We start from the raw sequence: 238,321 nt of genomic DNA on the forward strand, positions 1-238,321 counted from the left end.
CCAAGTTGAGGCTAGGGGTGTTAGTCAAGGTCAGAGTCCAGAGGTCAGGGTCACAGGATAGGGTCGCGGTAACCCTAGTCCAGGATAGGTGTCAGCATGTGGATCAAGGGTTGAGTGACAGCTGCGGTGAGGGAATCAGGGGGCGAGGCAGTGTCCCGCTCTCACGCTCTCACCGCGATTGCTCAGTTCTTTCAGGGCACTCTCTTGCTGGATCAGCTTCGCCTGCGCCTCCCCGAGCTCGGTGCGTGCCCTCTGCAGCAGCTTCTGGGTCCCCAAGCCTGGAGAGGAGGGGTCGGGGGAGGAGGAGGAGGAGGACCAATCCGTCCCGCCCCCACCTGCCACGAACCCGCCCCTGCTCGCCTCCTCCAATCCCGGCCCGGGCCCCGCCCCCCCACGCGAGTCTCACAGCAGGTGTTGCAGGCTCGGACCTCCCGGTTCAAAGCCCCCAGCGCCGCCGACTGCTCCGAGGCTGAAATGATCCCCGCCCGCCCCACGCACACGCCGGGTCACCTGCGGGGACTCACAGGACACCCTTCCCCACTCCGAGGCCGTCCCCGGGACTGAGGCAGCCTCACCCACCCACCCACCCACTACCTTGTCTCCAGGGTCCTAAACACTCCCGCCCCGCACATCCTGGGGTGGGGGTGGGGGTGGGGGGGAGGTGGCTACCAGTCACCGTTTTCACGCACCGTTCGTCCTCAGCAGATCCTGGTGGCCAAGCAGCGCCCGTCGCTCTGTGGAGGCTGTGGAGAGAGGCTCCTGCAGGTCCCCCGAACTCTCCCCTTGCCTATGGGGTGCAGGACCCCAGGCTTGGGACACACAGAAGGGCCGGGCAGGCATACGGCACACGTGATGTGCACACACATTTGCTTCTCCCTCTACTTGTGTCTCTGGCTCTCTCTCTCTCTCATGAATAAATAAATAAAATCTTTTTTAAAAATTTAAAGAAAAAAGAAAAAAAAGGACCGCTTGGGTGGCTCAGCAGTTGAGCATCTGCCTTTGGCTCAGGGCGTGATCCTGGAGTCTGAGGATTGAGTCCCACATCATGCTGCTTCCTGCAGGGAGCCTGCTTCTCCATCTGCCTGTGTCTGCCTCTCTCTCTCTCCCTCTTAATCTCTCTCATGAATAAATAAAATCTTTAAAAAAATGATGTGCACACACACCCGGGAGCAACAAACACACAGGCACATGCACACACACTCATGTGCACACATACATACACATGTGGGTTCACACAGCCCAAAGATGGGCACAAACTCTATTCGCATGTGTTCACACTCAGACCCACGCAGGGATCCGAGACCCAGCTGGTGAGACCTGAGACAGAGGGAAAGTCTGTCCCCAGGGCAGCTTGGCACAACCTCCCTTCATTATGCGGTCACTCACCCTTAGAAACGAGGATGTTCAGGATGAGAGCCCACAGGACTGTGGCCACTGCCAGAACCAGGCCCAGGAAGAGGAGTCTCTGTCCCCAGCGTCCCCAGCGTCCCCAGCTCCCTGGAAAACACAGATGGACTCCTGGGTCCCTCTTGCACCAGGACCACTCTGGATCTCTGCGCCCTGAGGATGGAGCCCTGGGCACTTGGATTCCTCCCAAGGAACTGAGATTCAGAGAGGTTAAGTAACTTGCTCAAGGTCACACGAGCTCTAAGTGGCAGAGTTAGAATTTGAATCCAGGTCCAGCTAGTCCTGGCACCTCTGGTGTCTCTCCTGCACCCATTACTTGGACCTGCTCTCAGCTGTTCCCCTCCTTTCCCTCATCAAACCCCAAACCACTGGCCAGAGAGACCCAAGCAGGCCGGTGAGGCGGTCCCATTGCTCATACCTCCAGGGACATCCTCAAGCCCGCCGCCCCACTTGCTGTACCCGGCAGTGTCCATGGTGAGCAGGCGCCCAGCCCGGGGCATAGATAGAAATGTAGCCTCCTCTCAGTCCCGCCTTCTCTTTTCCTTCCTTCCCATAGCCTTCCTCTCAGTTCCTGGTACTGGGACCCACAGGCCAATCGCAAGGCTGGGCCCTTTCTGGTCTGGGCTGGTTTAGGGGTAAGTGTGAAGTGGGATGGGGGAAGTGTAGTCAGAGCGGAGGGGTAGAAGGGGATTGAGCAGGGTAAAGGAGTGGAGAGGGGTGGGGAGTGTGTGTGTGTGTGTGTGTGTGTGTACGCACACACGCAGTTCTAGTCTCTCTGGCCTGGCAGCTGCAGCAACATCTCCAGACTGGTGCTGGGGGCTTCAGTTTGGACCTCACCTCCATCTCTTAGAGGTCTGGGGCTGGGCTTCCTCCTAGGAGGAAGAGGCTGAGTCCAGCTGAGTTCTGGTCCCTTCTAGAGGGTTCCTGAAAAAACTCCCTCAGGCCTGGCCTCCCAGGGCAGCTCTTGCTTCCCTCCTCAACCTCTCTGTAGGTGCATGGAGGTTGGATCTGACCTTGACCTTAATTCAATCCTTCCTGGCCAGAAGGGAGAACAGAAATGTTTGTTGGGTGGTGGCCAGCTAAGCTCTGGACTCTATTATTGGGTGGATGAGTGGGGGTGTATGTATGTAGCTTTCTTTCTTTCTTTTTTTTTTTTAATTTTTAAAATATTTTATTTATTTATGAGAGACACAGAGAGATGCAGAGAGAGAGAGGGGCAGAGACACAGGCAGAGGGAGAAGCAGGCTCCACGCAGGAAGCCCGACGTGGGACTTGATCCCGGGTCTCCAGGATCACGCCCTGAGCTGAAGGCAGGCACTTAACTGCTGAGCCACCCAGGTGTCCCATATGTAGCTTTTCTATGAAGCCTCAGCTTTTCTCCTCCATGCAAAGGAGGACGGCGACAGGTCCTCCCTCCAAGGGATGCTAGGATAAAGACATGAGTTATGCATGTCAAGCCCTAGCACCGTCCCCAGGCACTAACCCCACTAAACGTTCATTCATTCAATAAATATTGCACACCTACCTTGTGCCAGGCATTAATCTAGGAACTGGGGAGACATCAACGTCCCATAGAAGCAAATTCCTTCCTTCTCGGAGCAAACATTCTAGGTGGGAGTTGAGAGAGAGACAAATAAATAATGAACATAAATGAAAAAGTAAGTTGTATAGCCTAGTGGTTCTCAGCCAGGGGTGATTATGAGTCCCAGGAGACATTGGGCAGTGTCTGGAGACGTTAGTGGTTATCACAATTTGGGGGGGGGTACTACTGGCATCTACTCGGTGGAGACCAGGGATGCTACTAAACAGGCTATAACACACAGGACAGCCTCCCATGGCGAAGAATGACTGGCCCCCAATGTCAATAATACTGATGGCAAGAACCCTAATGTCATAGATTAACAAGTCATAAGTGCCATGAGAAGAAAGAAAGGAAGAAAAAGGCAGGCAGGATAAAAGGCTTGGGATACTGGGGCTGGGGCAGTGGCTAGTAAGGGGACCTCACTCAGAAAGACAAATATATATATATTTTTTAATATATTTTTTCAAGCACTTCCCACATTCCAGCCCCTTTTGTAGCGATGTGAACACACTCCACCTTCCCAAATCCTCTCAACAACGCTCAGAAATAACAAACAGGGATCCCTGGGTGGCGCAGCGGTTTAGCGACTGCCTTTGGCCCAGGGCGCAATCCTGGAGACCCAGGATCGAATCCCACGTCGGGCTCCCGGTGCATGGAGCCTGCTTCTCCCTCTGCCTGTGTCTCTGCCTCTCTCTCTCTCTCTGTGACTATCATAAATAAATAAAAATTAAAAAAAAAGAAATAACAAACATCCACATTTTATTTAAAAATTTTATTCAATGCCTATTTTCCTACCTTATTCCAAAAGAAATGAGAGAGACATACATGATAAAATAAGATGAAAAGACAGAGGCAAAAGAGAGATGAGGATCAGGAAGGGAACAGGAACCTAAGAGATGAGTCTGGTGCACAAAATTCAGCCGGAGGTACCGCACTCTTGATAAAGGCAGCAGGAAAGTGGGGTCAGACATCTGGGGATGTGCGGCAAATTCTTTTGGAGGAATCCCTCCGATAGACGTGTAGACCAAATCCCCATCGAACTTTCCATAAACACAGTAGCAATTTTCTACCACTTGGGCCTAGGTGAATCGCTTCATGGGCAGGCGTGGTTTTAGGGAAAGCAGGTTTGCCCGAACTCAAAGCGAGTGACCGACCCCACTGTTGGGGTGCTTTTAGCATGTTTCTGGAAGCAGTGAGTTTGAGACCACGGAGAGAAGCTGGCTGAGTGAGGGGCGAGCCACAGGCTGTGGTGGGTACCTGGTAGGGTCTGCCCCTGGCAAGCGCTCTCTCTAAATAAGAATCCGGAGCCGAGAGGAAATCATTTAAGTACAATGGGAGAAACTGTGCCTCATGTGGAATCGAGATGTAAAATATCCCCAATAAGCCAGATGATAACCTCAGGCAAATCATTTACTCTCTTGGTACCCCATTTTTTTCATCTTTAGCATCAATAGATGATAAAGTTTTTGTTACCCAATTCATTATGTTTCTGTGGCCATGTAGAAGACAGCTGTGAATGCACTGTGAAATGTTTACTATACAAATACAGGATTTTTTTTTTAAGATTTATTTATTCATGGGATCCCTGGGTGGCGCAGCGGTTTGGCGCCTGCCTTTGGCCCAGGGCGCGATCCTGGAGACCCGGGATCGAGTCCCACGTCGGGCTCCCGGTGCATGGAGCCTGCTTCTCCCTCTGCCTGTGTCGCTGCCTCTCTCTCTCTCTCTCTCTGTGACTCTCATGAATAAATAAATAAAATCTTTAAAAAAAAAAAAAAGATTTATTTATTCATGAGAGACACAGAGAGGCAGAGACACAGGCAGAGGGAGAAGCAGGCTCCCCGCGGGGAACTCAACATGGGACTCGATTCCGGGACCCCAGGACCACTATCTGAGTCAAAGGCAAACGCCCAACCACCAAGCCACCCAGATACCCCAAATACAGGATATTATTCAATATAATGGAATCCAAATTTACTAAAGACATTGCGATGGCCCTGTTTAACTGGACCAGTGGAGAACACCATTTAGGGCTAGCCTCAGGCTCCAGTGAATACTGGGAGGCATCTGTCACTGGTATTCAGGCACACACACACACACACACACACACCCCACAGGAATTTTCAATGGTAAGCCCAAATATTTCCTTTAGAAATGATCTTGGTCCTGTTCACAGATAACAGGTGACTAAGACCCCCACGGTTTTAAGTCAAAAGGTTGTGATTATTTTTAACTTGAAATATTTTAATTTTTTCAAGTACCTTAAAACAAAGTTTTGTTGAGGTATTATTGCCATTCAATAAACTGTACAGTTTTTTTAGATTTTTAAAAAGATTTATTTATTTATTATAGACACACACACACACACACACACACACACACAGAGGCAGAGACACAGGCAGAGGAGAGGCAGGCTCCACGCCGGGAGTCCGATGCAGGACTCAATCCCGGGACTCCAGGATTGCGCCCTGGGCCAAAGGTAGGCCCTCTCTCTCTCACCCAGGGATCCCCTTAGATTTTTAAAAATTCATTTGAGAGAGACAGAGCAAGCGAGAGCATGAGCAATAGGGAGGGTCAAAGGGAGAGGGCAAACCAGACTCCTTGCTGAGCAGAGTGCCCGACATGGGACTCAATCCCAGGACCCTGGGATCATGACCTGAGCCAAGGGCAGATGCCTAACCAACTGAGCCACCCATGTGTCCCTAAAGCAGGGCTTGAGCCCAGGACCCTGGGATCATGACCCGAGATGAAGGCAGACGTCTAACCGACTGAGCCACCCAGGTGCCCCTAAACTGTACATATTTAAAGTGTACAGTTTGATGAGTTTTGACTAATCCATGAAACCGTCACAATTGGGATGGTGAATGCAACCATCACCACCCAAAGATTCCCTGCGCCCCTTAGTAAGCTTCCCCTGTTAACCCCAGCTGCCACTGATCTGCTTTTTGTCTTTAGATTTGTTTGCATTTTCTAGAATTTTGTATGAAAGGCACCATACAATATGTAGCCTCTTGAGACTGGCTTCATTAGCTCAGCATAATTATTTTGAGATTCATCCACGTTGTTGCATTAATACTTCATTCCTTCTTCCTGCTGAGTAGAATTTCATTACGTGGACAGGCCAGTTTGATTCTACACTCACCTGCTGGTGGACATTTAGGCTGTTTCCAGTCCTGGCTATCATAAATAAAACTGCTGTGAACTTTTGTGAGCAAGTATTGTCATGCATGTATGCTCTCATTTCTCTTGGGTATATACCTAGGAGGGGATGATTGCATTAGATGTGTTTCATTTTTTTTAAAGATTTTATTTATTCATGAAAGACACACACACACAGAGGCAGACACATAGGCAGAGGGAGAAGCAGGCTCCCTGTGGGGGAACAGAAGTGGGACCTGACCCCAGGACCCCAGGATCAAGCCCTGAGCCCAAGGCAGATGCTCAACTGCTGGGCCACCAGGTAACCCGGTGTTTCATTTTTTAAAATGCTGCCAAAGTATTTTCCAAAGTGGCTGTGCCATTTTTCATTCTTACCAGCGATGAATGAGAGTTCTATTTCCTCTGCCTTCTTGACAGCCCATGGCATGATCAGTCTTTTTTTTTTTTTTTTATGATAGTCACAGAGAGAGAGAGAGAGAGAGAGGCAGAGACACAGGCAGAGGGAGAAGCAGGCTCCATGCACCGGGAGCCCGACGTGGGACTTGATCCCGAGTCTCCAGGATCGCGCCCTGGGCCAAAGGCAGGCGCCAAACCGCTGCACCACCCAGGGATCCCATGATCAGTCTTTTTAATTTTGGCCATTCTCTTATTTTCATAGTGCAATTTTTAATTGGCATTTCCTTGATCATAATGATGTGCAGTATCTTTTCTTTTCTTTTTTTTTTTAGCATCTTTTCATATAATTCTTTGCCACCTGAGTATTTTCTTTGATGACCTGTCTCTTCAGAGCTTTTGCCCATTTAAAGAAATGAGTGGCCTCATCCCATCTGAGAGAGCAAGATGGATCACCAGCGGCTCTACTAGAGCCATCCAAGGAAGTTTGGCTAGAGTTGTCGTCTTTGCTATGTCTGCTCAAACCAGCACCATCTGATCCAGAAATAAGGCCTCATTATGTGCCACCAGCGTCTCTGTCATTATGCAAAGGATACAGTCTTCACTAAGTTGGATTAAGTAAACTTCCTTAAGTGGATCATCCAAGAGACTTACCTTAATTGTGAATATCCAAGATACCTACCTTCATGCTAACACATTGTACATAAAATAGCACTTCAATTATGAATATAGTTTTTAAAATGAGTAAATTATTTTCTTATTGTTTTGAGAGTTATTTATATATTCTGGTGACAAATCTTTTATCAGATATGTGACTTTCTGGGCAGCCCGGTGGCTCAGCGGTTTAGCGCCGCCTTCAGCCCAGGGCATGATCCTGGAGACCCAGGATTGAGTCCCATGTCGGGCTCCCTGCATGGAGCCTGCTTTTCCCTCTGCCTGTGTCTCTGCCTCTCTCTCTCTCTCTCTCTCTCTCTGTGTGTCTCCCATGAATAAATAAATAAAATATTTTTTAAAAAGATATGTTTTCTGATCTTTTCTCCCAGTCTGTGATTTTCCTTTTTATTCTCTTAGCAGCAGTCCTTCAAAGAGCAAAGTTTTACATTTCAACAAAATCCAATTTTTCATTTTTCTTTCACAGATTTTGCTTTTGGTGTTCTATCTAGGAAATCTTTGCCCAATCCAAAAATTTCTCCTATGTTTTCCCTAGAGATTTTATAGTGTTAGGCTTTATATTTAGGTCTTTTATACAGCTTGCGTTTTACAAGGTACAAGATCTTATAACTGAAGTTCATGGGTGGGGGGGGGACATGTTAGTTTGAAATGTTGTTAAACTAGAGGCAACTTTAAGTCTAAAAGAGTAGGGCTCTGGAGGGAGAAGAGCCTGGGGTTTATTCTTAGCAGTGTCACAATAAGCCTTGAGTTCCTCCTGTACAAAATCGAAGTAGTAAAGGATTGTCAGTGCTGTGTCCACATACCCTTGGCATTCACCTCTCTTATTGTAAACTCTTGGAATTCTTCGTCCGAGGGGTTTTTGCCCTCACCCAAGTGGAGGGCAGGCTGGAAAGTGCAAGAGAGTTAATGCTCCGGGTTAGGATTAACTCTGAGTTGCGTGTCCTAAACTGTCATCTGGAGGTGCTCAGGGAGATCGAGCTCCAGTTGCTCACAGCAGTACCTGCCCATGAGCACACCTGTGTGGACTCTCTCCCCCCTGTCCCATTTCCTTACTTTCCTCCTGTGGCCTCTAGAATCACCTCCCAGGTAAACCACAAAATTTCAAATTCTTAAGCTCTGCTTTTGGGGTGGCCCAAAGACTCCTCGTCTGTGTCGAGAGATCAGCAGGGTAATACGTGCAGCCTGGGCAGGGATCCGCAAGAGGTAGCTATTCTTGTCGCTGACATTATCATCCTCCCTCCTCGTGTCCATCCAAGGCCAACTGGGACCCCTAGTGAATGGAATTATCCATGTCCAGGGAGAGAATCTGCCAGAAAAGATTGAAGAACTGGTGATTCGTAGCTCATTTTCCTGGAGGGCAACCTAAAAGGATGGCTATCAAGATTATGATAATGCTAGATTGCTTCTACTTGATGGGCAGGAATCCGAGGCTCAGAGAAGAAAGGAGGCTCACTGGAGGCCCCTCGGCCAAGAAGTGTTGGTGCTCTGATCCACCGTCGCGTAGCTCCTTCTACGGCCACTCTTCTCTCAGTTACTGTGAGATTGAAAAATCCTGGCTGCAAATACCTCCCACTTGGTTGCACCTGCGTCTCCGGAAGTGACTGGTCCTCCTCGCAACCAGAGGTGAAGTCTATTCTCCATCGCCATCTCCACGGAAGGTGCGTTGTCCCCGTGACTTGCATTAACCAATCCGTGTGTAGCAGCAACTCCACGTGACTTACCAGCCTTGGCCCCAGCATGCCTTGCGGCTTCCGCTTTCACGATCCTGGGATGCTGCGGGCTGCAGGGTTGCTGAGTTAGAGAGCCTGGCTTCGCTTCGTGAGGATGACAAGCCACGAGGACGGGAAAGCGGTCCAGCGGGCCTCCAGCAGCAAAGTTTCGCTTAGCCCTTCCAGCCATTCTGCTATCTGAGTCCGACAACCCGGCAAGGCCAGGAAAGGAACCACATCCGTCAACCCACAGAATTGGGGAAAATTACAGGTCGCTATGTTTTAAGCCGCCGATTTGTGGATGACTTGTTATATTGCCACAGACAACTGAAACAGCCATTAGCCTTAACAAGCGCACTACCCACGGACCCCAAATGGATGCAGCAGATTTGATGGGAGTCTGGGAGGAGACCGGAAGGGGTTCTGCTTTCCCCCAGGCATGCTGGGAGGGCAGCAGGTGTGTCAGAACATTTCCAGACCGAGGACAAGCAGCTCTTTTTGACTTTGAGCATCAGCATTCTTGGAAGTGTGACTCTCCAGAACCTCAGCCCCCACTCAGGCCTCAATGCAATAATCTGGTCTCTGACCCTACAGCCTCCCCAGGGCTGTGGCTTCCCTGCTCCAACCGCTTCCCCCGGAACACAGATTGTGGATTTCTTGTGGATTTCTCTGGGGTACATTTATTTATGTGGCCACATCCTCCTTCCTGTGACTTCTGGGACACCCGCCCACATGGCTCGTGAGCTACTCAATGTCAGGCACTTTTCTAAGCACTGGAGTTCCCGCAAGGTACAAAATTGGCAAAAATCGGGCTCCCAGTGCATGGAGCCTGCTTCTCCCTCTGCCTGTGTCTCTGCCTCTCTCTCTCTCTCTCTCTCTCTCTCTCTGTGACTATCATAAATAAATAAAAATTTTTTTTTTAAAATTGGCAAAAAAATTTGGTTTTGTGGAGATTACAATGTTGTGGAAGGGAAGACAAATGAACAAATATGCATCGGATATTTTCATGTCACTCTACCTATAGAGGCAGAGTGATAAATATATACATTGTACTGTGCTGTCTCCTCAGGGATAAAACAGAGTAAGGAGGTGTGATACAGGGCAACTATTTCAGGTAGGGTGGTCAGGAAAGGTCTTTCCGAAAAAGCAACATTTCTTTGGAAAATAGTTCGACAGTTCCTAACAGTTAAACATAGAATGATCAGGACACCTGGGTGGCTCAGCAGTTGAGCATCTGCCTTCAGCTCAGGGCGTGATCTCTGGGTCCTGGGATTGAGTCCCACATTGGGCTTCCTGCATGGAGCCTGCTTTTCCCTCTGCCTGTGTCTCTGTCTCTGTCTCTCTCTTTCTCTCTGTCTTTCATGAATGAATAAATAAAATCTTAAAAGAAAACAATAAATAAAATCTTAAAACAAAAGAAAACAAAAACTTGAACATGAGTGTTCACAACAGCATGATTCACAATAACCAAAAAGTGGAACTGAGTCAAATGTCCAGTAACTGGTGGTTGGATAAATAAAATGTGGTACATATCCATTTAATGGAGTATTATTCCAAGTACTGGGGCACCTGGATGACTCAGCCGATTAAGTGTCCAACTCTTGATTTTGGCTCAGGTCAGAATCTCAGGGGTGATCAGGCTCCATGCTCAGTGCAGAGTCTGCTTATCCCTCTCCCTCTGTTTCTCCTTGTGCTCTCACTCTCTCAGATAAATAAATAAAATCTTTAATAAAAGAAAGGAAAGAAAGAAAGAAAGAAGAAAGAGAAAGAAAGAGAGAGAGAGAGAGAAAAGGAATGAAGCACTGATATGTGCTGGAATGCAGATGAAGCTTGAAAACATGAGACTGAATGAAATAAGCCAGACACAAAAGGCCACAGATTGTACAATTCCATTTAGATGACATGTCCAGAATAGGCAAACCTATAGAGGCAGAGACTAGATTAGTGGTTGCCAGGGGCTGGGAGTGATGGGGGAAACTGGCGGCTGATGGTTAAGGAGCTTGGGGTTTCTCTTCAGGATTATGAAATGTTCCTACATCGTGTGGTGATGGATGCAGAGCATGTAACTACAATAAAAACCATTGAATGGTAAGAGTGTATTCTATGGTACGTGAACTATATTTCAGTAAAGCCAGAAAGAAAGGAAGGGGAAACATATAAGCAGAGATCCAAGTGAAGCAAGGGGATGGCCCTGAAGATACTGGAAGAAGCACCTGCCAACCAGAGAGAACCTCATGAAGATGGGAATGGGCTGGCCTGTAAGGGGAATATGGGTAATGTGCGGTGAGCAAGGATAAACTCACAAGTTACTCTCGCTGATTTCACAAACACTCTGTGAATGACTCCTAGGTGCCAGACACGGTCTTGGGAGCTGTGAATATAGTGAAGAAAGTGAAGCTGAAATCTTAGCTTTCTTAACATTTCTGTCAGAAGTCAGAAGTCAGACATTAAACCGAGAATTCCAGTTACCACATTACTAGAATGAAATGTTCCATAAATTCATTTCTTTTTCTAACTAGTGGCTTAAAAAAAAAAAAAAAGTAGGTGCCACAGCCAGTGTGGAGCCCAAGCGAGGCTTGAAGTCACACTCTTGAGATCAAGACCTGAGCCAAGGGATGCCTGGGTGACTTAGCGGTTGAGCATCTGCCTTCAGCTCTGGATGTGATCCCGAGATCTGGGATCAAGTCCCACATTGGGCTCCTTGTGGGGGGCCTGCTTCTCCCTCTGTGTCTCTGCCTCTCTCTCTCTCTCTCTCTCTCTCTCTGTGTGTGTCTCAAATAAATAAATAAATAAATAAATAAATAAATAAATAAACAAGTAAATAAATAAACAAATAAATAAAGTCTTAAAAAAAAAAAAAGACCTGAGCCGAGATCAAGAGTCAGATGCTTAACTGACTGAGTCACCCAAGTGCCCCTAATTAGTGGCTTTCTCCCTTTTCTTATGATAAGGCAACTCAGAATGTCTCTCTTTTCTCTTGAACTGCCCAAGAATCTTCAGGGATCCTAAAATCCAAATGTCCAAGAAGCGGGAACAGAAAGGCTTCCCCCCTCAAGTTGAAATTGGGTCTTATCTGTCCCATCCTGCAGTTCCTTCCCAAAACATACAGTGGCGCTATTGAAGACTGGCGCCCACGGTCTGACCAATGAATGATATAGACAACCTCCTGCATCCACCTACCCACAGGCCAATGCTGCGTTTCTTTGCAGGAATCAGGAAGAAGATTCTATTTCCTCCATAGCTTGCTATCCCCATCTTTGGTACTTATTCTCTTAGGTCTTGGGCACAGAAGCCGGTCATTAATTCATTTAACAGAGATTTGAGTGCCTACTGTGTGCGGTGCTCTGTTGAAGGTTCTGGCCAGGTAATGTTGAATAAGACAGCCAATCCCTTCCCAAGTGGGTCTAAACATAAATATTTGAAAGGCAAAACTTTGGGGGCAAAAAACCCAGATAGGAAGGGTTTCTTGATCAAAATATTAAGAAGGCAAACAATAGGGGCACCTGGTCAGCTCAGTTGGTAGAGTGTGCGACTCTTGATCTCAGGGTCATGAATTCAAGCCCCATGTTGGGCATGGAGCCTACTTAAAAAAAAAAAAAGACAACAAAAGAAGGATCAATCAATTAAACTACATTTTACGAAATTCTGTTTTTATTTGGGTCCTGCTTTGTTAAGAAATTGTTTTTCCACATCTTTAATTTTCTGGCCGTACAGACACACATTTTTTTCCTTACAGTTATTCTCATTGCTGCTCAATTTTTGCTGTATTTTCTTTCTCCTTCCAGGCTTATCTCAGGTATACCCTGTTTGTTAGTCTTTTTCTCAAATATGGTTTTATTTATTCTTTCCACTATTTTGGCTTAAAGATATGGTATTGTTTACCAGTTGGGGATTGAACCACCTGTGTTGAAACCCCAGTTATCCCATTTCCGAGTTGTCTAATCTTATGGGGAGCTTTCCTACGTCTGGGTTCCCAGTCTGTAATATTAGTTCCTACCTCACCAGACTGTTACAAGCGTATGTGCATTAATATGTTTAAAAGCACTTAAAATTTGCTTAACACAGCTGAATTCACTGTTGCTAATTTTTCCCTTCAATTATTTCACCCTTCATTTAAAAAAAAATCCCCACTCCTCTCTGCTTTTGTCTTATTTAAAAAATATTTTTTTCCTTTTGGCTCCCTGAGCAGTGCCAGGGCAGTAGGCAAGAACAGTGCTTTAGGAAAGGCAGGAAAAAGGGATCCAAGAAAAAAGTAGTTGATCCATTCTCTGCCCAAGTGGGTCTAAACATAAATACTTGAAAGGCAAAACTTGATTAGTATGATGTGAAAGCACCAGCGATGTTCAATATAAGATATATTGGAAAACACTAGTCACGAGAACTCAAGGAACTGAAATCACATCTGATGGCCTCAAGACTTGTGTTTTTGAAGCGAGCCTTGCTGATTTGCAGAATGATGAAGTTGCATTTAGAAAACTCAAGCTAATTGCTGAGGATGTTCAGGGCAAAAACTGCCTGACTAATTTCCATGGCATGGATCTTACCCGTGACAAAGTGTGCTACTCTGTAATCAAAAAATGGCAGACCATGATTGAAGCTCATGTTTATGCCAAGACTCCTGATGGTTCTTTGCTTTGTCTGTTTTGTGTTGGTCTTACCAAAAAAGGCAATACTCAGATTCGGAAGACCTCTATGCTCAGCACTAACAGGTCCACCAAATTTGGAAAAAGATGATAGAAATCATGACCTGAGAGGTGCAGACAAATGACTTGAAAGAAGTGGCAATAAATTGATTCCAGACAGCATCAGAAAAGATATAGAAAAGGCTTTTCAGTCTATTTATCCACTCTGTGATGTCTTCATTAGAAAAGTAAAAATGATGAAGAAGCCCAAGTTTGAATTGGGAAAGTTCGTGGAGCTTCATGGTGAAGGTGGTAGTTCTGGAAAAGCTACTAGGGATGAAACCAGTGTTAAAGTTGAACGAGCTGATGGATATGAGCCACCAGTCCAAGAATCTGTTTAAAATTCAGACACTTAGTGGTGACAAATAAAAAGTCTTATTTGTGAAAAAAGAATAAAATATTTTATTTTTTTAAGATCTTATTTTTAAGTAATCTCTACACCCCATGTGAGGCTCGAACCTACAACCCCAAGATCAAGAGTCGATGCTCCACTAAGTAAGTCAACCACTTATTTTTGTTTTTATTTTATTTTTTTATTAAAATTTTTAAAAAAAGAATTTATTTGTTTGAGAGAGAGCTCATGAGCGAGTATAAGTGGGGGAGGAGCAGAGGGAGAGGAAGAAGCAGGCTTCCCACTGAGCAGGGAGCCCAACATGGGACTCCATCCCAGGACCCTGAGATCATGACCTGAGCTGAAGGCAGACGCTTAACTGACTGAGCCACCCAGATGCCCCTAAAAAAATCTTTTTAATTAGAAACTTATTTATTTATTCAAGAGAAAGTGAGCAGAGGGGAGTGCCAGAGGGAGAGATAGTCCTAAGAAGACTCTGTGCTGAGTGCAGAGCCAACGCAGGGCTCAATCTCACAACCCTGAGATCATGACCTGAGCCAAAATCAAGACTTGGACACATAACTGACTACACCACCCAGGCGCCCTTGATTTTTGTTTTCGAAAACTAATTTATCAAGTGAAATCCTTAATTACTTCATGTTCAGTCTCCTGTTCTCTATCTCCCTCCTCCTCTCTTTCCCCCCTCCTTTGTTAAAAATGTCTTTAAACTACTTTCACTGCTTCTCATCGAATTTCCTTGTGGTTTCAGACTGGGTTTCCTGACTTCTGAGGTTTTGAGTATCTATTGTACATTGATTCACTCTTCTGGCTTGCTTTCCTGGAAATTGTTTGTATCCTTCACCCATCTTTTTCTAGGAAGCGGTGTGTTTTTTCTTATTAATTTATAAAAGTTCTATATGTATTACAGAGAACAGATGCAGATATTTCCCAGGTGATGGCTAGTATTTCCATTTTCTTTTTTTTAAAAGGTTTTATGTATTTATTCCTGAGAGACACAGAGGGAGAGGCAGAGACACAGGCAGAGGGAGAAGCAGGCTCCCCATGGGGAGCCCAATGTGAGACTCAATCCGGGGACTCTGGGATCACAACCTGAGCCAAAGGCAGATGCTCAACTGCTGAACCACCCAGGCGCCCCTCCATTTTCCTTATAGTGATTTTTATTGCTCATCACTAAGTAAAACTGGGTAGCTATACAACTCTGAAACAAACTAGTGGTAAGATCTAGTGTCTAGGGGTGTCTGGGTGGCTCAGTCAACTAAGTGTCTGCCTTCAGCTCTGGTCATGATCTCGGTGTCCTGGGATGGTGCCCTGCATTGGGCTCCCTGCTCAGCAGGGAGTCTGCTTCTCCCTCTGACTTCCTATGACCTCTCCCTCCCTCTCTCTCTCTCTCTCTCAAATAAATACAATCTTTAAAAAAAATATCTAGTGTCTACATCTCAGTAACTTAGGGTCTCGAAAAACAGCACTTGAAACTCATGGTGCCATGACATTTACGTGAATCGCACACAACTACACCAAGTATGTCTATTTAAGAACGTGTATCACACACATCAGAGTAGATGCCCATGATACAAAGAGGGGAAGAAGTCAGACATTAAAAGTCAGCAGTGCTTAGAGGACAATTTAGGGCTGAGGAATGTTATTTCCCAAATACTGGGAGGGTCCTGCTCCTCTTCCTAGAAGTTCCCTTGTCCCGAACACAAGTCCCATCTTGCCTTCATCATCAGAAATGGAGCCCACGTCCATAGACACTGACAGCTGACTTAGCAGCTGGATCTTACTGCAGGGCAGAATTTTCTGGGAGGGCACGCCCTCCTTCTGGGGCTCTCCAGGACAGCAGTACTCAGGAGGGGCGTGGGCTCAGTGGGAGGAAACAGGAAAAAAAAAAAGCCGCAAGGATTGCACAACCTCATCAGAATATGTTCTTGGGAAAGGATGTAGGTGGCATTGATTCGTCAGCCCTTATGGAGGGAGAAACAGTGAATGCATTTGGAGGAGCAGAGGTGGTTTTTCTGAAAGTGGTAGCATTGGAAGTAGGCATGGAGGACTTGTCCGTTGTTGACAGGAAAAGGAAGTGTCTGCCAGGCAGAGGGCACAGCCAAGGCAGAGGCGAAGAGGCAGGAAGGTGGGTCTCTTTTGTACACGCATGTAACTGAAGCTGTCTTGAGGAACCAAGAGCTGTCCAGCCTAGCAAGGCAACCAGAAGGCGACCCACCCCTGTCCCATGCCCAGAATTGACTGCAAGGGGAATTAAAAGGGAAGGGAGGTTCCTGGCATGAGGATGGCACTAGTCCTAGTCAAGGACAGAGAAGGTGGACCCATTTCCAGGGGGGTAGAACATACGACCAGAGCCTGGAAAGCAATGTGGGTAGGGAACATTTGACCAGGGATTTGGAAACCGTGTTCATGAGTCTAGGAAGCACAGGGGAGGTGAAGCCCAGGGGAGGTGAAGACCACTGGAGGCATCTAACTCAGCCTAGAGGATCTGCGAGGGCTTCCTAGAGGAATGATGCTTGGGGGAATCAGAATTATTCTGGAGGAGATGGGTGTACGAGAGAGTGTTCCCACTGTGATAGTAGCATATGCAAAATTTGGGGGTGAGGCTCTTGGAGAGGCTGAGACAAACAGCAGGAGTCCAGATAACACAAGGACTTGAATAGCAGGGACCAGCGGTTTGGACTAGTGTGGGAAAAAGGCAGAAGTCGCAGGATTCAGCTCCAAGGCTAAGACCACTCTGTGGTTTCCATTCTCTCCAGAGACTCGCTACTCCCCAGGGAACCTAACAGGGTTAGGGGAAAGGAGGAAAGGGGAAAGGAGATGTTATGTATTGGTTGTTGCTGTTAGTGTTGGCTTTGCCTTTGTATTTATGAAAAAAAAAATTAAGCACACACAAAGTATGCAGAAAAATAAAGACATGGAAACCCACATGATTTCCACTCAGCTTTACCAAGTTTTGGCTTCTTTACATTTTTCAGATCCTCTTCAGAAGAAATAAATTGTACTTTCTCTTCCTGTTCAGCACAGGGGATCAAGGTGAAAAGGAGAACCCCTCGCGGGAACTTCGCATTGTAAGCTCTGCCTCAACATCTGCGTGGAAAACAGCGGAGACAGACTGATCCGGCGGGACAGCCAAGGTGCTGGAGCCGCACACAGGTCAGTGGCCCCCCGCCTTGTTCCCCAGAGTTGGATGCGCCATCAGATCCTTTGGCACCAGGAGAAATGAAACGATGGTCATCCACTGTGGGGCCAAGGTAGAAGGAATCCCAGACAAAGATCTAAAGGTGCAGGAGAATGAGTTAAGAAAGAATAACTTAAGGCAGCCCAGGTGACTTAGCGGTTTGGCGCTGCCTTCGGCCCAGGATGTGATCCTGGAGATCCGGGATCGAGTCCCACGTCGGGCTCCCTGAATGGAGCCTGCTTCTCCCTCTGCCTGTGTCTCTGCCTCTCTCTCTCTCTGTGTCTCTCATGAATAAATAAATAAAATCTTAAAAAAAAAAAAAAAAGAAACAACTTCTCTGATACTGGAAACTTTGATTTCGGGATCCAGTAGCGCATTGATCTGGGGATCAGATATTATGCAAGCATTGGTATGTAAAGCCTGGACTTCTATGGGGCGCCGAGTAGGTCAGGCTTCAACGTCAGACAAGATCAGACAAGGAGTACAGGACGGGCTGCATAGGGCCAGACACAGAATCAGCAAAGAGGAGGCCAGGTGCTGGTTCTTGCGGAAGTACTATGGGATCATCCTCCCTGGCAAATAAATTCCTCTTTCTTTCTTTCTTTCTTTCTTTCTTTCTTTCTTTCTTTCTTTCTTTCTTTCTTTCTTTCTTTCTTTCTTCTTCTTCTTTCAAGATTTTATTTATTTATTCATGAGAGACACAGAGAGAGAGAAGCAGAGACACAGGCAGAGGGAGAAGCAGGCTCCATTCAGGGAGCCCGACGTGGGACTCTATCCCGGGTCTCCAGGATCACACCCTGGGCTGAAGGCAGACCCTAAACCACTGAGCCACCTGGGCTGCCCTAAATTCCTGTTTCTATCCAAAAAGCCAACACAAAATTTTCAGTGGGAAAAATATTGTAACTGACAATCCTATGTAACTTCTCAGGTCTTATTTCTCTCTTTCCTTCTCCCAGGCAACTGCCCTCTCAAATGTGGTGTTTACTATGTTAAAGCAACTTTGTGTATGTATTTAGACAAGGTATTGGGTGGTTTTGCACATCTGAAGTTTCATATGGATGGTACTATGGGCTCTGTATCCTTCCACAATGTATTTTTTGCCTCCTCCACACTAAAAGATATATCTCTTCAACACTCATTCTTCATTAAAGTAAAATAAAATAAAATAAAATAAAATAAAATAAAATAAAATAAAATAAAATAAAATAAAATAATACAAACACAAGAAAACAAGTCTTGGTAAACAAAGAACAGGATAAAACTTCCTTAATTTGATAAGCAGCGATTTCCGGAACCCACAGAACTGTCTTCCTGAAGAGTGAATCCTGAGAGCCACTTTTTATAAAATCAAGAACAAAATAAAGATGCCCATCCTGCTATTTTGCCAATGCAATGAGAAAATAAAAACAAATAAGACATAAATATTGGAAAGGAAGAGTCAAGGTTGACAGTGTTTTGCAGCCATGATTATTTATCTAGAAAGTCCTAGGGATTTAACTTCTGGACTCACTAAGGGTGAAGTAAGAGTGAAGGGAGCAGCTTTCTTATGTCCTAACAACGAGCATTTGAAAAGGAACAAGGAAGGGGCGCCTGGGTGGCTCAGTTAGTTAAATGTCTGCCTTTGGTTCAGGTCATGATCATGGGGTCCTGGGATTGAACCCCGTGTAGGGCTCCCTGCTCAGTAGGGAATCTTCTTCTCTCTCTGCCCTTCACCCCCCATTTATGTGCTCTCTCTCTATCTCTCGCTCTCTCATTCACTGTCTCTCTCTCAAATAAGTAAATAAAAATTTTTTAAAAAAATAAATGAAGAATAAGTTATGACCAAGACAAACTGCCAGTACAAGACCTCCACTGATACTAATTACATGAGAAAAAATAATAACATCCAATTTAGGACACAAGATATCTGAATCATTTGGACTGAAAGCCTACTGAGAGAACTCTGAAGGTTCTACTTTGTGGTCTATCCAACCCAGTGTTCAAAGGCTAAATTTTTAGTGTAAAATAAGTTGGGTATTCTTCAGTATCCCAAAAAGATAAGCAAACCCAAAAAGAAATATATACCATGTGTGATATATCTCAAAATGTGTTTTCAAGAGTATCTGAAATTTTGTTTGTACATGTACCTTGATCATTTATAAAGCTACTATGATCTATAATTAAAGAAAATTTGTCTTACCATTTTAAAAAAATAAAAAAATAAAAAAATAAATGAAAAGGGATAAGGAAGAGGAAACCTATCCTCTTCCCAAGATAAGAAAAACTCTTGAGCATTAATTCTTTCCAAATTAATTTATAAATTCAGTATCACCTCAATAAAAATCCTAAAAAGATTTTTGATGGAGTTGTTTTATTGTGGTAAAATGCACACACACATGACATGAAATTAACCATCCTAACCATTCCTAAGTGCACAGCTCAAGGCATGAAGCACACTCACAGTGTTGTGCAGCCACCCCCATCATCCACTTCCAGAACTTTCCATCTTCCCAGACTGAACCTTTGTCCCCAGCAAACACTGACTCCCCACCCTCTGCCCCACCTCTGGCTCACACCATCTCCTCTCTGTCTCTGTGGACAGGACTCCTCTAGAGACCTCATAGAAGTGGAATCCTAAATAGATTGTTTTAGGGTTTTTTTTTTTCAATTTTTTTATTTTGAAGGAATTTTTGAATCACAGATGAATTGCAATGATAGTACAGGGAGTTCTATCCACCTTTTTCTCAGCTTTCTCTCATGTTAACATCTTACATTGCCATCATACACTTGTCAAATAGAGGAAAGGAATATTGCAATACCATTAATAAAACAAATGGTTTCATTTATATTTCACGTTTTCCTACTCATGTCCTTTTTCCTGTTGCCGGATGGTATCCAGGATCCCACATTGCATTTAGTCATGTCAGCTTCCCAGGGCTGCTGTGATAAAGGACCACAGACAGGGCGGCTTGCACACCAGAACTGTACCGTCTCCACCCTCAGGAGGCTGGCAGTCTGAGATCAAGCTGTCGGCGGGTTTAGCTCCTTCTGAGGTGTGTCTCCCGTGTCCTCACAGGTCATCCCTCTGTGTCTGTGTCCTTACTTCCTCTTTTTTTTTTTTTTAAGATTTTATTTATTCAGGAGAGACACAGAGAGAGGCAGAGACATAGGCAGAGGGAGAAGCAGGCTCCATGCAGGGAGCCCAATGCGGCACTTGATCCCAGGATCCCAGGACCCCACGACCTGAGCCAAAGGCAGATGCTCAACCCCAGCCCCCCAGGTGCCCCCTTACCTCCTCTTCTCATGAGGACACCAGTCTATCCTAATGACCATCCTGATGACCTCATTTTAACTGAAATACCTCTAAGACTATCTCCAAATTCAATCTCTTTCTGAGGTCCTGGGGATTGAGACTCCAAAGTATGAATTAGGTGGGGGATACATACGATTCAGCTGCCAAGTCTCTGAAATGTCCTCCAAACTCTGGCAGCTTCCTGGTCTTTCCTTGCCTTTCACACTCTTGACAGTTGTGAAGAGTAGCTATCTGGCACTGTGCTGAATGGTCTTTTGGTTGGGGATTTTCTGCTGTTTTTTTTTCTTTCTTTCTTTTAAAGATTTATTCAGGGACTCCCCGGGTGGCTCAGTGGTTTAGCACCGCCTTCGGCCCAGGGCGTGATCCTGGAGTCCTGGGATCGAGTCCCACATCGGGCTCCCTGTGTGGAGCCTGCTTCTCCCTCTGCCTGTGTCTCTGCTTCTCTCTATGTGTGTCTCTCATGAATAAATAAATAAAATATTTTTAAAAATAAAGTTTTATTCATTTGAGAGAGAGAGAGACAGAATGAGCTGGCGGGGGGGTGCAGAGGGAGAGGGAGACAAGCAGACTCCTCACTGAGCTGGGAGCCCAGTATGGGCTGGATCCCAAGACCCTGAGATCACGACCTGAGCTGAAGGCAGACGCTTAACTAACTGAGCCAACCAGGGGCCCGTCTGCTGTTTTATTCATGAGTAGATTAAGGTGATAGATTTGAAGAGAAGAATACAACAAAGGAGAAATGTTCTCACCACCTCACACTGGAAGGGAGGGTCAGTTGTGTGTGCATGACCATCACTGGCAATGCGGTTAAGGTTAACCATGGTCACAGTGGTGACCAAGGAGTGGTGACCTGGTTAACCTTGGAACCAGCGTCTGCCAGGTTCCCCTGCCGTAGAGTCATCATCTTTCACCTCCCATACTCTATTCCTTGCATTATCAACAGGGTCGACGTCACCCCCAGGGGGGCAAAAACAAAAATGAAAAATCTTAGGTGTTACAATGCCTAGTGTGGGCCTGACCTAGATCAACCCTACCCAACAAAATCTTACCCCTTAATATTTAATAGGAGGAGATGATAAGAGAAAATATGTGAAAGGCTATTGTGGGGTGGGGGGGACAGTCTGAATAAAAGGTTGATAAACACTGCTCTATTCCTATGAGATAAGTCACAAAATTGGCCCCACTCCAGGGGGAAGACAATTCCCTCTTGCCACAGAAAGCACTATTCAAAATGTGTGAACAAGTGTTAAAACCACCACAGTAATTAATAACTATTCTTCAGGGGGAGATGATATAAGTCTGAGGCCATGCAAATATCCTGTTTCTCTGGTTTAAAGTCACACTTGTTAAAAAATAAAATAAAAAATTAATAAAGTCACACTTGTTAATTGTAAGCATCCGTCTCTGGGTCTCACTTGCAGTGATTATTACCACGGTGTTCTACAGAGATCTCCTAAATCCTTCATTCCTTCTACACTTATTTTTTTTTCCTTCTACACTTATTAATTGGAATCACTTTGTGTGGAAAACCACACCAGTTCTTTTAAATCGGCTTTATGTTTTAGAGTGGTTTCAGGTTCACGGCAGAGTTGAGTTGAAAGTACAGAGCTTTCCCCGAGAACCTATGTGCACAGCTGCCCCCATTACCAACATCCTGCACCACTGGGGCACCTCTGTGACAATCGATGACCCCACACCGACACATCATGATCTCCCAGGGTCCGTAGTTGACATTAGGGTTCTTTCCATGTTGTATATTCCGTGGGTGTGGACAGATGTCTCATGACGTGCATCCAGCATTATAATATCATACAGAGTAGTTTCACTGCCCTAAAAATCCTCTGTGTTTTGCCTATTCATCATATGCGGAATTTAAGAAACGAAACAGATGAACATAGGGGAAGGGGAAAAAAAAGAGAGAGAGACAGAGACCAGGGAGGGAAGCAAACCATAAGAGACTCTATTTTTTTAATGTAAGCTCCAGGAGCACTTGAATGGCTCAGTCAGTTAAGTGTCTGCCTTTGGTTCGGGTCATGATCCCAGGGTCCTGGAATGGAGCCCCGCATCGTGCTCCCTGTTAAATGGGGAGTCTGCTTCTCCTTCTCCCTCTGCCTGCAGCTCCCTCTGCTTGTGCTTTCTCTCTCTCTCTCTCTCTCTCTCTCTCAATCTGTGTCAAGTAAATAAATGCAATCTTAAAAAAAATAATGCATGTCAGCTCCATGCCCAGGGTGGAACCCAATAAGGGGCCTGAACTCATGACCCTGAGATCAAGACCTGAGGTGAGATCGAGTCAGACGCTTAACTGATTAAGCCACTCAGGTGCCCCCATTAGAGTTTCTTACTTATAGAGAACGAACGAACGGAAGGTCGCTGGAGAGAAGATGTGGGGGGATGGGCTGGAGGGTGACGGGCATTAAGGAGGGCACATGATGTAAAGAGCACTGGGTGTTGTATGTAGGTGACAAATCGCTAAATTCTACACCTGAAACCAATTTTACCACTTACATTTAAATAAAAACTTGAAATGAATTAATGCCACACACACACAAAAAAACAAAACAAAACAAATGGATTTTTTAAACATTTTATTGAAGGATCGCCAAACAGGCATCAAAACAAGCTTGACAAGTGAATTATCTGAGTTATAATAGAGAGGCTACAACTAGGGTGGGTAATATTTTGGGATCCAAGGATGGGGACGGAGGAAGCTTCAGTTTTCACTGTACGGATGAATATGTTTTGGTTCTATGTGCATGAATTATGCAAAACGTTTTTAACATTAAAAATTCAAAACCATGGTAATGTAAAAAAATCATCTTAAGAAGAATAATGAGCACTTTGGGTTTTTTGTTTTTTTTTTAAGATTTTATTTATTTATTCATGACAGATGAAGAGAGAGAGGCAGAGACATAGGCAGAGGGAGAAGCAGGCTCCATGCAGGGAGCCTGATGCGGCACTCGATCCCAGGACCTCAGGATCACACCCTGAGCCCAAGGCAGACATTTAACCGACTGAGCCACCCAGGTGTCCCTAGAATAACGAACACTTTGATGAGAAGGACAATCCCTGGAAGATGTCAGAACATATTATAAACTCGGCTTGGTTTCCCCAGAAGCAGAGACTGAGACAAGGATTTGGTTATAAGTGGTTTATCTGGGAGAAGCACCTGTTGAGGTGTGGGAAGGTGCGACAGGGAAAGGCCATTAGGGGGGATAAGAAGGGGCCTTACGTGAGCAACTGGGGCTGAAGCCCATCAGGAACTTCTGAGAGATGATCTAGAACACATGTCAGAGTGATCCCTTCGGTTGCACATCTGGTTTCCTGGGAAGCTGACTCAGGAATATAGCACAAAGTTTGTTCGCTGTCATATTGTGATTTATCACAAGAAATACACATGTGGCACAGAGCTCCTAAAACCCTTGGAATTTCCAAAGTGATGAGAGGGATAAAGGTGTCTTATGTCAGTGAAGCGACTTCTGGAAAGCCCTCAGGTCAGGTCACCTCAGGTGGGGGTGGTTCCCATTTCCAGTGGAGCCAAGCATGTGATTAGAGGATTGAAACTTTCATTCCCAGCCCCTGACATCGGAGGAGGGGGGAAGGATTGTGGGCCGAATCAATCGCCAATGGCCAATTGATTGATTTACTGGGTCTGTAATGAAGCCTCCATAAGAACCCAAGAGGACAGTGGTCTTAGAGCTTCTGGGTTGGTGAGCACTGGGAGGTGCTGGGAGGAGGTGTGCCTGGAGAGAGCATGGAAGCCCCTGCTCCTTCCCATACTCTGCCCTACGCACCCCTTCCAACTGTTGCTGAGCTGTACCCTTTTATAACAAACTGGCAATCTAAAAAATTTTCAATCTATGGTTTATAGTCGATCGGAAACCCAGCTGACATCCTGGACTTGAGGTTGGCGTTGGAAGTGGGGAGGTAGTCCTGTAGGACCACACCCTTAACCTGTGGGATCTGGCACTAACTCCAGTGACATAGTGTCTGATTTGAGTTGAACTGTAGCACACCCAGCTGGTGTCAGAGAATCACTCGAATGTGTGAGGGGCCATCACCCCCACACCCCACATTGGAATTGGGTGCAGACTCGTCTTATTTATGAAAAAGCATCCTTGGGGGAAGCTCCTGTGGAAAGGAGGGGAAGCGTGTATCAAATTTCTACAGCAGGCAGTTCTCCAATTCTGATGCCCTCTACCAGCTTAAAATGGGGTCCCCAGGCTACCCACATTTCTGCCTGGCTGACTCCAAATTTGGAGGTTCCCATAACCCCCTCTCAGGTTTGGTAATTTGTTATGACTCACGGAACTCAGAAGACCTTAGGAACTGGGGACAAAACCCAAATCTCTTTTTTTATTATGTCACAGGAAGGAAGCAGAAATGCACAGAGGGAGACGTTGGGCAGAGCAGGTTGCAGGTTTGATAACTGCCTCAGCTGACCCCACCCACAGGAGCTCTGAAACCAGAATGGACCCCCATGTTGAGGCAACAATGTCCCTCTGCAGGAATGTGAGCCATGCCATGAAGGGGCATGACTCTGAGTGAGGCAGCTCTCTGCAGCTGAGTCTATCCCCAAAGGGCTTGAGAGCTGACGCCTCTCTGCCAACAAACCTCCAAGCAGCTGGGGCAGCATGTCTTTTCCTTGAAAGGGCATCTGGGGGGCCCACCCCAAGGCCTACCATGTCGCCGAGGGAGGAGGGAGCTGGGGTATGTATATACCAACTCTTAATGGCCATTGGTCATTGGTATTCATTCCCTGGTACTTCCAGCCTCCATGGTGAACCCCAGGGACCAGAGAAGACCCTCCATCAAGCGTGCAGGTAATGGCAGGTGGATCCTAAGCAGGGATGTGATAAGGGCCCAGGGGATATGGCAGCTACAGAAATCGATCCAAACTGTGATCTTGGCAAGGAAACAAGAGTAGATCAATGGAACACACCAGTCCTGACGGTATCCCATACCCGGTCATTTTATTAAGGTCCAAGGAGCAGAGTCCCAGAGCTACAACCTCTGAACTAAGGGAAACCTCGCACCATCACAAGAAGGACAGGAGTGAACCCATATAGGATGAGGAATCTGACCAGGAAGAGTCCCAGAGCATTGTCAAGATCTCCACACCAGCAGACCCGGTGTATGGGGGGCTGGAGGGGGGGGGGTTGGGGGAGGAATCCTGGTGTAAACATGGGTGAGGTTCTACAGACCCAACAGAGGTGGGGTTGGGGCTACAGGGGTCAAGGACAGAGAGCACCCTTCAGCCACTGGAACAGGAGGCTGAAGGCTTTCTGCCAAAATCACATTTGGGGTTACCCTAAGTCCCCCAGTCTTCCCACCCACTGCTGGTGGGTTCTCCTTTGTTCCAAGACTTCAGAAAGCTGCAAAGCCCATCCCGGACATGAGTCCATGTCCCTGGCCCACTGGGTCAATCATGTTAATAGCTTCAGCTCACTTGATGCTTTCACACCTGCCCTGTATGCATGTATTCTGGACAACCCGATGAGTGCCTGAGTCTCCTTGCCGGGGTCTCCTGTCTCCCTGATTGTTGTGCCCCTCCAGTTCTTGGAGGAGCCCTCCTCCCTGGGGTATGCATTTCAAGTACACAACAACCAATCCAGAGCCCGCACCCCCAACTACCTCCCTTATCAGGCTCTCATACTTAGGGCCACCATCGCCTGAGTATGGATCTTTAAAAAAAGAATCCCAGACTCTCCAGCCTAGGGGCCAGGGAATGGAGGGGGGGGGGGTACCCAGGTAAACACCCATGTAAGGGTTTCAGAATCCCACTCCCACTTGATAGAGTGTTTCCTTCTCCTAAGACTCACCTGGGCAGCAGGGGTGAATCATCCACCCAGTGCCCTCTGCCTTCATGTTCCATGTCTGAGAGCCCCGTGCAGGTGAAGTGATTTTTTCCCTTCCTTTTTTAAGATTTTATTTATTTATTAGAGAGAGAGAGAGCACAAGTGGGGAGAGAGGCAGAGAGAGAAGTGGACTCCTCGCTGAGCAGGGAGCCTGACGTGGGACTCAATCCCAGGACCCCAGGACCATGACCTGAGCCGAAGGCAGCCGCTTAACCAACTGAGCCACCCAGTCTCCCAGGTGAAGCAGCTTCTCTTGGAAGTCTGCAGCTGTAGGAAGTTCTGGTGGACGTAGGGAAGTCAGGAGGGGGCTCTGACCCCACTTTCTGGGCTCAGCATCTCTCCAGTTGCCTGGCAGCAAGCTCGTCTTTCAGTGGGACCTTACGCTTCCTGCCAGGCCAGGTCCTGAGCGCCTCTCACATCTGTATCCTATGAGCACGTATGTTCCGACTTGCAGACACATGCACACAACTGGTCTCTCAGCACACACACCTGGTAATACTGCATGTTTGTGTGCTCTTACATGTGCCAAGCATATACCCATGAGTTGACTCATGCCTGGGTTTGACGTGCTGGAGTCAAATCAAGCCAGGTCCCCACCGTGTATCTTGTCAGCTCCGCAGTGACGGCATCACGTGAATGGCTTGAGATCAGCCACAGTGGCAGTACGTACGCCAGGGAAACTGGCCAACACTCCAAATCAGGACTTATCCCCCGCTCCCTCCAGAGAGCTAAGTGTTAGCCATTTGTCAGGACACCACCGGAGCTTATTTATGTTTTACGTGTCCCCCAGACCCAGGTGTCCAGATCTCATTTGTACCTCCTTGCAGGATGCCTGGTTCTTATCCTCCCCCGCCCCCCCAAGTGAAGCAGGCAGTCTCTCTTCCAGAAAATCTCATCTGGCTCTCTTGTGCCCAGTGGACCAGTGGCCAGGGGCATGCCCCAGGTCAGGCTGACTCCCTGGACAGATGCATCTGCTTCCCGGCACTTTCGGTAACGACGAGTCGGGCCCCCACTTCCTGGCAGGCAGTGACAGAGTCGTGTTAGTTCTGTTGGGAGCTGAAGGAGTAACAGTTGCCTCAGAAGAATGTCCGCTCCCAGGGATGGGGCAGGTGGCAGGGCTGGGACTCAGCTTGATGCCCCTAACCCCAGGTCTGCCCACTCTTCAATCCCCTGAGGGTCGGGGAGGGGGCCCTCCTTGGTTCTCCATGCCCAACGGCTCGCCCCCCTCCCCCACTTGCTACCCTCCCCCAGGCCCAGGAGAACTAGGAGTCCCGGTCCCATATCCTCCAGACTGGGAGAAGTAGGGAGCTCAGAATAAGAGACTGGTTTAATTTAGTGCCTACTGTGTGCCCCTGGGAATACCAAGGGGAACCATCCTTGTCACTCTGTGTTCCTAGCTGAGTGAGGGACGGTTACTCAAGCAGAGTCCCACCACACCCACAGCACACCAGAGACCCTTCCAGAACCCCCAGGACCCTGGTGCCTGGCCGGTCACCAAGTCCAGCCTTCAGCTGGGTCAGTTCTTCATGGATCTCCTGCTTCAAAGGCTCTAGCTCCTGGGACCTGGGACCCTGAAGATTGTGCCAAAAAAAAATCTGTGGTTATTAAACATCTGCTGTGTACGTGCCCTGCACAAGGCCCTTGGGGACATTGTTGCTCAGTCAAGATCTTGGTTAATCCTTTCTGAAGATGGGGAAGATGGTGGATGAAATCTGCACCAGAGATCAAGAGCCAGGAGTCCTCTTATTCCTCCCCCTCCCCCTCCTCCCCTGCAGCAGAGTGGGGAGGGACTGTGGGAGAGGCCACCAAGCAGGGCAGCTGACCAGGAAAACCTGGAGGACCCAAATCTTGGCTTTCAGCCTTATCTCTTTCTGGGAACTAGCCCCCCACCCAGGTAACATCTGCACCCTGGGAGTCCTTGACCTTGGGCATCTGTACCTGACCTTGGACGAGGATGGCCACCAGAAGCCCAGTGAAGAGCACGAGAGGGAAAAGAAGCAGCCCCAAGGAAGCCTGACTGTGGCCCAGACATCCTGAGAGAGAGAAGGAGGGCTGATTCCAGCACACTTGTGTTCCTGCCTAAGCCTGTCCCCAGGAACCTCCCAGGACTCAAGAGTCTGGCAGTGGTTGTACCTACTCCGTGCCCTAACCCCGTTGTACCTGTAAAGTTCTAGAAACTGAATTGTTGAATCCAAAGTCTGTGGTGGAAAGTGGTCCCACTGGTTATCAGCTCTTCCTCCTCTGAATGGGTAGAGAAGCAACTTAGAGTCTGTGCAAGCTGACACCAGAGTGGGCCACCTCCTTATGCCCTCCCCGAGACCCCAGAGTCCCAACCCAGCCTCACCTATAGTGTCCGGCCGCCATGCCATCTGTTCCCAGGAGTCACACATGTCTACCCACTGCTCCCAAATGCCTTGTTCAGGACTCCTGGGGACCACAGCTCTTCTTTCTCCCTGTGATGCTCACTTCTGAAACCTGCTTTCACTCAGGCACCAGGCAGTGACAAATCACCGGAAAAGGCTGGAGGGAGACATGAAATGAGATGGGCTGGGCCTTCCCGGAATTCTAGGAGGTAGCATGGGGTGGTCTGGTGTCGACAGGAAGGAGGGCTGGTCCACTTGCGGCATGACCGACTCTTGGGATGCTTTGGATGAGATCCAGCAATATGGAAAGCAGGGCTAATTTGTTATGCTTCCTTCACTCAGGGCAGAGGCGGGCATCGCCCCATCATCCAGGAACCACCATCCCCCTCTGACATCCACTCTGCCCTCGTGGCTTGCCGATGGCCTCATTGATGGTGATTTCTGAAACTGTGTTTGGGAGCTGGCGCTGGATCACAATTGCTTACATTTATTTAACGCCTACTACAGTGGGGCACTTTTCTGCTAAGTACTATATATATGGATTGATTTAGTCTTTCCGCACTGGCATGGATAATATGACCAGCATGTTAGAGAAAGGGCAAACTGACGTAGCCTGGTGGCGGGGGGTGGGCCATGAAGACAGTGTCCAGGTCCAGGAGAGGGGAAGGTAGCGCTGTAAGCCAGGACTCAGGTCCCTCTGGGGTTCCCTGTTCAGCTGTCTGGTGGCCTCTCCCATAGTCCCTCCCACCTCTGGTGCAAGGGAGGAGAGAGGAGCTGGAGGCCGCCCTGGAATCCTAGCTCCCTGGCTCTCCAGCAGCTGCTCTCTCTGCAGGATCAGTTTCCTCAAATGCAAATGATTAGACTGTCAGGAGCTGTACTGTGACCCCAGGGTTGGGGGTGGCATCCACCACCCAATTTGATGGGTGATTCTGTTGCGCAATACAAGAGACACCGCAGATAGCTATTTATTTTACTATTATTGTTTAAATTTTTTTTCCAGGGGCACCTGGGTGGCACAGTCAGTTAAGGATCTGGCTCTCAGTTTCAGCTCAGGTCATGATCTCAGGGTCATGAGATCAAGCCCCAAGTCCAGCTCTACATTCCACGGGGGAGGGGGGAAGGGGTGTCTGCTTGAGAATCTCCTTCTGCCCCTCTCCTGCCCCAACTCTCTTGCTCTCTCTCTCAAAAATAAATAAATCTTTAAAAAACTTTTCTCGGGTTTCATTGAGTTACAATAGATGCATCACATTATGTTAGTTTTAGGTACACAACGTAATGATTCCATGCATCGATATATTGCAAAACGATCACCACGATAAGTCTAGTTCCATAGTTAACCCAGTTACAAATTTTTTTCTCATGATGAGAATTTTGAAGATCTGCTCTCTTATGAATGTCTTCTAGGGTTCCAATTTCTCCACATCCTTTTTTTTTTTAATTTTTATTTATTTATGATAGTCACAGAGAGAGAGAGAGAGAGGCAGAGACACAGGCAGAGGGAGAAGCAGGCTCCATGCACCGGGAGCCCGACGTGGGATTCGATCCCGGGTCTCCAGGATCGCGCCCTGGGCCAAAGGCAGGCGCTAAACCACTGCGCCACCCAGGGATCCCCAATTTCTCCACATCCTTGACAACACTTACTACAATCTCTTTTATTCCAGCCATTCTAGTGGGTGTCAAGGGATAGCTCATTGTGGTTTTCATTTGCATTTTCCTGGCGGGGGACACTTATTAAAAATGCAGATTCTGAAAAAAAAAAAGTAGATTATTTTTTTTCTTTCAAGACTTATTTAAATTCAAGTTAGTTCATATATAATGTAGTTACTGGGGTGGAATTCAGTGATTCATCACTTACATATAACACCCAGTGCTCATTACATCCTTAATGCCCATCACCCACTCACCCCATCCCCCCACCTGCCTCCCCTCCAGCAGCCCTCAATTTGTTTCCTATGTTTGAGTCTCTTATGGTTTGCCTCCCTCTGTCTTTATCTTATTTTTATTTTTCTTTCCCTTCCACTATGTTCATCTGTTTTGTTTCTTAAATTCCACATATGAGGGAAATCATATGGTATTCTTAACCCACTCCCAAGAAAGTCCAATTCAGTAAGTTTGGAAAGAGGCCCAGGAAAAATAGGGGGTGGGGGAGCAGTCATTTATTTTCTGATAACTAGATTTAACTTCTCATGCAAGCCTTATTTCGTCCTGGTGAGTCAACCTGTCATCACAATTGAACACATATTCAGCCCATAACTTGGGATGGAGACCGTGGAAGGTACAGGTGACCAGGCATGGGGTGCTTAGCAGCATCTGCGGGCTCACTCTGAAACAGGACTTTCTTACCTGAGCCAATTAATAATTTTTTTCATTTGTTTGTACTTGTTTGTATTGTTTCCTCTTACTTGCAACTAGACACGTCCTGACTGATACACACCCTTACAGCTGAAAGGGACAAAGCCAGTCCTAAGCTTTGAACAAGGAGATAATTTAAAATCCTTGCCCTTCAGAAAGGGGTGAAAGGCAGGTGCCTTAGTCTTCTCAAGCTGCTATTTTTAAAACACCATAGGGGCGCCTGTGTGGCCCAGTCAGTTAAGCCTCCAACTCTTGGTTTCAGCTCAGGTTGTGATCTCAGGATCATGAGATCCAGTCCCGTGCTAGGCTCCCGACTCAGCGTAGAGTCCACTTGAGATTCCCTCTCCCTCTACCCCTCCCTCTGCACTCGTGAGCAATCTCTCTAAAATAAATAAATAAATAAATAAATAAATATTTTTAAAAAGATTTTATTTTATTATTTATTTATTTATTCATGAGACACACAGAGAGAGAGAGAGAGAGAGAGAGAGAGGCAGAGGCAGAGGGAGAAGCAAGCTCCATGCAGGGAGCCCGATGTGGGACTCGATCCTGGGACTCCAGGATCTTGCCTTGGACCAAAGGCTAAACCGCTGAGCCACCCCGTGTCCCTAAATAAATAAATCTTTTAAAAAATACCATAGACTGAGTGACTTATAAACAACATAGTTCTGGAGGCTGGAAAGTCTAATATCAAGATGTTGGCAGATTTGGTTCTTGGTGAGGTCTCTCCTCCTGGCTAGCAGATGGCTGCCTCTCCAGGAGGGGATAGGGAGCTCTGGTGTCTCTTCCTCTTCTTAGGAGGGCTCTAATCCCATCACAAGGGCCTCACCCTCATGACTTCATCTCGACCCAATTACCTCCCAAAGATCCCACCTCAAAATAATGCGCCACTGGACATTGGAACTTCAACATATGCACTGGGGTGGGGGGCAGAAATAGTCCATAATAGCATGTTAATGATGGCCATGTGTGCTTTCATTGGGAATAGATAGCAAAGTCCTTTAAGCTAGTCTCTCTGCCCAGAGGGGTGTAGAAATTTCCATCTGATTTTGACAGGAAAGGATAAGGTCAAGAGACAACTCCCAAGTAACAAGCTGGTAGATGATATCCATCGTTGATAACTCGAGAAGAATCTGATAGATCTATTACCAAGAAGCATAGTTCTGGCCACACGGTCAGTCATGTGACCATGAACTTCCCATGTGACTTCCCAGCTTTTCCACATTTGTCAGGAGTCTGTCATTTTAAGGATGCTGAGTGATGGATCCAACATTCTCATAGATCCCCAAATGGACAGACCAGAACAGAAGAGATTTAGTGATGTTGTTAATTTCCTTTGAATTGGGGTAAAATACACATAATATAAATTTGACCTTTTTTTTTTTTTACCACTTTACAGTGTACAATTCAGTGGCATTAAGCACATTCACAATGTTATGCAACCATCTGCACTCTCTTGTTCCAGAACTTTCTCATCACCAGAAAGAGGAAATCCTGGACCGATTAACAGTTACTCCCCACCCCCCTCCCCTATCCCCTGGCAACCAGGAATCTGCTTTCTGCCTTTATGAAGATTTGTCTACTTTGGATATTTCATATATGTGACATTTGTGCCTGGCTTCTCTCTCTGAGCGTAATGTTTTCCAAATCCATCTATATTGTAGCAGGTGTCGGTGCTTAGTTCCTTTTTATGACTGAATAATATCCCATTGTATGAGTAGACCACATTTTGTTTATCCATTTATCGGTTGATGGACATTTGGGCTGTTTCCTCCTTTTGCCTATTATGAATAGTGCTGAATTATTAGCTTTTATTTAACCTTTCCTTAGTACCCTATGTATCTAGTAAAAGCAGTTGTGCTTACTGATGCCATAATCTCCATTGTTCTCGTGCCATCCTCCACTGCAGAGCCCCTCTTGTTCAGCTGTGGTCAAACCTCAGGCTGGCAAATAAGTTTTATTCAACTGAGAGTTCTCCATAAGCTTAGAAAAATGCTACCAATGCTACTCTTGTCTTTTGGAGTTAGCAACATTTCATTTGTATTGGAACAGTTATGAAAAATCTCAAGAGTGTCCCACCATGGGGAGATCTACCTGTTTCCCAAATATCCCTTCCCAAAGCAATACAAAAAAGGGATAAAGCAAGCTATGGCATAGCTTGAACACAGAGAATGCCATAACGTAAAAGGATCACGAAAAAAAGTGAAGAATCATGGAATTGAAGCATGAGATGCCCCACCCTTGTGCTCCAACCCGGAACCAAGGGCAACAGAGAAAAACCACAGCGGGTACAAAAATCGGAAACTAGCAAAGCAATCTAAGGTTGATCTAGGACTAGTTCCGGAAAGATGAAGCTTACCCTAAGTCTGAAAATGCTGCAATGATGTCTGAGTGAGTCAGCGTGTGGATTCCAGAAAAAGGAATTGATTAAAGGAACAGTCTTCAAAGTGCATAGCTTCTGGGGAAAGGAAAAGAAAAAGGAAGAGAAAGCTCCTTGACAGTGTGGTGGTGAAGAGGAATGGAAGGGGCAAATGTAAGGCCCTTCAAGACAAAAGAAAACTAGGAAATTGGAGGCCTTTCCACCTGTTTCTGCCAGTAACCGAACACTAAATTAAGTTGACTTGCTGCATTGACAGACGAGGGCGCCATTGAGCTGCATAGCTCGGAGACAGAGCCCGGTGACCAAAAAAAAAAAAAAAAAAAAAAAAAAAAAAAAAAAAAAAAAAACTAAAGGAACATAGTGAGTCCACAGAGAGTAATTGTAAAAAATCCAGGAAATGAAAATCCACATAAATGGACGAAGGAAAAGTACCCTAGAAAGGAGTTGAGACGTAGAAGAAATTGTAGGTCAACACTCCAAACAGAATTCAATACTGTATAATCAAACAAGCATTTGCCTTAAAAAAAAAAAATCTACATATCAAAATTCAGGGGTGCCTGTGTGGCTTGGTTGGTTAAGCACTGGACTCTAGATTTCAGCTCATGTCATGATCTCAGGGTTGTAAGACCGAACCCCAAGTTGGGCTGTGTGCTGGGTGTGGAGCCTGCTTAAGATTCTCTCTCCTTCTTCCTCTGTCCCTCCCCCATTCACGAGCTCTCTCACTCACTTGTGCTCTGTAAAACAAAACAAAACAAAACAGAAAACAAACCCTAAAATGCTGACATGGGCAGAGATAAATGACGGAAGAGTCCAACCAACTCAGGAAAGAAATAGAATAAAAAAGGCAATTATCTCAGATATATAGAATAAATTGTAAGGTACGCAAGAGAGAATAGACTTCATAAAAAATTTGATAAAGGGCAGTGGAGGACAACCTGGGTGGCTCAGAGGTTGAGTGCCTGTCTTCGGCTCAGGGTGTGATCCTGGAGACAAAGGATGGAGCCTGCCCTGCATGGAGCCTGCTTCTCCCTCTGCCTGTACCTCTGCCTCTCTCTCTCTCTCTCTCTCTCTCTCTCTCTCTCTCTCTCGAATAAATAAGTAAAATATTTAAAAAAAAAAGAACAGTGGAGAGAGGCAGGAAAACAACAAAGAATAATAATGACACCAAGAAAGAAGTAAAATAGGGTCAAGTTTGGGCACCTGGGTGGCTCAATTAGTCAAGCACTTACCTTTGGCTCAGGTCATGATCTGGGGGTCCTGAGATTGAGCCCTGCATTGGGCTCCTACTCGGCAAGGTGTCTGCTTGTCTCTCTCCTCTCCTTCTGCTCTTCCCCTGCTTGTGCTCTCTCTCTCTTTCATGTAAGTAAATAAAACCTGGGATGCCTGGGTGGCTCAGCAGTTGAGTGTCTGCCTTTGGCTCAGGGTATGATCTCAGGGTCCTGGGATGGAGTCCCACATCAGGCTCCCTGCATGGGGTCTGCTTCTCCCTCTGCCTGTGTCTCTGCCTCTCTCTGTATGTCTCTCATGAATAAATAAATAAAATATTTAAAAAAAAAGAGTAAAAAAAATCTTTGGGCGGGGGGGGGGGGGGGGGACTGGAGCCAGTGAGAAATGACTTGAAATGGAATTCCAAGCACTGAAAGAATAAAAGAGGGTGTATTATTGGAGTCCCTGAAGAAGAAAGCCAAAACAAAGCCAAAATAGAGCAAATATTTATTTTTTTAAAAGATTTTTAAAAATTTATTCATGAGAGACACACAGAGACAAGCAGAGGCATAGGCAGAAGGAGAAGCAGACTCTCCATGGGGAGCTGGATGCAGGGCTCCATCCCAGGACCCCAGGATCACACCCTGAGCCAAAGGCAGCCGCTCAACCACTGAGCCACCCAGGTGTCCCCAGAGAAAATATTTAAACCTTAATTTTAAAAATTTCAGAAATGGAAAATCACTTGAATTTACACATTGAAAAGGCTCATCAGGGCAGCCCAGGTGGCTCAGCGGTTTAGCGCTGCCTTTGGCCCAGGGTTTGATCCTGGAGACCCAGGATCGAGTCCCACGTCAAGCTCCTTGCATGGAGCCTGCTTCTCCCTCTGCCTGTGTCTCTGCCTCTCTGTCTCTCTCTCTCTGTCTCTCATGAATAAATAAATTAAAAAATCTTTCTTAAAAAAAGAAAAAGAAAGAAAAGCTCATCAGGTACCTAAGAAAATTAACTCAGAATGGCCAACTCTGAGACATATTTTAAAACTATTCAATTTCGGGCAGCCCTGGTGGCTCGGAGGTTTAGTGCTGCCTTCAGCCCAGGGTGTGATCCTGGAGTCCCAGGATCAAGTCCCATGTCAGGCTCCCTGCATGGGGCCTGCTTTTCCCTCTGCCTGTGTCTCTGCCTCTCTCTCTCTCTCTGTTCTCTCATGAATAAATAAATAAAATCTTAAAAAAAAAACTATTCAATTTCAAAGATTAAGATAAAATCCTCAAATGCCCCAGATCAAATAATTTACCAAGTCAAAAGGCTTTGACTGCCATAAAACTTTTCAAGACAACATTAAAAAATGAGACAACAATGTATGTCATTAAAAAAACACAAAACAAAGGACACTTGGGTGGCTTAGTCAATTAAGCATTGGCTCAGGTCATGATCTCAGGGTCCCAGGATTGAGTCCCGCATTTGGCTCCCTGCTCAGTGGGGAGCTGCTTCGCCCTCTCCCATTGCCCCTCTCCCTGCTTATGCTCTCTCTCTCTCAAATGAGTAAATAAATTCCTTTTAAAAATAATAAAAAAATAAAAATGAAAAACAAAACAAAAAATCCAGTGAACAAAAGTGTGAGCTAAGGATTTGATACCCAGCCCAGCTGTCATTCAACTATACACAAGACGTCAAGAAACTCTGCATCCATTAGTCTTTCCTGAAGAAGCCATGAAAAGACATACTTCATCCAACAACAGGATAATTGTCTCTCACAAAGGTATGAATTAGAAATTCTGAAACTACTTGCTATGTATTCTAGGATTGAGCAGACTATTAGCAAATATATTGTAAATAATGAGAGCCAGGTTTCTCACTGTTGGAAAAAGAAGTCATAAATAAGGATGAGGAAAAGGCCAGAATGGACTCTGTGCTGTTGGACTGGAAGTAGAGTATTGGTATGACCTCATGGGGTTTTGTTTGTTTGTTTTTGTGGGGTTTTTTTTAAGTAATCACTGCACCCAACGTGGGGCTCAGACTCACAACCTTGAGATCAAGGGTCGCATGCTCTACTTGCTGAGCCAGCCAGTAGAACTCACGGTTTTTAATATACATACACAGATAAGTAGATACAGAAACAAACATACAAGTGTGTGTATGTGTATGTGTACCAGTTAGTATATATCTTGACTCTGCTCTCTGAGAGGTCCTAGAGCCAAATCAAAAGTATACCTAACCTGTAGTGAGATACCACTTCACATCCACTAGGATAGTTATTACCAAAAAATAAAAAATAAAAATAACCAGTGCTGGCAAGGAGAAATTAGAACCCTCATGCACTGCTGGTGGGAGTGTAAAATGACATGACCACTGTGGAGAACACTTTGGTAGTTCTTCAAAATGTTATGCATAGAGGGGACACCTGGGTGACTTAGTTGCTTGGGCATCTGACTCTTGGTTTCAGCTCAGACCATGATCAGGTTGGTGGGATCGAACCCTGCATTGGGCTCCATGTTCAGCATGGAGTCTCCTTGAGGTTGATTGCACTCCCTCTCTCTCCCCCTCTGCTCCTCTCTTTCTCTCTAAAAATAAATAAATGAATAATCTTTTACAAAAATATTATGCATAGAGTTATCAGATAATTAAGCAATCCCACTTCCTAAGTACATACCCACCAGATTTATTTTTTTTTAAATATGGTATTAATTTCTTTGTAGAGAGAGAGCACAAGCAGGGGAGTGGGAGAGGGAGAAGCAGGCACCCCGCTGAGCAAGGAGCCTGATGTAGGGCTTGATTCCATGACCCCAGGACCCCAGGACCTCAGGACCCCAGGATCATGACCTGAGCCGAAGGTAGATGCTTAACCGACTAAGCCACCCAGGGACCCCCCTATGAGATTTAAAAACAGGGACTCAAACAGATACTTGTACACCCAAGTTCATAGCAGCACTATGTACAATAACTGGTACGTGGAAGCAACCCAAGTATCCATCAACAGATGCGTGAGTAAACAAAATGTGGTGTATTCATATAATGGGATATTATTCAGCTATAAAAAGGAAGGATATTCTGACATACGCTAAAACACAGATTAATTTTGAAGATATGTCAAGTAAAAGAAGCCAGACACAAAATAACGAATATTATGTGATTCCACTTACATGAAATTCCTAGAATAGGCAGATTCGATACAGAAAGTAGAACAGAGGTTCCCCAGGGCTGGGCGGGGGAGATGGGTTGTTACTGTTTAGTGGGGACAGAGTTTCTGTTTGGGAAGATGGAAAAGTTTTGGAGGTGGGTGGTGGGGATGTTTGCACAACACTGTGCATGTACTTAATGCCACCGAATTGTACATTTTAAAATGGTAAAACAAAACAATAACTAGCCCACGGGTCTTGGTTCTTAGTATCATCTCTTAAAAAAAAGGAACCAGAGCTCACTATAGGACTGGTTGACCCCAGATCTGGGGCTAGGGAAAAACAAGATGTAAACCTGAAGGCATTCCAATTGGCCGAAGCTGGAACAATTAAGCAAGAAAAGAAATGATTGTGGGGCACCTGGCTGGCTCAGTCAGTGGACTGCATGACTCTTGATCTTGGGGTCATGAGTTCAAGCCCTACACTGGGTGTAGGGATTACTTTTAAAAAATTTTAAATGATTGTGTTGGACTATAACCCATGGAATAAAATAAATATCCTTGACCCATGCTGATCTAAAGAAATCAGTGAATGTATAAATAAATGGAAGTGTAAAATGATGTGACCACTGTGGAGAACACTTTGGCAGTTCCTCAAAATGTTATGCATTAGCTCAGTCGGTGGTGTGAGCAACACTCGGTCTCAGGTCATGAGTTGGAGTGCCACGTTGGGTGTAAAGATTATGTAAAGATAAAATCTTAAAATAAATAAATAAAGATAGAATAATTAAGAAAATCACTACTGGGCAGCCTGGATGGCTCAGTGCCTTAGTGCTGCCTTCAGCCCAGGGCATGATCCTGGAGACCCAGGATCGAGTCCCACATCAGGCTCCCTGCATGGAGCCTGCTGCTCCCTCTGCCTGTGTCTCTGCCTCTCTCTCTCTGTGTGTCTCTCATGAATAAATAAATAAAATCTTTAAAAAAATCACTACTAAAAAAACCCACAATAATAATTGCCACAGATGGCTGCCAAAATGAGTGGATGAAAATTTTTACAAAAAATGGAATATTTTCAAAGTCTCAAAATATGTCCTCACAAGATATGTATTCACTACCAAGGGGAAAATATTAACTTAACAATGAAGTAAACTGGCAGGCACCACCTTAACCAAGTAATTGTGGTTAACATCGTCAATAAAAAGACAAGACACACTGACACCATGTAACCCTCGAGATGAGGCGCTAGGATGGACACAACATCTCCTCTGCAGTATCTTTGCCAGAAAAGGATAACTAACTTCAGTCTGATTATGAGAAAGAGACAAACAAAACAAAACAAAAGGGAAAAAAAAACAACACAGATGAACTCAAATTGAGGGACAGTTAGTAGAATAATTGACCAGTACTTGTCAAAAAGGTTAAGGACCATAGACAATAAGGGGCTGAACCTGGGGAACTGTAAACGATACATTTGTGCTGTTTTAAGCCACTAAGCTTGTGGTAATTTACTACAATATCAATAGGAGATTAACGCACAGATTTAGAAATAATATTCTTTAAAATTTTGGGTTTTTTAAAAGATTTTATTTATTTATGCATGAGAGAGAAGCAGAGACACAGGCAGAGGGAGAAGCAGGCTTCCCGTGGGGAGCCCGATACGGGACTCGATCCTGGGACCCCGGGGATCATGCCCTGAGCCGAAGGCAGACAGTCAACCACGGAGCCACCCAGGTGTCTCTGTTCTTTAAAAATTTGTATGAGAAATTTTAAAAACAATTGTATGAAGAAAGTCACAAAGGACATTTTAAAGGCACCTTATAAAGAGATGATGTGTTCCGTAATGAATGAACACATAGAGAGACACACAGACATGTTCATACCTATAGGTATATAGGTATATTCCCAACCAAAATTACAGATTAATTCAAAACCGTAACTGAGAAATAAAATACGCAGTAGAGAGACACATACTGAAAGACAACAATGTCTTAGGGCAGCCCAGGTGGCTCAGGGGTTTAGCGCCGCCTTCAGCCAAGGGCGTGACCCTGGAGGCCTGGGATCGAGTCCGAGTCCCACGTCGGGCTCCCTGCTTGGAGCCTGATTCTCCCTCTGCCTGTGTCTCTGCCTCTCTCTCTCCTCTCTGTGTGTATCCTCATGAGTAAATAAATAAAATGTTAAAAAAAAAAAACCAATGTCTTAGTTTATGTGAAACATAATATATAAAACTATAGTATAAAACATAAAGTAGAAAGTATAGTATATAGTATAAAACTAGTAACTGAAAGGGTGGCAAAAAATAGACATAAGTTCAAAGGAGCACATGATGCAATGTGCGACTTTATTAAGGGGATGTCATGAGGGGCTGGGGGGCTGAGACCATCAACAGAAGAGGGGAGAGGTCTACAGCCCATGGAGAGACAGAACTTAGAAGAGAAGGGGGGGGGCCTCAGACTCTCTCTCTCTCTCTTTCTCTCTCTCTCTCTCTGGATCTCAAAGACCTCCATGCAGGAGGAGGATAGAATTCACCAGAGAGAGAAGCTGAAAGAATGGGACCAGAGAGAAACCAGCAGAACGCGTACCCAGGCTGCCCGATCTCTGGATACTGGTGGGGTCTGGAGAGCAATGGCTCTCAGGGGCCAGGGCAGGGGGACGAGGGCTTCTTGCAGATCCAGAAGTTTTCCGTACTACATCTGTTATCGTTCCAGCCATCACTGTACAATTCTACACAGTCCTCGTCTCCATGGTTGTTGGGTTCCCCTTCTTTCCAGAAGCTGTGAACACCATCAGAGCTAAAAGCCTCCTACTCGACTCAGAGCCCACCGGTCCCCCAACCCCCAACCCACCCTCGGAAGAGCTAGTTCCTGGCCTTGGGGAGCAAAAGTCCAAGTACCAGCCAGAGAGTGGTGAGGATTCAGAGGCAGTGCTTTCAAAATAAGGGTTCAAACACCACTTCCATCAGAATCACCTCTGGCAAAGTAAAAAAAAAAAAAATAAATGCAGGTTCCTGGGCCCATGCCTAGATTTATAGAATCAGACTCTCCCATCCTGGGATGGAGCCAGGACTCTGCATCTCCACCAAGCTCCTCGGGTAATGCTTTCCAATCCCAGAATCTAAGCACCCCGGTTTGGGTTTCCCTGCCCACCCCCTTCTGGGCCATTTCCTCTGGGAGGTCACCTGAGTTGGAGGGGAGTGTTGTCCACCCATTTCCAGGAACCCTCATTGTGGTGGTCACTGAGACCAATCCAGGTGCGCTGGTTATTTCTCGTATTCCAAGACTTCAGAAATTTCTGGTGGGGTGGGAGGGCGGGGGGAGCAGCAAGATGTCACCCTCCCCATGTCTGCCCACATTCCCACGGTTGTCCCCTGCCCTCCATGGAAGACCTTCTAAGGTCCAGCCTACAGCCCTTCCTTAAATTGTATGTATACTGTGTCTGTGTGTTAATGTGTGTATCCAGGTAGAAATGTGTTAGCTGGGGCGCCTGGGTGGCTCAGCGGCTGAGTGTCTGACTTTGGCTCAGGGCGTGGTCCCGGGGTCCTGGGATCAAGTCCCACATCGGGTTCCCTGCATGGAGCCTGCTTCTCCCTCTGCCTATGTCTCTGCTTCTCTCTCTGTGTGTCTCTAATGAATAAATAAATAAAATCTTAAAAAAAAATGTGTTAGCTTGTGTCTCAGTTTCGGGTCTGGGGAGAGATTGTGTGGTCTCAGGAGTGCTCTGAGTTCCCTTTCTATCCACAGACGGGATTCTCTCATGCAGGTTCTTCTCTCACATGACCTTCCCAAGCCCACGGTGGGTCCCCTGGAGGGGGCCTTCCCTGCCCATCTTGTCACCTCCATTCCCCCTGGTCCTCCATCTCTCAGAGAGCAGAAGAGGGACAGAAGACTTTTTGCTGACACATGGTCCTGCCCCAGATGGGAACTCCGCCCAGCCCACCTGCTCCTCTGTGCTATTGATGATCACCAGCTGGGCCCTCAAGTTCTGACATGCAGAGATGGACTCTTTCCAGGTGTTTTGGGTCTGGGAGAAGAAGTAGCAGCTTTCCTGGAAGAGTTCCCATTTCCAGGGACAGGGGCGGCACAGGCCAGCTGGGGAGGAGAGTGGGATTGGGACAGACAGGCCCCCAGCACTTGCATCAGATCTTGGGAACCCTATGTTCAGCTGTCAGATCAGTCCCCAAGAAATCCATGTGAAAGATCCCAGCTCTGCCTTGCCCTCCTCAGGCCAGGAGCCATGGAAAGTGAGTTCCAGTCCCACCTGTGATCCCAAAACTCCCTCTGACCCTTACCCAGGGTGGCATTCATCCAGGTTAGCTGCTGGAGGATCTCATCCAGGTCTGATCGTGTCCGCTTCTGAGAGACATCCACTGAAATAAGGGGACTTTAATTATTAGGCACCTAGTGTGTGCTTAGTGCAGAGAGGGCCCCATGAGAACATATCTATAGATTTTACTGTGACCCCAAGAATCCATTATGCAAATAAAAAGACTGAGACTCAGAGAATGACTTGCCCAACATTGCCCCCAAGGTCTCATTGAGGGATCCAGTCTCCTCCCCAAACTTCAACCATATGGGGTGGGGGGTGCAGGGGTGAGAGGACAGGTGGTGGCTCATTCAAGGTCACACAGCCTCTGAGCCCTCTCCTGCCCTGAATCCAGAGTCTAGCCCTTCACCTTGACTGGGGTTCTCTTGATGGTCCCATGTCTCTTTCTGTAGGGATTGGCGAATCCTGGAGACTACAACAAAGCAGATAATTCCCCTTTTTTAGCACCAACTGTAGGCCTGACCCTGTGTTGAATCTGGCTTTGAGGTCTCTGGGAGCCTAAGTTCCCTGTGGAGGAAGATGAGCTGCATCTCACAGCTGAAGAAACAGGCTCAGAGAGGGGTAGGAACCAGCCCACCGTCACACAGAAATCTATGTGCCGCTCAGATGCCCAAGCCCTAGTGGTTTTGAGGACTGTGGAATAGGGTAAAGACCTAAAAGGACCCAAGACTCCAGGCCCTCAGCCCCTGACTCACCTTGAACCAGGGTGGTCACCAGGAGCATGAAGAAACCCAAAGAGATGAGAAGAAGCAGCAGAGGCAGATGGGCCTGGGTCAGACACCCTGCAGGACCAGCAAATGGGTAGAACCAAGGTTCTCAGGGACAGACCTTGCCCCACCCACACACATTGGAGGGGGCCTCCCAGCTGCCCCTTCCCCAGATACTTGCTCTTGAACCAACCCTGTACCTGGCAAGCTCCTTGAGCTCCTGAGTAGTCCCGTGTACTTTTTAGTTGTTCTCTGGCCCCCAAACATCTCCTCTTCTGAACAGGACAGAACACATTCAGCTGAGCTTTGAAGCCTGCCAAGTCCTGTTGTTAGGACTGCAAGCTGGAGGCTAGACCCAACTCCCCTAGGATACTGGAACCCTGCCCTCCCTCCCACCATCCCAGAGTCGGGGCTCAGCCTCACCGGGGTCACCCGGCTCCTTGGGGTCACACATCTCTGCCATTCTCCTCTTCTCTCCTGCTCCTCTCCAGACTGTGGTTTTTATAACCCCACGTGCTGCCCCTGCAGCTCCTCCCCAGGAACATCCCTCCCCAATCAGGAAGAAGACAAGGAACAGGACATTGCCTTCTATCAGAAAATTGGGTGGAGGAATGGAGTGCTGACACAACTGGAAAAGAGGTCACTGAGGGTAGGGACAAGAGCTGCATGGTCAACTCTGGTGTCAGAAGGCACTTCTCCAACCCCCATTTAGTCCTGTGACCATTGGCCTTGCCTTGTCAAGAATCTCAGTTGTAAAATAGGACAATTGCCCTGCCTCATACTGTTCTTGTGAGGTTTAATATAGTGTCCTGGTCATGGGGATACATTGCCTATTCTAATAACAGATACTCAGTAGTAATAGCACTTAGCATGTGCCTCACGCTTCCCCATGGTGTGTGTTCTCCCTTGTGGAAATAAGTAATAAATTTGAATTTGTTCAACAGGTATGTTCCTGGTGGTCTTTGGCTGACAGTTCTCACAATAACGCTATGAAAAAGATACAGGCATTACCCTGCTTTACAGATGGGGAAACTGAGAAACAGAGAGGGAAAGCAACTGCCTGAGGTCACACAGCTTGTAAGTGATGGGGCTCAGAGTCGGACCCTGGCAGGTGGACCTCTGAGTCCCTCCTTAAGCACTACATTAAGCAGTTACTCTTTTCTCCTTTGTAATTCCTTAGTATTTTGTAGAGAGTCACTTTGAAACTGTGTGTATCAAAATCTCAATTTGTATATGTGGGGACTCCGGATTTCCAAACCTGATTCAATTGGTTATACATTACTCTCTCTCTTTTGTCTTGCAGACAGCATATAACTGGATCATCTTTTTATCCCCTCTGTCAATCTCTACTTTTTAATTGGAGATTGTTGGTTCATTTATATTTAATGTAATTCATGATAAGGTAGGGTTTACATCTCCCATTTTGATTTTTGTTTTTTATATATCTTATGTCTCTTTTTGGTCCTCAGTTCCTCCAGTCCTACCTTTTCTTGTATTAAGTTGATATTTTCTAGTGTATCATTTCAATTATCTTGATTCTTTTATTCTATTTTTTTTTTTTTTTAAAGATTTTATTTATTTATTCATGATAGTCACACAGAGGGAGACAGAGAGGCAGAGACACAGGCAGAGGGAGAAGCAGGCTCCATGCATCGGGAGCCCGATGTGGGATTCGATCCCGGGTCTCCAGGATCATGCCCCGGGCCAAAGGCAGGCGCCAAACCGCTGCGCCACCCAGGGATCCCTTATTCTATTTTTGAATTGTTTTCTTAGTAGTTGCCTTGGAGATTACTATTAACATCTTAATTTATAACAATCTAGGTCAGATTAATACCAACTTAGTTTTTTTTTTCTTAAGATTTATTTATTTATTCATGAGAGACACACAGAGGGAGGCAGAGACACAGGCAGAGGGAGAAGCAGGCTCCCTGGGGTGGGGAGGGGGGGCTGATGCCAGACTTGATCTCAGGACCCCAGGATCATGATTGAGCCCTGAGTCAGACACTCAAGCACTGAACCACCCAGGTGCCCAATACCAACTTAATTTTAATGGTATACAAAACTTTGCTCCTGTATAGTTCCACTTGACCTCCCTTTATGTTGCTATTATCACAAATTATATTTCCATATATGTGTGCCAATCAACTTAGATTTCTAATTATTGCATTATACAGTATTTCAAATCAGATGGGGGATAAAATTACATTTATACTGTCTTTATATTTACCTATGTAGTTACCTTTATGGGAGCTCTTTATTTCTTCATGTGTATTTGAGTTACCGTCTAGTGTTCTATTACTTCATCCTGAAAGACTCATTTCTTTTTTTGCAGTGAAATACTCATAACACAAAATTTACCATTTAAACTGTACAATTCAGTAACATTTAGTGCATTCGCAGTGTTGTGGATGTTGTGCAACCATCACCACTGTCTAATTCTGGAATATTTTCATCACACCAAAAGGAAACCCTATATTCATTAAGTAGTTACTCCTTTTCCCCACTTCCCTCTCCACCACACCCAAAAACCACTAATATTTGTCTCTATGGATTTTTTTAGATTTTATTTATTCATGAGAGATACACAGAGAGGCAGAGACACAGGAAGAGGGAGAAGCAGGTTCCCTGCAGGGAGCCTGATGTGGGACTTGACCCCAGGATCCTGGGATCATGACCTGAGCCAAAGGCAGCCGCTCAACTGCTGAGCCACCCAGGTACCCTGTTCTCATACTTTTCGAAAGGTTTTAAGTAATCTCTACACCCAATGTGGGGCTCAAGCTCACAAGTCTGAGATCAAGAGTCGTAAGTTCCACCAACAGAGCCAGCCAGGTGCCCCTGTTCTCTTATCTTTCTTTAGTTCACTACACATGTTATCCTTTAGCTCTTTGAACATATTAAAACAGCTAATTTAGAATATTTAGTAACTTCAACATGGGTGCTTTCTCACGAACAGTTTTATTCACTGCCCCCCGCCATGTACAGGTAATATTTCATTATTTCTTTGTATGTCTCATAATATTTTTGTTGAAAAATGGATACTGACAACTATGGAAACCAGATCTTCCCTCCTCCTAAAGGTTTGCTGTTGCTGCTGTTTCAGTTGTTTCTATTTGTTCAATTACTTTTCTGAACAAATTCTGCTAAGTCTATATCCTCTGCCATGTATACCCACTAAAATCTCTACTCAGCTTAGAAGTTAACTGATAGGGACGCCTGGGTGGCTCAGCGGTTGAGCGCCAGCCTTCAGCCTAGGGCGTGATCCTGGAGTCCCAGGATCGAGTACCACATTGAGTTCCCTGCATGGAGCCTGCTTCTCTCTCTGCCTCTGTCTCTCTCACATTGTGTCTCTCACGAATGAATAAATAAAATCTTTTTTTTTTAAAGATTTTATTTATTTTTTCGTGAAAGACACAGAGAGAGAAAGAGAGTGAGAGGCAGAGACACAGGCAGAGGGAGAAGCAGGCTCCATGCAGGAGCCCATCGTGGGACCCGATCCCAGGTCTCCAGGATCACGCCCTGAGCCAGAGGCAGGCGCCAAACTGCTGAGCCACCCGGGATGCCCTAAATAAAATCTTAAAAAAAAAAAAAAGAAGTTAGCTGATGGTTGGAGAGACATTTTCCAGAATGTCTCTGAAAGTCTCCCAGTCTCTGCTGAGGGTCTTTGTATGTTCAGACACAACTGCAACGTGTAGCCAGAAAGTTTGAGGCTCTGCCTTAGCCTTCATTTCCTGCTTTCACAGAACCTTAAAGTCAGCCAGAAGTGAGAGCTTAGGCCTTCCTCACTTTTCCTGACCAAGAACAAAGCCCTATGCTTACAGGTGACCTTTCAGATCCCAAGATATATCAGAAATTTTCAAAGCCCCTAAGGACATGTAACTCCTTAAATTTTCCTTTTGAGATTTCTGATTAGGCTATTATTTGCCTCCATCACCTCACACAGCTGTCATGTTAAGATATTTGACAAGTGTCTGCTGAGGAGAGGCTTTTGGCACTGGGCAAGTTCAAACAAGGTCAATTAAAGACTAGCCTTTCAAGTATGAGTCTTCCACGGAACCAGTAGACAGCTCAAATAATGATTTTTCTTTGGCAATGAGGATTTTCAAGAGCTACAGCTGTGTTCTTCTCCTTCTAGTACCAGCAATGTAGGCTGTTATTTTGCAAGGCAACTTCTGAGTTGGAGAGTGGTGAATGGAACTAGGGTAAGTTAAAATTCCACTGAGCTCACTGTTCTTTACTGAGATCCAGCTGTTTTTCTTGACTAAATGCTCCCTGAATTATTGTAAGATTTTGGTTGATTTCCAGAGTTCGAAAAATGCTGATTCTGACAAATTTTGCAGTTTATTCCATTGCTTTTATAGAAATTTACTCTGCCATTTTTGCTGATCTTATTTTCTCCTCCCACCCCCCCACCCCCCACCCCCATATTTTTGATGCTTAAATTGTCTTTGATTTGGCCAGTGGAAGCCTTTCGTACTGGCTTCTGTGTCCTTTTGGCATCTGTCTATCTGTTATTTTGCTAATCAGTTTTCCTTCCTGTTGGTTTGCAAACCTCAGGAATTTCCCTGGGTGAAATCTGAAACCCGTCCCCATACACATAGGGCAGGGAGAAAAAGAAGAAATAAGCAGGCCACTCCAGATTGGTAGGTAGTAGCTTTAACTCAAAGGAATTACATATGAGGTTTTCTTGGGTGTTTGTAAGATGAGCAGATCTCCATATTAGCCCACCAGAATCTTACAAGTTTATGCAGAGGCCTTAACAGGATTCATTCACAAATATCATCCAGATGGACTCAGCACCACATCACTATTTCCAGGCTATGTGCTTGGGGCAGCCTCTGGGAATGGGGAAGGCAAGTGGACCCCACATTCCAAGGATTGGAAAGGGGGTGAGGAGCCTCTGAGTGCCCAAGTCCAGCTCACAGGTCAATCGGTGACCATATCCTCCTGATGACCTCCTCCAACATTTCCTTTCTGGTGTAATTAGATGTTTCAGGCTTTCTCTGTCCAAATTCTAGAACCAGCCATTTTTTCCAAAGGACCCTGGTTGCTTTTAAGCAGAGAATGGCATTCAGAAACTAAGACCTGCGTGTGCTCATTGTTATTGAAGTATCATTGGTCCCAGGACCTCTCAGTAGATAAATGGGAACACACACACACACACACACACACACACACACACACATTTCTCCAAATATTTTCAAAACCATGATTTCACATCAATGCCTCCAATTAAATACAATAGGGTTCATTCTAGTTTTCTCTCCATTCAACTTTTTAAACATCCTCTGATGTTGGGAAACCTGGTTCCCATTATCCTGAATTTATTTATTTATTTGTTTGTTTAATTCCCCCATATGTAATCAATCTCCCTTTTCTACCACCATCCTCTGCTCTGTATGGATGTCTTCCTTACTGTGCTTGGACATTGACTTCTTGCACCAGGTAGACAGACTGGTTTGTTGTCCTTCTTACCTTACTCGGGCTCTGACACCCCACACAGTTCATCCCTCTGCGTGGATGCCCTCCTCACCACATTTGGACTCCAATACTCTAGTGCCCACCAGCTTAAACATTTTGCTCTTTTCATCCAAGAACTAGCTGATTTCTTCTGTGCCCTAAACACCTCTCTATCCTTGGAAGCCCTCTCATACCCAGAGCTGGTGTCCACCTGCCCCCTGGTATGGAAGCTGCCATGGCTCTTAACTCACCTACGAAGGGCTTGTTTTATCTCTGAAAACCAGCTCATCAAAATTTGCTTGCAATCACCACTCATAACTAGCTCTATTGAAAAGAATGGGTTTTTCTAGTTGAAAGTGAGGGTCTTCTGGGTCCTTCTACATTTTAGTGAGAAGTAAAAATCTGACCAGCATTCCTTGAGCACTGTTTTTATGCTAAATGCTTTTTGGACATGATCTCAGTCAATTTCCATAGCATAGCTACTATTGTTTGCATTTTACCTAAGAACAAAAAGAGGTTCAGAGATTATGTCACCTGCCCATGAATGCTGGAACTGGGGGACAGAGCAAGAAAGCACATCATCTTCATTTATGTCTGTGTCTCAAACTCCAACCAGCTCAAAAAAAAAAAAAAAAAAAAAAAAAAGAGAGAGAGAGAGAGAGAAAGGAGGGGTTTGATAATGCTGCCTCTCAGATTTAGATTTAGGGAGTCCAAGGGATGGAAGAGGGGGCCAGATTCAGGCTCAAAATTTGTTGATCTGTCCACTATTTGTCTCCCCCAGAATGTAACTTTCTAGATCAAGGGTTGCCAAACATTTTCTTTAAAAAGGGCCACATATGGGCAGCCTGGGTGGCTCGGCGGTTTAGCGCCTGCCTTCAGCCTGGGATGTGATCTTGGAGACCCAGGATCGAGTCCTGCACCGGGCTCCCTGCATGGAGTCGGCTTCTCTCTCTGCCTGTGTCTCTGCCTCTGTCTCTCTCTCTCTCTCTGTGTGTGTATGTGCCTCCCATGAATAAATAAATAAAATCTTAAAAAAAAAAGGTCCACATAGCAAATATTTTTGGCTTTGTAAGTCATACAGTCTCTGCCACTCAACTCTGCCATTGTAACGTGAAAGCACCACAGACAATATGTCAGTGAATGGAGGGAGGGGGGCCGTGTTTCACTAACTTATTGATGAAAACAGCAGGGGGTTGGCTGTTCAGCTGGAGGAGACTGAGTCTCTTTTTTTTTTCACTGCTATCTCTCCAGGGTCAAGAACAGGTGTTCTACTAGTGTTTGTTAAACGTATGATTAAATGAATGATCAGTGCTTGTATGTTCTTGGTGAAGTAGTGACACTCATTTCACAGATGGGGACAACTAGGACTCGCAGAGTTGAGAAGACCTGCCCATGGCTGCACAGCGTGAGGCAGAGCTGGGGTTCAAGGCCAAAGTCTGTCCCATTTGGCATCCTCTTCGTGCCTAGCTGGGATTTCCTGAGGAGGTGGTGGATGCAGAGCTGTAACATCAACCCCTTGGGATGCCGAACAACATACTCTCTCTGGGATGGGCTATTCCTACCACCTGCATGATTTCCTGTTTCACCTGGGGTTGAACAGCTTGTAATTGATACCAGACTAGCCATCCGGTTTTTCCCTCCGGGGGCTAAGAGTCCTGTTGAAAGACTTTCAGTTCCTCTGGGAAGTCACATTCTGTCTCACTTCCTGATCTTTGCACGTGCTAATCGCTCTAACTGGCAACACTCCTCTCACTACCCTATTCCATCCCTGCTCAAACAACTTGTCCTTCAGGATGTAACCTTTCCCCCAGAGTGTAACTCCTTCTGGAAGCTCTGGAGTGTTTTCCAGCATCACCAAACTGTTTTCCAATTCTCGGCCAACACCAGCTGGATGTCCTACAAATTTAACTCGATGCTGACATTATCAACCTGGAGATAGCATCAGATCTGTCAAAAAAACAAAGTTCAACTGAGTACGTTTTAAAGATCTTACTGCTTTTATTCAATTATTCATGAATCGAGCAGCATCCAAGCTAGCCAAGAGAAAGGAGTTTTGAGGAGCTGTACAAGGCAAGAGACTTTACAGGCAGAAGGGAGCAAGAATAAGGAAATTGTGCTCGGCAAAAAAGCGGGTTGGTTACTGCAAGGTTTCTTGCCCTGTAGGGGAGGGTAGGGGTCCACGAGGGCAGGTCACCTAACTAATGCTGATCAGGTAATTCCTGACTGGCTGGTTAGGATCCTACTTTTGAGAGAGCCAAACTGTGATCAAGTTAAACTTCAATTTCATGATGTGGGGCTTATTATGTTTGGGGCTTGTTGCCTTGTTTTTAACAGATCCACAAGTTAAAGGCTCAGGCCCATCAGACTGTCCCCAACTTCAGATACCAATCGCAAGTCCAAGCCACCCATACCTTTGACTGACTAGCTATAAATCAAGGTCTCTTCAGATAATTTGTTAGAATTACTCATAAAACTTAGGAGGAACATTTACATACATTTTCTGGTTTATTGTAAAGGATATAAAGGGTACAGATGAGCAGCCAAATGAGGCGGTACACAGAATGAATCCAGAGGTCCTGCATGCAGGAGACTCTGTCCCTGCAGAACGGTGCTACACAGGCCTCCCACATGTGGATGCCTCACCAAGCAGGAAACTAACCAAGTCTTATCATTCAAGAATTTTTGTAGACGGGACACCTGGGTGGCTCAGCAGTTTAGTGCCTGCCTTCAGCCCAGGGCGTGATCCTCGAGTCCCAGCATCGAGTCCCACATCAGGCATCCTGCATGGCGCCTGCTTCTCCCTCTGTCTGTGTCTCTGCCTCTCTCTCTCTCTCTCTGTGTGTATCTCTCATGAATAAATAAATAAAATATTTTTTTTTAATAATTTTTGTAGAGTTTAACCTCCAGTGCCCAGAAGTTCTAACCTTCTAATCACTTGGCCTTCTTGGTGATCAGACCCTCCTGAGGCTGTAGAAGGGCCCTATGCTAAGTCATCTCATTAACATAAACTCAGGTGCGATCCAAAGGGGCTCCTTATAAAAAACAAATAACAGGGGATCCCTGGGTGGCGCAGCGGTTTGGCGCCTGCCTTTGGCCCAGGGCGCGATCCTGGAGATCCGGGATCGAGTCCCACATCGGGCTCCCAGTGCATGGAGCCTGCTTCTCCCTCTGCCTGTGTCTCTGCGCCTCTCTCTCTCTCTGTGACTATCATAAATAAATAAAAAAATAAAAAAAAAAAGATTTAAAAAAAAAAAAAAATAACAACAACAACAACAAAAACCAAATAACACTCTTATCACTCAGAAAATTACAAGGGTCTTAGCCAGGAACCAGGCACAAAGATCAAATATATTTCCTATTATATCAGAGAAGCCATCCTAGATTCCACCCCCAGGCCGGGTCAACTGACTCCTCCAGGCTCCTCCTGGATTTGTCTTTCAGATCTGTCTCCCTACTTATAGACCAAATTCCACATACAGAAACCAGCTCAAAATAGGTATTCAGTAAATATCTAGTGAACAAATAGAATGAGCAAATGTTGGCTCACTCCGCTCCCCAGTTCAACTTCAACACCACACATAGACACACATGGCTACCAGTCCTATATTCTCACCTCTCTTCCACTGACAAATCTCGTCATCTTTTAATACCACCCCTTCCAAGAAGTCTTCCTTCCCTACCCACCTGTAGCCCATTCCCAAACTCACTGGCCTGCACAGACCTTGCCACACCCTATAACCTTTGACCTGATAGGAGGTTGTCCCCAAAGATCTACTCCCAGGTCAGAACTCACTTACCTCCTATGACTCACACAAGTGACACCTGTGGCTTTAGAGATGTCATTCTCTCCTTCTTTGAAATGTTGGCCAGGCTTGGCTGATCTCTCCGAAACTTGGCTACAGAATTCCAGAAGCTCAGCTAACATCCACAGACCAGGAGGAGACCAGAAAGGGCTGTGGTCAAGAATCAAGGAATGGGCAGTCTGATGGGTTTCTCACCCAGCTGGACAGCGCCACCTAGTGCTTAAGGTTGCCTTCAACACGGGTTTACAGAATAGGTGCTACAGGTTCCTGCCTCCTTGCCTTTGCAATGACTGGGAGCTCTGCCTAGCATGCCACACCCTTCCTCCATCTCTCCAACATTTTGCATGTTCTTGAGAGTGACCTCAAAATCCTCCAAGTTTGCTCATTTTCCTCACTTTGAGCATTGGCCCTTCCTGGGCATTGCTGCTCCAGGAAGAAGAGCCTGCCCCACCATAGAGTTCTGTCCTGCAGGAAAGTCAACTCCTGGGTCTGCTCTTGTTCAGCCCTGGAAGCTCTATTCCTGGGGATGTGGATGATCTGTGCCTCACATCTTGAAACAGGGAGACTTCCAAGAACAAGGCAGGCTTCTCCCATCTTTGGGGGGCCGGGAGGGGGGAACTTCTCAGTCCTCTAGGTGTCACCAAACTTATTGGAAAACAGTTTTCCTCACTGCTGCCTCCCCCTGTTCCATGAAAATGATCAATGACAGTAACTACCTTCCCCTTGAGAAAATCAACAGATTCATTTTTGTCTTGGTCCCACCCGTAAGAAGGGTGACTACTCCCTCCTTCCTGCTGGAAGCCCCACTCTCCCAGGACTTCCCTCCCCAGTGACCTCATCTCTGGGTTCTCCTCTATCTTTCCCAGCTGCTTCTCCATCCCCTTCACAGGTTCCTTTTCTGCCTAACCTTGAAATGAGCCTGTCACTCATGAATCTTTGTTATCCAAACCCCTTCCACTGTGGGAGGTTGAGGACGAAAGGCAGCTGGGGTAGACCGCTTATCCAGTTTCTCCAGGACTTAAGCCAGACTGGGGCTGCAGAGGCAGCAAGGCCAGAGCTGAAGGAAAAACCATCTAAGATCCAACAGGCCAAGAGTGAAAATCCAAACTGATCGTAGCAATCAGACTGATCATAGTAATCAGTCTAGTCAAGCTAGGGTATGGGGCAACCAGGGTGAGGCTATAGAACCATCTTGGTTTGGTGCTATTTTAGGTACTAGATCTTTAATTACTTTCCAGAGTTTCCTGTACTATTTAGTCTGTTCAGGTTTTCAACTTCTTGGGTCCTTTGGATAGCTTGTATCACTCTATGATTTATTTCTGAATTGTTCATTTATTTGTTTGTTCCAACTCCCCTCACATAGAAGCTATCCTTTAAAGAAAAAAAAGATTTTATTTATTTATTCATGAGAGACACACAGAGAGAGAGAGGTAGAGACAAAGGCAGAGGAAGAAGCAGGCTCCATGCAGGGACCCTGACGTGGGACTCAATCCCGGGTCTGCAGGATCACGCTCTGAGCCAAAGGCAGCGCTAAACTGCTGAGCCACCTGGGCTGCCCAGAAGCTATCCTTTACTGCATAACAGATTGCTACAAACTGAGTGGATTAAAGCAACACACATTTATTATCCCAGGTTTTTGTGGGTCAGAAATCTAGACATGACTTAGCAGATCCTTTGCCTAGAGTGTTTCATGAGGCTGCAGTCAAGGGAATGGTCAGGATTAGGATTTTATCTGAAAGCTCAACTGGGGAATGATTTATTTACAAGCTCACTCACATGGTTTTTTGTTGCATCCAGTTCCTGTTGGAGTAAGGGCCTCAGTTTCTAGCTGGCTGCTAGTCAAAGGATGTCTTTAGTTTTTTGCCACATGAATTGTTCCAACACAACAATTTGCTTCATCAAAGCCAGCAAGGGAGAAAGTGTGCCAGAGAAATGGAAGTCAGACTCTTTTGTAACCTAATTACACAAATGACATTTCTTCAACGATGAGGCATTATATTGGCTAGAAGCAAATTACTCCCTGGGAGAAGACTACACAAGGCCATGAATACCAGGAAGTGGGGACCATTGGGAACTATTTTAGAAATTCTTTACAGGGGCACCCGGGTGGCTCAGTGGTTGAGCATCTGCCTTTGGCTCAGGTCTCAGGTCATGATCCTGAGGTCCTGGGATTGAGTCTCACATAAGGCTCACCACAGGGAACCTGCTTCTCCCTCTGCCCATGTCTCTGCCTCTCTCTGTGTGTCTCTTATGAATAAATAAATAAAATCTTAAAAAAAAAAGAAATTCCTTACAACAATATCCCACCAGAATATAAATTCTATTACAGCAAGAACACTTTTGTTCATGTTAACTATCACTTCTATGGTGTTTTGAAGACTGAATGGCATATAGCACATGCTCAATTAATATTTGTAAAATGAAAGACTGAATGGAGTAAGCCATATGGTCTAAGAGTAGAACAGCTAGAGATTGTTCAAGTCAACATTTCTTTTATTTTTTTTTTAAGAGTTATTTTTCTTTCTTTTTTTTTTTTATTATTATTTATTTATGATAGTCACACACAGAGAGAGAGAGAGAGAGAGAGAGAGAGAGGCAGAGACACAGGCAGAGGGAGAAGCAGGCTCCATGCACCGGGAGCCCGATGTGGGATTCGATCCCGGGTCTCCAGGATCGCGCCCTGGGCCAAAGGCAGGTGCCAAACCGCTGCGCCACCCAGGGATCCCCAACATTTCTTTTATGTTCAGGGATTCTATTCACAGGATGTTGAAACTAATCAAGGAGCAGTGGGATGGGTGGAATTGCTATAGCAAGTAAAACGAGGGCTGGCAGACTGTAGGGTGAACACAGAGAGTGAGGAATCTCTGGACTACAGAACTCATGATCTGCTTACTTACATCATCTTGTAGAGCTCCAGGAAGTGATCAGGTGATATTAGGCTTGGTGAGTGCTATATACCTGCCAGGATATATCAATTAGCTATTGCTGCATAACAAACTGCCTCCCCCATTAATGGTTCAAAATAAAAACTATTTAGCTCACAATTGTGTGGTTCAGAAATTGGGTCAGGCTCAGATGGAAAGTTCTGCTGAGCACAGCTGGGCTTATTCATACATCTGTGATCAGCTGGTAGGTTAGCTAAGTTTGGTTACTTAGCCAATGCAGTTTTAAAACATAACTGAAAATGGTATTCTAAAAAAAAAAAAAAGATTTATTTCTTTATTTTAAAGAGAGAAAGAGAAAGCATGAGCAGAGGGGGCTGAGGGAGAGGGAGAGAGAATCTGAAGCAGACTCTGCACTGAGCACAGAGCCCAACTCATGACTTAATCTTAAGACTTTAAGATCACAACCAAGAGTCGGGTGTTTAACTGACTGAACCACCCAGGTGCCCCATAACTGAAAATACTTTGACATGAAAATACTTAGACAATCAAGAGATGAGGTCACCTTGAATCTGGGTGTGCTTGGACTGCTTCAACCAATAGAATATAACAGAAGCAATATTATATGACCTCCAATGCTCTATCATTAAACACCATGCAAACTTCCACCTTGTTTCCTGGAAGACTCACTTCCAGCATCTTGAGACATCATGTAAGAAGTTCAACTCCTCTGAAGCTGCCATGCTGTAGATGTCATGTGAGGGACCACATGGAGATTCCTGAGACTATATATAGAGAGAGATCCCCTCAATGAGACCCCAACCATTTGAGAAATCCCAGCCCAGGAATCAGAGATGTCAATAAAGATGCCCCTCAGGTAATTCCAGCCCCCAACCACAAGGCACCCCAGCCCTTTGAGTCTTCCCATCTGAAGCTCCCCACTGAGCAAAACAAACCATCCCCTCTGTGTCTTGTCCACAGAATCCATGAACATATTTTAAAATGGCTGCTGTTTTATACCAGTGAGTTCTAAGGTGGTTTATTACACAGCAATAAAAAAATCGGAATAGATGGCATCACTCATAGCTGAAGGTTGACTGGCTGGTGGTTGAGGCCACAGGGGTGTTAAAGTCATATATTTCTCCTCACCCAGGATAGCTTGGGCTAAATTATAGTAGGCAGCTTTCATCAACTCCCAACAGAAACATAAAAAAAAAAAAAAAGGCAAAGACTGTCATAACCAAATTTTCAGAACTCTGGAAAACAGCTAAAGATTTATGGCAACCAAGTAAACACTGGTTAATAAAAAAAAAAAAAAAAAAAAGGCAACTTCAGAATGGCAAAAGGCTTTGTGGCATTTTTATGAGCCCTGTCCCATCCTCTTCCTGGTGTAACAGTGTCTTAAAATGTGAAGCCCATGTTCTCAGTGTGAGACCCTGGTCCCTGGTTCTGAAGGGAGTGGAGCAGACTTTATTCAAAAGTTATAATGTATGTCTGCTCTAACCTGTCTGAAAACTACCTGAAAGAGTGACACAAAGCACACATCTCTGTTTTGCTTACTTGCCATTCAATTCAGAGAAGGCATCGGTGCTCCTCAAAGATCCTGCAAGCTAATTTAACAATCCAAAGACATTTGGGGCAGAAATTATACATACAATACACTGCCTGAGGATCAAAACATACAATACTGCCTGAGGATCAAAAACTGGAGAGAATGTTTTTGGAAAATTAGGACATTCAGAAACACCTGTGTATCAATGGGGATGTAGAATGTCTAGTGCAGGGGGCACCTGGGTAGCTCAGTGATTGAGCATCTGTCTTCAGCTCAGGCCAATGTCCTGGGGTCCTGGGATCGAGTTCTGCATCAGGTTCCCTGCATGGAGCCTGCTTCTCCTTCTACCTATGTCTCTGCCTCTCTCTCTCTGGCTCTCATGAATAAATAAATAAAATATTTTTTAAAAAAAGAAAGTCTGGTGCATGCCCAAGGCAAAATACAGTTCAAAAATGACCTGAGAAGACCCCAAGGTTTACTTCAAGCTGATTTTAGGCTCAATGCAAGCCTGGCTAAATGTTGAAGGAGTGCTCTGGCACAGAAGTGATTTGTGAAGAAAGAAGGGTGGGATTTTTGTTTTATTTTATTTGCTCACTTTCTAAGCTCTTGGTATTCAAGAAAAGCTCTGTAAACACATCAGTTGAACCACAAACTAAGGAATAGAGACTTCAGTGACCACACTCATGAAGGAATACACTGTTTGCAAGAATTGTTTGAGAAAGTCCCTAATCAAGTGCACTACTAGAGCTTTCAGCAATCAAAAAACAAAAACAGTAACATCAAACTCTGGAGCAAGGGTAGAGTCTGATAACCAAAGTTACCACATTACAAATATTCAAATGTCCAGTTTTCAACAAGAAAAAATTTTTTTAAGATTTTTATTTGTTTATTTGACAGAGAGAGACAAGTGCACAAGCAGGAAAAGCAGCAGGCGAAGGGAGAAGGAGAAGGAGGCTCTCTGCAGAGCAGGGAGCCCAATGTGAGGCTTGATCCCAGGATGCTGGGATCATGACCTGAACTGAAGACTCAGCTACCCAGGCACCCTCAACAAGAAAAATTAAAGACATGTGAAAAAAACATAAAAGTGTGGCCTGTTTAGGGACACCTGGGTGGCTCCTTGGTTGAGCATCTTTCTTTGGCTCAGGGCACAATCCTGGAGTCCCAGGATCGAGTCCCACATCAGGCTCCCTGCCTGAAGCCTGCTTCTCCCCCTGCCTGTGTCTCTGCCTCTCTCTGAAGAGAGAGAGAGAGGCATTCATTTATTCATGAATAAATAAATAAAATCTTTTTTTAAAAAGTGTGGCCTGTTTAAAGGAAAAAGCAAATCTACAGAAATCATCCCTAAAGTCCAAATATTAGGCTTACTAGAAAAATATGTCTAAATAACTGTCTTAAATCTGCTCAACAAGCTAAAGGAAATATGGACAAAGATTTAAAAGAAACTAGGAAAAAAATGTAGGAATAAAATGACAACATCAATAAAGAGATAGGGATTATAAAAAAAAGGAACCAAATAGAAATCATTAAATTGAAAAGTACAAAACTGAAATTCATAAATCTTTAGCACTGTTCAATAGCATATCTGAGCAGGTAGAAGAAAAAGTCAGAAGATAGGAAAATTTAGACTATTGAACCCAAGTAGCAGAAAGAAAAAAGAATGGAAAAAAAATAGAGTCTAAGGCAACTTTGGGATACAATCAAGTGGACCAATATACACATTATGGGATTCCCAGGAGTAGAAGAGAGAGAGTGGTAGAAAGACCATTTGAAAACAAAACAAAACAAGAATGCCCGGGTGGCTCAGTGGTTGAGCGTCTACCTTCAGCTCAGGGCATGAATCTCGAGTCCCAAGACTGAGTCCCACATGGGGCTCCCTGCATGGAGGCTGATTCTCCTCTGCCCATGTCTCTGCCACTCTCTCTCTGGCTCTCATGAATAAATAAATGAAATCTTTGAAAAATAAAACAAAACAATGGTTGAAAATACCCATTTGGTGAAATACATGAATCTACAAATCCAAGAAGCTCAATGAGCTCCAAAAAAGATAAACTCAAAGAAACTGAGACACACTATTATCAAACTATCAAAAGACAAAGTGAAAATCTTGACAGTAATGAGAGAAGTGATTCATCATTTCCAAAGGATCCTCAATAACGTTAAAAGCTGATTTCTCATAAAAAACTATGGAGGCTAGAAGAGACTGTGATGACATATTTAAAGTGCTGAAAGAGGGGCACCTGGGTGGCTCATCGTTTGAGTGTCTGCCTTTGGCTCAGGACACGATCCTGGAGTCCTGGGATCGAGTCCCACATTGCACTCCCTGCAGGGACCCTGCTTCTCCCTCTGCCTGTGTCTCTGTCTCTCTCTGTTTCTCTCATGAATAAGTAAATAAAATCTTTAAAATAAATAAATAGGGATCCCTGGGTGGCGCAGCGGTTTGGCGCCTGCCTTTGGCCTAGGGCGTGATCCTGGAGACCCAGGATCGAATCCCACATCGGGCTCCCGGTGCATGGAGCCTGCTTCTCCCTCTGCCTGTGTCTCTGCCTCTCTCTCTCTCTGTGACTATCATAAATAAAATCTTTAAAAAAAAAAAAAAAAAAAAAAAAAAAAAAAAAAAAAAAAAATAAAATAAAATAAATAAATAAGTAAAGTGCCGAAAGAAAAAAAAAACCTGTCCACCACAAATTCTATATCTGGCAAAATTGTCCTTCAAATATAAGGAAGAAATAAAAATATTCTCAAAGAAACGCTGAGAGAGTTCATGATCACTAGACTTGCCCTGTAGGAAATGCAAAAGGAAGTCCCCTAGGGACTGACTCTACCAACACCTTGATCTTGGACTTTCCAGCCTCTAGAACAAAAGAGAAATAAGTTCCTGTTGTTTATAAACCACCCATTATATGGCATTTTAAAAATAAGAGCCCAAATGGACTAAGACAATACTCAATGGTGAGATACTGAAAGATTTCCCCCTAAGATCAAGAAAAAGGAAAGTGCCCACTTTTACCACTGCCTCTAACATTGTACTGGAAGTTCTAGCCAGAGAAATTAGACAAGAAAAAGAAATAGATGGCAACCAAATTGGAACAAGTAAAATTACCTCTGTTCACCAGTGGGTGACATAATCCTATATCTAGAAAATCCTTAAAAATCCACAAGAAAGCTATTAAAGCTAATAAACTAATTCAGCAAAATTGCAAATTACAAAATCAATACAACAAATTCAGCTGCATTTCTATAAACCTGAAATAAGCAATCCAAAAAGATAAGTAAAGCAATTGTACTTACAGTAGCATCTAAAAGAGTAAAATAGGGGCACCTGGGTGGTTCAGTTGGTTGAGTGTCTGTCTTTGGCTCAGGTAGTGATCCTAGGGTCCTGGGGTCAGGCCCTAAGTCAGTATCCCTGCTCAGTAGGGTGCCTGCTTCTCCCTCTCCCTCTGCCTTTCTACCTGAGCTGAAGGCAGATGCTTAACCAACTGAGCCACCCAGGCCCTCCCGTAGGGTGAAATCTTCATGACACTGGATTCGAGAATAGATTCTAAAATATGACACAAAAGAAAGGCAACAAAAGAAAAATAGATTAATTGGAGTTTCATCAAAAGTTAAAATTTGGGGATCCCTGGGTGGCTCAGTGGTTTGGCGCCTGCCTTTGGCCCAGGGCGTGATCCTGGAGTCCCGGGATCAAGTCCCACGTCGGGCTCCCTGCATGGAGCCTGCTTCTCCCTCTGCCTGTGTCTCTGCCTCTCTCTGTCTCTCATAAATAAATAAATAAAATATTTTTTAAAAAAAAAGGTTAAAATTTTTGTGGGACATCTGGATGGCTCATTCAATTAAAAACCAACTCCTGATTCCGGCTCAGGTCATGATCTCAGGGTCCTGGGATCAAGCCCAGCATTAGGTTCCCTGTTCAGAGGGGAGTCTGCCTCTTTCTCTATTCTCTCCCACAGACACCCCACTCAAATTCTCTCTTTCTTACAAATAAATAAATAAAATCTTTTTTTTAAAAGAAAAATAACAAATACTGGCAAAGAAATGGAAAATAGAAAGCTTTATGCATTGCTGGTGGTAATGTAAACTGATGCAGCCACTGTGGAAAGCTCTTTTGGTTCCTCAAAGAGCCAAACACAGAATTACTTTATGACCCAGCCATTCTACTCCTAGGTAGATAGCAAAAGGATTGAAAGCAGGAACTCAACTAGATAAATATTCACACATGCATGTTCATAGCAGTGTTATTCACAGAAATTCAAAGATGGGAACAACCCAAATGTCCAACAACAGAGGAGTGAATAAACAACATGTGGTTCACACATACAATGGAATATTATTCATCTATAAAAGGAAATAAAGTCTGATACATTCTATAATATAGGTGAACCTTGAAAACATCATAGTAAGTGACAGAAGCCAGATACAGAAGGACCAATAGTATATGATGCCACTTCTAGGAGGTATCTAGAATATGCAAATTTATAGAAACAGAAAGTAGAATAGAAGTAACCAGGGACTGGGGACAGGGACAATGGAGAGTTGGTGTTTTTTTTTTTTTTTTTTAGACTTTATTTATTTATGATAGTCACAGAGAGAGAGAGAGAGGCAGAGACACAGGCAGAGGGAGAAGCAGGCTCCATGCACCGGGAGCCTGACGTGGGATTCGATCCTGCGTCTCCAGGATCGCGCCCTGGGCCAAAGGCAGGCGCCAAACCGCTGCGCCACCCAGGGATCCCAGAGTTGGTGTTTAATGGGAACCAGAAATAGAAATGGGAATTTCAGAAAAATAGAAATGGGAATTTCTATTTAGGAAGGATGAAAACTTTTTGGAAATGGATAGCAGTGCTGATTGAACAGCACTGTGAATGCACTTAATGCCATTGAATTGTAGTCTTAAAAACAGCAAGTGTTGAGGGGCCTGGGTGGCACAGTTGGTTAAGCATCCAATTCTTGGTTTTGGCTCAGGTCATGGTCATGGATTGTGAGATCGAGCCCCATGTCAAGCTCTGTGCTCAGTGTGGAATCTGTATAAGATTCTTTCTCCCTCTCCTTCTGTCCGTCCTGCTCATGCTCACTCTTCAAATAAATAAATAAGTCTTTTTTTTTTTTTTTTTTTTTTTTATGGCAAGTGTTGGGACTCCTGGGTGGCTCAGGGGTTGAGCATCTGCCTTTGGCTCAGGGCATGATCCCGGAGTCCCAGAATTGAGTCCCACATCAGGCTTCTGCATGGAGCCTGCTTCTCCCTCTGCCTATGTCTCTGCCTCTCTCTGTGTGTGTCTCTCAAGAATAAATAAGTTAAATCTTTAAAAAAAATTAAAAATTAAAAAAATGGGGATCCCTGGGTGGCGCAGCGGTTTGGCGCCTGCCTTTGGCCCAGGGCGCGATCCTGGAGACCCGGGATCGAATCCCACATCGGGCTCCCGGTGCATGGGGCCTGCTTCTCCCTCTGCCTTTGTCTCTGGCACTCTCTCTCTCTCTGTCTCTCAGTCTTTCATGAATAAATAAATAAATAAAATCTTAAAAAAAAAAAAAATTAAAAATTAAAAAAATGGCAAGTATTATGTTATGTATGTTTTATTATAATTAAAATTTTTCAAAAAAGAGGAATAGTCAGTAGAGCATGCAACCTTTGATCTCAGGGTCCTGAATTCGAGCCCCATGTTGAATATGGAGACTACTTTTTTAAAAATAGATTTTTTTTTTCAAAAAAGAAAAAGAAGTCACAATGCCTCCTAAGGTCTAGCCTTAGAAATAGTCCAGTATCATTTTTAAAAAGATTTTATTTATTTATTCATGAAAGACACAGAGAGTGAGAGAGAGAGGCAGAGACATAAGCAGAGAGAGAAGCAGGCTCCATGCAGGGAGCCCGATGTGGGACTCGATCCCAGGACTCTAGGATCATTCCCTGGGCTGAAGGCAGACATTTAATCACTGAGCCACCCAGGCATCCCCCAGCATCATTTTTTAAAGAAGATTTTATTCATTTATTTGAGAAAGGGAATAGGCAAAAGAGCACAAGCAGGGTGAGGGACAGAGGGAGAAGGAGACTCCTCACTGAGCAGGGAGTCCAATGTGTGTCTTGATTCTGGGAATCTGGGATCCAGGATCATGACCTGAGCCAAGGGCAGACGCTTAGCCAACTGAGCCACCTAGGCACCCCTCCAGCATCATTTCTGATGCAGTCTGTTGGTCAGAACAAGTGACAAGAAAACAGACTCTACTTCCTCATAAAAAGAGATATGGATATTGTGGCTTTTTTCCCCCTCTCTATGAGACAAATGAGGTCTAAGTTCACACTAGTCAATATTCGTAACAAATGAATTTTGTGTGTATCCAAAGTTTAACCCAGAAAAAATTTTGATTGTGCTAAATTTTGTTATCAGCAAAATACTGAGAGAAGAGTCTTTTAATAAATTCAAATGTGCAAAATGCGGCTCCAAAAAAATGACAACCACACACCAAAAATTCACAGTGGTAGAATTAACAGTTGGTAAAAATTGGACAAAATGAGCCTGATTAATGAATCAAATGTTTCAAAAAAATTACATGAAAAAAAAATATTCCTGATAAAGATGATCTCAATCAAGTAAAAATGAGCATAGAAAAAGAATTGGGAACGGTTTAGCTGCACTAAACAGAAAAGTGATCCAGGAATCTAATTGGCTAGATGCAGTTTGTGATTCAAAAGTATTTTCCAACAGAAATGTGTTGGAATTTTTTTCCCACTGTGCTTATAAAAATGGAATCAAAGTGTCCCCAGAATAAAACCATCCTTTGTGTGAAAATGGCAATGTGAGGACAAGAGGGTCAAATGTCCTGTGCATCTTTCTTGTGTTTGATTTTATTCACCAGACACCAGATGCTGCTAATCTCCTAGGCAAGCCCCCAGAAATGCCCTGGTCATGACCCCTTTCTGGGGTGCCCTCAACCCCACCCAGACATGTGCCTCTACAGAACCCTTTGTCTCTCACAACTATGCTATCAGTCCAGGGTTTTTTGTTCCTCGGAAAGTGTAGCTCACACCAAATTGTTTTTTCTTGAGGCAGAACACCAGTGGGGAAGACCTCTCAAAACCTGGGTAAACCCCAAGACTTTGGCTCTTAGGATGGCTCCTGAGTCTCCCACACTGAGGGACCATGAGCAGCCAACATAAAGACTGTCCCCTGCTGGTCACTTGATCCTTACCATGTCCTGTCATTATTCTTACCCTCCTGACTTAACGCCCACCCTGAGTCGCATTTCTAACCATGCCGATGTGGGTCTTACGGCCCCCTCTCAAACCCCCCAAGTAATCAGAGGACAATGTTGATGAGATGTATTTCAGCTTCGTACTCTGCAAATCCAAAGTCACCTTATAACTTTGTTGGGACTGTGAAATGCCCAATAGAGAGCTGACTTTCAAAGAAGGGAGGCAAAGATCTGTTCTTTAAAAAAAGAGAAAAGGAGGGGGGTATACGGGCATGTGGGGAGAAGGAATGCATTACATTTTATTTTTACCACTCGAGTTTTTAGAAATATGTTTTGGGGCTTCTTTTACAGTTCCAGAATTTTAATAGATGCAATGTAGATAGTAAGAGACAGGCAAAGAGGGTGTGGACAGATGCAGAGAGTTAGGCAGGGGCAGAGAGAAGACACAGTGGCGGAGAGGATGCAGACAGAAGCAGAATGTAGATGGCACAGAGTGTAGACAGAGGCACAGAGAGATGGCCAGGGGCGGGCAGTGAACAGATGTCAGTCATCACTTCCAAAACCAGATAGAAGCTCCTAGCATTTAGAAGGTTGAGATCTCAGACCTTAGAAGGTCCTCACACGCCCCACTCTCCGTCCCAGACCTCCCCCTACCCATTTCTGCCTCCCCCTCTTCAGCCCCCAATCTGAACATACAATGTTACTCTGTCTTCTGGAACAGGGCCCCTGGCCCACCCCCTCCAGGGCCCATCCCTTGGGGTGGAAACGCTCCTTTTTTGCGAAGTCTTGCCTGCTGTCAATGACTGTCCCTACAGGCTCCTCCCCAGCCTCAGTGACACTCCCCCCACCCTCTTCCTCCCTGTGGAGAGTCTTGGGCCTACCATTCATTTACTCATTCATTCATCAAGCATTTATACTCCGTTCCCACGACCCAGGCCCCTGCTCAGAGACGCTGGGGACCCCGAGGAGACCTGACCTAGGTCCTGCATCACCCACCCGCTCCCACTCCCCACCCCCCACCCCCAGGTGGGGGATGGGAGGGCCGTGTAAGCAGTGATGACACAGCCTGATCAGAGTTTTGATGGGTCACAGAAGGCACTGTGAGCTGCAGAGAAGATGCTGAACCCGGCCCAGATGAGGTTAGGGGACGGGCCTGAGCCTGGGACGTGACCCCACCCCCCACAGCCCCGCCCCCAGCACCGAGCCGGGCTCAGAAATGCGGTGCCATCACCGCCCCCTCAGCCTGCCAACGCCCCTTCTCCGACCAAACCCATTAAGCCTCTCCCTCGCTGGCCCCGCCCCATTGTTGCTCTAGGCCCCGCCCCCTCCCAGCCCCGCCCCTATTTCATTCAATCCGTCCTCAAGCCCCGCCGCCCGGGAGGCTTACCTCAAACCAATCTCGCGACCCCATTGGTCAGGGAGAGTTACTGCACCGCCTTCCTTCAGCGTTATTGGCTCCCTCGGTGTCAATCTTCTTGAGAGAGCCCCAACAGTTGCCAAGGCCGAGATTTGAGGGGCAGATAATAATGGACGGCTCAGGACGGCTCATTATTGGGCAGAAAGCCCGGCTCTGGGCGGGGCTTAGGGCCAAACGCTCGGCTGCCTCCGTCCCGGGTTCTTCAGAGCCGCAGCCTTCCCTCAGAGACACACCCCCCTCTCCTCGTCATTGGTGCCGCCAGGTGTTGCTCAACAGGATCCCACACGTCGATAGGCAAAGCCGCCCGTCCTTCACTGCTTTCCTAATTTCAATTTGCTTCTCTCCTTAGAGGCGGCAACCTTCTGGCCGTAGCCAGGGCCCCCCTCACGGAATGGCCGCGGATTGGTCCGCCTCCCCGTCACTCCTGGGCGGTGGGCGGAGCCAGGGTGCCTGGGGGCGGCGAATTGGTTGCCTGGGCCTCGGGGGCGGGGCAGCCGCTCCTGTCAGCGGGTGAAATGGCAGCGGCAGAACCGGCGGCGGCCGCGGTCCCGGGGGGCGGCTGAGGGGGCCGGGCCGGGGCTGCGGGGCGAGCGGCGCGGAGGGGATCCAGCGGCGCGGCCCGGGACGGTGAGGCGCGGCACGGCGATGGCGGCGCGCTCGGCGCAGGTAGGCAGGCGGCGCGGGCCGGGCCTCCCGGGCGCCTTCTCAGGCCGGCGGCTCCGCGCTGCGGCCCGCGGGGGCCCGGCAAGATCGCGACTCGGGCCGCCTCGCCGCGGAACCCGCGCTGGGAGCCCTCGGCTCTCCCGGCGGCGACCCTGGCCGACAGCCTTGGGCCGCGGCCCCCGCCCACCCTCGCTCCGGGTGCCCCCGGACCCCTCGGCCCCTCCCCCGGGCCTTCCGGCCGCCCCCTCCCCCCTCCCGTCCCCTCCCCGAGGGGTCGCCCCACCCCCGGCCGTGACCCCCGCCCACCCTTTCCACAGACCACGAGGACTCCTCCTGGACCCTGCACGGCTCCCCCAGCCCCCACCCCGCAGACCCGCCCCCCGAGGCGCCCCCCGCAGGCCCAGGACCCCCGCCTTCCCTCTGTCCGGACCCCTCAGGACCCCTCCCATCTGCGGACCCCTTGCCACCCCATCCCTCCTGCCACTTCCCATCTCTGGGCCCAGACCTGCCTCCAGCCCCAAGGCTAGGAGCTTCGGAGCCCTCCCCCTCCCTTCCCTCCCCACAGGACCCCTCCCCTGGCCTCTCTAAGCCAGGATTCCTACCCACAGGCCTCCCCTCAGCCTGCTGGCCGGTCTCCGACCCCCAGCAACCCCATGCCCAAGGGCACCAGGAAAAATCACTCTCAGACTCCTCCCAGCACACTCCAGCCGCTCACACACACCCCTGATCCTGACTGGTCCTCAGAATCCACCCTCACCTCCTGCTTAGGACCTCCCCACAGATGTCGTGAACCCTCCTCCCCTGGCAGAGACACACATCTTTCTGAGAGCCCAACACATGCGCTTCCGTGCCCACACACACACACACACACACTGGGAGCCAACAGTTCTCACACAGAGATGCCCATGAACCCTCAACAACTCACATGCACATCCTGGCCCCTAACACACAGACAACCAGGAGCCCCCTGATATGCGGGTGGGCGTACACACACACACACACACACACAGCTAGACACTTGGATCCCCAGCACACACGGGGAAACTCAGACCTCCAACACAGACCCAGACAACTGGGACCTCCCACACACACACTCACACACACACAGGACTCTGTAGCACTTTCACACACCTCCTTGGATCCCACCTGCCCAGGTCCTCCCGTAGCACCGAAAACTCCCAGCTCAGGCACACTCGGACACATGAGCTGCCTGCCCTGTCCCAGCCACACCAGCCTCCCTGACCTGGTATCCCCACCGGGGCCCCGAAGGGTGGCAGGGTGACCCAGAATCTCCCAGCACCCCTGTGGACACCTGGCCCAGGCCTCTTCCCCTTTATCCATCTCTCCCTGCTTTTGCCCTTCTTCAAAGGGAAGGACACTCACTCTCCCTCCTACTCTGAAGTCTCCCAAAGGGAATAACTGCCTGCCCCCTGATTTACGCCACCCCCTGGTGGGGAAGGGGGAGTTCAGGCTGCTCCGGGCCCAGTCCTGAAGTCTGACCAGACTGGTAGGACCAGCATCCTGACCCCATCACACCCGCTGGCCTCAAATGGCAGGACCAGCACTGCTGCCAGGGGCAGCCCCGATAGCTTGAGTGAGTTCCTTCACCCACGGCCCGTGTGTCATGCCAAAATGAAACGGCTTCCTCCTCTCTCCTGGCATTTGGGACCCGGTGGGGCTGGGTTTGGGCCTGCCAGAAGCAGACGGCTCTTTGTTAAGGAATATTTTCAGAAGGGAAGAATGTGCTGAAGAGGCTTGGGTAGAAAACCCGTGAGTTGTCAGCTTGGATTTTCCCTTGGCCAGCCTTTGATCAAGCTAGAGGACCCATGTCTACATGTCTTTCCCGAGTGTGTTGATTCCCCCCCACACCCCCCACAGCCCGCCCCCCTGTCCTGCCACCCCACAGCTCTCATTCTCAGGTCCAACCTGTGCGTTCCCCTGGGCTTTTGTGGTTGACTGCGGGTGGTTTGGAAGGAGCTGCAGGTGGCTTGGCTCTGGCACAGGGATGAGGAAGGATCACAGAACTGGCGACACGGTGTGGCCAGGACTGCAGGGAGTGAGGAGGAGCCTGGGTCCTGCCCGTGCAGAATCCAGATCAGTCCAGCCCTAGCACTGCCTGTCTGGGCTCCTTTGAGCCACAAAAGCATGCCTGGAAAGCCCCAGAGATGCAAGCCCAGGCTTGTTTGTGGATGTTCACCGGTGGACTCTGGACAGCCCTGGAAAGAAGCACCTATTGGCTCAGGGCCTCAACTTCTCCATCTGGAAAATGGGTGGGGGATAAATCTGTAGAACCTTGTTCTGTACTGCAGGGGAGCCAGTGAGGTGAGGGTGTGGTCCTTTGAATGTCCCCTGGGCACCGAGTGGGAGGGGTCATTGGGGTTCAGCAGGGCAGTCGCCCATCTATGAATGCTAGCAAGGATCCCTGGCCGCCCTGGTCCCCTAGTGGTAATTAGTTGACACCTCACTGGACAATGACCGTCTCTATGTAGCCAAGCTGCATCTCAGGAAGCCGGCTCAGTCGGGGTTGAGAGATGGTCTGAGAGTGGGATCTGTGGCCACACAGAAGCCTCCCGTGGGGAGGGTAGGAGGGGGCCTACTTGCTGGCAATGCCGTCACCTCATGGACACCTCTGATACATAGACCTGGGTAAGGAGAGGTTTGTTTTGTTCACTTGCTGAAAGGAGGCGTGGATGAAGACTCCTGAAGGTCACGAGGCACGTAGGAAACAGTCTCCACAGCCTCCCCAGGGTGGGACCTTCTGCAGATGCAGGGGCTCATAACGCTCACCAGAACAGACTATGAACTACTTAGGAAAACACGAGAAAGCTCCCGGGAAGGGGTTGTGAACAGTATCAGTGCACTTTTACCCTAAACTAGGTGTACAGGCCTGGTCTTTGTAGTGTTTTGGTAGGAGCAGGGGGGTGAGGTGAAACGTGATCTTAGTTTCCTCTGACAGAACATAGATGCTGGTCATTCCAAGTGAAGCCCCACCACGTGCTAGGAACTGAGTCAGGTGCTGGGGTAAGAAGGAAGGTCACATGTGGTCCTTGCCTTGCCTCTAAAGACCCTCTTGGCATCATGAGGCAAGAGCTGAAACCAGTAGCATACCCTGATGGGGCCCATGCCACATGCCAGGCCCTGTGCCAAACACCATTTACATATTATCTCACTTAATCCTCCAATCCACCCAGAGGAACCAAGACTCCAATGTGTGCCCTCACCATCACATCCTGCTGCTTGCCGTGTGGAAGCATGAGATGGAACTATGCGCAGCATGCTGCGGGAGCACAGAATAGGGTCCAGTGCATCCCTGGGGCATCAGGGAGGGCGGAATAGGGATGACATATAGGCCCAGAGAGGAGCTTACTGGGCAGGCATGGCAGGGAAGGGCGTTCCAGGCAGGCAGTGTCTGGACAGAGGCCCGTGAAGCAGGAACAAGCGTGGTGTGTTCAGGGAGTCGTGCCTTGTCTGGTGGGCCTCATCCCGTAGGCCTCACATCCCAAATGTGATCCATGGGCCACATATTGCACACCCCTCCCTGGGAAAGGGAACCATAGTTGGAAGAACTCAAGAAAGGCAGCAAGCCCTACCCTACCCAGGGGAGTCTGTAGCACACCTGCTCTGGAAGTCAAACAGTGCCAGGAAAAGAAGTGAGAAGGAAATCACAGGAGGCGAGAGAGACATGTATCTTCCAAGGCCCTGTCAGCACAACTCACCTGCACTTTTCTTGCATTGCTCAGCATGCTGTGATGTAACCCACTAGTCCCACAGGGGAGCCTGACGGTTTGTTCAAGGCTGAGTCTCAGGAGAGTGCAGGGCACATAGCAGATACTTAGTAAATACTTGCTTCATTTTAGGATCTTACCATCTTCCCTACTCACCCATTTATGAAAGACGGCCTGGATCTCTTCCACAGGAAGAGGTTGACCCATCTGCCTTGGAGAGCTCCCAAAGGCAGGGCATACCCACCTCGTCCTTGCCCCGTGGCCCAGCAAAACTCTGCAGCTGACTCAGGCAGCAGAAGAGATAACCATCTTGGCTTTGAAGAGCCTTTGCAAGATGCCACTTCTCTTACTCACCTGTCCCTGGAAGGCTTACAAGGGCTTTAAATGTTCTCCTTTGTCATTCTCAGGGAACAAAAACGTAGAGAAATGAGGGATTTACCAGGAATGAACCTACTTCAGTGGCAAATAGAAAGTTGGTGATGATACGGGATAGTAAACCTTTTTTTTTCTTTCTTTTTTTAGGTCAGAAGGGATTCCACAGGTCATAATAGTCCACATCTCAGATTTTAGTCTGAAAGTATTTGCTGCTGCTATTATTCCCAATTTCCCAATAACAATAATTATAGTTTCACTGCATTTAACCTTTAAAGAGGGCCAGCCCATTGGGGTTTGTTGATTCATTCCACAGCTATTGGATGCCTGATAGCGTACTAGACTCTGGGGGTCCAGTGGTGACTAGACAGCCCCTACCCTCATGAAACTTTCCATCCAACGGGGAACAAATAGCATGGACCAGCTAGTTCCTGTCCTAAGCACTTGACAAGTTTAGCTCAGGTATTCCCGTGAGGCAGGTACTATCACTAGCCCTGTTTTCAGATTAAGAAATTGAGGCAGGGATCCCTGGGTGGCGCAGCGGTTTAGCGCCTGCCTTTGGCCCAGGGCACAATCCTGGAGACCCGGGATCGAATCCCACATCGGGCTCCCGGTGCATGGAGCCTGCTTCTCCCTCTGCCTATGTCTCTGCCTCTCTCTCTCTCTCTCTCTCTCTCTCTGTGTGTGACTATCATAAATAAATTAAAAAAAAAAAAAAGAAATTGAGGCAAAGTGTATCACAAAGATATACAGTAGGGGAGGGATTCGAACCCAGACTTCTGGCTCTGGAGTTCTCACAGGAGGCCAGGAGATCTGGGAGCAGTTGTGGACACACACACACACACACACACACACACACACACACACATAGAGAGAGAGCCATAGAAGGAAGGTACATGGATATGGAAAGGTCCAGAGCATAGAGAAGCAGGTAGAACTGGGGAATAGAGGGGGCAGGCAGTAAGCCCCGAATTCCAGTGAGTGTCCTTGTTATCAAAGCTTGCCCACTGGTTGCCCACCCCTTGGCTAGGAAAAGGACCCAGACACCAGGCCATTTCCCCAGAAGCTGGAACCAGCTAGGGCCATGGTGGTCTGCTGGATCACGCTGACAATCCTGGCAGGCTGGGCACATGGGGTCACATGGCATCTCCTGAGGCATGCAGTTCAGAAATGAGTCTGTGTCCCCTGTCATTATTAGAGCAGAGGATCAGAAACTGGGGGGCAGAAAGCTAGGAAACCAAACTGAAAGGAAACTTGGGCTCTTTATTCCCACCTTCGAAAATGCCAGGCTCTCTAAGATGGCGCGCACACACTCACTCCCTCTCCGCGCTGAAAAGTAATGACTGTGCTTTACTGAGTACCCAGTAAATTGGGCATTCGTGCTTTATCTGTATTATTTCCAAAGTAAAAGAATGCAGAGAAAGTGGCAGCACAGGGATCAACTTAGGGCAGAAGCTCTGGAGTCAGAAATCTAAGTGGAAATCCTCCCTCTGTGGCCTAGTCAAGGGACCATGTGAGAGTCCTGCTTGCTCTGGCACCTTGCATGCATTACGGCTGACCTTTACTTTTCGGCCTACACTGATACAGAATCTTTGTTTTAAATTATTTTTAAAATAGAGTTTAGGGGTGCCTTGGTGTCTCAGTTGGTTAAGTGCCTGCCTTTGGCTCAGGTCATGATCCCGGGGTTCTGGGATTGAGCCCTGCATTGGGCTCCCTGTTCAACAGGGAGCCTGTTTCTCCCTCTGCCTCTCCCCACTGGCTTGTGCTCTCTCTCATTCACACATTCAATAAATCTTTAAAAAATAAAATACAGTTTATTTTTTAGAATGGTTTTAGATTTGCAGAAAAATTGAGAAGATAGTAGAGAGCTCCTGCAGACCCCCACCCAGTTTCCCTGATTAGTAACATCTTCAGTAAGTCTGGTACATTTGTTATAATTAACAGACTGACATTGATACATTAAATACAGTCCACACTTTCTTTACTCAGATTTCCTTAGTTTTGCCCTAATTTCCTTCTTCTCTTCCAGAATCCCATCCTGGATCCCACATGACATTTTGTCAAGTCTTCTTATGCTCTCATGGCTGGGACAGTTTCTTAGACTTTCCTTATTTCTGATGACCTTGACAGATTTGAGGAGAACTGGTCAGGAATTTTTCTAAAATGTCCCGTGATCTGGATTTGTCACATGGTTTTCTCATAGTTAAACTGGAGTGATGCATTCTGGGGAGAGAGATACAAAAGTGACATGCCCTTTTCAGCTCATCATAGGCTCATGCTCTTACTGTGGCTTATCACTGTTGATGTCAACCTTGATCACTTGGCTGAGCAGCACAGAAATTTTTGTCTTCATTCATTCAGTGAATGTTTATTAAGCACCTACTAAATTCCATATGTGTTAGGAGCTTGGTATAGAAAATTAAGAAGATAGGCCCTTGACCTCAGAATGTTCATAACCCAGTAGGGCAGGCAGGCCTGTATAGAAGCAATTGCCATGGAATGTGCCTTGGGCTGAGATGTAGGGGGTAAGTATTTTCAGAGGGAGATAGAGAAGTGAGCCAGCATGCGAGGTGGGGGTTGATAGGAACGATTTCACAGAAAAAAATATTCAAACCAGATGTTGGAGACTGCTTTCCCAACAAGAGGGAACAGCATGTGCAAAGACACAGGAAGAAGCAGGTGGTCCTGGAGGGCTGAGCATCATGGGGCTGGGATGAGGGAGGAGGCAAGCTGGCAGGACTGTGTGCACCAGGTAAAAACATTTGGGCTCCATCTCCAAGCAGGGAATAGCTGAAGGGCTTGGGCAAGCATGAGGAGGGTAGCACTGGGCAGGTGGGTGGAGGGCAGCACATGGACCCAGCTAGTCCCCCCCATGTAGCAGGAGGAGTTGCTGGCTTTAGTCAGGAGAGTATTGAGTTTGAGGAGCATCTCCACACCAGGGACCAGGAGGGTCTTCCTAAAATGCAAGCCCAGCCAGGCCCCTACCTGAGCCCACAGGGCCCTGTGGGGGTCTGGCCCCTGCAGAATTCTCCAGTCTTTTCTGGAATGGCATGCCTTCCTCCTGCTTCTGCACTGTGTTTCCTTTGCCAATCCATCCCATCCCATCCCTCATCATCTTTTTCTCTAAAATTCACCCTTTTAAAGTGAACAGTTCAGTGGGTTTCAGTATATTCACAAAGTAGTACAACTGTCTAATTCCAGAACATATCAGCATTCCAAAAAAATCCTGTGTGTAGGTTCCCCCATTCCCCTACCCGCTCCCCAGGCCCCAGCCCCTGGCAACCACTATCCCTATAGATGCCCCTATTCTGGACATTTCATGTCAATGCAAGCATGTCACCTATGATCATTTGTGTCTGGCTTCGTCCACTGAACATAAAGTCTTTGAGGTTCATCTACATGGCAGCGTGTGTCAGAGCCTCCTTCCTTTTTATGGCTGAATCATATTCCGGTGCATGGATGGACCACATTGTGTCAATTGGTTCATCCAATGGTGGACCTGGGGTTCTTTCTCTTTCTGTCTATTATAAATGACACTGCTGTGAAGAGTCACGTACAAGAGTTCATGTGGACATATGTTTCCCATTCTTTTGGGTAGCTATCTAGGAGCAGAATTGCTGGGTCATGTGGGAACTCCACATTTAACTCTTTAGGGGCTTGCCAGATGGTGTTCCACTCTCTCTATTCCTGGAAACATATCTCTCAATCTGCAGGAGAAAGCTTGGATGATGGTTTCTTACTCTCTATGCTCCATGCGCTCAGGAGGGCAGCAGCTCCGTTGGCCTTTGCTCGGTGCAATGTCCAGCACCTGGTGGGCATTCAGCAAGCATCAGTGGATGGGAAGGCGGTTCAGTTCCTCAGATGTTTTTCAACTCCTCTGTTGTAGGCTCAGTGCAGGGTCCTGCTGTAGCAGGGACCCAGACAGAGGCGGTTCTTCCCCTGGTGGGGGACTTGGCAGAGGTGTTCAAGAGCCAGTTGGCAATCTTAGATGGTGCTCAGGAGAAAGGAAAATCTGGGAAAAGGAGGATATCCCAGTTGTTGGCATACATGTGGTCATTTAAGCCTCAAGAGTGAGACCACCAAATGCATGAAGGGACGGGCCGAGACAGGGCCCGTGGAGGAGGAGAGGCCAACCAGGAGACTGAGAAGCCCTGGCAGGGAGGGAGGAGAGGACCCAGGAGCGCAGCCTCTCTGAAGCTAGCTGGAAGAGGCCTTTAAGAAGGAGGAAGCATGACTGGCAGTGTCCAAACACCCCTGAGAAGAGGAAAGGGAAGTGGGAAACCCCTGGCAGCTGGATCTTTCTGCCCCAGCTCACTGGCAGTCTCTTCCCACCCCTCTGGGTTGGCTCAGCCTCATTAACCATGGGCCACCCTATGGGGGTGTAGAAGGTGTAGTGCCAGCAGGCACAGGGGCAGGTGACCCACTGCCCACTCTGCAGGGTCCAGGACCCCCTTTAAGTGGCTGAGGTGGAGTAGAGGCAAAGGGAATTGAAGTTGACGCTGAGAGGCTGGGACCTGAGACCTAGTGGGCCTGTGCATGGATCTCAAAGGCACTGAGCGAGGCACCCTGCCTTGTCTCTGTATCCATCCACCACAGCGGGGGAAGGGCTGCAGAGGCCATGTCTCATCCACCTCTTTCCCCTCCATATACCTGTGCCTAGAACAACACCTGGCCCTCAGATGGCCCTCAGTGGGCATCAGGGAAGGAAAGGTGGAGCGAGTAAGAGTTGTGGTGCCCTGGAGGGGAGGCGAGGCCACCCACAGAACTAGGCAGCAAGCCATGCCCGTCCCAATTTACTCAGGTCTAAGAGAGGCAAGATCTGGTCAATGCAGGAAGTGTGCATGTGCATGCATGTGTGTGCGCACACACGAGCATGTGGGGGTGGGAGAGTGCATGAATGTGCATGTGCATGGTGTGGAACAGTGTGTGAGTGCGAGTGTAGGTATGTGTGAGTGTCAATTATATGAGTGTGTGAGTGTGTCCATGGTGTGAGTGTGTCTGTGTATACGTGTGCATCAGGAGGATGGCTTCCAGGGCCAGGCTGTGTTTAGACAGTCTGGCGATGAGTCAAGAGAAAGTTCCTGAGGGATCAGAAGGTTCTGCCTCTCAGACTGCAAATTTCAGCCTTATGTATTGAATCAATTTTATTTCCTGTATGAACTACACATTAATATGTGATAAATAGCTGAACAAACTCTGCTAGTGGCTGGCCCTGGTTATGGTTTTAAATCAGAAACCCAGAGTTGAACCATTCTCTTGGGCCCTTTGGGGACAGCAAGGGTGTGTGTGTGCTGGATTCAAGGCTTGAATCTCCTGGACTCAGTAAAGAGAGAGTGGGCCCAGACCACTATGCCACATGGGGTCTCTTTCTCTAGGGGTCCCATTGCTCCCCCAACCCAGCTGTGCTTAGCAGGCTCCAGTCCTCACCTCCACCACCTCTTCCCCACCTCCCCAATCTGATGTTGGGAAACCCACACTGCTTTCCCAGCCCCTCCCTACTCAGAGAGATCCTTCTAGGTCAACACTTCATGTCCACAGCCCATCTCTGCCCTGGCTGGTCACAGACTTTGACTGTGTAGTAGGCCCCAGAGTGGCCCCCACTGTCCCTCTCTCAGGAGAGATTAACTCCTGGCTAGATGGTGCATAGTAGCTTGGTCTTTGGGGCAGCCATCCCCGGCCAACAAAGCAATCAGAAGAAAAGGTCTTGCGGTTCTGCCGGGATCTACCACCTAGAGTTTGTACCCCTCACCAAAGCCAGAGCCCTCGGCACCCAACAGAACTGGAGAGCCTTTGGGAGCCAGAGGCAGCACCAGTGGTCCTGAGGAGTCACAGAGACCAGGGAAGGGAGGGTTCTGGGACCCCTACAAGGTGAAAGAAGAATGATGTCCATCTCCCTTGCCCTCCAAGACAGGGCAACAAAGAGAAGGAAGCTGGAAACAAGTGCATGGCCAAGGTCAGGCCCAGCCAATCCATGGACCCTCAGGTGTTGGTTGGGGTCTGAGTTTGGGCTGTGAGTAGGTACCCAGTGACCTGATGGCAGGCATGAAATGGTCTGCTGTTGTCCTGTCATTGTCCTTCTGCTGCCTAGGGGACCAATGACCCCTGGACTGAACAGGGGCCTCTCTGTGGGCTGAGCTGTCAAAGCCAGCTCAGGTGGGGTCCAAGGGCAATAGTGGATTCCTGGAACAGAGTATGCAGGAGAGTGGATGGGCATGAAGGAGCCATCCAGAGCAACAGTGAGGGGAGCAGCATTTTCTTCCTGCCTCCAGGGCCCTGGAGAGCCCCATCTTCTTAACCCTTGATGCTAGCCTGGGCTTACCAGAAGCATGACTGACTAGAAGGAACACCTCCCCCAGCCCCTGCCTCTACTCCCTCCCCAACCCCTAAAACCACCCACCAGGGTGACGCCAGCTCCTGCCAGCAGTTTCCACACCAAACCCTAGAGCCCAGCTCAACCTTGGCCCTGGCCCTGGAATGAATAATAATGGCCAGCAGCTAGGGAGCGAGCAGTCATTAAGTATCAGGCACCGTGCTGCCATATTGCGAGCGGTGGCACGCTCAATTCTCACGGCCACCCTCTGGAGTAGCTCCTGTATGCTCCTCAGTCTTTGGAGACAGAGAAGTCAAACGACTGGCCCAAGGCTACACAGCTGTTGAGGGGGAGCCATGGTTCAGACACAGGTTCGTTTGAGTCCAGAGCCTTTGCTTTCGGCACGGTGCTGAGCTGCATCTCCTGAAGCCAGCAGAAGGCAAGAGGCCAGTGTTCTTGAAGCTCCCAGGAGGGTGGGGCCGGACTGTCCCCAAGAATAGGACAAATGGGCCTGGCACCCACCCGGCACACAGCAGGCCGAGATCAGGATACTGATGAGAGCCTGTAGCTCTCACTCTGCGTCTGCTGGGGCACAGATTCCCAGCACTTTGATGCGTCCATCCCTGGCTTCCCAGCCCAAGGGGGAGTCGACTCTTCCGGCTGTTGGCAGCAATAGACAATTAACAGTAGAGAATAATTGCTTCTGGCTGTGCCAGCAGCCCACTTTGGTTGATGAGATGGGGAAGGTCAGATGCTGAGGCAGGGCTCCCAGGACAGGCCACAGCCAGAGACCGGGAGCAAGGCTGTCAGGAAGGGCCGCTGAAGCAGGGGCTTCTGCACCCCCAAGGTCTGAGTGACAGGGAACTTTGGCCCCTGGCCCTGCTGAAGACTCAGAAGTGTCAAGTTGAGATTTGGCCTCCATGCCCAGGGACAGCAGAACAGCTCGGGCCCTGGCTGCGATCCTTTTGTCTCCGTCCATGCATCTGGCCACAGGCAGGGGATCCTGGTAGCTAGTGTCTGGAGTAGAAGGAGCCAGCACGGCCATTAGCCAGGCTGGAGTGCATGGGGATGAGATACACTGACCGGACAGGCCAGAGATAGGAAGCCCGTGGTGAGGAAATGTACCCAGGTGAGCAGCAGGCTCACCTGGCCCAGAGCCTGCAGGACAGGCTAGACACCCATCTGGTGCTGACCACCTGCATCTCCGGTCCGCAGACAGAGCTGTGACCTGGCCCTGCTCGCAGCCAATGAGCCTGCCCACCATGGCGAGCCCCACTCTGAGCCCCGACTCTTCGTCCCAGGAGGCCCTGTCGGCCCCCACATGCTCCCCCACCTCGGACTCCGAGAACCTCAGCCCAGATGAGCTGGAGCTGCTGGCCAAGCTTGAAGAGCAGAACCGGTGAGTTGGGGCCTAGGGGTCACCTAGGGGACCGGGAGTGGCCTCAGGGCTGCATCCTGGGCCCCAAACACAAATTCCTCGTGGCCCCCTCACACTCAGAGCTGGGCCTGGCCCTGGGCAAAGTCACAGCTCCCACCAGAGGCTTGACAAGGAATGTGTCCTGTTGTTCTCCCACCCACCCCGGGATGAACAGACCGCTTCCCCAATCAGATGAGACCAAGGCTGCAAAAAGCCCTGTGACCCTGGCCTTGGCTGACTGAGCCTCTGTTGAAGGGAAGAGCAAGGCCTCTGACTCTGAGCCAGGCCTTCCCACCTTTCTCTCCCCGGCCCTCTCCCTGTTTTAAAATGTAGGCGTTATTATTATTCAGATATGGCAAGAACAACAGGTTAAGAGTTTGTTACCTGCACTCCCTAAGAGGAAGGGGCACTCCACACCATGTGGGGCTAAGCCAGAAAGCACCAGGGTCAGTCACGGGGCAGAGGGAATGAGGGAAAATGTGAGCAGGAGCCTTTGTTGTGGTTTCTGTAAGAAGTAACAGCAAGGCCGTGTAAACAGGTATAACACTGGCTAGTTTACATAATCTCAGTGGACTGGGGTGGTGGTGGCGGTGTAGGGGCTAGCCCTAGTTGTCTGGCCCCTGGCATTGGGGGTGATCAAAGCAGGAGAGGTAGCTGGTTTGTGAGTTCTAGATTGGGTGATTTGCGTAGGAAAGGTGCAGTGGCAGGCAAGTCCTTAACTATCTCTAGGAATCTGCTAGGCCTGCGTGGGCAGTCCGGCCACGGTCAGCGAGGCCCCAGATGTCAGAGCAGCAGAAACACGTGGTGATACAGCCGCCTGCCAGCTGGCTGTCCCCAGCCAGCGGCTCGCCCTCTCTCCACCTGGTCTGTAAAGCACAGACCTTAGCAAAACCTGCCCCGGTCAGCTAATACACATGCTTCTCTGCCCGATGCTAGACACGGAATGGGACCCGGAAGGCAGCCTCTCCAGGGGCCCAGGAATAAGGCCTCGGCTTCCAGACTGTAGGGCACCGGCCAAGGTCACCCGGCAAGAACAATTTAGACCCAATCCCTGGAGGCCTCTGGGGCTCCTAGAGGCGGGGCCGGGCTCCCCAGCGGGGCCGGGGCGTCACTCGGTCACTGAGCCCAGGGGCTGGGGCGGGCGGTGCCGGCAGCCCGGCCCGCCTCCACCAGCCCTCCCCTGCCCAGGCTCCTGGAGGCCGACTCCAAGTCCATGCGCTCCATGAACGGCTCCCGGCGGAACAGCGGTTCCTCGCTGGTGTCCAGCTCCTCGGCCTCCTCCAACCTGAGCCACCTGGAGGAGGACACGTGGATCCTGTGGGGCCGGATCGCCAACGAGTGGGAGGAGTGGCGGCGCAGGAAAGAGAAGCTGCTGAAGGTGGGCGGGGCCTGTGGGGTGGCCCCCCCCCACTTAGCGTCTCTGGGCGGAGGGCAGGAGTGCAGAAGAGATGAGCCTTGGCAGCACACGGGAGGGGCGGGGCGGGGGTCGGGGATGGCTAGGCAAGTGGCTGTCACACTGGCGTCTCAGGGCCCCGTTTGTCTCTTGCCCTGCTATGTCCTGTGACGGATTGGGGACAGCACATTAAGCAGCGTGGATTCTGTTTGCAGCACAGTGGCTCAGCCAGCTCTGGGCTGCGGGCGAGGCAGGGGCTCAGGGGCTGGCCTGGGTGGCAGTGGGGAGGCTGCGCTGGGACAGGGAACAGCCCAGCCTCCTGCCCCCTGCCCCACCCCACTGTCAGGAGCTGATCCGCAAGGGCATCCCACACCACTTCCGGGCCATCGTGTGGCAGCTCCTGTGCAGTGCCACAGACATGCCAGTCAAGAACCAATACTCGGAGCTACTCAAGATGTCCTCGCCATGTGAGAAGCTGATCCGCAGGGACATTGCCCGCACCTACCCAGAGCACGAGTTCTTCAAGGGCCAGGACAGCCTGGGCCAGGAGGTCCTCTTCAACGTCATGAAGGTGAGGCCTAGGGCCTTCGGGCCTCCACTCACCACCCAAGCCCCAGCCAGTGTTGGTGCTGGCCAGAGGGCCCCTGCTGTGATGCGCATGTGTTCCCTTGCAGGCATACTCCCTGGTGGACAGGGAGGTGGGCTACTGCCAGGGCAGCGCCTTCATCGTGGGCCTGCTCCTCATGCAGGTAGGTAGCTGGGGCCAGGCTTGTGGCAGGAGCCAGCCCGCCCTGGGCTCTGCCCCTAGGAGGTGGGCAAAAGCAGTGTTCCCTCCACCCAGCGTCCTCCTAGGGTCAGAGCTTCCCTCTCCATCCACCTATGACCTTGGCCAGTCCCCAGGCCAAGCCCCTGATGGGTGGGCACAGAGCAGCTGTCTACCTGCATCATCCAGGGGCTGGAGAGACAACTGTCCTGCCCAGTCACCTCCCAGGGTGTTAAGTGGTGTTAGTTGGGCAGAGGGTTTCCTCCAGAGAACCCAGCAGACTCAGGAGGGAGAAAGGAGACAGCTGGGGAGGTGGGGAAACCAGAGGGTATCTCACCTCAGCCTCTGGAGGTGGGCAGACCTGGGCTCCAAGTCCTGGCTCCACCAGCCTGTGGCAGGTGACCTCAGCCTCAGAAGGTTTCCCATCCATAAAAGCTGGGTAATGATAAAGACCAGAGGTTCGTTATGAGGGTCCAAGATACCCACACAGTTCCTGTTTTGTAAACCGAAATGGAGAAGAAGGTGAAGCACTGCCCACCAGGGCCATGAGAAGAGCAGCGAACACCCCCTCCCACCCTGCCTGTCCCCCCAGATGCCTGAGGAGGAAGCCTTCTGTGTATTCGTGCGGCTGATGCAGGAGTACCGCCTGAGGGAGCTCTTCAAGCCCAGCATGGCCGAGCTGGGGCTCTGCATCTACCAGTTTGAGTACATGCTACAGGTGAGTGGGGGCCAGGGGTGGGGTGCACCCACCCACCCCTCTCCATTGGCCCACACCCATGGGTGCTAACCTAGGGCATCCCCATTTCTGTCTCTTTGAGAATTCCAAGGCTGAGAAGTCACATGCAGATGTCCCAGCTCCGAAAGGGGTCCTGTGCCACGAGACTGTGGGGTACTGCCCCAGAGGGTGCTTCTGGAGACAGGGCGAGGGCCAGCCATTTGTGGTGGGGGCTCCTGAGAGTGTGGGGCTCCCAGAACTGCTAGTGCAAGAGGGTCAGGCTGGCTCTTGTTGGCTACACTCCCAGCCCCTCCTTGTCTGCTCCCCAGTGTGGCGGAAGGAGGGAAAGTGTCGTCTGCCTGCCTTTGCTGATACTGGAGAGCAACCGTCTCTGTTTATAAATAGCAGCCCCCGCAGGGCCCGCCCCTGGCTGGCAGACAGACTGGGTGTGCGTGCGTGCGTGCGTGTGTGCGTGCATACACACACACACACACACACACATACACGGCCTGCTTCAGAAGCTGGTCACAGGTGGGGCCATGTTACTCTACATAGCAATGGACAGGGAGAAACCATCGCTTGAGGGGACCTGGTAGTGTTGGCAAGCAGGTAGCCCAGGCCTGAGAGAAGAAGCCACCCACCCAGGGCCGGGTAGCAAGTCTGTCCACGGCAGAGTAGGAGGACAGGACCAGAGAACCTCTGGCTGTGGGAGGATGCCCCAAGGCAGGTGGGGAGAGCTCCAGAGTCTGTTCTCTCTTAGTAAAGGACATCCAGGGGGTCCTGACACCTGGTCCGGCCTCAGTTTCCCCAATTTCTGTCACTTTTCAGCAGTCTGAAGTTCAGGCTAATCAGACAGGCATCCCCTGAGCACTGCAGGGCACAAAGCATGATGCAGGGAGCTGTGGGTGGACACTGGAGGATCACTAGATATGGAGTGTGCTGCAGTGGGCCCACACCACACTCCACCCCTTGCTCTCTGGGTGAACTTGGGGAGTTACATAACCACCTCCCTCCTCCCCCCCAGCCTTAGAGGCTCCCTCTTGAGGCAGTGGTGAGGATCCCATCAGCAGTTGTGCTAGTGCCTGCCCCGGGTGTATACCCAACACCCACCAGCTGCTGCTACTCCTGCCACCCCTGCCTGCATCTCTACCTGGTGCTACTCAGAGCTCTCAGGCACTTCAGCCTCACCCAAACACAGTGCTGAGGGCACACAGAGGAAGAGAGCCAAGGGCTGGCCCAGGCCAGGCAAGGAAGTCACCCTGGAGGCCGGGGCACTGAAGCCCAGCACTCCCAGATGGAAGGGGCCTGTGGGCAGGGCCTGCTGTGCCTGCAGCCTCCTCACAGGGCCTGGCCTCCTCCCTACACACCTGTGCCCCAGGAACAGCTCCCGGATCTGAACACCCACTTCCGCTCCCAGAGCTTCCACACATCCATGTACGCCTCGTCCTGGTTTCTCACGCTCTTCTTGACTACCTTCCCACTACCTGTTGCCACCCGTGTCTTTGACATCTTCATGTACGAGGTGAGGACCCCAAACACCCCTTCCTCTCCCAGATACACAATACGGGATATAAATCCCAGCCAGGCCCAGGCTAAGGAAGGGCCAGGGGTTGGGGAAGGGGGGCCGAACACGGACAGACAGCGCCCCCCACCCCCCCCCAGCCCCCGGAGAGCAGGACCAGAGACTCACTGCCATCACTTTTACAGGGTCTGGAGATTGTGTTCCGGGTGGGCCTCGCCTTGCTGCAGGTGAACCAGACAGAGCTGATGCAGCTGGACATGGAGGGGATGTCCCAGGTGGGCCAGGAGGGCCAGGGTGGATGGGATTCCCAGAGGCATCTGGGCAGGGGAAGGCCTCCTGAGAGACAGAAGGGCTTGGCTATGAGGGCGGAGATGTCCCTGAGCATTTTGCTCCTTTCCCATGGCCTCTGCTCCCTGAGGCCTTCCTGCAGGACCAAGGCGGGCTCTGAGGAGCAGCCTGGCCCCTCAGGGGTGGAGGGGAAATGGTGGAAGGCCTAGGCTTAGGCCAAGCCCTGGGAGGTCCTGCCCCTCTCCTGCTCCCAACTCTGGGTCCCCTGAAGTCTACTGTGGCAGATAGTAATGGTAGCCAAACCACAAGGCCTTGGGTGTGGTTCCAGCCCCAGCAACCGGGCCAGGTGAGGGCACGGGAGGGAGTGAGGGTCTGGGGCAGCTTCACACCCACCCTGGCTGCCCTGCCTGCTGGAGAAGAGGCCAGCCTGCTTTTCTGCCATGTCCCCATCACACAGGCCCCTACCCCTCCCCTCCCAGCATCTTCCAGCTGGTGCTTTGGGAAAGAATGCACAAAGGCCATGGCTGTGTCCGTGAACACGGGCATCCATTGTGTGCAGCTGCCAGAGGGGGCCAGCTGGGCTGAGGAGCAGGAGCCAGCCTGGCCCTGAACCGCAGCAAGCTGTGTCCTCCGTCAGGGCTAGTGCTTAACCCTTTGCCGGGGCTTCTGGGGCCCCAGGGGTGCAGGCAGACCACCAAGGGGTCTTTCCTCCATGTCGCTCCCACTGTCATGATTCCTCACTTTCTTCAGCCTCTTCTCACTGCCCTGCGGCAGTGACATGCCACCCCCTTCCGCAAAAGTCCCTGTGCTCAGACTCCACCACCACCCAGCTTCTGCCTGCAGGAGCTTCCGAAGCCCTGCTTTTCCCCTGCAGACTAAAGTCCTGGCTGCGGGTGCTGCTTCCCACCACAGCCACAGCCCCAGCCCCACTTCTCGCACCGACTTGCTCCACACACACTGACAGAGCACCCACAGAGGGCTGGGCCCTGAGCTGGGACATGGTGATGCCCCTGGCAGACTGGCTCCTCCTGCAGGGAAGCAGGGTACAGAGGGGCTCTGGTGGACCCCCGAGTCAGGGCCTGTGGGTCAGGGACCACCTGTGCCCCCACAGTACTTCCAGAGGGTGATCCCCCACCAGTTCGACAGCTGCCCGGACAAGCTGATCCTCAAGGCTTACCAGGTCAAGTACAACCCCAAGAAGATGAAGAGGTCAGTACCAGGTGGGCAGGGTGCTGGCAGAAAGGGGTCCCCAAGAGTGGGACAGTGACCACATTGGCCCTCCCCTCTGCAGGCTGGAGAAGGAGTATGCAGCCATGAAGAGCAAGGAGATGGAGGAGCAGATTGAGATCAAAGTGAGTCCTCAGGGAGGTAGGGGACAGGGACCGGATGCCCTTGGGAGTACAGCCTTGCCCAAGCCACATACCAGCCTGTCCTTAGAATCTGAAGTGTCGTCCCTCCATCCACCTGCCCCTTTATTCACCAAGTAGGCAAGTGTGTGAACAAGGGCCCACCCCAGTGCTACAGTGACAAATAAGGTGGATAGGTCCCTGCCCTCATGCAGCCCCCCAGTTATAATGGGGAGACAGTTGGGGAACCCATAGATACAGCATATGACCTGCAGAAAATACTCTGGATAAAAATGTGCAGGAGAGAGGTGGAGCTGACCCAGGAAGATTGCTCCAGGCCCGGGGAGTCAGTGCAAAAGGCTAAGCAGCAGCAGGTGTGACCGGCAGGAGGGATCTCAGGAAGGCTGCCCTCAATGGGCAGAGCCCCTGAGGTCAGGGGCAGGTAGGAGCCAGGCACCTGGACAGAGTACAGCACCCACTGTAGCCCCTCCAACCTAGACTCTCCTCCCTCTTCTTCCTTCTGCTTTCATCCTTCCACATGTGATTTTAGTTATTCACACAAGCAGCATATATTGAGCACCTACTGTATACCAGAGTCCCAGCAGAGACTGATCCCCCACTTCCCAGTCCAGTGAGAGTGACAAACACAAACATGAGCCCTGACCCACCTGGCTCTGTCCTCTTCAGGGACAGAGTCCCCCAGTGGCTGGGACTAGAGTCCCACAGACCAGGATTCAAATGCCAGCTGTACCGTGGATCAGCCATGTGACCCAGGAAGGTGAATTCACCTCTCTGAGCCTTTTTTTTTCTTTATGACTTTATTCCAGCCCAGTACCAGACAAATGTTTACGCCATGTAAGATTTGAAATGCTAGACCTGAGATTCTTTAAAACTGCCCAGGGTTTAAGAACTCTCCACCACATTTTTCATTCCCTCCCCTTGGCCCAGTTTTTGTTGTTTTGTTTTGTTTTTTTTCAAAGCTCCTTCCTCAGTCATCATTGGCTGAGTCAGGCTGTAGATCTAGAAGCGGCCTGTCCAGGCCCCAAAGGCAGTGATAGCTCCACAAAGTACAGTTCTCCATCTTTTCAGATCTGACGGCAGAAACGTAGTGATTTCTGGTGTGCCTGCACCTCCCAGAGCGCACAGTAGCCTGTCAAGTGCTCCATGAGTTACGGTTCTCCTCTTCCCAACCAACGTGGGTCAGAGGGACAGTGCTCACTGAGGGAAGATGGCAGCGCGCCGTGTCACATCTTCCCAGGCCCGTGCTGTGAGTGGGAGGAGAACCCTACAAGCCAGGGGTGCCTCAAGCCTCTTCTGCAAAATCGGGAGAGCATTTGCTGTGCTGTTCAAATTATTTTTTTTAAGATTTTATTTTATTTATTCATGATAGACACACAGAGAGAGAGAGAGACAGAGAGAAGCAGGTTCCATGCTGGGAGCCGGATGTGGGACTTGATCCCAGGACTCCAGGATCATGCCCTGGGCCAAAGGCAGGTGCTAATCTGCTGAGCCACCCAGGGATCCCCCAAGTTATTTTTTTTTAAGATTTTTATTTATTTATTCATGAGAGACACAGAGAGAGAGGCAGAGACACAGACGGAGGGAGAAGCAGGCTCCATGCCCGGAGCCCAATGTGGGACTCAATCCTGGGTCTCCAGGATCACGTCCTGGGCCAAAGGCAGGCGCTAAACCGCTGAGCCACCCAGGTGTCCCAAATTATTATTATTTGTTTAATTTTGTTGCCATCACCACCATCAACGTCTCCACCTCCTTCAGAAAGGCAGAAGCAGAATCTAGATTATAATCCAGGTCACCTGCCACCCCTACCTGAAGGGGAAAGAGGGTATCAGTGTCCTGGTCCTGTTCAGAGGTTTTCCAGAAGTAGTTTTGTTTGCAAGTGTCCCCCTTTCTCAGAACAGTAGCTTGACTGATGCACCAGTCCAAATGTGTGCCTGTCTAGCTCATGCATAGTCATGGACCTGCACCCATCTGGTAACCATGAAGGCCCAGCAGACACTCTGACTACATGCCCTGCCTGGAAACTTCCCCAGAGAGGAGCCTAAGAGCCCACAGGCCTTAAAGGATCCAGGCATGGTCCTGCCCTTTGCTCTTTTGATTCTAGCCTGTTTCAAAATGTATCTGGAATTTGTTGGGGGGTTTTTGTTTTTGTTTTAAAGATTTATTTATCCATGAAAGACACAGAGAGAGAGGCAGAAGCAGGCTCCGTGCAGGGAGCCCAATGCAGGACTCGATCCCGGGACTCCGTGATCATGCCCTGGGCCAAAGGCAGGCGCTAAACCACCCAGGGAGCCACCCAGGGATCCCATGGAATTTGTTTTAATCAGGTGTGGTAAAGTGACAGACACGGAGACGACTCAGAGAGTGCCTCTGAAAGAAGAGTTTATTACAGTTCCCAAAAGAAGGTTGCATGCCCCACCATGCATGGCCACACGGGGAAGCACTAGGGTGGGTCAGGAGGCAGAGGGCAAGAGGGGGAAAGCGTGGGCCAGTGTAGGAAGGAATGGGCAAGGTAGGGTAGTCTGAGTTTGAGTTTAGGATTGGTTCCTCTGAATAATTTCAGGGAGCTGCAGGCGACAGGGTGGGTCCCTAGTTGTGCTTTAGGGCAGGGAGAACCTTGGGCTTGGCGTGTGCACGAGATAGGCAAGGTGGGTGGGTGTGGGCTCTGGATGGGCTGGTTTGCATGTGAAAGGCACCCTAGCCCGCAGGTTGTTTGCTGTCTCTAGGAATTAGCTAGTCCTGGGTGGGGCAGTCTCTCCATGTAGCTGGATGGCAAAGCCTCAAAAACACAGAAAAAAAAAAAAAAAAAAACACCCAACCTGATGTATACCCAGACCCCATAGCCCCATAGTTCTCTGCTCATTCCTGGTCTCAGTTTCCCTTTGGAGAAAGCAGGAGGGAGGGGCGTTATTAGTTGGGCACATCCAACTCCTCAAGGATCTCCATGCTTGATCGAGGCCAGAGATAGGGCTGAGCAATCCAGGGGGCAGGAGTGAGGATCTGGACTCCGATTCCAGATGTGGGGCAGAGACTTGGCCCTGAAAGAGCTCTAACCCAGGCCAACTGAGGGGGGCTCAGACAAGACACTGGCCCCCCTCTGACTCAGTTTCCCCACGCATGACATCAGTGAATGACTATCAATCACACCCGTGTCCTGCAAGTGTTCTGGGTGTTTCCATCACCTTCTCCCTGGAGGAAATCAGAAAAAATGCTCTTTGTGATCCCAAGGGAGGCAGGGTCCTCACTAGTAATGGATGAGGTCTTGGGGTTTCAGGAGAATGCAGGATCTGGTTGGTGTTCATTCAGCACACACTTAGGATCTAATTATTTATACCTACTTTTTTTTTTTTTAATTTACTTATTCATGAGAGACAGTGAGAGAAGCAGAGACACAGGCAGAGGGAGAAGCAGGCTCCACGGAGGGAGCCTGGTGTGGGACTCAATCCCAGGACTCCAGGATCACGCCCTGGGCTGAAGGCAGGCACTTAAGGGCTGAGCCACCCAGGCGTCCCCTGTACCTACTTCTTAACGGGTGCCTAGGTAGAGACTAAGATGCAAGCTGTATATAAACCTCACCTGCTTCCCAAAGGCCACGGGGAACTTAAAACCACAAATATCTCACCCAAATCCATCATCGGCGCAGGAGAGAAGGTAAAAAGCAAAGCAAGCTGCCTCCAGAACCCCAGCTGGAGGGAAGTGACAGCTTCTGAGTACAGGTGCCTTTCAGCGGTTCGCAGATATACAGCTGTCCAGCTGAAGAAAGCACGTGCGTTCAGCAAGACCCCCCTGCCCTGGACTGCAAGCAAAGCAGTGAGGGGTGGGAACAGGCTGAGAGGAAGGCCAGCCCTTGGGGTCGGTGTCCTATTGGCCTCTGACAGGCCCAAGCAGACTCCCCAGGAAGGCAAGGGTGCCGACTGCTGACCCCTGACGCACAGTGCATACCCGTGAAGGTGATCACATTATTTTAAGTGAACTAAGTTTTGTCAACAAAAAAACAAAAAACGAATGGGCCCTGCTGAGCAGGAATTGGCCCAGACTGTTTTCTGGGATCACTGACCTAGAACATTTGATGATGGCTCCGTCTTGCCTGGAGGCAGCCTGGCCCTTAAGGGGACAGATCTCTGTGTATATGGGGCTGGGACTGGGGTTCTGACACATTCCCCCACCCTCTCCCCACATAGAGGCTTCGGACGGAGAACCGGCTCCTGAAACAACGGATTGAGACCCTGGAGAAGGTGAGGAGCGTGGCCACCAGCCTGTGGCACCAACTCCTCCAGGCCCACGGCAGGACCCAGCAGCCAGAGGGCCAGCCAGCCCCCTGCCCGGGTCCAAGCCCCACCCTGAAACAGCGGGCCCTGAGGCGCATGGTGTAAATCCCATGGGGCCCCACCATGAGCCCCACTGAGATTTGGGATGCCATATTACCAGGGGTCAGAGGGCAGCATTGCTTCGGGTTGGGTGTGAAATTATAACCCAGTTAACAGCAAACACGGGTCCCTCCTGGGCTGCCTGCATCGGGGGCACGGAGGCAGAAATGCTGCTTTGACTGAGGTACCCCAAATTAAGCAACAGGCTCCCAACCCTGTAACTTGGAGGCCTCACCCTCAAACGAAGAGGAAAAGTAGAAGGGCGCCTTGCCACCAGCGCCGTGATGGGGTGCCACAACCTTGACCCTGGCCCCCAACCTGTTTTTAGAGATGAGTAAAAGCGGGGGGGGGGGGGGACACTTCCCACTCTTCTCCCACTCTCCCTTGGCCCCCCACTGCCCCCAGGGAATAGTCATGTGCACGACTGTGCTGCCCTTGTGCCAAAGCCTCGATGCTTACTCAGACTCCAAGTTAGGATACTTCCACCTGGCCCGGCGCTGCCACCCCATCCCTCAGCCCCGGGGATGGCACCTCCTCACGCCTGTGCTGAGTGTGCCGGGCCCTGGAGGGGGCACCGCGGGCACCCCACTCCCCACCCGCACACAGATCCCTCTCCAGGACGGAGCTAGCTCTGGCTTTGCTCTTCCTCCGGGTCCTTCTCCTGCTGGTTCTTTGGTTCTCTGGTCTCACTCCTCTCTCCCCTGCTTCTAGAGATAGTCCACTGCGTTAGTGACAAGTGGTTCTTGTCTGTCTCTCCCCCTCTCCTGTCCCTGCGCCTTCCGCTCTGCCTCCTCCCCCTGTCGCTCGGAACCCCTCCGCCGGGTAGGAGAGCGCTGCTCTGGCTGATAGGTTAATCCAGGTACTGTAGCTTTTCATCCCCTCTCCCGTGTCCCTCCTGGTCCCTGCACACGACAGCCAGGACCCGCCTCTTCCTTGGCCGCTGCCATCCTGGGGGCAGAAGGGGGCAGGCCTGGCACCATGCATGGGGGTGGCTGGGGACTGCTTCTCAGGGGAGACACAAGTTTCCCTGGGGGAGGGGGGGTGGAGAGGGTGTATGTGTGAAAGCATGGTGTGTGTGGGTAAGTGTGAGTGTTTGTCCACACATGTGGACAAAAGTTTCCTCCCTCTGGGGGACACAGTTGGGGACCCTGAGGCTATATCAGCCATAGGCCCTGGTGTGTGCACTGCGCTGAGCCTCCCTACCACACACACACACACACACACACACACACACACACACCACCCCTTCTGGCCCCTCACGCTCCTTTCTGCTCCTACCTGCAAGGCCTGCCATCTTCTCTCACCTGCTTCTGCTGCTGCCTCATCTGAATGGCTTTATCTGGAAGCTTCTGCTCGCCACCTGGTGGCTCCGAGCCTGGAATGGGGGGACCCGAATTGGGTGGGTTGAGGAGATGGGGCTGGAGGGTCTCAGCCCGGGTAGATGGAGACCCCAGGATTCAGGACTAGAGAAGGTTCTGGGAGAGCTGTGCTCCACCTCCCAAACCTGCCCTGATAGGCCAGTCCTGAGTCCCTGGGCCTTCGTGGCCTCCAGACCCCCCGCATCACCAGCGAAGCCCGGTGTCTGCTGTGCCTTGACCCTAAATAAGGGTTGTTTCTCCTCACCTGGGACAGGGGCTGAGAGCCAGGAGCTGGCAGGGGAAGGAGCTGTTACAGCCCCATTCTCTGTTTAAGCCCCACTGAAGCCTGGGCTTGGGGCAGGTCTGTTCCTTCAGGCTCCTCCCCGTGTCCAGTTCCTGCCTGCCCCCACCCACGTGCCCAGACCCGGTGGGGCGCCCCATCCCAGGCTCTGAGTGCGGGCAGCCTCACCCCTCTCCCATCCCACATCGGCCCTCTCGGGGCTTCCCCCCCTCGAGGTGGGCTGGAGGCAGGGCCCAGAGGGTCACAGCCTCCTGTCCTCACTATGCCCAGGGGCAGGTGACGCGGGCACAGGAGGCCGAGGAGAACTATGTCATCAAGCGGGAGCTGGCAGTGGTGCGGCAGCAGTGTAGCTCCGCAGCCGAGGACCTGCAGAAGGCCCAGAGCACCATCAGGCAGCTCCAGGAGCAGCAGGTACCAGGCCAGGTGGACGGGGCTGTGCCCCACACCACAGCTCACCACCTACCCCAGGTGACATGGGGAGGGGAGTAAGGGAAGAGAAACCCAGAGGGAGTACAGATTCTCCCCCAGCCCCACACCCAAGTTGGGGAATCCTGTGGTTTCCATATCTCACCAGGCGGTGAGGGGTCTGGCCTGCCACACTGAGAACAAGGCAGCCTGGGACCCTGACTTCACTTGCAGGGCCCTCTCCCTCAGCTGATGTGGCTCTGATTTCTTTTTTTTTAAGATTTTATTTTTTAAATTTTTATTTATTTATGATAGTCACAGAGAGAGAGAGAGAGAGAGGCAGAGACATAGGCAGAGGGAGAAGCAGGCTCCATGCACCAGGAGCCCGACGTGGGATTCGATCCTGGGTCTCCAGGATCGCGCCCTGGGCCAAAGGCAGGCGCCAAACCACTGCGCCACCCAGGGATCCCATGGCTCTGATTTCTTACGGGGGCCCTGCAGGGTCCCCAAGATCAGAAGGGCTGTCAGGCTTCCCCCAGGGCCCAGCCATACAGTTGGGGGCTAGGATGAGAGACGGAGGAGGGGGTTCCCTGCTCCAGAGCCCAGCACTTTGCCCTCGGGAGAGGGTCTGGTCTGTGCCCACCACTCTGAGCTGGCAGGGGGGGTGAGGGGGCAGCCCAAGTTCTGTTGTGGAGTCATGAACTCCGAATCTGTGGTGGGAAGGCCCTTGGGCCAGAGAGCACTGTGAAGAGTCTGCTTCTCCAGGAGGTAGCTTTTAGGATTTTCCTTCAGCTATACCCAGGCCACCTTCCTTATCTGATGACCTGCCAGCAGCACTGTAGCCCTGGCGGCAGCATGGCCAATGGGGAAACCAAGGCTGGGCTCATCCCAACCTTGGCATGATGCCATCTTTCAGGCCAGGGAGACATTCACCTGCTACCCCCAAGCTCCAGCCTTTAGGGGCTTCCCTCACCCACAGCCAGGTCTTCATTGTTGAGCTTGGGCCCCATCTATCCACCCCCCAGACCCTCAAGTGGGGTACCTGTGAAAAGCCTTGTGAGTACTGCACGAGAGTGATCCCAGCAAACTCTTTCTCCATCTCTTCCTGCTTTGAAATGGGGGAGTGGTGAGAGGAGGAAGGTGGAGAAAGAGGGGCGGGAGTCCCATAGCCCTGAGCCCCACCCTGCACCCACGCTCCCTTTATGGTTAGGCACTGACCACAGAGCAGGAAGGGTGACTGGAGAACCCCTCCTCCACCCCCACCCCAACAATCCTGAGAACTGGCCACTGGCATCCCTCAGGGCAGCCTGAGGCCATGGAAAGACCCCTTCAGAAGGTCCCCTCGTTGTGGCTTTCCCAGGAAAGAGGCTAAGCCAGGACAGCTACACCCCTAGGCACAGAGCATCAGAACCCCCATGATGGTGTTCAGCTTTCTCTCCACATGGGCAGAAGGCACAGGACAGGAATCCAGGGTTTCTGCTCACCCCTACCCCATCTCTACCCATAGCCTGAGCCCCTCTGCCAGCCCAGTGGCTTTGAGGAGGCAGGGGTGCCAAGGCCTGGGCCTACAGCCAGCTGGCAGGAAGGCTTTCTGCCCTCCAGCTGCAGCCTGGGGCCCAACACAGCCCTCTGCCTGCCCCCAGGACAACCCGCGCCTCACTGAGGACTTTGTGGCCCACCTGGAGACTGAGCTGGAGCAGTCGAGGCTGCGGGAGACCGAGACGCTGGGGGCCCTTCGGGAGATGCAGGACAAGGTTCTAGACATGGAGAAGGTGCGACTGGGCGGGCAAGCGGGCAGGTGTTCAGGGAACCACAGAGAAGGGGAAGTGAAGGTATTGGGTGCACTTTGGGAAGCATGCGACCAGGCCCTGTCAAGAAGAGGTGACCAGGCCAACCAGCAGGGCTTGTCAGACGCCAGCCCCCCACCTCCCACCCCCGCCTTGGCAGTCTCCGAGGAACCTGGGGAACTTCCCTAACCCACTGGCTCCCCACTTCCTCCCCCATGGTCACCACACAAGGTTCTGGGCCTGTGGGAAGTTGGCCCCTCACCCCAGACCCTCCCAAGCACCGGAGGTGTACACACATGTCAGGGCACACAAAGCAGATCAACTCCTCAAGGGGCATGCCTGCCTTTGGGCATCAGGCCCAGGGCCAGCAGTGCGGTGGCTTTCATGGGCTTCATGGACAGACGGTCCCACCTGTGTGTGTCTCCCACAGGCCCTGGGCACCAGGATGGAGGTGGGAGGGAGGCCAAGGCTCTCCTCTTCCCCACCCCCATGGCGATACCACCCAGGGGGTGGACTGACACCACCCTCTCCTGCCTGCTGCCCTGAAAGGGGCCCCAAACTGCCTGGGCCCTTCTCAACGGCTGTCACCGAACTCCATATGGACTCAGCTCCCACAAAGCCACGGGAAAGAGAGGTGCCCAGCCAGCAGAGGGCAGCAGGACCCACTCACACAAGGCAGGAGCCAGGCCCCGCCTCCCTCAAGGTGGCACTATTTGAGGTGTCCTTCCAGGTGGGGTGTCTCTGCCCCATCCATGGGCTTCTCAGTCCCCATCAGCCGGCCCAGAGCTGGGCTTCCCTCCCACCTCCCTCCACATCAGAGGGAAATGTGCACCAGGAGATCTTGCCAGCCCCACCCTCACCCTCAAACCTAGGGGTCAGTGGGGACTTCCAGCAGCAAGCTGAATTTTGATCCAAGAGACTGGAGCACAAATCCTTCATCACTGGGCCCCGGCCTAAGCTGCCCCTCCACCTGTTTCAGGGATAGGGGCTGCCTAGACTGGTCTGGGGGGGTGAGGAGCAGGGACAGGGAGCTGCAACCCTCTCAGCTGCTGCTAAGACAGGTCCCAGGTCTGATCATGGGTCCCAGGGGACAGACCTCAGATCCCCAGGTGGGGAAGAACCTGTCCTTGCCCGGCCTGCCTGGTGTAATTAGCAGTAACATTTCAGGAGGACACTCGCATTAGGGGGTCACCCTGAGACAGTCCAGTGAGAGCAGGTGCCCTTCTTTACACCCATTTTGCAGGCAGAATTTCTGAGGATCTGTCCCCAGGGCCACATGGGTGAGGTCTGCTCCGCATAGGCCACCTGCCCAGTGTATCCTGGGGTCCTGGGGCACCCTCTCTGGGCGGGGCTGCCCGCGGTGGAGCTCAGAGGAACCGGTGCGCCGTCGGGGGCGTGTCTTGATCCTGCAGCCAGGGCTGCCTCCGCGGGGCTCTGACCACCTCTCCTCCCCCAGAGGAACAGCTCGCTGCCGGATGAGAACAACGTGGCTCGGCTGCAGGAGGAGCTGAAGGCACTCAAGGTGCGGGAGGGCGAGGCCGTGGCCTCCGCGCGGGAGCTGAAGCTGCAGCTGCAGGAGCTCTCCGACACCTGGCAGGTGAGGGCCCTAGCCGGATGCACACTGAGGCGGCCCTGGCGACCCTCGGGGCTAAGACGGACCGCCCGCCTCTCCTCCCAGGCCCACCTGTCCCGCGGGGGCCGCTGGAAGGAGTCCCCCCGGAAGCTGGTCCTGGGCGAGCTGCAGGACGAGCTGATGAGTGTGCGTCTGCGCGAGGCCCAGGCTCTGGCCGAGGGTCGCGAGCTGCGGCAGCGCGTGGTGGAACTCGAGACGCAGGTGGGCCGGAGCGCCCGCGCCCTCTCCGGGGTGGGGTCGGGTGGGGGTGCCGGCGGCCGGGGCGGTGGCTAGCCCGTGACCCCTGCCCCCTCCCCCGCCACGCTCGCCCCCAGGACCACATCCACCGCAACCTGCTGAACCGCGTGGAGGCCGAGCGCGCGGCGCTGCAGGAGAAGCTGCAGTACCTGGCGGCGCAGAACAAGGGGTTGCAGACGCAGCTCAGCGAAAGCCGCCGCAAGCAGGCCGAGGCCGAGTGCAAGGTGCGCCCCCGCCCGCCGCCCCGGCCCGGCCCTCGCCCCGCCGCGCCCCTTGACCCGCCCTCGCCCCCTCTGCCCCCAGAGCAAGGAGGAGGTGATGGCCGTGCGCCTGCGGGAGGCGGACAGCATGGCTGCGGTGGCCGAGATGCGGCAGCGCATCGCCGAGCTGGAGATCCAGGTGAGCGGCGGGCCGGGGCGGGGGACGGGCCCCGGGGCGGGCCCTGCCCTGACCCCCCGTGACCTGGCCCGCCCCGCAGAGGGAGGAGGGCCGCATCCAGGGCCAACTGAACCACTCGGACTCGTCGCAGTACATCCGCGAGCTCAAGGACCAGATCGAGGAGCTGAAGGCCGAGGTGAGCGCAGGGCCGCCCCGGCCGGCGCGGGAGGGGCTCAGGGCCCGCCGTGTCCTCCCCGAGGGAGAGCGGGCGGGGAGGAGCGGCCGGCGGCGGGGTCCGCGTCCGAGGGGGCGGCGGCGCACGCCTTCAGCGCGCCGGTTCCCCGCCCCAGGTGCGGCTGTTGAAGGGCCCGCCGCCCTTCGAGGACCCGCTGGCCTTCGACGGGCTGGGCCTGGCGCGGCACCTGGATGAGGACTCGCTGCCGTCGTCGGACGAGGAGCTGCTCGGTGTGGGCGTGGGCGTGGGCGTGGGCGCGGCGCTGCAGGACGCGCTCTACCCGCTGTCCCCGCGCGACGCGCGCTTCTTTCGCCGTCTCGAGCGGCCGGCCAAGGACAGCGAGGGCAGCTCAGACAGCGACGCCGACGAGCTGGCCGCGCCCTATAGCCAGGGCCTGGACAACTGAGGCCGAGCCCGGCGTGCCGGAGCCAGGGGCCACGGGCCACCGCCCGCTCCTCCGCAGGTGGCCGCCCCTGATGAACTCCACGCCCTCCGCGGTCCCGCCCACCTGAGGGCTAGGCCCAGAGCAGCGGGGCGCAGAGGATAGGGCAGCGGTCTGAGGATCCTCAGGGTCCCCCCGGCAGGCCCACTCTCCCCAGCAGTGTTTACCCATCTTGGTCTGTACCCCTCCGGGCCAGGTTCCCTGGAGGGTCTGCCCCTCTTAACAGCCAGGGCAGGGGACGACCCAGAGGTCCCAGGACTGGATGAGCAGAAAGCTCCTCCTCCCAGCAGTCCCCCTTCTGGGACAAGGGTGGCCCTGCTGGGAAGGGCCCAGGAGCTAAAGGAGGCCTAAGGAAGAAGGGGCAGCTCTGGGCTAGACGTTACCACCCCCACGATGTCCCTGGGGACCCTTGGTGGCTGGGCACAGATGGCCAGGCTGGGCTTTCCTGCCTGGTGCAGGCTTCATGGCCCCTGCAGCAGAAACCAAAGTCCCCCCTACTGTATGCAGGGCCACCTGGGGTGTGAGTGGACAGCGGGAACCGGCCCAGGCCTGGGCAGTCTGTCCCTGCTTCTTGGGGGCCAGAGCAGCTGCAAGGAAGTGAAGAGACCCCCTCTCCCCAGCGCCCTACATCTTCCTTCGTGAGACACTCCCATCGCCTTGTCTTGGCCAATGATGGAGGGGCTCCCCCACCCAAGCTAGCCTGCTCTCTAAGGGGTCCCCAGCCTCCTTGTCCCTCCCTTCCCTGTGTCCCCAGCCCCACCCTCTGGCCAAGGCCAGGCCTCAGGGGAGGAGCCTTCCCAGTGGAGTTACCTCCCCTCAGCTGCTCATGGTGGTCCCGTGGTCTCTGCAGAGGCAGAGCTGAGAACGGTGCCAAAGTCCAACGATGCCCCCAGCCCCTTGCCCCCAGGGCCTTGTGACCCTTGGGCCTGACCCTGTCGGTGCTCCTGGAGCCTGGAGCAGCATCAAAAGCAATCTCCCTGGCGCTTCCTGGGGTGGGGATCCATGCTCAGTTACCCCTTTCCGGTCGCCCACCCCTCAGTGTTACAAAGCCTGGGGACCAGGGTGGGCATCTGAGGGGCTCTCCCATGGGCCCCCCACACTGCCCACCACCATTTTGCACACTGCCTGTTCACACTCCACATGTCGCCCAGGCGGGAAAGATGGAAAATAAAGTGTATTTACACAGTCACAGACAGGCCTTGGGGGAACTGCAAGCTGCTCTGAGTCCCAAGGTCCTTGTCCTGAAAAGCAGCCCAAAGGGGGAACAGATTGTCCTTGCCTGTGGGAGCTTCCACAGTCTAAGAAAATCAGAGGTAGGGGGCCCAGCAGACCCTCAGGGATACCAAAGAGACTGCCCAGTTTGGGGGAAAGGGGTAGCATGGGAGAAAAAAGGGCACTGGCTGGTTTGATGTGAACAAATGTTGGGGCTTGGGGGAGACAGTCTTGGGGGACAGGTCGCAGAGGACTTCGGATGTCTGACTGACAGCTGGACCCTTTGGTGTGCCAATTTTCAAAAGGGTGGCTCTGGAGAAGGTGAGAGTGGGGAGGTATTGGGTGGGGGGCATGATTTTCCACCTGGGCAATTTAGCTTGTGTCTCCCCTCAGAGACACGGAGAATGTGGGGTCCCAGGACTCCAGGAAGATATGAGATCTGGTTGCTGTTCATACAGCACACACTTCCCGAGGCCTTTGGGGTGCTCTGCCCTGTGCCTGGCCCTGAGGGGTCCCCAGGGTAGTGGAGACAAACAATGGGGTGGGGCTGCGGGCTGAGCCTGCCTACTAGTGGGGTAAGTGCCCAAAAGAATCAAGGAAGGGTTCCTGGAAGGTGAGGTGGAAGGTGGAGTCATCTCCAAAGGCAAAAGCAAAAAGCAAGGTCAGCAGGAGGCACATGATGTCATTGAAGAAGGAACAGGAGAGAGTGGACGTGGCCAGACTGAGAATCGGCTTCTCAGGAGCCAGAATCTGTGCTTTGAACTGAGGGCACTGGGGAGCCATGGAGGGCTCAGGTGGCAGAGGGGGCACCATCAGACAGATCACAGTGTTGGGGGGTCAGTCAGGCGGCCAGGGTGGAACCCAAACAGCTGGGCAGGAGGGACAGTGAGTTTGGGCTCCTCTGGGGGAAGGAGGCCCACAGAGGTGGAGCCCTTTGTGGGGTTCCTCATGGAGCTGAGGCAGAGTAGGGGGGGCAGTGACAGGGATAAAGGAGGGCTTCCCAGGGGGAGAATCTTAATTGGGTTCAGGCAGATGCTGGCCAGGCCCTGCCTTGTCTACCCAAAGTGCCCCCACTCACAATGGCCTGACACCTGCCAAGCAGCAAGGTGTGACACTGGTTACGCACCAGGATGGCCAAGCCTCATGCACTGACCCATCACCCCATACTGAGGTGTCCCCACACCATTCCCAACATACAGTTTTAACACTGAGACCCCCAACCCTTGCTATCTGTCCTGCTCCCACAGGGTAATTCTACACCAGCTGTTCCCCAGAATGGGGCAAGGCCCTGGGGGAAATGTCCAAGGTTCTGCTCTCCTCCATCTCAGGGGCTGGTCTGGATGCCCTGGCTGCCCAGCAGGTCAGGATTCAGCCCCTAGCATCTGAAAACAAGGACACCTGGCTCCTTGCAGGGCCCAGCTAGAAAGAGGATCTAGTCCCCCCCACCCCCACTCCATACACATTGGCCCCAGGGGTGTAGGTGCACCATCCCACTTGGAGAAGGTTGATTTTCTCCTAGGACTCTAGGCTAACATCAGGGGTGAGGACAGGCAGGACTTGGTCTGACAGGAACGAGGTTATAGGGTGGACTACAGGGTATGGGTCTAGGGGCAGAGACAGGGCTGAGGTCCGCCGCTCTGTGCTTTTACCTGCCCTGTTTGTAGTTCCAACCTGGCTCCTGTGGTCGTTCTTACTGTGAGGCAGGAGACCCTCAGGGAGGAAAGGCCCCGGGGTTGCATTTTTGGCAGCAGACACTGGGAAGGGCCAGGGTGGGGCTAGAAGGGTCCAGGGTCAGAGTGACCCAGGGGGGAGAGGAAGGACAAGGAATTCTAATAAGACAGACTGGCTTTGCTGAAGGCACCTGCTGTGGGCACAGGCCAGGATGCCTGGCTGGAGGGGCTTGAGGAGGGCAACCTGAGATGGAGGGAGGGGTGAGGCCCATGGCTTGGGAGGCACAAAGGGGCTTGGTGAGGCCACCTGGATGGAGAGGGAGGAGCAATGTGAGGACCTAACCTCGGGACACACACACGGAATCCTTGGTGGGGCCTCATCCGGGAGGACCCTGTACCCTTCACCAGGTCTTCCTGGGCCCAACTGTAGACCTACCTTCTGCACTGGAGTCCCCCCCAGTGAACGAAGCGCACTGCACCCAGGGTTGGGTTGGGAGGGCACAGGAGGGAGCCGAGATCGCCCTCAGGTCCTCAGCGGCCCGCCCCGTCCCTTGCGTACTCCGGGTGTGCAGGGAAAGGGGGGCGCGCACTGTGAGGAGGGGGCCGCAGGAAGGGTCGCCCTGCCCCGGCCCTGGACCTGAGCGAGCCCTTCCCACTCGTCTCCCCCCCTCCCCGCAAGAGGTGCCGGCTCCCTTCGGGGAGTGTAGAAGACTTCTCCGTCGTTCAACCACGCCGGGCACGCATCAACTCATCCACGGAGCCGCGCAATACCACTGGGCCGCTCCTGCGCCTGGCGTTTCCGCCGTAAGTCACAAAGGGAAAAGCCCACGTTCTCGCACGTGCGTGGGGCCGCCGCGCCGGCCCGCGGGGACTCGGCAGCACCAGGTCCCACCCCAGCCCCGCCTCACGCGCCCATTATCTTTAGTAGGGAAAAGGCACCGCTGCGTCGTGTGCGAGAGGCCTTCAGCCAGAGCCGCGAGCGCCGGCTGGCCCCAGCCCTCCCGCCACCCCGCGGTGGACCCCTCGGCGACCGCGATGCGAAGGCGCACAGGTGCAGTGTCCCGGCTTTATTGCAAACTCGGGCAGCGCACGGTAGACCACACACAGGACCTGGGGCGGGGCCCAGGCCGGGGAGGGGGCGGAGCTCGAGGGGGGAGGGAGCGCGTCTAGGCCAAAGGGAGGGGGGGCTCGAGGGGAAGACCTTGGCCAGAGGCTAGGGTGGGTCGCGAGCCTGGCCCCAAATCTAAGCCTCCAGGGGGCTCGGTCCAGCCAGACGCCTGGAGGAGAGCAGGCGGGCAGTCTAAGACTGAGAGGCGGAACCGGGGGGGGGGGGGGGGGGGGCGGGTCCTAAGGGGGGGAAGGGGTGTGGTGGGCGGGGCTAAGGGTCTGGCTCAGTGGAAAGTCTCCACCTCCACCACCGTCCAGTCACCCTGCGGGGAAGCCACGTCGTCCGGGGAGAAGCTGGTGACCGAGGTGATGCTGGCGCGGGACTCGTCCAGGGGAGACAACAGTTCAGCCCAGCGGCCCAGTTCGGCGTCGCTGAGCGCAGTACGGGCGCCCCCCGCGACGCCGCCAGCCCCCGCGCCCCCTGGGCCGCCGCCGCCGCCTGCAGCACCCTCGGCCGCAGCTAGCAGCAGCGTCCGGCTCAGCAGGTGCTGCACGACGCTCGCTTGCAGCGCCCCCAGCGGCAGCTCGCCCAGGCGCCCCGGCTTCGCTCCACGCGAGGTCGCCCCCGCCCCTACTCCAGCCGCCACCTTCCCACCACCCGCGCCGGGCCCGGGCTCCGGATCCAGCGCGCCCGGGGCGGGGGTCGCCGGCTCGGGACCCTCAGCCTCGTAGATGGTGCAGAGGCCGTCAGCGGAGCCCGACCCGGCGGCAGGAGGCCAAGGCAGCTGCGCTCCTGCGGGGAGAGACGCCAGGCTGGGCCTAAGGACTGGAAGCGCCGCTCCCGCCACAAGGCCCCGCCCCTTCCCTCAGCCCCGCCCCAGACCCGACTGGCCCGTCCCCCCCCAAGCTGGGAAGCCTCGCCTCCCACCCGCCCCTGCCATCTCCGGACCTCGCTCCTCCCACAGCTCGGCAGGGTCGAGGGGCTGCTTACCTGGGGTGCTGCGGGGGGCCAGCGGCGGAGCGGGACCTCGGCTCCAGGAGGCCGGGTGGCAGGCGGCGAGCTCCGCGTCGGGGGGCGGAGAGGCCGCGGCGCCGCCCTCGGGCCCACTGTCGTAGCCACGCAGCTCCTCCGGCGTGCTGGTGGCGCTGCTGCTGTGGCCCGCCAGATCCGGGCCGCTCAGCGTGCTGGACGGGCTGCGCGAGGGCGGCGGCGGCGGAGCTGGGGCCAGCGCCAGGGTCAGCCGTGGGCCCGGGATGGGGGCATCCGGACCCGGGGTCGGGGGTCGGCGTGGGGCTTGCAGAGGTGGGGAGTCCGGGGGAGAGGGAGGAGGTTGCAGAGGGGGCAGGGCCAGGGAAGGTGGAGCCTGGGGAGGGGGCGTGGCCAGGGGAGAGGGCAGGGCCTGCAGAGGAGGCAAGGCCAGGGAAGGTGGAGCCTGAGGGGGCGTGGCCAGGGGAGAGGGCGGAGCCTGCAGAGGGAGAGTCGAGAAGGGCAGAGGAGGCAAGGCCAGGGAAGGTGGAGCCTGCGGGGAAGGTGTGGCCAAGGGAGAGGGAGGGGTCCGTGGAGGGGGTGTGGCCAGGGGAGAGGAAGGGGCCCGCGGGGAGGGTGTGGCCACGGGGGAGGGAGGGGCCCGTGGAGAGGGTGTGGCCACGGGGGAGGGAGGGGCCCGCGGGGAGGGGGTGGCCAGGGGAGAGGGAGGGGCCCGAGGAGGGGATGTGGCCAGGGGAGAGGGAGGGGCTCGCGGAGGCGGTGAGGCAGGGGGAGAGGGAGGGGCCTGAAGAGGAGGCAAAGCCAGGGAAGGTGGAGCCTGGGGAGGGGGCATGGCCAAGGGAGAGCAAAGGTTCTGCAGAGGGAGTGAAACAGGAGAGAGAGGGGTTTGCAGAGGTGGTGGGAGCACGCTCTGAGAGGGAATGGCCGGCAGAGGGGCTGTGGCAGGAGAAACTGGAGTTTGCTTGGGAGACATGGTTAGTGGAGAGGTTGGGACTCGCAGAGGTGATGAGGCCAGAGAAGGTGGGGCCTGTGTAGGGAGCCGGGGCGGAGAGGGCGTGGCCGGCAGACAGTGTGCGGCCAGAGCAGGTGGGGTCTGCGGAGGGGGCACGGGCAGGAGAGAGGGTGCAGGCTGCAGAGATTGGGAGGCCAAGGGATATGGAGAGCACAGGGGAGGAGGCCCCTGCACAGAGAGGGTGGTCAGAGGACAGGGAGAGGCTTGAGGAGGGTATGCGGCCGGAGAAGTGTCCAGCGTGGGGGGCGTGGTCACCGTACAGGGCGTGGTCTGAAGAGAGGGCGGGGATAAGGAAGGACTGGCCAGTGGAGGGGTAGCAGGCAAAGTGGAAAGACCCGGCAGAGGGGCTGTGGCTTGGGGGGAGGGTGGGGTCAGCAGACATGTTGCTTGAGCAGAAGAGGCTGGTAGAGGGGCCGTGGCTGGTGGTCCAGGAGCCGACAAAGAAGGTGTGGCCAAGGGAGAGGAGCGAGCCAGAAGAGGGGGCAAAGTTGGAGAAGCCTGGGTTGGGGACATACTCTGCAGAGGGGGTGACAATGATGGAGAGAATGAAGCCTTAATAGTGGTCGTGGGAGAGGTGGACGCCTCCAGAAAGGAGCCACCCAGGGGTGGGGGTGGGGCTTGCGAAGGGGGCGTGGCCGGTGGAGAGGGGAGGGCCTGCGGAGGGAGGGGAGCAGAGGGAGGAGGGGCTAGTGGAAGGGGTGTGGCCAAAGGGCCGGTTAGGGACTGGGAAGGGGGCGTGGTCGGTGGAGAGGGAGGGAGCGTGCCAGGCAGGGGAGTCCCTGTGATTTGCGGAGGCGGTGCCAGTTGGGGGGTTTGGGTCAAACCCGGAGGAGAGGGTGTAGCTAAAGGAGGAGAAAAGCCCTGCACTGGGGTTGCGCCTTTCCTCGCGGGTGTGGACTGGGGAGGGCGCAGAGCCTGCAGCCCTTTCGACTTGGGCTGCGAGGGATGCCCCAGAGCCCGGGGTGTCCCACTTGGCGAGGTCCCGGGGCGGGGCGAGGCCCCGGGGCGGGCGGGGGAGGACTGGGGAGTGGCGCTGGAGCCCGAGGGGCGCGAGGTTGGCCTCTGGAGGCCTCCGCCGGCGCTGGGTCGCCTCCTGGTGGCGGGACTCGGTTCTGCGGGACCATGCTGCGGGGGGCTGCTCACGGATTTCTTGGGGGCCTCGGTGGGAGGCCGCGGCCGGGCACTCGGAGCTGCCCGAGCGACACCCACTTCAGCACCTGCAGCTCGGGACCGACGGGAAGTGGCTGGGGAAGGGGCGCCTGGGGAGGGCCCGGAAGAGTCTGGGGACAAAGCAGAAGGCCAGAGGGTCACAGATACTTCCGGCTGGTCCCCTTCAATGCCCAGGCCTCCTCCCCAGGCCACGTACCTCTCCGTGCCCCGGCGCTCAGCGCGCTTCTTCTGGGTGTTTCTGGAGCTCTTCCTCTGGCCACAGGTTCCTCAGCTGGGGGCCGAGGCCCCTTCTGTGCAAGAGAGCCTAGCCTAGGGACGGGAGAGGCCACCCTCAGGACAGAGCTCCTTGTTTTCTCGCAAGTCCACATTTTCCCATTTATGCCCTCTCTGCAGACCAATAATAGCTTTCACTCAAAGTGCGCCCAGTGACCTGCAAATGCCCCCACTCCCCAATTCATGCGTAAAATTAAGTTTGCAGATAGGGACACTAACCCTTGCCAAAGGGACTGGGGAGGCGTTTTACCTGCTGCTCCCGCTGGCACGTCCCGGGCTAGAGATAGAGCCCGGGGCTGGGGTCTTGGCAGGGGCCCGCTCCCCTCTCCCAGCAGCCGGGGGCCTGGAGGCTGCGGGGAGAAGACCAAGTTAAGGCGGTGCCCCCAGAAAGGAAGGGGAGGCTGGAGCCTCAGAAAGAAGGGGGGCAGGAAGATGAGGTCTGAATGTTGGAAAGAGGGTGCGGTACCTGGACTCCGGGGGCCTGTCCCAGCGCTCCGCGTTGGTCCTCCCCGGGGACCAGCCTCCGGGAGAGCGGGTGCCCGGATACCCCCTGCTCGCTCGGCCAGGGGCCCTCGCCCGGCAGCTCCCGCGGCTCCCAGAACTCGGAGGGCCGCGCTGGTTACTGGGGGAGGGGGACGAGGAGACCCTGGGGGCCTGGGGGTCGGAAGGCCGGGAGGGCGAGTAGCCGTGGTCCGCGAGGCGGCCGCTGCCCTGCCCTTGTCCCTCTTGTCCATCCCGCACCTGATGAGGAGGCAGACGGATCAGCATCCCAGCCCCTGCACTGCTGCGCTGCCCGCAGGGATCCGGGTCCTGGCACCTCGCTGCCCCTTCCCCAGCGTTGCCACCCGTAGGCGCCCAAACCTCGGCCTCGATCCACTTGCCTCCCACCCACTCACCCGCCCAGCTGCCCAGGGTTGTCCCCTAGCGCCACCCCCACCGCCTGCCTCCACAGCCGAGGCCCTGCCGGCTCCAGCCCGCCCGCCTCCGCTGCCTTTCGGGACCCGAGCCCCACGCCCCTACCCCTCACCCCTTCGGCGACCCCAGCCTCGGGAACAGGGGGGTGCCACAGGCTCCAGCTGAGGGGGACGGGAGCGCACGCCCGGGTTCCCTCGCCGCCCTCCCCGAGGATGCGGGCACCTGCCGGGAGGAGGAGCGGCCCCGCGGCCCGCGATGGAGCTTCGGGGAGACAAAGAGCCGCGTCCGGGGCCCGTCCCCCTCCCCCAGCCGGGCCCGGGTCGGCGCCGCCCGCTCCACCTGCTCGCGCCGCGCTCACCTCGGGCTCCCGCCGCCCGCGGGTCCACGCTGGGTCGCCTGGGGTGGGGCCGCGCGGGAGCGCCGGGGCTGCCGCCGGCCGCCGGCGGGCGAGGGGAGGGGGCTGCGGGCGGTGGCGCGGGGAGCCGGGCCCGCCCCTCGGCCGCGGACTGGGAGACGGGGGCGCGCGCGCTCGATCCAGACCCGGGAGGCGGCGGGCGGGAGCGCGCCGGGGGCGGCGGCGGGGAGAGCGCGGCGGAAGGAGGGGCGGCTGCTCCGCGGGGAGCCAGAGGGCCCCAGACTCCCAGGCGCAGGGGCTCCGGGGGTGGAAGCCCTGGGGGGCTCGACGCGGCCCAGCGCCTTCTCCCAGCACACACACCTGCCCAGGCCCCCACCCCAACCACCTGGCGCCCGAGGCCCGCCTGGGCGAGGATAGGCTGGGCCCTGGCAACCGGGGGGCGGGCCCATCGTGCCTCGTGCCCAATCAACCAATCCGGCCCTCGGGGTCCCCGGTCCCCGTCCTCGCCTTCGCGACAGCGGAGGCTGGGCCCCCGCTGGGCCCTCGGGGGGCCTCCGCGCCTCGCACATCCAACGCTTTTCCCAGACCGCAGAAAACCCGTACTTGGGGGGCTCAGGACAGAGAGAATGCAGCCTTGGGAATTTAGGAGTGGACTCGGATTTGGGGAACACAAGAAGAAAGGAAGGATGGGGAGGGGGAGACAGAACTGGGAGAGGTGACCCCGCCTTTTGCAGGGCAGAGCACCCCCACTCTCCGCACCCTCCTATGTCACATGAAAAAGCGAAGTCGGTCGCCTGGGTGGTTCAGTGGGTCGAGCGTCTGCCTTCCGCTCAGGTCACTATCTCAGGGTTCTGGGATCCAGCCGGGCATCCGGCTCCCTGCACAGCGTAGAACCTGCTTCTTCCTCTGCCCTCTGCCCTGGCTTTCTCTCTCTCTTGCTCTCTCTCTCTCTCTCTCTCGCAAAAAAATAAAATCTAAAAAAAAAAAAAAAGACGAAGAAGAAGAAAAGAAACGAAAAAGCAAAGTCAAGTCAGCAAAGGCTTCCTGACAGAGCCCAGCTTGGGGGCGTGGGTGCTGTTACAGGATTGGGCGTGGGGTGGGGTGGAAAGGTGTCAAACTGAAGCACTGAGGAGCAGAGACCAACCTATCAGAGGCTGCCCAGCACGGCGGGGGGGGGGGGGGGGAACCTGTCGTTTGGGTGATTTTACCAACTCCTGCAGGGGCCTCAGCTGTGGGCCCAGACAGGGGACTGTGGCATGGAGGAGGAGCAAGTGTGAAGGTGGAGACACCATCCTCAGCTGCCTTGCACTGCCCAACGGATGCCAGGTGCCGTCCTGCACCGCTGCTTATTGCTAGGCCACCTACCCACTACCCCCCCAGCCCCTGCCCACCCTACACACACACAGTGCTTTCTGCCCAGATTCCTCCTCTCTCTGGACCTAACCATCCCCTACCCCATCCCAAAGAACCAGCGCCTTCTGCCCCAACCCTTTACCCATCTGTAACTGGGGGGCTTCCATGCCCAGGACAAGAAGGGCTGGCACTTGGCAGCTGGTTGCACCTGTCCTGGAGGGATGATGGGTGGGGGGATAGACCTAACTAAGGTGTGGCTGGAAGCAGGGCTTTGGGTTTTCTCACCTCAGGAGTTGTGCCCACAACTGAGATTCAGGGAACCCTCCCTCCAGCCTGGGAGGGGTGTCCCTTCCTCGTTCCTCAGGACACTGCCCTTCAGCTTGGATCATTCTAGCCCTCACCTCCTCAAGTCTTCTGAGTGTCACCTGTGTAAAGCCCTTCTGGCGTGACAGCAGCCTGGTCCCCTCCAATGGCTCACCTGCCCACTCACCAGCAGTGCCCTTCAGAGTGAGTCATGTCCACCCACCCAGATGCCTGCCTCCTACCTTTTATAGTGCAAGGTCCCTTCAAGGCTACTCTGAACCCATCTTGCATTTCACTGGGATCTGGACTCTGCCCTCTTTTAAGAACGTTCCAAATGTCCATCAACAGGGATGGATTACACAAACCAAAGTAGACCCTACGATGGAATACTCCTCAGCAATAAAAAGCAACAAACTGCCAAGACACTCAAAACAGGGACTCATCTCAAACACATCCTCCTGAACAAGACACACACACACACACCATGCACTGCCTGATTCCATTTATACAACATTCCAGAAAATGCAATCTAATCTATAGCAACAGAAAGCATATCAGTGGTAGCTGGGGCCAGTGGCGGAAGGAGACTGTTGAACCACTCATTGCAGCCACTCTCAGATTCCTGACCCTCAGAAATTGTGTGAGACAATAAATGCTGGTGGTTTTCAGCTGCAAGGACTGGGGGTAACTAAACAGCAATAGATAACTGTCTCACGTTCACAAAACCTAAAAAGCTGGGTGTTAAGTAACAAGTGTTGGTGAGGATGTGAAGAAATTGGAACCCTTCTGCACTGTTGGTGGGAATACAAAATGGTGGATCCACTGTGGGAAACAGTATGGCAGTTCCTCCAAAAATTAAACAATTAATCATATGATCCAGCAATCCCACCCCAAAGAATTGAAAGCAGGAAGAAAGAGAGACAGAAAAAGAAAGCAAGAAGAAAGAAAGAAAGAAAGAAAGAGAGAGAGAGAGAGAGAGAGAGAGAAAGAAAGAAAGAAAGAAAGAAAGAAAGAAAGAAAGAAAGAAAGAAAGAAACTCAAAGAGATATGTGCACACCCATGATCATAGCAACAGCATCCACAGTGGCCAAAACGTGGAAGCACCCCAAGTACCCACTGACGGATGAATAGATGAACAGAATGTGGTCCAGACGTACAATGGAATATTTCTCTGTGTTAAAAAGGAAAGACATCCTGACACCTGCTACAACGTGGATGGACCTTGAGGATATTGTGCTCAGTGACATAAGCCAGACACAAAAGGACACATACTGTACGATTCCAATCCTATGAGATTTCTAGAAGAATCAAATTCATAGAGTAGATGGTGGGAGCCAGGGGCTGGGGGCGGAGAGGTGGAGTTAGTGTTTCGTGGGGACAGAGTCTCTGTTTTGCAAAATGAAAAGTGCTCCGGAGATGGAAGGTGGTGCTTTTTTTTTTAGATTTGTTTGTTTGTTTATTTATTTATTTATTTATTTATTTATAATGCCACTGACCTGTACACTTAACGGTGGTTACAGTGGTAGGTTCTATGTTAATGGTATTTTACCACGATCTTTTTATTTTTTATTTATTTATTTATTTTTACCACGATCTTTATAAAAGTGTGCTTATTATCAATGTGGAAAAACTCATGCGCTACCAATGGGACTGTAAAGCAGACAGTCTTTTCGGAGAACAACTGGAAAGCATAGTGAGTATGTGTGTTCCATGACGTAGCCATTCTACTCAGGCGTGTAAACCTGTGTCAGGTGCCCCCAGAGCCCCCTCTATATCATCTGAGCACCCACAGTTCCAGGTCATGATCCTGGGGTCCTGGGATGGAGCCTTGTGTCATGCTCATGGACTCTCTCTCTCAAATAAATAAATAAAATCTTAAAAAAAAAAAAAAAAAAGGGATGCTCACTCCAGCATAAAGCTGTAACCCCCCACCCTCACCCCCAGGGCATGGATCCCAAGGAGCTTCTCCAGAGGCAGGAAGGGGTGTGGGAGGAGAGGGAGAAACTCTTCCATCTCAGATGGCCCAAATTGACACCTGGCCCATGTTTCCAACTTGACCCTGCTTAGTTATAAGCACAGCACTTGTCACAGACACAGGTGTTGTTTCTTGGGGTATCTGTGTGATTCCCTCCCTGCTTGCTGCCCCCACTTGGGGAGAAGCTCTGAGAGAGAAGGGGGCCTTGTTTATCTCATCCTCGCAATCAAAGTCTGTCTTGGGGCTGCCTGGGGTGGAGAAGTTTCATCCCCGAGGGTGGTGCCCATCGCAGGGCTTCACAGAGGAACCTGGTGGGGGTGCGGGGGATCCCAATCCTCAAGGTTTGGATTCTCAGACCTCTGGCTGTGTCTAGTGAACTCACGAGCTTCTCTTTCCCTTGGGGGAGGGATCTCATTGTCCCACTCTGTCGAGGTCCCCTCTCCCCTGAGTTTCACGGAGAGATCAAGGTTCATCAGATGCCTCCAGGGTGAACTGGGTGCTTTGCTAGTCTAAGACCCAGCTCAGGCCTCCGTGGCTGGGGAGGAACGAGGGGGAGGGGTGGGGAGGCAGTCATCCTTTCTAGAAGCTGGCCTCCCAGACTGGACTCCAGCCCCGGATCCCCTCCCACCCGGTAGACCTGGGAGCAGCTTGCTCCCATCCCTCCCATCCCTCCCCCAGAAGGCCAGAGCAGGTCTCAAGGTCTGGGCAGGGTCAGACACATAAGCACCCCTGCTTCTGCTCAGCTTCCCTGGGCTGGTGGTCAGAGCAGAGAAAGGGAAGCTGCCTTCCTTCCCGGGACTCTGTTCACTGGTCCCTTGCTTGTGCCTGAAGGCCAGGGGGCCGCACCTTGGGGTGGGGGAGGGGGACAGGCCCTTCACCTGTTCCTGATGGGGTCTACACAGCCTGGGTCCTGGAGGGAAGCCCACAGGCTGGTTTGGGGAGCGCAGTGCCTCCCAGCCCCTCAGTTCCCCCGACTGCAGCCCGGCCCCAAGTTCTACGACCCCTGCCCCCGCGGCCCGCCCCTCACCCACCTGGGGGGGTGGGGCCGGCCTGGGATTGTCCTCCTCCAGCAACCCCGCGCGCCCGGAGTGGGGGGCGACCCGGGAGGGCCCAGGGAGGCGGGGCCGGGCCGGCCACGGGGCGGGCGGGGCGGGGCGGCTCCCGGGCTCCTGTCCCGCCCCCCGCCCTGACTCACCCAGGCGGGCCCGGGAACTCTGCGGGAGTCCCGGCCGCTCCGCTCCCAGGGACCCGGGAGTTGGGCCCAGCGTCCCGGCCGGAGCGGTGAGTAGGTGGTTGTGTCCCTGGGGACGGGGTGGCGGGGCGGGGGTCGGGCCCACGGGAGCGGCCCGCCGGGTGCACGGGGAGCTGGGGAGGGGGTGGGGGCGGCCAGAGCCTCGGCGGGTGGCCAGCCCCAGGGCGCCGTCGGGGAGCGGGCGGGCCTGGCCCAGGACGGAATGAAGGTCGGCAGGATGGGGGAGACCCCGGGGCGGGGGGTCTTGACCTGGATCCCTTCCCCTTGCCTGCTGGGACCACAGCCACAACCCCCCTCTGCGAACCCCTGTGTGCTCCAGAACCCTCCGCCTTGGGGTCCTCACCGGCTCGCCCCCCCGGGACTCTTCAACCTCAAGACTCCCTTGGCGCCCAAGTCCTGGGAGGGCAGCTTGGAAGAGTACGAGGTTGGGAGTCCCCAGGCCTGGGGCCTGGCCCAGATCTGCTGCTAAGCCCCTCCCAACCCCCCCCCCCCCCCATACACACACCTCTGACCTCAGTTTCTCCCGCTTTTTTCCCCTGCTGGTTTTTTCTCTTGTGTAAAAGTCAAAGATTGGACCTGTGCGCTCCAAAGCCTGTTACAGGGCTGACAACTGTCACTGCGTCTCCCTTGCCCATTATTAGCATGGGCTGTGGGGGAGGGGGGCGGACCAGAAGCACCGCCACTGCTGCGTTTGGGGAGGCCAGCTGGGGGTTTGGGGAGGGCCTGAGAGAGAAGCAGGGGTGAGGTATGGGTGGGTGGGGCTGAGGCCGGGCAGGGCAGTACCTGGTCCTGGGAGGATTAGGACCCCCCACCCCCCAGCCTGGCCGCCCATCTGATCTCTGCCAGAGTTCCCCTCTGAGGTTCTCTTGGCAGAGACGCTGCATCTCAGCAAGGGGTCCTCACCCACCAGAACAGAGGGGTGCTACCAGACGGACGAGACTTGGGGGTTATGCCTTAAATACCACTTGTAGCTGTGAAACCTTGAGCTAGTTATTTAGCTCCTGGTGAGTCTAGAAAATGAGAGTGGAAAATGGGCAGCGCCCTCCCTCCCCCATCACAGAGCTGGGATAAAAGGAGGCACTGAAAGCATCTGGTGGCCATAAGTTGCATGTGGCCCTGTCATTGTTTTCCTCTAGACGCCCCATCCCTCAAGCCCGCCACCCCGGAGCCCTCCCACCAGCCCTGCTCAGACAAAAGGGGGGCCAGTCTTGTGTCTGTGGAAGCTTAATGGCAGGTTCAGACCATCAAGTTTGAGTCATGGAGACAGATAATGATAACCCCAGTGTCTGCCTCTGATGGTGTTGTGTATATACCTTGTTCCGTGGGAGCCACAGGGCCTCCCACGGGGGACCCTGGGTGTCTCTGCCTTCTTGCCTTGGACACTGGAGTCCTGGCATGGTGGGTGCCAGAGTTCTAGCACCCACCATGGGGAGATGGACCGACGCAGGAAGTTGGTCTCTGCCGTGTATTTCTGTCACAGCCCCCAGAAGTACTCTCCTGGGGTTCAATAGCTGAGTGGGGTCCTTCACAGGGACAGGTCCCCAGGGCAGGGAGAACAGTGGCTGGCTGTAACTGCTCCTGGGTCTCCCCTCAGCTCAGTGTGTCCTGGCTTTGGGTACCCACCTGCATCAAAACACACACCCCAGAATGCCCCCACGTGTCCCCTTTGACGGCTACAGTGGACATCCGGCCTGTGGGGGCTGTTGAACTCCCCTGTGGATGTTTCTATGATTCCCCGGTGACAGCACTGATACACTGGGGCACTGCCTCTCAGCTTGTCTTTTAGGACAGGGTGTCACACTGAGTGAAGGATGGGGCATCGTGGCAGGGAGCGTGTGCTCCCTCTGTGCTCCCCCTGCCTGCACCTGGCTCTGGGTGAGTCAGGGCCTGAGTCAGGGGGCCCTGCCCCTGCCATCCCAAAATGAGGGCCTCTGATGGGATTAGAAGGTGTGGTGAACCGCCCCGCCCTCAGCCTGGTGGGAAGGCCCAGCATCCTGTATCCCTGTCCACCTCCACTTCATCCCCACCCAGGAGTCACCCACGGTCTCACCGGACCTGGGGCCCAAAAAAGGGAGGCAGGGAAGTGTGGAGTGATTGGCTGAGGTGTGGGCCAGGGCCAGGTTCTCCCTAGGAAGTGGGTGGGAGGCGGGGGGACCCGCCAATGGCCCAGATGTCTCCCTTCCTTGCCCAGCCTCCAGGAACCCCACGTGGGAAGCCTGGCATTGTAGAGGAGCACGGATGCTGGGAGGGGCAGGCCAGCCCAGGAGCCCCCTCGGGAGCAGTGGGGGCCTTGCTGCTTTCCTTTCCTTCTGTCCAGCCTGGGGAGGAGGAGGGAGGCTCCCCAGCTGCCCCCCTGGAAGGGTGATGTCCCAGCTTCTGGCTCACGCCCCCATGTGACTTGCTCCTGGCCGTCAGTATCTGAAATAATGATACCTTGGTCTAAAATGAAACCCAGGGACAGACAGAGTGGGCTGGCCGCCCAGGAGCCTGGCAACCCGGCCCCAGCCTGGTTGTAGGTGTCACCCTGGCTCTCCCTGCGTTGCCCATTTCCTGATCCTCTCCCGCTCGGCCATCCTGGCACCCCCTACCCCTCCAATCAGGAGGCCTGGTTTCTGTTTTCTGCCTCAGATTCTGGGCACTAACGCCTCCAGAAACCCAGGTGTCCTAGTCCTCCCTCCCTCTAACTGACCAGCCTTCAGCTTTGCCACTCCCTGCCCCTCGGGCCCTGTAACCAGAGCCAGGCTCCAGCCGGCTTTTCCGGTTGGAGGTTGGAGGTGGTGCCTGGAGTGCCCCTGAAGGGGGTGGGGGGCCCACACCCCGGAAGTCCTGAGCCTCAAACACTCTCTGGCCCAGCGGCAGGGAGAAGCTGGGGCTGGCCGTCCGGACACCAGGTGTCTGGAGTCGGAGCAGCAGAGCGAGTGCTGCGGGCTTGGCATCAAGGGTGGGCGGTGGCTGGGTTCTGGGAGAGGGCCACACGGGCCAGCTGGGGGACAGGGGCCCTGTGGATTGCCCTTCCTGACCTCTGAAAAGGCCAAGCAGCGCCAGTGGGGGCAGGGATCCCAGGGAGCAGCAGTGGGGAGAACGGTAGTCGCTTGGCTTCACGAAGGAGGTGTGAGGTCTGGGGGAGAGGGGCAGGGGGCACACAGCCCTGCGCTCCGCCGGATTTGGGCGGGGCAGGGCACACACTGGGAACAGAGGCGTGTGTCCCGTTCCTCTGGGGGCCCACCACCAGGCGCCCCCTCCTGAGAGTCTCTGCAACCCCTGCCCCCTCCTCTGCCATAGGAAAGATGATTCCGGTGGCCGAGTTCAAGCAGTTCACGGAGCAGCAGCCCGCCTTCAAGGTGCTCAAACCCTGGTGGGACGTGCTGGCGGAGTACCTCACCGTGGCTATGCTCATGATCGGGGTCTTCGGCTGCACCCTGCAGGTGAGGCGCTGAGGCTGGAGGCGGGCCCGGCCGCTGCGCGGTGTGGGGGCGGGGCGGGGCGGGGCGGGGGCGGGGCCTGGGGATTCCGAAGGCTTCCGGTTACCGTCCCTCAGTCCCCGGGGCTGGAAGCCTGAAACCAGACTGTGGGCAGGGTCGTTTCCATCCGCGGGCTGGAGGGAGCATGCGTCCCATGCCTTTCTCCCTCCCGGCTTCCCGGTTGGCTCAGGCATCCCTTGGTTTGGAGGTGACATCCCCTCATGTTCCCTCAGTGTGTGTGTCTACGTCCAAAGGACCCAGTCATACCGGATAAGGGGCCACCTTAACGTCCTCACCTTACCTTTTTTTTTTTTTTAATTTTATTTATTTATTCATGAGACACACACAGAGAAAGGCAGACACAGGCAAAGGGAGAAGCAGGCTCCCCAGACAGAGCCCGATGTGGGACTCGATCCCAGGACCCCGGAATCACGCCCTGAGCCAAAGGCAGACGCTCAACCGCTGAGCCACCCAGGTGCCCCAGCCTCACCTTACCTTGATCGCATCTGCTCTGCAAAGACTATCTATTCACACGTATTAAGGATCAGGACTTCAGTATCTTTCGCGGGAGCCGGCGGGTGGGGGGGGCACGAGTGGGAGAAAACAATTCAATTTAACTCCTTTTTTCAAAGAGTGACACTCAGAGGTTTAGCGACTCTTCCAAAACCATGGCCAGCCAGGGACCATCAGGGACGGGGGGCCTCCTGCCTTCAGCCTGCCTCTCTCGCCCCCACTATGCAAGCTGACTTAGCTCCTTGACCCTCTTTCCACTCCCCCCCCCCCAACTCCCAGGTGACACAGGACAAGATCATCTGTCTGCCCAGTCACGAACCCCGGGAGAATTTATCAGAGGCCCCATGCCAGCAACTGCTGCCACGGGGGGTCTCCGAGCAGATGGCGGGCCTTCGGGAGGTAAGCGGCCTCAAGAACAACCTGGACCTGCAGCAGTACAGCTTCATTAACCAGCTCTGCTACGAGACAGCCCTCCACTGGTACGCCAAGTACTTCCCCTACCTGGTCGTCATTCACACGCTCATCTTCATGGTCTGCACCAGCTTCTGGTTCAAGTTCCCTGGCACCAGCTCCAAGATCGAGCACTTCATCTCCATCCTGGGCAAATGTTTCGACTCGCCATGGACCACACGGGCCCTGTCTGAGGTCTCTGGGGAGAACCATAAGGGCCCCGCCGCTGGACGGGTGACGGCCACCGTGGAGGCCTCCGCGGGACCAGGAAAAGCTAATGAGGGTGAGAAGGAAAAGGTGCTGGTGGAGCCTGAGAAGGTGGTGACGGAGCCACCAGCCGTCACCCTGTTGGATAAGAAGGAGGGTGAACAGGCCAAAGCCCTGTTTGAGAAGGTCAAGAAGTTCCGTGTGCATGTGGAGGAGGGGGACATCTTGTATACCATGTACATCCGGCAAACGGTGCTCAAGGTCTGCAAGTTCTTTGCCATCCTGGTCTACAACCTTGTCTACGTGGAGAAGATCAGTTTCCTGGTGGCCTGCAGGGTAGAGACGTCGGAGGTCACGGGCTACGCCAGCTTCTGCTGCAACCACACCAAGGCCCACCTCTTCTCCAAGCTGGCTTTCTGCTACATCTCCTTCGTGTGCGTCTATGGGCTAACCTGTCTCTACACGCTCTACTGGCTCTTCCATCGGCCCCTCAAGGAGTACTCCTTCCGTTCTGTGCGGGAGGAGACCGGCATGGGTGACATACCCGACGTCAAGAATGACTTTGCTTTCATGCTACATCTCATCGACCAGTATGACTCCCTCTACTCCAAGCGCTTCGCCGTCTTCCTCTCCGAAGTCAGCGAGAGCCGCCTGAAGCAGCTCAACCTGAACCACGAGTGGACGCCTGAGAAGCTGCGGCAGAAGCTGCAGCGCAACGCCCGGGGCCGGCTCGAGCTGGCCCTCTGCATGCTCCCGGGGCTGCCGGACACCGTCTTCGAGCTCAGCGAGGTGGAAGCCCTCCGGCTGGAGGCCATCTGTGATATCACCTTCCCCCCCGGCCTCTCGCAGCTGGTGCACCTGCAGGAGCTCAGCCTGCTCCACTCGCCTGCCAGGCTGCCCTTCTCGCTGCAGATCTTCCTGCGGGACCGCCTGAAGGTCATCTGCGTCAAGTGCGAGGAGCTCCGCGACGTGCCCCTGTGGGTGTTTGGGCTGCGTGGCCTGGAGGAGCTGCACCTCGAGGGGCTCTTCCCCCCGGAGCTGGCTCGGGCAGCGGCCCTAGAGAGCCTCCGGGAGCTGAAGCAGCTCAAGGCGCTGTCTCTGCGGAGCAATGCCAGCAAGGTGCCGGCCAGCGTGACTGACGTGGCCGGGCACCTGCAGCGGCTTAGTCTGCACAACGACGGGGCCCGCCTGCTGGCCCTGAACAGCCTTAAGAAGCTGGCGGCACTGCGGGAGCTGGAGCTGGTGGCCTGCGGGCTGGAGCGCATCCCCCATGCCATCTTCAGCCTGGGCGCGCTGCAGGAACTTGACCTCAGGGACAACCACCTGCGGTCCATTGAAGAGATCCTCAGCTTCCAGCACTGTCGCAAGCTGGTCACGCTCAAGCTGTGGCACAACCAGATCGCTTACGTCCCTGAGCACGTGCGCAAGCTCCGGGGCCTGGAGCAGCTCTACCTCAGCCACAACAAGCTGGAGACCCTGCCCACCCAGCTCGGCATGTGCTCCGGCCTCCGCCTGCTGGACATCTCCCACAATGGGCTACGCTCCCTGCCGCCCGAGCTGGGCCTCCTCCAGAACCTGCAGCACCTGGCTCTGTCCTACAATGCCCTGGAGGCCCTGCCTGATGAGCTCTTCTTCTGCCGGAAGCTGCGGACGTTGCTTCTGGGCTACAACCACCTGAGCCAGCTCTCGTCCCAGGTGGGGGCCCTCAGAGCCCTCAGCCGCCTGGAGCTCAAGGGCAACCGCTTGGAGGCACTACCAGAAGAGCTTGGCAACTGTGTGGGGCTCAAGAAAGTGGGGATCCTCGTAGAAGACACCCTTTACGAGGGCCTGCCGGCAGAGGTGCGGGAGAAACTGGAGGAGGAATGAAGCAAAGGTGGGGAAGGCTGGGTAGAGGCCTTCTGGATGCTTCCACTGCAGAATCTCTACTACTGTCTTCAAGAGAGGTGGCCAAGAGGGCCCAGGCCAGGAGAGAAGGAGCAGACGCATCAGCCACCATGGGTTCCAGGCAAGATCCTGGGACTGGTTTGTCTGAGAAGAGATGAGAGGCTGTGGATTTGGGGTGGAACGTCGTAGAGGGATTAACTCAGTCATAGGATTCTCAGACCCAAACCACACCTGCGTCTTTGGCTGGCTGTCCTGCCCACACCCTGGACATTCTGGCCTAGTTAGTGCCATATATGGGGTTGGGGCACATCCCAATGGGATTTCAGCCCTTTCCCCCACCCCTCAAAACACCTTATAGCTGGTGTTCTCTCCCAAGGAGGGGACACAGACACAAGGGACTAATGAGTGACCCTTGCCCCCAACTTTGATGCCAAATCCTTATTTATAAGTTGTTTGCTATGGACACGCAAAATCAGAAAAATGGTTCTCGTGTTTGGCTATGCATCAAAATCAACATCCCCAAAACAAAACATCCTGGGCCCCACCCCTGAAAGACTGACTCAGGTCTGGCTGGAGGCCAGGAACCTGCCTGCAAATACACATCCCAGGTAATTCTGATGCAGGTGGTCCTAGACCTGTGTGTTGGGAATTGCGGACCTACAGAATCTGCAAGTCCAGAGCAGGGATTCTGAACCCTTTCTAAGTCCTACACCTTTTGAACATCTGAGAAAAGCTGGGTGTTTCCTTTCCCAGGAAAATGCTCAGGTACACATACATGCAAAGTTCCGCAAGCAACTTTAGGCAGTCAGCAAATTCCCCCAGATTTCCCAGAGGGCCATTCACGGACATCCTAAGGATGGCAGACTCCAGTGTTAAGAATGCCTGCCGAGGAGGTTAAATTTTTCTGAGCAGAGGCAGGGATTTTGTCTTTCCAGTGTTTCCTGTGTGAGAGAGCATCTACCAGTGGGTGCTTAATAAATAATCTGAATTATGAGAACTAAACTTCCGATCTCTGGTATCCACTCCTGTTTGTCTAAGCCTTCCATTTCGCCAGACCAATAACAGGCAAGCAATGACACTCACATGGCGGAATCAAGGGTATGAGTTTCTGTCCTGGAAGCAGAGGCAGGAGAGACCTCGGCTTATCAGGCATCATCTGCGTAGCTATTTTTTGGAGAACTCTCTTTCTTCTCCATTCCTTATTATTCTCCGGACTCCACACTCTCGCATCTGTTCCACCCGCAAATTGTCACCACGGGAGTCCCCACAAGCCTTCCGCGCCCGCCAGTGTTCCCGTGCTGGACCAGGAGCAGGAAGGGCATAGGGCACAGCCTGCCTGACCTGGACCTCCCGGGCCTGGACACCTCAAGGAGTCTGAAAAAATGCGAGCCTCTTCCTCGCAACTGAGAGCAGACGCAAGCTGCTTTCCGAAATCCAGGATCCCAGATGGGGGCATTTTCCCGGGCGCCCACAGACCAGTTGAGCCGCGAGGAGACCAGGCTGAGGCGCCCTAACATCCAGGCCCATCTTCCGCACTGTCCAGGAGCTGGGCTCACATTCCGGGGTTGGGAAGATGAAAGTCCTAAAATACCCCATTTGAGGGGGCTGACCTGGAACTCTTCTGGCCCTGCCCCTCACCCTGTCCGGAGATCAGGGGTCATGCCCCTGGTCCTGGGGCCCCTCCAGTGACCGAGCCCTACCCTGCCCCTCCCGCCAGCCCTTGGCCAACCCCGAGTTTGCTGAAATAGAAAGGGCTCCCCACGGGCGCCTAATTATGGTGAAGAGACAGCAATTAAGCCTAACAGGGATCCTAATGAAGCACTGTCCCAGACGAGAAAGGCAGTGCTGGGAGAGCGTGGGTGCCAGAAAACAGGCCGGGAGGGGAAGAGCGAGAACGAAGCTGGGGAGGACACGCTGCAAGAGCTACTCCCAGCAACAGGGGCAGAGAAGCGAGCCAAGGTTGCGCAGGCGCAGTAAAGGCCGCGCGCGGGATCGCGTCCGCGCCTCTGCACGCAGGCGCGCCGCTCTCCCCGCCCGCCGCTCTCGGCCCAACAGTGTGAATGGATTGCCACACGCAGTCCGCGCATGCGCACCACCAGGAGAGGCGTTGCTCGTTGCCAGACGCGAGCTCTAGGTGGCGTCATCCCTCCAGCTGGGAAGAGGCACGCATGCGCGGACGTTAGCACGAGGGATGGGCGAGTGCGCGCCGCGGGCATGCGCCGTGCGGGGAGAGACGGCGGCTCGGCGGGGTCATCCAGGCGCAAGCGCAGTGCGGTGTTTGTCTGCCGGACTGACGGGCGGCCGGGCGGTGCGCGGCGGCGGCGGGGAAGATGGCGGCGTCCTCCCTGGAGCAGAAGCTGTCCCGCCTGGAAGCAAAGCTGAAGCAGGAGAACCGCGAGGCCCGGCGGAGGATCGACCTCAACCTGGATATCAGCCCCCAGCGGCCCAGGCCCAGTAAGCACGGCAGCGTGGGGGAGGGGGCGGGCGGGGCGGGGCGCGCGCCGCGGGAGGCCCCGCCCCCGCCGTCAGGCCCCGCCCCCGCTTCCGGGGCGCTCTGGCTCCTCCTCCTCCCCACCCCATACCCCCTGCTGTCGGCTCGCGCGGAGAGGGTCACGGTGACCCGGGGGGCGTGGGGCCGCGGGCTCCCGGGCGGCTCTGCCCCCAACGTAGGGGTTCCCCCTCACGGGGCCTACGAGCCTAGTTACCCGGCAAGGCCCCCCACCTGACGGCCCGCCCCCTCCGCGGGATCCTCAGAGCCTATGTCACCGTCACCTACCCAGAGCCGGAGCCGCGCTCCCTCCAATGCATGCGACTGTGACCACATCCAGGTTCGTCGCAAACACGGACACGTCTCTTCCGACCGGACGACTTCACTCCTGCCATCTCAGTGACTGGCAGGAGGCCCCTTTCCCCTTCGGCACCTGGGTCCCTGTCATATGGTTTAGTGGGGGATGCGCTCACACTCACACACAAGCACACTTGGCCCAGGTGACACCTGAGGTCATTTGATCACTGTAACTCCCTATTCCTCTGACCCCCTTTCCTGTGACTGTGTCTGGTAATCCCTTTTTCCCCCGGGCGGGGACCTTGTAATTGGGCCTGGGGGGCCCCCCCTCCCACGCACACCCTACCCACATACACCAGGCCCCTTCATACTTCTCTGACCCGTTTCACTGCCACCATCTTGGTGACTGTCTAGCTTCTCAAAAAATACACACCGAACTCTCAGCTTGGCAACTTTCGCCCACTGGACTCGAGTGACTTCCTCTTTCCTGCACGCCCACACTCACCTGGCCTAGGGATACCTGAAGCCAAGGTGGTGATATCTAGACCTCCCAGCCCACACACACCTCGTATCTGATCCCACTATCTCTGTGTATCTCCCTGCATCTTGTTGCCTGGAATCAAAAGCTGCCTCCTCCTGCCCTCCCCCACCCAACAATCACACCTGACCTGGGATTGCCACGACCACTGGACCACTGTCTAGTTTCTTTGTTATGTCCCACTGAACCCCCCTCCCCAAATCTCTCAGCTGGAGGGCATCGGGTCTTCACCCTCCCCACAGACCTGATGGGTAGCACCTCATCACGCACTTTGTGTCTCTCTCTTGAGCTGGCAAATTGCCCTCCTTTGTACTTCTGATATGATCCCTGTAGCTTATGTAGCTCCCTGTGGGGTCATCCTGGTAGGAGGGGGAACACACCCCCATGTCAGAGTATTGCAGTCACTCCCCGCTCACCCAGCCTGATCTTCACGGCCTGACTGCCCCCCAGTCCCTGGGTGCGCTTCACTCCCCATCTCTCTCTCTTCTGATTTGGGGTGGTGTGGGTTCCTCCCTGGGGCAGAAAGGCCTCCCAGGACTGGAGGGTCCCTGCTGGGCTCTGCAGTGCTGCCTCCCCTGGCCCCAGCATGGAAGAGACAGGGCTGGGTCTGGGGCCAGGGGTGCCTTACAGGGTGGCTGTCCCAGAGTGAGGTATGGTGAGGCCCACGGCGGGCAGGCCCCTGAGGAGCCCCCTTCAGGTGTCTGTGTCTGTGTCAGCTCCATCTCATCCTCCCGGTCCTCCCATTTCTGTCGGTTTCTACCCGTCTCTGCAGTTTGGTGCCTCGCGCCTCCCCCTCTTCCTCGTTATGATTTGATTTCTTTTCTTTTGGACAAATCAGTTGTTTCTGTTGTGATTTATCGTGGTGTTGTTTTTTTTCTTCCTTTTCCCCATCCAGTTATTGTGATCACTCTAAGCCCTGCTCCTGCCCCGTCCCAACGAGCAGGTACCAGCCTTTTTATCATCGTCGCTTGGACATCTGCACCATTGACCTAACCGCTGCCCCGCCGCAGAATGCCCTCCCCCCCACCCCCCATGCTGTGTGTGCGTGTGTGCGCCTGTCACTCTTTTCTCCTTCCACACAATCAGTGATCAACAGTGTTTGGCCCACTTGGCCAATTCTGTGTCCGCTCACCTTCCACTCCTCCCTTCCTGGCGGGCTCAGGTTTGGACTCCCTGGAAGAGGAAGTGGGCTCCTTTACTGACCAGGAGTCTGCCGCCTGTGAGAGGTCGCACGTGTGAGTGAGCGTATGAGAGAGAGAGAGGGAAAGTTGGGCTAGGCCATCGGGCTGTGCCTGTTGATTTGTTTCAACCGTACAGCCAACATGTACTGCCCTGCTCTAGGGACACAGCAGCGAACAGAACGGACCAAGGGCCCCTCGTTGTGTGGCTGACGCTCACTGACAGCATTCTCCTGGTCTGGGAGAAGTGGACAAAGCAGTGATGCTTTGTAGAAAAGGCAAAGTAGAGCCAGCTTGGGGTTCTGCAAGGGGTGGTCAGTCGGGGAAGCCTCTAGAGCAGCTGGGATTACAGCACAGGCTCGGGGGAGGTGGGGAGATGTGAATGAAGGTAGAGGAAGCAGCCCGCCGAGGCCTGAGGCCGGAGCGCAGTTACTTGCGGGTCTGGAGCAGATGGGGAGGGTGTGCATGTGTATATGTGAGAGAGAGAGTGTGAGAGCAAGAGAGACAGACACCTGGGTGAGGTCTGGTCCAGTTGGCCCTTGTGTAGGGGGAGCTAAATTGGGCAGGTTGTGTGTGTGTGTGTCTGTGTGTGTGTGTGTGTGTGTGTGTGTAAGACAGCGTGAGGCTGGCCCTGTTCAGGGCTCTCGGCATGTTGTCTGTACACGTGTGGGGGTTTGTGCCATGCGCTGTGTGTGTGCGCGTACATACGTGTTGGACTGACAGCCTGGTACATCTGTGGCTCCTTTTGGCCATGTGTTTCCATGCGCTCTTGTTCTCTCTCTCTCTTTCTCTCTTGTTCAGCCTCTTGCTCTCACTGTGCCCTCCTGACCTGCCGTGTGGCCTGTCACCACCTCTGTAACCTCTGTTCTCAGGGCCTTTGTGTACTTCCCCTCCCCCCACCTTAGCCACCCTTCACTGGTCACCCTCAAGTACCCACCGTGTTTCAGTTTGTAGGACCACTGGGAGCATCTCCCTTCCCGCCCCAAGAAGTGTGGAGAGGGTAGGGGTGTGGTCCTCATCCCAGAGAGGACCTGACCATGCGGGGCAGAAAAGGGGCCCAGACACCCCCCAGGGAGTGAGAGCCTGGCAGTGTCCCCAGAGAGTCCAGGTACAGGGGAGCATGGGGGCCTTCAGATGCCCCTGAGGTTGTTGAGCCAGAAAGAGAGGGGTTAGGACTCTGACTCTGGCCCTCACAGAGTAGTGAAGCAAGGGCGTAACACAGAGAGGGACTAGAGCAGGAGAGAGGGAGCACAGGAGGTGAGGCCTGCAGGCCAGGGCAGGGTGCTGGGCCTGGCCATCTCCCTGGGGTCCCCAGAGCTCTTATTTTGCTCTGACCAGGCATGAGAAGACCTGTATCCCTCCTACGACTGCAGGCTAGGATCACGTAGCTGCTCCCTCGCTCTACATGTGGCCAGGGTCCAGGGTAACAAGGCAGAGAAAGTGCCCCGATACCAGCAATTCAAGCATATTTGTCTCTGTCCTTTGGGCCCATATCACCAGGTGCTTGCAGAACTGTGGGAGGAAGGGGTGGACCGTGGCAGGAGGCGTAGGCAGAGGAGAGGGTGTCAGTTGAGGGTTGTGGGAGAGTTGCAGGCCCCAGGCCTCCTGGCCATTCTCCACGGAAAGGTCCTCTTCTGGCCCCACTTAGCTTTTTCAGCCAGTGCCCTACCCAGCTAGGGATCCCATTCCAGAGCACCAGGGCCTGGGGTACGAGGGTTCAGTGGGGGATCATGTCTTCTCCAGGGGCACATGGGGCTCTGGTCCCCCACCTTGTTGCCAGCCCAGCCAGGGAGGATCCTAGCCCTTCAGGGAACCTGCTGTCCTGTCCCGGGCCCCTGTCTGGCCTGTCTCTGCAGTGCCTCCTCTGGGCAGCTGGGCCCCAAGTCCTGGCTCCCATCTGTCTGTCTGTCTCCTGCCCTCCCGATACCCGAATGCCGCCTGCCCATCCTGGGGTGTCCGCTGCCTGCCCGCTGCCTGCCTGCCTGCCTGTAGCATGCCCAAGCTGTCCGCATGCAGGCTGCTGAGAAGACCCCACTGCCTGTCCCGCTCCCCACCCCCCATCCCACCAGCCCTTGGAGGGGCTGTGCCACCTGGATCCCCTCACCCAAAGGACACAGGCCCAGCCTGGTGTCCTGTCCCCCCACCCATTGGCCCCAGCTTTGCAGGCCAAGCCGGGAGGCTCAGAGATGAGCCTGCTGGCTAGAATGTGGCCCTCCCTAACCCTGGAACAGAATGTGGGGCAAGGCAGCCGGAAGCGTGGGGCCCTCGCCCATTACCCCCTGGGTGGTCTACTTGATTCTTACTGGGCAGCCAAGTACAGTGCTGCCAACAGGACCAGAACCCAGGCTGATCCTGGCGGGCATTCCCTCCTCGCATGGTCCTGAGTGTGGGCGCTGTGGCCCTGGGCCTGCTTCCCGGGCAGAGGCGGGGAGGAAGGGGACACATCGGGAAGGCTGCCTGGTTGAAGGATGCCGTCAGTCTCTGGGCCGTGATCCTGTGTCAGCATAGACTTGGGGACATCCCTCAGCCTCTGGGGACCACCCCTCCCTGCCAGCCCACTCCATCTATTTCCAGGTCAGGGGGTGAGAGAAGGACCCTGAGAGCGGCCAGGGAGACCCTAGCTTCTCCAGCCCAGTGGGGTGGGGGTGGGGGTTCTGGGCTGGCCTATCTGATGCCAGGGAGGGGAAGACCAGAGTCCCAAGGCCCCGGAGTGTCAGCTGCTGGCTAACCCCCTCTCACCCGTGGTTCTCACCCCCCTCCCCAGCCCTGCAGCTCCCGCTGGCCAATGATGGCGGCAGCCGCTCACCGTCCTCCGAGAACTCGCCACAGCACCCCACACCCCCTGCCCGGCCCCGCCACATGCTGGGGCTTCCGTCAACCTTGTTCACCCCCCGCAGCATGGAGAGGTGAGCTGTTGAAACGAGGCCAGGAAGTCAGGGTGGGGAGGGCCACTTTGCCTGCCCTGGGGAGGAGGGTGGTTAAATGTGCAGAAACCCCTGTGTGTTGGGGACTGGAGTGGTCTCAGTTTGGTTGGGATCTTCCTCCACCGGGACCTCCTCCCTGTCCCCCAGCATCGAGATTGACCAGAAGCTGCAGGAGATCATGAAGCAGACGGGCTACCTGACCATCGGAGGCCAGGTACCACCCAGGTGGGGCTCGGTCTTGGGGTGGGGGCGCGGTGCAGAGGCTGGCACATCCTCCAGCTCTGGCTGTCCTTGCCAGCGCTACCAGGCAGAAATCAACGACCTGGAGAACCTGGGGGAGATGGGCAGCGGCACTTGTGGTCAGGTGTGGAAGATGCGCTTCAGGAAGACGGGCCACGTCATCGCTGTCAAGGTGAGGGCTGCCCCTGCCCCCAGGTGGGCCCCCTGCCCCAAGACCCTGGCACTAAGGCTTCCCTGGCTGTCCACGCAGCAAATGCGGCGCTCCGGGAATAAGGAGGAGAACAAGCGGATCCTCATGGACCTGGACGTGGTGCTCAAGAGCCACGACTGCCCCTACATTGTGCAGTGTTTCGGGACTTTCATCACTAACGTGAGTCCGCACCCATTGGAACAGCCTCCGATGGGGCCCTGCCGCTCTGTGGGCTCCCCGACTCTCTTCCTTGCCCATCTCTGGGTGTCTCCCCGGGGCTGGAGTCTGTGTGGGGTGGGCGCAAGGGTGCGGCTGCACCCAAGCCACCCAGTGCCGTCCCCACAGACGGACGTCTTCATTGCCATGGAGCTCATGGGCACGTGCGCTGAGAAGCTCAAGAAGCGGGTGCAGGGCCCTATCCCCGAGCGGATCCTGGGCAAGATGACGGTGGCGGTGAGCAGCCGGGCAGGCCTGCAGCTGGTTGGGTGCCACCCCCTCCCCCCACCGAGGCCCATCCCCCCGTCACGGATACCTTCCTGCTGTCCTCGTTACAGATCGTGAAGGCGCTGTACTACCTGAAGGAGAAGCATGGTGTGATCCACCGTGACGTCAAGCCCTCGAACATCCTGCTGGACGAGCGGGGCCAGATCAAGCTCTGTGACTTCGGCATCAGTGGCCGTCTTGTTGATTCTAAGGCTAAGACGCGCAGCGCCGGCTGTGCCGCCTACATGGCAGTGAGTGGGAGCCCCTCAGCGCCTCGGCGGGTGGGCATGAGGGCATCTGGTTGGCACACCTGCCCCGGCCCCTGGGGTACATCCTCCCCTTCTTGCCCCCATCAGCCTGAGCGCATAGATCCTCCGGACCCCACCAAGCCAGACTATGATATCCGGGCTGACGTGTGGAGCCTGGGCATCTCCTTGGTGAGTTGGGGCACCTGCCTTTTGGGCTGGGGGCCCTGTCTTGTTGGGATGCAGAGGGAGGCAGTAAGATGGGAGGGAGGAAGCCGTCCTCAGCCCGTCCAGCCCGCTCATCTCTCTCAGGTGGAGCTGGCGACGGGACAGTTTCCCTACAAGAACTGCAAGACAGACTTTGAGGTCCTCACCAAAGTCCTGCAGGAAGAGCCCCCGCTCTTGCCCGGACACATGGGCTTCTCAGGGGACTTCCAGTCCTTCGTCAAAGACTGGTGAGGAACCCCTGCCCCCGTCCTGTGCTCTGGGAGGCGGGGCAGGGTCAGGTGTGGCCAGGTGCTCAGAGCCGGGGGGTTTGGGGCTGGAGGGGAGTGGGGCAGCCCCCCAATACACACATAACTGTGGAAGTGGGAGCGGCTTTGGGTGGGAAGGCAAACTGGAAGGCGAGTGCTCAGGGCAGGGATGGAGACAGGAGCCGGAGCCCTGGGAATTAGGAGTTGGGTTTGGACCCAGCCTGAGCTGGCCCTGGGCAGTTGGCAGGGTGGCCCTTGGGCTTTGCCATCGAAGGTTGTGGACAAGCAGATGCGTCCGCAGGGCTACGGGGTCTGTGCGTCTGGCAGCCACGAGCAGGATTGTGCCTACGTGATGTCCACATTGGATTGTTCCACGGGAGAGCCCCACTTACCTCTCCCGTGAGCACCTCGCAGTCCAGTTTGGGTTTCTGTCACAGGTGGGATTCCCAAGGGCAGGCCCCGGGTCCTCTGGCTTTTCAGCAGGCAGCACAGGGCCATGAGCACACAGCAGCTCCTTCCCACAGATTCCAAAGACCCCTGTCTCAGAGCTGGGACACCTGAGTCTCTGGGGCAGCCGGGCCCCTCCTTCCCCGACTCTTACTTCTCTTTCCTCTCTCTTCCTTCAGCCTTACTAAGGATCACAGGAAGAGACCAAAGTATAATAAGCTACTTGTGAGTACCTGGGCTCCTCCCCGCCCTCTCCCCTCCACGGGGTGCCTCCCTCCTCCTCTAAGCGCCCCCCCTCGGCCCCGCAGGAACACAGCTTCATCAAACGCTACGAGATGCTGGAGGTAGACGTGGCTTCCTGGTTCAAGGATGTCATGGCGAAGACTGAGTCACCTAGGACGAGCGGAGTCCTGAGCCAGCACCACCTGCCCTTCTTCAGGTAGCCACGTGGTGGCGGCCAGCCCCACCGGGGCCAGGGGCATGGCCACAGGCCCCCCCTTCCCCACCTGGCCACCCAGCTGCCCGCCAGGGGAGACCTGGGACCTGGACAGCTGCCGAAGGCTGAGGACAGAAAGTAGGGGGCGCCGACCCACCCCCGACCCCCTGCCCAGCGGCCGTGGACAGACGGGCTCACCAGGCCCCAGCCCTTCCCGTCCCGGGGTCAGCCGGCCTCCCGGGGTCAGCCGGCCGTGCGCGTCCCCCTGACAGACACTGTGAACGGAAGACAGCAGGCCACGAGCAGACTCGCTATTTATTCAGTCGTAACCTCTGGGCTGGGGCGGCCCCCAGGGGCCCGGAGAGAGCCGCCCGTCCCTCCCCTGCCCCGCTCCGCAAACATGCTCCCTGCCTCCATTCCCCCTCTCACCCCGTCTACCTCTCTGGCTTTCCCCATCTCCCTCCCTGCCTCTGCCTCTCTCCTGGCCACACTCGGGCTCTGCTCCCCCCACGCCCGGGGGGACTCAGTCCACTTAGGTCTCCAGCGAAGGCGAGTCAGTCGGCTGGTGTCCTCGCCCCAGGAAGGCAGGCTGGGCATTAACGACTGCAGCTGGGCCTGGGCTGGTCTCTCTCTCGCTCTCTCTCTCGCTCTCTTTCTTTCTCTCTCTGTCTCTCTTTGATCTCAGGGGGTCCTTTTTGGAGTTTATTGTATTTTATTGTACTTGGTGGGGTGTCTGGGGTTGGGGGGGGAGAAGAGCTTCTTCTCACGGGGGTTTGTCGGTACCTTCAGAAACTTTTACCAAAGTCATGTTTAGCTGCTTGTGGTGGAGCCCCCGACCGCCTGTGGGTCCAGGCGTCTGGGGCTGGGGGCCGAGCCCCAAAGGTGGGCTCTGGGGAGCTCCTCCTCCCTTGGGGCTGGAGACTGGCCACAGCTGGGGCGGGGGCTGGTGAGTTGAGGACCTCAGGGGGCGTGGAGGGAGCCCAAGGGGCCGTGGCCACACAGGGTGGCCTTCAGGGACGGCGGGCGCAGGGCACGGTGAGGGCAGCGTACGCTGCCGCGGCAGGGAGGTGGTAGAGGGAGTCAATGGCAGGAGCGGGGGCCCTGGGGCCCCGGGGAAGGCAGGGATGGAGGGTGCAAGGGGTGGGTGTGGGGGGTTCGAGGACGTGTGACAGGACGGAGGTGGGGCTGGCTGAGGGCTGGGCGTGTGCAGACAGTCACGCCCTTGGAGTGCCCCTGAGCGCCCGTCGACTCCCCCAGAGCTGGCCAGTCCGCAGGAGCCCTCTGCAGCAGCCCCGAATGGGAGGGGGTGTGTTTCCTTTTTGTTGGTGATGCATGCAAATCAAGTGGACAACAAAACAAAACAAAAACCAGAAACCCACAGAACCACAAAACCAACACCAAAGGTGAGGAACTTGGCCGGACGTAGCGGACGCCGTCCAGGCCTAGGCATCACTGTATCCTGTCTGTCCTGTTGACTCTCGTTCCTGCTCCATACTCACAAAACGCCGCATGTTCAAAAGTACTCGAGTTCTCTGCTCTCTGTCCCCCCCCCATACCCCCCTCCCCCGCCTGGGAGGGGAGCGGCAGCCTTCTCTTGCCCCAGTCCCCTTTGTGAGGGGATGGGGGCAGGGCGGGGGGCCACCAGGCCTGGCCTCCCACCCTCCCTCACCTGGCCCAGCCATGGGGGGACCTTAGTAGGTAGCTGGAAGGTTCTGTGGCTGGGTGCAGGGCTAGTGGAGGCCCTGGGGCCAGCCACCTGGATTTATTTTTATTTAACTATTTCTGTTTTGTGAGTGTGTCTGCCCACCCCTGTCCTCCCTTCAGCACGAAGTGGGGGTCCTGGGGGGGAACCTCTTCTTCCCCTCTGCCTCTTTCCTGTCCTCTCCCTCTGTTGCCAGTCACCAGCCATCCTTCTCGACCAGGCAGAGGGTGGAGCGGGCAGGCAGGGGCCTGGGGTGGCCTGGCACAGGCCACTGGCCCACAACCCCTTCTCTGGTCGCCAGTATTCCCCCCCCCCCCCCAAGCCCTTTTTAAAACGAAATGCCCTCGTTTGTAAATCCTTAGACGCTTGAGAATAAAACCCCTCCCTTTTCTTCCATCGAGTCTGTGGTTTGTCTTGAGCTTGGCAGGACCTGGCAGCAGGAGGTGGGAAGGGGCTGTGAGCCCTGACCTTGGGTGGGGTGGGGTGGGTGCGGGGAGCCCGGCTGTTCTGGTGGATGAGGCCTCTGCGTGGAGTGGAAACCGAAGCGGGCCCGGGGGCTAGTGGGGTGGGTGGTATTTGTAGTGAGGTGCCCGCCCTCCCCACCACCCCGATCGCCACAGGTTGGCCAGAGAGGAGCCCTTAATCCCTGGCAGGCCTTGGGCGCTGGCTGTTAAACACCCCAGTCCACCGCCCCCGCTCCCTGCCTCCTGGGGTGGCCACTCAGCCAAGGACAGGGCCGCCTGCCCACCTGCCAGGCCTGGGTGCTGCCTGGCTGGCGCCGCTGCTGCCGGGGCGCACTCCACTGCCAGTCCAGCATGCTGGGTGCCACGCTCCTGCTGCTGGCCCTGCTCCCCAGGATCGCCTCCGTGCCCAGCGGGTCGCCTGGTACGTACGGGCCGGGGACGCGGCCCATCACCCTGCTGGCCCGTGTCGGCCTTCTTGGCTCCACTGCTCGTCTACCCTGCCCGCGGGGACGGGTGGGTGGGAGGTGGGCTCTGCCTCCAGCCCGTTTCCAGCTCCTGGGGGGAACCCCGACTTCTTGGGAGTCACCAGCAGTTACCCTGTGGCCAGGGACGTGGGAGAGCAGTGTACGAATGCTTTTAGGAAACGTGTGTGGGGACCATCCTACATGTTTGAGAACAGTGTTTGACAAGGATCCCAGCTGAGTGTGTGTGTGTGTGTGTGTCCGTGTCCTGCCCTCAGTCTGGGAGTGAGGAGCCTGGACAAACGGAGAAACCAAGACCCCGGTGGCTGGCTGGGCTGCCACTGTGCCAGAGGGGCAAAGGGGCAGCACCTGCCTTGTCCCCTTCCCTACTGGTTACAGTACCCTTGGAAGGGAAGGGGGCAGCAGCCCCCCCAAGCTGGCCCTACTGCCCCCACAGAGCAGCCCTCGCCCAGCCTGACCGCTGCCCCCCCATCAGGCACCCCTCATCTCTTCCCCGCCAGGGATGCCCAGGTCTGCTCTGGGTGGGGAGATCTAGGTCTGGGAAGGGGGAGTCCTCCCCGGAGGCAGCACGGTCGTGCTCCCAGCCTCGGCTGCTGGGCCGGATCCCCGACCACAGCAGCACCCCTTCTCCAAAGTTGGCGGGGAGGCTGGTTCGGGCCGGAGGGGCCAGGGGGCACGGGGCCTCCTTGGCGTCACCCTGTCCCCCCGCCAGCGCCTCCGTTCCCGGCGGCGCCCGGGCCCTGGCTGCGCCGACCCCTCTTCAGCCTGGAGCTGTCGGACGCGGAGGACGCCTTCCCGCGCCGCGCGGGGCCGCTCGAGGTCCCGGCCGACAGCCGCGTGTTCGTGCAGGTGTGGCCCGGGGCGCCCCGGGGGGCCGGCCGGTGGGGGCGCCGTCGCTGACCACGGCCCCGCCCCCCAGGCGGCCCTGGCCCGTCCCTCCCCGCGCTGGGGCCTGGTCCTGCACCGCTGCTCCGTGACGCCGTCCTCCCGCCCGGCCCCGGGGCCCGCCCTGCCGCTGCTGCGCGGGGGCTGCCCCGCCGACTCCTCGGTCGTCCTCCCGCCGCCGCCGCCGCCGCCGCCGCGCCCGGGCGCCGCCCGCCCCGTGCGCTTCAGCTTCCGCCTGCGCCCGGTCTTCAACGCCTCGGTGCAGTTCCTGCACTGCCAGCTGAGCCGCTGCCGCCGCCTCCGGGGAGCCCGCCGGACGCCCGCGCCTCTGACGCTGCCGCCGCCTTCGCTGGTGCGCGGGCCAGTCCGGGGCTGGGCTCCCCCGGCCTCTGCGGGAGCCGCCCCTTGCAGCCTGGGGACCGAGGGGCCCCTCGGAGCTGGGGAGAGTCCCTGGCTGGGCTGCTGGCTGGGCTCGGGGACGGGGTGGGGGCGCGGGGCTCTGCCCAGGGTTCCCCGGGGCACCTTCTGGGACGCCTTGGGCGGAGCTGCGGTCCCTCCAGGGCTGGGGGGCTGGGGCAGGGCGCCTGAGGGGCCAGAGCTCGGCCTACCGTTCTCAGACAGCCGGCGCGCGGCCTTGGGCCGAGTCCTCACGGCGGGGAGGGGGGCTGGGGCACAGGCGGGGGGGGGGAGCTCAGGGCCGCCCGGGGGGGCTCTCCAGGCGCTCGCCGGTGCGACTCCCGGTTGCAGCAGAGCTGGACACCTGGAGCCCTCGGGAGCCCCAGAACAGGTCCCCGAACCCTGGGGCCTGACAGCCCCGGCCCTTGCCTCCTCCCCCCCTCCCCGCAGTGTCAGCCTCGGGACGAGGCGTGCGCGGGCGGCGGCAGCGGCGGCGGCGGCGGCAGCGGCGAGAGCCTGGGAGCCGCCGGCCCCCACCTGCACACGCTGACGCAGCCGATCGTGGTCACCGTGCCGCGGCCGCCCCCCCGTGAGCGCGCAGTCCTCCCCCGCAGGGGGCGCGGGCGGGGGGGGGCAGGGCGCCTGGGGGCCCCGGGGCCGGGCCCAGCCTCCGCGTCGGACTTCCCACAGGGCCACCCAAGGGCGTCCCCGGCCGAGCCGTGCGCCCCGAGCCTCCCGCCCAGGCCCCGGCGGCCCTGGAGCCCGCGCCCGTGGTGGCGCTGGTGTTGGCCGCCTTCGTGCTGGGCGCTGCGCTGGCCGCCGGGCTCGGCCTCGTCTGCGCGCGTTCAGGTACCAACCTCGGGCCCGCCGGGACTTCCGCGCGGCCCCCGGCCCGTTCCCGCGCGTCCGGGACCCCGGGTCGCCGCGACCCAGCCGGCGGGGCCTGGCCACGCGTAGAGCTGCCGGCGCCAAGCCCGCGGCGGCCCCCAGGGGGCGCCCTTGGCCCGGCCCGAGCGCGGCACCCCTACCGCTCCGCAGCCCGCCCGCCTCTCCTTTCCAGCGCCCCCAGCCCCCGGCCCGGCCCCGAGGGACTCGCCCAGCGGCCCCCAGCCCAGGAGGCCCCAGTGAGCAGGTAAATGGTGGCGGGGGGGGGGGGGGTAGGACAGCTGGAAGAGGGACCTGATGACAATGACTTCATCGGCTTTCCCTGTGCCAGGGCGTTTCATGCCTATTCATTAATTTGATCCTCGTAACAGCTTTCAGGTAGATGTGATTATAATCCCCACATTAGAAATGAGAAACATGAGGCACCCTCTGAAGTAACTTGGCAAAAGTCACAACATTCAAAGAAAAAAAAAAAACAGTCCCAACATTCGGTGGAGCTGGAATTCAAACTCGGGCACCGGGTCCCCCGCGGCCAACCTCGGGCTCTGTGCCACAGAGGGGTCCGCAGGCGTCGGACAGACACGGGCCGAGGAGAATTCGCCGCTCAGCCCTAGCGCCCACCCTCACTCCCGCAGACTGCTGGCGGCCAGGGATGGGCCGCGAAGGGGGCGGCCTGCGTGGGGTCCTCTCCTCCGCTCAGCCCGGGGAGCCCCTCCCCAGGGATGGAGACGCCAGCCACGGCCTCGAACCAGGCCCACCAGGACCCGACCGGCCGCGGTCGACCTCGGACCTGCTCCCTGAGCCCTCCCGCCCCGCCCCTCCTCGCACCCTCCCAGCCCGGGCTCCAAATAAACATCTGGTCCGACCCGCTGAGTTCTGAAGTCTGCGTGTGCGCTTGGCGCGGGTGTAGGGGGCAGGAAGCAGATGGGGGCCAGGGGAGACCTAAGGGAGCTGTTCCCAAACAGACAGGCGCACCCAACCCCACCTGCTTGCGTCTGAACAAGCTCCGCTTCATCCCCCCCCACCCCGCACCTGCCCACCCGCCTCCGGCGGTCTTCCCGGAGCCAGGCTTGGCTCTCCACCCCTGCCGCCTGGACCCTGGCCTCGCGAGGGCCTTGCCCAGTTCTGTCTAGGCTAGAGCTCTCCAAACGTCTCCTGTCCGAGTTCCTACCTCCCCTCGAGCGGGACCACTAGCTCCATTTTACAAATGGGGAAACTGAGGCTCGGCTCGGCCAGATCACATGCCCTAGGTCCTACGGGCGGCTCAACCCCAACAGCCCAGGCTCCGGCCAGGATCCACCCCTTTTGGAGAAGCAACGCACACAGTAGGAGTCTCGCAAGACTCAGGCCCGGAACGGAGGGAGGGCAGGGGGTCTAAGGTCTCGGCTCCAGGTCACGAATGAGAGGGAGATAAAATGCAGGCGGGGGTGTCTCATTCGCCGCCACCGCAGTTCGCAGGCCAGCCTCTCCGTCGGCTTCGGCTACACCGCTCCCTGCAGCCATAAACGCGGAGCCACGCCCCATCTGCTTCCGCCTCCGCGCCGCGCTTTCTGACCCCAGCGGCCTCCGTAACCCCGCCCACCAGGGAAACGGGCCCGGGACGCCGACACCGTCCTCGCCGGCATGAAGCCTCCGCAGCGGCGGCGAACGGCCCCGGCGCGCTACCTGGGCGAGGTGACAGGCCCCGCGGCCTGGAGCGCCCGCGAGAAGCGGCAGCTGCTACGACTACTGCAGGCGCGGCAGGGCCAGCCGGAGCCGGACGCCGCTGAGCTGGCCCGAGAGCTTCCGGGCCGCAGCGAGACCGAGGTGAGGGGTCCTGGGAAGGGAACGCGGCTGGAAGCGGGGCTAGGAGGGGGCGGGGCGTGCCTGCGGCTGAGGGGCGGGGTGTGGGCGGGGCGAACGCGAGGCTGGGGCGGGGCGAACTGGGAGGGAGGTTGGGGTGGGCGGGGCGTGCCTGCGGCTGAGGGGCGGGGGGGGGGGTGGGCGGGGCGAACGCGAGGATGGGGCGGGGCGAACGTGGGAGAGGGGCTGGGGTGGGCGGGGCGTGCTTGCGGTTGAGGGGCGGGGCGAGCTTGGGAGAGGCTGGAGGTGGGCGGGGCGTGCCTGCGGCTGAGGGGCGGGAGGGGTGTGGGCGGGGCGAACGCGAGGATGGGGCGGGGCGAACGTGGGAGAGGGGCTGGGGTGGGCGGGGCGTGCTTGCGGTTGAGGGGCGGGGCGAGCTTGGGAGAGGCTGGAGGTGGGCGGGGCGTGCCTGCGGCTGAGGGGCGGGAGGGGTGTGGGCGGGGCTAACTGGGAGGGAGGCTGGGTGTAGGCGGGGCGGGAGGCCGAGGGGCGGGGCGGGGCGAGGCGAGGTGGAGGCCACGCGGAGGAGAGAGGCTGAGGAGTCGGGCTCCGGAATTAGATGGAGCAGAGGCCCAGGACATGGCGGGAAGGGCAGCAGGAGCCCGCGGGAGTGAGGCTGAATTGAGAGCCAGGAAACGGGGCCGAGAGGGTGAAGTGGGGAGGTGAACAGGGTAGTGCTTAGCAGGGCTGGGCCCTGGCTGCGCGGAGGAACCAGAACCGCCCTGGGCCTCACATCTTTATCAGGTGGCTGGTCACACGTGTGGCCTGGCCCTGAGCCCCGGGGCAGAGACACCGAGACCTGTACCCCTGGGTAGCGGGAGGCTAGGGAGCTGGCGGTGGGTCCCCCTCCCCAACCCTGGGCGTGTAGAAGGCCCATTTGGCCACCTCCTCTCTTCCCCAGGTCCGGGACTTCCTGCGGCAGCTTAAGGGCCGCGCGGTCCGGGAGGCCCTCCAGAGGCTGCATCCTGGTCCGAGGCGCCGAGAAACACAGACCCCGGCCCCCATCGAGGTGAGGCAGGACAAGGGCCCACCAAGGCCAGCCCCGGGGCATGCGTGGGTGTTGGGGGTGGGGATGACCTGGTCAGGGGATCTCCAGGAGGAGCAGGCCTTGGAGACCCCTGAGCGTGGCTCCCTGGCTGACCGTGTGCCTTCTGGTCGCCCCACCCAGGTATGGATGGATCTGGCTGAGAAGATAACAGGCCCGCTGGAGGAAGCCCTGACTGTGGCCTTCTCACAGGTACAGCCATCCGACAGGCAGGATGGGGTGTTCCCTACAGGTCTGAATAAGGGGGACTTGGCTCCTGGGCCCTTCCTCTTGCCAGCTCTGTGACTCTAGCCTGTCCCTGGACACCCTAAGCCTCAGTGACACGCGCTTCCGAGGCAGCTCCTGTATGTTCCCCCTCGCAGGGAGGGTTTGGTGACCAGGTGGGGCTGGAGGGCTCAGCCTTGCACAGCGCAGAGGAGTGGTCGATGGGAGGACTTCCGCCCTTCCCTCTGTGATGTCTCCTCCTGCCAGGTACTCACCATCGCAGCCACAGAGCCCATGAGCCTTCTGCACTCCAAGCCTCCCAAGCCCACACAGGCTCGTGGAAAGCTACTGTTGCTCGATGCCTCTGGAGGGCAGAAGGAAGCGAGCCCTGAAACTCCCGGCCCCGCCCCTAAGCCCGATGGCCCGGCCCCCGAGGCATCTTCTGAATTCCTGGCTGACCCTTCCTCGGCTGAGGGAGAAGTGGCTGAGGGAGACTTCTCCGTGGACTTTGAGAAGATCTACAAGTACCTGTCATCCGTCTCCCGCAGGTGTCATGGCCCTGAACTCTCTGCCGCTGGTGAGGATCACGGGCAGGGGCAGGGATGGTGGGAGTCCCCCTGTTACAAACCCCGCCCTTCCCTCACCCCTACCCCTCTGTGTGCATCTCCAGAGGCTGCTGTGGTCCTAGACCTGCTCATGGCACTTCCCGAGGAGCTGCAGCGCCTGCCCTGCGATGCCCTGGTTAAACACATGTCGGACATGTACGTCCACCTGACAGCTCCCCAGCCTGACCCAGCCAGTGAGGGCCTGGGGCCGGCAGCTGAGGATGCTGGGACAAGCTCCAGCCGGCAGGAGGCCGCAGGCCAGGCCCCTCCCCAGGCCTCTGAGAGCACTGGGCCTGCTGAACCAAGGTCTCCTTGGCAAGCAGCAGGGGTCTGTCCCCTGAACCCATTCTTGGTGCCCCTGGAATTTCTGGGCCAGGCAGCCACCCCTGCAAGGTGAAGGCCCGGCAGGCGGATGACACAGCAGACATCTGTGAGCCCCCTGGCCCTCGGGCCTGCCTGGGCTGGCACTGGGTTGTCATGAGGATCCAGTCATGGTGGAAGGCCCCTGACATGGTGGGCAGCAGGGGGTGGCCTTTAAGATGACCGACACAGCAGGAGTCTCCAGAGACAGCAGACAGGTGTACAGGGGCTTGGCCGCAGAGCTGAGGTGGGGGCAGTCGGGCAGCTTGGTTAAAGTCACAGTTAAATACTGTCCCTTCCCACATCCTGTATTCTCTGTCCTGTAATTGTGAGTAAAGTTCTTGTCAACCCATCTTGCTCCCTTCTTCCTGAGTGACAGATGGGAGTAGAGGTGCAAAGTGCCAGGAGGAGAAGTCAGAGTGCCAGAGTTCAGGGTGCCGGGGGCTGAATCGGGATGTTGGGGCACATAGGGTGGAAGGCTGCTGCCACCAGGTCTGCTTCAATGTCACCTGGAATGACCTCGGTCCAGCCGGGAGGGGGACCCTGGATGATTTGTGTTGAGGATCAGAGGCCTGAGCCCAACCGGTGTGGGTGCAGGGGTTTCGGAGCAGGTGACCTCACGTGGCACACATAGGCCAGCAGAGGGAGGGGAGCCAGGCCTCCAGTAGGAGTCAAGGGTTGGGGTGGGCTGCCTCCTGTGGCAGGAGGCTGGAAGAAGCAAGTGCCCCCGGGTGGCCTTAGTGACGCAGGGGTGGGGGATGGCGTGGGGGGGAAGAGCTGGACTGGAGCGGCCTCAGGAGCAGGGAGGGGGGAGCTGAGTTGGTAGAGGAAGGGTTGAGGCTGCTGCCAAGGGCCCCAAATGCCCAGGAGTGCTGCTGGGTCTCCCTGCAAGGGCCCCCCCATTCCTCCGCGGGCCGAGCCTGTAGATTCAGGGCCAGCCTGGGCCAGGGCTCGGCAGGAGGCTCCCAGGGCACCGCGGCGCCGCCCTCCCACCCTGCCCAGCCTCACTAGTCCTCTGGGAGCTGGTAAATTTTGTTCGCAGAGCCCGTGCACTCAACAGCCTTCCTTTTATAGAAGCGCTGGTTCTCCCCGCCCGCTGCACAGGCTCCCCGGGGGCGCACGCATCTCCCCGCTCCGCGGCGTGGAGCGCAGCCAGCCCACTCGGTGCTGCCAGCCCCCCGGCTTCCCGAGCGCGTGCTGCTGGTGGGCAGGAGGAAGCGGGCTCGGGAAGGTTCGGGGGCGCGCGTCGGGCCGGCGCCAGGGCATCGTGCCACCTCCTGGCGACACCCAGGCCCATCCCGGCCCCCCCCCCCCCCCCAGTCTCCCTGGGGCAGGGAGAGGAGGAAGGTGTTGCTGGAGGCCGCCAGCTTACAGGAGCCGCCAGAAGGCGGCCTGGCCGTTGGGCCGCGCGGACAGCCGTGGAGAGTACGTGAGAACGCAGAGCTGGGTTCAAATCCCAGCCAGGCTGGAATCGTGCCGCTCCGTGCAGTCCGGGCTAAGTCACCCAGGCTGCCTGGGCCACAGCCCCTGGACCTTAGTCCCCTGGCGGGCACAATAGCCACGCCGACAGGGCTCGGCCTGGTCTTGAAGAGGCGCTAACTCGCGCGCTTGGCATGTAGTAAGCGCTCAATAATAGCTTTTATTGACACCGTCGGCTCAGAGGCAGGGAGGCAGGAGGCGGCACGGGGAAGGCCTCGGCGGCGGCGACAGGAGAAGGCATCAGGGGGACGCGGCGGGAGGACCAGGCGGGGGCAGAGGCGGGGACTGGGGGAGGGGCGCCGACCGGGGCTGGGGCGGCACAGAACCTGCCCGCGCTCTCCTCCCAGCGAGGGCGCCGCGCGTCCTGGACACGGCGGCCGCTGGTGCTGTCCCGTCTCCCGTCTCCCCAGTCTCCGGGGCAGGCCGTGCAGGGCATGTTGGTAGGCGGCGTCCACCCCGCGGGCGCAGGAGAGCCTGCCCCGCCCGCCGGAGCAGCTCAACACTTAAGGGGGGGGCGGGGGCGGAGGCGTGAGGGTGGCCAGACCACAGGGGAGGGAGGGGGGCCACGGGGGTCCCCCGCATCCGGGGACGGACATGACATTCATGCTCGGCGGCGGCAGGACAAGAGCAAAGCCACCTATACGTATGCCGGGGGCTGCGGGGTGGGGGTCCTCTTCCCAGTTACGGGGCGAGGACGGGGCGGGATGAAGGCACGAAGTGGGGGCTCCGGCCGGGCCGGGAGGAAAGATGGGAGGGGGAGGAGGGGGAGGAGCCGGGCCTCTGCCGCCCTCCCCCTCGGGCTAGGCTGCGGGGCGGGGTGCCGAGCGCGGTCCCTGCCAGGCGGCGCCCCCGTCGGGTGGGCCCTCGGAGGGAGGCCCCGGCAGGCTCAGACCAGCGCGTAGTCGAACTGCCCGCGCTCGAGCGCCTCCTTGTGGTCGGTCCAGGACGAGGCGGGCATGCGGCTGTAGGGGTCGAGCAGGATGCGCACGCAGCGCACCATCAGCAGCACCAGCACCACGAGCAGGCACAGCACGAAGGCGAACACCGTGCGCTGCTCCGCGTCCAGGCCCGCGCCCACCGGCGGCCCCGTCGACGGCGGCAGCGGCTCCGGGGACAGCGTCCACGCCGCGCTCATGGCTCACATCGCCGCGCGCCCTGCGGAGGAAGGGCCCGCCCGGGGCGCGGGGATGAGGCCGCGCCTTCCCGCCCCTGCGCCCCGCTCCCGCCCCCGCCCCCGCCCTTCCCAGATCCAGCCCCCGCCCGCGCCTCCGTCCCCCGGCTACGCCCAAGCCCGGCCCGCGGGCACGCCGCCGCAGGCACGCGGGGACCCAACTCCGGCCGTGCGCGCAGGTGGGGGCGCGGAGAGTGGGGAGAGGGAGCCCGGCCCGGCCGGCCCGCGCACAACAGGTGCGAACGCGCAGCCCGGGCGGCGCAGCGGGGCGAAGCCCGGTCCCCCATCCCCGCTCCCTTTGTCTCGGCGCCCCGGGGACCCCTCCCCCACCGCCCCCGCCCCGCCGCGCCCCTCACCCTGGCCTCGACCGGGACGGGGACCGAGCGCCCGGTGGCTGCGCTCTCCTCCGGGACCCGCGCCGGCTCCGCTCTCGGCGTCTCCCCGGCGGCGGCGGCGGCGGCGGCGGCGGCGGCGGCGGCGGCGGCGGCGGCGGCGGCGGCGGCGGCGGCGGCCCGGGCTCAGCCCACCCCACCCGCCCCTGGAGCGCCGGAGACCGAGGCAGGCGAGCCGCGCGCTAGCCGGGCCGCCGCGGCTGTTCCCATGGCGACGGGGGCGGGGCCGCCGCGGGGGGCGGAGGCTGCGCAGGGAGCGGTGCGCGGGCCCGCGACCCCGCCCCGGCCTCGGGAGCACCGAGCTGCCGCCGCGGGTCGCCTGGAGACCCCCGCCGCCGCGAGGCCGCGGGGAGCCTGGGCGCCCGGGACCGCGCCCACTCCGCCCCCGCAGGCGCCCCCGGCGGCGCGGCCCGGCCCCCCCACCCTGCGAGCGCCCCTCGACCACACGTCCAGTGCGGGCGGATCCCAGCGCCTCCAAGAGGCGCTCCTATTGGCGTCCAAGCTCCTCCAGCTCTAGGGACCCCACCAGGCTCCCTCGCTCTGCTCACGGCGCCCCCGCCCCAGGGGGCAGGGTCCTGACCAGGCAAGGCCGCCCCCTCTAGGGCTGCGGCTCCTTCAGTGACCTTGGCCACCGCCTCGGGAGCTCCCGGCCAGCCAGCCCCATCCCCCACCCCAGTGACAGACACCTCGGACCACCCAGGTTGCTCTCCTGCACTTTATTCTTTCCAGATCTCAGGCATGTACACAGGGTAGTAAGGGCACTGGTAAAATAAACAGCCCAAATGGCCTGGCTGACGTGGCCAGTGGGCTGCTCTGAGCGGCGGGGGCCCGGGCCCGCCATCCTGCCTCCAGAGGGTCCCCGGCACCATCCGGCCTGTGCACCGCAGTGAGCCCGCCCAGCAGCCCCCACGGGGCACAGCCGGGCACAGCGGCAGCGCGGGGCTGACTGTGGGAGCAGCCCCCGCAGCCCCCCGCCCTTCCCCGTGCAGCTGGCTCCGTAGCCGCCCGGTAGAAAACCAACAGTCCTGTCCTCAGGTCGAGCTGCTGCAGCCGGACACCAGTCCTCGGCGTGTCCAGCGCGTGCTGAGCCAGCCCAGGAGCCCCCGGTCGTGGCGTCGTGGCCACTGCGCTCAGAGGACCTGCTCTGTGCTGGAGGCTGAGATGTCCAGAAGCCGCCAGGCGGCGTAGGGGTTGAGCTCGTCCTGGTCTCGGCAGAGCGCCCACACGTACAGCATGCGCAGCACCTTGTCCTGCGGAGGTGGGGAAGGTGAGGGCTAGGACGGGCCGCGGGGGTGGGCAGGCTCTGCAGAGCAGAGGGGAGGCTGCGGAGCCCACGGAGTGGGGCTGGGGCGTTAGCCTGGGGCTGGGGTCCCGAGGCTAGACTCAGGACTTGGCCCAACCAGAGAGGTCGGTTACCCTCCACCCTCCACCAGGCCCAGCCAGGGCCCTAGACTTCTCGGCGCCGCCCCGCTTTAGTCTGCAGTCACGGAGCCTCTGGGCTCTACACTGCCATGGTGCGAGGTGGCTGAAGGCGGCCACCCCCCGGGGCCTGCGTAACCTCTTCCCTCACTCACCGGGTCGCCCTCGACCACCTCGCCTTTGGGGTTCTTGATCACCATCACCAGCTGGGCCTGGAAGGTGATGATCAGCACAGGCCCCTGCTCCATCATCTTGCCCATGGCCAGCTGCAGGGGGAGTGTGGGGGTGCTTAAGAGTGGCCACACCCCTTCCCTGCTGCTCCCTTTGTGCTGCAGATCCCCCTTTCCCGCTCCACTGGTCCCGGCGGTGGAACCAGGCCCCAGAAGGAGTGGGAGAAGTCACCCATTTCTGGGTGGGGGACTCCCACAAAAATGCTTCCCAATGTGAACCGGAGTCTCAACTGCTAAGGATCCATGCAGCCACCCCAGACCCCGGCAGCCTCCTGGAACCAGACCTGTGCTGGGCGGGCACAGAGGCCTCAGTGTGCCTTCAGCTGCCCACAGGCACCGTCGGGGCCTGAGCAGTCCCGACAAAGCTCCCACCCTTCCCAATAAAGGCGCAGAGACAGCACTGCCTTGGGGGCCCGAGGTCTGGGCAGCAGCGCCGCCGCGTCTCGCACCCGTCTAATTCTCCTACCACATGCTTATGGGAACCTCCCGCTGAAAGGGACCCTGGAGGTCACTTAACCCAAGCCCGTGGCCATGCCACAGCTCCTCCCGGGACAGGGGCCCGTGACGAGCACACCCCCACCCCGGAAGAGACACTCACATCGACATTGTCGATATCCAGGATGCGGGAGTGGAACTGCAGGCCCAGCGCCTTGGCCTGCTGGATCGGGTGGGCCAGCTGGCTGTAGGTCTGCAACGAGAAGCCAGACACGCCCGTGGTCACACCCTGAACACCAGCCCCGCCAAGGCACCGTGCCACCGGAGAGGCTGTGGCACCTGCCGTGGGGCCCGGCGCACTGTCCTGGGAACCTCTCCCTGCCGCCGGGCCCGCCGGCGTGCTTCCATGCTTTCGGCTCTTGTACCTTCCAGAAATGGCTCCTGGCGCCTGGGTGTGCTATGCCAGGAGTGGCAGATGCCAGGAGCACAGGTCCAAGCAGGAAGGCTGGTGCCACCCGTTTGCTGGCCCGAATCACACACCCTCCCCTCGTTATAAAGGCAGCGCGGCACAACCAGCTCCAGGGGGTATTCATCGGTAGAGCAGGGACGTTCCCGCAGCAGGATCTGAACCCACTCCCAGAGAGAAGCTGAGGCCTCCCTGGCTGATCTTGGACTTGCCCATATTCACCGCACTCTGATTCTTGGCCTGGAATCAAACCTGTTTTCTAGGATTTGCCCTAACCCATGGCTGCTCTGGAATGAGCTGCCCGGGGTGCCTCCTCCTCGCTGACCAGCTCCTCCGGGAAGCCTCTGGCCACAGCCCCCCGTCCTTCCCGAGGGGCAGCGGCGCCCCCAACGACACCCCTGGCCCCCTTGAGCCTGCTTCCCAGGCCAGGGACATGTGCAGCCTTGTAGCTTTCCTCTGGAAGCTTCTCTGGACACAGCAACTGTGATGGAAGACATTCCAATAACACCTACTTTTTATGGAAACAACCGATCTACCAAGAAAAAAAAAATGCTGCCAACTCCCCTTTCTCGTACGATTCTCAAAAATGACATTTAAGAAACACCTGTGTGTGAGCACCTGCACTTTCAAGTGCATTTCCAGGGGCAGCAGCAGCTCCCTGGCAAAGATAATCAACCACATCCTAATGGTCCCAAAGTATTAAAAAAAACAAAACAAAACAAAAAAAAACCCAACACACCACTCACAAATGCCTGCTGGATTAGTCACCATGCAGAGGAGTATTTAAAAAAAAAAAAAATCTGACATCTTCTCCTCTGCTTTCTCCAACTTGTTTGTGAGCTGGAAGCAGAACAGAATCAGCCAAAAAAGGCTCTGGATTGCTTAATACAAATAAGCTTGAAAAAAAAAAAAAAAAGCTGCATGAAGACAGCGGTCAGGGAGGGAGCAGGGACGCTGAGGCTGCCAGGCCCGGGCAGACAGGGCGCGCTCCTGGGGACGGCTGCCCTGCTGTCCACAGCCCGGCGCCACTGCCGCCAAGTAGCCCCAGGACCCTGAGCCCCGACTCTGGGCAGCAGTCAGGCCTCCTCAGGACATGCAGCTCCTCCCTGTGCGGGAAAATCTATCACCATCTGTTTTGTTCTGTGTTTCGGGAACTCGAAGGGAGAACAGCTAATGAGTCCAGCCAGCGCTTCACGCGTCCTGCGGTGCTGCTTCTGTGTTCACACTGTACCCTCGTGACGCCTGTGACACGGGCGTGCTGATGGCCTCTGGCCCGGGGATGGGAAGGTCACACACGTGCAGAGGTCTTCGTGGCCCCACCCCACCCCAGCCCCGGCCCCTGGGGCCCCCCTCAATAGGACACCAGGCCCCGTCATACCCTTCTCAGATGGTGTCACCCAAGCACATCTCTAAGCTGTGATTCTTTTTAGGCCTAACTAGAAAAAACATTGAAAGAGAGAAAGAAGTACTCACAGCTTCATAGCACCAATCTTTGAGAATGTCGAGCTCTCCAGAAATCATGGCCTAAAAAGGAAAAGGTGACAAAAACAAACTTAGCTCGAGACTAAGGGGAGACTATGTAGGTAGGAGGCCCTACCCTACAGGCTCTACTGGGGGGGGGCAGCGGCCTCGGGCTGGGCCGCAGCAATGGACACCCCTCCTCAGGCCCCGGGGAACAAGGGCCTGGGTGTGTGACCCCGGGCAGCCTAGGGTGGCCCCGAGGGCCTCGTGTGAGAGGCAGAGGAGGTGATGGCGTGGCAGGCTCATCTGGCCAGGAGACGGAACCAAGGAGGCCGGGAGCCACATTCTCCCCCCACTGGGGAGGGAGTCTTGCACAGCTGGGTCCCCACAGGCATGAGCAGCCCACGTGGGCAGTCAGGGGCCAGGGCAGGGGCAGAGCAGGGGTCCCGGGGGCGGCCTCCCCACGGGTCATGGGGGGGATGCCTCTGCAGGAACTTGGGAGGCAGGGCTGAACCCGCTGAAGGTGATGGAGGAGCCCAGGGCCCGGGGGAAACCACAGGCAAGCTGGGGGCCGAGCCATCCTCACCCTAGAAGAAACTGCCTGCGCTGGGACTGCTGCTTTTGGGGATCGCTCCATTTCTACCTCCTCCCGGCCCTGCCCAAAGTGGCGTGAGGGACCTGGGAAATCGGAGGGGGAGGGGACCACACGAAGGTCACTGGGACGGAGGAGGCAGGAGGAGGGTCTGTGGTCTCAGTAGGACTTCCCAAGGCCCGGGCTCCGGCCACATCTTGGGGGCTCAAGGAGCAGACGGGGCAGGGGTGGAAGGGGAGGCCCCGGGCGGCCGCTCACTGCAGCCCCCAGGGAACTACCTCAGGCCTCTGTGGAGCACCAGGGAGCCAGACAGGAGGCTCCAGTCCAGCGTTCAAGGGAGGCAGGGGTTGCCGCCGGGACATGGGGAAAGGGAACTCAGTCCCTGGAGCGGACGCACCCCACAGGCGAAGCAAGAAATCAGCCGCTATCGTGAGGGGGCAGCAGGGCCCGCAGGTGACCCTGGTGCCTTCTCAGAGGTGCATGACCGCCAAGGACCCAGCGTGGGGGTGCTCAGGCCTCTGAAGGCAGGACAGGTGTCTGCCATCAGGCTGTGGCCCATGGGACACAGGCAGGGTAGGACGGGGAGGGCCCACTGAGGCGGCAACCCACCTCCAGGACGTTGGGGATGATGTCGTTCTCACACTGCTGCAGGAAACGCTCCTTGTCAAAGGCCGGGTCGACTCGCAGGATCTCCGTGAGCACCTCTGACATCTCCGTCTTGGAGAACAGGCCCCCTGGAGGCAGCCAAGCCAGGAGTGGGTCCAGGGCCTGGTCACCCCCTCCCACCACCCTCTGCTGGCCCAGGTGGCAAGGACGGGCAAGCCACTCACCCAGCAGGTCTGTCACCTTGTCTGTCAGCGCCCGGGATGCCCGGATGAGCGCATTGTCACTTTCGTCATACTTCATTTTCATCTCAAAGAACCCTGTGGGGACATGGGCCAGGGTCAGGGGGCCCCGTGAGACCCACCCTCTGTGCAGGCAGGGGAAATGGGGGGGGGGCCTCTCCAAGGCTAATTCTCCAGTGGTGGGCCAAGGGGCCCGCCCTGCACGCCGGGGCTCTCCTTGCAGAGGAGACAGGCCTCCAGCCCCCTTCATGGGACAAAGGCGTATCCTTGTCCCTGTTGGTTCTTGGGAAGCCCCATGTCCCAGATCAGAACAGAGACCTCCAGGGCCTCGAGCAGGCTGGCCGGGGCCCACCAGTGCCTCCCGTCCTGCCCGATGAGGGAGTGTCTCACGGTGGAATCCACGGCCATGCCCCCTGCGAGGGGGGTGTGCCTGGCCGCCCTACTGCTAGCAGTGGCTCTGGCAAGGGCAGAGATGAGTGACTCAGCCCCCACAGTAGGGTCCCTGCCCGCCAGCCCAAATGTACCAGGCTGCCCGCATACACAGGGCGGCCTGTGCTTTGCCAGGGCTCTGCTGCTCACTGGCTGGGTGATCCTGTGGAAGTGGCTGGTCCTCTCTGACCCCGGTCTCCTCCTCTGTAAAGTGGGGGTCTGGCTTGTGCCCAGCACATGGGGAGCACTCAGTAAGTGTCCGCCGTCACGGCTACGCTGTCAGCTGAGTCTCCGAGATGTGAACACTCACGATTAAATACCACGTTGTTGTCCTTGAAGTCTTTCCACTGCTGGTACCACTTGGAGTCCTTGTGCAGCACGACTCCCAGGGCCTCCCTGGGGAAGACCGGGCGGTGGTGAGCAGCGGCGTGGGAGCCCCTGGGCACCTGCCCGGCCCCATGGGAAGGGATGTAGCAGGACAGCCCACCCCTCACCTCTCCTCCTGCCTCCTCTCTCCCGTCCCCAACACCCCACCCTCTCCTCTAAGTTCACTTGAGCAGAAGAGAAGCCGGAGTAAGAACGGATGTCAACCGCAGGAACCTTCTGCGGGCGCTCGCGCACACACTCTGGGGTGGGACGTGCGCGCTGGCCGGTCTGCTACCTACTCGTTGGGCTCAAACACCTTCTCTTCCTTGAACTTCTCTCCCGAAAACTCCTTCCTCTTCCTTAGCCGCTCCGGCCTCCGGTAGGGCCCCGTCTGTCCCAGCACACTCTCATCGAGCTCCTTCTTCACGGACTCTACCCCCTGGAGGAAAGCAGCCAGCCACGCGGTGGGCACTCGGGACCCTCCCAATGCTGTGGACCCCCACGATGGGCCTGTGCCTTTGTGCCCCAAGTCAGGGAACCCCAATCTAGTGGCTGATGGCACCCCAGGGTCACGTAGCTCAGAGTGACCTGCCTGACTTCCCCACATGGAGAGCAGGACTGTTCCAGATGCACTCCACTTTTCTTCGGCCTCCCTCTCACTTCCCCCAGACCTCTTCCTGCAGCTGCTCTGGCCACGTGAAGCTGGCTGTGCACAACCCCTCTGCATAGCCCGCCCTCTCCACCTGTGGCCCGTTCCCCGTATGTTCTCTTGTCACATGTCGCTCAGGAACTACTCGTCCCCCAGGGCCCTTGAGAGCAGAAACGTGGACTTTCTACCTTGTGGCCTCTGTGGCCAGCAGAGGGCCCAGCTGTGGGAAGATTCGACAGGTGATTCGGAACGAATTCAAGACCTCAAGTCACCCTAAGTGCAAAGGTCCCTGGTTTATGGACACAAGCTAAGGAGGCTTAGCAGCTGAGAGGCTCTTGGTGCATTAACCTGCAGCTCCCCAGGGGCTGTGACTTGCCCAAGGGTACTCAGCCAGGAGTGCAGCATAGACCTGCTGCCTCAAGTGGGCCCTCCGTCTCCAGGACTCAGAGCAGGCCACGCCAAGGGCATCCCCGGCCGAGCACGCCAGCCCAACCCACCTGGGAGAGGGCTCTGAAGGCGGCAGTCTTGCCCAGCTTCTCCCCACCCTTGGACACCGACTCGGCGGACTGCTTGGCAGTCTTGGCGGCTTCTTCCACACTCTCCTTGATTTTCCGGCCAAGGTCACTTTTACTGACTTCGTCAAGACTCTACTGAGACAGAGGATGGAGGTGTCAGCTCAGCACCCCTCGGGGCCTGCACAAGCTCCCCCAGAGCTAAGGCCAGCCCAGTCCTTCAAAGGGCAGGAACGAGTGCTCTGAGCTCATCTGGCCCATGGGGCCCTGAGTCTCAGGTCCACTGTGGACTATGTCTGGGGTGCTGGGCCCTTGGGCACTAGGTCAACTGGGTTCTCCCCAGAACGGGCGGGCGGGGCAGCCTCGGGATAAAAGGTGAGGAGCCTGTCCCCAGCACCAGACTGGCCTGCCTCTCTCTCCTGCCCAGAAGAGAGAAGAGCAAAATAAGTAACAAAAAGAAAACCCCTGTGGCGGCCCCACTGTGGAGGGTGGTAAGCAGCACTTCCCTGTTTTTAGGCAGGAAGAAAAAAATTCTCATTTATCCTCCTGTCTTTGCTAGTGGCACAGAAGCTTCTAACCCAAGTGGTAAACTGCAGGGCACGTGGGCTAGTCCGTCTTCACCCTCCTTCCTGAGGGGCGCCGTGCACCCTAACTCCGGAAGCCACCCGCCCTGGCTGGATCTCCCCTGCTTGCCACCCACGGCTATTCATCCCTGTGCCAAGTCACGCCCTGCCCAGGCGCCAGCTCTGCCCGCTGCTTCCAGCGCCGCTCTCCTCCCGGAGGCGAGGAACAGATGGCCCAGGCGCCGCAGCCAACAGAGCGTGGGGGCCCCTCGACCATTACCTCCTTCACCGTGCCTGTGATCTCCCCCAGCTTCTTCTTTATCACTTCGCTCGTCCGCACCGTTTCAGATTCAATCGTTTTCTACGATAGGGATGTTGTTTCTTTTTGTTACAACACAGCAGTTATCTTACAAGCAAGGGTCCAAAGAAGCACTTTCTCAGCAGCCCTCTCCCTCGCCAGCCTGGCCACCCGGGCCCCTTCCCCACCCCGGTGCCCCTCACTGCCCCTGACCTCCCTTGTGGGCTTAGCAACCTAAGGCTGACATGACGGATGGAGACCCTTGAGGCCCCGCCCCTGGCTCCAGTCTCTTGCTTGGCGCAGGGGTGATCCTGCACCCTCCCCTGGCTCATGGACATTATCCTGCCTCACTCTGCACAGTTGCCTGCCACTGCCTGCAGCTGCCAGCCACTGCCGGATCTCCCATAGTCACTGTTCCACCTGACTGGCTCCTTGCCCACTCCTCAGCCCACTCCCCTCCTTAACAGAAAGGAAGGGTGATCTTCCAACAGCTCAAATCCCCACAGGCCCTCAGATGGAACAGGCCTTGAGCATGGCCTGGGAGGGGGCCAACAGAAGGAAAAAAACAAGAGACCTGGAGCAGGCACCCATGGGTAAGATGGGGAGGCTGCCCCCACCTCACAGAGCCCTCATGTGGCAGAGGCTGCGGAGCCCACTCGCTGTGGCAGACACCTGACAGCTGCTCTGTAAGAGATGTGCCCGTTATTAACGACACACGCACTGTAACCTGCTGTCTACCTGCTTCATTCAGAGGGCCACGACCAGCTCTCAGGAGGAGTGCATCTCAAACCTACTGCTCAAGCGGTCACCAGGGGAGCCTGGGCAAATGCACACTCTGATCCAGCAGGGCGGGGCAGGGAGGCTCCGAGACCCTGAAATTTCTCACAAGTTTCCAGAAGCCGGTGCTGCCAGTGTACAGAGAACAGGCTCTATCTCACCGCAGAAAAGGAGGGCTGACGATGTACTCCTGTCCCCTCGCCCCCCACAGTGTCAGTGCAGTGACCTCACCTTCCCCTGCCACGCCGGCACTGTGTGGGAAGCAAGTGTGCCACCAGGGGAGACGCGAAGCAGAGGGACTCACGTATTTCCTTCTGGCTTCCTGGAGCGCGTCCGACTCTTCCAACTTCCGGGCCTCATCTCGGAACTTTTTAATACTTTCTTTCATTTCTTTGTTTTTGGCTAATTCTTGTTTGATATTATCCAGCAAACCAGAGAGAAAGCCTTTCCTGTTTCCGGAAGAATAGGATCTGGACTAGAAAGAACATAAAAGAAATAAAGGGTTTTTACTTTCTCCTTTGGGCTGATGCAGGGTTTCACGATGAAGAGCTACCTCTTTTATGAGCGATAAAAGTCAAATTAAAGAAGCATCAAGTGAAGGGCACCGGGTTGGCTCAGCTGGTTAAGTGTCTGCCTTTGGCTCAGGTCATGATCCCAGGGTCCTGGGATCAAGTCCCACATCAGGCTCCCTGCTCAGTGGGAAGCCTGCTTCTACCTCTGCTCCTCACCTCGCTCATGCTCTCGCTCTCCAATAAATAAATAAAATCTTCAGGGGAAAAAAAAAAAAAACGATAAAAAAAAGCATCAGGTGATAAGCTGTGAGATATCCAGACAATGAAACATCATTCAGTAATAAAAAGAAATGAGTTAGCAAGCCATGAAAAGAGGTGTGGCCTTACACATTGTCATGTGTCAATTATATCTCAATTTTAAAAAGACACTGAGGGGGGATCCCTGGGTGGCTCAGCAGTTTAGTGGCTGCCTTCGGCCTGGGGCGTGATCCTGGAGTCCCAAGATCAAGTCCCACATCGGGCTCCCTTTATAGAGCCTGCTTCTCCCTCTGCCTATGTCTGTGCCCCCCACCCCCTCTCTCTCTGTCTCTCATGAATAAATAAATAAAATCTTTAAAAAAAATTAAAAAGACACTGAGGAACCTCACTGAGTATCACTGAGTGAGAGAAGCTGGTCTGAAGAGACTCCAGATGGTATGATCCTCATTCTAGGACCTTCTGGAAAAGGTGAAACCATTCGGACAGGAAAAGGATCAGGTGTTGTCAGGGGCTGCTAGGGGGGTATGATCCTCATTCTAGGACCTTCTGGAAAAGGTGAAACCATTCGGACAGGAAAAGGATCAGGTGTTGTCAGGGGCTGCTAGGGGGGTGAATGGGCACAGAGACTACTCTATGGGACATTATAATGGTGGACACACAGCAGACATTTGTCCAAACCCCTGGGATGCACCATACTCAGGGTGAAGTGTGAGGTAAACTACAGGCTTCAGCTAATAATATACTGGTACTGGGTTGTAACAAATGGGCCACACTGAGGCAAGACGCATCTCATGGAGAAAACTGCAAACTGCCTGCCCAGGTGGGAGGAGGGGGGAAAGAAAGTTGATGGGGACCCTCTGTACTCCCTGTTCAATTTTTCTGTACATTTACAAGTGCTCAAAGGAATAAAGTCTATTCTAAAACAAAACAAAGTACCAGGCTCCCCCTCCAACAGAGGAGACCCTGACTGAGAAACAGGTGCAGCTTTGAATCCTCATGGGGACGCAGATGTGCTCGCCCAAGGCAAAGGTCAACACCCAAAGGGGCCCTTGTCCCAGGACTGGAGTTGAAAGGATTTTATGGCCCCCCAAGAAGTTGGCATAGGGCCCTACTTACTGGGCTTCTGGGACCAGGGTAGCTTCTTCCTTTGACTTCCTCTCAAGTCCCAAGTTGGGACACATGTCACCCCAGGGCTTGGTACAAACTTCCCTTGTCAACCCACAGGATCACCGTCACCAAGAGTCAAAGTTCAGGGGTCTCCCCTGGTAGGAAAACCCAACACACCCAGATGCCAGAGCCTAGGGAGGCCAGAAGAAAGGCCAAAGCCCCACTCTAGGCACAAGAGCCAGCATGCTACCCAAGACACAGGCTTCAGGGTCAGACTAAGCCAGGTTCGGATTCCTGCTTCGCCGCAAGCATGAGCATAGGCTCTGAAAAGGGAAGGTTTGAAGAACCATGTGAGGGAGCCACGCCATGGAGCAGTGGTTGGGGCCCACCCTCCCATTTTCAGGGTGACTCACCCCTGAGCCCCTATCAAACCCCAGAGCCAACATCCAGGCCAGCCTTTCTGGGGTAGGGAGTGGAATGTCCAGGTTCTAAGACTGTGGGACTGTGCCACCTTGCAGAAGCCCTACCACGCATTCCATGGCTGCACGCTGTGGTGGTGGTTGAGGAAGGGCCACAGGACATGTGCCACGCCCACAAAAGCTCCAGGATAGGATCAGGGAGACAAAGCCTGTGTGAGAGTCACCTGGCTGAGAGGAGGCTTGGAGGGAAGGGTGTGGGCTGCCCCAGTGTGTGGGGTTGGGGAAGTATGTCAGCTTCTGGGCTTTCTTCCCCGTGGTGGTGAGCACCAACAGACAGAGGCATGGTGGAAGAGGAATGATGGGGAGACCAAAAGCTCTAGCAAATGCTGTCTGTGAGGAACAAGAGAAACAGGAAACCAAGCCCCGGAGATGGGTAACTCTGCTCAAATGCCTGGAGGGCTGTCACCCACAAAGGGGAAGAGCTACAGGGAGGTGGATTTCAGCTGAGTCCAGGGATGCCTTTCCAGCCATTAGAGCTGACACATCATCTACTTTATCAGGCGGGAGCTCTACCCCTGATAATGCCCAGCATTTCTCAAGATCCTAGGAGGACCAGGGTGCTGGGCTCCGAAACCCCGAAGGTCTTGGATGTGGAATGCCAGCCAATCTATTGCCCCCAGCAATGGATGTGGGCAACATCCTGCAGCCCTCTCTCCTGTTAACTGAGTCTCATCGTTCAGAAAACTTGCCCCTCCGCTCAGCTTGCTGGCATTCTGAGTCACTCACCACGGGCAGCTCTCCACCGGGCTGGCGTATCTGATAGGTACCATGGCGTAGTGGCACTAGGTTGTGGCTGGACAGAAACTGGACTCCACTCCCGAGGCATCTCTGATTGGAGGAGAAAAGAGAAAGACCCATTCAGGTTAGAGAACGGCTGGGAAGTAAGCAGACCACACTAAAAAGCAGGGGGTCACCCAAGACCCATTTGCTGGTTTTTACCGCATGCCTGCTGCATGCTAGACGCTGTGCAATCTTGCTAAATTCTGAGAAGCCAACGGGATCTTGCGGGAAAGACACTGGACCTACCCCTCCAGTGTCCATGTCTACTTCCTGCCTCTGAACCTGGGAGTCCCAGGAAATGACAAACTATGGTGGAAGAAGGTGAATTGTGCCAGTCTGATTTAAGCCTGTAGACTGAAATGGGCACCCAGAGCCTCGATGCTGGCAATAAGCAGTCTTCTCTCACAAGCCTGCCCTGCTTCTGCAAGGCTGCCCCCAAATGAAGAACTTAAGCTCCATGAGAGAAGGGCTTGTGCAAGGTCCTGTTCAACAATGCACCCTAGCACCCAGCACTGAGCCAGGCACATTGATGTCAATGACCCCACAGGATCACTTTTCCATTTCCACATTCCCTGGGCCTTTCCTCTCCCTGTTCCACGCCTTCTGTCTCCAGGAACTCTAAGCAACATCCCAAACTCATACAATTGTAGCTCGAGAGCAACTCCTGAGGGCAGCCCCAGTGGCTCAGCGGTTTAGCGCCACCTTCAGTCCAGGACATGATCCTGGAGACCCGGGATCGAGTCCCACGTCATGCTCCTTGCATGGAGGCTGCTTCTCCCTCTGCCTGTGTCTCTGCCTCTCTGTGTGTGTGTGTGTGTGTGTGTGTCTCTCATGAATAAATAAATAAAATCTTGGGAACCCTGGGTGGCGCAGCGGTTTAGCGCCTGCCTTTGGCCCAGGGCGCGATCCTGGAGACACGGGATCGAATCCCACATCGGGCTCCTGGTGCATGGAGCCTGCTTCTCCCTCTGCCTATGTCTCTGCCTCTCTCTCTCTCTGTGTGTGACTATCATAAATAAATTAAAATTTAAAAAAATAAATAAATAAATAAATAAAATCTTAAAAAAAAAAAAAGAGCAACTCCTGAGACACCTGGCTGGCTCAATCAGAACAGCAGGAGACTCTTGATCCTGGGGTGGTGAGTTCGAGTCCCATGCTGGGGGTGGGGGAAGAATAACTCCCAAGAGTTTAAGTCATTTTTCTCTAGATGCCTACACCTATTCATCTTGGAGCCGCTGACTTCAGCAACAGTTTAGACAGCAGTGCATGGCTGTCTAACTTGGGAAGGAAGTCCCACAGTAAGCCCAAACCTAAGAGGTTGGTTCCCGACCGGTTTTGTGCCTAAATCCAAACACGTGTAAATACAGCCTCTCAACTCTCAAATAGTCAAGCAGTCAAGGGGGGGGGCGGGGGGATCTCTCAGTCAGAGAGAGCTTCTTTCTCCCCACACTAGGATCCCTAGGAGATCTCTTCTCCCCGCAGGGTCTGGCTCTGCAGTCCGTCTCATCCAGGCTTCTGACCAGGTCGGCTACCTCACTAGCTGAGACCGTGGGCAGGTTGCTTAACGTTCCCGAGGCCCCGTTTCCTAACCTGTGAATCAGCGCCAAGCAGCAGCAGCCTCAAGTTCTACTGCTCTGAGTGCGCTACGCACACGGGAACCCCCACCGCCCCTGCGGACGCAAGCTGTCAGCCAGCGCGGGAACTCCCCCCGCACGTGCACGCGGAGGGTCAGGGGCAGCGACGCAGGAAATGTTCTCGGGAGAGAGCCCGGCGTATAAAAACGCGAGCCGCGACTGTCACGGTGTTTTGCCGCCTTCTCGCTGTGTCTCCGCTGGGCGCCAAGGCCACCATTCAGTCCCCGGTGCACGTGGAGTCTGATCAGGCAGCGACGGGGGACTCGCTCGCCCCCGGCCCCGCGCCTGGCCGCCGCCCTCACCCCCGGCGCGCTCAGCCCCCGCCCGTGAGCTTCGCTCCGGGACCCCGGGCCCGGCCTCCGCCGCCCCAACGCCCCAGCCCCAGGGCTCTCGCCGAGCCCAAGGAAGGGCCGAGGGGGCCAAAGGCCCGCGGACCAAAAGGCCCTGGAGGTCGCAGGCCTGGAGCTCCCTAGACCCGCCCCCACCTCCCCATCCGACCCCGCACGTCCGCTTACCCGCGGGCAGCGGCACCAGCCTCCCCACAGCGCCGCCGCCGCCATGTTGCTGGATCCCGTGTGACCTTCTGGCGACGCGGCCCGATGGCGTCACCCGCCGCGTCTAGGCACGGGCCTGGGAAAAGCCGGCCGCGGGGGCGGGGCTTCGGAGAGGAAACTGCCTCTGATTAGAGAGCGTTCCCGGGGGGGCGGGGCCTTGAGAGTGGCCTGGCATAGGGGCGGGGCCTGACCTGCAGGAGATTCCCAGAGAGCTAGGCCTCTGATTGGGCGGGATTTCGGAAGGCGGGGCCTGTGACTTGACGTCACGCGGGGGGGGCGGGCACTTTTTGAGGCGGAGACCTGTGGTTGGATGAGACTACGAGGGGGCGGGGCGTGAGGGCGTGAATTCCGTCCCGAGCGGAGATCTCCGGGGCGGATCGCGCAGGGCCTGCGGTGGCTGGGAAGACCAGCGGGGCGGCGGCCCGCGAGGATTGATTCCGTTCTCGCTGATTGGCCCGCGGCCCAGCCCGGTAGTGACCGACCCTGGTTCTCACTGACGGTGGCCCACACTGACCGACAGACGGGCAAGTGAGTTGCTCCAAGAGCGAGAGCAAATGAGCCCACGTTGTACAGCACGTTGACAAAGCGCCTGTTGGTTTTAATCCAGAACCGGAAGATGAAGCTAAGACCAGGCTGGGTGGAGGCCACTCCTCCGTGGATGCCGTGTGAACCGACACACCTGGCCCTAAAGAAGATGAGGCCTTTGTCTTTTTAGCGCCTGGACACTGTTTTCCATTTAGAGATTGCCGCCACCAAGTGGCGGTACCTTAACATGGCCATGCAGTCTGAGTCTAGGAGGGATGGGGAGCTGGTACCGTGGGCGAGTCAGTGTACGTTGCCTTTGGGCTACTGAAGCCTTTTGAGTTATTAAACTGTGACAAGGTCTGTGGGACTCCCTAGCTTCAGATTCTCTGTCTCTCAGGAGCTCCACCTCCAGGTGGGAGCAAGGGATGAGAGCTTCCACTCTGGCTTTGCTTGAAATGTCTTGACTCCGAGAAGAGCGGACTAGTTAAGTGGTTGGGATATATAGGTTTGTTGCTGAGAAGGACTGGGCTTCTTGATTGTCTTTGAAACCACGGAATTGGACAGTGTGTCAAATGGGCATATAGAGGCCAAGGGTAAAGTGGAGGAAGAAGAGCCCTCAAAGGAGACTGGGCAGGACTGGTGAACAGGTAGGAAGAGCATCCAGAGGACCTCGGAGAAAGCAGGTGGAGTGCGGAGTGTTGAATGCTGCGGGGAACTCAGGCAAGGCAGGCCAGGCCAGACCTGTATCCTTCGTCCTTGGCATTTTGCAACATGGAGGTCCCTGGTGAGACAAGCAAGAGGGTTTTGGTTGATTGGTGACTGTGGAAGCCAACTTTCAGCGGGTTGAGATTTTTCTACACAGGTGTGCTGGAGTCCGCTTGTCCTGGCTGGCGAGAGCTAATTGTCACATTTTTAGGAATTTGGGAGCTAGTTAAACACAGTTAATTGTATAAACTTCTGACCAAATGGATTATATTTAGACAAAGGTAATAAATACTCAAGATGCAACACTTCCTATTTTTCTACACGTTGCTAGGTGTGCTGAGGGCGTTTACATATATCACATCTGTACGCTGGAGATACTGTTATTGTGTGTGGTTGCATCTGTTCCGTGTTCAGGGACACCACATTAGAAGCTTGAAATCTGCCACGGTGGGAGGGGAGGATTTACACCACAGGAACTGGTGGACACTACAGATCAGGAGCTTCTGGTTTGTTGGGAGGGCCAGTTAGACATTCAGGCAGCACATAGGGCAGGCATGGGCACCTCTGAGGAATCTTTGCCGTGTGTAGGAGGAGCAATGATGGCAGCTGGAGGAACATATGGGGAGGATTGAGGGTGCTTTGTTTGTTTTTCCACCTTTGCATTTTGAAACATTTAAAAGCTACAAAAAATTGCAAGAAACGTATAATGAACACTCACATGGGCTTCACCTAGATTCATTTTGCCACTTGCTTTAGCCATCTCTGATATATATATACACACATACACACACACAAACATGTACAAGCAGATTTGTTTTGCTAAACCTTTGGAGGAGAGTTGCAGACATCGAGGCAGTTCCCCTTTAATACCTAAGCTGGGTCTTCAGGATCCCGCCCTGGGCCAAAGGCAGGCGCCAAACCGCTGCGCCACCCAGGGATCCCCCTAAGCACGTTTCTGATAAGAACATTCTCTACCAGACCACGACGCCCTTATCACCCCAGGACAGTCATTATCATTGATTAAGTTAAATCAATCAAATAAAACCCTATCTTATTCTTTCCCCAATTTTCTCTTTGTAGCTTTAAAAAAAAAATCTACGGTTCAGTCAAGGGTCACTGACTGCATTTTGTTGTCACGTCTTCTTTAGTTTCTTTTAACTAAACGAGTCCCCTCGCTTTTGGGGAAGGGGGGGTCATTTATGACTGAGGATTTTTTTTTTTTTTTTAGGATTTTATTTATTTATTCATGAGAGACACACACACACACACAGAGGCAGAGACACAGGCAGAGGGAGAAGCAGGCTCCATGCAGGGAGCCCGATGTGGGACTCGATCCCACGTCTCCAGGATCACACCCTGGGCTGAAGGCAACACTAAACCGCTGAGCCTCCCAGGCTGCCCATGACTGAGGATTTTGAAGGCCTGTTGTCTTGTAAAAAATCCCATGTTCTGAAGTTGACTGATTTCAGTGTGATTAGTTCCCATTTTGTCAAGAAGTTCCCCTAGGTGATGTTGTGTGCTTCCCACCGTGTGCCAACAGGACATTCACGGTGTGAGCTGGTGATGCTCAGTTTGCTGGTGTGCTTAAGGGTTTGATCGTTTGTGATAGGAGAGGGAGGAGTGTATTTTTTGAGGGGGTGGGGGGGGAGAATGTATTTACATGCTAGGCTGCTGGGCAAAAAGAGCTAGAGGGAGAAAGACCTCAAAGAGATGGCAGGTGGGAGTGGTTGCTCTGAATCAGCATTGCGCCCAGGAAGCTGCCTCTTTCCCTGGGAGGGGTGGGGGCGAGGGGAAGGCAGCAGGTGGCAAATGCCTTGCTGGCCCCAGAGGCCACTGATAGGTGTGCCCATCAGAGCATTGTTCCAGCCTGTGAGGTGTGGGTGGAGAACCCTGCTCTGCATTCACTACCCTGGTCCCCTGTGGGAAGGGGACCAGGACACGGGGCTGGTGCAGGGCCTGGAGATGATGTTCAGAGAGTCCCAGGCAATGACTTCTGAGTCTCTACCCCTCTCACCAGTGTAAGTCCCTTGGGGACTGGGCTGGTCGTGTCCTGATGCCTGGCACACAGTAGGTGCTCAGTGAATATGTGTATTGACAGAGTGAATCAGACAAAGAGCCCCTGGAGGACCTTATGTGAAATCTCTTGAATGAGTAAGGTTTATAAATAAACCTTATTTATAGTTGAGGTCTATTTATTTATAGTAGGGTTTATTTATAGTTTAGATTTCCAGGCTGGCGATGGGCTCCAGCTGGTTTTCACTGGGTGCACATGGGACAGTGATACTAACAGTCGCTAACGTTTACTAGCACTGAGCAGCTGTGTAAAGTGCTGTCCATGGATTGTCTCATTTAAGTTTTCCAACAGTCTTCTGTGGTTAAAGTATTGTTTTTCTTTTTCTTCTTTTTTTAAAGATTTTATTTATTTATTCATGAGAGACACTAGGAGAGAGAGAGAGGCAGAGACACAGGCAGAGGGAGAAGCAGGCTCCATGCAGGGAGCCCGATGTGGGACTCGATCCCAGGACCCCAAGATCACGCCCTGGGCTGAAGGCAGGCGCTAAACCGCTGAGCCACCCGAGCTGCCCTAGAGTATTGTTTTTCAATGTGTGCCAGCAAATCAACCACCAATTTAGTGGCCTCAAACACACCCGTTCATTATCCCCTAGTCCTGTAAGCCAGAAGTCTGGCTGGGTGCTCGCTTCGGCAGCACATATCCTAACATCAGAGAGATCCTGGCAGAGCACAGAGAACGCTGGCATAGCCCCTGTGTAAGGGTGACATGGATTTGGGGAATGTTGCAGATTTTCCCTGTTTTTACAACAGTGGGCATAGAGTTGACAATACTGTCCTGTACACTTAAGCATTAGTTAAAATCTCTCTCTCTCTCTCTCTCTCTCTCTGTCTCTCCCTCTCCAAGTCAGAAAGAGAGCCTTCACCAAGGACCGAATTCTGCTGGCACCTTGATCTTGGACTTGCAAGTCTCCAGAACTGTGAGAAACAACTGTCTGTGGTTTGGGTGCACCCCACCCCCCTGCCCACCCCTCAGTCTGTGGTATTTTGTTAACAACAGTCCCAGGTGATCGAGACCTTCGCCTCTCTCTGATCAATAGACCAAGCCATGTGCTCGAGGCTGCCTGGTGTGGTGGCACAATGCAGGGAACCTTCCCGGCGCTGTATGGGGAGCATGCCACTGGGCATGGCCAGTGGCAAGACCAGGAGCAGGACATGGACCAAGCGACTCGGGGAGCTGCCCTTTGGAGAAGCATCCAGTTCTGGCAAGAGTGTGTGTGCAGTGTTCATCCAGGATGGGCAAGATTTGGGGCTGAGATCATCGCAGAGAGACAGTATTATTTCCCTATTGCCAGGTAACAAATTCTTCGAAACATGATGGCTTAACAGAGAACAGAATGGTGGTTCCTGGTGACCCGGGGCTGGAGAAATGAGAAGGTGGTGTTTGGTGTGTATCAAGTTCCAGTTGTGCAATGTGAGTATGCTCTAGAGCTCAGGGCTGTGCAACATAGTGCCTGCCGTTAGTGTTGCTAATACAACACTGTATTGGGCACCTGAAAATTTTCAGTTTTAAGAACACTCATGGTAGGTGTTCTCCACGTTTCCCCCCCACCCCTAAAACAAAGGCTACAAGAAAACTGTGGGGGTGAAGGATATGTTGTTACCTTGACTGTGGTAATGGTGTCACGGGTGTGTGCCTAAGTCCAAACTCATCTCATTATAGACGTTAAATATTTGCAGCTTTTTTACATCAGTTATACCTCAATAAAGCTGTTTTTAAAAAAATGTTGTGGCTTAAGATCAATTTGTATGCTCTCACCGTCTCTGTGGGTCACGCATCTTGGTGTGTAACCCAGCTGGTCCTCCGGTTCAGAATGTTAGGGGGTACTGTAATCTTCTCAAGGCCCCACTGGGGGAGGTTCTGCTCCAGGATCACTCCCACAGCTGTTGGTAGGATCCAGTCCCTTGCCAGCTGTCGGACCAAGGGCCTCTATTTCTCTCTGACTGTAGGCTGGAGGCCCTCTTCAGTGTTTGCCAAGTGGGCATGAGGCAGCTTCCAACATGGCAGCCAACTTCCATCCATGGGTGTAAGAGAGGGCCACCAAGGCAGAGGTCACAGTTCTTTGTAACCTAATCTGGGATGTGGCCTCTGATCCCATTTATCATGTTCTGTTAGTTAAAATGGACTCACTAGATCCTGTCTATACTCAAAGAGAGAGGATCAGATAAGAGCACGGATATAGGAGGCCGGAACCAAAGAGGGCCAATAGAGTCCTCCACTCCTTCCCCCATAAGTGTTAGAGCGATCTGATTAATGTGGGAGGGTGAGACTCAGGGCTCAGAGGTAACGCCCACTGCATTTTGTGTAGTTGTACCGTAACAGAGCCTGGGGCCTGGGCAGTGTCTACTTTTTGTGCTTAGAGATTTCCTTCTTGGCTTATGTATGTTATCATTCTTTGTCACCGTTCCTTGAAAACACCTGTGATTGGTTAGTCATATTGACAGCATGTACTCTGGGAGGATGTGAGATAATGAGAAAGGTCCTTCACCTCGGGGGGGTTTTTCCTCCCCAAACCCATCACCCCAGTCTATCTGGAGAAAAGCATCAGGTGAGTCCCACCTGATGGAGATCCTATAAAATTCCTGATCAGTTCCTCTCAGAATTGTCATAACAAACAAGGAAAGTCTGAGAAGCTGTCCCAGCCAAGAGGAGGCTAAGGAGATGTGACAACTGAGTGACATTAGGGAAAATTTGAAACAATCTGAGTATAGTATGGACTTGAGTTAAATTATAATGTATCAGCATTGGATCATTAATTGTAACAAATGTCTCATATTCTATTCTAAGATATTAGGACTAGGGGAAATGTTGTAGGGTGTATGAGAACTCTGTGTACTGTCTTTGCATTTTTTCTGTAAATCTGGCTGTTCTAAAACGGAAAGTTTATTTTTTAAAACACCTACTTATTATTTGTATGTGTCAACTTTCATATGTGAATTATTCTATTAATTATAATATTCACATTCTCTGTCATTACCTTTTTTTCCAAAGATTTATTAATTTGAGAGAGAGAGAGCGAGCACGAGTAGGGTGGGGGCAATGGGGGGCAAAGGGCCAGGTAAAAGCAGACCCCCTGCTGAGCAGGGAGCCTGATCGGAAGGGGGGCTCCATCCCAGGACCCTGAGATCATGACCTGAGCCAAAGACAGAGGCTTAACCCACTGAGCCACCCAGGTGCCCCTCTGTGTCATTACTTTTTATGAATCCATACATTTAATATATTCACCTTCCTAAACGAGTACTGTATTCTCAATATAGGCATTTTTGTAAAAAAAAAAAAAGAACAAAGCCCAGTGATCCTTTAAAAAAATTAGTGTATAACTTATATTTTAGAGATGTTTTAGGTTCACATCAAAATTGAGTGGAAGGTAAAGGACGTTCCCATATACCCTCTGTCCTTCCAGGTGCACAGCCTCCCGGACTGTCAGCATGGCACCAGGGGGGGCCCTTTATTATCTTCAACGAACCCACACCGACACATCATTATCACCTGGCACCCGTGGTTTACACTGGGGTTCACTCTATGGGTTTGGACGGATGGATAATGAATATATCCATCGTTATGGCATCAAACAGAGTAGTTCTTTTTTCTTTTTTTCTTTTTTAAGAACTCTTGTGTTATTTAAGATTTTATTTATTTATTTGAGATTTATTTATTTGAGCAGAGAGAGAGAGAACGAGTGCTGAGCACGATCTGGCCAAGGGGCAGAGGGAGGAGCAGACTTTCGGCAGGGCAGGGAGCCCAAGGCAGGGCTCCATCTCAGGACCCTGGAATCATGAGCCATTCAGGCACCCCTCATACAGAGTATTTCACTGCCCTAAAATTTCCTGTGCTCTGCTTATTCATCTCTCCCTCCCTCCCCACCCCTGGCAGCCACCGATCCTTTTACTGTCTGCGTGCTTTTGCCTTTTCCAGAATGTCATAGAGTTGGAATCCTATAGCGTGTAGCCTTTTCAGACCCGCTTCTTGGCTTAGCCATATGCATTTGGGATTCCTTAGTGTCTTTTCATGGCTGTAGAGTTCATCTCTTTTTAGCACCAAAGGACATCCCATTGTCTGGATGTCCCGTACTCTATCCCTTCACCTGCCAAAGGACGTCTGGGTTGCTTCCAAGTTTGGGTGATAATGAATAAAGCTGTTATAGACACCTGTGTGCAGGTTTGTATGTGGTTGTAAGTTCTCACTTCGTGGGGAGTAATACCAAGGAGTGTGACTATTGGATAGATTCTTTTCTTTTCTTTTTTTTTTTTTTTTTAAGATTTTACTTATTTATTCATGAGATAGAGGCAGAGACACAAGCAGAGGGAGAAGCAGGCTCCCTGCGGGGAGCCCGATGTGAAACTTGATCCCAGGACCCTGGGATCATGCCCTGAGCCAAAGGCAGATGCTCAACCGCTGAGCCACCCAGGTGCCCCTGGATAGATTATTTCTATTCTTATACTCTCAGTTTGCCATAGTTGTGTAAATTCTCACCGCAGTTATGTTTGTCAGTTGATGCTATTTCTAACATTTTTTTTGTTTTGAGATTATATTTTATGAAGCATATAGTTTTAATAATGCCACGTCTTGAAATATCAGAAAGGGAGACAGAACATGAAAGACTCCTAACTCTGGGAAACGAACTAGGGGTGGGGGAAGGGGAGGTGGGCGGGGGGTGAGGGTGACTGGGTGACGGGCACTGAGGTAGGCACTTGACGGGATGGGCACTGGGTGTTATTCTATATGTTGGCAAATTGAACACCAATAAAAAATAAATTTATAAAAAAAATAATGCCACGTCTCCAGCTTATTATAATGTTTGTCATTATGTAATCAGGCTCCTTTTCTTTTTGGCCTGAGTGGTATTTTTTCTGGATTAAAACTGCTGGCCAAATAATCTTTTTTTTTTTTTTTAAGATTTTATATATTTATTCATGAGAGACACAGAGAGAGAGGCAGAGACACAGGCAGAGGGAGAAGCAGGCTCCATGATGTGGGACTCAATCCCGGAACCCTGGGATCATGCCCTGAGCTGAAGGCAGATGCTCAACTGCTGAGCCTACCAGGCGTCCCAAGGCCAAATAATCTTAATTAAGAATAATAGCTGTGATTTATCAGGCTCTTCTAGGTCAGGCAGTGTGCCAAGAGCTTCTCCTACTGGTTCAGTTAGGCCCTGTTTTGCTGTGAAGAACCTGAATGACGGACTGTGGCATCTAACCACGTGGCTAGACCGTGCGGGCTGACCCCGACAGCCCTCTGACTTCGGCAGAGACCAGATCTGGCCCCGGGCACATCCTTGGCGATAGAAGTCTCGGGATGCCTGGGTGTCTCAGCGGTTGAGCGTCTGCCTTCAGATCCTGGGATCGAGTCCCACATTGGGATCCCTGCGGGGAGCCTGCTTCTCCCTCTGCCTGTGTCTCTGCACCTCTCTCTCTCTCTCTCTCTCTCTCTCTCTGTGTGTGTGTGTGTGTGTCTTGTGAATAAATAAATAAAATAGTTTTTTAAAAAAAGAGAAATCTGCGGCTTGCAGCCTAGTGTTCCTCTTGCTTCCCTTCTCCCAACACCCCCCTCAATGGCTCTTATGGCCTGGATGCCATCACCCTCAAATTCTTATGTTGATATTTTGACCCCCAGCACTTCAGAATGTGATGATTGGGAGATAAGGCCTGTAAAGTGACAGTTAAATTAAAATGAGGTCATTGGGATGGATCCTAATCCAGTGTCCTGATACGAAGAGGAAGTTAGGACACAGTCACGCTCAGAGGGACGGCCCCGTGAGGACACGGGTGAGGAGGTGGCCATCTAGAAGCCCAGGACAGAGGGCTCGCAGAGCCTGCACCTGCACCTGCCCACAGCATGATCTCCGGCCTCCAGAGCTGTGAGACAACACAATTCTGGTGTGTAAGCCACCCAGTCTGCGCCACTTTGGTAGGGCAGCCCTTGCAAACTCCAGCCACAGCTACTCTGCGTCCTCCCTTGGGCTCAGAGCCCCTGCCCACGCCCAGCTGCTCCTGCCTTCTGTCTGGCTTCCTTCCCGCTCCTGCTCCCTCCTCTCCCGGCTGGTTCTCTCCTCCATCTCCTGTTCTCCTCCTCGAGGTACAATAATAGCTGCTGGCACTGGTGGCGTACCTCCTCTGCTCCAGACAGCGTGCCCAGCCCTGGGAAGCGCTATCTGCTTTAGCAGCACCCCCCCCCACCTTTGAGGCGGATGCTGTCACGAGCTCTTTTGTGCAGATGGGTGCCCAAAGCTTGCAGAGGGGAAGGAAGTCGCCCCCCAGCCACTGGCAGCCTCAGAAAGAACGTGGCAGGCCCAGTTAGGGCAGGGCTGTTGTCCCAGGTAGTGGCGCAGACTCCTGGCCCTGTGGGCAGGGTGATGTGAAAGCAAGAGCCAAGCATATGGCAGACGCTCACTTCTCCTTAAAGTCTGTGAAGTTGGCGACATTTCCCTCATTTTGTAGGCAAGGAAGCAAAAGCTTCCAGAAGCGAAGCTGCTTGAGGGTTGTGATGGGCGGCGGGTGGATAGATCTGTGGCACTTGCAAAAAAGCTACAAAGAGCAGCTAGACCGTCTCGAAGGTTTGCTGCAGGAAGAGATGACGTGGCAGGGGATGAGGATAGGATGCTCTGGGGGGAGGAAATGACCTGTGCAATTGCCAGGGGTGCGAAAGGGTGGGGTGGGTGTCGTGTGAGCCATACAGTCAGTTCTGTTTTGCAGAAAGATCCCTCTGGCTGCAGTGAGGGGGCCATTGAGGCTGCGAGGAGACACCCTAGTGTCCCAAACCGGGGGACCTGGCAGGTGGGCCTGCCGAGAAGCCAGGAGACAGGCTGGTCAGGGCTCGGTGACTGTGGAATGGCAAAACCTGCCTTATAGGGTATGAGGTGGGCAGCACAGGCCGTTATTAACCACCTCGCTGATCTCTCTTCTTGAAATTATTTGTACTCATCAGAGTTGGTGTAGGTTATGGGTGGAATAGTCAGAGAGCAGCAGACACAGAGCCTATGAAGCAATCAGGCCTTTCAAAGAACCAGGCCTGACCCATTAGCAGAACTGACTTCTCTATTAAATGCCTTGGGACCGCAATACTTCGGGGGCCTTTACAAATATTTCAGTTTCTTTTAAAATTAGAAGAAAAAGACCCTTAAAATCTAGTCTGGATTATACTCATCTTTACGCCCCAACTCAGTTGTAAAATTTAACCTATCTCCCCCCCCCCCCCCGCTTTATGGGCTATGGGACCCATGAAGGCCAAAGTGCCCGGGGCCCATGCAAGTCACAATGGGGCATGCGTTTAGCATATTTTGGGGGGATTTATCATCCTAGGGTCTGTCTTTTCATTCTTGGTACAATTATCGACCCCTCTTCTGTTACCATCATCCATAAAGGGAAGATGGGGAGGGGAAGAAAGAAAAAGAACCCACTGGCACAGAAGAGGCATGCACACACACCCATGTTCACGGCATCATTATTCACAATAACCAAAAGGTGGCGGCAACCCCTGCGTCTACCTACCGATGAATGGATAGACAATGTGGTGCATCCATACGCTGGAATAGTACTCAGCCTACAAAAGGGATAGAGTTCTGACACCTGCTACAACACGGATAGACCTGAGAACATTTGCTCAGTGAAGCAAGCCAACAGGCTCTGAGATACACGGAGCCCTGAATGCAGACAGCATTCTGGGGCATAGGGTCTAGTCCCATTGTCTGCTGGGCCCTGGGGTGATCAGGACAAGGGGTAGTTGCCTGCGTGTGAGATCCCCGCAGAGGAGGTGGCTGGGGGTGTGGGCTCTGGACTGGTTGATTTACACACGAAAGGTGCAGTTGTGACAGGTTGTTTGCTGTCTCTAGGAGTTAGCTAGGCCCAGGAGGGGCAGTTTTTCCCAGATCAGCAAGGGACCTCGGGTGACAAAGCTTCAGAATACAGAAAATAGAGGAGTCCCTAGGTGGCTCAGTCGGGTAAGCATCCGACACTCGATTTTTTTTTTTGATTTTTTTAAAGGTTTTAATTTATTTATTTATGATAGTCACACACACAGAGAGAGAGAGAGGCAGAGACATAGGCAGAGGGAGAAGCAGGCTCCATGCACCAGGAGCCCGACGTGGGATTCGATCCCGGGTCTCCAGGATCGTGCCCTGGGCCAAAGGCAGGCGCCAAACCGCTGCGCCACCCAGGGATCCCCGACACTCGATTTTGACTTGATCTCACGGCTGTGAGATCCAGCCCTGCGTTGGGCTCCGCGCTCCGCGTGGAGTCTGCTTGGGATTCTCTCTCTCCCTCGCCCTCTGTCCCTGCCCCCGCCACACCTGCTTTAAAAAAATAAATAAATAAAAAGATTTTAGCATCTCTGAGTTTTTCCACATTATGACAAAGAACAGCTGAAAATTTGAGGACAGGGGAACAAATGATATAAATATGGTTACAGTTGTTATATAAAAATAGTTGTAATTGTTATGTTTTGTAGACTTCATGCTCTCCCTGGTGTCAGACTCAGAAAGCCTCTTTCTAAGAAGAGCAGTTGTGTGGAGAAGGCAAAACAGATGAAAACATTTCCAGATTACCCGATTCATAATCTGCCACATTGCTTATCAGTCTCCTGCTCTGATCTGTCGCTGCCAATGGTTTGTGTTTCATCCAAGATTTCATTCCGACACATTTAGATTGGTTCTGAATCCATTCTTTCCTCTGAGCAAGGAAGGCAATACCATTGCTTTCTTCGAATGTGAAAAGAGCCTTGTTGCTGGGGGTCCCCGGGTGGCTCAGTCAGTGAAGTGTCTGCCTTCAGCACAGGTCATGATCCCGGGGTCCTCGGATCGAGTCCTGCGTCGGGCTCCCTGCTCGGCGGGGAGTCTGCTACTCCCATTGCTCCTCCCTGCTTGTGATCTCTCTCTCTCTCTCTCAAATAAATAAATACAAAACTTAACCAAAAAATAAATAAATAAATAAATAAATAAATAAATAAATAAATAAAAAGAGTCTTGTTGAGACTCCAGGGCAGTTTAGCTTAGATGCCTCTACAGAGCACACCCCCCGGATGGTTCTCCCCCAGGTGGGTTGTGCTGGGGGAGCTCAGTTACCCTGTGGAGGGAGGGCTGGCTTCCTTTGCAGGGTGGGGTGTGCAGCCCGAGCTGTAGAACCACCTCCAGAGGGCAGCCCTGGTGGCTCAGCGCTTTAGCACCGCCTTCAGCCCAGGGTGTGATCCTGGAGACCCTGGATCGAGTCCCACGTCGGGTTCCCTGCATGGAGCCTGGTTCTCCCTCTGCCTGTGTCTCTGCCTCTCTCTCTGATAAATAAATAAATAAAATCTTAAAAGAAAAAAAAGACAAACCTTAAAAAAAAAAAAAAAAAAGAACCATCTCCAGACGACAGGTCGGCTCCCCATGAGTCCATACTGATACTACGACACTCCCCCATCTCTCTCCTCTCGGCCTGCTTGAAATCCCTCCCAAGGAGGTGAGAAGTGGCTGGATTAGCTCCTTTCCTCCTCTATCCCCTTGTTCAAGGAGTTCAAAAGGATACGGTGAGAGAGTCTTGAATCACTGTATTTAGCTTCTGTGGGAATAAACATGGCCAGCTGCCAACATTAATTTTACTTCCGGCAGGTAGAAACCCATCCACTAGCCACGTTCCAGGTCAAAAGTCACCTGAAGGACACACACAAAGAAACAACCCTTTGGCTTTCCATGGGATGAAAGGCACAGCACACATTGTTGCAGAAACAAACGGTGCCTTTGACTTTGTGATGTTCTGGGCACACAAGGGAGTTTTGTATCATGATTTGGGGGAAATTAAGGCTAGAGAGAAATAAGTACACTTTGTATCTTGAGAGTTTTCAGGATTTAAAAGAAATCATCATATGGGGGTGACTGGGTGGACCAGTCAGTTCAGCTCAGTCAGTTGAGTGTCTGCCTTTGGCTCAGGTCATAATCCCAGGGAGCCCCCCCATTGGGGTCCCTGCTCAGCGAAGAGTCTGCTTTTCCCTCTCCCTCTGTCCCTCCCGCTCGTGCTCTCTCTCAAATAAATACATCTTTGAAATTTCCAATCTGTTGTGAACGCAGTACGTGGTTCTGTGTGTGGCCAGTGCACAGCTGGGAGTGCACGACGTGTATGACACCCAAATGGGCTTAGACCACGGGCAAGGAGACGAATCATTTGAGAATGCACGTGGATGTCGCGATGTCAAGCTGCTTCACCCATTGAATCCTGTGCCTCTCATTTTGTGCATCAGCCTTGACCAGCATAGCATGTGCTGTGAGGACAGCGATGGCTCCTTTTGGCTCACCTTTGGACTCTCCAGCTGGCACAAGGGGATGGTTACGGGTTGAACTGTGTTCCCCACAAATTCATATGTTGCAGTCCTAACCCTCAGCACACCTCAGAATGTGACCTTACTGGGAAACACGTTCCCTGCAGGTGTAATTTGTGAGGATGACGTCATCCTGGAGTAGGGTGTCCACAGATCCATCCCTCTAAAAGGGAAATTTGGACACAGACATGCACACAGTGAAACTCGTGTGAAGATGAAGGCAGAGATCCTGGTGAAGCTACCAGAAGCCTGGGAAAGTCAGAGATTGCCAGCAAGGACCAGAAGCCAGAGGGAGGCCTCAAACGGGTTCTCCCTCTCCCTCCGAAGAAACCAACCTGCCCTCACCTCCACTCTGACTTCCGGCCCCCTGAACACTGACACAATAAATTTCTGTGTTTTAAGCCACCTTAGCAAACGAAGACACTGAGCTTCTGACTCCCTGTTCCCATGGGAACGGACCCATCTGGAGACTTAAAGGTTGACACCACCTGGGCTGAGCACCCATGGGTGAGTCAGCTGGCCTCACTCAATCGCATCAAACTCCTGGCAGTTGAAACACCTAAGATTATTTTTGTCTTTTGACAGAGTGAATACACAGAACAGAAAATTCGCCCTTTTAAAGTGAGCAATTCAATGGCATTTAGTGCATCCTCAATGTTGTGCAGCCACCACGCTCTGCAGTTCTAGAACATTTCCATCATTCCTAGAAGGGAATCCCGTCCCCATGAAGCAGCTGCTCCCAGCCCCTTCTCCCTTAGCCGCTGACAATGACTAATTTACTTTCTATGGATTTACCTGCTCTGGACATATCTTATCAATGGAATCAGACAATATGTGACCTTTTTCTTTTTCTTTTTTTTTTTTTTTAAGATTTTATTTATTTATTGGGGAGAAAGAGAACACGAGTGGGGGCAAGGGGCAGAGGAAGAGAGAAAGAGAGAGAAGCAGACTCTCTTCGCTGAGCAGGGAGCCCCATGTAGATGCGATCCCAGGGCCCCACGATCATGACCTGAGCCAAAGGCAAACACTTAACCCACTGAGCCACCCGGGTGCCCCGGGATGTGACCTCTTGTGTCTGGCTTCCTTCACTCAGTATGTGTTCTGGGTTCATCCACGTGGCAGGATGTCAGGGCTTCACTCCCTTTTATGGCTGAGTCACAGGCTGATGCTGTAAGGATGGATCACTATTTGCTTATCCGCTCGCCCATGGACCAACCGCCCTAAGAGGTTTTACACAGTGACTGGGTGTGAATTGAAGAGCGGCTGGCAGGCCGGAGGCCGTGGGGAGAGGCACACGGGGCCCCGGCTGGGCCAGGAGCCAGTGGGGAGTCAAGGCCCCGCCTGGGGGGTGGGGGAGCAAGCATCCCCGAGGGTGCACGCCTGTGGGGAGGAGTGTGCAGCCGGGGCTGTGGCCGGGGTAGCAGGGAGCGGAGGGAGCAGACAGCCACCCGGGCGACAGATTGCTCCTGTGGAATGAGGGCAGATCCGCAAAGGCCGGGAGCAATCCCAGTCACACTGTCCAGAGGGAACCAGGTCCTCCAGCAGGCGCTGTGCGGGGCTGCGGGCTCCCTGCCTCCCGGGGGTTGACCTGATCCCCGACTTTAGGCTGCCTGCAGAGGCAGAGGCCCTCAGGGTGGGCTGGGGGCCCGGGGGCAGTCCCCCAGACCAACACCCACACCGGGTGAGGCCCCTGGAACCCCATCACTGCCCACCCTGCTTCTTTAGGCACCACTGTCCGCCAGCAAACCCACTGGGGATCTTTGCAGGCACTTGCGGGGACTGGGTACAACCGGCTGCTGTGAACAGCGGGGGTGGGGGGAGCGGGATTCTCCCCACCTGGGCCGCCCCGGGCGGCCTGCGGCCTGCACGCGGCAGGCGGTGGGAGACGCAGCTGAGTGGGCGGCTTTGGTGGCAGGTGACCCTGTGCAGATCCGCGCGGCCCCACGATGGTGTCATGCTCTGCTGTTGCCACTTTTTTAAAAAATTTATTTATGAGAGAGAGAGAGAGAGAGAGAGAGAGGCAGAGACACAGGAGAGAGAAGCAGGCTCCATGCTGGGAGCCCGACGCGGGACTCGATCCCGGGACTCCAGGATCACGCCCTGGGCCAAAGGCAGGCGCCAAACCACTGAGCCACCCAGGGATCCCCTGCTGTTGCCATTTTAATGTTCTAAGTACATCTTTAAAATTTTATTTATAATTGTAGTAAAAAGATGTATGACATAAAATTTGCCATCATAACTATTGTTCAGTGTCCAGTTCAGTGGCATTAAGCATACTTACACTGTTGTGCAAACATTCCCACCATCCGTCTCCAGAACCTTCCATCTCCCCACACGGAGGCCCCATCCCCAGGAAGCACTGACCCCTGCTCCCTGCCCCACCCCTGGCTCCCACCATCTCCTGTCTCTGTGGACAGACCTCCTCTGGGGACCTCCTGGGAGTGGGGTCATCGTGCAGGAGGAGTCCTTTTGGGTCTGGCTCCCCTCCCTGAGCCTGGTGTCCTTGGGGTCCACTCACGTGGTGTCAGGTAGCAGGATGTCCTTCCTTTTTCGGGCTTGGATATATTCCAATGTATGGACCACATTTTATCTGAGACATTTTCTTCTTTTTTAAGTAAGCTCTGCACCCAACATGGGACCTGAACTCATGACCCTGAGATCAAGAGTCGCATGCCCCACCAACCGAGCCAGTGAGGCGCCCTTTATCTGAAGTTTTTGAACAAAGTGTGTTTTCGTTCTGCACTGGGCCTCACAAATTACGTAGCCTGGCCTGCTGGCCGCTGTCACATGAGATCCCGCAGGAGAAATCCTTCTAGGCAGCAGCTTGCTCAGTCTCCATCCTGAAATTCACTGAGGGGAGCTCAGTGCGGGGCACACCGTGAACCCCCACTGCGCTACCCTGGGGGAGAACACAGGAGACTCGGTGGCAAACTTTGGAAGGGGCCAGTTATGGGTTGAATTGGGTCCCCTGAAAAATACATATTGGTGTCCTAACCTGGGGGCTCTCAGCACGTGACCTTACTGGGAGACAGGCAGGGTCTTCCCCGAGATGATCAAGTTGAGGTCAATACGGCGGGCCCTGGCCCAATGGACTGAGGTCACAGAAGGGGCAGTTTGGACAGATGGACACCCACAGCGGGGAGATGATGTGAAGGCACAGGAAGACGGCCGTGTGATGGGGGTCACATGTCTCGGAGCCAGTAACGCCGCCTTCCTCTGAGACACACACCAGGGCCCTGAGACCCCGCCTGCCGGCGGGATGGCTGGAAGGGCCCTGACCTCTCCTTCCCTCTTCCCGTCTCCACTGTCCTCATCGGCAAGCTGCCACCCCTTCCAGACTGACTCCTGGCTTTTTAGAGATATAATCCGTGTTGGGCCCCGGGGGGGTGGGGGGAGAGGATTCAAAGGACCCGAAACGGGGGTGGGGGAAGGAAACGGGGTGCTCTACACACAATCTCTTTAAATTCAGAACATTTGGGATTGCATCTTCATGTGGCTGAAGGGTTTAAAAATAACTTGTTAAACATTAACATTTTTTTTCCTTTGGTCACAAAAGCAGATGAGTGGAATGTTTCGAGATTTTTTAAAACACCAGAAAAATTAATAATAAATCAGAAAGCCTTTTGACAAAGCAGATTTCAGGTTTGTGCTTCTGTGGGTCTGGGCCCCAGAAGCCTCCACAGCTGGCATCTTCCAGCTCAGACCAGGTCTCTCAGGATGGCCTCATCTTCATCAGTGGTCCACGTGGGGCTTCGATTCCTCCACCTTGGACCCTTTCTAGGTTGGTCACTTCTCGTTTTCACCTGGAACTGCCGCACTGTGGTCCATTTGCTCGTCCCCGGAGAGCACACACACCAGACGCCCTGTGGAAGTCCCCTGTGGTGGTCCTGTCCCGCTTCACTGCTGGGGTGGCCGTGGCATTCGAGGCCTCCACCATCTGCCTCAGCCCAGCTTGATCCTTGCAGACACAGACACCCCGCGTGGCCCCCCGCCCTGGGGAGAGGCAGTGTGCACGTCTGTACCCACCTTCAGAGCCCTGGAGCCTCTACTTGGAGCACCTGTGACTCTCCTCGGGGGCCCTGGGGGCCTGGCTCCAGCACCCTGGTCTTCTGAGGGGCCCCTGCAGGATACTTCTGGTTGCCATGAGTTCTCTATATCAAGTCAGACCGTCCCCATCACGCTGTCCACCTTTGGGGATGATCCACGCTCCGGTTTCCTCAGGATGTGGCAACTGTATTTACGTGGGCGGAGGAGGAGGCTTGCATTCATTTGTAAAGACTGGCGTTAGCTGAGGCGGCATGTCCTCCCACCCTGGATTCCAGAGTCTCTCCTGAGGGGCCCCTGGTGGTTCTGGAGCTCCAGGCCCTGCACAGACTCTTTCTGGGACCTCATTCTCACAAAACTAAGGGGCAGGCCAAACCTAGGATGCTCTATACCAAACTGGTTAAAAAAAAAAAAAAAAAAAAAAGGCACTGAATGACAGCTCTTCTCCAACCGGCTAAACTTCAGTTGTTGCATCTGTAAAATGGGCACATGAGCAACATTCCTCCCAGGGATGTGCATAAAGGGCAGTGGAGCACTTGGTGAAGCGAACAGCGCCAGGAACAGCGACACGAACAGCCAGCGGGAGCGATCCTTGCCCACCCCCACCTTCCAGCTCCATCCAACTCTTGCCTGCTTAGCTGGCTCCCACTCAGATGCCACGCCCCCTGCCCGGCACAAGCCCAGCTCTCGGGTCACCCACGCGGGCTGGGGAGTTCTAGGCTGGGTCTTTCCAACCTCTGCCAGGCCCTAGCACTTCCCCCTCGTGGGGAGAGCAAGGTGCTCACTGGTGGTTAAGGCTCCCAGCCCAACTTTCACTGTGGCGCAGGACGTCCCGGTGGCTTCCCAAAGCTGCTGGGGTAGAAAGCCCGGGGCTGCCACTGCTCAGAGGCTCAAAGCCCCAGGCCACCACCACCATCTAGCTTGCTCTCAGTGGGCTCCAGGCCAGCGGCAGAGGGTAGGGGGTCAGTCTACGGTGCCCCCAACCCCCAGGAATAAACACTCTCCATGTCACAACTTGCTTCTTCTTCTTAAACACAAACCACACAGTTCCCCAGACAACGGTGGTGTCTGTGATTTTCTCCCTTCTCTTCTGGAAATCCTTTTAAATTGGTGCCAGGATATTATTGAGGTTAAACAAAAAAATCAAAATTCAAAGACAAAGGGATGCAGGCCTTAGGCCCTCAGAAACTTAACCTTGAATGAAAAAGCGAAAGCAGCTCAAGAGGAGACCATCTAGCAGCAAAAGCTCCCCCAGCCTGCACACGGGGCTCAGTCTCTTGGGGCTCCACATTCTGGGGTAAGGGGGAATCGGAAGCCGTCACCACAGGCGGAGATGGGAGGCTGGTAGGTTTCCTTAAAGCCCACTTAGGGCATCAGCAGGGAGGCTTGTTAGAAATGAGACTCTGGTTCGCCCCAGACCTGCAGAAGCCGAGTCTGCTTCTCCATGAGGTGGACGCACACTCTGTCCAACCCATGGAGGAGGGCTGACACCCAGATCCCTTCCTTCTCCTTGGTGCCTGGGGCTGCTGGGACCTGAGAGGCTGCCCAGGGGCCCCAGGAGCCCCCGCTGGAGGCCCCAAGCTGGTCCCTGGGTCTGAGTACCCGAGGGGCACCCTTGGAGTCCCGTCCTGTTGGAGTGCCACCTGCTTCCCAGGTGGCAGCAGACTGCACCTCTACAAGGAACCCATGGGACCACTTAGCTGCATCTGGGAAAAAGGAGGTTGGTGGGTGTTATGGACTCCCATTCCAGACGGGGAAACTGAGGCCCAGGCACTCAGTGGCTTGTTGGCACTGCACACTGGGGGATGGGCAGAAGCAGGATTCAAACCTAAGACTGACCTTAAGACCCTTGTGTTGTTGTGCCTCCACATGAGTGAGATTACCATCAGAAGATACTCAGAACAGCCACAGGGCTCCGAAGTGGGGAGCAGAGGGACAGGCAATGCCCAGGGGCCACACAGGAAGCCCACAGACCTTTGAGGGAAGCTTTGGAGAAGCCTCTGGGTCTCCCAGGGGAGGGGGCTGGCTTGTGAGGACGTCCAGAGGAGGGGCACATCCGGGCAGAGGCAGTAGGCGGGTCACCGAGCAGGTCCTGGTGCCTTCCCCTCCACACCCTGAGCTGGGCTGTCCCAGGGCTCTGTGGCCTGGCACACGGGGGACAGCTTGGCAGAAGGCAGCTCTCGCTTCCCTAGGCAGGAGGAAGTCAGCTGCAGCCCCGGCCGGCGCTTTACTCAGCTTGGCTGCTTACAATTACACACCATCACCCCTACACCACCACATCTCAATGAGCCCACTTCATTTATTACCAAAATATCACAGAATTCCAGTCATAGTTAACATACAGCATTTAACACAAACCTGATCCCTGGGGAAAGATCTAAGTATTCGGACAATCGAGTCATTTGGAACCGTAAGTAACACCCCAAACCGATATCACTCCGTACTCCAAAAATACGCTTTGAGAGCTTTGGAAACTGAATTAAAATGTCTACACAGCTATGAACAATTGTTTAATAAAACTTTTTCATGTTTCCATTACATGTAAATATATCAATTTGGCATCTCTATAAAAACTCTGAAAATGGTGCAAAAGTTTCATTCTCTTTGAGAAAGCCATTGACAAAAAATATTCACACTTCACTAAAATTTTGAAAAATGGTCTTCTTTCAAAGCTTCTTTATTAATCTGAAATCTTCTGGATTATCAAAATCTAGGTTTGCTTTTTCCTCCTAAAACACTAAAGAACATTTATTCACAAGGATAAAAAGGCAAATGGGGAGATGGAAAACTGAGAAGGGCTTTTTTTTTTTTTTTCTTCCCTGAAAATAATAAAAAAAAAAAGAGCTAGTTACATAAGCATCCTCAAAAGAACACAATGGGATTCATTTTATTGTTGACTTTTGGACAGCAGTGTCATACTTTATTGAAAACAAACCCATGTAAAAACAAAGTTAAAATGAAAAATGGTACCTGAAAAATAAATTATTTTATATAAAACAAATCAATAACTTAAAACACACTAATATACAAAACGTCTACCCATCTACTGTACAACACGGGAACCAGCTGGTCAAGCGCCCCGCCCCCCAGAGCAAGTCACTGGAAACGGAACAGTACATGGTAAAGAGGTGGCCCCAACCAACGGACAAGCCTTTTCTCCTGGTGGAATGCAATAGAGTCCTCAAAGCCGCTGCTCGAGCCGTCGGTTTGCCTAACTTAGGTCCCTGCGGTGACGTACAAATAATTTTTTTTTTTTAATGACCAAGCGGAAAACTGAAAACTAGGTCACCAAAAGGCTGTGGGAAAATATACGATACAATCATTAAAAGTCAGAGGCAAATCAAAAGGTCTGGAAAGGTGAACCCTGCCGGAGGTCTGGGATTCAGGTTCTACTGCTATCGTAAGCAAGGGTCAATCATCAATGCCACTCAACAGAAAGCACTTGGGACTGGAGTTGGGGGCCGGGCCTGGGAATCTGATGGACAGCAGGAGGTGCTTCCTGAGGAGCTGCCTCAGGTCCCAGAGGTGCCACAGGTCCTGGGAAGGTGGGAGGGCTTTCAGGTGGAGGGCTCGCTCGGGCAGAGGGGGTGGCTGGGGAAAAGAGACCTTTGGCAGCTTATTCTTACTCTCTTATCCAACCCAGGAAGGCTGCAAAAAGCACAGAGAAATGAAATCAGGCTGAATCAGATGTGAAATGGAACAGCTGGGCGACGTCTGAACTTTGATTTTTCAAGGTCGGCAGCCGGCCCGGGATCAGTCAATGGCCCTAGTTTTGGAGGCAAACCAGGACTGAGTTATTGCCAGTAACCGTCTTCGGATTCATCTACTTGGTCTGATCCGGCAGGGACTGTCCCCCGCTTCCCGGCCGCCAGCTCCCAAAGCACCAGCTCCCTACAGCAGCACGGGTCAGACCCTGGACGCTGGCTTTCCAGCACTAACCAAGCGCAGACTCTCACAGGTTAAGGCAGCTGCCCTTGGCAAGGGAAGGACTCACCTTCAGGGAACAAAGGCGGCGGGGTCCACCCAGCACCATCTGCCCACAGGCCAAGAAAGCCCGTCTTGCAGCTATTCTGGCAAGATGGTGGTGGGGGGTGGGGGTGATCCCAGTCACAAGACGTGCGACTAGAGGCACAGCCAGAAAACCACAGCTTGGCATATTACAACGAAAAACTCAAGAGGGCAGAGCCAAGGCGTAAAAAGTGAGTAATTCAACTGGAACCAGGTTCACAAATTTGGAGCTTCTTAGCAAACAACTATCGGGGGGGAGTTACGCAGGCCGAAAGGAAATTCAGTCAAAGCCTCTTTGGTATTTATGTACCAAACCAAACTTTCGATAAATGAACATCATCTACTCTTTTCATTCCTTTTTTTTTTTTCACCAAAATTCCCAAATAAAAGGAGAGCACTCATTTTGCGAAATACAAATATGATTGATCTATGTAAAAAACGTTTAAAAAAGTTTCTTTTGGATCGTGACTTTTATAAAATGGGGTCTTCCTTTTTTGCAAACAAGCCTGGAGAAGGTTTAATGAACTTTTTAGGACACAGGGCCAGCACCTGGTACATCACTGGGAGCGACAGTTGCTTTTCAGGGTTAAGGAACACGTCAAAAGTGACAGCCTTCCACACGCTTGCGATTTCACACTCCCAAGGAAACGCACTTGGGGTTTTAGCTAGAAGGCTGTTCAAAGAGTGGAGCCCGCGTAAAATGAGAATTTTACTCAACTGAGAAACCTCAGGCAGCTTTCAAAGGTTCATCTCCTTCTCCTCTGTGCCAGCATCAGAGTAATCAATACAGGTCGGGTAACAGGGAGGGGAGGGGTGGGGAGGGGCAGGGGGTGCTGGCGTGCAGCCCTCCGTCCCTTCACGGTTTAGGCTTCCGACAGAATTCAAGTACGAAATCGAACCCTAGCGAGGGCGGGCAGGAATGTGTCAGGGAAGAGACCTAAGGGTCGCGTTCAGAACTGGAATCTCATCTTCACTGAGAAGACGCGGCTGGCCCAAGGCTAGCATAACCTGAAAGGCATAGTCTTCCAGGAAAACATCCTGGTCTGTGGTGAAGAGCAGGGAGGCGGGGGGGACCCTCTCCTGTGTCGAATCCAGGCAAATGGGCCGTGGCTCTGGGTTCCAGGAGGAGGCACGTAAGCTGGCTCTGACTTAGGATCTGGAAACTTCCGCTGGAGGGAGGTCCTCCATGGCGCGAGGCCAACTCATGAGAAGGCCTCAAGGTATGAACTTGGCCCCTTCGGTGGGAGAACGGCATGACAACATCTCAAGGTGGGGAGAATGCGAGCAGTTGGCAGCCCCTCAACGAAGTCTGAGGGGAACGGGGCTGGGACAGGCAGCCTCAAATTGTCTGGGGGCTTCTCAGAACACTGACCTGCTCGGGAGAAGGCTGTGCCCGATTTTTTTCCACTTAAATAAATAAATAAATAGGTAGGTACGTAGATAAATAGATAAATAATACCACGATTCCATGATATCGATCAACTAAAACTGCCTATGGTTACGTGTTTTAGTCTTATATCAAGGCTAAAAACTGCTGGTACTAAGTTGTCCTGTTTTTGAATCTCTCTAAACGCTAGATATTTATAACAGTCAGAATCACACTCCTGAGGAGTTGCCCGGAGGTCTGGCCCTGCCACTTCTCAGGTTCTCTCTTTCAGACTCTCCCTACTGGCTCCCCCGTTTTCAAAAACGCCATCTGTGACTGCATACTCCTACGTCACAGGCCTGTAAATGCTTTGTCTTGAGGCAAGTCTTTTTTTTTCTTAAGATTTTTTTATAAATCCTCCCTGAATGCTGGCCGTCTGGACCTTACCTAGCCAAAAAGAAAGAAAAGGTAAAATAAAAAACAAAACAAAATTCGAGCAAAACAAAATCAAATTTAATGGTCTTAAATGCAAAAGTAAAAACAAACAAAAAACACAAAAAAGCAAAAGAAAATTAACAGAACAGAACAACCCAAAATGTCAAGGCAGTTATGAAGAGAACTTGGGAGGGTTAATCTTTAAAACTACAAATCAAAGTTTTTTTTTTTTTTTTTTTTTGTTAATAGATAACTGGCAAGAAGTAAGTACTTTTCTGCTGAGTGTTCATACGAAAGCAAAGTTTCAAAACAAAATCCGACTAAAATAGAAACAAGTCTAGCGCTCACGAGAAGGGATGCGAGAAATACAATGCTCAAATGTTTCTGTGTTCTTAAAATATAGAGCGATCTTAGGCATTCGAGCTGTGTGAACTGCTCTTGGAAAGTGGAGAAATGGTTGGGAACACCAGTGCCCGGTGTGCGGGGCACCGTGCATGCAATGTGTGCACAGAAATTCGGGATGTCAGAGGAGCAGCACGTCTTCAGGCGCGCCCTGGAGTTAGGTCTGACTCTGGAATATACTGGAGTTTCCCTGAAACTCTTTGGTCCGTTCCCATTGGCGCCTGGGCTTATGAAACCCGTGCGTGTCCTTCTCTGGAGGGCCCGGTATGGCCCGGCGTACGGCCCCCCTCCCCGGTGGCGGCCCCCCTGTTGGATGGCCTGCTGCCACTGCCAGGACCGCTGCAGAGCCCCGGGGCTGAGTGAGCAGGAGGTGGCAATGGCACCTGCTTGGGAAAGCAATTTCCTGTCAACCAAAGCAGAAATCGCTTAAAATGTTGAAGCGGTTGAGAAAACGCACACTCAGCATCTGTCTAACGTCTTTAGTTTGAAAACTAAAACTAAAAGGTCATGTCTTTTTTTTTTTGTTTTTTTTTTTTTTTGTTTTTTTGTTTTTTATGTTTTTTATCCAGTTTGTGGAGACACCGAATGAAACGAGTGTTAGACAGTCTTAGAAGTTAAAGCATGCTTCAGGTTCACCACCGTCCCGAGGGACTGGTTAGTCAATGCAGTCTACTTAGATTTCTGTTTAATATATATTTTAAAGGAAATAACTTAAGAAACTTAAATTGGTCTAACATTGTGGGATTTCAAACATTTGAACATGTCGGTTGCATCCCCGAGTATAAAAACCTTTTCACTTCTCATTTAGACTAAGACAAACACTTGTGAAAATTGGCGCAAAATGAGTTGTACACTAACAAAAAAGTTTCAACTTCTTCACTCTTAATTATCTATTCCGTACAAAAAAAAAAAGCATGAGCGAGTTATTTGTGGGACTTGTTGGTTTTGAAGGAAACCTGTAAGATTTTGTCCCCCAGGCGGTAGCCGTTCAGACTTGCTATGGCCATGGCGGCTTCTTCATAGTTTGTCATGGTCACAAAGCCAAAGCCTTTGCACTTGTTGGTGTTGAAGTCGCGAATCACTTTCACATTGGTGACTGCCCCAAAGGGGCCAAACATCTGCCAGAGGATCCCCTCATCGGCGTCCTGCCCGAGGTTGTAGATGAAGATGCACCAGCCCGAAGACGCGTTGCCTGGGACATTGACACCAGAAAGCCCACTCATGTGATCTACACCCATAGGGGAGAACCTAGCAAACAAGAGAGCACAGCATGCAGGTCAAGGTCATGCGGGCTGGTGCGTCGATGCAGGGGTTGGGGTACGGCTCGGGCCAGGCTGGCACCCCCCATCAGTCCCAGATGGGAATTCAATAGAGGGGCAATGCGGGGGAGGGGAGTCCTGTTTAGTGATTCCCAGGCTTCCCACATTTAAATAATGGAAGCTTCTCCATGTCCCCCATGTGCTGTTACAGCCTCAGATCTCCCTAGGGGAAACTCACTCTTCATTCCCCACGTCTTTGCTGTGTTTGGCCAGTGGGGAGGGGGGTGGATTTTTTCTTTCTTTCTCCCCCGGAGCCCCTGATTTTGTACCTTGCCCTCATCTTGACTGCCCTTGTCAGAGGGGTCCTGGGCGAGCGCACACCCCTGTGAGGGGCCAATGCGGGGCCCAGGGAATTCCTTCCCCCAGCTATAGACAACCTTCCATAGCTGACTCACAGCATTCCCAGAGGGCCAGGGGCCGGCCGAAGTGACGGCTGTGAACCGCAAGTCCACCAAGCTGTACCAATAATGTGGGACCCTTTCCAAAGCAATGCTTTCAGCTGCATAAAAAATAAGCCTTCTATCCCGGTGCATGGAGCCTGCTTCTCCCTCTCCCTCTGCCTATGTCTCTGCGCCTCTCTCTCTCTCTCTCTCTCTGTGCGACTATCATAAATAAAAAAAATAAAAAAAATAAAAAAAAATTAAGCCTTCTACAAATGTGTGGCCATTGCAACAGGATTAAGGGAGACGATAAAACTGTTACTGAAGCCACACGACCCTCTAAAGATTTCAGAAAAACGGTCTTCAGGTCAGTTTAAGAATATCTGGGTGTGATATAGCATCTGTGGGGCCACGCTGTGCAAGATGTATGAGCTGCTCTAAAATAAAATTGGGTTTTGAGCTGTGGTGTGACCCAGGGGTGAGCAAGTGCCTCTAAGTGCCATTAAACAGGTTCATTCTTTTGACAGACCAGAGTGACCCGCTCCCCGGGTGCAGCCTGCCTATCCAGGGATTCTTTTCAAAGCAGGTATGAAAGAGTCAAGATTACGTGACTGGCTGAGGTTCTGCATTTGCGAGAGCACTCGGAAAGAACCTGCACTAGGATGCCTGAGTTGGTTAGACAACTCAAGCAGCTTGTTAGTGGTCTTAACTGTCTGGAACAGTGACCGAAATGTCACCGAAGTGGGGGCGGGGAAAAACACCCTTGAATTTGTGTGACAGTAGTTGGACTGGTTTTCAATGAAAACTGGAAAGAGGCTCTGACTTTTAATGGGCCTCGTTTCCATTTTATGGGAAATCAGACATGGGCCCGAGTTATCGTTAACCTGAATCTTCATGTACCTGTTGTATGGAGAGTAACCTGAGACCTTATTTTACTATCTTTTATTGAGAGGATTCTTATTTCTGTGAACTAGCATTAGCTGGTTTTTCTCCTGCTTGTGGGAGCTGGTTTCTTTCATCCTGACCACCAGGACACCCACCTTCCCATTCTTTTCACCGATGGTACAAAGGAGAGCTGAACCTTCTTTTATTTGGGGGCTTTTCCTGCATAAGAAGAACTGACTGCAAACTCTCCTCTGCTGGGCCTGTCTTCCTCTTACTTATCTGAGCCAGCCTTCTGGTGGCGGGTCTTCCCTCCTGCCCCTCATGCCACCCGTTTCCCTCTGCCTCTTCTTCTGTGAACCTGTTTGGTTGTTGAGACCCCTTTCCTGCCTGACCTGCAGTTTCGGCTGCTCTGGTCCCCTTTCTTTTCTGTTCCTCGTTCCTGGGCCTAAAGCCCCCCTTCTCCTGCACCCTTCCTTGGCTGGTTGGTTACCGGGAACTTGCTGCAGGCTGCCGTCCCAGCAGCCCACCTGATCAGCAGTGACAGAGACTGTGTCGCTGACCTTCAAAAACGAACTGAGCTCACTTCTGTCCCAGGACACTTCCCCTGCCTTAGTTCTTAAAACTAGAAAAGCCAAGGAGGGAAGGCTAGCTTTGGAAACTGAGCTGAGGTGAGAATTGTGCATGACTAGGTGCTGAAAACAGTACCTTCCCAGATGGCATCTGTGCAGGTGAGCAGGATTTTACTCAACCTCACTGTTTAAAACAAAGATGGAACACTTGCAAAGTTGTAGAGAAAAATGTTCCTAACCTACCTGAGATAAACCCTCATGCCTGTGTTTGAGGTTTCGACCAAAAAAAACCAAAAACCAAAAACCAACAACAACCCCAATGGGCCCATCAGTCGAGACTGCTGCTACTTAGGAGGTGGAATGCACCAGAGTGTGGAGCCCAAGCTGCTCACTCTCATTGTCTCTGTTTTACTAGATCCTGGCAACTGGAGTCAATTTCAATCTGGAAAGACGAAGGAATGATGGAAAACCATTCGCCTCCAGGACGGGGCTTTGGAACAGAAGCCATGTGATGTTTAGAGATCACGAGGAACCCACAGGGAGGTGGATGAGAAAGAGCTACTTGCGGGCTGTGAGCAGTGGCAGCAAGTTGCATGCCAGGGAGCGGAACGGCTCTCACCTATGCACACCCAAGGCTGTGTCCTCCCGTTTTACACTCTCAGCCCCGCTTGGGTCACCAGACACTGTGTGCTGGAGTGGAGTGCACTTTCCCCTCCCTAGGGGGCTGGCAGGAGACCCATGGTGATTCTGACCAGCCTCCCCAGCCAGCTGCAGGGGGAGGGAGGGCTGGGTTGGTGAGAGCGCCGCCTCCTGACCCACCTGAATCTCTGTGCCTGGTGATGAACAGGGCCTCCGAACCGTCTGGCAGGCGAGTGGTACAGCTGGGAGAGCAGTGCCACGTTTTTGTTCTGGTTGGGGTTGGCTGCAAACTTCACTGTAATGGGCTCAGAGGAACCTGGGGGTTTATGACCATTGAAACTGGTAATTGCCTCTTCTGCCTCCGACCGTTTGTCAAACCGGATAAACGCAACCCCTCTGGACAAACCTTTTTAACAAACCAACAAAAATGGAGTTAGGGGAGAAAAGGCAAGGATTTTTAAAACTGAAAAGCAAAATTCAAGTCAGTGTGCTATGCTTCAAATCGGACACTACCTTCATGAGGTAAACAAAAAGTAAACCTACATACAGAAACAAATGAATTTAAAAAAACATTCATAAAAGGTTAAAGTTTCAGACTTCCTTTTGAGTTGAAGCAGCAGCTACAGTCTCGGTGCAGAAAAATGTCCTGCTGACAGATATCCCAAAGACACTCAAACCTCTTTCTTAAAACAAGCAGAGCTGGAAGACATGCCACCCTCCACCACTCTTTTAGGCCAGGTGCCTGCAATAGTGCAGGTGTGGGGACGTGTACAGGGGCGGCCAGGTGACAAGGTCGGGTCTGAGGGATTGTCCCTGCACTCTGGGGCCCCACTGCCTGCCCTGCCAGCACATCCCAGGGGCAGCTGCTGTGAACAAGGAGCGATGGTGGGTCCTGTAGTCTAGCCAGGCCTTTGCAAGCTGTCGCCTTCCCAGCTGGCCTGACAGAGTCCCAGACTGCTGGGCGTTCTCTGTCATCCCCCTGACGTCAGGGAGTCCTGGTAAGCCAGCCTCACCCTGCAACCCTTTCCTCCTGTCCTTGCCTCACTCACCTTTTGGATATTCCATTATAAAGTCCTAAGACTGGTCTAGAATCAAGTGAAGCCATTTGCTCTCCCCTAGAAAACTGCCCAGGCACACGCAGAGGTGCTGACACCTGCCCACAGACTCCCTGGCAGGTAAAGAATCCTGTTCCCTGCGTGGGAAGGCCCAAGGCCCTCCGTCGTGAACTCCAGCCACCTTGAGAATCCTGCTACCTAGACTGAGCCACATGAAGTCAAGCCTTGGGTCTCACTATAACCCAATCTCTCGACAGATCCAGAATATGGAACTGGGACCAGGCTGCCTGAGATCCAAGACCCAACAGCTGAAGGTAGTGTCTAGTCCAGCACGAGAGTGAAACCCAAACGAATCAGGGACAAGGGGGAACAGTCACACTCCACCCTGATCTTTCTACATTCTCGGCCTGGTAGGAATGAGAACTATCTCTTACAGAACTTGACAAATGAGGTAGGATTGGGGTGAGGGAATGTGGAGCCGAGGAAGAGGACTGGCTCCATCTCCTGGGGAGAAGAAATAGGGGGTCAAGGGTGAAGGTCAAAGTGCAGTGGAGAGGTGACAGCTGAGGGCCAGTCTGAGCAGTGTGAGTATGCTGTAAGGGCGGGAGTCATGGATGTGTCCTGGGGTGTGAATGGGGACGGGACTGTGAGAGACAGCCCTATCCTAGACTCTCGTCTCGACTGCCACTCATAGCTTGTCTGAAGTCACATTTTCTTCTCCAGACAAAGGCCTTCAGCACACAGTGAATGACAATTATTAAAACAGGACAGCTCAGGGCCTTGAGGCACCAGCTACGTGAGCACACCAGATGTTCCCAGGCAGCTCCCACATCCTGCCACCCTTCCTTATCCCTTCCCACTGAGTTCTACCAACTGCCCTAAGATGGGCACAGACAGGGTGGGGGGGTCTCCCCAGCTGGCCTGACGTCTGCAAAGGGGCACGGGGAGACTCAGATATGCCAGATGGGATGCCGAAGTGACAAGTGTCACTGTGAGGCACAGTGGCCCACTCTGGGCCTAGAATCCCATGCCCAGGCCTGACTTGAATGCAGTACAGTGGGCCCCATTCGAGCAACCAGATGGCAGTCAGGGGCCCTCGGGCCAAGGATTCTTCATGTACACCTGTAACATATCATACTCCATAGTGAGTCTGAAAGCACATACTCCAGATCTCCCAGCTGGGAAGCTCCCCCTCCTGGTGTCCCCCCAGCATAGCGCTCTCGGACGCCACACAGCTTGCTCCTAGTGGCCTCAAGGCTGCCTCCACCCTGGCTCCGTGACGGTTGGAATATAAATTTAAAATCCACACAGCCAGAGATACTGAATTAGTGAGAACAGACCCGGCAATTCACATGTATACCAAGAAAATTCTAGAGTCTGAGCTCATTTTCCAATTTCAGTTCAGAAGGAACACCTAAAAACACACACTCAACATACACTGTTTTTATTTACCCTTGAAAGGTATGAATGACAGCTTTGACAGATGGACACCTGAACAGATATTCAACTTTAAGCAACCACAACAGACAGCTGTGGCTGGCTGGCTCCTGCAGAAAGCCACCTTCAGAGAGCGGTTCTATTCTACTGATAAGGACCTTGCAATCAAGCAGAAAGCATGTATGCAGGTGTGGTTTCCCTGTTTGGTTTTGTAAAACGACTTTCAAATGGAAACTGCCCAAGTGAAATGAAGAGAACCCAAGAAAGAGAAAGTAAGCGTAAGGGAAAATATGTTCACTACATGATCCAATGAATGTACACTTTTTGAAGGGGGGCCTCCATGGTGGTGTTTTTCCCTCTAGTGTTTTCAGAATCAAGAGCAGAGATCAATAAACGACATGATTTCCAGATGAGTAAACTATAAAGTTCACAATTAAACTGGGATAAGAAGGCAAAGAAAACTTTAAGTTCTGTCAGCTAAGAAGATTGAGCTTTCTCAAGACAGCTGCCCCATACCTTTTTGCCGCAAGACACATCACATGGAGGCCAACTGGACACGCAAACCTGCCAACCACGCCCCACGGGCTCCATGGGTCCCGGCAGAGAAGCCCTGCTGGGTGGCCCCCTCTGAAGCAGAGGAGGGAACAGAAGCTTACAGTCCTGAGGGCTCACCTTTCTAACTCGCCACTTCTACACCCTTTACTAGGGCACGGCTGTGGAAAGGGGGCCCTTGCGACCCCCTCACAGCTACCTTCCCTCCACCCTTCACAAGGATTCTGAGGTCAGTCCCCTCTCTGGAGCGGCAGAGGCTGATAGGATGCCTGAGAGAGTGAAGCTCCCACGGATGCCACCCTGAATTCATGGCTGAGCCTGGAGGGCAATGCTGAGATGCCCCCCTCCCCCCCAAGACACCAGCCTTCCAGAGGGAAAGGAAACAAAATGCCCTACAAATGGCTGAGGGGAAACTGTTTGCAGAAGTGACCTCCCTCAGGGTGGTGGGAGCCCTTGGGGAAAGCTCCCTGGGGATGTTCCTGGAGAGAGCCAGCTCCACTTGGTTGTGCTGGGCTGGACAGAGACAAGCAGAGGTAGAGCAGGACGTGTGGCGTGAAAGAAAGGAGGGTCATGGAAGCAGACTGCAGGCCAGCACAGTCACACCATCTGGGTCCCCAGGCAGCCCACTCATGTGGGGCGGGGATAAACACATGCACTGACCAGCCGACTGGTCTCAACTGGCACTTGAAGTAAGGGAGCTTTGGGGACCACAGGAAACTATCCTGCTGCACATCAGAGGGGTTGATACTGGTAAGTGGGATCCTTACCCCACTCCATCCCATCTCCACCCCAGAGTAAAGGTGCAGAATATAGGCCACGGTGTGGTCTTTGTCCCTCCAGCACAGCCTGGCACAGAGCAGGTATCTGTACCAGGCACAGGACTACCCAGGGCTCCTGTGAAATGCCAGTGAGCTGCACCTGTGGACCACACTCCAGCAGGCCCTCCTCCCCCTTTGGCCCCTGGGGACCCAAGCTGAGCTGTCCACTCCTCTCAAGGCAAGGCCTTAGCCCAGCACTGCAGCCCAAGCAGCAGGGCCAGCACACGGGGAGCCAAGCTTCCCCAGAGCAGGTACGAGAAGGGAGAGCAGGTGGCGAGGCCTCAGAGGGACATATGAGAATGTGTGTGCATCGCCAGCCCCAACTGTCACAGGCCAGGAAGGCCCAGCCCACCTGCTCTCTGGGATCTGCTCTGTGGCCTTCGGGGGGCGCTGCTGCTCTCTTGGAAAGGAAGTCACTGCGGAGTTATGACTTCCTGTGACCAACCCACCCAGGGTTCACACAGGGCTGCTCCCAGGGGCAGGTATGTCCTCAGCTCAGCTGCGCCTGCCTACTTCATCCAAAGGCCAAACCCAAGCTGCTAAGGTCCCAGGCTAAGATGACCTAAGAGGGCTGGCGGAGGGGCCAGGATTGTCACTGAGGGGGATTTACTGCCTTGAGCTCCCTGAGCTTTGTGCTACTGAGGAAGGGCAGCCGAATCATGGAGACTGGAGCCCAGCTCCTCAGAAACAGCCACCTGTGGCTTTAGGCCAGTGGAAAGTGGGGACTCCGGATCATGAGTGAAGACTGTCCCACACTGCATGCCACGTGCCTGCTAGAAGAACAGCAGTGTAAGGCTGACCGGTAGCCTTTGTGACCCATTGACAAGCCAGGCTGGGCCATGTGGGTGCTTGAGGAAGGTGTCAGGATCTCTAAGTGTTTTCACCATAACATGTTGGCCTAACACAGGGGCAGCTTTGCTACCATTTTACCTCCCCAGCCTCATAAAGCAAACACCAAGGTCTTCTCATTTTCATTCTGTTCACCCTGGCAGAGTAACTACTGACACTGAAACTCAAGCAGTGATGTGTCTTTCTGGAAATTCTGGCTCCCACCTAGAGGAAAGCCTCAGCCCGCATCTGGGCCACCCTCTGTACCTGTGGTCTGATCCACAAGGACCCGGGAGTTGATGATTCGCCCGAACCGAGAGAACATATCCTCCACGTCCTTCTGGGTCATGGTCCGCGGGAGCCCACTGATGTACAGGTTGGCATCTTTGATGACTTCTGAGCTCGGGCGAGCATACGACACCTTGAAAACAAAATCACTTTCTGAGGTTAGGGCAGGTATGTGGCTAAAGCTTCGAGGGAGGGGGTTAACTGTTCAGGTGAGAAAAAGCCACCCTTCTGGTGAGAAACCATGCTGACATTCATCACCTGCAGCATTTTCTCGCCTGGACTTTACATCCCAGTGAGGCAGACATGTTTCAGGTTCTCAGGGCCAAGAGATTGAGGGCCCACGGCTGCCAAGAGATGGGGCCACAACTCAACCCCAGCTGTCTCTTCTACTGTGACCTCACCCCTTTCTGGGCAGGGAGTGGGCTGGGGACAGGACCTAGTGCTACCTGTGAGGAGCCCAAAGGGCAACAGGTTAGGGACCTGGATGTCACTTGGAGGGTGACACCCACCTACCAATGGGCAAATTTGCCACCAGATGGGACCTGGGTTGCTGGGGGAGCCCACAGTCCAACACTCGCGTTAGATAATATATGACTCCATGCTATTTGGGCCTTTGTTTTGCAGAACTGAAGAAAGCCCGCAAGGAACTTCTGAAGCGGCTCAGATAAAATAGTATGTGTGTGCACTGGAGGGGGGAGCCTTCAGGGGCCAATGGCACAGGCCTTCGTGCTTTCCCAGGTCAGGGCCATGGCTGTGAATGGCCAGGAGGAGGGATAGGACCAAGGCTACAGCCCTGCTCTCATGAGAAAAGAACAGCTGGGACGGGGGCCCCACCATCTGCAAAGGGGTGGCCTAAAGGGATGGGACTCAATCACACCCAACAGAGTAAGAACTGAGTTAGGAGGCTTAGAAAGGAGGAGGAGGCAGGGAAGGGAGCTCCAGAAGGGTGGGGGATTCGGATCTACACCCAATAATGTGTTCCTGAGGGTCACAAGGTCGAGGAGCTGAGGAGCCTAAAACCATAACCAGGAAGCAGGCACAAGCTCTCAGGTGTCCTTGGGCCACACAAGGTGTGTTCTCACCACAACGCTCAGGTGTACCAGGAGGGGCAGAGGTGTGGTTCCTCATGCCAAGCACACACACGAGCAGCCTGCCACATATGCGTCCCTTCATTCGTGTGCTTGCTGACTCCACACCTACGCCAGGCCCGAGGAGGGGACAACAGACACCACCTCTGCCAGCAGAGCAGAAAGCAGTCCAGCGGGCAATGGAGAAGGAAAGAGAAATTGTATGTGTGGTGAGAGACAGCCCAGCATCCTCCCAGAGATGCCGAGGATCACGGAGACCGCACGTCCGAGGAGAGTAGAAGAGAAGGGGCCCTGACTGGAAGGAGGCCCTCGGGTACCAGGTCCTGTCAGTGACTGGTGGCCTCCACGCAAGTGATGCTGCACAAGCCTCACATACCGTGGAAGCTTCCCTGTGCTGTGTCCAGGCCCGAGGCAACTGGGTTAGGCCTACAGTACAGGAACACTGTGGTCACTCAGTGATGCATCTAAGGCCTGGGGCAGGCGTGGCATCATTCATTCCCTGAGATAGAGGCCACCTGGCCCACAGGGACTCCGCCGCTCCCTTCTCCACTGACGCAGGTGGCTGACCAGTCCACTGGGGCTGAGTCATGCTCCTAGACTTCTAAAGAACAGTGTCAGCCCTTTCTCACACACCTGGGCCTGAACTCCCTGGCTGCATCAGCCAGCCTGCAGAACCACCACCATCGCCCTGAGTAAAAACCCTTGCCAGAGGGTGTGACTCCAAATGTTGGCTATCCCATTTTACCAAAGGCCCTGGGCTGTGGCGTTGTGTTTCAGGCAGGATGGCTGAAGGGGGAAGGCAGGCCTGCCTCCCAGAACCATCCCATCTGGCCCTTTGCAGATGTGTCTGGATGGGGCTGCATCGGGGGTCTGCCCTTGCTTTTATTTTTTAAAAGATTTTATTTATTTATTCATGAGAGACACAGAGAAAGAGGCAGAGATATAAGCAGAGAGAGAAGCAGGCTCCTCACCAGAGGCCCAATGTGGGACTCGATCCCGGGACCCCAGGATTATGACCTGAGCCAAAGGCAGGTGTACAACCGTTGAGCCACCCAGGTGCCCCTGCCCTTGGCTTTAATGAAAGACACTGTGGGACACGAAGACCAAGACCGTGGCACTGGTAGAGCGGTACGGAAGCTGGTACTGACTGATCATCTCCCAGCAAAGTTGAGAGAAAACACCTTTTATGGCCAAATGAGCTTTGACTCCTTTCAACAGGTTCTTCAAGGAACATGACAAACTACTATCAAGTTCAGAGTCAGGTCGGCATCCAGGAGACCGCACCAAAACACCTGGCACCGGGGAGGGAGGGTCCATGACTGAGTCTAGAGCCCTTTCCTAAGCTCTTGGCATCACTACTCCCTTGCCCCAAGCAGGGGTTTTCCTGTCACATTCTCCAGAACACTTCCTGTGAAGGGCTGAATCGCGTCCCCCAGCATGTTCCCATGCTGCAGTCCTAAGCCCCAGCACCACACATATGACTTGATTGGGAAAGAAGGTCATCATAGATGTATTCATGAAGATGGAACAGGGTGGGCCTCACATCCAGTAACCGTGTCCTCAGAAAAAGGGGGAGATTGGCCAGAGACACATACAGGCTCTGTGAGCCTGGGAACACCAAGAGATAGCCAGCAACCCCCAAGGCAGGGGAGAACCCAGGACAGATTCTCCCTCATGGCCTCAGAATGAACCAACATTCTGATCTCGGACTTAGGGCCTCCAGGACTGTGAGAGCAAATTTCAGGTGTCTGACACTCGCCACCCACACAAACATCATTTGTGATGCTTTTCTATGGCAGCCCTGAGGAACTACTACATGTCCCCAACCACCTGATGGGCCACAGAGCCCCTTTGCCCATAAGCAGTACCCAGACCCTGCCCCCTGTGTAAGTTTCTTCACTGCATTCATCTTGAACTGACATGCTACATATCTTACTCATTACTACTCTACCACGTAGAACACTTGATGAGGGCAAAACTTTTGTGTTTGCTGTGGCATCACCAGCACGTAGAACTGATGCAGTGGATAGCAAGCATTCAGGGAACAATCGTGGAATGAGTGGACAAAAACAGTTGCTGTTATTACTAATAATGCCTGCTTACCTGCACTACCGTCTCCCGAGCTCTGTTCACAGCTAAGCAAAGTCATACTGTTCTGGTTCCTGGTGTTTACCTCCCACATTGGGCTGGGGCAGCTGCCTGGCAGCGGTGTTAAGGCCCAGAGCCACAGCACTCATTTCAAACCCTAGCTTTGCCCCCTCTCTACCTCTGTGATATTGGGAAACCTGTCGCTACTCTAAACATCAGCTTCTTCAAGCCTAAAATGGGGATCATCTCTCCCAGGCCATGGTGAGGGTAACAGAAACAAGGTATGGAAGGACCTGGCCCATTATAAGCCCTCGACAGGTATTGGCCATGTGAATTACACAGGACTGGTACCTGTGCCACACTCAGCCTGTTGCCTCCACACCCCTCCCTGGGGTTTCCTGGGTTGCTGCTGTAGGGCACAGGGACAGGGAGACTCCTCACTCCCAACTCAGATCAAGGAGTGACACTAGAACCAAAGAGGTCAGAATGAATGCTGGCAAGGTCAAGGCACATCCAGGTGGCCCTTGGGGTGTGGGACTTCAGAGCCTGGGGGGGGGGGGGGGGCGGCGAAGAGCCTTTGGAAGTCCCGCCTTTCATGGTAAGTGGGGCTTCAATCTTGGGGATAACCAACCTACGGTTCCAGTAGCATGCCAGCATCATCTGATGTGCTAGCATGCCACCACCCTCCCAATGGAGTGTGTGCTGTCAACAGCCAGACTGTAAGACTTCCCTAGCAGGTGGGAAAAAAAATACAGGCTCCCAGGGCCACCCCTAAGTGTGTGAGCCCATGTGGGTGGGAGGCCATGTCCACACCTTGGGAACCTTTATTATACAAGCACCCCACGGGGTTCTGATGCCCAGGGAAGCTTAGGAAGCCCAGCCATGGAATAGGTCCCAAGAGGGACCTTTCTGGACACCCACATGAATCAGAAGGATGGGAGATGGGGTGGGAGATCTGGTAGGTCCAAAGGCTCAAAGAGCGCAGTCTCATTCCAAGTGGCTTCCTGTCAAGGGAGATGATGCTGGCAGGCATGGCGCCTGCCAGGCTGCTACAGGGAGCTAGGTCAGGGGACCAGCCTGGGACAGTGGGAGGACACAGATTCTAAAGGAGGACTCAGCACTCAGCAGGGAGTAAAAGTCCGGAACACACAAAGTTAGTCTCTGATTGGGTCTGGAGCTGCCCAAGATCACAGGTGCCGGCAGACAGACAATGGAGGTGGGGATGAGGAGGAGCAGGGCTCCAGGCTGAGAAAACGAGGGGGCGCTAAGGAAGAGCAGGCTGAGAAGAAAACAAGAAGCCATCCTGTGAGGCCTGGGGGGGTTTGCCGACTCTTCCCGGGAAGCCGCCACAGCCCTTACCTTGGGAGTGACCCTGGTGACGTTCTGCTTGAGGCTCCCCCCACAGGCCGCACTGCAGGGCTCCCTCATGTCACTCAAGTCACCAAAGTGAAGCCACCCCACAGAACATCCCCCCACCCTGTACCTCTGCCACATGTGACCTTCAGATTTGGGGTTCATTACTTGCACATGCGCATGCACATATACAGGCACAGGCCCTCCACGAGGGCAGGGAGCCCATCTGTTTGCTGCTGGCACACCCACCAGCTGCTCCATACGCAGCTGCTAACCAGATGAACACGCTGGCTGTGACGGGGCAGGAACGGGGAGGCTGGACAAATACTTGCTCAGCACGAGGACAGCACAGCCTGGGCCCAGGAGGGGGCTGCCCTCACTGAGGGGCCCTCCATGGCCTTTGCCATGTAGAGGGCCTTTGCTTGTAGAGCTGAGGAGGCTGAGAGGCCTTGGCAAGGCCCGGGGAGGCCACCGCCCAACACGTGTCTGCCATGTAGTGCTTTCACTGAGCAGACAGGAAGCACCCCAGCCATCCCCGAAGCACCCCAGCCACCCCTGAAGCACCGGGGTTCTGAGGAGGGGCCATGCCCCCAGTCTCCTTGACGGTGACGATGAAGGACAGATGGGGAAAGGGGTCGCTCACCCAGGCCGGGGCCAAGTGGCCACGGCAGCTCTTTACCTTAATGGTTTTTGACTGGAGCCGCAGGCCATTCAGCGTGTTGATTGCTCTCTCTGCGTCCTTGGCAGTCACGTAGTTCACGAAACCATAGCCCAGGCTGTGCCCTGTGTGGGAGAACACGGGCACAATGGTGAGCCAGCTGACAGCCAGGGAGGGTAAGCAGGGTGAAGACTGACTGGGCTCAGAAAGAGGAGGTCGCAAAAAGCCAAGGCCTCCGGGTAGTGGGGTTAGAGACCAGTGGTCATGATCTATACCGGCTTTTGTTACATTTCTTCGGCCAATTCATGTAAATTTTCTACACTGAACAAATGTTACCTTTGTTAGTTTTTTTTAAGAACTTTTTAAAAAGCAACGCTACGCAGGGCGCCTAGGCAGCTTTCAGGTGGTTAAACATCTAACTCATTATTTTGATGCAGGTCATGATCTCAGGGTCATGAGCTCGAGCCCCATGTCGAGCCCCATGGTGGGCTCCATGCTCAGCATGAAGTCTGCTTGGGATTCTCTCCCTTTCCCACTCCTCCTTCTGCTCCTCCCCCCATGTGTGTATGCTCTCTCTCAAATAAACAAATAAATAAAATCTTAAAAAAAAAAGAAGAAGAAACACCATGTTACTAATGGCACCCCGTAGAAACATTACCAAAGCAACGATGACAATCAGTTCCCTTGGCTGAGATGTGGGGACTCCAAAGGCAAGGACAGGACGGTCACCACTGGGCAAGAGAGGTAGAGAGGGCGGAGGGTGTCTGGCTATCTGCATCCAGGTGTTTCTCCACCACTGTGCTGGGAGTGTGGGAAGGCTTGCTGGGCTCTGGTGCCACCCAGTGTTGGGTCCCTTACTTTCCCAAACCTACAAGTCAGCTACAGCTAAAAAGCAGATGACAGGGAGCACAAGGAGAAGCTGGAGCTGACAGATGTCCTGTCCCAGTCCAGCTGTGCACCTGCCTTCATTGCCCTGGCCAAGTCTCCAGGGCCCCCCTTGGCGGCAGCCTCCATGATGGCAGCAGCACCAGCTGAAATCTGGGGAAGTAAAGATTATGAGAGACACCCAGGATTACAGGTAGGTGTCCCCATCTCTCCCTTGTGAAATATCCAAGTTGTGAGTGACCACAACCACCTGCATGCCACAGGAGGGACTCAGTCTAATAAGGGAGAGGCCACGGGTTCCCAGGAGGCCCAGGGAGAAGCAAAGGCTGAGGGGCCGAGTGAAAGGACAAGGCTCCTTGTCCTTGAAAGGAGCCTTGTCCTTTCACTCTAGGAGGGGCGGGTGGAGGCCCAGAGAAGAGAACCAACATGCCCACCTCTTACTCATTCACAGGCCGCACTAGTGGGCAGCCCCTGAGTGCTGGGCACTGCTGTAGGCACACAGAGAGAGTGGTGAGCTTCGCCCTATTCCTTGGGTTGGTGGAGGGCAACAATAAGCAGGCAAAAAACAGGACCAGGTCTTGAGCCACATGAGGTGGCATCCCTGGGTGCCAGCTGATCCCAGACCCTCTGGTGGATAATGAGATACAGAACCCAGAAGAGTCTAACCCAGTTTTCCCAACTTCTTAAAAACAAACAACCCCCCCCCCAACTTTATTTTTTAGATTTAAAGTTACAAAGAGAGGGCAGCCCAGGTGGCTCAGCAGTTTAGCGCCTGCCTTTGGCCCGGGGTGTGATCCCGGAGACCCAGGATCAAGTCCCATGTCAGGCTCCCTGCATGGAGCCTGCTTCTCCTTCTGCCTGTGTCTCTGTCTCTCTCTGTCTCTCATGAATAAATAAATAAAATCTTAAAAAAAAAAAAAAAGTTACAAAGAGATTATAGAGAGTTCCCATAGAGCCCACTTCCCCTATAACATCTTACACCAGGATGGGACATTTGTCACATTTCAGGAACCAGTACTGATAGGCTGCTAGTTAACTACAGTCTACATTTGATTCAGATTGCCTTAGTTTTCCCTTAATGGTCTTTTCTGTCCCGGGAGACCATCCAGGATCCCACAGGACTTGTAGTCATCACGACTCCTTAGGCTGCTCTTGGCTGGGACAGCTTCTCAGACTTTCCTCGTTTTTGATGGCCTTGAGTGTTTCAAGGACTGGTCAGGAATTTTGTAGAATCTCCTGCAGCTGGGGTTCATCAGATGTTTCTCTCATGGGGAGGCCGGGGTGATGGGTATTGGGGGGAAGATCCCAGAGTGAAGTGCCCTCCTCCTGACATCGTATCAGGGGTATGTGCTGTTACCATGACTTCTCACGACTGATGCTGACTTGGAACCCCTGGCTGAGGCTGTCTGCCAGTTTTCTCCACTGTAGAGTCACCCCTAGCCCCCAAACTGTAGGCTTTGGAAGGAAGTTAGTGCAAAGCCCACACCAAAGAAGTGCCAAAGGAGGAGGCATACTCTCCCTCCTCTAGGGCAGGGTAGCTACACAAACTGGTTGCAGATCTGCACGGGCCACTTTCTTTTTTCTTTTTTTCTTTTTCTTTTTTTTTTTTTTTGCCACTTTCTTTTTTTAAAGAAACAAAACCCAAACCTGACCCTCTATACTCATACACTCATTAACCCGTGCAATGAAACTGCACGGGTTTGAGATTTAACTCGTAAGCCGTGGACAGTGAGGACCTCGGAGTAGCAGGGCTGTGGGGCCCGGGCCCATCTAGCAGGAGAGTCAAGGCTCAAAAGTTCAGAACACAGGGCAACAACTACAACTGGCTCAAGGCTGGGAACTTTAAGGCCCCTGCAAACAGTCCAGACTACAAACGTTAAAGCGGAGAATGGGATGCCTGTGTGGCTCAGCGGTTTAGCGTGATCCTGGAGTCCCCGGGATCGAGTCCCACATTGGGCTCCCTGCATGGAGCCTGCTTCTCCCTCTGCCTGTGTCTCTGCCTCTCTCTCTCTGTCTCTCATGAATAAAATCTTTTTTAAAAAGCTGAGAATACAAGAATAGACGTCTGTGGTATGGATTCCCAACCAAACTACAGGCTTGCTGGGATTTTTACTCTCCGATCCCCGTTCTGCCCATCTGTCACTGTGCCCAGGCCATGAAGCCTGGTGGCCCAGCCCCGGGATGGGTTCTTCTGCCAGTCTGGCAGACCCCTACTTAGGTCTTATCTTTCTGCTCTTCCCATAGGTTAACCCCAAACCTGGACTACCTGTCTCCTTCGCTGCCGGTGGCCTAAGCCCTGCTAGGGAAGACCAGACACTGATGAGGACCCGTGCCCAGGCCATGCTCCTGCGTCTCAGCTGCAGCTGGCTCCTGTTAGCATATAAACACGAGTCCTACCCTGTTCATGCTTCCTTTTTTTTTTTTTTTTTTTTTTAAATTTTTTTTTTATTTATTTATGATAGGCACACAGTGAGAGAGAGAGAGGCAGAGACACAGGCAGAGGGAGAAGCAGGCTCCATGCACCGGGAGCCCGATGTGGGATTCAATCCCGGGTCTCCAGGATCGCGCCCTGGGCCAAAGGCAGGCGCCAAACCGCTGCGCCACCCAGGGATCCCCCTGTTCATGCTTCCTGATGCCTTTCCTCCCCAGTGCTCGGCAGCCCTGGCTGGCTCCCAGGGTAGTCACTGCAGATTGCCAGCACTGCCCTCACAGAGGCTGCAACTGTCAGGTGCCACCCCCAGACAGGTACCTCCTCCTCCAAGATATGACAATGCCAGGTTCTTTCTCTCTGAGTTTTCTTTCTCCCCAACTGTCCCTCCTCAAGATCCTAGTCTTCTACTCATCCCATCAAGATGGCCCCCAAGGTTCTACTTTCGGCTCTGGTCTCAGTCACATTCTTCCTGGGTGGCCTCCATGACCACCTAGTGCCCATACCTGCCAATGTCACCCAGGAAGTCACATACCCTCAGATGGCCACTGCCTCCTGGGCTTGCTCCCCCTCTGGTTTTTATCAATGCATCGACAAGTATAAACTGAACACCTACTATGTGTCAGGCCTCGCAGGCTGGCCAGCGAGTTTGATGATGATCACGAAGGAGGACAGTCTATGCCTTAGTGAATGTCACATCCCAGTGGGCAAGTTGCACAACAAAGCAGCAAGAAACCAATGAACAAAATTGCCACCCAGGTGCTATGAAGACAATCCCTACTGTGGTGTGAGAGGGACTGATGGGACAGGCCCGTGGTGACAGGGCAGGCAGGAGTGCCCTGTAAGGAGCTAATGCTTGCAGCAAGACCTTGAGATGGCTGAGGACAAGTAGTCCAGACGGAAGAGCAAGTGCCAAGTCTGTGAGGCAGAGGAGACTTTGACGTGTTCCAGGAAATGAAAGGTGGCCAGCGCAGTTGAACAAAATGAGCTGGGGAATGGCCCAGAGGTGGCTGCTGGGTGGAATGGGGCCAGGCCACTGGCAGAGACTGGGACCTAGGCCAAGTGTAGATTCACCAGGCCGGGGCACCAGAAGGAAGACCCAACAGGAGGACCTGCAGATGGGCTGCTGCAGTGGGGAGATCAGAGAGGGCCGAGTTCCCCGAAGTGTCAGAGAGTAGCTCCCCACCAACATTTCCGGGTTGGGCCTTCTGCAGCCTGGAGCTATGTGGGGAGGGATCTCTGCACACCCTGTTTGGGGCTGGCCTTGTCCCCTCAGAGTCTATGCAACCCTCTGTGGTGCACACCTAAGTGCAGTGGGAGGGAAGGCAGTTGAGGAATGAAGGGGTCCCCTCATGGGGACCCACCACAAGGCCATTAGGTGAAACTGCCTAACACAGTGCCAGGTCCCCGCCTCCACCCAGATGCTTGTCATAAGCCAACTGTTCTCTGCTTTGGCTGCTTGCTAGAATCACTAGGGCAGCTTCTAAAAACTATCACTGTCTAGGTCATAACCTGAACCAATGATGTCGGCATGGGGGTGGGTGGGGTAGGAGTGGCAGTGGCTTCAGTACTTTTTAAAGCTCCTCAGTGATTTCAGTGAAGAGCCTAGGTTGAGGGCTGCTGCTGCAGCAAGTGAATAAGGAGAATGGGGCTCTCCAGCTATGTAGAAGCCTGCTGGTGTGCTCAGAACAGGCACCTAGGGGAAGGCCCTCACTTCCCAAAGCAGCCCCCAAGTTGCTGTTTCTCTAACAGGGTCTACATGCCATGCAGGGTAATGACACAGCTCCCTAGGGCCCGCCTCAGCCTGAGGACCCAAGATGTCAAGCAGGCGTACTTCCAATCTCCTTACAGATGATTTTCCTGTCTCCTAGAGGTAGTGAGCCTGCTAGAGTCGACGCCATGAAGGTGTATCAGGTGCTGCCCCCTCCTCATTTAGGGCAGTGGAAGATAAGCCCTGCCAGAGGAAGGTCTGAGGTGTGGTGGGGGAACAGGGGTGCACAAGGGCAATGCCTAGGCCACTGGAGCTTAAGGAGGGCAGGGCCTGGCTGGAGTCCGTGCTGGTGGGTGAGGGCAAACAGAAGCCCAGGACGGGAGATCTGGTGGAGAGGGGCAGGAAGATGAGAGAGAGAAAAGAGAGAACTGCCAGGGAGGAAGCATGAATAAATTCTGGGCCTGAGGCTGAGGGGTATCCTAGAGGCCAACGCTGCCCCCAACTTGTGCTCCTCCCTAGCTTACCATCCCCACCCTGCAGAAGAGCTCTGCATCTCTAACTTGCTCCTGCCCTGGCACTGCCCTTCCTCCAAGAAGGTTAAATCACATGTGTGAACACCCTGGACTGGCTGACTGAGTGGACCTGGGTGGGACCTGAGACATGTGTTTTCTCCTAGGGAGCAGGTACTGCCGTACGTCAGTAATACCAAGACTGCCTCCATGGGAAGCGCTCTCCATGCCCTCCCAGGCAGCCTCAAAACCAGTGCTCTTCCAAACATTGCTCTCTCTAGACAAGGTCAAAACCAAGAGATGATGCCCTGGCATCTCCTATTACAGTCGCCAACTGGAGCAGCCAGATGCAATGTTTCTCCAATCGACCTGAGGCGGGTGGCTGGGGGAGGGGAGCACTCCGCAGACAAGGCCTTCCTTGTGGCACAAGAGAGTAGGTAGAGTCAAATTCTTCTTTTAAATGTCTGTGGGGGACTAAGGGAAGACTTCACGGGGGGGAGAGAGGCTAGGTCTTGAAGAGGGATAATAAATAAGAAACAGTAATGCCCCCAAAGAAAACAGGCAAAGAACAAGAAGGGTATTTCATAAAAGAGTATGAACAGCCAGTAAAGATGTGAAACCACATGATCGTCACTAGGAAGTGAATGACCACCCCAATCAGATGCCATTTTTCACTTAGGCTGGGAGAGATGAGAAACCCCTCTGGCCTAGGGGATGGTAGGGCTGGGCAGGATGAGTATAAACTAGTCATCAGGGAGCGCCTGGTGGCTCAGTTGGTCAAGCATCTGCCTTCCACTCAGTCATGATCTCAGGGTCCTGGGATCGAGCCCCACAACGAGCTCCCCGCTCGGCATGGAGTCTGCTTCTACTTTTCCCTCTGCTCCTCCCCCCTGCTTGTGTGCATGCACACTCTTTCTCTCTCAAATGAATTAAAAAGAATGTTAAGAAACAACAACAAACTGGTGATCGGGTTCAAGAGGGTACACACTCTCCCGTCTACTTCCAGGAAGACTTCCAATGGAAACCACCAATGAGTGAAGACTTGCACCAGGACATTTATCTCAGTGGGGTTTATAAACATGGAAAAATGGTTACAGTCTGTTGTAAACTCAGAACCTCCATACAACAGGACCCTGTGTAACTGTTCTGGTGAGGTAGCTATGTTCAGTGACAGAAAAACATTCACAGGTACAGGAAGCAAAATTTCTCGCACAGCATGGGTGGTGCGAGCCCATTTTCTAAAAGCACATGGTTGCTTATGACCACAAATATGGGAAGAAACAAGTATGGAAGGGCATGAACCAAAAAGCTAACAGGATTTTGAATAACTTAAACTTTTCTTTCTTCTTGTCTTATGCTTGGTTTTGTTTCTATAAGGAACAAAGGTGAATCATGTTAAGAAAAAAAAAGTGGTCAGGCTGGATTGGTTGGAAAGGCTTTCTCGCAGAGGGAATAGTATTTGCAAAATCACAAGACTGTAAGAGCCAGGGCATGTCTGGGAAATGAGAAGTAGCTCAGTCCGGCCCAAGAGGAGGGTGAGTGAAGAGCACAGTGGCTGGGAAGGAGGAGGACAGGTCCCAGGAGACTTGGGGGCTGCGGGCAGGGGTGTGGGCTTTATCCTGACCAGAGGTACACGGCAATGAGCCAGAAGTGAATGGGCTGGAGGCCGAGGACCAAGTGGCTAGCACAACAGACAGTCTAGGAGGGTGGAGGCTGGCTCCTGGGTCATATGGCACCAGGCCAGAGAGCAGGGCAGCGCTGTACAGTAGGGCCAGCTAGGAACTGTGTATGGAACGGGCAGCCACAAATGCACATCCCCAACACAGGGGCTGAGGCCTGGCAGCTAGAACCACTCTCAATCTTGAGGCCAGCATGTCAAACATTCCCGGCATCTCAGCCACCATCCTTCCTCACTGCTCCTGTCACCAGTGCCTAGCCAATGGCCGGCACTCAGTAATTGTTTGCTGAGCAAATAAATGTCTGTGCTGATCAACATTCTTCCTCCACTAAATCCACCCACCCACTCATTCATTCATTCATTCATTCATTCAACAAGCACTGATTATGGCTATATCTAGGGATCTAATAGGGTTCCTGCCTCTGAAAACCATATGGACCTACTGGACCAGAAAGTTCTAACTTTAGTGCAATGCGGAAACCCACCCTGCCATCTGCTCAATTGCTATGGGAACCCAGACGGGGAGCATCTGATGCTGACATGGTTGGGACAGGAAAGGTGTCCTAAAGCAAGCAGGGCCTGGGAACTGAGAGTTTTAAAGCAGGTGAAAGACAGGGTCACATGTGGGGTGTTAGATTCTTGCTGCGGTGAAGAGAACCATCTGGAGGAAATACGGGTGGCTGGTTAGGAGGCCAGAATACCAGTGCAGGCAGAAGACAATGTGGCCTCATTTGGATCTGTGGTGGGGGCGGTTGGAGGAAAAGGTATGGAAGCATCCAGAAGGATAAGTGTCAGGGACACACGTCAAAGGTCATGCTTAGGTTTCTGACTGGAGTCACTGAGTGAACACTGGTATCCTCTGCTAAGATGCAGATACTGGGAACAGGTCAGGTTGGAAAACACTGAATTTGAGGGGTTGAGGGGTCTAAAGCTCAAGAGAGCTTTCTCCTTGAGACACAGACACCAGACTGAGGGTAAAGTGAAGCTGTGATGATGCCTCCACTCTCCACAGGGCAGGCTTAGGAAGCAGCAGCTTGGGAATAACCCTAAGGACCATCTAAGTTAATGGCTGGGAAAGAGCTGCAAGAGAGGTAAGGCAAGGCAAGGCAAGGCCTCAGGGGTGGGAGAAAGCCAGGGAGGTGGTTCATGGAAGCCAAGAGTGGAAGAAGCTTCCAGAAGGAAGAGAAGACAGTTAACTGATGGCTCTGTGAATGGGAAAGGAGGGAGGACAACAGATAGAAAAGCGGGTCTAGCAGGGGGGAGGGGGGAAGCTTTTGGGGACCCCTGGCAACGTCTAGGGGCATTTTTTAGTTGTCACGACTCAGAAGATATCACAGCCATCTAGCAAGTGGAAGGGATGCCACCCCACATTCTGCAGTACATAAAATACCCCTCCCGCCCTGAGAATTTTCCCGTTCCAACTGTCAGGGGTGTTCAAGTAGAGAAACTAGAGGAAGACAGACAACCTTAGCGAGGATTCTCTTAAAGAGAACAGACACTGGAGCATGTCTGAATCCTGGTGAGGTGATCTCGAAGAGACTCAGGCGGGGCAGCCCGGGTGGCTCAGCGGTTTAGTGCCGCCTTCAGCCCAGGGCGTGATCCTGGAGACCCGGGATCGAGTCCCACGTCGGGCTCCCTGCATGGAGCCTGCTTCTCCCTCTGCCTACCTCTCTCTCATGAATAAATAAAATCTTAAAAAAAGAGAGAGAGAGAGAGAGACACACACACTCAGGCAAGCAGGTACTTGCCTAACACAAGGTTCCCAGGATGCTGGAAAGGGAAAGGATGGAGCAGAGGTAGAGAAGGGAAGGGATGGAGCAGAGGTGGAGATGGGTGTTATTTTCACTGTGAGGTGGGAGGGCTGAGAATGAAGGGTGCAGATGGGTTTGTTGTACTTGCTGTGGGGTCCAGAGATGCCCGTGTGGCAGGCTGAGCTCAGCTAGGAATTTGAGTCCATGGGGCACCTGTCTACCTATCTGCAAGACTCTCTCTGGGGTGGACATCCTCAGCCTTTTGAGGAGGAAGCAGCTGGACGAACGTTATCGGTGCCTGTGCAGCATAACAGAGGACAAAGGGCAGTGCAGCCGGTGAGGTTTACACACACCAGTGGCGGGAGGACAGAAGTGGGGGTGCAGTAAGCTTCTTGTGAAGGTACAATCTTTCAATTTAAGGAACCGCCCGCAAGACACTGAGATTTAAGCCTAGGACCACATACTCCACAACTCTTTGATACACTACACTTATCTTGCCCAAAGAGAAGGAAAAGTTTATCTCTGAACTAAAATAATTTCCAAATTATACTTTGCTGCTTTTACCTCATTCCCGAAACCAGTTCTCTCTGGACTGATCTTGTCAAATCTAGGTGTTCCTAATAGCATAGTTCACATTCCTTTGAAAAACCACAACCAGTGAACAAAGAAGTCAGGTACCATGAGAATGCTCGCAAAATCGGACCGCAATGCTCAGGAATATCCATGGCGCTAAAAATCCCCTTTCACCAGAACGTAAGGGGGAAAGGCAAAACCTGTTGGTAGCATAGAGAATTTTAAAACACCTCTGAACAAGCACTCTTATGCAGGATGGTCTCTTGAAACAGGAGAAAGATAATGGCTTCTAGAACATTCTAATACTGTTCAACTTATTGAACAGTTCAATGTACTACTTGCAATTCCTATTTATTCCTGTTTATTAAATCACAAACTCAGAATTGGAAGAGTCCTCAAAAGACTTTTGAAGTCAGTGCCCCCTCTGATGAACTAATTCCATATACAGCAGTTAGCCAGCCTTGACAGCACTTATCCCAGAAACAGGTATCTCCAGGTTACTGGCAAAAGCTGAGAGTTGATGAAGTAAGACGATGGGTACGTGGAGTTCAATATATTACTCTACTTTTATGTAGACCAGAAAACAAGACACTATCTTATTTCCATAATAAAGTTTTTTTTTTTTTTTAACTTTTAAATTAGTTTTCAGTGTAGGAATCATAATCCTACAAGCCAGGGTGGCAGAGCAAGGGGCAAGGGGGAGGAGAGGAGGAGGAGATGCCCAATTCTCAGCTCACCAGAGCAGAGCAGAGAGAAACAAGGGGTGGAGGAGGAAGAGGATGGGAGTGGGGAGAAGAAGGGGAGAAAGAAGGTAAGGAAGGAGAGAGGGAGGAGGAAGAGGAAGAAGAGGAGGACAGCCCCCTAAAACAATGCTCCTCCCCGGGGAGAAAAGGAAGGAAGTGCTTTTATAGCACCTGATTTTTCCATGTTTTTCTCCTTGAAATCACGCTCTCAGAATGCATGCTGTTTGTAAGGATGGCCTTCCCAGGGGTCTGCAAACCCTTATGAGGTAGGTAAGCATCAGGGTGTAGGAGCCACCATCCCTACTTTATATCTGGGGACAGAGGCTTAGAGGTCACACATGGAGATACTGGAAGAGCGATGCTTTCAGCTGGTATCCAATTCTACAGCCTGCCTACAGATCTGTGGCCCTGCTCCAGCCCAAGGGTTAAATCTCAGTGTGTTTCAGATGTTTTAGTTGATGGAGTGATAGCAAACAGCACAGCCCAGAACCAAGGAAGGGCTGCACACGGAGATATTCCATGTCCTGCCACGGGTCTGACCATGCATAGGGACCCGAGAAGATGGGAATGAGCCTGCCTGGGCCAGAGTCCCTTCCATACATGGGACAGAGCCAGGCCAGGTTGTCATTCTTTGGTCTCTTCCAGCTCTCAGACACTATTTCTGGTGTCCTCTCATCTTTCCTCCCCTCCTACCATCTCACTTTGTACACGCTCTACCGTACGAGCTTTTCTTTTTTGGGGAACCTATATCCAATTGGACACCAGGGCGGTGGCAAAATATAGTCTGAGATAACCACGAAACTTGACAACCGTCATTTCAAGACTGCAACTCTTCTGCCCTGAGGAACACTGGAGAGCCACAGACAAAGAAGACAGTACTTAGCGGGATGGCCCCAAGTACCCCCTACAAACCCTCTCAGTTCCTTTACCTGCTACTTTATCCCGAATGAGTTTTGCAGATTCAACTTCACCAATACTGCTGAACAGACTCCGTAACTCATCCTGGGTCATGTTCTGAGGGAGGTAGTTGACAATTAAATTCGTTCTCCCGATATCATCCCTGCAGTCTTCGGCCATGTGGTCTTCATAACCATTAGACATTGTATTTTTTAAAAATCTGTGGGGTGAGAAGAAAAATCAAGTAAATTCTGAATGTCCATATTACAGAATGTTAAGGCAAAACAAATGACTGGCACTTGGGGTTTCTTCTTTTCAACATTACAAGTTCAACTTATGTCCACATAAAAACCTGCATGGGAATGTTTATAGCAGCTTCATTCATAATTGCCCCAAGACTGGAAGCAATCAACATGCTCTTCAGTAAGTGAATGGAGAAACAAACTCCAACTGTCTGGTGCACTCACACAACAGAGTATTATTTAGTGATACGAAGAAATGAGCTAGGACGCCAAAGACTAGGGGAGCCTTAAATGTATACTACTAAGTCTGAAAGGCTAAACACTGTATCACCCTGATTATAGGACATACCATGGAAAAGATGAAACTCTAGATCCAGTAAAAAAAACCACTGGTCATCAGGGGTTAGAAGGGAGGGAGGAACAAAAAGGGCACAGGGAATTTTCAGGGCAGTGACACCGTCTGCATGATCCTGTCATAGTGAATACATGTTACTACACATGTCCAAAATCGCAGAACATACAACATGAAGAGTGAAGCCTACGGTGAACTACACACTTTAGCTGACCCGTATCAATACTGGCTCATTGATTCTAACAAAATACCTCACCAAAGCAAGGTGTTACCAACAGGGAAGACTTCGTGTTGGAGGTGGTGGGTATGGAAACCCGCTCTGTACTTTTTTTTGCAACTTTTCTGTAAATCTAAAACTGCTCCAAAACAAAACAACTTGAAGCTTAACCGTTTCTACTTACCAAGGAGCTAAAGAACCCTATAAACAGGGACGCCTGGGTGGCTCAGCAGTTGGGCGTCTGCCTTCAGCCCAGGGCATGATCCTGGAGACCCGGGATCAAGTTCTGCATTGGGCTTCCTGCATGGAGCCTGCTTCTCCCTCTGCATGTGCCTATGTCTCTGCCTCTCTCTCTCTCTGTGTCTCTCATGAATAAATAAATAAAATCTTAAAAAAAAAAAAAAAAAAAGAACCCTATAAATAGGGGTGTCTGGCCGGCTCAGTCAGTGGAGTGCGCGACTCTTGCTCTCAAGGTCAGTGAGAGACTCCCCCCAACTGGGCAGAGCTTACTTGAAAAAACAAAACACCTACAAACAATTCCAGCACCATAATTCGGGCTATCTCAAGAGCTTCCTGAAGTTTCCTGATCGCCTCCTCCCATCTCCACGTGCACTAATGGTGCAACTGGGTCCTGAGGAGCCTGTAATGTGCACCCGAGCACCTCAACTCGGACACCCCGTCTCTGTCCTCAAGTGGATGGTTCCCGCAGCCCTTTATTCCAAAGGCCACAGCTACTGAGTTGGGAGAGGCTAGGGTTTATCTACCAGTTGGAAGAATTTGGTCTTCACAGCTTGCAAGCTTTGGAATGCTCTTAGCTGCCTCCGGAAGTCTTCACTTTCAGTGACAAACATCACAACAGAGTGATGGCTTCAGAGTCTGGATCAATGAGGCTGAGAGCATCAGGACCGCTCTTCTGAAAGTACAACTCACACTGGGCTCGTTCACAAGTACTGCCACACGCGTGGCCGCCTCATCTAAGATGTCCCTCGTCCCTGCCTCTAAATATGCAGGTACACACACCCCCATGGGGCTGAAGTGTCATCACCAAGAAAAAGGCCCTGCCACCCACCAGCCGGGAGGTCTCGGGTGTGTGTGTGGGGGCAGCCCACCCCTTTCTCCAGATCCCTTCTGTCCAGCCGTTTTTATGCTTGAAAACCCAGTGCCCGTTGTCAGGAGCACTCAGCCTTCTTTAAAAATAGCCTTGCCAGTGGTTATATAAAAACCTGAATACAGTTCCCACCTCCCCGCTGAGTCAGCACTGAGAGAGGACTTAGGTGTGGTTTTTGTTTCTTTTCTTTCCCCCTGCTGGAAACAGGTGGGTCTTCTCTACCTTTTCGCCTCCTAATTTGCTTCAGACCATACACAATGTGCAAAGTTAGTCTACTCTCCCAGCATTTATTTGAAAATGTTCTATGCTCCCTGTTCTTTATAAAATAGGTTACCATCCAAAGCCATAAAAAGAAAAGATTGGAAAATCAGACTTCCTAAGATTAAGAAGTTCTGTATGGGAAAAGGCACCATACACAGGCAAGCTCCAGACTTGGGAGAAAATGCTTGCTACCTAGTACATTATTTAGGTTAGTGGTTCTCAGTGTGGGAGATTCAGCCCTCCGGGGTACACCAGACAGTGTCTGAAAACATTTCCAGTTACCACAACTGTGGGTGGTAGTGTGCCACTGGCACCTAATGGGTAGAGGCCAGCGATGTTGTGAAATATCCCTCAGGTTGGCCCCCACAACCAAGAATTGTCCAGCCCAAAATGTCAATATTCCCAAGGCTGAGAGCACTTGATTCAGAGTATCTACAAACTCACCAGAAAGAAAGATACATCACTAACAGAGAAGTGGACAAAGGATATGAACCACAACTAATAGATGCCAGCAATTCAAATAGCCAATAAACTCTGAAAGCTTGGATTTATTTATGAGGAAAATGTGAAGTCAAAAGAGATGCCATTTCTGTCAGACAGAAGGCCCCTCAGGATGGATAAAATTTAGTGTAAAGAAGGATAAGAGGAAAAAACACCCTTACACACCTTTGATCCAAGTGTGAACTGGTACAAACTTTTTTGGAGGATAACCTGTGGTTTAATACAAATGCTACCCTCTGATTCAGAACTGCAGGAATCTGTCTTCCACACATCATCACACACATGCAGGGAAGTATTGTGAGGGCCACATGACCCCATTGGTGGTACAAGGAAAACACTGGATATAATCTAAATATGAACTAAACACCAATTTTCAGTAGAAAGCATGGGGCCACAAGCCTTAATGGGCTTACTTCATGAAAAACCCCACAAATCTGTTAAAGCTTCTGCAGCCATGAAGCTTTAAGATAGATCATTAGCTCAAAAACAAACACACACATTTGCTGAAGCCTGAACCAAAGTGCAAGGGTTAACTCTGAGAAATTAAAATGCACAACAAAGTTTGCTTGAAATGCGATTCAAATGTTTCTCTTCTCCCTTCCTTTGTCTTCACTCCTCCCTCTCCTCACCTTTGTTCTGAGTTAGGCACCTACTCTTTTGCCTTCTCTCTCCCCCTCCTTTCACGGACGATGAACTGGGCAATAATTAATTATACCATTCTCATTATTCAGAAGGGGTGCTCTCTAAGACTGGTAAAAAGATGACTTTCTAAACAGTGGTTGGCAAACCATGGCCTGTGGATCAAATCTGGCCCACCACCTGTTTTTATAAATAAAGTTTTATTGGCACACAGCTATTCTCATTTGTTTATGTATTGTCTGTAGCTGCTTTTGCACTACAGTGACAGAGTTGAATAGTTGTGACAGAGACCATATGGCCCAAAAAGCTGAAAATATTTACCATCTGGCTCTATACAGAAAAAGTGTGCCGACCTCTGTTCTCAAATGTAAAAACAGAAAATTCCTAAGAGAAAATCTTTGTGACACTGGGTTTGGCAAAAATTTCTTAGATACCATAACAAAAGTACAATCCATTTTTAAAAAATTAATGCACTGGATACCATCAATACGTTAAACTTTTGCTCTGCAAAAGACACTACTAGAAAACTTACAGCCCACAGACTGGAAGAAAATATTTGCAAATCACATATCTGAAAAAAGACTTGTATTTCAAACCTATTTTTTTTTAAACTCTCAAAACTTAATGGCAGCCCCAGTAGCTCAGCGGTTTAGCGCCGCCTTCGGCCAGGGCATGATCCTGGAGACCTGGGATCGAGTCCCACGTCGGGGTCCCTGCGTGGAGTCTGCTTCTCCCTCTGCTTGTGTCTCTGCCTCTCTCTCTGTGTGTGTCTCTCATGAATAAATAAATAAAACCTTAAAAAAAAAAACTTAATAAGATATAACAACCTAATTTTAAAGATGACAAAAGATGTGACCAAACAATGCACAAAAGAAGATACAGGGATGGCAAACGTATGTGATAAGATGCTCGATGTTATTAGTTATTAGGGAAATGCAAGTTAAAACTACAATGAGATACTATTACCATCTAGAATGAGAATCAAGATATACTCACCCATTTAGAATGGCTAAACCAAAATAAAACAAAAGCAGGAAAACAACAATATCAAGTTCCAGTGAGGATATGGAGAAACCAGAATTTTCATGCATTGCTAGTAGGAATGCAAAAATGTTACAGGTGTTTGGAAAACATATGGGTAGTTTCTTAAGAGTTAAATAATAGACTTTCCAAAAGACCCAGCAATCCCATACTAGGAGTCATACAAGAAAAATACAAACCTATGTTCATACAAAAACCCACACATGTGTTTTAGAGCAGCTTTATTCAGGAACACCCCAAAGTGGAGCAGCCCGAATGCCCTTCAAGCCATCGGTGGCTAGACTAAGGAAGGCTACCCAATGGAGTTCTGCTCATCAATAAGAAAAGTGCTACTATCCACACAACTTGAATAAATGTCAAACACATTTCACGGAGTCCAAGAAATCCGACTCCGAGGCTGCATACTGTAAGAGTCCATTCTGGAAAAGAAACCATAGGGATGGATCAGTGGTGGCCAGGGGAAGGGGCCAAGGGTGGTGCAGAGTACACAGGGGGAGCACAGGAGAGTATTTTTGTTTCTTGGCAGGGTGTAACTTTCCCATGTCTTGATGGTGGAGGCAGTAACATGACTCTTTGCATTTGTCAAAACTCAAAGAACTCTACACCAGAATTAAGTGAACTCGAATATAAATTTTAAAAGATCTAAAAAGTGAACCTTGTTCCACAGCACGCTGGCTCCTCCTGATGCCCCTGGTGAGCCTGAGCAGCCCAGTTCTTGGTCAACTGACAATGATGGAGAAACCCAAACCCCAAAAGCACGGTTTCTCAATGCTTCAGGGCCACTCCACCCTACTCTCCTTGTTCCTCCTCCTGACCTTTCCAAATCCACGTTGCTAATCCTGGGCCAAGCCAGCTCTGTCAAGCACCAACCACAGCTGGGCCTTTGTCTCTATCTGACAATAAGTGACTTCCAAGTGGCCAGGCTGCCTCCTCTCACTCCAGCCCACAGACTGGAAGGTGGTTCCCCCATGGAGACTCCTCTAGGTCAACACATCCTGCGGTACCTGTCAGTGGCGGCCTCACCCACTGAGACTCAGAGGTTTCATTACTTTGCTCAGCATCAGACATTACACTGTTGATAGTGGCAGGGCCAGGCCTCCAACTGTCACTACAGAGCTGTCTCCTTGCTTGGCGATGTGGCCCCTCACTTTAGCTTCTTCCCTGGCGTGCTGCAGACCTTCCTATTTCCATGCCTCTCTTCCGGCAGCTCCCTTTGCAGAGATGGTCTGCCCTTCCCATCACCTCCTCACTGATCTGCGAAACATACCCCCAGACAGCAGGTTGCTCTAATTTCCTGAGCCCGTACACCATTCAGCCCAAAACTTTACTGAATCACTCTAACTCCTAATTATTTGCTTTTCACTCCCATCATTGGTGAGAGCCTAGAAGGCCAATGGGATGAGGGTGGCGGACAGGCAGACACCAGGTCTGAGAGTCACCTGGGAATCATGTGTATTTTCCACTTTATGTTCAAGGGCAGTTGGAAATTGTACTAACAGTCTACTAATATGTTCAATACCTTACTTTATCTTTTTTTTTTTTTAAGATTTATTTATCTATTTTAGAGAGAGAGCAAGAGCAAACGGCAGGGAAAGGGAGGAGGGGGGAGGGAGAGGGACAAGTAGATTCCATGTTGAGCACGAACCTGACACAGGGCTTGACCTCTGACCTGAGATCATGACCTGAGCCAAAACTACCAAGAGTCACGCTCAACCGACTGAGCCACCCAGGTGCCCCAGTACCTTACTTTTGTAGGATCATCCAGTCCTATCGCACAGAATCAAACTCAATTGTAGGGAACAAAAAAGGGAAACTCAGGTTTAGCAAAGCAATTCCTGCTGATTTGGAAACACTTCCACTAACTGCATGTATCACAGAGAAGTCCTGTTTGGATGATCTCTGAGGGTTTTCAGCCTCACTGCATTATTTTCAACAATCCTGGTTGTCTGAGTAACTTCAGTGATGCTGTTCACATCAATAATATAACCATATGTATGTGGGGAAGAGATGGGTGTATAAATGACATAAAGACTTACACAGGTAAGACGCACGTAAGGCAGCAAGACTAGTTCCCACTAGGCACCCATGAGAATCTGTCTCATTTTATATTCACAGAGCAACCCTGCTAAACTACTCAAGCCAGAGCAAAACTAGAACAGTCAAATATATCCTCAGGCTCAACCTTGACACTTCACACATCACATGATAGGGCTTGGACTCAATTATTTCTAAGGTCCTTTCCAGATGTAAAACTCAGAGTTCTCCAAGGTAAAAGCCTTGGGAATGTTAGGTCACCCAGGAAACACTCTGGGTGCCAGAGAAAAAGCGATTGTACCACCTGAGCCAATTATAATTGCTATGCGAGGTGAGGGCTTAAGTGAACACTGTACATATTTCCTTACTCGCCCCTTCCCGCAGCCCGTGGCGGGAAAGCCACCTGACTGGGACAGCCATGGCGACGTCACAGCAATTCAATAACCACCAGGCTGAAAAGCTCAGGATAGAAGCAGATCAAGGGCAGCCAGTGCCTGGCCCAGCTGAAGTGTGCCACAGGTCTGAGGGGACATGACTGGCTCCACAACTCTGCTAGAGTTCTGGCTTCTTTGTGGCTGGTCAAGGCCACTCCAGAACTCTTGCACAAAACTGCAAAGCAACATGGCACAGCAGGAAAAACTGGGCTGTGGAGTCTGAGAGATCTGTACTCCAATACTAATCCTACTGTTTACTAGCAGAACTACTATGCGTATGGCACTTCCTTTCCTGGAGCCTCAGTCTCCTTGTCCTCTAAATGGGGACGGCACCACCTGCTGTGAAGGGCCCAGCACAGTTCTTGACACTTGGCAAGTGGCCACATCACCCGCCTCCAGGTCTTTGCACACTAAAGAACAATCTGACTCTTTGCCCTGGGACGCTGGAAATGATCCAAACTGCTGATGCCATTTCTAATGGGCCCAGGCTCCCTGGAAGTCACAAGGAGTCACACCAGTCAAGGCTCACAACTGCAGCCCCACGCATGTGGAAGACCTTGTTGGTAGTCTACATTCACTCACCATCGACTGCACACAACAGCTCGGATGTGTCAGCTGGCCTCTCAGTCTGCCTACCAGAGATACAAACCTGTCCCCATACTCCTACTGCATTTAGAAAATCAAGGGGAACATGTACCTTCCTGACCTCCCAGACTCCAACTGCAGGCACCTTCAGGTCCTCTCCTCCTATCCTTGTCCCCCTCTTCAAACCTCTTCCTCCCTCTGAATTACTTCCTCTGGTGGCAGGACACATCTGTCCCCCAAGCCACCTCTCTCTGTCCCCCATACCTAAGTAGGCACCGAGTTCTGCCAGTTGCACAGCTGCGCTATATCCCCTCCTTCCCCATCTCTCTGCCATTGTCCTCGTTCAGGTCTCTGTTATCTGGGGCCTAGACAGACTCCCAAATGGTCTCCCTGCCACGTGGTTATCTCAGACCCAGTCTCTCCACACCCAACTGGGCCTTTTCCCTCCATATCATTCCTCTGTCTTGTTTCCCCACTGCTGCTCATGGTGTCCTCAGTCTTGCCATTGGGTCATCCTGGACTGTTTCCTCCTCTGTGAAACTTTCCTCTGGCAGAGAGGTCTCTGTGGTGGGTGGCTGGATCCAGTTACTCCTGAGCCCCCTTCTGACACCCCCCCCAAGTAAACATGGAGTGCCAATCATGTGCCAGGCATGGAGCAAAGTACTGGGTGTAGGAAATAAAGGAACAGCTCTCATGTTCAGGCCATTACCAAGCCACCTTGTACTGCAAAAGTGTCTTGACCAGTCTCTCTATCCTTAAACTTCCAAGATCACCTCTTGACTGTGTCCAGAAACCCTCTACCACCTGACTCTGACACACTTTTCTAGAATTATCTCCAAGTTCACCTTCTTGACCTTCTACCTGCCCAAACCAGTCCACTCTGCTTCCGGACCTCTTTGTGCTCTCCTTTCTTACTCACTTGGGCTGTTGGCTATACCTGAAAACTCCTGCCCACACCTCTCTGAGAACAACCGGTACAGACACCAGCTCTTTCATCAAACACAAAAACTGAGCACCGGACAATCCTTTCTTTCACCACTCTCAATGCTGCCACGACCTGCTGCTTCACCCTTTTGCTACTTTCTCTCATACATCTATGTAGGTCTTTTCTCCCCAACTCAGGCTGGAAGTTCCTCAAGAAGGCAGTTCCTTCCCCTTCTCCCTGTTCTCTGTGACAGTGTTTCATGTTTTCAATCTATGAAAGTGTGACCATCAACTTGGACAAAGCACACGGAGGCCCTGGGTCAAGTGGGGACTGGCAGTGATCATAAAAGTGAGTCCCCTCAACATGTATGAACATGGAGAATGCCTTCTCTCCCCTTCCTGCTTCGCAGTATAGCCACCACATGAATTCTACTCTAGTGGCACCTTCCTGTCTATGTCCACACTCCAAACTGTTCTTTCTCTTGCCTTCCTTCTCTTACTGACCACCATCCTTCCCTTGGTCACTCAGGCAGAGACCCAGAATCATCCACTGCTGTCCTCCCGTTCGCTCACATCCCACATCTAAATACCCACAGAGACCTGCATCTCTTACCCCTCCAACCATGTCTCAAACCCATCCCTCCTTTCCCTACCACTCTGGGCCACATTTGCAGCTTTTCCTACAGAGAGGAAAGTGAGCACTTTCTAATTGGTTTGCTGGCCTTCAGCATCATCCCCCTCCAACTCTTTCCTTCTGTGCGCAGATCTGACTCCTTCACTTCGTGGCCTAGCTGACAGGACAACACCCTCTGCACACCAGCCCCATGAATCCTCTTGTCACTACTTACTCCAATCTGCTTGCCCCTGAAGGACCAGAGCCCAAGTAGTTCCCTGAACAGACCAAGAGGTCCCCACCTCCATGCTTTTTGTTCCTGCACCCTCCAAAGCTGTTCTTTGTGGTCTGTACTCAGCTAATTGCCCCCCTCACGCACACGCGTGCTTTGCCTCCTCCAGGAAGCATTCTGTGATCTCCTTTGCCCACCAGCCCTTTTCTGCGCTTCCACATCAGTCAGCACATAACCCTCACGGCACTTAACCACAGTGCGCTAAAACAACCTGCCCACACATTGTAATCACCATTGCCTAGCAGTGGTGCAGGGAGAGTTGGTTAAAAGGAGGGAAGCAACTCACTTCCCTTCTGTAGGCTGCTCTCTTCTGATCTTCCCCTGGCTTACTCAGGTCAGCCTCACTGCTTCACTATTGCCACCTAGGGGCAAAAGGCAGCAACCGCACTTTCCTCACCATTCAGCATTTAATTTGACTCCACTGAATGGGATGGGAACACAAGCGAGGGAACAGTTCCTTGGTTCCGGCGGGTAAAGGGAGAATGGCTTCCAATGGTGAGTGAGCTCTAAGCTGGGCCTTGCAGCATGAGGAAAGGATGAACTAGACGTTCAGACATGGGACGTTCCAGGCAGTGGGGAAAACAGGCAGAGAGGGTGGGAGTTTCAGGTCCCAGTGCCAATGAAATGCAAAAGAGAGGGTGAGAAGGTGCAAGATCTGGGATCCTAAACTTTAATTTTTATATCACCTAAAGAGGTGAAAAAAATTAAAATTTTTTCCACTCAAAAAACTTAATCGGGAGTGATGATCAGATCTGCATTTTAAAAAGACAACTTTCAGGGACGCCTGGGTGGCTCAGCAATTTAGCAACTGCGTTTGGCCCAGAGTGTGATCCTGGAGTCCCAGGATTGAGTCCCACATCAGGCTCCCTGCATGGAGCCTGCTTCTCCCTCTGCCTGTGTCTCTGCCCCTCTCTCTCGGTCTCTCTCATGAATAAATAAAATCTTTAAAAAAACAATAATAAAAAAATAAAAAATAAATAAAAAGACAACTCTTGCTAGAGTACGATAGAGATGGGAAGCAGGAAGTGAGAGAAGCAATAAAGCAAGCAGTAAACAGACTGTTTTCATAATTCTCCCCTCGTTTCCCACTTGCTGCACCATGACCTCAGATTCAACATATCCAAACTGAAACTCCGCCTCCTCCAAAACCAGTGCTTCAACATAATCATTATTTCCACATTTTGAGATGTTCATTCACCTCAGACTCTTTGTGTACCTTGAAGTCACAATTTTATAACAGATTCCAACAGAGCTTTGCACACAGATTTTCAATGATGACTGAATGGAATTCCTTTTGGGATTCCCTGAAGGCTTGTGATCATAAGAGCAATAAAATCTCATGGTTAAGAGTAAGGATTTTGGGTCAGAGGTCCTGCGTTCAAATCCTGCCTCAGCCACCTTGCTGTGTGAGACTGGTCCAAAGTGACCCATCTAAGCCTTGGTTTGTCTGTCCTCAAGATGGAAATTACAACAGCACCTATCTCAAGGGCTGGATATCTGTAATGGGACAAGCCCACAGTAAACCCTCACTAAATACTGGTGATTATTTATTACATTATCTATTCAGTGCTTACCATGCTCAGGTCATTGCTAGGGGCTTCCCACACCCTTAAATCTGCACAGCAAGTTTTCTATTCCATTTTACAGATAAGAAAACTAAGGCTCCCACAGTTGAATTTGTACAAGTTCTTGGGAGCCTTGGAATCCCCACGCATCAGAGACGAGGCTGGAGGAACTTTTAGTAAAAGCTCATTTAGTCCAGTGGTGTGTCTCCTGTGTGATACTTTGGGCTACATCTGAAGACATTTTTGATCTTCACAACTGGGCGGGGGAGGGAAGAGATGCTGCTGGCATCTAGTGGGATGCTACTCAAAATCCTACAATGCACAGGACATCCTTCCCCCCCACCCCCCCACCCCCAACCAAAAGTGATCAAATCCAAAAGGTCAGTGGTGACCAGGTTGAGAAATCCTTCTCCAACCGGACCATCTTTCCCATTTTTCCACTTCTTGAGCACGGACCCTACAGATCCTACATGAATACTTTTGGTAAACGGGGGCGGGGGGGGGGAGGGGCTCTGTCCCTCCAAGGGGCAGCGCATGCAAAACTTCTTCCTCACCTGCCCTGCACACAGTAGGTATCAGAACCCATTTTAATAAGCCCAGCAGCAGAGGAGACCGGAAAAGGAAGAGCATCCATCCCCCATTGTTCAACTGCGTGCAGGTTGTGTTTTCAACACACATACACATTTTTTACAAATCCCAACATCCCACGCCCCAAAAACAGCTTTGTTAGAGATGGCGTTCAAAAAAAAAATTTTTTTTTTTTCCTAGGACTCCCATACATACTGAAAGGTATGCATACTTCTAAAAGGACCTCAGATCGACCGCGGTCCTCTGACAACGACCACAAAAGAATCTGTAGGATTTCCCCGGAGAGCGAGGCCGTGGGCCGTGACCTCTGCGCGCCGAAGGCGCTCACCCCACTCCCTCGCCTCCCGCTTCGCTCTCCCGCCCCCGGCTCCTCGGCTCCCGGGACTGCTGGGGCCCCGGCCGCGGAGCCCGGCCGCCAGGCGCGTGCCCACGCCGTGTCCCCCTCGCCCGCCCCTCGCGGCGGCCGAGGAATCCGGCCCGGGGCCTGTCGCCGGCGCCCACACCGGCCGGCCCCCGCCCGCCCTCCGCGGCCCGCGCGCGTCCCCTCCCGGCCCGGTGCGGCCTGGGCCTCGGCCGGTGCAGGCCCGCGGGCGCCCGCGGCCGGGCCAGGCGAGCTCAGGCCTGCCGCGGCCTACCCCGTCGGGTGCCGCCGAAGGCCCCCGCCTCACCTGGACGCGGGCGGGCGGGCCCGGGGCTGCTCCGGGGCGGGCGGGCGGCGGCGGCGCGGCGCTAACGGCTCCGCTCGGCCTCGGTAGCGGCGGCGGCGGCAGCGGCGACGGCGACGGCGGCGGCGGCTCCTCCTCAGCGCGCACGACCCGCTCCGGCCCGCGGCCCGGACACGCCCCCCCGGCGCGCGCGCCCATTGGTCGGCGTCCGCCACGGCGCGCTTCTCATTGGCTGACGTGCCTGTCTGGGCGCCCCGAGGCGCGCGGCGGAGGCGGGACTTCCGGCCGGCGCCGCCTGCGAAGGGCTCGGCGGCCGGCGGAGACGCGGGTGGCCGGTGATGGCCGCGGAGGGGGCCGGCTGGGGCCCGGCCCATGGAGGCAGACGGAAGGCGGTGGCCGAAGAGCCGCGCCCCTTGTCGAGCGCATGCTGTGCGCTCCGCGCCTGTCTTTCCCGCCGCCGCCGCCTGCCTGCCAGGTAGGAATGGTCAGCACGCCAGGGCTGTGGGGACAGGACCCGGGTTCGAATCCCGACCCCGACGTTTCCGCACTACGTGCCGTTGGGAAAGAGCTGACGTCACCTCGCCGGGCCTCAGTTTCCTTATCTGGTATGGTGAGGAGGTGGAGCATGAGACGTGGTCAGCCTTACATCCGTGTTGACTGTTGGAGCTAGCGGGTTCCCAGACCCTCATTAAAATTTTATTGAGCGTCTAGTATATGCCAGTCATGTGGATTGGGCAGCGAACGGGCCACAAACATTAGCCACAAATGTTAGGTGCATAATTTAAATTTTCTAGAAGCTGTGTTACAGAAAAGTTAAAAAAAAAAAAAACAAACAGTGATGTTGCTATTAATGATACGTTTTATTTAACTCAACGTGTCCCAAATGTTATTTCTATGTGTAATCAATATAAAAAGTTATGAGATGTTTTACATTCTTTACCCTCATCCCCCCTCTGATATCTGGCATGTCTTAGGCTCACAGTGCATCTCAGATTGGACTGGCTACATTTCAAGAGCTCAGAGGCAGAAGAGAATTCCACATCAAGTAGTGGAAAGGGGTAAGAAGGAAAGTAAATCGGAGACAGGGCTCCTGGGCGGCTGGGTTGGTTAAGCATCTGTGTGCCTTCAACTCAGGTCATGATCTCAGGGTCTCTGGGATCGAGCCCCAAGTCCGGCTCCCGCTGAGCGCTGAGCAGAGAGCCTGCTTCTGCCTCTGCTGTTCCCCCTGCTTGTGCTCTCTGGCTCTCGCTCTCAAATAAATAAAATCTTAAAAAAAAAAAAAAAGAGTAAGTTGGAGAAAGGGTATGAGGAATGTGAGGGTTGCAGGTTGAAAGTGGGAGATGGGGGATCCCTGGGGGGCTCAGTGGTTTAGCGCCTGCCTTTGGCCCAGGGCGTGATTCTGGAGTCCCAGGATTGAGTCCCATGTCAGGCTCCCTGCATGGAGCCTGCTTCTCTCTCTGCCTGTGTCTCTGCCTCTCTCTCTTTCTCTCATGAATAAATAAAATCTTTATTTTATTTATTTATTTTTAAAGATTTTATTTATTTATTGAGACACACACAGAGAGAGGCAGAGATACAGGCAGAGGGAGAAGCAGGCTCCATGCAGGGAGCCCGACGTGGAACTCGATCCTGGGTCCCCAGGATCACGCCTGGGCTGCAGGCGGCGCTAAACTGCTGTGCTACAGGGGCTGCCCTAAATAAAATCTTAAAAAAAAAAAAAAAGAGGGAGATGGGGAAGGTTGAGAAGATGGCATTTGCAGAAGGAACTGAGCAAGTCACTATGCCATTCATCGTTCAGTGCAGTGTTTTTCTGGTAGGACTTCCTGCAATGATGGGTGTGTTCTTTATCATCGTCGTCTAATTTAGTAGCCACCAGCTCCATGTGGCTTTTGGGCACTTGACATGTGGCTGGTGCCACTAAAGAACTGAACCGTTTAACGTACTAAATTTTTACTTCGTTTGAAGTTGGTCACGTAGAGCTTGTGACTCCCACAGTGGATGGGATAGATTTAGTAGAATGGTGGCCAGAGCTCTAAATCCAGTGTGTACTTCATGCTTCATATTTTATGCGCGTTCTCCTGTGAAATCTTCAGGGTAGCTCGGTGAAACAGGAACTATTATCATCACCATGGGGAAAAATGAATTCCTTCATGTATTTATCTATATTATTGTTCTCCTTAATAGACTTTGTCTTTTGGAGCACTCTGAGGTTTACAGAAATACTTGAGGGGCACCTGGGTGTCTCAATAGGTTAAGCATCTGTCTTTGGCTTGGGTTATGATCTTGGTTGTGCTGGGATCAAGCCCCATGTTGGGCTCCCGGCTCAGCAGGGAGTTTGCTTCTGCCCTCTCTCCCTACTCCTTCTCACTCTCTGTCTCTCTCTCAAATAAAAGTATTTTTTTTTTAAAAGAGAAAAATATTTGAAAGAAAGTACAGTTACCATTTTCCCAGTTTTTCCTATTAGTAATACCTTTCATTAGTATGATCTATTTGTTATAATCAATGAATCATTACTGATATGTTATGAACCACAGTTCATAGTTTATTTAGATTTCCTTTGCTTTTACTTAATGTTCTCCTTCCCTTCCAGAATCGCATGCAGGATGCCACATTACCTTTAGTTGTCTTGGTTCTCTCTCTGTGTCTGTCTCTTTCTTTGAGATATAATTGACATGTACCATGTTAGTTTTAGATGTATAGCATGATGATTTGATATATGTATATGTTATATTTAGTACAATAATTTAGTTAACACCCGTACCACTCATAATTACAAATACTTTGTATTTGTTGTGATGAGAACTTTTAAGATCCACTCACTTAGTGGTCCTGTTTCTTTAGGTTCCTCTCGACTGTGGCAGATTCTCAGACTTTCCTTGTTGTTTTGCTTTGTTGTTGTTTTTTTTTAGTTTTTTTTTTTTTTTTAATTTACTTATTCATAGACAGAGAGAGAGGCAGAGACACAGGCAGAGGGAGAAGCAGGCTCCATGCAGGGAGCCCGATGTGGGACTCCATCCCAGGTTTCCAGGATCACACCCCAGGCTGCAGGCGGCACCAAACTGCTGCGCCACCGGGGCTGCCCTGTTGTTGTTTTTTAAAGGTTTTTATTTGAGACAAGAGTGGGGTTAGGTACAGAGGGAGAGGGAGAGAGAGAGAGAAGCAGACTGAGCAGGGAGCCCAACATGGGGCTCGATCCCAGCACCCTTGGATCATGACCTGAGCTGAAGGGAGTCATTAACTCACTGAGCCACCCAGGCGCCCCAGACTTACTTGTTTTTGATGACCTTGATAAAAACTGACCAGGGATTTTGTAGAATGCTCCTCTATTGGAACTTGTCTGGTGTTTTTCTTTTGAGAAGACTGGGATGCTGGGTTTGGGGGAGGAAGACCCTAGAAGTTGAAGTGTTACTCTCACCACCTCTTATCAAGGATACATACTAACCAACATTATCTATACCTGTTGATGTTAACCTTGATTGCGGGCTGAGGTAGCATTTGTCAGGTTTCTCCACTATAAAATTCCTTCCTTCCCCCTTTATATATTGTACACTTCGAAAGGAAATCACCATGTGTAGCGCATACCTAGTGAGTGAAGATATACGTTCTCTTCCTTGAGTGAGATGTCTATGTAAATTATGTGGAGTTCTTCTCCATGGGAGATTTTTCTCTTCTCCCTGATTTATTAGTTTACCCATCTTTTTTTTTTTTTTTTAAAGATTTTATTTATTTATTCATGAGAGACACAGATAGAAAGGCAGAGACATAGGCAGCGGGAGAAACAGGCTCGCCACAGGGAGCCCTATATGGGACTCCATCCCAGAACTCTGGGATCACGCCTTGAGCCGGAGGCACTCAACCACTGAGCCACCTAGGTGTCCAGCTTACCCATCATTTAATTATAGAAGTCTGGCTGCTGGATATTTATTTCATGCTCTAGGTTATAATCCAATACTACTTTTATCTTGTTATTCGAATTGTTCTAGCTTTGGCCATCGGGAGCTCTTTCGGTTGGCTCCTGTGGCCCTTTGACATACCCCCACCAATGTGTTTGGTTTGAGGTTTTTTGTTTTCTCGGGAGCACTTCCTTTCTGGTACTATAAGATGCTCCAGGCTCATCTCATGTATTTCCTGTCCCAGTTCTAGAATCAGCCATTTCTCCCTGCCTGGTTCCTTTTATTAGAGAGTAGTGTTAGAAACCAAGATGTAAGCACTCGAAGCACTTGTTGCTACTGGGGTGTCATTTCTTTTGGGTCATCAATACTTCTTAATCAGCCCCAGCATGCCCGGTACCAGTGCTCGGCCCTGGGGATATAACAGTGACTGTGCCAGATGGGACATCTGCCCTCACAGAAGTCACAGTCAACCTGTGAGAACGGGCTTAAGAGGGCAACTCCAACATTGATGAGGTGCACAACCTTGGGTAAGTTATTTAATCTCTCTGAGCTTCCTTCTCCCCATCCATGAAATGGTGGTGATTATAATACTTCATGATGGCACTGGGAAAAATAAAGGAATTCACCCACCTTCAGAACCTTTGGAACATGAGGCATGAAGTGCTTATTAAATTTGATTCTTGTTTTTTTGTTGTTGTTTTTAAGATTTTATTTATTCATGAAAGACAGGAGTAGAGGCATAAGCAGAGGACAAAGCAGGCTTCCTGCAGGGAGCCCGATGTGGGGCTGAATCCCGGGACACTGGGATCACAACCTGAGCCAAAGATGGATGCTCAACCACTGAACCACCCAGGCGCCCCTAAATTTGATTTTTGTTAATAATGATCAGAAATTGCACAATTGCAATAATTATAAACAAAATAGTAACAGTCTGCGGAGATTCAGAGTGCCAGCAACACATGTAGCAGGAGAACCTGACCTCATTTTGGAATGGCCAGGAAGGCTTCCCAAATCAGTGGGGTTGCCACTGAGGCAGGAAAGGTAAGTCACGAGACGAAGGAGGGGAAGGCAGAATGTTTCAAGCAGAAAGAACAGGAAGTGCAAAGGCTCTGAGGCAGGCAGGAGCCTGGCACACTTAGGAACTGAGGAAAGGCCAGTGGTGGAGATGGGCAGGAGAGGAGACTCATGGGATTGGAAGGGGCAAGTCACACAGGGCCTGGAGGGCCATGGCGATTGAAACTCAGTCTTAAGAGCAAGAGAGGTGACTTGTCCAAGAGCATATGTCTAGTAAGGACAGTTAGGATTGTAACCCAGGTCTGTTTAGTCTCAGAGATCTTTATTTTCTTGGTCTGAATTTGAAATAGGAAGTTCTTGGATTTCAGGTGGTTGTTTTGTTTTGTTTTTGGCAAGAAGCATAGTTTTAGTTCTTAGGGGTTGGAATCCGAGTACACTCCAGTCATCAAAATTCTAGGTGTTCAAAAAAAAAAACAAAAAAAAACAAAAAACAAAAACAAAAACAAAAAAAAATTCTAGGTGTTCTTGCTCTCCCTCTAAGCGCAAGCTCTAAGGGCCTGTGAGGTCAGGAGACACAGAGACGACTTAGCCTGCATTCCCACTCTTGAGCACATCACTCCCCAAGGGAGAGGAAGACATGTAGACACATAAATCCAGCCAGGGTGACATGGGATAGGCACAGAGCACCGTCTCTCACGGAGGGCATTGTCCAATCTGGAATACAGCGGGATCAGGTGGGAGGTAGAGCTGCTCGACATAGGGACCCAGAGGAGCGCAGGCTCGGATTTGTCCCAGGGGATCTGTTAGGAGCCAGGAGCCATCAGGAGTGCTGGATGCAGATTGTGAGGTAGGACTAGCGAGATGTCTGTCTCCGGTTTCAAAGGGCCCTGGAAAGTCAGGCAGAGATGCTGGGATTTTATCCTATAGACCAGGAGCTGGCAAATTACAGCTCGATTCAGCCCACACCTGTTTTTGTACAACCCGTTAGTGAGAATGAGGTTTGCTCTTTTTTTTTTTGAAGAATGTGTGAGGGGCACCTGGGTGGCTCAGCAGTTGAGCCTCTGCCTTTGGCTCAGGTCATGATCCTGGGGTCTTGGGGTTCGAGTCCCATATCAGGCTCCTGCTGAGGAGCCTGCTTCTCCCTCTGCCTTTGTGTCTCTGCCTCTCTCGGTGTCTCTCATGAATAAATAAAGTCTTAAAAAAAAAAAGAAAGAGAAAAAAAAAAAAAAAGAAAGAGAGTATATGAGTGCAGGTGCATGAGGGGGCAGAGAGGGGCAGAGGGAGAAGGAGAGAGAGTCTCAAACAGGCTCCATGTCTGGTGTGGAGCCCATTGGGCCTGATCTCACAACCCCTGAGATCATGACGTGAGCTGAAACCAAAAGTCAGGTGCTTAACTGAGCCACCCAGGTGCCCCTGGTGTTTACATTTTTAAGTGGTTGAAAAAATAACAAAAGAAGGGTGCCTGGCTGGCTCAGGAGGTGGAACACAGGACTCTTGATCTCAGGGTCGTGAGTGCAAACCCCACGTTGGGTGTGGAGCCTACTTCAAAACAAAAGCAAAAGCAAAAGCAGAATAGCATCATGTGACATGAGAAAGTTATAGTTTAGGTGTCCTGTCAAGTTTGATAGTGACACAGCGTCATCTGTTGTCTGCATATGGCCCATGGCTGCATTCTGGCCACAGCGGCAGAGGCAGATTGCTCGGGCAGGGCCTGCTTCATGGCTGTGCACGCTGTGTAGTCTCACCAAGCCTTGCACTTCTGTCACCATTTTGAAATTCTTAATAATCTATGAATGAAGGCCCCCTCATTTTTTATCTTGCATTGGGCCCTGAAAATTATGTAGCTGGTCCTGGTGAGTAGAGGCCATATGGCCCACAAAGCCTACAGTATTTACCATCAGGCCTTTTTCAGAAAAAGTACGTGAGTCCTCTTATGGGGGACAGAACAGCAGCCCCTCCAAACTGTCCATGTCCTAATCTCCTAGCATCTATGGGTCTGAGACCTTACCTGGCAAAGGGGACTTTGCACAGAGTATTCAGTTAAGGATCTGGAGGAGGGAGGATTGTCATGGATGATCCTCATGGGACGTGTAATCACAAGGTTCTTGTAACGGGGGCAGGAGGCCCAGAGTTGGAAAAGATGTGAAAGAGGTGATCCCGTTGCTGGCTTTGCAGGTGGAGGAGGAGCCGTGAGCCATGGAATGCAGAAAGCCTCTGGAGGCTAGAAAAGGCCTGGAAACAGATTTCCTCCTAGCACTTCCAGAAAGCCTGCAGCCCTGCTGACACCTGACCTCTAGGGCCGTAAGAGCATCAATGTATGGTGTTTCAGGCCACCAAGGGGGTGGTCATTTGTCACAGTGGCCTCGAGGAACTAACACACCTGCCGTGGGGAATGAGCACATAAAAGAATTTGTCTTGAACCCAAGACAAATTTAGATGAGAGACTGATTTTGTGTATTTACTTACTTATTTATTTATTTACTTACTTGAAGGAAGAGAACCAGAGGCAAAGGTGGTGTACACACTTCAAAGGATGGAGACATATCGGCAGGAGGCTGTGAAGACAACCCGGGGCAGGGGATGGGGTCTGAAAATGGAGAGGAGGAGTCCAGATGTGTATGAGGTGGGATCAGTGGGAACGGGTGGCCAGTGAGATGTGGAAAAGGAGGTGCCCTGATTTGTTAGACCCAGTGACGGAGGTGGAGGAGGGGGGAGTGGTGTGGCATTTGAACCATTTCCAGGGCTCTGAATATGGGTGGGGGCTCTTCTGGGGGACACAAGAAATGGGCTTCTCTGTCAGGTGAGCCGTTTGCTGGCCAGCTCCCAAACAGGCATCAAAGCAGACGCTCATTATGAGGGCAGAAGCCGGGCGGGCCTGAACAAGCCCAGAGAGCCTTCTGGCACTCATGCGCTTTGCAGTCTGAGCTGCAATCTGATTCCATCTCAAGTGCCCAATAGGTCAGTTGTGTCAAGAAACAGGAAGCTTTATTTATTTTTCCTTAGGCAGCAACATGTATTTTCAGGGCAGCAGTTTGGAGTTCCTGTCCCCATGCCAAGGGGACTGGCCCCTTCCAGGTGTGAGTCACCTTGGTTCCTATTTGTGCACATCTCCGACCTGAAGGACCCGGCCCTGGAGGAGACATGGAAATGCAGGGCTTGCTTTCAGGTACTGCTGTGCTTATAACGTCGCTGCGCCTCCGTCTGCCTATTTGTGAAAGGCAGGTGGCACCACCACCTCAGAGACACGTATAGAGCCGGCACCGAGCAGAGCGTCTAACGTGGTTAACACCCCAGAGAGCAGGAAGGGCTCCGCTTTTTTGTTGTTGTTTTAAAGTTGTCTCTGTGCCCATTGTGGAGACCAACATGGGGCTTGAACTCACAACTCTGAGATCGATTGCTGAGCTGAGATCAAGAGTTGGTCGCCAAACCAACTGAGCCCCTAGGTGCCCGGTTCGCTTCTTAAACCCATCGCTCCTGGAATGCCACCACCAGAGATAACATGGGTCACTGACCTGGACAAGTGTGGCAAATTTTGCTTTCCAGGATGATCTTTCGGCAACTGACCCATAACCATTCCACGGCAGTATCTTGCTGGCAAGAACAGCACTGGGCGCTTTTATCTCTCATCAAGTCAAAGGTTAGGAAAGGCCCTGCTGCTGTTTCCTGGGGTCACGGAGTGGCCTGGCTTTCCTGGTCATCCTGGAGGATTATCAGGAGCGATCACTTTCACTTCCAGGTGTTCCTTCACTCTGTCACCCTCATTCTTACACCAACTGTAGTTGCCGCTGTCACTTTTAATTTTCTTTTTTAAAGATTTCTGGTTTTTCCATTTAATGACCTACACGTTCCCTTTCGTGTTTTGCTTATAAACATTTCACTGTATTTGTGGGGCTTTCTGCAGTGCTGCTTTTTAAAAGTTTTTTTTTAAGTAAAAATTCAAGGGTTTCTAATATATTCACATAGTTGTACAAACATCACCACTGTCTCATTCCAGAACTTTTCTTCACCCCAGAAAGAAAGAAACCCATGCCCATTAGCTGTCAGTTCCTAGCGTTTGATGACTCCATGGCTTTGCCTATTCTGATCACTTCGTGTAAATGGAATCATATAACATGGCCTTTTGTGTTTGGCTTCTTTCACTGAGCATCCCATCAGCAAGGTCCTCCATCCACGCTGGAGTAGGAATTAGTACTTCATGGCTGAGTAATATCCCCTATAGGGCTATACCCCATTTTGTTTATCTGTTCATCATGTGCTGGATGTGTGGGCTATTCCCACTTCCTGGCTGTGGTGAGTAATGCTGCTGTGAACATGTCACAGACAAATTTTGTTGTTGTTGTTTTAGAGATTAATTAATTTGGGGGGGGGGAGATTTTATTTATTCATTCTTGAGAGAGACAGAGAGAGAGGTGAGACACAGGCAGAGGGAGAAGCAGGCTCGCTGCAGGGAGCCCGATGTGGGACTCAATCCTGGGACTCCGTGATCATGCCCTGAGCTGAAGGCAGGCACTAAACCGCTGAGCCACCCAGGCGTCCCAAGATTTTTATTTATTTGAAAGAGAGAGAGAGAAAGCCTGAGCAGGAGAGGCAGAGGGAGAAGCAGACTCCCTACTGAGCAGGGAGCCCAATAACAGGGCTTAATCCCAGGACTCCAGGATCTTGACCTGAGCCAAAGGCAGACACTTTACCGACTGAGCCAGCCAGGTGCCCCACGGACAAGTTTTTATAGGAACATATGTTTTCCATTCTTTTGAGTTTGTAGCTAGGAGTGGAATGGGTGGGTCATATGGAACCAGTAGACTGTTGTCCCCAATCTTTTCTTTAGAAATGGCTTCCTGCTCATTGGTCATTGGCAGGCCATCAACTTGCTGTGACACTTATCCAGCCTTGTTCTTTATCCACTCACAGGAAGCAGGCCAGGGACTCTCGGATTTGCCGTGGTCTACCTGCAAGGTGGCTCCCACCTGGCCATGATGTGCTGGGGCAGGAGCACCAAGGCCGAGTATTTGTGTTACCAGGTCCTGCCCCACCCTGCAACACCCATGCTCCCTGGATCGCAAAGGCTTCAAACCTCCCAGCTCCCCAGACAAAATAGCCAAAAGCACACCCAGCAGCATTTCTCAGAGCGCCTTGTGCACACTGAACTCTGCACATGTGCAACCGAGAACAAGTTGGGTAGATGGAACAAGACAGGTGTTATCAGTTTCTTAAGAGCTCACGCAAATTGATAAGAACCAAAGGAGCAAAGATCAGAAACAGTCCGCAGGAGGAGAGAGTCAACAAACCTCAGAGTGGGTCTACCGAGTCATCAAGGAGGGGCCCAAGGGTAAGGGCTAGTCAAGGTGTAGATCATTCCAGCGCTGCTGGAACCCCCAGCACTGGCTTTCCTCCGGGGTGGCAGATGTGTTAAGTTGGAAAGACACCCATCAGAAGACACCTGCCCAGCACAGAAAAAGGTTCATCGTGGTTGTACCACTGACAGTAATCCTGAGCCACCCATGGAGGGGCTGTTTGCTGGCAGATGTTTCTCATAGTCTGCAGTGAGTTACCTTCAGCTTAGCACTGATCTAAATGCCCAGAGATGAGGCTGGCTTAATGAATCGCACATCTGCTAGAAAGGATGGGGAGGAGGTCACAGCCATATGGAGTAAGAGTGGCTCCCAGCCTCCAGGCTGACCACCATGTGGATGCCGTTCGTGTTTTTAAGATTTTTATTTTTATCTTTATTTATTTATTTTTTTAAGTAGGCCCCACTCCCAGCACGGAGTCCAGCACAGGGCTTGGAACTCACGACCCTGAGCTTAAGACCTGAGCTGAGATCAAGAGTTGGACTCATAACCAACCGTGCCGCCCAGATGCCCCATGTTTGGGTGCCGTTCAGTCCTCATGGTAAGCCTCTGAGCTAGGGCCTGTTAGCCCCATTTTACGGGAGGATCAAGTGGGCCCAAGGTCACACATTCCCAGAGGATGGCAGGGAGGGGCCAGGGGATGGGGCCACAGGGCCAAACAGCTCCCACGGGCCCAGAATTGCACCTACAGGGCCCTCCCCTTGAGGGTGAAAGAATGGAGGGGGAGAGTGGAGAAAGGAGCAGCCTTGCCAGCACTGAGAGGCCCCAGCCCCAGCCCCAAGGGGGTGGTCAGGAGGAAATAAGATGCAGATAAGAACTGTGGGGGTGGGTCTAGGAGAGAGGAGTGGTCCTACGAGAAGGTTTGCATGGACCACTGTGGAGAAGGAGAGCCTGGCTGGCTGGGGGGTCATGGGTTCATGGTGGCATCTCTGGGGTGTTATTTCCACTCCCCTGTTCAACCCAGGGCCAGTGGTTTTGGATGGCTGACTTTGGAGGCAAGGGGCCACCCTCAGTGTGTAGTGGAAGCACTAGGTCCACATGAATGAGGGGAGAAACCAAGGTCATGTCTTTTTTTTTTTTTAATTTATTTTTTATTGGTGTTCAATTTACCAACATACAGAATAACCCCCAGTGCCCGTCACCCATTCACTCCCACCCCCCGCCCTCCTCCCCTTCTACCACCCCTAGTTCGTTTCCCAGAGTTAGCAGTCTTTACGTTCTGTCTCCCTTTCTGATATTTCCCACACATTTCTTCTCCCTTCCCTTATATTCCCTTTAACTATTATTTATATTCCCCAAATGAATGAGAACATATAATGTTTGTCCACCAAGGTCATGTCTTGATCTTTGTTCCCTCCCCAGACCCCTAGGCATCCAATACGCTACTATCTTACTCAGGTACATCCTGGACATATTAGTTTGCTCTGGCTGCCATCACAGAGTGGCCTGGTCTAGGTGCTTTAGAACAACAGAGATCTATTTGTTTCCTCACATCAAGGACATCAAATAAATGTTTGTTTATTTAAATATTTTGTTTTTAAGTCATCTCTGCACCCAATGGGCTCAAACCCACAACCCCTGAGATCTCCAGAGTCGCATGCTCCACCAGCTGAGCCAGCCAGACACCCCTAAATAAACGTTTGATAGTATATGTATGTAAGGTACATTTTAAGTAAAATCATTTTTTTTTATTTAAAAAAATTGTTTCTTCATGGTTTGTTCTGGAAGCAGGGAGCCCAAGATCAAAGTGTCAGCGGGGCTGGTTCTTTTGAGGTGTCCCTCCGTGACGTGCAGACAGCCACCTTCTCCCCGTGTCCTCACACAGTCTTTCTTCTGTGTACATCTGTGTCCTAATTTCCCCTTTTTATAAGGACACCAGTCATATTAGATTAGCCCCCCCCTCCCCCATGGCCTCATTTTAACTTGATCACCTCTTCGGAGGCCCTGTCTCCAAACACAGTCACATCCTGAAGCCCTGCGTGTAAGGGCTGCGACACATGAATTTTGGAGAGGACACAGAGTTCAGCCCGTCACGCTAGGTAGGTAAGTGTGGGATTTTTGCCACAGTTTGCAGAATTTCAGCAGGGGTGGGCACAGGAGCTCTGGTGGCCCTCGTCACCCATGGGCACTGTCCAGCCTTCCGCAGTTAAGGACGCAGGATTCTGGGGTTTGAACACCCCATTCTTTGGTGGATGGGGCTGACCTGGAGCCTTGATGGGAGCCTGGGGAGCCATACATCGGGGTTCAGGCCCAGGGAGGGGCCACGTGAAAATCCACAGAAGCTGGCCAGATAAACTACAGCCCGCACAGTGGCAGGAGAGGGGATCCAGGAGCAGCTGCAGGGACTGGCCATCTTCCCAGAGCAGCCCTCTTACCCCCAGGAGCAAGGGTCTTCCTGGACTCACACCGAGGGCAGCCCCACTGGACATGTGTTGTCCTGCCTTCTTTCTGCTGCTGCGCCAGGGCTTGCTCTGCCCAGACCCTTGCTTCCCTCCTTTCCCCTGGCCGGCATCCCCGGTCCCTTCCCCCAGAAATGCGTTAAGCCCATTGCCACAGAAGAGAACGGTGGTGCGATGAGGAAGGTGGGGAGACCCCCGCCAGAGGGTCTGGCTCAGTTAAGCAGTCGGTAGCATGAACCCTGCTCTCCCGAGTCACCGTGGCTGCTTGAGGGGCTTGTTGAGGCTTGTCATCCCCAGTGGCCAGCACAGGGCCTGGCACCCAGTAGGCATCAAAGGTTTGCTGGCCACATGAACAAGAAGCAGGCCCTTCTTGGGAGGACCAACAGTGCTGAGACCCCAGTGTGGGTTTTTGGTTTCGGCAGCACCTGCCCCCGTCGCCCCCACCAGTGAATCAGACCACCTGTGCTGGGGTCTCTTCCACAGTTGGTGAGCAAGAAGGGTACTCCACTCCTGCCCCAGCCCAGTGGCAACGTAGCCGACTCCAGGGGTGTCACTGACATGGCTGTTGTAGGGCAATAGCAACAAGGACCTGGAGGGGGTGTCCCACTCCCAACTCCCCCCTCCTGTCATGGGTTCTGTCCCCTGCTGCCCCATGCCTTGTGAGTGAGCTAGCTTAGTCCCTGCCCTGTGACCAGTGTCCTTAGCATACCATCTGCCTCACCTTCCCGGTGTGGGGACCCAGAGGTCAGAGTGGTCAGCCTTGGGCGAGGTGGGGCTGGGCAGGGTCAGGAGAAAGCACAGCTGTGTTTCCAGCCATCTCCCTAGGCCTTTGCATTCCCCAGTTAGGAGTGTTCAACGCCCCCAGATGTACCCAGAGCAGGCCAAGGGTCAGGAGAAACTGAAAACTGCCTTTCCCAAGGAAGGCGGGACTCGCACAAAAGGCCAAAGGTCACTGAGCAGAAACCCTCCAAGGAGGTGGCGGGGAGCCCCTTAGGGTTTGGAGAGACAAGGCCAGGAAGCAGCTGTTGGGAGCTCTGCTGTAAGCAAGGCTTCTCGCTCTCAAGGCTGCAGACCTTTGGGCCGGAGGAGTCTTCCTGGTGGGAGGGACAGGACATTTAGTAGCACCTCTAGCCATCCCTTCTCCCCTGCTGTGACAACCAGTTATCTCTCCAGTCTTTGCCAGGTGTCCCCTGGGGGCAAAATTGGCCCAGGTAAGAATCTCCCACTTTATAGAGCCAAGCTTTGGAAAGGGGACTCCCTTGCCCGGGTTCTTGGGCTCATGTCAAGGGCCTTCAGATCAGATCCAGGTCAGGTATTCAGGGAGCCTGCTGTTTGATATGCCCTGGTCCCTGGACCCAGAATTCTCTTCCACCCCCACAGCCACCCTCATGCCCCGCTTTCTAGAACTGGGTCCACATATCCCTTCCCACCAAGATCCACGGGTGCTATGGCAGGTAACAATGCCCTCCCCCCCAAGATGTCCATGTCTTCATCCCCAGAGAACATGTCACCTTACAAAGCAAAAGGGACTTGGCAGATGTGGTCATGTTAAGGCTCTGAGATGGAAGGTGATCCTGGATTATCCAGGTGGCCCAGTGTCATCACAAGGGTCCTTGGAGGCAGGAGGGTGAGAGGCAGAGAAGGAGAGTGCAACAGTAGTCGGGCATAGAGAGACTGGAAAGCACTCCACTGCTGGCTTTGCAGGAGGAGGACAGCCTTGAGCCAGAGAGTGCAGGCCGCTCTGGACTCTGGAGGGGGTGAAGGCAGATGGCCCACCGAGCCTCCAGAAGGATCTTGGCCCTGCCAGTAGCTTGGTTTTCAGACTTCTGCCCTCCAGAATGGAAAGATCATAACTTTGTGTTGTTTTAAGCCACCATGTGATTGGGGTGATTTGTTACAGTGGCCACAGGGACCCGACACAGGCCTGAGTTGGGGAGGGCCCCTGGGCTCAGGCTGGCCTCTGGCTCTTGGGGCACGAGCCGCAGGACTCTGTCTCTGTGGTCATCTGATCTCCGCCTGACCCCACAGAAAGGGACCAGGGACAGGACCGTGAGAAAATGCTCTTGTCTCAGAGATGACAGAGAGGAGAAGGGAAGGACCCAAGGCGGGGAGTGTCTCTGAAGCAAACGGAATTATCTCTGAAGCAAACACAGACCGGAGCCACAGGGGAGCCACCAGGGGCCAGGGCAGCTGTCAGGCTCCCATGAAGCCAGTGGAGGAGAGTTCAGGAGCAGGAGGTGACTGGGACTGTAGGCAGGAAGGGTCAGGGTTGACAGGTTTTTTGGGATCAGGGAAACTGGCGAGGCATCCTTGGCACTTATCCACTGCCAAAGGGAGTGGCCACAGAACGAGGCAAGAGAGAAGAATGCATGGGGAGGGCAGAGAGGTGAGGAGAGGGTTGAGTGTGGTTTTTATTTCCTATACTGATGCTTTGACATCATGGGGCTCTTGCTGCTGTGGGAAGGACTGCCCCTCCCAGGGCTAGTTGATTCCTAGAGGTAGGACACACCTTGCCTGCCCGTGCTCCCACTCTGACCATCCCGTTAGCAGGCTGCCATGCTCCATGAGACAATGTTCCCTTGCCCTGATGTCCCCCAGGGCCAGGGGGCCAGACAGCTAGGCCCTACACCCCAAAGCCTGGAGAAATTATTCAAACTAGCCAGTCCTGAGCCTGCTGACCCCACCTTTCCATCCTGTAGAAACCACAATAAATATGGGCTCCTGCCCACATCTCTGTCTTGCCTCTGCCTCTTGACCGACCCTGGTGCTTCCTAGTGTGGCCCCACATGGTGTGACATGCTCCCTCCTCTTGGGATCTGTGAGTAACAAACTAATGGCAATTGTCTCCTGATCTGTTAGCCTCACCATCCCTGAATAATAATAAAATCTACATCTTAAAGCACTGAGGGACAGACCTGTGGCTGGGGATGGGCAGAGAGGAGAAAATGTGGTACAAAGGAGGTGGCAGGAGTGGATGCATGGGTCTACTTGTCTGGTTATACCAGAAGAGGAGGGACTGATTGCTCAGCTAAAAGCCCACAAGAGCTCACGTGAACAAGAGGTGACCCAACAGGTCCTCTCATCTACTTGGCATCACAAGTTCTGCAGCACCCCCCTTGAGCCCTGCAAGGTAGCTGGCATTACCACCATGCTGGCTGGCACCAGCAGCCCAGGATAAAGCCACCACACCCCTCCAGATACAGCCCCTCCCCACAGCACCCAAACACACACCTGGTGACCAGCTGCCACCACTGCTCTGGCTTCCAGAGCCAGCGTGAGAGAGACGCACAACAGCTTTGGGCCGAGCACCACGCCACCCACCTAGCCAGCCCTGACACCCTGCTGCTGTCAATTTGGGTACAGCCTGGGGCCCCATGGGGCTTTCAGACTCCTCAGCTTCCCCATCCCCTCCTTTTTTTTTTTTTTTTAAATCTATACATGAGAGACAGAGGCAGAGACACAGGCAGAGGGAGAAGCAGGCTCCCACGTAGGACTCGATTCTAGGACCCCAGGATCACAACCTGAACCAAAGGCAAATGCTCCATTGCAGAGCCACTCAGACATCCCCATCCCTTTCTTTTAGCAGAGGCACCCCATAGCCCAGTGGTTAGGAGGTGCCAGAGTCCTGCAGTCAAGGAGGAATGTCACCACCAATTTTCCTCACCAACCTCACGAGGAGAGGGACCATGCTGAGAAACTGCAGGACCCACAAGGTGGCCAAGTTTCCCTCAGGATATCAGGAAACCTTGGGGCAGCCCGGGTGGCTCGGCAGTTTAGCGCCGCCTTCAGTCCAGGGCCTGATCCTAGAGACCTGGGATCAAGTCCCATGTCAGGCTCCCTGCATGCTCTCCCTCTGCCTCTCTCTCTCTCTGTCTCTCATGAGTAAATAAATAAAAATCTAAAACAAAACAACAAAAAAGGATATCAGGAAACCAGACTGTAGTGGCTGGGAGAGCAGGCCAGATACAGTGGAGCATAGGTTATGCTGGGAGAAAAACATGAATTGGTCACAACTGGAACTGTACCAAGTGTCCACTGACAAAAATGGCCCAGTCATTCATGTAACTACACTGAATGGGCAGATGAAATCCGTCAAAGAATTGGGTGACTACGTAACCAGCTTGCACAAGATGGGGTCCCAGAACCCCTGCATGGCAGAGTGTCTTTTTGACAAGGACACCTGAGGCCAGTGATGACAGCTGAGCCTTCCATGGGCTTCCCCACCACTACAGGAGTGACTTCCGCACCAGGCGTGCACACGAGTTGTGTTCACCATTCGCTTTTCTCTCAGTTGTGTTAGGACATCCACTTCACTTCTTTCACTTGTGCCATTGCTTCAAATAAAAGTCAGTTGTTAATGTCCTCCCCCAAAACAAAACAAAACGAAACAAAAATTCCTTGTTCCTGAGGACTTGTGTGCATCTGCTTTGACCTGTGTGGGGATTCCTTGATGGAATGATGCAAGGCACTGGCCCCTGTTTTGCCCACGTAACTCTCAAAGCAGGAAGGGACTAGTCAAGGGCATCCCTCGACTACAGCTGGAAGGCAAATGAACAGGGTGCTGCCATGTGGGGGAAAAGATTACAGTTGGGACAAAACAGTAGACCTGCTGAAAGTCTGAGAGGAGAAGCTGGGGGAGGAGTTACCTGGAGGAGGAGTTACTTTGGGGAATAATGACTTTGAAAAACCTCCCATGCCTGCGGCAGAATGCATACTCAGAAGATTTTAGAAGCCCCTAAATGTTCACCTCTGGCTGATTTTTAGGCGTACCACAGGGAGGAAGTGAAGGCCAACACAGAGTTGTAAACAACCTGGCTTGGCATCATGGAGTGTCCAACACAGTCTGCAAAGACTAGGAAAGTACTTTGTCTCCTCTCTTTCCTTCCTTCCCTCCTGCCTTCTTCCTCTTTCTCTCCTTTTTCACGTTTTTCCTTCTCCTCCCACTCCTCCACGCTTCCTTCTTCCTTCAGGCATTTAAATGTCCAACAACTACTGATCAGAAGCTAAAGGAACCAACATTTCAGAGACCACACACAAGAAAACAGTTTTTAAAATATTACAGAAAAGTCACTCAGATAACTGCAACCCACAGCCAACAACAATAGCAACAAACCCAGAGGGGGACAAATCTGATTTACAGGATTACTACATTTTTAGTAAATTAGGCATTATCCAAATTGCCTAATTTTCAACCATAACAAAAATGAAGCATGCCAAGAAACAAGAGTATGGCCCATTTGCAGGAAGATAAGAAACAAGTGATCCCTAAGGACACACCCACATTAGACTTGAAGACTTTAAATCAACTGTGTTAAATATGCTCAAAAAGCTAAACAGAACCACAAAGAACTAGGGGAAATCAGGAGAATGATGTTTCATCAAATACAGACTGTCAATAAGAAATAGAAATTATTAGAAAGAAACAAATTCTGGAGCTGGAAAGTAAGACAAGATGAAAATTTCTCTGGAGAATTTCAACAGAAGATTTCAGTGGGCAAAAGAAAGAACCACTGAACTTGAGAATTGGTCAAATGAAATTATCCAGTTTGAGGAGCCAGAAGAAGAATAAACAGAACCTGAAACCCCTTTTGGACACCAGCAAATGTATAAGTGGGTGTATAATGGGCATTGCAAAGGGAGAAGAGAAAAAAAGTATTCAAAGAAGTAGTGGCTGAAAATTATCAAATTTAATAACAACCATGAATCTATACATGTAAGAAGCTCAACAAACACCAAGCAGAAAAAATCAAAGGGATCTATACCAAGACATTAAAACCAAATTATTGAAAAATAAAGACAAGGAGGGGCAACTGGGGTAGCACCTTGGTGAGGAATCTAACTCTTGGTTTCGGCTCAGGTAGTTATCTCAGGGTCATGAGATCAGGCTCTGCGCTCAGTGCAGAGTCTGCTTGATTTTTTTCTCTTCCTCTGCCTTTCCCCCCTCTAAAATAAATAAATCTTTTTTACAAAAGAAAAAGGAAGGGCAGCCCCAGTGGCTTAGCGGTTTAGTACCACCTTCAGCCCAGGGCGTGATCCTGGAGACCAGGGATCAAGTCCCACGTCAGGCTCCCTGCATGGAGCCTGTTTCTCCCTCTGCCTGTGTCTCTGCCTCTCTGCCTCTCTCTCTCTTTCTATATGTGTGTCTCTAATAAATAAATAAAATCTTAAAAAAAAACTCTATAAAAAAAAAGGAAAAGGAAGGCAAAGAGAACCTTTATAAAGCAGCAAGAGAGAAGTGACTCATTATATATAAGCGATCTCCAATGAGCCTAACAGCTGATTTCTCATCACATATCACAGAGGCCAGAAAACAGTGAATGTTATTTAAAGTGCTGAAAGGAAAACCTTTCAACCAAGAGTTCTGTATCCGGTAAAACTAGCCTTCAGAAATGAAAGAGAAACTAAGATAGTCCCAGATAAACAAAAGTTAAGAGACTTTGTAACTAGTACACCTGCCCTACCAAAAAAATACTAAAGTCCTTCTCAAGAGCAACTCAAAGCCATATGAAGAAATAACACTGGAAAGGTAACTACATAAGTGAATATTAAAGCCAGTATTATTGTTTTGCAACTCATTTTCCCCCCAAGTATGATTTCAGAAACAAGGGGATAAAGTGAGAATTATAAAGATATGTTAATGGCAATACAGTGTATCAAAATGTAATTTGTGACAGTAACAATATAAAAGGGAAGGGATGCAGCTATATATGAGCAGAATTTTGTATGCTGTTGAAGCTAATCTGTATTAATTTAAACTGCATTGTCACAAATTGAAGATATTAACTGTACTCCTAGGTAAATAGTAAGAAAATAATGAAACGTTATTTTCAGAAAATGAAATAAGGGAATCAAAATAGTACGCTATAAAAAATCAATGGAACACAAAAGAAAACTATAATGAACAAATTAAGGAACAAAATAGGTATAAGACATACCTTTATTTATTTTAAGATTTTATTTATCTATTCATGAGAGACACAGAGAGGCAGAGACATAGGCAGAGGGAGAAGCAGGCTCCCCACAGGGAGTCTGATGCAGGACTTGATCCCAGGACTCTGGGATCATGACCTGAGCCAAAGGCAGACACTCAACCACTGAACCACCCAAGTGCCCCAAGACATACCCTTAAAACAAATAGTGAAAGAGCCGAAGTAAGTCCTTTCTTATCAGTAATTACTTTAAAGATAAATAGATTAAACTCTCCAAAGAAAAGGCAGACAGTGACAGAAGAGATAAGAGACATGATCCAGCTGTATGCTTTCCACAGGAGACTCACTTTAGATCCAAAGACAAACAGGTTGAAATGAAAGTGAAGGGAAAAGATATTCCATGTAAATAGTGATTAAAAGAGAGCTAGGATATCTATACTAATATCACACAAAATAGACTTTATGTCAAAACTTGTTATGAGAAACAAATAAGAACATTACCTGTTTATAAGAGGGTCAGTCTATCAAGAAGATACAATAATTATAAACCTATACCTACCACCACCTGGCCAGCTCAGTGGGTGGAGTGTGCAACTCTTGATCTCAGGGTTGTGGGTTTGAGCCCCATGTTGGATGTAATTGCTTAAAAATTTTTTTTTCTTAAAAAAAAAAATTGGTGGGGGGATCGCTGGGTGGCTCAGTGGTTTAGTGCCTGCTTTCAACCCAGGGCGTGATCCTGGAGTCCCGGGATTGAGTCCCATGTCGGGCTCCCTGCATGGAGCCTCCTTCTCCCTCTGCCTGTCTCTGCCTCTCTCTCTCTCTCATGAATAAATAAATACAATCTTTAAAAAAATTTTTTTGGAAGTATAAACATATATGTACCAAACTACAGAGCCCAGAAAATAGGAATCAAACATTGGCAGAATTGAAGGAAGAAACAGATTCTGTTACAGTAGTAGCTGGTGGCTTCAGTACTCCATTTTCAACAGCAGTCCTAACCAGACCTACTCGATATATTGGGAATATTCCAGCAAACAACAGCAGAACACACATTCTTCTCAAATGCATGGAGTGCATCTTCTAGAAAGTAAATCACAACAAATATTAAAAGGTGGAAACCATACAAGCCATCCTCTCTGACCACAGTGGGATGAAGCTAGAAATGAGTGACAGGAAAAAAAAAAAGCTGGAAATTTCTCAGGTATGTGGAATTTAAACACTACTTTTTTTTTTTATTTCAGTTAATATACAGGATTTTATTAGTTTCAGGTATGCAGTATAGTGACTCAGCACTTCCCTACGTGACTCAGTGCTCAGTGCTGCAATTCCGTATGAATTTTAGAGTCTCTTATTCCATCTCTGCAGAAATGGGCATTGGTATTCGGAGAGGGATTGTACTGAACCAGTAGACCATGCTGGGGAGTACTGCCATCTTAAGAGTGTCAAGTCTTCCACAAGCAGGGAGATGCCTTTCCATTTCCTTGGGTTTTTAAATTCCTTTAAGCATGTTTTGCAGTTCTCTGTATTTTATCATTTTTGATGCTATTGTAAATGGAATTTTTAAAATTTCCTTGTCAATTGCTCATTGCTATTTTGTAGAAATGCAACTGATTTTCTTGTGTGTTGAACTTTTATTCTGCAAACTCTACTGGCTTTATTAGCTCTAATTGTGTGTGTGTGTTCTTCAGGATTCTCTATATATAAATGATCATGTCATTTGTGAATATCATTTATTCTTTCCCAACTCAATTACCTTCTTTATTTCCTTTTCTTGCCTAATTGCTCCCACTCCAGCATTGAGCACAGTGTTAAATGGAAGTGGTTAAGGTGGGCATCTTTTTCTTGTTTCTGATCTTAGGGGCACAGCTTTCAGCTTCACCACTGAGTGTGACATTCACTGTGGGCCTTTTTGTCTTTTTTGGTCTTTGTTTTTTTTTTAATATTTATTTATTTATTCATTCATTCATTCATTCATTCATGAGAGACACAGGGAGAGAGAGAGAGAGGCGCAGAGACACAGGCAAAGAGAGAAGCAGGCTCTATGCAGGGAGCCTGATGTGGGACTCGATCCCTGGTCTCCTGGACCATGCCATGGGCCAAAGGTGGCGCTAAACTGCTGAGCCACCCGGGCTGCCCACTGTGGGTCTTTTTGTAAGTGCCCTTTACCATTTGAGGTTGAGGAAGTTTCTTTCCGTCCCTAGTTTGTTGAGTGCTCTTATCAAGAAAGGGTGTTGGATTTTGTCAAATGCTTTTACCTGCATCAGTTGAGGTGATCGTGTAGTTTTTCCTTCATTGTATTAATGTGCCATCTTAAATTGATTTTCAAATATTGAATTATCCTTGCATTCCCAAGACACATCTACTTGTTCATGGTTTGTGATCCTTTTATTTATTTTTTTAAGATTATTTATTTATTTATGAGAGAGAGAGAAAGAGGCAGAGACAGAGTCAGAGGGAGAAGCAGGCTCCATGCTGGGAACCCGATGTGGGACTTGATCCTGGAGCCCCAGGATCCTGCCCTGGGCCAAAGGCAGGCACCCAACTGCTGAGCCACCCAGGCATCCCATGTGATCCTTTTAATATACTCCTGGATTTCGCTTGCAACTCTGTGTTGAGGATTTTTTAAATTTAATTTAAATTCAATTTAGTGAACATATAGTGTATTTTTAGTTTGTGGGGTATATGTTGAGGATTTTTGCTTCCCTATTCACCAGGGATGTTGGTCTATAGTTCTCTTGCCATGTCTTTGCCTGGCTATGGTATCAAGGTACTGCTGATATCATAGAATAAAATGAGCTAGGATGTGTTCCCTCCTCTTCTATATTTTGAGAAGAGTTTGAGAAGGATTGGTGTTCATTCTTTTGATGTTTGGTAGAATTCAGCAGTGATGCCATCTGGTCCTGGATTTTCTTTGTGGGGTGGTTTTTGATTGCCGATGCAATCTCTTTACCTTCAATAGCCCTCTTCAGATTTTCTATTTCTTCCTGAGTCCATTTTGGTAGTTTGCTAGTTTCATTCAGATTATCTAATTAATTGGTATACAACTGTTCATAATATTCTAATCTTTTTTAAAAATTTCTGTAAGGGCAGTAGTTATGCCTCCCATCTTAAAAAAATATTTATTTATTTATTTATTTATTTATTTATTTATTTATTTATTTATTTATTTATTTTTAAGTGATCTCTCTGCCTAGTGTGGGACTTGAACTGATGACCCCAAGATCAAGAGATGCATGCCCTACAGACTAAGCCAGCCAGGCATCCCTCCCCCATTTTCATTTCTGAGTTTAGTTACTTGTTTTTTTTCTCTTTCCTGGGTCCCAGTTTCATGTCATCTCAGCATTCATCAGATGCTATTGTAAGCCCATTGTTAGAAAAATAAAACTAAAATATCTCCATGACAGTAGGGACTAAATCTGTCTTGTTACTGTGTTGTAACTACCCAGCCTGGCACATAGTAGATTTTGGTAAACATTTCCTGAATTATTTCTTGTTGCTGTAGAGCATGAAAGGGACTAGAAAGGACCTTCCAAAAAAAAAAAAAAGGACCTTCCTCACAGCCCCCGTAGGAAGACAAGCTACTATTCTTGAGTCTTCTCTTGTCTGGGCTAATGTCCCCACACTGCATCTTCTCATGACCTTGGCAGAGCTCAGATACAGACAGAACTGACCGCAACCCTCCCCCAGCTAACTCCGTCAGCAGCTCCCTAGCGCCCTTTTGATGAAGGTCACCCTTCTTGGCTCAGTAGGTGAGGCCCTGAATAGATAGTCTCCTCCCACCCCATCTTCCGCTACCCACCCCATCTCCCGCCCCAGCCATCCTGCACTTGGCAGGCCCCTCTGGCGTCCTGCTCTGTCTGACCTCTGCCTAACACCTGCTTGCCCTGCAGGTCTCCATTCAGTAGCTCTTCTCTCTGGAGACCTGGGGGTACCCTCTGCATCCCCACAGCCTGCACGCAGACATCCCTCTAGAATGTGGACCATGAATCCTGTGATTGTCCCCCCACCATCTGTGAGCCTCACATGGGGAGTGGTACGTCGATTATCTGTTCTCTCTCCAGCTCTCTGCATATCCTGTGGCACCCGCTTTAAAGCATAGCTTTTATTCCTTTTCAGATATGGTGAGGCTAACAGATCAGGAGGTGATGGCCACTAAAAAGATAGAATGCGGGGTGTGTGTGGGGGAGATAGAATGAGGAGGTGCCTGGGTGGCTCAGTCACCTGAGTGTCTGACTCTTATCTCCGGCTCAGGTCATGATCTCAAGGTCATGGGGATCAAGTGCCACATTGGGCCCTGTGCTCAGAGTGAAGTCGGCTTGAGATTCTCTCTCTCTCTCTGCCCCACCTCCTGCTCACATGTGTATGATCTCTCTCTCTCTCTCAAAATAATAATAAAAGGATCGATTGCTACTCTCAGATCTCAAGAGGAGGGGGCACACCATGCCACACAGGGCCACATGGGGACAGCCCAGAGTTGGTCAGGAGGCAGAAGGGGTGAGGGAAGAACGTGGGTAAGAGCCTGTACTCTGTATTCTGTGAGAGGGAGTGGGTGAGGCAGCACATGCAGGCTCAGGCCTGGCTGGTTCGCATGATTTCAGCAGGCTCTGGGGTATAGGGGCCGTCCCTCAGTTGTCTAGTCTCTGGTTCTGGGATGATCAGGGCAGGAGACAGTGGCCATGAGTGAGATCCATAAAGGAGGGCACTCAGGCGTGGGCTCTGGACCCGCTGGTTTGCATATGGGAGGCGCACTCATGAGACAATTACTATCTCTAGGAATCTGCTAACCCTGGGAGGGGCAGGCCTTCTATCATCAAGTGGGCCCTGGCTATCAAAACATCATAAAAAAGACATGCTTGGAGCACAGAGGATTTTTAGGGCAGTGAAATACTCTGTATGGTACCATAAAGATGGATGCGTGTTTGTTGAAACGTACTAACAGATCAGGAGACGATGGCCATTAATGGTACTGTAGAATGTACAGTACCAGGTGTGGACCGTGAGGTAAACTATGGACTTTGGATGATAGTGATTTGTCAGTCAGGTTCACTGATAGTAACAAATGCACCGTCCAGTGTGGGATATTGATAACGAAAGCTGTCCATATGTGGGGCAAAGTGTATGGTGTGAAATCCCTGTATCTTCCCCTCAGCGTCACTGGAAGAATTAAACTGCTCTAAAAAAATAATAATAAGTCTTAATACAAAAACAAAACTGAAAAGAATCAGTGTAAAATAATGAACTGACAGGCATCTGTGGCGAGAACTGGCCAGCCCACCAGGTTAGACACTAGCTGCCACGTGTGGCTAATAGGCTGCAAAATGTACAATCAAGATTTACTATGTCGGGATCCCTGGGTGGCGCAGCGGTTTGGCGCCTGCCTTTGGCCCAGGGCGCGATTCTGGAGACCCGGGATCGAATCCCACGTCGGGCTTCCGATGCATGGAGCCCGCTTCTCTCTCTGCCTGTGTCTCTGCCCCTCTCTCTCTCTCTGTGACTATCATGAATAAATAAATAAAATCTTTAAAAAAAAAAAAAAAAAGATTTACTATGTCAAAAAGGGTCGGGGCATCTGATTAACTGTTCTTATTTGATCATAATGGATCATATTAACATGTGGAAATGATAATATTGTTATAGATAGGGTTATATAAAATAGAATATTAAAAACTGTTTTAAAGACATGCTTTTTTTAAAAAAAAAAAAGTTATTTATTTGACAGAGAGGAAGAGCAAGGGGGAGAGGCAGAGGGAGGAGCAGACTCCCTTGCTGAGCAGGGATCCCCAACTGGGGCTCGATCCCAGGATCCCTGAGATCATGACCAAGCTGAAGGCAACTGCTTAACGGACTGAGCCACCCAGGTGCCCCAAGACATGATTAATCCAGCCCCCAATCAGTACATGCAGAATGAAGGGGTCAGAGCTGAGCTTGGAATCCAGCCCTGTTTACTTGGGGAGATGACTTAGCCTCTCTGAGCTGTAGTTGGTTGTGTTTTCCCTGTAAAATGGGGATGAATATTAATCCTATAGGGCGGTTGTCATCTCAGGCCAGTTTCTTCGGAGGAACCCAGCCCATCCCCAGTGTTTTCCTGTCACACCAGGATTTGTAGCAGTGTTCCTAATCTCAGGGTATCTTGCTTCATATTTGCAGCTTGTCTTGTCTCTTGTACCCTGGGACCATCTGTCTCCTTCACTGCTTTTCCCTGGCTCCCAGCCCAGTGCCTGGCATACAGTAGGCACTTGCTAAGTGTTTCCTGAATGAATAAGATAACAAATGGCCCCCAACAGATGTTCAGTGAGGATCCGTGACATCACTGTCATCTTTCATGGCTGGGACATATCTGCTTACTCACTGCTATCACCCCGGGGCCTAGCAAATGGCTGGCATGGAAGAGGCACCCAGAAAATCTGTGTGGAAGAGGTGAATGGAGTTCAGCAGCTTCACAGAGGGTCTCCTGGAGGGCCCTGTGGGCCTCTCCCCTCAGAGCCCACCACCCTTTCCATACCACCTCTGCCTCAAGCCCAGCCTGACAGGCTCGGCAATAGGCCACATTCCTAGCTGGGGCAGTCCAGCTAGCCTGTCCCCCACACGTCCAGTAGGAACAGGAGGAGCACCAGGACAGAGGCCAAGGCTGCCCAAATCAGTGCTGATGGCCCAAGTCCTTCTAGAGGGCCTGGCCCCCATCTGGATAGTCACTGCAGCTACCCC

At 52.7% G+C, this 238,321-nt stretch overlaps 11 protein-coding genes, 4 long non-coding RNA genes and 2 pseudogenes across 34 annotated transcripts in view; 9 read left to right on the plus strand and 8 right to left on the minus strand.

Moving 5' to 3' along the window:
• CLEC4G (C-type lectin domain family 4 member G) overlaps positions 1-2,492 on the minus strand; it is a 4,097-nt gene extending 1,605 nt beyond the window's left edge. Inside the window, exons 1-5 of one of the 2 annotated variants that reach the window (XM_038567472.1) lie at positions 1,826-2,492; positions 1,387-1,497; positions 690-743; positions 407-469; positions 174-278 (exon numbers count right to left, since the gene is read on the minus strand). In XM_038567472.1, the coding sequence (XP_038423400.1) occupies positions 174-278; positions 407-469; positions 690-743; positions 1,387-1,497; positions 1,826-1,907 (415 nt within the window). In that variant the 5' untranslated portion in view covers positions 1,908-2,492. The remainder of the gene's footprint in view (positions 1-173; positions 279-406; positions 470-689; positions 744-1,386; positions 1,498-1,825) is intronic. The other variant, XM_038567471.1, reaches the window with a different exon arrangement.
• A 10,629-nt stretch (positions 2,493-13,121) lies between these two features.
• LOC102154897 lies at positions 13,122-13,942 on the plus strand (annotated as a pseudogene).
• Positions 13,943-15,992: 2,050 nt separating this feature from the next.
• On the plus strand, positions 15,993-17,714 carry LOC100687278 (annotated as a pseudogene).
• A 7,985-nt stretch (positions 17,715-25,699) lies between these two features.
• LOC111091383 lies at positions 25,700-30,393 on the minus strand. Of its 2 annotated transcripts, none has more exons than XR_005374464.1 (4): positions 30,283-30,393; positions 28,623-28,798; positions 28,439-28,519; positions 25,700-27,849 (listed from the first exon to the last, which is right to left on the minus strand). It is a non-coding gene; the product is annotated as an uncharacterized LOC111091383 (long non-coding RNA). The 2 variants fall into 2 exon arrangements; XR_005374465.1 differs by lacking the exon at positions 25,700-27,849 and adding an exon at positions 27,863-28,311.
• Positions 30,394-40,320: 9,927 nt separating this feature from the next.
• Positions 40,321-43,172, minus strand: CD209 (CD209 molecule). The gene is given in 8 exon segments (NM_001130832.1): positions 40,321-40,462; positions 40,867-40,979; positions 41,625-41,776; positions 41,977-42,054; positions 42,361-42,423; positions 42,707-42,793; positions 42,919-42,993; positions 43,142-43,172. Coding segments are annotated over 8 exon segments (741 nt in total).
• Positions 43,173-53,614: 10,442 nt separating this feature from the next.
• LOC119864759 lies at positions 53,615-65,528 on the minus strand. Its single transcript, XR_005375156.1, has 3 exons — positions 64,979-65,528; positions 54,876-54,936; positions 53,615-53,871 (listed from the first exon to the last, which is right to left on the minus strand). It is a non-coding gene; the product is annotated as an uncharacterized LOC119864759 (long non-coding RNA).
• A 57-nt stretch (positions 65,529-65,585) lies between these two features.
• Positions 65,586-95,874, plus strand: EVI5L (ecotropic viral integration site 5 like). 2 transcript variants are annotated; one of them, XM_038567474.1, is made up of 20 exons: positions 65,586-65,674; positions 77,294-77,477; positions 78,684-78,873; positions 79,235-79,459; positions 79,563-79,637; positions 80,244-80,369; positions 81,745-81,888; positions 82,074-82,163; positions 83,288-83,385; positions 83,468-83,528; positions 87,722-87,775; positions 88,734-88,766; positions 89,837-89,977; positions 91,615-91,743; positions 93,215-93,355; positions 93,437-93,592; positions 93,706-93,852; positions 93,932-94,027; positions 94,107-94,202; positions 94,357-95,874. In XM_038567474.1, the coding sequence occupies exons 2-20, from the start codon at positions 77,326-77,328 to the stop codon at positions 94,645-94,647; spliced, it is 2,445 nt and encodes an 814-aa protein (XP_038423402.1). In that variant the 5' UTR covers positions 65,586-65,674; positions 77,294-77,325; the 3' UTR covers positions 94,648-95,874. The 2 variants fall into 2 exon arrangements, with proteins under 2 accessions (XP_038423402.1, XP_038423403.1); XM_038567475.1 differs by lacking the exon at positions 88,734-88,766.
• Positions 95,875-98,915: 3,041 nt separating this feature from the next.
• Positions 98,916-103,466, minus strand: PRR36 (proline rich 36). Its single transcript, XM_038567473.1, has 6 exons — positions 103,389-103,466; positions 102,582-102,856; positions 102,366-102,465; positions 102,039-102,151; positions 99,664-101,952; positions 98,916-99,465 (listed from the first exon to the last, which is right to left on the minus strand). Exons 2-6 carry the CDS (start codon positions 102,847-102,849, stop codon positions 98,957-98,959), a joined length of 3,279 nt encoding a protein of 1,092 aa, XP_038423401.1. The 5' UTR covers positions 102,850-102,856; positions 103,389-103,466; the 3' UTR covers positions 98,916-98,956.
• A 4,733-nt stretch (positions 103,467-108,199) lies between these two features.
• On the plus strand, positions 108,200-115,785 carry LRRC8E (leucine rich repeat containing 8 VRAC subunit E). Of its 3 annotated transcripts, none has more exons than XM_038567476.1 (3): positions 108,200-108,297; positions 111,551-111,693; positions 112,522-115,785. In XM_038567476.1, exons 2-3 carry the CDS (start codon positions 111,556-111,558, stop codon positions 114,763-114,765), a joined length of 2,382 nt encoding a protein of 793 aa, XP_038423404.1. In that variant the 5' UTR covers positions 108,200-108,297; positions 111,551-111,555; the 3' UTR covers positions 114,766-115,785. The 3 variants fall into 3 exon arrangements, with proteins under 3 accessions (XP_038423404.1, XP_038423406.1, XP_038423405.1); XM_038567478.1 differs by lacking the exon at positions 108,200-108,297 and adding an exon at positions 111,100-111,159; XM_038567477.1 differs by lacking the exon at positions 108,200-108,297 and adding an exon at positions 111,101-111,209.
• A 1,235-nt stretch (positions 115,786-117,020) lies between these two features.
• On the plus strand, positions 117,021-126,824 carry MAP2K7 (mitogen-activated protein kinase kinase 7). 3 transcript variants are annotated; one of them, XM_038567480.1, is made up of 12 exons: positions 117,022-117,237; positions 119,002-119,049; positions 122,049-122,190; positions 122,356-122,422; positions 122,507-122,620; positions 122,699-122,818; positions 122,984-123,091; positions 123,193-123,372; positions 123,478-123,558; positions 123,679-123,821; positions 124,466-124,511; positions 124,595-124,729. In XM_038567480.1, the coding sequence occupies exons 1-12, from the start codon at positions 117,114-117,116 to the stop codon at positions 124,727-124,729; spliced, it is 1,308 nt and encodes a 435-aa protein (XP_038423408.1). In that variant the 5' UTR covers positions 117,022-117,113. The 3 variants fall into 3 exon arrangements, with proteins under 3 accessions (XP_038423407.1, XP_038423408.1, XP_038423409.1); XM_038567481.1 differs by lacking the exon at positions 119,002-119,049 and having other exon boundaries at positions 117,114-117,237; XM_038567479.1 differs by lacking the exon at positions 119,002-119,049 and having other exon boundaries at positions 117,021-117,237; positions 122,356-122,620; positions 124,595-126,824.
• A 125-nt stretch (positions 126,825-126,949) lies between these two features.
• Positions 126,950-130,884, plus strand: TGFBR3L (transforming growth factor beta receptor 3 like). The gene is made up of 8 exons (XM_038567484.1): positions 126,950-127,309; positions 128,083-128,219; positions 128,290-128,600; positions 129,086-129,240; positions 129,342-129,500; positions 129,712-129,783; positions 129,908-129,914; positions 130,172-130,884. The coding sequence occupies exons 1-6, from the start codon at positions 127,240-127,242 to the stop codon at positions 129,777-129,779; spliced, it is 900 nt and encodes a 299-aa protein (XP_038423412.1). The 5' UTR covers positions 126,950-127,239; the 3' UTR covers positions 129,780-129,783; positions 129,908-129,914; positions 130,172-130,884.
• A 238-nt stretch (positions 130,885-131,122) lies between these two features.
• On the plus strand, positions 131,123-133,944 carry SNAPC2 (small nuclear RNA activating complex polypeptide 2). 2 transcript variants are annotated; one of them, XM_038567482.1, is made up of 5 exons: positions 131,123-131,342; positions 132,280-132,387; positions 132,547-132,615; positions 132,895-133,204; positions 133,298-133,944. In XM_038567482.1, exons 1-5 carry the CDS (start codon positions 131,160-131,162, stop codon positions 133,627-133,629), a joined length of 1,002 nt encoding a protein of 333 aa, XP_038423410.1. In that variant the 5' UTR covers positions 131,123-131,159; the 3' UTR covers positions 133,630-133,944. The 2 variants fall into 2 exon arrangements, with proteins under 2 accessions (XP_038423410.1, XP_038423411.1); XM_038567483.1 differs by lacking the exon at positions 131,123-131,342 and adding an exon at positions 131,923-131,988.
• Positions 133,945-135,866: 1,922 nt separating this feature from the next.
• CTXN1 (cortexin 1) lies at positions 135,867-136,709 on the minus strand. The gene is given in 2 exon segments (NM_001039054.1): positions 135,867-136,226; positions 136,599-136,709. A coding segment is annotated over 1 exon segment (249 nt). The 5' UTR covers positions 136,207-136,226; positions 136,599-136,709; the 3' UTR covers positions 135,867-135,957.
• A 626-nt stretch (positions 136,710-137,335) lies between these two features.
• TIMM44 (translocase of inner mitochondrial membrane 44) lies at positions 137,336-151,094 on the minus strand. The gene is made up of 13 exons (XM_038567485.1): positions 150,962-151,094; positions 148,759-148,860; positions 145,981-146,151; positions 144,882-144,962; positions 144,024-144,173; positions 143,177-143,316; positions 142,822-142,907; positions 142,068-142,160; positions 141,847-141,971; positions 140,658-140,708; positions 138,882-138,971; positions 138,209-138,319; positions 137,336-137,884 (listed from the first exon to the last, which is right to left on the minus strand). Exons 1-13 carry the CDS (start codon positions 151,004-151,006, stop codon positions 137,765-137,767), a joined length of 1,365 nt encoding a protein of 454 aa, XP_038423413.1. The 5' UTR covers positions 151,007-151,094; the 3' UTR covers positions 137,336-137,764.
• A 243-nt stretch (positions 151,095-151,337) lies between these two features.
• Positions 151,338-156,025, plus strand: LOC111091386. Of its 7 annotated transcripts, XR_005375162.1 has the most exons (3): positions 151,338-152,511; positions 155,148-155,220; positions 155,341-156,025. It is a non-coding gene; the product is annotated as an uncharacterized LOC111091386 (long non-coding RNA). The 7 variants fall into 7 exon arrangements; XR_005375157.1 differs by having other exon boundaries at positions 155,148-156,025; XR_005375158.1 differs by having other exon boundaries at positions 155,152-156,025.
• An 18,469-nt stretch (positions 156,026-174,494) lies between these two features.
• On the minus strand, positions 174,495-212,160 carry ELAVL1 (ELAV like RNA binding protein 1). Its single transcript, XM_038567486.1, has 6 exons — positions 212,037-212,160; positions 200,005-200,192; positions 188,819-188,922; positions 183,590-183,743; positions 178,813-179,038; positions 174,495-176,088 (listed from the first exon to the last, which is right to left on the minus strand). The coding sequence occupies exons 2-6, from the start codon at positions 200,174-200,176 to the stop codon at positions 175,764-175,766; spliced, it is 981 nt and encodes a 326-aa protein (XP_038423414.1). The 5' UTR covers positions 200,177-200,192; positions 212,037-212,160; the 3' UTR covers positions 174,495-175,763.
• Positions 212,161-212,307: 147 nt separating this feature from the next.
• Positions 212,308-224,091, plus strand: LOC119877332. 6 transcript variants are annotated; one of them, XR_005375167.1, is made up of 6 exons: positions 212,308-212,508; positions 213,008-213,091; positions 216,306-216,453; positions 219,116-219,241; positions 219,433-220,106; positions 221,849-223,461. It is a non-coding gene; the product is annotated as an uncharacterized LOC119877332 (long non-coding RNA). The 6 variants fall into 6 exon arrangements; XR_005375168.1 differs by having other exon boundaries at positions 212,309-212,508; positions 219,116-219,563; positions 219,944-220,106; XR_005375166.1 differs by having other exon boundaries at positions 212,310-212,508; positions 219,116-219,563; positions 219,964-220,106.
• The last annotated feature ends 14,230 nt before the right edge of the window (positions 224,092-238,321 follow it).

The sequence above is a fragment of the Canis lupus genome, chromosome 20 (assembly GCF_011100685.1).
Source record: "Canis lupus familiaris isolate Mischka breed German Shepherd chromosome 20, alternate assembly UU_Cfam_GSD_1.0, whole genome shotgun sequence".
Classification (NCBI taxonomy): Eukaryota; Metazoa; Chordata; class Mammalia; order Carnivora; family Canidae; genus Canis; species Canis lupus.

Excerpts from the sequence above, each read along its gene's own strand:
- LRRC8E (XM_038567476.1), top strand. The coding sequence starts at position 111,556 with ATGATTCCGGTGGCCGAGTTCAAGCAGTTCACGGAGCAGCAGCCCGCC. Across the intron at positions 111,694-112,521 it reads TCTTCGGCTGCACCCTGCAG|GTGACACAGGACAAGATCAT; the intron begins GTGAGGCGCTGA and ends CCCAACTCCCAG.
- PRR36 (XM_038567473.1), bottom strand. The coding sequence starts at position 102,849 with ATGGACAAGAGGGACAAGGGCAGGGCAGCGGCCGCCTCGCGGACCACG. Across the intron at positions 101,953-102,038 it reads GAGCGCCGGGGCACGGAGAG|ACTCTTCCGGGCCCTCCCCA; the intron begins GTACGTGGCCTG and ends CTTTGTCCCCAG. Across the intron at positions 99,466-99,663 it reads GGCCCCCCGCAGCACCCCAG|GAGCGCAGCTGCCTTGGCCT; the intron begins GTAAGCAGCCCC and ends CTCTCCCCGCAG.
- TIMM44 (XM_038567485.1), bottom strand. The coding sequence starts at position 151,006 with ATGGCGGCGGCGGCGCTGTGGGGAGGCTGGTGCCGCTGCCCGCGG. Across the intron at positions 146,152-148,758 it reads CCGGTGGAGAGCTGCCCGTG|TCCAGATCCTATTCTTCCGG; the intron begins GTGAGTGACTCA and ends TGTTCTTTCTAG. Across the intron at positions 142,161-142,821 it reads CAACAACGTGGTATTTAATC|GGTTCTTTGAGATGAAAATG; the intron begins GTGAGTGTTCAC and ends ATGTCCCCACAG.
- EVI5L (XM_038567474.1), top strand. The coding sequence starts at position 77,326 with ATGAGCCTGCCCACCATGGCGAGCCCCACTCTGAGCCCCGACTCTTCG. Across the intron at positions 77,478-78,683 it reads AAGCTTGAAGAGCAGAACCG|GCTCCTGGAGGCCGACTCCA; the intron begins GTGAGTTGGGGC and ends TCCCCTGCCCAG. Across the intron at positions 82,164-83,287 it reads ACATGGAGGGGATGTCCCAG|TACTTCCAGAGGGTGATCCC; the intron begins GTGGGCCAGGAG and ends GTGCCCCCACAG.
- MAP2K7 (XM_038567479.1), top strand. The coding sequence starts at position 117,114 with ATGGCGGCGTCCTCCCTGGAGCAGAAGCTGTCCCGCCTGGAAGCAAAG. Across the intron at positions 117,238-122,048 it reads CCCCCAGCGGCCCAGGCCCA|CCCTGCAGCTCCCGCTGGCC; the intron begins GTAAGCACGGCA and ends CCCCCTCCCCAG. Across the intron at positions 123,822-124,465 it reads CAGTCCTTCGTCAAAGACTG|CCTTACTAAGGATCACAGGA; the intron begins GTGAGGAACCCC and ends CTCTTCCTTCAG.
- TGFBR3L (XM_038567484.1), top strand. The coding sequence starts at position 127,240 with ATGCTGGGTGCCACGCTCCTGCTGCTGGCCCTGCTCCCCAGGATCGCC. Across the intron at positions 127,310-128,082 it reads CGTGCCCAGCGGGTCGCCTG|CGCCTCCGTTCCCGGCGGCG; the intron begins GTACGTACGGGC and ends TCCCCCCGCCAG. Across the intron at positions 129,241-129,341 it reads CGTGCCGCGGCCGCCCCCCC|GGCCACCCAAGGGCGTCCCC; the intron begins GTGAGCGCGCAG and ends GACTTCCCACAG.
- ELAVL1 (XM_038567486.1), bottom strand. The coding sequence starts at position 200,176 with ATGTCTAATGGTTATGAAGACCACATGGCCGAAGACTGCAGGGATGAT. Across the intron at positions 188,923-200,004 it reads CATTCGGGATAAAGTAGCAG|GGCACAGCCTGGGCTATGGT; the intron begins GTAAAGGAACTG and ends TCTCCCACACAG. Across the intron at positions 176,089-178,812 it reads CACCAGGCACAGAGATTCAG|GTTCTCCCCTATGGGTGTAG; the intron begins GTGGGTCAGGAG and ends CTTGTTTGCTAG.
- SNAPC2 (XM_038567482.1), top strand. The coding sequence starts at position 131,160 with ATGAAGCCTCCGCAGCGGCGGCGAACGGCCCCGGCGCGCTACCTGGGC. Across the intron at positions 132,616-132,894 it reads TGACTGTGGCCTTCTCACAG|GTACTCACCATCGCAGCCAC; the intron begins GTACAGCCATCC and ends TCCTCCTGCCAG. Across the intron at positions 133,205-133,297 it reads CCCTGAACTCTCTGCCGCTG|AGGCTGCTGTGGTCCTAGAC; the intron begins GTGAGGATCACG and ends GTGCATCTCCAG.